General features: G+C 35.3%; 4 protein-coding genes across 4 annotated transcripts; all 4 read left to right on the top strand.

Moving 5' to 3' along the window:
• The first annotated feature begins 13,492 nt into the window (after positions 1-13,492).
• On the top strand, positions 13,493-54,702 carry LOC145667752 (venom carboxylesterase-6-like). The gene is made up of 7 exons (XM_081735195.1): positions 13,493-13,679; positions 25,683-25,820; positions 28,600-28,759; positions 42,557-42,742; positions 45,780-45,970; positions 52,433-52,607; positions 54,686-54,702. Exons 1-7 carry the CDS (start codon positions 13,494-13,496, stop codon positions 54,700-54,702), a joined length of 1,053 nt encoding a protein of 350 aa, XP_081591321.1. The 5' UTR covers position 13,493.
• Positions 54,703-71,467: 16,765 nt separating this feature from the next.
• On the top strand, positions 71,468-143,011 carry LOC145668501 (juvenile hormone esterase-like). Its single transcript, XM_081736460.1, has 10 exons — positions 71,468-71,734; positions 74,252-74,389; positions 89,034-89,193; positions 92,327-92,512; positions 119,960-120,147; positions 120,956-121,130; positions 123,415-123,593; positions 133,553-133,703; positions 136,527-136,659; positions 142,719-143,011. The coding sequence occupies exons 1-10, from the start codon at positions 71,534-71,536 to the stop codon at positions 142,909-142,911; spliced, it is 1,704 nt and encodes a 567-aa protein (XP_081592586.1). The 5' UTR covers positions 71,468-71,533; the 3' UTR covers positions 142,912-143,011.
• A 9,475-nt stretch (positions 143,012-152,486) lies between these two features.
• On the top strand, positions 152,487-206,392 carry LOC145667750 (carboxylic ester hydrolase-like). Its single transcript, XM_081735194.1, has 7 exons — positions 152,487-152,633; positions 170,682-170,819; positions 176,774-176,933; positions 187,863-188,048; positions 190,957-191,147; positions 196,067-196,241; positions 206,187-206,392. Exons 1-7 carry the CDS (start codon positions 152,487-152,489, stop codon positions 206,390-206,392), a joined length of 1,203 nt encoding a protein of 400 aa, XP_081591320.1.
• A 1,492-nt stretch (positions 206,393-207,884) lies between these two features.
• Positions 207,885-212,895, top strand: LOC145668500 (neuroligin-3-like). The gene is made up of 3 exons (XM_081736459.1): positions 207,885-208,024; positions 209,771-209,903; positions 212,325-212,895. The coding sequence occupies exons 1-3, from the start codon at positions 208,012-208,014 to the stop codon at positions 212,515-212,517; spliced, it is 339 nt and encodes a 112-aa protein (XP_081592585.1). The 5' UTR covers positions 207,885-208,011; the 3' UTR covers positions 212,518-212,895.
• The last annotated feature ends 31,389 nt before the right edge of the window (positions 212,896-244,284 follow it).

The raw sequence follows: 244,284 nt of genomic DNA, 5'->3' as shown, positions 1-244,284 counted from the left end.
TTTCGTACGATCAAGTTATGTACGAATTCTGATTCAGGATAACCGGATGCTAAATTGTTGGGGTCGGCGATTGATGAAAATGATATTGTATATACTGTACTGTACAGTAGGGTACTATCTGGTCGATTTATGACCGAGCAGTCGTAACCGAAGTCGGTCGTAAGTTGACTGACTGTACTCGAAATTGATGTAATAATATTTTCCCGCTCATTTAAGCGTCCAGTAAGAAAATTTTCTTACAAAATTTCCTGCACAGATATCCCACAATTCTCGAGTTAGATAGGCTATATAAAAAATCTAATATTACTGTGTATGGGATTTATGGAATTGCCTTCAAAAGATACTGTGAAGGAAGTTAATTTGGAACTGGCACTATAAAACGTTAATACTTCTCCTTCAACGAAGGGTGTCAAAACGATAGAAATAAGCGCCGTTGCCATAAGCAGATGTATGGTTACGTGGGCAGAGTTGGTACTTTAAACGTGAAAAAGAACAGTAGCTGTTGTGAGAAAAAGACAATTTAAAGAGCAGCACGGTCGAATTTTGATCAAATTATTCTGTTTGAAATTGGGCTAGATGATCGAGCCATTAACTTTGGCCTTTATTGCTAACAGCTGGAAAAAAATGCATGACTCTTGGCGTGAGAAATGTTGCACTGTGATTAATATACGAAGACCTCTTCTGCAACATGAGAACGTTCACTGTCATATCTCTAGAAAAAAAATATTTAAAAAGTTCTCTAAGGAATTTTTCTCATTTTCTATATAGTGTGGATTTTGTTCTTTTAATATTATATGTTCCACTGTCTACATGAAATTACTTCCTTGTTGGATGGCACTTTCTTTCTGATAGTGATTCGTAAATAATAAGCTACGAGTTATTTTTCATCAAAACCCTGAGAATGCTGTCAACAAAGAATCAAACATCTAACAAAAAGATGGAAGGAAACCAGGAAGAACATGAAAATGTGTCATATTTTGACTTTTGACTATTTTTATTTACACCCTTGTAATAATATGTGTTTGTAAAACGAAAAAAAAATGTTGACACAGCCAAATATATGGTACGAATAACATGCATTGGAATATCCCCTCCACGTGCCAACCACCAGCAACAACAAACATGTGACACTCTAATATCAACAACACTGTCATGTGCAGGCCCGTGCTGGCCCACCGGGACACCGGGACGTGTCCCGGTGCGCCCTCCGAAATGTCATACTATAAATAATGATACAAGTTTTTAGTAATAAACTCTTACAGTTTTATTGGTAAAGAACCCGTGAAAGGTGTAGTGCGCCCTTTTCATTAAGCGCCCTTCCAGACCACATCAAAGATGAACGATTTTATTTACTCTTCTGTATAGCACAGTTCTGTACAATAAATACACACAGTTACTGTTGGCGAAAAACCCGTGAAAGGTACAGTGCGCCCTTTACATAAAGCGCCCTACGAAACATCACATTATAGATAAGTGGTTTTAGTTATCCTGTATACTAGCTTTGTTTAATAAGTTCAAATACTGACTGGCAGTAAGAACCTGTGAAGAATACAAGGCGCCCTTTACGTAAGATGCCCTGCGAAATATCATATTATTATTTTTATTTTGTTCTTCTGCATTTCAGTTTTGTATTATAAATTCATACAGTTGCTATTGGCAGAGAACAGGTAAAGAGTATAATCACTTACAGAAATATTATAAAGTTATATAGCTATAAAACGAAACAATGTGATACATCAAGAATAGTTCGGATAATCAAACGTACGATGCATTTATGTAATACTACACTGACATTAGTCTCTAATTTACGATTTTTACGGCATCGAAGCTTTCACAGTCTTAATATGCATCCATATATCCGAGCATATTGATTGTTCCTGTGTGTTTTAAAGCAGTGTTCGGATAATCGGTACCTGTTGTATTTCTGAAATATAGCTGTATTAATTTCCGTAAAATGTGGTCTTCCTGTCACCACGGCACGGCACGTCCTCAGGTTGTGGATCGAGGAGAAGGCCTCTGGGATATAGAGGCTAGCTGCGAATATACTGAGTAGGCAGTCGCGAACAGACAAGGGGTGATAATCCAGCTTGAGAATTTAGTGTGAGGCTAAAAGCCTCATCCTGTAAAAAAAAAAAAAAAAAAAAAAAAAAAAAAAAAAGTCCAGATAAGTTCGCAGAATCCTCGGATCAGAACTGGTAACTTGGCACGAATTCCGCAAAGTAAAATCGACATAAGATTTGGAACATAAACGTAAGAAGTCTCCATAGGGCAGGCGCGTTAATTTTTTTTTTAAATGAGTTTAGAAATAGAGGTTGGACCTAGTGGGATATCAGGAAGTTAGATGAGATGGAAATGGAGGAGTCAAGTCGGGAAATTTTACGTTCTTTTACGGGAAACAAATTAAAAATTACCAACTAGAAACTAGAAATTACGTATTCGTTTCCGTTCACAAACGAATGCGTAATATCAGCAATTACATAGGTTGAACTTGTTAATGATATATTTTCTTTTATGTCTCTTAAGTGTTGGTGGTGTAATATTATTTTAAATGCACATGCCCCAACAAAAAATAAGGATGGCGATTTAAAAAATACAGTTTTTACGAAAGAATAGAACGGGTATTTTATCATCTCCTGCAATACCATATGAAAATTCTGTTTGGCGGTTTCAATGCGAAGGTAGGACCAGAGGGTATTTTCAAAGCGATTATAGGGAATAAATGTTTGGATAAGGAAGGTCGTAACAACGGCGTTAGACTCGTGAACTGGCAATATCCAGAAACCTTATCGTGAAGATTACAAAATTCCAACATCGCGACATTCATAAATATACTTGGACTTCATCAGATGGAAAAACACATATTCAAACTAATCATATTTTAGTAGACAGAAAATAACAGTGTAGCACAACTGATGTTCGGTCGTTCAAAGGAGTTGATTGTGATAGTAAGAGAGAGGCTATCGTTGAATAAAGGAAATCTTCAATATCTGAAAACGAAACAGTTTATTTTTTAAAAATAGAGGAGAGTCAGGTGAGAGGGGAGCCAGATTGAAGTGTCGAATAGTTTTTCGGTTTCAGAAGTTTCGGAGTGCACTAGTATTCATGATACTTGGTTGAAATTAGAGATAACATCAAACTTTCAGCAAAAGAAATATTGTAGCACGCAGAAATAAGGTAGGAACAAACTATGGTTCAACCAGGAATATACTAAAGTAGCAGAGAAGAGAAAACAGAAGAAACTGCGTTGGCTACAAAATCCGAACGAAATAACTACATAAAATGTCATTTTCATCTGGCAGTGACTTCTAAAACTTCTAAAACTTTAAGAACAAAGAAACGCGACTTTCGAAAGTTAAAATTAATTAACATGAAGATAATAGTGAAAACAAAAACATTCGGGACATGTATAAATGCATCAACGAACTTAAGAAAGGCTATCAACTTTGTGCTTATATATTAAAGAAACCTAAAGGAACAGTTCTCAGTGATACTGATAGCATCTTAAATAAATGGAAAGATTTCTTTGACGATTTGCTTAACACATAGCCAAAAACTAATGCGCGTGGAGAAAGTGAAATGCATGCAGCATAACCGTATATTCCAGAACCTAACCAGACAGAAATAGAAATCACTATTTAAAAAAAAAAAATAAACACACATCTACGTGTGTAGACGAAATTATGGTTGACTTAATTTTAGCTGGAGGGGAAAAATTGTAGAGCAAGATACACCAACTCATTCCCATTATTTGGAACAAGGAGGAATTACCAAAAGATTGAAGAGAATAAATCATTGTTAAAGTTCAGAAGAAAAGCAACAAAACATATTTAATAGTTATCGAGGCATTTCTCTTCTGTCAAAATCCAATAAATCCTCTTAAACATTCTATTAGCAAGATTGACTCCATACGCAGATGAAATTATTGGAGATTATCAGAACAGATTTAGGTAAAATCGATCAACTATCGACCAGATATTTACCATTCGACTAATACTTGAAAAGAAATGAGAGAATACAGCATCCTGGCACATCAATTATTGACTTTAGATCTGGTAGGACGGAAACATCGTACAACATGCTTACAGAATTTGCAATACCGAAAAAGGTAGATTAATTAAGATATGTTTAAATGAATCCCAAAGTAAGGTTCGAGTAGAGAAATTCTTGTTCACGAGCTTTCACGTTGAGAATGACCTGAAACAAGGAGATGCGTTGTCGTCATTATTAGTTAACTTTGTTCTGGAGAACACAATAAGGAAAATCAAAGACAGCAATCAGGTCTTAGAGCTGAATTATATTTGCCAGGTTATGCCGTATGCTGATGATGTAAATTTAATAAGTAATGATAGAATAATAGAAAGTAATGCAGAAATCTTAATTAACGCTTGCAGGGATATAGGCTTAAAAGTAAATGCAGAGAAAACTAAATAAATGGAAGTTTGTCGGGATCGCAATACTGCATTTTATTGATGCGTTAAAATACCAAATAATATTTTCTTTCGACAAAGTGGATACTTTTAAATATCTAGGATCATTATTAACAGACCAAAACCATAATCACTTAAAAAATTGATGTAAACTAAAAGCAGGGATTTCGTGCTATTATTCAGTTAAAAATCTTTCGTTGTCGCTAATTCTGTTGAGGAATTTGTAGCTCAAAATATAAAACGATAATCATGCCTGTTGTGCTGTATGTTTGCGAAACATGGTAACTGACTGAGGGAAAATCGCAGACTGAAAGTATTTGAAAACAAGATTCTTAAACCAATATTCGAACTCCAAAAGGAACGGGAATGTGGAAAGGCGGAAACTTCATAAGGAGGAACTGCATAATTTTATACCGTTTACCAAACATTGTTAGGTTATCAAGTCTAGGAGGCTCAAATGGTCATTTTATGTAACCAGAATGGAAGAAATTAGAAACGCTTTTGAAGTTGTAACTGGAAATAGGAAAATGACAGTTAGGAAGACCGAGGCGCAGATGGGAGTACAATATTAAAATGGTTCTCGCAGACATTGAAATATAAAATAGAAACTGGGTTCAGTTTTCTAAGGACAGAAATCAATGGAGAGCTTTTGTAAACGCGGCAATGAGCCTCCTGCGTCCACAGCCGTGCTATATTAAGTTGTTGATACATTTAGCTTCTTTTTATTTGACAGAAATGTTATTACAGAAACTAAAAAGTTTCTCTGTAGTAAAGGGGATTTCGATTCGAGGTTGGCTATTTACGTTCATACTAAAACACATTTGATGGTGATTTTGATATAAAATGGCAGCCATACTTTCTTTCAAAGTCTTTCTCTCTCTCCATATCTCTCTCTCTCTCTCTCTCTCTCTCTCTCTCTCTCTCTCTATATATATATATATATATATATATATATAATATTCCTGTTCGTATAGGCGCCCTTTTAGTAGACTTGTCCACCGCCCTCATTAGTATCCCAGCACGGCCCTGGTCATGTGGCCTGAAGATGGACAAAATCAGCGCCACCCACGAAGGAGGTCAAAGGCTCCCAAAATTTGAGGATAAAAGGAACTGCAGCACACACACCAGCTTCAGTCTATTGTGAGACTGGTCATCCTCACCTGCTCTTGGTTGCCTTGTATTGAGAGTAAACTCTCATCTTCTTTCGGATGCTGTGGGCTGAAAGACTATTCCTAACACCCACTTGGTTGCTGCGAACTGAGATATTACTACTAACCCCACTTTAGGCTGCTGTGGGCTGGAATATCCCATCAAGTCTAATCTATCTCGGCTGCTGTGCGCTGAGAAACTCAAGGGCGCATATAGATCTTTGGATCTTGATTGTAAAGCGAATTATATTATAGATTGTATAAACTTTGACACTTTTATAATGAAACAGTGAGGTAAAACAAAATCCCGTCTAAATCTATTTTTATCTAAAGAGCGTTACATGGCGGACACGATCGGATTATCAATCGGATTGATTGATAACACAGTTGATGATCCTTTTGTTTTGTTCCACACATTCTTCTTTTCAACTGGGAATTTCAAATTACATTTTGTCAGGTACGTCCCTTAAGCTTTTCCATGATATTTGTTTAGAAAGTAACAAAATTGAATTAAACTGACAGGTAGATTTATGCCAAAGACCAGGTAAAACAGATGGGAGGAAAACAGAATATATATCTGAATCAGGAAATACTCAGAGGAGCGCCTCTGAATTATCTTTTAATATGCCTCATTAAACCGAATATTCAGGAAGAATCACGGAATCAGTTCTTCATGTTTGATCACTTAGCGATCCTTTAGGCTTGGGGTCTGGAGAAAAAGAACTTTTGCCCATGTATTTACAAGATGTTGCTCTTGATTTATTTTTCAGCTACAAAATCAAAACCAATTAAACACACTTACGTACTAAACTAAAATAAAAGTTAATTTTTTAAAGTCCTCCAAAAATTCCAGCATACAAAGCTGAGCTAGAAATTCTCCAGATACAACAGGGGGAGAACGAGCTAATAGGCGCGTACTTTCTAAAATTAAGAGCGATACGATAGCTCAAGCTAGAGACCACAGAAGAATAGAACACTTCCTATCTTTGGGACTACAGGTAACTCTTCAGAATGTACTGGTATTTCAAAATCATTTACATTCACGAGAAGTAGCGCTGGATTTGATAAAGAAAACACATCATTTGGAATTCTTTCAGGTGATCTGTACAGCCAACCTTTACAAACGCTATTATGTTTAAACGGATTTAATAATCCAACTATCCTTAGCTCTACTATACCCATGAACACATAACAAGCAATTTCTAGTATGCAGAACCGTCGACTTTGACAATATTCTCAAATTATCTCGAATTATCAGCATCACCATACTTCAACACCATTTCTACAAAATGATGCTCAACTCCAGTTAACTTTCGGTCTATCAAAATAAACTCTACAACTTCCTATTAGTATAGCTCCCAAACAGAGCTAGAGCCTACCGACATCACCAAAATTGCAAACCACATGGTTGAATTATCGCTACTAGTCGCACAGAACGCTATGTGAAGTTCGCAATACGGACGCAGCAGAGGGAGAGGAAGTAACAATGAAAGAAGAAACGGATTTAATGCTAAAAGTGACAGTAATAAAGGGATAAACTATAAAAATAGTAATTGCAACAATAATTTTAAGAAAGGTGATAAAATATTAGTCTGTGCCACTTGCTTCAAGAAAGGTTACGTATATGACATCTATCGACAAAACGCTTGAGCTTGCCCCGGAATACCAAACTCTTGCGGGGTATCGACAAACAACAGGGCATACGACATTACGCTATAAACGAACAACAGGATAGAAAACAATATGCTAATGATTTATCATCCATCATCATCCAGGAGTCTCTTGAATTCTGTGCCTCAAGTTGTAGATAGGCAACAACGGTTGGAGAGGTTCATACCAGAATGGAGAAAGGCCTTGCTACTGTATAATTATACAATACCAGTTCCCATTAGTAGTGTGGAAGAAGAATCAGTAAATACACTCACAAAGCAAATTGATGGTAGATTCCTCTCCAGTTTTAGTAGATTCAACTCATTTTAATGATACAGTTAACCACCTTCAAGAAGTGTTCCAATTTATGTGGATTTCCGCACACCATTGTTATTGATAAAGGCCACATTTCAGAAGTGGGGCTTTCTCTAGATATTGTTCGCAGAGGAGTATTTGTCTGAGACATGCTCCTCCATATAATCCTGACAGCTACTGGACCGCCAAAAGACCACTGTGGTCTGTTAAAAAATTGTTCCGTAAGAAGGCATTACGAGCAGCATGTTGAGTGTCCAAGTTCATTATAAGGGGCTGGTTGAAGGTGTTAAATTACATCTTGTACCATATAACCTTACGAAAGAATGGTGAAACTCCAGTAAGTTATTACTTAAATAATCAACGATCATGGTTTTTACTAGGTTGGAAAGTAAAACACGGAGATAAATATAGCTCCGATGCACATAATGATAGAGTTTCGGTCAAGGATGACCCTAAGAAGATTGAAGTTGAACGTGAGTCATCTGGGTGGCCATAGTCTTTCATGGGTGTAGCGTCAGGAAGTTTAATTTAGTACATCTTACGTTAGCAAATTTCATAAGTATTCAATACTGTGTTACTAAAAACAACTGAAAAGAATATAATTTCTTTCTTATCTGTCTCACGTGCAATTCGCCTCACTTTTGTGTATTGAAATAAAATACTAACCTTCATGTCACAACCTATGAAGTACTCTGGCCGACTATATCACCCATTTCAACCGATGACTGTACATAATGCTTGATGTATGTCTGTGTAAACGCATTTATTCGTTACGGCAGTTATTTGTGGTCTCCATAATATACTTCTGGCTATGCCACTGATCAGTATTGCACTTATAATTGAATTTGGGAAGTTCGTAATTATTATAATGAGTTGACGCGGTTTAGAATTTTTCCCTTTATCTATAAATATACTATTATATAAAGAAGTAAAAGTGGCTCACTCGTCAGGGTAAAAAGCTATACCACTAGGCTAGAAACATAAAATTTCTACAGGAAATTCTTTGGCTATGAAAATAAATAATAGAAAAGGATTTTTTAAAAATACTTTCTTAAGGGATGTTAAAGACGGTCTAAATCTTTTCAATAAAGAAGTATCTCATATTGGAAAGACAAAAATTAGTATATGAACTTCCCATTAAAAATAACTGAACATATGTTTCATTATTTTTCGAATATTTTGCTCTTAAATAGAAGGGCACACTTTCTATGTTCAGATTTCGACTGCTTATTTGAAACTACCAAACGTGAGGATTCACTCAAGTTAAAAGTATGAAATTTGGTATTAATCTCTTAATTAACATAAGATAATACGTTTCTACAATTTCACTTCTAATGTAGAAAAGGAACACTTTTTATAGTATTTAAATTGCCGATTCTTTATACCGAGAAACTCTATGTGAGTATTTGTTTAAGTTGGAGGTATGAAAATTAATATATAAACTCATAATGAAATATTAGTAAACAAGTGTTTCAGCATTTTAGACAAATCGGCTTTTAAAAAGTAAAAGTAGTTTTTACAATATTTAAATTTCCAGTTTTATATTCATTAAAAGTTATTCTTCTCACTTGAAGATGGGCCTTACTGTTTGTTCTATTATAAGTATTCGCCATTCTGCTTTACTAAACGTTTAAATAATACCTAACAGTCGAATTCCATGTGCGGGCTCAGAAAGTTGTTTGGGGGACCGGGCCCTCATTTAGTCAACCGTGAGTACATCCCTGGTTCCTAGACACATTCATACTTAGATTATGGGGTTTATACTTTATACCTAGCATGTATGCTCTGCATAATATACAGTACTTGTCTTTTTAAAACTATGATATACTTGAATCTATTGAGAATTGGACCAAGGCAAACGCCACCATTCAAATCGTGCATGAGAAGCGTTTTAAAACGCTTATTTTGTACTCACTTAGGACGACAGGAAAAGGCAATTTAAAATACCTCAGCTCAATTCACACTCATCTACCACGACAGGAGAGGCAATTTAAATGGTTTAGTTAATTTTGCTTCACCTAGAATGTCCGAGCTATTTAAAAGTCTTTAGCTCAATTTTGCACTTACCTAGACGATCGGAGAGGCAATTTAAAGAGCTCTGCTCAGTTTGCACTTACCTAGACTGGCAATTTAAAAGCCTTCAGTTTATTGTGCACCTACCTAAGACTGCCTGTGTATATATCCCGTTGTTTTACTTAACTTCACAGAAAGAAAAACTTTACAGCAATTACTGAGAATCTCTTTCATTTCGCTAATATCTCAACATTCTACTGACAATCCCAGTTTTGCTAAAGTTGGTGTTTGGACCGTTGCTTGTCCAAAGACTTTAACTTTAATGGTTTATATTACGAATTTAAAGTAGAGCGTTATCTTTGATTAGAGAAATTGGAGATTTCGTGGGAATAATTTAAACTTTGTAACTTTCATTAATGATTCTCTGTGCAGTACAAAATACCGGTCACGCTTATGATACTCAGATGCAACGCTGGATAATATATTGGTATAAGTTAATATGAAATGATTACATTCTGAGAAATTTTGAATAATTTTCAGCACTCAGAAAGATTATTTTAATGCAAAGAATAAAAGTCCAGGTCAAGGCTCGGAAAACATCGGGCATCAGATGATTATGGTGACTGCATATATGAATCTAGCGCCTTATTTTTTATTTTTCGAATAACCCATTTTTATCAAGTAGTTTCTAGTTTTATGTATGAGAGTCACTTAACTCGAAGTGGCAACATAGTTGTGAAATGGAATATAGTAAATCACTCACCCCAAGAATTTTACAGGCCTTCGATGTAGTCTCCGCCAGCCTGTTGAACCCTTCGCCAGATGTCTGGTAACCGTTGAATACCTGTCAAAGCCTCACTTTGTGAGATTGTGTTGACAGTGCGCCCTAAGGCACGAGCAATGCTGGAAATGTCTCTGAAACGTTTGCCTCTGAGAGGTTCTTTCATTTTTGGGAAAACATCAAAATCGCAGAGGCTCATATCCGGGGAGTATGGCGGGTGCTCCAGTACCTCCCAACCCCATCGTAGTAACAGAGTCTGTACTGGATTTGCTGTATGGCACCTGGCATTATGTAGGAGAATTGGTCCAGACTTCAGAAGGTGTGGAGGTTTGCGCCGCAATGCTGGTCGCAAATGGTGACTGAGGTATGAAGCATAGTATGCAGCATTAACGACAACGTCCGGTGGAACTTGATGCGACAGGATAATGCCTTCGTGGTCGTATGACATAATCATCATCACCTTCACGTTTCCTGGCTCTATTCTAAGCTTTTTCGGTCGTGGAGATTCTGGGTGAAGCCATTCACTCAACTGACGTTTCAATTCAGGCCCGTAGGGTTCTTCCCCACGTTTCGTCACTTGCAACTATGCGGTGCAAGAAGTCATCACCTTCCTCATTGTAACGTTGAAGGTGTAGACGCGCACATTCCTACCTATGCCACTTTTGAACTCGGTCAGAGCATCGGGTACCCACCTGACTGCAATTTTCTGCATGCCAAGATTTTGTGTTAGCATGCGGAACACTGATCCTGAAGAAATGTTTTGCTACTGCACCAATTGACTACAAGTCCAGAACCGATCATCGTCAAGCTGTTTCCGTAATCTTGCAAGATGAATTTCGTCCGTAGCCGTTCACATATGCTCTCCAACGTGCATTTTGTTTGTCTGTCTCCTGCCTGAAATGCTGCAACCCATCTCGCCACTGACTGATACGGTAGATCAGCTTCACCACAGACCTCTACTAATCCTCTGTGAATCGTCCTAGCATTTCGTTCTCGTGCCACCTGGAATTTCATAAACACACGTGAACATTGCGTTAGGGCGGTATTTCCCACAACAATCACTTTAGCAATGTCTACTCGCCACACATACCGCAATATGGGACCGCAGCAGCGGTGAACTGACTCGCACACATCCACGGAACACACTACGTTGGTCATTTGTCTCCTGCCCATATGACACTCTGATTGTAGCAGTGTTGCCAGTTCGAGTTAAATGACCCTCGTATTTAGATGGATTAAAAGGAAATTATAAGAAATAATTATGAAGTTGAAAATTTGCAGTTTGTCTAGAAATTAAAATATATTTAATTCCAGTAATGTATTATAGTTAGCTTACACCAGTAATTATACAGCGTTTTTCAAAACAACACTGACCACGTTTGGGGGCGATTCCTGACATCAAGATAAGACTAAAAGTATAGGCCAACCTGGGTGCATAAATGCTTCCTTCCGGAGTTACAGGCTGCCGAAAACATGAAAAAATGAACTTTAAAAGTTCATAGTTCCAAAACTATGGAACCTACCGTGGTTGGGTCAAGACTTCACTTAGGAACTAATATGTGTCCTATCCAAATATCCATCTTTCAGAATTCTGTGGTACTTCCGCAACAAGTTTTATAGAGGTAGTTTGTGAGTACTTCAAATTTTAAGCCTGTAGACAATCTCTTTCTATAAAAATTGTTGCGTGAGTACCATAGGATTCTGAAACATGGATTTTACGATAGGGCACATACTAGTTCCTAAGTGAAGTTGGCCCGACTACGGTAGGTCCTATAGTTAGGAGCTATGGATCTTTAAAGTTCATTTTTTCATGTTTTCGACAGCCTATAACACCGAAAGGAAGCATTTGTGCATCCAGGCTGGTATATACTTTTCGTCTTATCTTGGTGTAAGGAATCACCTCCCAAACGTTGTCGGTGTTGTTTTGAAACACCATGTAATTTGAAATTAAAACATGTAGGCTATTTCTCAGATTGATTTTTTTATTATCCTTGCGCTCAGATTAGAGGGAAATCTTTCGAGCACTGGTCTTAGTTATGTTGAACATATTTGCTTCTCTCCCTCTGAGCATTTATAAATCACAATTCAACTGGTAATAAATACACATGTATTGGGCTCATTTTTTTTTTTAAAATTACTGCATATCTTTGGTTTTCGTATAGGATCATGGAAGATTTTCATCCTTTGATCTGAGTTAATAGATCTATGCAATTCATCAATAATAATTTTCTTTCCTTAAGAATCTGACCTTAAGAGTCATTTTTCAATTTTCTTCCATTTTTTTTTTTTATCCATCACCTTTCATCATCCATCATTTTGATCAGTTTAAACATTAACATATCATTGCGGAATCTTATTTATAACAAAATTCACTGATATAGTTAACTGGGAATAGATCTGCACCTAAAGATTTAAAATTTCAAATGAAGTTAAGAAATACATTTTTCTGTCTTGTATTTGAAAATGCGTTTCAGGTGTTATTTTTAGTTCGCTTTTAGTGTTTTAGGAAGGAAGTGGTTCGTAGTTTTGCACGAGATGATGTTCCCGTTCGTTCACACATGAACCATAAATAATTAGCGGACACATTCCGTAAGGATTTGGGTCAACGAAACGCATCACAAAATTTGCGGTTTAGTTTTTGATAATCGACATTACAATTATAATTACGTTTTCTGAGTGCGTTACAGGTACACAAAATATTGAGAAGAGTGGTATTTATTACTCTCAGGGTCTATACTTTTTCTGCTTTCATCACATATCACGTATTCTTCCTATCCTTTCTCTTCCCTCTTTCTCTCTTCTGCTCTTTATTATTATTATTATTTTGTTTTTACAAGTGTCCATTCCCAAACGTTTCCGTTGGCCAGCCATGAACTTTTCAAGAGGAAAAGAATAAAATGCGATTCATATTTTGATTTCGTGATGGTGACAATACGTAAACACTCATTATATAATTTATCTGGAGAACTCAGAAGCCAGAACAATACACGTGAATAAGCTTCACCTTGAAATTAAAATTAAAACTAATTATCTCTGTTTCTCGTGGTTCTGAATGCTTCAGATTTGAACTTATAATTCAAGTTGTCTTTGAACAACGCGGTCCTCACTGTTTCTTTTTCATTATAAGGTACACTTTCAATACAAACAATGACTAAGAATATGTCATTTCTTGTATTATTTTGCCTTATAATGAGTATTTCTGTTTCTTTGAGTAAAGCTCCAATTGTGAGTGTAGTACAGGGAAAGCTACAAGGTAAAATAATGAAATCTTTTTACGGAAGAGATTTTTATGCTTATCAGGGAATTCCCTACGCTAAGCCACCTGTAAAGGAACTTCGATTCAAGGTAAGAGTATTTGATTCATAAATTCCATAACTACTGATTTAATATTTTTAGAAATAATTCATTCAGGACTTTGTCCACTTTATGCTGACCTTCAGAGGTTTCTTTCTCAAAACTAATAGTCTTGTAACATTAGTGTAAATTTTTTAAAAATATTTTACAATTGTATATACGTACCATAAAAACATGACAAATTAGAGGTATTAACATTACTATTTAGAAAATGACTTCTACTATCATTCTGTTGTTTCTACTTCACGCTATTTTACGACTTGTAAAAGACAAATTACAAAACTAGTAATTTTGGGAAATAGATTTCAAATCAGTCTGTACATCTCTTTCCTTCTTTGGGTATTTCTAGATTTAATTTTCTCGTGACATGATATAGTCCAATCGTAGATATAAACACAGGCAGAAATTATATATTCAATTGTTACTAAAAAGCTAGACTGACACTGGCGTAGCTAGAATTGTATCCAGGAGACTCTAGTCACTCAAAAGTTTCCAAATCTAATTTCGTAAAGTAGTGTTTGTTTTCATAAACTGTTTGCTTGTAGCTGGTAGGGCCTACGTTCGAGCAATGTGAGAGACAGAGCTTGAGATTACGAGACTTGTCTGCCACGTATTTGAGTCCAGCTTAGGTCATGGGTATTGTATGTTGTGCTATGTCACTTTATTTCATTATTATTATTATTATTTTCTCATCGTCTTCCTCTTTATCACTAAGGACAAAATGAAATGAAATCTGAGTTTTACGCCCCACGCTTATGCCGGTTAGGCTAAAGGAGACGGTGATGATGAGTAATGAATGAAATGGTGGAATGGCGGTAACCAACATCATGTTCAAATGAGCTCCTCAGAAACATCGTAAAAGTAGACCCTCGGAAAGAGTGTTCATGTCATTGTAGTTGAGTTAAGCATACATCTTACCACTATCATTTTAGGGGGCTGTTCAATCTGTAAGAAAAAAAGTTGGACTCTTGTGTGTCAAATACTTTGATACCGAACAAGAAGAATCGGCATTTGGAGACTTACAGTTCTCTGAGCGTAAGGGATAATGAGAAAGCTTACTGCATCAGATTGTCACTTTTGATGTAAAATGGAATTGCTACGACATCATAAACGATTAGGACTGGTTGCATTTCGATTAAAGGCCAATACGGATAGAAAGACCGGTAACAACATTCTAACACTTATCTCCCCATTTTCATTATTTTCATTTTCTATCACTCTGCGCTATTATGGTCGAATAAGAGATAATTGAAAGACCGGTAACAACATTCTAACACTTATCTCCCCATTTTCATTATTTTCATTTTCTATCACACTGCGCTATTATGGTCGAATAAGAGATAATTTTGCTGTCAATTAGGAAATTTATATTCCGTTTGTAGCAATTTAAGTTTTCTCTAAAGAGTCACGAACACCACTGATAACTTCATTCACCTTGCTCTGTCGTCATAGACTGTGCCAGGAGCGCACCCTGAAATTTTTGTTGGGGGAGGGGGTTCAAGTTTTGGGAGAGAGGGTCCAATAATACGTGACACTACATCTATACAGTGTTGAACGGGTATTATTCTGTACCCGAAAAGACAATAAGTAATTGTAAAATATTTCCACTTATGTTTTCAGAAAGAAAATGATAGAGCTAGGTTGTTTTTTATATGAGAGTGTACAGATGCAGTGTAAGATCAAATTTTCATGCTACATCAATCATTTCCGTATTAAACAGTATAGTTTTATTGAGAAAATACACATGTGTGTTGAGTTAGGAAGTTTAAGGGCGGTTCGGAGTCGGTGGACCCCTGTGGTACGCCCGTGGACTCTACTAACCGTAATTTTTTATTGTTAAAAAAAAAGAAACTTTGTATTTTCAAAATTTTGAAAAAATAAAGGTAAAAAATCTTGAGCATGGCTAAAGACGTTTAAAACAAACATTTATACTTTGCAACTCTTTCCCGTTCCAAATTATTTAAATTAGTCATGGACATCGAGACAAGACGAGACCACGCACTTTTGCTTCAGTTGACAAATAGTGCTCTCGATCTCGAGTTAAAAATCAACGTCTCGGTCTCGTCTCGACCAACAGGTGCTTGTCTCGAGGACCAAATCTCGATCTCGTCTTTATAGTCTCGAAATAAATTGTGTGAAATTAAAAATTTATGAGTAGCATAATCTTGTTGTTTCCTTTTTCTCCCCTTACTTCTATCTTGACCGGAGAATTATTGTATTCCGCGTACCCATTCAGAGCTAAGTGGCTCACGCTCGTGCTTTCTATGCGTATATTTGCTGATTCAACCCTCAATGGCTGTATCAGATCTGGGATAAAACCCGAATAATAGTTTAGATCACTGTAACCAATATATTTTTTCTCATATATACTTAATTGATTCTACAATTAAACTCTTATCAATCAACTCCAGTACTATAGTTTGTTTCCTTTCTCCTAAATGAGCCATATTTGATCCCACATACCAAATAACTTACTAAATCCTAAACTTCACTGGTAATATTGAGATACAGTATCTCAAAGTACAGTGCGCGTAGAGATAAAGAAAGAGAAAGAAAATGCTTGAACAGTTTTATTGGTTAGTGAAACGATTTTAAAAAACAAACAAAGAAAGAAAAAACTTAGGATATAGCGAAAATCCCCACACTCGATTTTTCTGCAGGATTGTCCCAACATATGAGGAGAAATCAATGTCTATTTTACATTGATTTTTCCTAATGTTAGGACAACGCTGAAAAATAGTCGTGGTTGGCCTTTTCGGATATAAATAGTTGTTAATTCACTAATATGTTTCTATATACGCAAGTTAGCATCACGCGATGCTCTAGCTCTTAATACAACACTTTTATAAAAACAACTGTGCATAGTACCCGATTAATCAACTTTTACCATTTTTTCACAATGCTTTTACATATTAGGCTCTTTACTGGGTGTTTATTTGTTAGTGTTTCTTATAGCTTGTAAACACTACACGCACTTCAATACTAACTACATCTATGAAATTTTGTACAAATACGTAAACCTGATGATAATACAGTATTTTTACATATATTTTTCTCTACCTTGTTTTAGTGTAAAAATACTAAGATTACCACGGCCGACTCGATGTGTTCCTGTCCCTAAGGAAAGGAACATCGAGTCAGCCGTGAGATTACGTAGTTAATTAAGCATTGTTTCAATAGATGGCAGAGTGATTCAGTATTTGTTACACACCTCTATGTGGCGCCTCCAACGGAAAAGTTAGAAACTTTCGTCTCTCACCGTAAGACAAACCTCCTATCATGCTCCCGGACCAGGGGCGACCGCCCTTCTCGAGAAGTCCGTCCTGGATCCGCCCCTGTCCTGGACAGATTTGTTATTTATATCCTTTTCCAATTTTCTTAAAAGAATAAAATATGTAAGTTCACTCATTAAAATCATGTAGTATTTTCAAGTTGACTAAGTTAGGAAATGACTTTATTGCAGGATGTTAATTAAATACTAAAAAATAAATAGGGCCTAATCAGTGGCGGCGGAAGATGAAAACATTTACCCGGGCTGAATTTTACAAAAAAAAAGTTTTGTTCATCGGATAGGAAGCAAAGTCCATCGTACGTTGTAATCCCTTCCCCTATTTAATACACACTCTGTGAGGTTCAACTTGCAGACTCTAGTGAGTTACAGGGGCTGTGGTGGCTCAGTGGTACAGGGTTCACTTCTGGTGTCTGGGGTGCTTGGTTCGATCTCCGCTCGAGCCGTGTGAACTTTGTGGTGGACAAAGATCGTGTGCGTGGGTTTTCTCCCGGTTCTCCTGTTTCCTCCCAAAAGATTGGAAAATTTTCTAGAAAGAAAAAGACAACTACTTAAAGAAAAGAGGGATAAAGAAACACAAACATATGATACAAAAGAAAATGAAAAATTGAAAATAAAGAGTAAAGAAAACGAAATGGACAAAAAACGACAAGGTTAAAGGAGAACTGGAAACACTTCTAGAAAATAGAAAAAAATAGGAAAAAGAAATTTAACGAAGAGAATTATAAATGTACTTGTATGCAACAGACCCCGAACATTAATGAATCATTTGCCCACGGTGAAGAAAAATATCTTTTCCCAATTCAAGAAGAACAAACTGAAAAAAATTCAAGATTCGGAAGTTTCAAGTACAGAAAATAGTCCAGTAAAACCATTAAATGAAGAAATCTTAATAAATAATATACAATTATATGAAAACATAAACCATATGCATAGGCTAGCAAAATTGGAAGAAAAGCAAATCTTAATTACTATATTAAGACAGATAGTAAGAGATATTCATATAAATGGAAGAACTATAACTTTTCCAACCTTGGAAGAAGCCGACAGAATTGAACTGCAAATTTATGATCTTCCAGCAAACGGATGAGAGTTACTCGATCTAGTGGATGAGGTGTTTGAAAGACGAGGGATATATTGGACGCTAGAAAATGTTTACAAACAACTGGTGCGTGAGCATGGTAGAGTATACTTCATCCCAATGAAATCAGGAACGGATGCGTACATATATACGAGGTATGGATAAAAATCAGCAGTATTTGAAAATTATGCAGAATAACGCACAAAGAAGTAAAATAACCACAATGGAACTTAGAAGACTAACGGGAATTCAAAAGATCGATATCGTAGCAATACAAGAACCATATTTACTAGTAGGGAAATTAGCAACCTTTCCGGCAAGCTCAAAAATAATGTAATTCCCGGCGGGAGCTCATGTGGTTCGGATTCCACGTTAATCAGTAGGTCCACGTCTCATATAGCCTCGCTGCTGAAAAGGGACGTTAAACTCAAAAATCAACTCATCAATCAAAAATAATGTACGGAGGACAGGAATCTAAAACAGTTCTAGTTATTATGAATAGAGAAATTGAAGTACTTAAATTAACCCAATATAGTAACAATTGGATAACAACAGCTGAAGTTAAGTATGGAAACATGAAATTCTGGCTAATAAATGCGTATTTCCAATACAGCTTAGAAACAAATGACTTCATAGACAAAATTCAAGTGATAATATGGCAGAGGAATAATACGGAAATGTTGATCTTTGCCGATACAAATGGAAAATCAATCTTATGGGGTGCTCCGGAAACAGTTGATAGAGGAGAAATAGTTGAAGATTTTGTAATGCAAAACGGACTTGTAATCTGAAACATCGGGAATAGACCAACTTTTGTAGGAAATAGAGGCAGCTTTCATATTGATGTGACATGCGTAACATTTGCAATAACAAATAGGATTGAAAATGGGCAGATTGGAGATAAACTCACTCTCAGCGGCCACGAAATAATACTATTTGATATGAAAATTGAAAAAAAAAAATGGAAAAGAACAAAAAAATTAATATAGCTAAGACAAATTGGATTACTTTGAAGAACAAATTAAATCTACCCCAAATAAATGAAGATGACAACTTGACGGAAATAATCAACGAAATTGAACAAGCAACAAAAAAAGCTTTAAAAAAGGTTACTCCGGAAAGTCAAGAAAGAAGAGTATATGAAGACTTTTGGACACCTAAACTACAAAGAGTGAAGAAACTTGCAATGTCACCCCGGAAAAGTTATCAGGCAACTTATAATCCAATACTAAAGGAAAGAAGATTAGAAAAATTTAGAAACGTAAAGAATAAATATAAGGAAGAAATATTAGAGGCTAAGAAAAGAAGCTGGGATTCTTACCTCAAGAAAAATATTGAAATAGATCCATAGAGTGTACCATACAAACTCATAACACAAAAATAAACTCATTAGTATTAAATACAGTCAACAAATTAGATGGATCATACACCTCAAATAGAGAAGAAATTCTAAAATTCTTAGAGAACAATTTTTTTTTCCCAGAGATGAAAACAATAACGACACAGAAAGAAACATAGTACTAAGAAACAAAATGGGTGAAGAACATGCGGGAACTGTATCAGAATCGGACAAAGTCACTAACGAAGAAATAGAAAAGTTCTTTAGAAAATTTAAAAACAAGAAATCTCCGGGTATAGATGGCATCAAAAACGAAATATATAAGAAGACTGAAGATTTATGGGTCTCCTACCTAACGAAGGTTTTCAACCTACTAATAAACAAAAGAAGAAATTCTAGAGCCGCGGACAGCATCAAAATTAATTATTCTCTCGAAAGAACCAGAAAGGGATCCATCCGAAGTAAACTCATATACTTCGGATATACTTCGTAGACCTATATGCTTATTAAAAACTATATTTTAAAAAAATTGAGAGAGTTATATTAAAGAGAATTAAAAAATACAGCGAACTAACTGAAGACAAACTACAATTTGGATTCAGAGTAGATGATGTCAAACTAAAGATATACGAAAAGAAATATGTATTAGCGCTCTTCATTGACATAGAAGGAGCATTTGATAATTTATGGTTTCCATCCTTGATTAAAAATGTAAAAAAGCTGCAAATGCCAGAATACTTACTGAATCTGATAAGAAACTACCTAGAAAACAGAAAAATAATAATACTCAATGAAGAGGGCAACATAGTAAATACAACAGAGAAAGAATATCCGCAAGGATCAATATTAGGACCCCTACTATGAGACAGAATTACAACCATGCTTGGCAAAAATAAAAAAAAGGCAAGAAGTCGATAAAATAGTGACATTTGCCGATGACGTCGCTATAACAACAAGAAACAGCCGAAGGGAATTAGAAGAAAAGTTAAAAAAGATAATAGAAACACTTGAAGAATAGAATACGGAGAGTAAATTAAGAATATCATTAAAGAAAACCAAATATCTAATTTTCAGCACAAAACTACAAAGATATCCGACCATAAAATTAAATGGAGTAGGAGTAGAACGAGTGCAAAGCATAAAATACATTGGCATAATGCTAGACGATAGACTAAAATTTGATAAACATTTGAAATATATTGTAAAAAGAGGAAACAGTGTAGCGAATAAATTGTTCACTATTGCAAGAAACAGGTACAGGCTTCCATTAAAAATACTAAGACTATACCAACAAAATATTTTGTCAGCTACCATGGTGTACGCATCTAGCGTTTGGATTGATAGACTATTAAGAAATAAGACCTACAAAAACCAAATCAATAGACCACAAAGAAACCTATTAATCAGGATGTCTGGAGCTTTTAACACTACTTCGCATAGCGCACTCTGTATAATCCTTGGTATCCAACCAATGAACTATGTGTTATTGCAAAGGGCAACTAATTACTGGTTACGAAAAGAAGAGAAAAGGAAAATTAGAGAAACTTTTAACAGGGATCTAAAAGATGAGAAAGAAATTAATGACATTATACAACTATGGGATCAAGAATGGCAGGAATACAGTGGAGCGCAACGATTGCATAGAATCTTTCCTAGCATCGTCGACAGACTAAAAATAAATCACTTAAATCCAACATATGGATTGATTTATTATCTATGAGGTCATAGACAATACGAACAACACCTCCATAGAACCAGGTTAAAACCCAGCCCAATGTGTGAATGCGGAGAAGAAGGAACTCCTGAGCACCATGTCATGTGGTGTCCATTATTAGAAGAAATTTTAGAACTAAGAACTCAAATAGAAGAAAAACCGCTGAAAGAAATAATAGAAGTAGAAGAAGACTGGAAAATATTGGAAAATTTGACAAATGAATACTCCGAACTAAGACGAAAAACTTACAGAAGAAGAATAGAAGGATGAGTGCAAGTGGAAAAATGTGTGAAGAAGTCCTCGGATCGGAGAAAAGACACCTGGAACCCAAGCACTGGATTACCATTCCTTCGCCGAGGACCAGAATGCGTGCTGCATATCCAGCCTCTCGGTTTGGAAAGGAACTCCGGTGCAAGAGTGAATGTTGCGTGAGTGCATGAGTAGAGGTGAAGCGAGGATAGTGTCTCAGAAACAAAACATAGAGCAATTTTCGCCAATAGGACGGCCCATCCCGGCGTGCCGGCCGAAGGATAAAACGGACCAGGGCCTGCACTAAGTGCTCTGAGTAGGCCCTGGACCTCAAGCAAATACAAATGGGTGGAAACTGGCATTGATACGCAACTGAGAACACTAAAGCATCAAAGCAAAAGTAACAGGAAACGCTTATATAGAAGCATAAGAAAACTAAAACTTTGAAAATGTGAAAATTTAGATAAAAATGAGTGTAGTGTTTGTGTTTCTAGTGTAAGTATTAGTTGGTGAAGGTTAGTGATTTCATCAGAAGCAGTCAGTGTCAATGTTTGTAGTGGGTGTAGTGTAGTGTTTATGTAGGATAGTGAAAAGAGGTAAAATATACAGGTGAAAGGCCAGTGTAAATAGTGCAAATGTGAAATAGAACACAGGAGAGAAGTGTAGGCAGAAAGCAGAGAAACCAAATATACAGAGTGAAAACCTGAAGAAAAGAAAGATGATGACCAAAAGGTAAACACCAAAACACAAAACATATGACATACAATAACACACAATATCACTCAATAAAACACAAAACACACAAAATCTCACAAGACTGGAAATGAGAGTAGAGTTAAGCAAATGTTAAGTTTAAATAGTTATTTTTTGCCCCTTTCTTGTTCTTTCTTTCTTTCTTTCTTTCTTTTCTCTTTTCTTTTTTTTGTTGTTCAATCTCGTTAAATTTCATGACTTTTTCCCCTTCCCTTTTCTTCTTCAAAATTATGAAATAAATAAACCCAAAAGAGAAATCATTCGCAATGATGATACTTCGCCGGTTTTGAATGCTCAAGGCACCGGCTGACAGTAACGCGGCTGAGAAAAAGAAAAAAATGAGCGAATTTTCTCCCACTTTCTTCATTCCGCCCTTTTACTCATTTCTCATCATCACCGTCTCCTTTAGCCTAACTGGCATAACCAGAGACGTAAAACTCAAAGATTTCACTTCATTCATTTGTAGTGAGTTACACGAAAGAGAATCTTATTCTTAAAAAGTGGAATTATCAAATAAAAATTTATCATTATCAAAATATTTTCAAGATGAAAAATATTCATTCACCAGTCGTCGTACTTAGTTGTCTGCATTGAAATTCCCATAATACACTTTCTTTTTTACTAATATGAGCTCTTCGGGAATGGTACTGGGTTATTTCATAACTTCTTCGAGATCTTTGTGGGAATGAAGAATCATCAAGTAGTTATTCTACAATATGTTAAGTCATGGTACTCCGAAGATAAGTCATGGTAAGTTTCATTCTTCAAAGAGTCCAAAATAATCTTTCTGGTGTCACTGATGTCATAGGAACAGTAAGGTAAAGCATTGTTAGCTTATTAACTTCCGAAAACAAATCATGAATTATCTCTTTTGGTTCAGATTTTAATAAGACAACCAAATCTTGAATACCTTCAATGATGTTTAAAGAATTATTTTTACTTCGGTGAAGCGAGGAAAGCATCTTCAACCGTGCTTTTAAGATATCAAAATTTATGACCTTTGAATACATGTAGATTAAAACTGGGGATATGTGAACAGATTTTTCATTAGTGTTACCAATCAGCAACTGTTAAATATTCTATAGCACAGAGAAAATATAGTCCTAAATCTTCTGATCATAGTGTCGTATTTTGCCGTATCAAGCTTTTTAGGATTCTTCTTTGCTGCGGTAATGTAGGACTCAAAGTTAAATCTTCTTCGTTCTCCAAAACTTTATCTTAAACTTCAACGAAGTCGTTCGGTTTCGACTGAAAGGAATGCTTCGTTACTTTTGCTAGTCTATTCATCATTTCAGCTTCAGGATTTATATTACTTTTCTGTAATTGTTTGGAAGAATGTTCTTCCAAGGAAAATGTAAAAATATAGCTATACTACTGCACACGTACTTGTTATTGTCTTGTTTCATTCTCTTTTTCTCGTACTCTTTCGTTCGTGGGATATGCACCATGAGCGACGTTAGAAATAATAAGAAGGTATTTCACCAGCAAAGGGGATCTACAGTTTTTAGTGTTCTCCATTTTTTTTCAAAGCAGGAGGTTCTTTAATCAACCTAAACAAAGTGCAAGAGAGAAGAGCAGAAGCTTGTAGAGTAAGCAAGAACTTTTTCGACTATACTTGATTCTAGGGAGCCGAAAACTCAAGTTTCTTTTTTTCTCGTTCATTTATGTATCTGTTCGTAGTTACTCACTCGATGGACACTAAGTTCAACAGGGTTGGGTGAGGAGCAGAGAAGAGACAAGGTTAAAACGAAATAATACCGTCTATGTTCTTGTTATTTTACGCTAGTTTATTTGACAGAATATCTCTACAGCGTTTGCGTGGTAGTTGAAAGGGGAAGAAAGAAGGAAAAAAGAAAACTATTGGAAGTTAGGGGTGATGGATGAACAACAAAAGTAGTAAACACTGTCAATAATTGATTCTACGGAAAAACTGAGAGTGGTTATTTATTACTTTATATTATCATTTTTAATATGTCATGATTTTTTTTTATTGATACTTCCATAAATATTGACCGGGCTAAATAGCCTGCGCAGCCCAGGCAGTTCTGCCGCCTTTCGGCCTAATAATCCTTAGAATAACAACTTTTAAAATAAATGCTTTCGTAAAATGCACTGGAAAGGAGGAAACAATTTTTGGTGAGATAAAATCGAGAAATGGAATCTAAGACAAAAAAGCCTAGAGCGGGATTTAAGGTTCACATAAACTGTAATGTTAGTATTTCCTAATAAGATTTTTTTCCTCACTGTTATTGGAAATTGTACGTACTTCCTCGAGCACAGTGACGTAACTAGCGGGGGGTGGGGGGAGCAAACGGAGCTTGTGCCCGGATTGGAGGGCGCAAAACTGGACAAATATTTATTTTCAAGGCAAGGAACGGAGTTTTACAAACTAAAGATCATAAAAAAAAATACCTCAGAAACTTAACAGGACAACAAGGATTCATCAAGAGCATAAGTTAGCTTCAAAACTATCTTTAGAGGACATTGTAAAAACCTTAGCAGCTAAAAGAGCCCGCATAGTTAAATTTTAGTTCCAGCTTTCTGTGTTTTCATTTAACTTACATCGATTTAAGAGATTTGTAAAATGTCCGAGTATAATATTCGAGACAACAGCTTGACTGTTTGTCATAATTAAATATTCTATTCTAAAGGAATGAACTGTTGATTCATTCTTCACATATGCACATCCCTTTATAATTCCGAAAACATTGTGATTTCCAATTATTATGTTAAGACTATAAGAATAGAACATGCTACTCTTACATTATTTGGCAATCAAATACTAATTAGTTTGGTGTTTTATTTTGTACTAAAAATTAAATTATGTACTGCAATTTTGAAATCAAACTTTACTACATTACGAAAAAACGGAATAGGAGAATTACTGTGTGATGCCAATATCAGGTGTAGTCGGGGAGTGTTTTGGCTTGGTTAGTCGGAGGGGGGGGGGGAGTTCTTGACGAGTTCTTGCTCTTGGTGAAAACTATCTAGTTGCGTCGCTGCTCGAACATGGTGTAAAGCCATTCTCTTTGGAATGATTTCATAGGAGGCGTCACTTGTGTTCCACTTTTCTTTCACTGAGATGAACAATATACAGGTTAGTATGGTTCACACCTGCAGTATGTTGACGACGTATATAAGAGAAGAAAACATATTTTTTTAGATGTCTTGAATATGAACAGAAATCGCAATTATGTGAAATGTAGAAGTCCATATTTCTATTTCACGTAGTTGAAACTTTAAGGAGAAACAACAAGGAACATGAACAACAAGGATAAGAAAAAACATAAAAAAAGCACATCCAAGCAAACACATTCAGTATAAGGCTTTTTTTTCCTCTTTAAAAGAAGAAGAAAAAACACTGGTAAATTTGGGACGTTTTGCAATTCAGGTCTTCAATTATGCTGGGTACTTATAATAATTAATGACTTAATACCTAATACCTTCATCTAGGTCCTGAATTCTCTGGATATAAAAATGTTTGTTCATCTGACTAGTCACTAAATAAGAAAAAAAAAAGACCTCTCCATCTCATGTGATGGCAATGATAGCATTCTTTTGTGTTACAGTTTCCTGTACCTGCTGATCCTTGGACTGGTGTAAGAGATGCTACGAAAGAAGGAAATATATGCCCTCAAGAAATAATATACACTAAACCACACCCTACGGATGAGGATTGTTTGTATCTGAATGTATATACACCCAAAGTAAGTTAAGGTTAATTACTGTTATTGGCCATTAATTTACGTCAACTAAAATCTACATAAATCGATATAAATGTTCTGTCCCTATAAATTAATATAGTTACTCAGTACAATATACACTGGTAACGTAATTGATGCTATACAAATAATGGTTTAGGTAAAGAAAATAAATTTTATATAATTATATTTTTATTATCATCAATATACTAAATACCGACCCCTGTGGTTGTCTTTTCGTAGTACGATTTGTGTAACTCAAACGCTTCAACATATAGTCTTTCTTTCAGAAACTTTTGTGTAGGGGAGGGAGGAAATCAAAATGGGAAAAGTGTACTAAATCTCATATCCTGCACAAGAGTGATATGCATTTAGAGTATAATTTGTTTTAATTCAGGGCAGGGGGAACGAAGTGCCCCCCGAAATATTCTGAGAAAAATACTGTTAACTTGTGTTGTAACTTTGAAAGTTTAAAGTACTGAAATTTGTAATTTTGCTATCCTTTGAATATGTAACGTATAATCTGGTTAATGATCTTTCATCCTTAACTAAAATAAACGGATAGAATTACTAATGTTTTCTTGTTCTATTTAGAATGATCAAAAATTTTTACAAATCTTTTCTTTAGCTTTGTAAGTATTTGTGGGCATAAATAAATGTTGACAGGGAAACTTTCAGACAGTCAATACTTATAATACTTATAATAATAATAATAATAATAATAATAATAATAATAATAATAATAATAATAATAATAATAATAATAATAATAATAATAATAATAATAATAATAATAAAATGGCTAATTTTAAAACACCTGGAAACTGTAGCTTTAGAATCTCTATTTTATACTTAAATTTGTGGTTAATATATTCTTTCTTCGATACCTGGTGAGGGAACGCTTATTGCAGCAATTTTAGCAGAAGCTTTTCCTGTTTGGATATGATTTTTCTATATTCACGCTTTAAAAAAAAACTTACTCGTAGTTAGCACATGCAATCTTTGATACACTACAGCTTTCCTAATGTTTGGCGATTTTTTTTATCCTAGTTCTTATATCCAGCTTTAACTACCAACATTCACTATATACGCATTTTCTGTTTGTTCCATTTGTTGTAAGAAATCACTTCCCCGAAATTGACTTCGTTTTTGTTATATTTTTACGCAGGTGTGAGTCTTCTGCTTAAGGCAGATTCTGATCCATTCGCCTAGCAGGATTGCTAAACTCTTAGAGCGGTGATAGTGTTTCCAATTTTTTTTTTTTCATTATTTCACAGTATATTGAGATCCTAATGCTCGACTGACGAGATACGTAAAGAATTAGGATTAGTAATACTCACTACACAAGAACAGTAATAATTGCTACATTACCTAGACATTCACATGCATATGTCAATTGATATTCCTCCTACATAAGGCTTTCTTTCTTTAAGTTTCAAGTAATTAATTTTCATTCCAAGGCGTGTTTTAAAGATATCTGTCTAGGAATTGAACTCCAGATTCCTTAAAAAAAGAAAAGAAAAAGAAAAGAAAAGGAAAGAAATGCTTATTTGAAAGTAGTTGCGTAGAACTAAATTTTTAAGTGTTTCAGATTCGTAGTTAAAATCTAAACATGAGAAAATCTCAGAATGAATATTGTAGGCTATTTAATTTTTTCATAAGTCAAAATTGATATTAATTCTTTTTCGGATTTTCTTAACTAGTGCTCTGTTACTTGTTAGGTATTTTCTTCCTTTATTTAAACTTTTGATGATACTAATGTTTGTACACAATAAATCCAGTGAAATAACAATAATAATAATAAAAAAACATAAACTCATTTTACTTCATAAACATGAACATAATTACTTCAATTTGGTTTGAAACAACGACAGTTTGTTCATATTAAATCAAAACTATGTTCATTGTAGGAAAAAAATACATAACATTAAAAAGTTCGAGAATACTACAGCGCTTAAAGAGTTTTTAATGGAATCATTATTGAAATAAAAAATATTTAAGGTTTCTATAAAGATTATTATTTATATTTCTTTATATATATATATATATATATATATATATATATATATATATATATATATATATATATATATATATCTTCTTTATATCTCAACATTTATTGATAATTTTGCCAAGCATTAGGAAAGCTGCAGTGCATCAAGGATATACAACCAACAGTAGATTGCATGTGTTAACTATGATAATGAATAAGGTTTTTTTAAAATGTGGATATAGTAAAATCATATCCAAACAGAAAAGGGTTCAGCAAAAAAAAAAAAAAAAAGTTGCAACAAGCATGCTCTCACCATATTCTCTCGAAGGAAGACTATATTAATCACAAACTTAGGTATAAATTAGAAATTCTAAACCTTATTCATGGTTTCCAGGTGTTTCAAAATTAGCCATATTTCATTATTATTATTATTATTATTATTATTATTATTATTATTATTATTATTATTATTATTATTATTATTATTATTATTATTATTATTATTATTATTATTATTATACGTATTGAATGTCTCAAAGTTTCCTTCTCAACATTTTTTATGCCTACAGATACTAACAAAGCTAGGGAAAAGATTTGTAAAGATTTTGATTATTATTTATATAACTTTATGTATATTTTATTCTTTCTTCTTTATATATATATCTATATAGAAACTAATTATCTCTTTCAATAACGATTACATATTGAAAGAGGCTTGTCTTAAATATATAAGAATTTATATACAATATATCTTATAAATTTAAGGCAAACCTTTAACTAGTTTGTATTTAGATTCCAGGACGATATGATCCAACATCTTTGGATGTAATGGTATGGATCCATGGAGGTGGTTTCATGTTTGGGTCTGGCAACACTCATTATAATGGACCAGAATACTTCATGGACAAAAATGTTGTACTCGTAACCATTAACTATCGAATTGGAGCATTTGGTTAGTGAATATACGTATTTCAAGAAAGTATTATTTAAATGGAGATTCGACGACACAATGTTTATAATATACTGTATAGGAAACTAAAGTTCTGAACTGTTGGTGAAAATATTGAAAGTAACATCAGTAAGAAAGGAAGCATGTCACAAAATGATACTTTTTTAATTGTCAGAGTAGAGCAGTGTTGCTCAACCTTTGTGAGGTTGCGGCCCCCAAACTCTCCAATATATTTCCTTCGGTCCACTACAAAGAATTACAATGATTACATGTAATCGTTTAGAAATTTAATAGAGTGAACAACGAACATTGTGGCAAATTACAGAAAGTAATAATAATAAAGTTTTGGCTTACCAGGAAAAAGCTGGAGTAAAGGAGTCAAGATGCACGTTTTAGCACCACTCATCACATATAGAAATGTAATTTTAAAAAAACACTTTGATGCACAAGTCACTATTAGATACCACTTTTTAAAAAATCAGGTTGCTAAACACAAATATACTTACAACAAAAGGGCTAATCAAAACATTAAATAGTTTACGGATAGAATTGAAACTGAAGTTCATGAAGTGAATGGGTGTAGCAATGGATTTGAATTAATGAAATTTTAACATTGTAATGAGCTTGTAACATCTAAGAATCATGTAAATCATTTTCTACTGTAACACTGTTCAAAGTTACTACGCTTGTTATTTTCGTAAGTAATATTCTAACAAAGAGAGAACTGAAAATTTAATGCCTTATTTCGTTAAATATTTCCTCTGCTACAGAGCTACTTACAGGTAAGTCAGTTTGAATTCTATTGGAAGTTCTAGCAAATGTAGTTGCGCTCAACAAATAGTTTGCAACTTACTAATCATATCTTACAATCAAATTCAGCAGTTCAATGTAGTTGTCCTTGTTGCTACCCTCTCTATATATCTTCTTTAATCCGACCGTTGCTTTTGCTTTAAAATAAAAAAGCTTCGGCAATAATCAGACATTTTCTTTTTCTGTTTGCTTTAACATTTTTAATATTTACAAATCTCTCATACAGATGATGATAATCTATTTGATCGTCAATCCTTGTGAGTGTATTTATGCAGTACTTGGATGGAAATGGTTTTGGGACTCCTAACGACACCCCCTGTTTGCATAAAAAATGATCCAGATTTTGAGACATTCCAAACGCAATTTCAGGACCTAAATAAACATGACTAATATGGCAATTTATCACTTGATGAATACTCAGTTAACCGTTTCGTAGAATTATGGCGACTGCTTCGAAAATTTCTAGTGTAAGATTTCATTTTTGTTTTAAATTCTGTAAGGTAAGAGGTAGGCCTGCTATTTAAAATAACTGTACATTCTTAAAGGTTAGTGAACAAAAAGGACACAATTTCTTTCATATACTGGCTGGTTCATTTCTGAGCAAGACGAAATTTCTGAATTCGTAAACCTAGAACATCTACACTCACCTGCTCTGTTGCCGTCTTACTTGTACAAGTTTAACTAGCAGTATGGAACCCTAAATCTTCCAGGTTTTCTTTTTATCAAAAAAGTTATATAAATATAATATTGGGGAGACCGGCCCAAAATGGCATACATCGACTTTATGTTTAAATATCTCCTCAGAATAAGTTTAAAACTTCCTCGTTTTTTTTTTATGAATGCTTCTTAGGAATGCTGTTTGAATATTGACGTGAAGATCAGTAAGATTATTTATTGTTAAAGTTCTTGTTTTTAGATTTTTAAAAAACTTCCGAAAGTCCATTTTGCCCGGGTAGCAGGGCAAAATGGCACACTACCTTGCTTTTATGAAACATATAAACAGAAATATAGGAAAGTGAATACTGACCAATAGAAAAACATACAGAATGGCTGAAGGAACATTTTTGAACAAATAAATTTAAACATATCAATGTAGGCCTAAACTTTATTTGGAAAACATCGTAAAAATTACGAACATGTTAAAAGAAATGGAAGAATATTAAAGAAACTAAAAATATGTTTCAGGATTATACCAACAACACAAGATGAAAACTGAAAATGAAGCACTAAGCATAATTTAACTTTCACAGACTTCACAAACAAACATTTTGGCCCTTGGAGATAATCTTGCACGTGCAGCTTGACTCCAGAGGAAACAAAGCTGACAACGGGACCAACCTTCTCAGGCTTTGGACTTGCTGTAAAGTTCGTTACAGTAGATACATGGCGCATCATCCTCAACGGAAGTAGCGTTTTTATCTTTGTTCACACTTTGCATTCGAATCCACACTCGGTTCACTTTCGTCCACTGGCTCAGGGCAATCTGCAGTAGCTGCTGGCAGATACAAATGGTCTGGAAAAATATCTTGGTTGAAAGGACATATGCTAGTTGCTGTGAATCCATTAAGGGCACTGAGCGTTGTTGCAGATTTCGAATAAGTATTCGAAAATAATTTGGCGACTTTACTAAGACTCGCGGTTCTTCCCGAATGTGTTTTCAACCACCTTACCACCTCTTGATAGTAATTTGTGGCAAGTGTATTTTAAGAAAACTGCTTTAAACGCTTCAGAATTTCAGCAGATTAAACCAAGGCAAAATGGCATACCGTAGTACAGTGTTTACTGTGCCATCTTGAGCGGATGCGCAGAGTGAACAAAAACAGTAGCTGCACATTATGTGAAAGCTGAACCTTGAAGTTTTTACACTTAACCTACCTTTAATGGAATATACTTTACAACTTATATATTTAAATGTCTGTACTTCCTTTAAATGTTTGTGTTGTAAAATAATTCAACATCAAAAACAGAAGAAAATAAAAGTTTTATCTACCAAAATCACTTTTTCGCTGATAACACCTACTGCGTTTTACTTACACACATGCCATTTTTGCTCACAAGTGTTGCTAGATCAAACTCTCATTTGTAACATTTACTGCTTGTTTCTAATCAAACAGCTTTCGAAAACAACCACTATGCCATTTTGCCCAGGTATGCCATTTTGGGTCGGTCTCCCCTACAACGTTATAGAAAAGGATGAACAAATTCCCTCATTCCTCAGCAAATTAAAATTATATGAACAAACTGAACTGTATCAAGCGCTCAATTTCACTATTCCCAATATAGTAAAGGGAGTAGGTCAAGTGGACAGTTTCCACTGGCTTTTTCAGTTCCTCCCTATATTTGTGTCTGCTCGGGTTTATTCGGAAGAAAACGTTCTTCGAACTATCGATAACTGAATGTTGAACGGCATTTCAATCTTTAAATCTTACTTGGAGATGCACAAAAAGGAAAGGAATATATATATATATATATATATATATACAGGGTGTTTGAAAACAACACCAACAACGTTTGGGAGGTGATTTCTGACACCAAGATAAGACAAAAAGTATAGACCAACTTGGGTGCACAAATGCTTCCTTTCGGAGTTAATGGCTGCGAAAACATGCAAAAATGAACATTAAAGGTTCATAGCTGCCGAACTATGGGACCTGCCGTTGTCGGATCAAGTCTTCACTTAGAAATTAATACGTGCACTATCCAAAAGCACATGTTTCAGAATCTTAACGTACGTACGTATAATAATAACAACTTTTACAGAGGGAGTTTGGGTAAGGGCATATAATTTGAAATACTCACTAATCACCTCTAGAAAAATTGTTGCAGAAGTACCGCAGGATTCTAGAACATGGATGTTTGAGTAGGGCACATATTAGTTCCTAAGTGAAGTCTTGATCCGACTAAGGTAGGTCCCATATTTTAGGAGCTATGGACCTTTAAAGTTCATTTTTTCATGTTTTCGGTAGCCTATAACTTCGAAAGGAAGCATTTGTGCACCCATCTTGGTTTATACTTTTTGTCTTATCTTGCTGTCGGGAATCACCTCCCAAACGTTATCGGTGTTGTTTTGAAACAACACCTTGAAGAACTGTTTCCTGAAAATACAAATTTGTAGGTAGAGACTACTCTCACCCTAGAAGGAAAGTACTCACATTCTGCTGCAAAATGGTATCACACATTTTTATGCTACTTCCTTTCCATTAGCTACGTACTTATGCACAATGAAATGTTTTTTACATGTAGATTAAGTATCAGTCTTTAGAGTTTCCTAGTATTTTTTTTGTTAACATTTTTCAAGAGTGCGATTTTGTACCACCATCACATACTGGATAAAGTTCTGCAACTGCAGTATGGATTTGCCAAACAGCCTTGCAGCGACTCTAGCTACTGAAACTGCTACTAGAGGGAGCTGTAGCTTATACAAGGTTTGTGATGCTCCACCTTCTCTTCTTATGTACCAAGAAGTGGGTATTAATTAAATTATTTCTTAAATTACTTCTTCTGAAAAAACTCCCGGGTTGCCACCTTAATAAAAACTACAATTATATAACGAATATGATTTGCTTTCGAAGAGCAGGAGATAAAGGGAAGGGATGCCCATCGACGAGCCCTTAGCGTCTAAAACTACATATGTATATGCAATGGAATTCAGCTAAAGAGATCTTCAATTAGTTACTTGTGAAGCTAAATAGTGATGTTTAACAATCTCTCACCAGCAATAATATTTTAATAACCAGAAATATACAGTAGAGATGTGAATTAATAGCTGGATCTAACTGTTCATCTTGTATTAACAATATATGTCTATATGTAGTACAAAGCATATATAACATCAATAGCACGATAGTTTTCTAACTGTCCCCCTAAAATTAGTATAAGAGTCTGCATAACATCAGAACGTAAAGAATGAGGAGTATCACTATATTAGTCCATCAACTCGAAGAATACTTTCAATATCATACATTAATCTTCTAAATTCATAATTCGTTTTTCATATTATTCAATATTGAATAATAATAATAATAATAATAATAATAATAATAATAATAATAATAATAATAATAATAATAATAATAATAATAATAATAATAATACTTATTATTATTATTATTATTATTATTATTATTATTATTATTATTATTATTATTATTATTATTATATTTACTTTGTTTATTCATTAATATTGATTAAACCTCATATTGCATCATCACCATTGCAATTTGTTTCACAATATTTATTTCGCAATTCAATTCATAACATTGCAATAGCAGTTGTATTAGCGTATATAAATAGATTATGAAGGTAAGATATGTGCTATCGTTCATTTAGTGCAGTCGCTTGGCACAAAAATATTTCCATTCTGGATACCAGTATTAAACTTGGCACATTTATTAATTATAACATGTTGAATGAAAATCCGCCGGGACACAAAACCGATGATCACCCCGTCGGACAGAATTCAAGATGGCGTCCAAAATGGCGGCACAAACTGAAAATACTCCAATTTTGCCGTTCTTCGGGCCAGTTTATATGTTCAATAGCATGCTAAATTCAAATAACGCGCTTTTAAAATATTACGGTAATAGGTTTACAAATATAAAGAATTATGGCATATTTAAAGCCATTTTAATGCAAAATTAAACATGCTATTTACTGTAATAACAACGAAAAAATAGTTTTTAAAATTTTGAATGACGTGTTCAGACCTTATAAATAAATCCAAAGATATTATTACAGTTAAGTGTTAACTATGTGTTTTTAAGTAATCTTATGTTGTAAAACACTTATATTATAGGTAATAAATATTTGATACTTTGATGTTTTCCCAATGTTTTGCTATTTATATGGCTTGTTAGCAACTTCTTATTATTATTTTGTTCTTGCAGATTGAACTGAAATACCAAGATGCCTAAAAAGAGAAAACTGGAATCAATTGAGTTTGATTCAGCAATTCCGCCCAATCCGGAGGTGAAGTAAGAACAATGTATAATCTCTCAAAAAGAAAATGAATCCCCTCTCGTAAATGCAACGGAAAGTGGACTGAAATCACTTGGTGAAGACTTAATAGAATTCTCTAACCTTGGAGCTTTGCCTAAATCTGTTCCAATTGTTCAATTACAAGATAGTGGTGGTATTGTTCAAAATCTAGTGTTAAATTCAGCAAAATTTCATAAGTCATGTCGTACAAAATTTGACAAACAGAAACTTGAGCGTCTGAGGAAAAAGAGGCAGCAAACAATAGTTGAGTTACTTCCTGGACATCTCAGGAAGTTAAAACAAGATCAAGTACACCAACTGTGGGCATTAAAAATACGTGTTTATTTTGTGATGGAGCAGAAGAAGAAGACAAGTTAGTATTTGCGCAAACACTAGAAATTGGTTTAACAATCATGTTTTTAGCAAAGGAGGTTCAAGATGACAAAATACTAATGAAATTATCTTCAACTGATTTAGTGGCACAGGAAGCAAAATACCATAAGCTGTGTTACGTGCGATTTAGGAACAAAGTTAGAAGTAAACTACGAAAAAAGGGACCCAAAAGTGAAAATGATATAAACAGCTTTGTTTATGGTTCTGCGTTAGCTCAAATGGTAGAATATATTGAATACATTTATTTGCTCAGTGATACTTCACCTGTATTTAAGTTAGCAACACTTACGAGTCAGATGGAATGGAAAATGCGCAATCTAGGAATTCCAAATGCACAGTGAAATGCCCCTCTTAACTGTTATTACACCATAAGAAATAGAAGGTTCTAATTCCACATATATAATAACTTGGTTAGAATCAGTCAAAGGAAGCATCGAGAGCAATTTTACTTGTGACAATGACTCTTCAGATGTACGTATTTCTTGGTCAGCGTTTGTATCAGAACATACACAATCACCTACACTTCCAAAATCTAATAATGTTTACTTTCATTGTTAAGCAAAAAGGTGCAATTCCCAGCTGTGGTAGCACACTGTATGGAAGTACTTTTCAATATTTTTGATAAACTCTGTTTGAATGATGGAGTTCCGATCCTCACTGTGGAGACGAACCAATATATGTCCTGGCAAAACTTATTCAATGGAAATACCCTAGTAAATATGGTGAAGACAAATTTGTGGTAATGATGGGAAGTTTGCACATTGATATGGCTGTAATATGATAGGAAGTTGGCTTACAGCATCTGGGTGAACTGATATATTAGTTGATGCTAGAATAACATCAACTGGACGAGCTGAATCGTTTCTATCGTGCTCTCACGTCAAACTCGCTCGCTATGCTCACCAAGTAACAGTGGCTGCACTATATATTTTGAAAACAGAAGCGTATAAATATATCAATGTCTCTGAAGGAATGTCATATTTAGATTTTAACGAATGGTGTAATCTACGCAATGAAGAATCTCCACCATTTATTATCTGGTCAATAACTATGGAACTACAGATTCTATTGTTCTCTTTCTTACAAAGTGTGCTTGAAGGAAATTCTGTACAATTCAAAACTATTCTGGAAGATATATGTCCCTGGATGTTTGTTTTAGATCACACAAACTATGCCCGCTGGTTGCCAGTTTTCATCAAAACACTGAAAGAACTGGAGATGCGCCATCCTTTTATATACAAAGAATTCATGAAAGGCAAATTCGTAAGTCAGAAGAGCAATAGACCATTTTCAGCAATGGCGGATGATCATTTACATGAGCAAAATAACAGACAAGTTAAAGGAATTGGTGCAGCAATATGACTTTTTGACAAACCTGCTGCATTTTTGAAATGGATGGTTGCAGGGCCAGATGTAAAAATGATATCTGACTTTGAAGAACAGTTTTCAGTTTTCGATGGTGAAGAAGATGCAGGTGATGAATTGAGTTGAGTTCATTTTGAGTTTAACGTCCCGTTCAGCAGCGAGGCTATATGAGACGTGGACCTACTGATTAACGTGGAATCCGAACCACATGAGCTGCCGCCGGGAATCGAACCCGGGTCTCCCACGCTTAAGGCGCGTACGCTGCAGGTGATGAAAATGACGTAAAGCATAAGGAAAGCAGCAAAGCTTTTGAAAAGAGATATAAGGAACACATTTCAGATGTTGTAGCTTCCTTTAGAAACTATGGTAACCCATTTGAACAAGATATATTAACAACAGCAGTTAGCAAAATATGTGCAACTAAAGATGTAGAGAAGTCGGTTAGATAAGCCAGGAATCTTGGAAGATGTCCGTATGAAAATTTTGTACAAGAGAGGTTGATTGAAGGGAAAACATCAATTCATTCAGTAATTAAAAGGTGTAATTTAGTGTTATTTAATTACAGAATGACAAAGGGGAAATCTAAACTTCAAATGCAAACAACAGTCCTTAGAAAGGACGCAAATATATTATGCAAATTGTGTGTGGCGAGTCAGATTAGGCAACCTGACGTTATAACATTTTTTTTCTCACGAAACTCACCCATATCCTCCCTCCATTAGCGAGTTCGGCAAACTTCGCAAACCATCAAGAAAGTCTGACATTATTACCTGTTTATCTTCAGATGTTTGTGAGAATCATGACAGTGACTGTAGTATTTCATTTTGCTCGGCTATTGTTATAGATGGTGCTGCTCTTGTACATTCTCTTACTCCAGGTACATCTAAAACATTTGGAGAACTTGCAACCAAAATTTTTCGACCTGCCGTAGAATCTCACCTACAGAAACTTGATAGATTGATGTAGTATTTGACAGCCTTACGACTTCTTGCCAAGTACGTATCTGACACTCGTTTGAAACGAGGCTCTGGAGAAAAAATGTTATTCAAAAGAACAACACCATTCCTAAGGGTATTTAGGAAATTTTTGCAAGTTGATGAAAATAAAAAGCAACTTTTCCACTTACTTGCTTCTGAAATTGAGTCACTGGAAGTTGGTTGTAAGTTTGTTATTTGTACTGATGAAGACCTCATAATTTGCGTAGGATCCTACCATAACAACAACCTGTCTCCTTGTTCACATGAAGAAGCAGATACAAGAATTCTTCTACATGTGAAAGATGCAGTTTTATGTGACCACAAAAATGTTGTAATTTCAACAGTAGATTCAGATGTAATAATAATTGCTGCAACGGCCCTGAAGGAGTTGCGGGCTCTCGATTTCCAGAACTTGTACTTTATTTACAGTGTTGGGAAAAACAGAAAGCAATTTTCACTCTGTGAAATGTTACAAAATTTATGTCCTGAAACTTGTGAAGCATTGCCGTTTTTTCATGCTTACACGGGTTGTGACATAGTATCTTCTTTTCATGGGGTTAGTAAAACTAAAGCTTGGAATGTGTGGAAGACACTGTCAGAACTAATGGTCGTCTTTATTTGATTGTACACCTCAATCATTTTATCTGATGATGATTTTGATATGATACAGTATTTTACAGTGCTTCTGTATGACACAACCAGCGCAACAAAAACAGTCAATGAATGCAGAAGGATACTTTTCACACAGAAGAATAGATCCCTTAAAAATATACTCCCTACTGAAGATGCTTTAAGATACCACTTGAAAAGAACAATGTTTCAAGCCAGTGTTTGGAGACAGTGTCTACAACATCAGCCTGACATTCCTGATGTTACCGACTGCGGATGAAAAGTCTCAGATTCCCCACCATGGCTTACACCATTATGGACAGTTCTTCCAGAAGTATCAATGAAATGTTCGGAATTAATCTGCTGCCACTGCAAAACAATGTGTATGAACAAATGCAATCAAAGCTTGAACATGCAGTGTACCGCCTTATGCTCTTGTGATGGACAATGTATACAGTGAGGGAGTTATTGATAGATGAGACTTAGACATGCATTCCACCTCTAGTACAGAACGATTAAAATATAGTACTCTTTAAAATTGTTCGCAATTTCTTTTAAAAAAAGAAAGAAAGGAAGGAATATTCATTAAGGTTGCATTCTTATTTTAGCAATTTTCGAAATAAAAAAGAATAGATTTGAAACATACTTTTGTACATACAATTTTATTTTTAATATCCTACTTGATGATGATGATGATGGGTGTTCTGTCCGAGGGCAGGTAGTTGGCCCGAAAGTCCCTGGGCAAGGTGAACCTATGGTGGTCTTGCCATTGCCTTCCATGGGATGATGATGACGTTCTAAGGACGACTCCTATAGTTTAACGAAGGATCCGAACCACTTCTGTCCCCACCGGGAATCGCACTCGGAACCCCTTGATTAAAGATGACGAGTGGAGGGACACTGTATTCTATCTTAACACGCAATAATTCAACGCAATAATTTAGTAAATGCTCCCATATTATTTAATTTTACTCCCTTTACTTTCTATTTATCACCCTACTGCCAAAGAACTTAATTGCAATCATTATCCCCCTCCCCTCCTTTTATAGAAGCTCATATGACTTGTGTCCCGGTGGTTTTTTATTGTGTATTACCATGTAAATAACTATGCCAAATTTTATTCTGGTATCCAGAAAAGAAATATTCTTATTGAAATTTGTACCAAGCGACTGCACTAATTGTTTGACTAACTTCTACTCACAAGCTATTACCCGCTTTTACTGTGACATTTACCTGGATTAATTTAGGAACTGCTGCATGATATATTCCATAACATTTTTGACGATATAAGCCAATGGCAATAAGAAAGTAAAGAATGATTCGCAGGACAGAAATAATTCAAAGTTTCATAATGTAACAACAAGGACTCATTACAAAACCTTAGAGCCTTGTGGACTACGTCACTATATTTGTTTCAATTATAAATTGTTTGAAATAAGAATATGTACTAAAATGGCACGTGCCAAGATGGCCGAATTTGCCTGTTTTAAATATAATTGTTTAACACACTATTAATGTAATAAAGAAGAATAAGCGGAGCATGAACATATTGAAAATGAAAAACAGTATATGAAAATTGTAACAAATAATAAAATTGTCCGAAGTAATGAATTGTAAATAGTAAAAATGGAATAAAAAATGAGAGCAAAGGTCTCCAATACTTAATGTTTACAGCGCCATCTCTTATCCCCAACTAGGAATCACTGTATATTCAATATAACTTTCCCCTTCTATTCCCAATTTTCTTTCCTACGCCGGCTTATAGCTTATTGCTTTCATAGGATCTATCATACAGAAATATGATAATACCTTAATATAATAATTTTGCAAAACAGTAAAGAATATAAAAAATAGCTAGTAAATAAATTAATATTACGAACAAAAGAGAAAACAAATTAAGAGACAGTACTTTTTACCGTTACAGGTTAGAATGCCTATATTATCTCATTTCAAAACAGAAAATAACATGAGTTTAAGTATTTTCCCATTCATGTATCGATTATGTAGAGGACACATAACAGGCACGTAGCCAAGGGGGGGGGGTCCGGACCCCCCCCCCCTTCGAGACCAGAAATGAAAAAAATTAAGGTAGGATAAAACAAAAGGAAATGACGAAAAGAAGGATCAGCGTTAAATATTAAAAAGAAAATTACAGGAAGCTTTTGCTTACTCTTTCTTATGAGGAGATTTGTATTGCTTGCAATATGGTGGCGAGCTAAGCGAGATATTCTGGAAGAGTCAGGGATTTTGAAATTTCAAGAAAAGTTACGGAATTCTCAGAATTTCTGCTACTAGTCAGGGAGATTTCAAGCTTTCGAAAGCATAGTGCCGTTGTGTAACAGCGTGGACATTTTAAATCATAATTTTTCGTCATCGCATCCTTGCAGTATCAAACATGTTATTTCAAGAACAATTTTCTATTGCTCCTTTAACCTGTCATTTGGAACCGACAATAGTTGACGGAATAATAAAAACAAAAATTTATGATGAAAGAAAGTTCTGTTAGCATTTGATTCAACAGAGAAAGGAACGCATATATTGTAAAACTAGTTGAATATACACATGCTTCGCACAGGGGCTGTATTTGGAAGTCAACGCCTGTGGGAGTATCAGCATGGTTCACAGCGACGGCGAAAACTACGGATTTCTTACTAATATCGGTCATTTTGGGCTATTTTTTTACATGTCTCGGTATCCACCCCCCGCTGACTCCCAGCCCGCATACAATTGTAACTAAATTTGCAAGTCATCGCTAATGGAAGTGTCACCATTGATTTCAGCGACCGCGAAAACTATGGATTTGACACTAATATCGGTCATTTTGGATTACTTTTATATGTCTTGCTATCTCACCCCCCTCCGATGACCCCCGGCCCGGAGCCGAATAGCGTGAATTTGGAAGTTAATGCGATCCGAGTTTCATCATTGATTTCAGCGACCGCGAAAATATGAATTCGACACTAATAGCTCAAGTGGTAGAGCGTTGGCTTCGCATTCGGGAAGTCGTGGTTTCGAATCCCGCTGCCGACCATCCTGACTGAGGTTTTCCAGGGTTCCCTCAGTCCTACCAGACAAATGCCGGGATGGAACCTAATAAACATGCCCTGGCCGATACCTTCCCAAATCCTTTCCATTGTTAATGTTGTTGGATATCCAGTGTAAAATGGCCTCTGAACTGTATCTGATGATTGTTAAATAAATAAATACATATCGATCATTTTCTACTACTTTTACATGTCCCGGTAAACGCCCCCTTGAGACCCCCCTGTTTCGAAATTAAAGAAAAAAACACTTCGTCGTGATCTGGGGCCTGGGCCAAGGTACCCCTGCAGGGGCGTTATTTAGGGGGGCAGGAGGGAGCAATTCCCCCCAAGAGTTTGAGGAATACATATACTTTAATCGATTGTCTACTAATATACTAGTACAAAACGTGAAAGTCTTATGTCGGTGGGGCTCTTGCCCCCCTCAAGCGAAGTCTGAAATGACGCCCCTGTACCCCTGACCAAAATTTGGTAACTCTCGGTCCACTCGTCTGGTCCCTAGGCCGCACACAGACAGACAAACACACAAACAAACTCTTTATTTTATTTATATTAGAAGATAGTTTACAAGACAGTATTGAGTATGTACTTTCATAATAATTGAGGTCATAACGAAAGGAAAATTCTTATATTTGAATAAACAGGAGAAGGACGTAAATATTGTAAAGTCTTTTTCAATAGTTTTTTTTATCATTTTGCTCGAAATTTCTTCATAGTTTGTTATTAAAATACTTGCCAACATATCCTCATTTTATTGTCCTAACAAACCAATATATGTTAAGAGTAAAGTAGTTTAGATTGATCGAGCTCCTGGGCCTTCAGAATTTCATGTCACTCCTCCCCCCCCCCCTTCGTTACGAAATCCTGGCTAAACGAACCAATATATGTTCCAGTAAAATAGTTTAGAATGATCGATCCCCTTTTGTGATGACCACAGTATTTCATGTCACGGACCCCCCCCCCCTCACGAAATCCTGGCTACGTGCCTGCACATAAACATGTAGAGCAAAACCAGAGAAGAAATGACATTGCGCTTTCATCTATTTCTTTGTATTCTGTCTTCATTTTTTTCCAGAATTTGTAGATTTATAGAGGCACTCAAGGTACCTGTCCGATAAAAGTTCGGCCAACTGTATTCTTTCTTTATATGAAAGACCGTAATGCGTATGTTCACCGAAAGGTTTCACAATTTACATATTGTTCTCCCGAAGGTCCATATCCTCAGGACAATACTTTGCAAATGATATCTAAATTTTTATCATTAAAAAAGTTTTGTATGTCTTATGCTAAATTTTCTTTAATATTGGATAAACTACATTGCAAATCTTTGAAACTATATATTCTTTAGTTGAAATTTGCAATTAAAGTATTTTTTAAGCTGATTTTTGAAAGATATGGACATTGAGCTGAATACAAATGCCTATAATCATAATAAATTTTGTTTGACGTTTTAATGAATTAATCCAAGTTATTGTTTAATTTACCTTCCTCTATTTGTTATGTAATTTAATATCTTTTAGAAAAGTTGTAAAAAAGAGGTAGCAATGTTTTCATTTTTACCTGAACATTATGAAAATTGATAACATGATTAGATTGAAATTATTTTTTTTTTTATCTACATGCACTAGGTTTTCTGAGTACAGAAGATGAAATATTACCAGGAAACAATGGATTACGAGATCAAATACTAGCACTAAAATGGGTACAACACAATATTGCAGCCTTCGGAGGAAATCCCAGAAGTGTAACGATATTTGGAGAGAGTGCTGGAGGTTCTGCTGTGCATTTTCTAATGCTTTCTCCGTTATCCATAGGTAAAGTTATACAAGTTGATTCATATAAAATTTTATTATTTAATGAATTTATAACCTACATTCATATGAAAGAGTAAATCCAATCACTGATTCACCCATCAACAGATCTCCGAAACTCCTACGCCTAAAATCATGAATTTGTTTTATATAAAGGTAACCAAGAAAGTTCTATGGCTTTTTGTGGAGGTCTGTGTTCAATTGGCCTTCACACCTTGAGTTGAACGCAAATGGAGATAAAGCGAATGGTGTAGGTATATCCAACATACTACCGGGTTGTGGTATTTCAGTTAAACCTTGAACTTGCGTAAGGACAGAGTTAACATGGGACCTCCACAGAGAGTCATAAGGGCGTGTATACTGTACGAGTTCAAACTGGTGACAAACGCCGCTGCAGCGGGGCGCAAGACATGCCATTCCTTTGGTGAAGCTGTTGTGCTTACGCGGACAGTGCAGCGGTGGTTTAACAAGTTTAAGGACGGTAACGAAACATTCGAACACGCGCCGTGCCGCAAGACTAACACATGTACAAACTGAAGATCTTCAGGTAGCAATTGAGGCGAACAGTGGCCAGACATGTGAGGAACTGGGACTACAATTCAGTGTGAGTGGAGAAACCATTCGGCAGCGCCTCCATCAACTTGGGTCGATGGGTCTCTCATGATTTGATTCCGGGCCAGAAGGCAACGCAAGCAGACACCTGTGTTTCTTTGCAGACTCATCTGAGAAAAAAAAAAACATTTCTGGACAGGGTGTTTACATGTGTTGTGAAGCTCCACGGCGCCGTCATCATTTTTTAGCATCCCATGAACCGGTTTCAAAACAGCCGAAACCAGAACTGCATCAGAAGAAGATCCTCCTGTGTGTTTGGTGGACTGCTTGTGGAGTCGTGCATCGGGAACTACTACCAGCTGGTCAGAGAATCAATACAACTGTGTACTGTCAGCAGTTGAGCCGTGTTGAAGAAACACTCAAAACTCTGGAGCCAACACTTCTGAATAATAGGAGCAAAGGGATCCTCCTATTATAGGGCATCACTAAGCCCCACATGGCTAGGATTATCCGGGGCACCATTCTACGCCTTGGATGGGAGACACTATTACATCGGCAATACTCCCCGGACATTGGACCATCCGATTTTCACCTGTTTCATTCCTTGGACACTCACGCCAGTTCAAATTCCTAGTAGAGGTGATAAACGCACTTGGTACCTTCTTCGCATCAGGGCGCCCACCAAGTTCTACCGCGATGGAACCCATGGCCTTCCGGAACGTTGGCTGAAGGTCTCGATGCTGATGGGAACTATTTTTGGTCTTCTTGGTACGTCTTAGGTGGCATATCAATGTTCCAAGTTGGTAGGTGAAAAAGCAACAGAACTTTCTTTTTTACCTTTATTTATGTATTTGCAACTAGGTTGTAAATAAGATGAGGTTTGCCCGAACAAGCTGGGCAGGTGACTTGAATGCTTGTTCACCGTTGACCAGATTTCCGAAACTACCGGATGTAGAACCTCGAAATTTTTAAAGTAAAACATTTCCTTACATCATGATCTCTAGATTAGACGGGAGTTTAACCCTGTGTGAAGAATCGGGGTTTTCATCTTTTCGTTCACCAAGTCTCCAAGGTATTGAGTGCAGAACCATGAGAATTAGTGTGTGTTATTTACTTGTACAAAGACAAAGACAAATGAGACGCAGGAAGGGGAAGGATTAAAAGTATTATTAGCGTAAATGTGGGGCATATGCTAGTTTATATACAAATCAAAATGAACGGCGTAATTAGCTATACAGTAAATGTGAGAAAATAATTTTATCACACAATGTTTAAGATAGCTCAGATACACTGGAAGACAATATTTTCTTTAGTGAACAAAGTACTTACGTGATTTGAGTTTATGGAGTCGTTGGACGTATGACAGCGTATTGTTAAAGTAGTCCTGGGTCCGGATCCACAGGAATTATCCAGGAACACTACTCGGACTAGATGCACTCTTCGAAACCATCAACATTGAAGTTTATAATATAGCTTACATTTTCAACATTCGACATATATGTAATATGATGAGTGTGATTTAGTTGTGTTTACAGTAAAATGAAGGACCATCAATACTTGCTGTAACCTTGTGATTTTTCTACACTCACTATATAATTCATAACTACATACTTGGCAAGGGTTACATATGGATCACTCGATATATATATATATATATATATATATATATATATATATATATATATATATATATATATATATATATATTGCTGTTTAAGATATTTATGCTGTAGTTTTATTTACGTTATGTAGTTTACTATACTTAACATTTTTCTTTCTTAGTAAGTTTTTGCTTTATGTGATTGGAAAAGTCCGTTTGTGCCTTGTATATTTTCAGTTAAAAGTCAACTGAAAGCAGGGGAATCGTGTTATTATACAGTCTAAACGCTTTTATCTTCGTTAATTCTGTCGAAGAAGTTCAACCTTAAAACGTATACAACGATAAATATACATTGTTCTGTTGTATGGTTGGAAAACATTATCATTTATTCTGAGAGAAAAACGCTGGCTAAAAGTATTTGAAAATAAAATCTTGGACGAATATTCGACCTCAGAGGCCCGGGAAAGGGGAATGTGGAGACTTCATAACAAGGAACTGCATAATTTGTACAATTTACCTAACATTGTTAGGGTCATTAAATCTAACAGGCTCAGATGTGTAGATCATGTAGCCAGCATGAAAGAAAGTAGGAACACTTTGAAAATAATAACTGGAGACTGAATCGGAAAAGGATTATTAGGATGGGATGACAAGATTGAGATGGATCTCGCAGAAATAGAAATACAAAGTAGAAACTGGATCTGGTTAATTAAAGATAGAAGTCAATGGAGAGCTTTTGTGAATGTGGCATTGATCCCTCTGATTCCGTAAGCCATAGTTTATTAGTGATATTTCTAGTTATCTTGTGAAGGTAGTAGATTTTCATTTCTATTTTTTTTTAAACTGTCGCGCATCTGAAAATGGACGCTGATTTTCTTTTTTCCTTAGGTTTATTCCATCGTGCTATATCTCAGAGTGGAACTGCGTTAGCTCCTTGGGCTCTAGCAACTGAAGCTCGTTCTTTGGCGTTCAAACTGGGAGAAAATCTTAACTGTACATCCACAAACTCCATAGAACTTGTAAATTGTTTAAATAATGTTCCTGCTGATGACATAGTCAAAGCTTATCCATTATTAAAGGTAAGAAAATACCATTGACTTTAATTTAGCCTAACATAATATTCATCAATATGAGTGCTATTTGATGCTATAACTATGTAACTTAAACTGATTTACGTACCATAAGCTACTTCTGCAACATTATTGTAATGATCGAACACACACGAGTGTAATAACATATTAGCTATAATATTGAGAAAAATAGAGACCTCATAGGATACGGATTACTAGAAATGTTCTTTCGAAACACATCAATTCTATTGTCAGTGCTATTGGCTTTAAGTAAGAAAAAGTCACTATTTTCAAAGTTATTAACTATAGATTGGAGGTAAATAACCATAATAGAAATTCTCATCTTTTGACCGAGTTAAGTCAGAAGAATAGGCTCATATTTAGCTTTATAGTTCGAAAGGCAATGACATAAGTAATAACTACATACTATAGTTTAACGCATATGAAAATTTAAATTACTTTTACTTTTATTAATGGCAATTAACGATCTTGTACACATTTTATAAATCAATATCATTAACAACCCTATAATTTGAAACAAGTTGTTTCCGTAAGAAAGTCCACAAGAGTAGTTTTTTCTTGCAATGGGTATTTTACTTTCAAGCTACAATAATAGTGAAGAAGAATGTTCTGATCGCGAAAAATCATAAATATACTTGATGTCCCATGACTATCTGTTCCGTCTATCTGTTCCTTCTTACGAGGGTCGGCTGATAAGTTCTCGGCCTGACCCCCTTCTGAATGTATTACCCTGATGTAATTGATGTCATGTGAAATGTTTATCTTTTATATGTTTAAGTACCAAATTTCGCAATTCTACCATGAATGGTTTTTATTTTACAGGTATTTGAATGAACCATGGCGGAGCCAGATGTCAAATTCACCAAAGAGGAGTTGCGAGGTGTAATGAAGTTCTTCTTCCTGCAACAGAAGTCGCTCAAGGAAATCCATGGTTGCATGTTAGACACATTGGGTGGACAGTGCCCTTTATACTCCACTATGAAGAAATGGTGTGCGAACTTTAAGTGTGGTGAACTTTCAACAGAAGGTGGTGATAGGTGTGGCAGGACAGTGTCAGTGTCAACTCCGGAAAAAGTGGACCAGATTCATGACCTGATTTTAAGCAACAGACGGATTTCGCTTCAGGAGATAGCTGACGAAGTGCACATATCCAAAGAACGTGTTGGGTCAATAATCCATGATCAGTTGGACATGCGCAAGCTTTCTGTGAAATAGATTCCGAAATGTTTGAACGTGGATCAGAAACGCGAACGTGTGAGATCATCGCAGGTGATTTTACGGCATTTCGCGAACTCCAAGGACGATTTTTTGAATTGGGTTGTTACCCAGGATGAAACGTTGTTGCATTACTTTGGTCCGGAAACTAAACAGCAGTCATGCGAGTGGCGCCACTCAGGATCTCCAAGGCCCAAAAAATTCAAAGCACAAAAGTCCGCAGGGAAGGTGCTTGCCTCAATATTCTGGGATAAGGATGGTGTTTTGCTCTCAGACTATCTTCCAAAGGGCCAAACCATAACTGCAGAGTATTACTGCAGTCTGCTAACTAAGGTAAAGGACACTATTAAAGAAAAGCGCCGGGGAAAGTTGACACGAGGTGTCTTGTTTTTGCAGGACAATGGTCCCGTCCACAAGGCTGGCAGAACAATGGATTTTCTGAGGGACCTAGGGTTTCAGTGCATTGACCACCCACCTTACTCGCCAGATCTTGCCCCTTCTGATTATTATCTGTTTCCAAAACTCAAAACAGCACTGAAAGGACAGAAATTTCCCAGTGATGAAGAGGTGATAACAGCTGCGGAACAGTTTTTTGCAGACCTTGAGATTTTTTTTTTTCTTGGAGGTGTTGGAGAAGTTGCAGCATCGAAGTGCCAAGTATGTTGACCTTCGAGGGTACTATGTTGAATAGCCTCACACTTTTATGCCTGCAGCTCAAGTTCTTCTGGGTCGGGCCGAGAACTTATCAGCCCACCCTCGTATGTACAGCAGTTTTAAAGGCGTGATGAACTTCGTGATCTATGATCTAAAAATCTCAAACTCGTCAGACTCGAAACCCATTAGAGTCGGTGACCGAGTTTGACTCGGACAGATCTGGAGACCGATTTCGTCCTAACAAGTATGATTCTCTTCATTTTCTCTTTTATCACTATATCCAATACATTTTTGTTACGTCTTCAGTGAGTATAAGTGAAAAAAATTGGGTTCACTGTTTAATCTGCCTTTGTGAATTGTTGACATAGGATGCGATTATGGTCTCATCTTTGGCACAGGAAATTCGGATTCTGTAAAAGTGCATGTACACTAAGCCAAAGTCTGTATCTTAGTGGCACTGGTTCTGCACGATGCCACATGGAGAACAACTAGGTTAAATGTATTATGATTAATAAATAATGTTATATTAGAGATCGAGCAAGCAAAAACTTATTAATATGTTGTATATGTTCGATTATATGTTGTACGTAAATAGTATTTCATTACAACCTTAAAATATTATATAAATTTTTCTCACATCATTTCAGATATAACAAGATTTGAATATTTTATTCCAGTGATTTTCTTGTAAGTGACCTCAATAATTATCATGTCAAAAAAAAAAAAAAAAAAAAAAAACATTCCATCATAAACATTAGGAAATTGTACAGTTTGTTTCTTTCTTGGGAATCCGAGAAGGGCGTGCTACTAATACAGTGGTATTTCTTTGGACGAAGTTTTAAATTCACAGTTGTAAATTGATATTTCTTTTCCTTTTTCTTAGATAAGTAATTGTTTTCTTGTAAACTAACACATGTAATTTTTATTTCTTTATTTTTTTCATATGTTACAATGTAGCCATATTTTTGTCACTATTTCAATTTCTATCCACTAATGCACTAATGTCTAATGTTTAAATTTTCCACTAATGTCTAAATTTTCTGTGATTACATAGCATAATTTTTCTTTCTGAAATTGGTATTATATCTATTATATAGCATCTTAAAAAGAAGCATCTCAGAGTAAACAAATGAATTCCTTTAGTGTAATTAGTTATGGGGAAGGTATATGTAATTTTGCCTTAGTTCTTATTTTCTTCTCTTTGATTCGGATGTGCAGAAAAAGGAAGTAGCATTCAGGCATGTGAGCAATACATTATACAGATATACACATATATGTTGGTACATAGTAGTTGTTATGACGAGAAGTAAACGTAAACGATAAGATTTCTTTTTTTTTTTTTAATTTAAAATTTCAACATTATTGATTCCTCAGATGCTATTTTGTTCGTAAGGTCCGTCATAACTGAGTGTGATATGTTTTTTTTTTTTTTTTTTCAAAATTTATCAACTGTGGTGTTTATGTTACACAACCCATCTCTATTAGCCTATAAGGCATAGTCGTAGGACGTAGAACTAGAAATTTCATTCCAATTACGAGAAGATAGATTGGAAGAAATAGAGTGCTGCTAAAGTCTCATGCTTTGACAGTAATCTAGTTTCCGAAAAGTAAGTTGGGATCTTAGATTTCAAAGCCTATTGAGACGGTTTATTTCCAAATGCTATTAAAAGTCAGACTGCACTAAAGCTCTTTGTAATTAATTCTGGGATCAGTTTCCAGTAATATAGAATATAGTCCGTAGTGGATTGGTTTGTATTATTAAGAACCTAAAAGACACTCAAAGTGAGACGTCCGGCTTTCGAGAGAACATTCATCACTGAAGTTTAAGTACATGCGATATAGAAAGAAACCCGGACGCTATATTAAGAAGAAACGATGATATATAGTTTCTTGTAGCAAAAGTGGCAGCTTACTTTTGTTTTAAATTATGATAATACATGCATCTTATTTTACTATTAAATTTTTGTTTTCCATCGCACTTCTATGATTTGTATAGCAAACTGTTATACGTATATGACCGCTTTTATAAAAGCTATATATATATATATCAATGGAATTTTAAATTCATAACATACACTAACAAGGGAACTTTTTCTTGTGTTACACGAAATGTGGAATATGTTTAGGTGCAATTTTATGTACATTTTCATCGAACTCGGGCCATTTTTCGTCTCATTATCCACAACGTGTTGTGTTGGCAGTGCCCCTACTCTTCCCCCCATAAGTACGGAACGGTTGCGATCTAAGGTTTTCCCGCCTATGGATTTTCTTGTTGACTAACACAAATCGTTTGACCATAGTCTCGTTCCATATTTCGTGTGACATCAGAAAATTCCCTTGTAAGCATACATAATAAATAACCTAAGTAATCTTCAAAATGTCAACTAAAAAATGTAAAATTCCCTTCCTTTGTACCCATGGTAACTATAAAGGTAACCAAGAAAGGTCTGTTGCTTTTCCACCCACCAACTTCGAACATCAATATGTCACTTAAGACATACCTACAAGATCAAAAATAGTCCCCATCACCATCGACAACCTTCTGCCAACGTTCTGGAAGGCCATGGATTCCATCGCGGTAGAACTTAGTGGGTCGTGAAGCGAAGAAGGCATCAAGTGCATTTTCCACCTCTACTAGAGATTTGAACAGGCGTCCTCTAAGGTGATTGTCCAAGGAATGGAATAGGTGCTAATCGGACGGTACAATGTCCAGGGAGTATGGTGGATGCATTAGTGTTTCCCACATAGGGCGTAGAATGGTGTCCTCGGTCATCCTAGCCACGTGCGATTCAGAAGTGCCGCCACCAGAGTTTTGAGTTTTTCTTGAATATGGCTCAGTTGCTGACAGAACACAGTTGCATTGATGCTCTGACCAGCTGGTAGCAGTTCCTGATGCACGATGCCGCGGGCAGTCCACCAAACACACAGGAGGACTTTCTTCTGCTGCAGTGATGGTTTCGGTGCTATTTGGAACTGGTTCATGGGATGTTAACCCATGATTACGGCGCCGTGGAGCTTCGTACAGAGCCCACTTCTGATCACGTGTCAACACCCTGTCCAGAAATGGCTCCTTCCTCAGATGAGTATCACACAGGTATCTGCTCGCGTTGCCTTCTGGCCCTAAGTTAAAGCATGTGGGATCCATCGACCCAAGATGTAATGCTTTCCAAGTTGGAGGTGCTGCCGAATGGTTTCTCCACTCACACTGAATTGTAGTCCCACTCGCTCACATGTCTGTCTATTGTTCGCCTCAATTGCTACCTGAAGATCTTCAGTTTGTACATGTGTTAGTCTTCCGGTAAGTGGTGCGACTTCTAGTGTTTGGTCACCGTTCTTAAACTTGTTAAACCAACGCTGTACTGTCCGCGTAGTCATGACATCCTCACCAAAGGCCTGGCATATCTTCCGCCCCTGTATAGCGGCGTTTGACCCCAGTTTGAACTCGTGCAGCATACACGATCTTATGACGCTCTGCGGAGGTCGCATGTTCACTCTGTCCTTACACACGTTCACGGTGTAACTGAACTGCCGCATCCAAGTAGTATGTTGGATATCTCCACACCAACAACTGACCTTCGCCTTATCTCCATTCGCATGGTGTGAGGGCCAATTGAACACAGACCTCTACAAAAAGCGACAAAACTTTCTTGGTTACCTTTATAACATTTGAAAACCACAAGGAAGAAATGCGCAAAGTCAATTTTTCTCTATTCTGAGAAAGCTGAACTTTTAGCTTTGAAACCAGAACCTATTTACCATATAGCAGGAACAAATACTATTTCTTTCCTTTGTTTTTCATTTGGAAATCCAATTCTATAAACCAGCGTTTCCCAATCTTTTTCAACTTGCGGCACACTACGGGTGTAACTTGGATTCTCGCGGCACACTTATAGATATTATTTGTAAATATAAAAAATAGTGGTATTTTTTTCTCTGATTACTGATCATCTTCGCAGAGAAAAAAGCTCGATCACTGGGTTTTCCCCGTGGTAAATCACTATGCTTATTTTTCATTCTAATTTAAAAACGGAAAACAATTACAATGAAATATTGTACTCAGGTTTTTAAAAATACGCTTTCTTTTTCGAAAACTGTATCCAACCTTTTACTAAGAAGGAAGAGCACTAAATAACGAACGAACAAACCGATCTCTTTTACTTTTAAAACACAAATGTAGGTAATTTGTCGAAAGGATTGAATGATATTTTAAATTTTCAAGTTACGAAATAGTCTGCAACAATAAAGAAGCAATAATGGTCATAACAATAACAAATACTTTTTTCAACACTAGAAATGTACAGAAAAGTAACACGGTGAGAAACTTAAAATTGTAAATTTCTAGTAGAGGTTCATAGTAATGTGCAATACAAATATACATTTTGCAATTTCGTGCTATACAATTAATAATTTTGTTTCGATTTCTTCGCGGCACACCAGTGGCCCATTCACGGCACACCAGTGTGCCGCGGCACACCGGTTGGGAAACGCTGCTATAAACGCTTACATGAAATTTTCCTTGTGCTATCGGTGAAAAGAACCTTAGATGTGAAAAGGAAAAAGGTAACGTAAATTTCACTGCAGGAATGGCCACCAGAGTTAAGGTTTCCGTTTATACCAGTGGTTGAAAAAATAGGATATTACAATCCTTGTCCTGTTTTGCCAGAGCATCCAACTGATATAATTAGAAGTGGAAGATATAATAATGTACCTTGGTTAACTGGAGTTACCTCAGAAGAAGGAATTTCACTGGCTGCTGGTAAGTATTATAATAGGAATCATTTGATTTTTCACTTTGTTTGCAATCATCAGATGTCTTATTAAAAACTCGTCGAGGAGAATAATAATATTTAACTAAACCGTATTGACGTAAATATATAGAATTTTCCAAAAGAGGAATGTTGGATAGTATCGTTTAACAAATGACCTGTTCTAGTTTGTTTGATTTCTTGCCTCAGCAGGAATTGTTAATTATTAATTATTCAAGTTAAAACTGACTTTGCAGTTTGTGTGTGTGTATGTGTAAGTTTAAATTTATAAGTTCTGTTTACGGGTTTCTAATTATGTATCCAATAATTCCTTGTTAATGATGTAAGTGGCAATTAAAACTTGATCTTGTGTTCATACTGTTATATACAATGTGAATCAAAAGTAGGTGGATTAAAGATACAGGGTGTCCGGAATGAGACTGCCGGTTTTTAAAAGTGTATAGTTTTAATATGGTCAGAGATAAAGAAGAAAAAAATATGCATTTTAAAGGAGAACTCAAAAAGTTTATTTGGTCTTACTTACAAGTCATTCTAACTCAGTGTAACTCCACGTGAACTCTATTTGTAACTCTTACAATATCTACCATGCACTGAATCTCTCTCCACGTATTCTGTAACATCTGAGGTGTTACTGAAGCAATCACATTCATTATACGGTTCTTCAGTTCATCAAGGCTACGTCCTTTTCACCAGAATACACAAAGTCTTTCACATACCCCCACAGGAAGAAGTCCAGGGGGTAACATCAGGAGAGCGTGGAAGCCACCTAATTGGCCCACCACGGCCTATCCAAACGGCTAGAAAATTCAGTATCAAGGTACTCCCTCACTAGTAGGCTCCACTGTGGAGAGTGACCATCCAATTGGAGTATCACTTCAGGTTGCAAATGTTGTAACTGGGGAACAGCAAATTGTTGAAGCATATTATCTAAGGACACATTTCCTGTTATGGTTTGCTCTTTAAAAAAGAAGGAACCTATAACTGCATTATGTGTTAAAGCACACCTGACATTCAATTTGAGACTGTCTCTAAAATGTTCTATGTACAGATGCATATCCTAATATTGTGTCTGTTAACACAGCCAGACAAGTGAAAAGTTGCCTCATCAGAGAAAACAACGTTCAATAGGAATTATGGTCATAATCAATCCTGTCCAGAATTTCAGTAGTAAATGCTGCTCTCTGTGGCTTATCATTGGGCTTAATTGCTTGCAACAATTGCACCTTATACGCGCGCAAACATAATCGTTCGTGTACCACATTGTGTAATGTCGACTTTGGAATTGCCAATGGCCTGCTCGCTGCGCAAACTAACTTCCTCGGGCTACGTGAGAAACACTCTCTTATTGCTCCCACATTTTCTTCTGACTTAACGCGATTTACCACCGCTGTGTTTTTTCACTTTCTGTTGATAAATATTGATGCTTCCACGTCTGGATACTGTTGCATGATGGAGGATCCTTGTGGTAAACACGTCGAAAGTTTCTTTGACCTTGAACAACACTTTCTGTCTCTGCAAACCACCACACGCATTGCGCCTTTTCGACTGCCGACGCCATTTCTGTTTATCGGTGATATTAGCGCCGTCACCGGTAGTTGTTCAAGTATAAAAATTTGCTGTACAAAACTTTTTGAGTTTTCCTTCAATATGAATGTTTTTTTTTCTTTTGTATCTATGACAATATTAAAATTATACACTTTAAAAACCATCAGTTCCATTCCGGACACCCTGTATTATTTATATATGGCCGGTACTGTAACAGAGATTTGTAATGACAAGCGTTTAGTTTATTCAGATTTCATTTTTATTTAGGGGGCGCGGTGGCTCAGTGGTAGAGCGTTCACCTCCGGTGCTTGGGGTCCTGGTTCGATGCCAGCTCGCGCCGTGTGGACTTTGTGGTGGACAAACACCGTGCTTGTGGGTTTTCTCGGGGTTCTTCCACTTTCTTCATTCTACCATTTCACTTATCTCTCATCATCACCGTCTCCTTTAGCCTAACCGGCATAACCGTGGGACGTAAAACTAAAGATTTCATTTCATTTTTAATTTTTATTTAAATTATATGTAGAGTCAAAGTTAGAATGAGCATCATTGCCAAGTTAATCTCAAATTCCCTATTTTCGCTTGTTTCCAACGAGTTTGTACATTATTTCATTCTGGTTGTTCATATTAAATTATTTCTAGTGAAACTGATAAAAATAAAAATTTTACATAAATAAATTTATAATGTCCTAATGTTTTCATATTATTTTCTCATAATTCCATTCACTGATAATCTGAGTGTATATGTATGTTTGGGTATTTTACTACCACAAAAGAAATATTCTACATTATTTTAATTAAAAAACAACAAATATTTAGTTATGAACATACATGAGGTGTATAGTAATAAAGCAATTCACTTTCATGGTGTATAATGTACTTACTTTGAGTAAGGTAGTTATTTCTCATTATTAAAAACGTGTAAAAACAAAAGCAGTATCATACAATATTTACAAGAAAATAATTATTTTATAAAAATGAAATGAAATCTTTGAGTTTTACGTCCCACGATTATGCTGGTTAGGCTAAAGGGGACGGTGATGATGAGGAATGAAATGGTGGAATGAAGAAAGTGGGAGGAAACGGGAAAGAAGAAATTCACTTGTTGAGGAATGTACTTAATGTGTTGAGTTAGTATGTTCCAAAAGATTTGCGATGCAGTTTTCTTATAAAAGACAGTAATTGTAAAAGCAAATTATCCTGTATATATAGCTTTCATATTACCATTATAAAATTTATTATAAGAGATAAGAGTAGAGTAACTTGTTAAAACTGTTATATAAATAGAGGATATAACATCTATATATTAGCCCTGAATTCGTTATATTAGATTTTCTGGAACTAATTAAAACGTAATTTACTCACTAAATGTTCAATCATAACACTCAAGATAAAATATATTTAAACTGATGTATTTTCTGAAGATTTTCTCCATTTACCTTCTTCACAAAATTCCTTCTTTATAATTAACAACACATCCACTATTTATGGTCTCTTTATGTTTTATATCGTAGAACTGTATAGAAAAAAATGTTTATACATGTCTGGCTACAATACTTAACAAGACTTAACAAGTTAAATGTTAGGTCTGGCCATAGAAGAAATTGCTATCATACGTTACAGACTGTTGTCCATATCAACATATAGTCTATATCTTTATGAATGTTAACGTTATAAGGAACAAGCAATAAAATTCAATGTATGCTTTACAAAAATTAATTAATATTTATTACAATTAACATACTTAGAGCACAAAATATTTGGAGGTTCTCATCCTTGTGTTGCGTTTTTTTCTTTTCTTTCTTTCTTTCTTTCTTTTTTTTTTTTTTTTTTTTTTTTTTTTGTTAACGATTCTAGTAATACAATAGAGTTGGATTATATCAAGAAATAATAGATTGGAATTAAATATGTTGTGTTGAAATGAATTCGTCAGATGAAGCATTTCTGCGTTTACGGCTTTCGTAGTTTAGGAAGATAAAATTGTAAAGGGATTACAATTTCAATTATAACGATTAAACTGCTGCATCAAATAAATTGATAAAGTTCAGGAACACATGCGATCAAAATACAATAACTAATGATAACAAATAACTCCCAATATTTGCAGGATTGCTGCTAAATCAACAGGCCCTTAAACAACTTGATGAGAATTTTACAGTTTTGGCACCTAGTCATTTATACTTCGACAAGAATTCTCCAAAATCCTTTGTTATTACTCAACTGCTAAGAAATTTCTATTTTGGACGAAAGAAAATTGGTTTGGAAACTGCTAAGGAGTACATTCAAGTGAGTATTGTGTAAAACGTCATATCCAATGCATCTTATAAGAACATAATAGTGATCTAGTGTCATAATAAGTGATTGGCGTATTAAATGCGTTCGTATTTGTATATAATATTCTGTTATATTAAACAGAATTTAATTAAGAGGTTTAGGAAAATTGTGATAAATCGCTCAATAATTTGTCATTAAACACTAAAATATCACCATATTGCTCCGGAGAAATATACATATAGAAATAACTTTGAAGAACATAATTTTCACGTTAAAATTTTAAAAATACAAAAGTTTTCCTATGATGTACCGTATATATAATTTAAAGCATTTTGAAGGATATTTTTCTCTTGCAGATAAAAAATGAATATATTTCTAATTCAACATCTCAGTGCAAATTTTGTAATTAAGGTAGACTTTTCAAAGAAATTGTGAGCTTAAGGTTAAAGATTGCAGTAAATATTTTATTATAGATCCTTGTTTCTCAAAGAAAACAAATCTTCTTTATATTTACAGATGACATCAGACAACATGATGGGAGCTCCATTATTAGCTTCAGCAAGACTTCATCTTGACTTTGGTTTATCTCCTGTGTACCTGTACAAGCTTTCAGCAGAGACTAAATACGGATTTGGGCCAAAACTTCTAGGCAAAAATTCTCCAAGAGGTACATAATGATAAAATAAATATGGAAAAATATCAAAGATTTGCTCTCCTCTATTCTCTGATTTCATATCACTCACGTAATGATAATTATAAATGTAATGTTTCTTATTGAACGTTCAAGACCGTTTTTGTTTTATTGGAAACAAATCCTGAGTACGGAGACAAGTTCTTTCTAATATTGTTATGTATAATTCATATATATGTATGGAATCATTACAGAAAGCTAGATTACCCATTTTTCTTATAAATATCTCTGTCTGTACTAATATATCCAAAGCAGAATATTTCGTACACTTTTGGAATAAGCATTTCTAGTCATGGAAGAAAAGACTTCGCAACAAACCATAGAAGCCACCGGCCAATTTAACTGAACGGAACTCCAAGCTTCCATAGCATGCTGATGATGACATCGTTGTTATATTTTCCTAAGTTATAATAATTAATGTGTATCATATTGAATGGTTGGGGATAGCCTTTACTGTTGTGCTGTTCTTACTTAATTGATTCAGACTGTGTATCAGGTTTGTAACCTTCTCATATTTGGTGACTGCAATTTATCAGAAGGAAATTTCAATGACGACAATAATTATCTGGAAACTCCGTTCAAAGTACAATGCATTAATATTTCATGTTATTTAACAATTTACAGTCATTTAATAATGTGCATAATAAATTCGGTAAAACTCTTGATTTAGCTCTAAGTAATTTAAAACCCTTAAAAGTTAGCAAGCCTTATTTATAATTTTGACAAAGTATAATATAATAGATTTATTACAAAGGATGGAAGAATAAAATGAATTTAAATACAATCCGACAAGGTTAAATTAGATGCTTTAAACAAACTGGGATTTATTTGTAAGATATTTATTAGCAAGCTATTCGCTCAACGGAGAAGATAAAATATTTTCTCAATATTTTCAAGACTATTAGGGGAAATTAATTCAAATTATGTTCTTTCGAAGCTAAAGCGATTTGAGATTTTCTGTTCTTACAAATTATAATTAACTCTTGAAGATTTTAATGACAGCGGCAGTTAATTCCAACTAACATTATCAATCATAATTTTAGATAATTCAATTGATTAAAATATATATGATTACATATTTGCACTAAAATAAGCTTTCAAAATTTTATTTTTATAGGAGTCGCACACGCAGATGATCTTACTTTTCTGTTTCCTATTTCGGGTCAAGACTTGAGACTACAACTGAATGATTCTGAAGTAATTACAAAAGATAGATTGCTAATGATGTGGACAAACTTCGCTGCTATGAGGTAACGTAATATAAATATTTTTGGCTATTGTTTTCTGCCACTGGGAAGTACTATTATAAATCTTAGCCAGCAATCTCGAAGTTCTTAGATTATTATTTCATTATTTAAAAACAAAAGAAAAGAGAAAAATACTACATACACGTTTTCATGTACCAGAACAGATACACAAATTTAAACGGCGTGACAAACATCTTGGCATTTGAAGGCGGCGCTCCAAGTTCCCTTTAAATGCTGCTAGCAAATGAGAGGCCTGCGGTATTGCCACGTTTATTTTGTACACATTCACTTCAGTCTATTCCCTACCACCTGATTAGGCTGTAGTTTGTCTGCTTAGCCAAGCCATAACCACACCCCTTTACTACTTGGCAACGTCGAGTCAGAGCTTGCGTTTTATTCGTTTAGCTGAAATGCCAAGATGTTTGTCACAGGCAATAGTAAAGTGCAATTGCAGGACTCCTATCGGAAAAGAATTCCAGATATTTTAATTTATCGGTCAATTCAGAAGATTTTAACTATATTATTTGTATTACGGATATGCGCTGCTATGATAACTGTACTACATTTCAGAAAAAGTGCAGGATATGTTTTTATATACAGATGTTCAATGTAGAGATAACTTCAGTATGTACTCCATATATAAGTAGAAGAAAATTTAATACGAATCAAAACCACTTTGTCTCGGAACGAGGATAAGGAGGAAAATGTTGTAAGACTCCTATCCAAATTCAGACAAGTAATCCAATCATTCATAGTAATGACACGGTAGAGCGAAAAACTAAAATAGAATTTTCAGAAATGAGTAAAAGCAAATAGTCTTGTATTAGGCCCAAAACAACCGTGCAAAATTTTAATGTTTTTGAAAGTGGTCTTCAGGTTGGACATTAGGCTTAAAGCTTTACAATTTTGCTCAAACTCGTGACTTCTAAAGAAAACCTGAAAATTGCAAAATGGCAAAATGGTTTTGGATAGTGACTAAACGCTACAGAAAACCCTATCAAAGAACAATTTTTTTTTTGTATACTCGTAATTGAACATTTCTGAGGCTGTGCATACGGGTCAAAATTTTAATATTTTTCTCGATTTTTGCACTTTAACAAATTTTAATTGCTGTTTTCTCTTTGTAGCTACAACTCATATATAACTTTTCGCTAGTTTGTTGTACTACTCAGGGCCCAGCACAAGGAGGTGATTACATGCCGAGTCCCACCCGTGCCCTTTCCAATCTCCCAACCATGAGGACACAAGCTTATCAAGCTTTAAATTGACTTCTGTATGAAAAACAGGATGTCTTCTGCCGTCAAGCATTCTTGTTTTTATTAGATTTTCTCTTTTGATAGCGTCACAAACTATATTTGAAGATGTGGTTACTTTTTTCAAGGCACTTTTAACAATTTGGGTGCGAATTGGTAATCCAAGAAATACGGATTCAGAGGCAATATCAATAATTTAATTTCTTAATAACTTTTGTTAGTCATTATGGGTTAAGAGTTTGTCAGGGGCGGTTTAGTTACACCCAGATCATGCCGACAAATCAAATCTATATAGTCAGAAGCAGCAGAAGTTATGGCAGGAATATCAAATCTTCTTATCTCAGCATTTTTTCTCCCTTTCTCTGGCAGAAATGATTTGTCTTATTGCAAGTTTCTTAATATGTTAACATTGCTATAAGGAAATTTTCTGGGTAAGTAAATTATCCATCATCCTGAACACATTTATGTACAATTTCTTTACTATCCTCACGCAAGTAAGAAGAACAATGAATTGTTTTCCAGAAGTTTGGAACGCCATTTTTATACAAAAGTTGCACTTAATTATGAACCAATAATGGGCGTAAATTTTAACAATAAAAGTTTTTAACTATGAATGTTTTTGATGGCTTTTCGATAGCCACAGACAATCTCAACATTCTATTAACCGTTGTTACCCACCAAGCATGAGAGAGCTTTGCCAGGCTCTTGTTTTCTAAATCGCTAGGACACTTTCCACTTGAAACAGCCTTACAAATGCCATAAAGATATTATTGGTCTGCACTTAAATCATCCATATTTACAGAAAAAACTATTATTCATACTGAACTAAATAGGTTTAAATTTTACAGATTTAAAAGTATGACATGTCACTAAACATTTTGCAATAGGCCCAACAAGCCCTTTTATCTTCCTAATCGGTCCATCTAGTTTTTCAAATAAATGTCTAAACGGAACCTCATTTGTGTGCAACTGGCAATTAACCCTTACAAAGATCTCCCCAGTCTTTCTTCTTGTGTACGTATAAAGCCATCGTTTCCGGTATTTGTGGTGCATGTATCGCAACCAACGCATTTTAGTTCTGATATTGTAATATTTTTCAGAGTTGTATTTAATAATTGAATTGACAAAATCGACATTTTCGGATCTTGAAGACGCGAAACCGATAAATCGTGATTGACCTTCTTGTACAAGTAACATGCGCTCTTCCTTAATAATCTTATTGTTCATTTCACCATTTTTGTTTTTGTCCATGTGCAGTGTTTCATTAATCTACCGTCAAAATAAAGAAATTGCAGACTGAAATTATCAGGACTATTTTCCCCCTCCACTAATGATTGCCAAACTTAGGACCTCTGGCACCTTATTTTCCTTCTGTCAATGACCATTTTGCCACTATTCTGAAAAATGGCATGAAAAAGTGGACTTCACATCATGTAATAGAACGGAGGGTAAAACTGCTGCAGTAGATGTGGCACTCCATATCTGTCACATACTCTGGAAAAAATGGTATTGTACTCTAGTTTGGGATGTAGAAATATTTACAGAGGAAGAAGCTGTTCTGGGACTGGGTCCCCGCGAACAATTGCAATTTCCATTTTGCCCGAATAATGCTTTTCAAGAATTCCGTCTGACGAATCTTCTACAATAAAAAACTGGTTTTATTCCATCACAATGTTTCATACTAATAAGTAATCTTTCTTCCTTTTCCCCGTTTCTCACTTCCTAACCATAGATGTAGTTTTTATGTGAGCCGGATAAATTGCCATTTGCCGATTTTTTTTTTTTTTTTTTTTTTTAATCTCTCAAATGTTTCACTCAAGTATCGGGCTGCAATACTGCTGTAGTCATGGCACTTACAAGCAGCAATATCAAACTACTTACTGATTTCATTACCGTACATAGCTTCGTCTTATGACTGTCTTTATCTTTGTTTAACGTTATAAGATTTATTAAGATTTTACAGTAAATCAACAAAGATTTATTAAGAGTTTGCAGTAAATCAACGTCTTTTTGTTACTTATCTGTCATAGTTTTATGTGACAAATAGGAATAGAAGCTTTGTTCCAAATAAAAGCTACCTTATTTACAACTATTTGAGATATTACTGAGAAGCTAGGGGTTTTACTGTATTTAATATTTTCTATTTCATACACAAAATTATAGTGTCTTAACACATCACTACGCGTAGGAAGCGTCGACAAAAGGTACAGCCCGTTATCAGAGGTGAAAAAAAAACATTAAAGTTTATTTTCCAGTGTTAATTATAAGTTGTTCTATTTTATCCTTTGAAAGGGTTTTCTGTAGCGTTTAGTCACTATCCGAAAACATTTTGGCATTTTCAGATAGTAAGAACTTTCTTTTCAAAAAGTTACAATTTTCGAGTAAAAATGTCAAATTTAAGCCTATCGGGCAACCTGAAGACCACTTCCAAATACATTGAAATTTTGCAGTCTTATTTTTGGACCTAATACACAACTATTAACGGGTACCTACAAATGTTTTGATACTTTTAAATCATGGATTTTTTTAAAAAAAAAATCGTGATTTTGAGCAAAATTATCAAACTTTAAACCTAATACGCAACCTAAATACTACTTTCAAAATTATTAAAATTTTACAAGGTTGTTACGGGGCCTAATACACAATTATTAACGAATACCCGTTTTCAAAAATTTCACAGGACGATTCCTTAATTGTTTCGTCATTAATCACATATTAGGATGATTTCTTTAATCAATATTTTGACTGAAAAATAATCATATTTATAGATATAGATGGATTAAAAAATAAAATCCAATAATTCATCTTATGGTGTATATATCGAAATATCCTAAGTTTGGTAACACTTTCTTACCTGCGCACCAACAAAATACTTTCTTTAAAATTAGATTTTGAAACTGGATATATGATATGTTTGAAACATATATATATATGATAATTCATGAGGTTATGTATGATACTATATGAAGATACATTAGGAAAAAGGATCGATAATGAGAAAATCTTTTTCAAATATAAGAAAAACACTCGATTCTCTTAAAGGAACGAGTTTAATCTCATTTTCAAGAAAGTAATTTTTAAGGTTATTTAGTATTTATTGTAAAATATTATTTATTTATTTAATTTTCAACATTCATACTTTCGGAATTAGCCACGTCACATCATTTTATTCTCAATTCGTAACATATGTGATTTTTTTCTGTGTTGTCTTTAATAATATCAACTATAGTATCATTCGAATAGTATTTAAAAGTTTTAAAAATCATTACCTTTTTCTACCTGATGCATCCACTTTTCTATTTATAATTACAGTGATCCTACACCACAGATGTCAAAGCTAGTTCCTGCTCGATGGGAAAGAGCAGATGCATACAATCTCCAATATCTAGATATTGGGCAAAGGCTAACAATGAAAAGATTCCTGTTCACTCCAGGAGACATTTTGTTTGAATGCATTCGTAAATGTTTGACAACAAGGTGTGACGGGGATAGGCTTCCATTTTTACAGATTTTGTAGGATATATTAATTTAGTAGGGTTATATAACTTATGGTATTATATTTTTGAGCTTCTCATTGTATTGTTTCTCTCAGACTTGTATAGACTGTGTAATTTGCTTAATCTCGTAACTTATATAAACATTTTAATCAAAAAGAAATAATAATTGCTGTATGTTTTCTTCTCAGCAGTACTTTTGATTTAAAAATTAAAAAAAAAAAAGAATGAAGCATAAATCTGAATCATGTGGCACATTTGGTTGTAAAATGTAAATTCTCGTCTTGATTCTAGATGTATGTGGTAAATCTGAATTAAAAAAAAAAATAATAACCAATGTTTTTAAATAGAATATGGAAATGCATTTGTACATCAATTGAAACATTACTGCTATATAAAATAGCATAGGCTATATAGCAGCAAGAGAAACTGTGCAATACTATTAAGTTTTCTTTTTTTTCAGTTACTTCCGAACGGATTGATCAATTTGAATACCGTCAAATGGGGTGAATAGAAACATGGGGGTGAATAGAAACAAAACTCCCAGATTAGTTTTGGATTTATCTGGACGATAAATCAATCAACAAAAGTGAAATTTCTTAACATAGTCTTATATGGCTAAAGTGTTCACAGCAGAGATAAAATGTTTTAGTGAGTTGGAAACACTGCGATAGATGGCAGCAGCGTTAATATGTTACTGAAATTTTACACAGTATTTTAGCGCTCCTCAAACTTTCTTGGTAAGTATGGCATTTTCATATTTGTTGCATTTGAACATATGCCTATTTTGTAGTTTGTTGTTTCATTTACTGACGTTCATAGTAAAAGTTTTCCTTTTGTAAAATAATTTTTAATCAAAATTTAACTTTACTGGGTTATTGTTATGATTTTTAATTAGTGGGGTGAATAGAAACACTTCTTGAGGAGTGGAAAATTCTTGAGAAGCGGAAAAAAGGACCTGATAGGAATGAATCAACCATCTCTAACAACAAATTTTTAAGTCTTCTGAAAAAAAAAAAGTGTGACAAACTGAAGGAGGAAAATATCAGGGCTGGATTTGAAAAGTGTGGATTTTTCCCCTTTGTCGAGACCATGTACTGAGGATGTTGCCAAAAAGAGACAATGAACGAGAAGAAACAGAACAGCAAAAGGCATCTCAGACTGTAAACCGTTCCCTTATGGATCTTCTCAAAAGCATGAGAGAAGATGAAAAAATTAAACAAGGGAAGAAGAGTACGAATAGATGTTTCTGGTAAGAGTTTTGGTTTGTTTTCTGAAAATGATACATTTTCATCAAATCACAACGAAACTCAACCTACCGTTGTATTGTCGGAAGAGGAGAAAGACAACACTCCAGAAGACAACATTCCAGACGATCACGAACTAGATGATGGTTTTCTAAAGCTGGTGATTTTGCTGTGGTAAAGGTTTATGAGAAGCTAAAGCTCGATGATACTATTCACTTCCCAAGTGCGAAAATGTGAACATGATGGATAAGTAGGAGTGTTTTATAAGAGAGCACATAAACAATGAAATTTTCAGAAACTTCTGAAGAATCGTTCTTACTACATGAGGATATTGTTACGAAACTGTTGGGTTTTATTAGGAGTTCGTCAGCACGCTTTAAGTATATGATAAGTTTCGGGCTCATTCGTGGCTAAGCGGTTAGCGTACGCGCCTTTGGCGTGGGAGACCCGGGTTCGATTCGCGGCGGGAACTCATGTGGTTCTGTTTCCACGTTAATCAGTAGGTCCACGTCTCATGTAGCCTCGCTGCTGAACGGGACGTTAACCTCAAAATCAACTCAACTCATGATAAGTTTCCCTGGTGATTTCAGTGGTTTAAATCTTATTCAAATATCATCAAAACTGTATGGTTGTTTGTACCTATATTGTGCATTGTATTGTTTTGTAAGTTTGTAATTTATGTAATACTGGTCTTATTGAACTTATATCTTGCAGGTATCAAATAAATAGTTCGTTTGAACAAATACGCTGGTTCTTTTTACCTTTCCAACAGTATAAAATAAACAACAAAGAAAATAGAGTCATTGTTTCTATTCACCCCTATCCATGGGGTCAATAGAAACATTAAGAAAAATCAAGGTGAAGAAAAGTGGAGTTGATAAATTAAAATGACGTTTACTGAAGTTCATTAGCATATTAAGACCTATTTTTTGGAATAATCTGATACGCGAAATCTTTAACATCACCAGACTTATATACTCATATAGCCAAAAATGTGTTTCTATTCACCCCATTTGACGGTACTGTTTTAGGCAAAGTGTAGATAATTATATTTATAATAGTTCTTAAGTTATTGGATAAGTGAAATTATAGGCAAAGGACCCCATCAGGAAGTCGCGGTCGGAAAGAGGGATTGACGCCGTCGACGGTGTCGGGCGGCACGACGATCTACTTGTTCAAAGTTGCCGACCTTTTGCCGAGATTGCAAGCTGTCGAAAATCGTAAAATAAAATGCCCTTTGCCAACTCTTTGTCGACGGTCAGAGTCGGCAAAACAGTCGGAAAGGCCTCTTTCCTAGCCTCTGTCGACTCCTTATGTCTGCCTCTTTTCGACGGCGGCGCCGACGCATTTAATGCTCATTTCCGGCTGTTTGCCGACTGCTCGGCAAGGCAACTATTCGTCGCGGTCGAAAATCGCGCGGAGAGGCGCCGGTGTTTGGCGCCGGCAATCCGACCGCGACATCTGGTCGGTATGGATAAATTGTCCGACTATAGGCGGCAGGATCCTGATGAGGGAGTATCAGTTTTCGCCATTTGTCATTTGGAGATTATAGTGTGTAAACAATAGTGATTTCATGGTACACTGTAAATATTGACAAGAGCATATTTGATGTTTCCAGATTCTTCCCAGCATAGTATTTGTTTATTTTAAAAGAATTATACTTAGTTTTGCTTATCCACTATACCCAACAGAAAGTACCCAAACATGTTATTATGTTAAGGCTACTTTTGTTTTCATAATTTTGAGTTGAACGGATTATCATAATAAAGTAACGAGTTTTACTCGACAGGATGTTGTATTGGTTCATACTTTTAAGATGACCTGGAGGCAAGATTTAGTGATAGTGGTAGATGCTGTAACTTATCTACTCTCAATGGGTGAAACTTCAAGCTGGCTACTAAAAAAACTTATATGTATGCCCTTTAAAAAAATTATATCGAAATAAATTTTCTCACTTAATGGTTTGTTATAGCTGCTCTAACCTCAACCTAGACCTATACACAGTAGATAGAAAGTAGATTCGCTCACTGAAATGCTACAATTAAACCCAAATCAATGGTTCATATTAAATTTTTACTTCTTAATCAGCGCTTATTTTTTTGTTCGAAGATCTTAATCTACAATGAATATTATTTTCTTTCCAAAAACTGTACGATAGACAGTTGGTTGACAGTTATCCATATCATTTCTGTAAGATCTGTATACATTTTAAGATAAAACAACATTTTCTTTACTTGTAACGCCATTACAAAATGCATTCAATTTTAATTCAATGATTCACTCATAATTCCGTGATATACGTAGGTTGTTTTTTGTGATCTTTATATTTCAAATTTTCAAGAGTAGTATAATGCATTACAGTGTGTATTATTATGTAATTAATTTTCATTTTTGGTTTTAAAGGTATGTAGACAAACAAGTCGTTGTGGCTAGGATAAAAATGCATTGAGTACACACATATAAAGTTGTATTATTTCCTCAGGCTGGGAATGTATGTGACGTAACAATGGTAATGTAAACAAAGTAAATAATATTTATTTTCTAAATATTTATATACTGTTTAATGTATGTAACAATAAACAGTTACAATACTATCAAATCAGAAATAAATTGATTGGTTTTAACCAGAGTTAACAACTTAGACCCCTACATTATAAGCTGTTTATTATGCGTACCGAGAGAGTTATCATAAAATACAGCTTATTGAAAGCACACCATTGGGTTCAAAACTTCAAATAAATTAAGCTACTGTATCAACTGGAAAAGAAATCATTAGCCTCGGCAAGACAATGTACTACCACATACAAGCGAAACAAGAATATGATGTAGCTATTATGTGATATAACCAATAGCAAACCACCTATGCAAAACATAATTATATACTTTGATTATCCTTTATCAAAAAAAAAATAGTATTCATACATTAATCATGAAATCTACGCAGAACATTATTTCGTCTATTAACACAAATTAGTCTAATATGCCTTACAATTAGTTGTCTCCTGAAAAGTAAATATGGACACTTGTTTCATGTTCAGAAGAGCTGTATTACCAAATATCTGTTGTTCACCTGGTAAAAAGAGGAAAATATATCTTTCAATGAATTGACTTTCCATATATCAAATTTAAACAATGTGTAAAATAAAGAAATAGTCTGACTAACTTCTCTCCTAAAATATAGTTGTATTCTATTCATTCCTTTAGTAACAATCTAGAAACCCAGGAAGAGATAATTTAGTGATTCAGCATAATGCATGGGTCAAGTATAACGTATTTCCGTCAGTAATTCCGTCCTATTTGTTTCCGGTGAGTTCCAAACACATGAGCTTTATGTGGAACAAACATTGAATATTTTGCATTGCATAAATATTTTGCATATGAATATTTTGCATTGGCTTATAAATATTATAATGAAAGAGAGAATTATAATTTTCATTTAAACTTCACAAAGAATAAACTTTAAAGAGTAAATGGGCAAAAGATACAGTAGGTAAGGAAACATACATTTACATAAAAATAAGATGAAACACACATCGGCTTACTTTGTTTACTTAGTAGATGGCGGAAGTGGTGAAGTTACTTGATTCATCTATTACCACATTACAGCTTCGTAAATAATACATGTAAATTCTTCACAAATATTCAGAAGAGAAGGTATGCTACAAGTCTTAAATAAACCTAATAAGTTTCCGATGATTATTTAGGAAAATTATATATTTATATTAACCATAAATATTTGTGTATCATTTACGAGACCGCAAGGATACCCAGTCGTCTAAATCCAAAAAATGGTTGGAGGTCCCTCTCCAATTTTATATAAGCGAATTCGGAACCTTAATCTGCTGTTTCAAAAATACAAAATGTGCTAAATATTGAAACCTCATATTATACATCTTAGTGAAACAATTTTTTTATGATGTGCACTTCTTTTTACCAAACTCCGATCATCTCAAACGAAAAAAACCCATTTAATTAAAAAAAAAAAATCCTCCAACAATTTGTTAAGTCAGGCTGAGCTCCATCGTGGCTATGTGGATAGCGTATGTACGCGTCTTTAGCGCATACACCCAAGTTCGATTCTGAGCACGAGCTCATGTGGTTCGAATCCCACGTTAGGCTGTAGCTCTGCGTCTCATATAGCATCGCTGCTGAGGGACGCCAAACTCAAATCAAATCCAAGTTAAATCAGGTTATATAGTAGGCCTATATGCGATATTTAATCTAGAAACGACTAAAGCTTAAGTTCACAAGCATAAAAGAGTTACATTTTTAGCTTGGGCTACAGCTTTGATAGTGCGACATCTATAATTTCATGGTAAGAAAATATGGTCACAAATGGCGTATTTGTTTTGACGCGAATAGATCAACTTCAGAGCTTCAGGCGGAGTGGAGATCACTAGGTCATGAGTCATCATATCAATAAAAATGAACTTATCATTAATTGTCAAGTTTTGGCAGGAAGTGTTTCCTTTCTTACCAGGAAAGTGCATGCTGGTACGGAAGTGGTTTTTACTGTTTTAACATATTTCATTCTCAAAACTCACATGCGAAGAAAAGCAAATTGTTATTTCTATTTATTTTATTTATTTGTTTTCTCTCTCTCTCTCTTTTTTTTTTTTTTTTTTAAAGACAGAACAGGATAAACTCAATTACCGAAGAAACTGTTAGTTTGCAAACCATTTCAAACGAAATGACTGAACAATGACCAGGGCCGGATTTCCCAATAGGCCCGGTAGGCCCGGGCCTATGGACGCAAGCTCCCAGGGGGAGCACGGCAGAGAGAAAAAAAAAATAAAAAAATATCTAGGAATAAAAATAAATAGCCATAACTTAATGTATTTTTTGAATTGATTTAAAAAATCAGGCTAATAAAGCATTCTGATTTTGAAGTTCATTGGAACAAATAATTGTTGGTAAAGTTAAACTATTTTTCAACATTATGCATCAACTTCGTTACAACATTGATCTCAAACACGGGAGAACTGGCTGTAATTTTTTAATAAAGGTTTTTAGGAAAGTAACTTTAACCAGACTAAGGGGCGGAAAAATTATTGGGCCTAGGGGCGCCAAAATGCTAAATCCGACCCTGACAATGACTGTATATTTACTTTTTCTAACATTTTTCAGTTGGCTTTATCATTCAAATGAAATATTGTTTCATTAACTATCTGAACAAATGAGACATTTCACATCTACACCAAAATTAAAAGAAAACATCAAAATAAAATGAATAACAAGACTGATTACATAGTTTATTCAACAAAGTTATTATTATCAGTGTGATGTTGACAGGTGGGATACATACATACTAGGGATGGCCAAAATTTTCCGGAATCGGAAATTTCACTTTCCTTATTTCGGAAAAATTTCGGATCTTTTTTCGAAATCGGAATTTTTTAAGTTCCATTTTTTTTTCCGAATTCCATAATTTTCCCGATTTTACTTTCCGGATTCCGGAAAGTAAAAATTCTGGAATTGGCCATTTCTAATGTATACATAAGTTAAAGTGCGAGGCGCTAGGATCCAAAATGTGAAATCATTTTAAACAACATATAATTAGGAACGGTATGAGATGGTTGTACCGGCAGTAGTAAATTATATTTTTAAAAAAGCCAATTAAGGGAGACATCTTAAGAGCTAAAATTCATTCCACGCCTACACTAAATAAATGCGGTTACAATTTGAAATAATAGCTAGGGAATTGTAGTGCACTTCTGTTAGTCATTAGTTTTGGAAATTTTCTGGAGGTTTGTATATAATTGTGGCTTAATATAACAGAAATGGAATCAATATTTTAAAAATGAGCTAGTTAGTGATTCCCGAATATTTTTAATGCCTGATTTAGAATCACTTCCTTGCACAATATATCTTCGAAGAAAAACTCTGGAAGATAACGAGAAGTACTGGGTTCACGGTTGAGTGGACCAGGAGCGTCATTTCAGATTTTGCTTGGGGGGGGAAACCCCTTCATATAAGTAAAATTTCTCGTATTTCACTGATTTACTGTACTATTTTATTAATAAAAGCTATAGAAATCACAAACTCAGGGAGGGGCAATTGCCCTTCCCTGCCCCCCCTAAATGACGCCCCTGGAGTGGACGTCTGCAAAATTTCTTATCTGATTGCTTTCAACGGCATTTCTCAGTTGGACGACCATGAGGAAGACTTCTTGCTCTCTTATTAAAGATTGAAGGATATATTAAAGTGAAACCCACTGAATTAGCGTACACCGTAAGTATCAAATAAGAAATTGTGCAGATGTCCACTCAGCCATGTACCATATATAACGAACTTCAGCGAACGCGTCTCATCTGAATCAAACTTGGCATGGTAATAGACCAGGGGCGGATCCAAGACGGACTTCTGGGGGGGGGGGATTTTAATACTGCTACTTAGAGCTACTTTTAAGAGCTCCAAACTCTGGGATTGGTTCTATTTATATATAAAATAAGAAAGTTTCCTCTTTGTTTTTTTTTGGGGGGGGGGAAATTGCCCCGATCGCTTCTCCCTGGATCAGCCTCTGTAATAGACCTTGACAAGCTTAGTACGTAAGTATAATGGCGTACAGACTCTTGGTCCCGAGTATCAACCGAACATTAAATTTTGGGTTTTACATTATCACAAGAATGAATGAAAGGAAATGTCATCCGAATAGATCACACTTACCGTGATAGATCTTAACTAATATATAGCGTGTGAAAAAACATGGTGTGCAAACTTTTGATTCCTGAGTTATCTATCATTAAATTTGAAGTTTGGACTTAACGAAATTTTCTCTAAACAATTCTAATAAAAGTTTGCTTAAAATGCGTGAATGACGGCTTTATTTTTTGCAGTTGCGAAATTTATACTAGTTTCCTTCGTAACACAAGTCTATGAGGAAATTAAAAAAGAGAAATCCCCGCGACACATTATGTAGGACAGAAGGAAACGAACGATACGTGTTTAGACATAATGGTACCAATACGTTACATAATGTATCTGCAGAACTCAGAAGCCACAACAACATAAACTTGACCTTGAAATTCAACAAGGAAAGAAAATAGATTAATTCTACTTTTCAGATGGCTCTCAACTGTTTCAAAATAAGTTCATAATTCAATTCGCCTTTGGACGACGCGGTCCTTTGTTTTCTTCATATTATTAAGTACATGTTGAATCACAAAGAATGTCTGAAAAAATTTCATTTATTATTTTGTTTGGCCTTACAATGTGTGTCTATATTTCTTTGAGTAAAGAAGCTCCAATTTTGAGTATACAACAAGGGAAACTGCAAGGTAAAATACTGAAATCTTTCTATGGGAGAGACTTCTATGCTTATCAAGGAATTCCTTACGCTAAGCCACCTGTTAAGGAGCTTCGATTTAAGGTAAGAGAATTGATTCGCTCTTAAAGTGACTGCTGCTTTTCAGTTTATAGAAATAATTTGTTAATAGAGATGTTTATCAGTCTTATAATGACTGTTAGGAGTTTTGGAGTTGTTATGAGTTGATATATTAAAAACGCGGAGAACCTGAGTTAGAGTTGGACTGTGTTCGTTCCAGTCGGAACCTTGACTGTGATATGTGTATTTCACCACTACTCTACGTCTCAACTCTGATGCTCAATGGCCCGGTTCGAATTCCAGCTTCCACCAAATAAAATGGGCTTTGTGGTGGACAAACTTCATATACGTGGGTTTTTTCGGTGTTCTCTTGCTTCCTCCCACTTTCTTCATTCCACTATTTCACTCATTATCATTATGACCGTCTCCATTGAAGCCGGGACATAATCATGGGAGATTAAACCAAAGAAAAAAAATCTAATAAACTATTCACGCTTTACACTATACTAAGGTTACCATATTTTCTAATTTAAAATCGGAGGATTTTCGGTCAAATTATTTTTAAGATGTAGGTTTAATATATTTCCCTACTTCTAACTTTATTAAGGAAAACTTTCTTTAAAATTTTTTCAGTTTAACGTCCTACGATTAGGCCCTTTTAGGCTAAGGGAGACAAATGATTAAGGCAAGTGAATGATGATGGACGAATTGGTAGAATGAGAAAGTGGGAGGAAACGGAAGTACCCCGAGAAAACCTATCCACCACAAACTTACTTGGACGGGGATCGAACTAGGGAGTCCACACACCAGAGGCAAGTGCTCTACCACTGAGCCCCCGTGCCCCCGAAAGCTTTATAAGTACGATGTAATTATGGCCAATAGGTTGCTTCAAAAATAGCTAAGTGACACACAGCATCTGATTAAAAGTAACAAATCTCTTATAAAAGTATAGCTGAATTTATAACTAAGACAATTTAACAATAATGGAAGCAAAATATTTCATAGTTTTATAGTGCACCTAAAACATACTGTAGTATTCTTCCTCATATCCAGAAATAGATTATCGTGCGCTTAAATTGCACTTAAAAATATTTAGAGTGTGTACTGCTTGCGTTATTGATGATATATCACATTTCTCTTGAATTCCATTGTTCGTTCCCAGTCTCTGCGGTAATGTTAGCTACACACCGGTTGTACTATTGATCAAAGACAACACTGAAAGTATACCGACCTCACTCAAAATTCTTGCCCGCAAATAAATTATACGTTGAAATTAGGCATAGAAAACTGGAACTTGCTTAATCCCAATTTGCCTGAGACCCTGCTAGAAAGTGAAAGTATAAGTGAGATACGTAAGATAGAATATAGAGCGGCAATGTAAGTACTATTGCAGGATAGAGCGGCAATGTAAGTACTATTGCAGGCAGAGGGAGGGGTGCTATTACAAAGTAGCAAATCATTCTATATTTTGCTATGATTCATAATTTTAGATTTGTTTTGATTGGAAAGTATATTGAATTGCACCTAAAAGCGTATGGTTGGAAATTGACAATTTGGAATCCAGAATGGCCCCCAAATTATAGCTAATAGTTAAACTACATTTTTGCTAGCAAATCCCAATATGAAAATAGATTTATCTATAAAATGGCTACATGGCTTATCTCAGCTGTCCCTTGAACACATGAACTTCAACTCAAATCTGTAAGTCTCCTTAAACCAGGGGCAGATCCAGGACGGACTTCTGGGGAGGGGGGCGATGGGTTGTAATACTGCTACTTTTAAGAGCTCCAGACTCTGGGATGGGTTTTATTTATATGTAAAATAAGAAAGTTTCCTCTTCTGGGGGGGGGGCGATCGCCCCCCTGAATCCGCCCCTGCCTTAAACTTGCATTTAAAGTCATCCTCAAGCATGATTATAACCCGGATCCTCCTCGCCGAAAACATGTACGCTGTAACCATAGAGCCACAACAAAAATCTACAGTTAGAAAGAGAAAATCAATGGAAAGGGATGAGAAGTCAGTAAAATCCTTCTGAAGGATTATGTGTGTGCACTTTAATTCAGGGGTTCTCATAGCAGATGATTGGGGCAAAATATGGCATTGAAAGTTAGGAAGAGGGGAGGGTTGAAGTACAGAATGTAGTTGAAGATATTTTGATTTATCTAAAAAAAAATTACGTTTGGCTGGATTCAGGTATCTTAAAATTTCTATTGAGCCATAACCTTCAGCTAATAGTAGCTATTATTTTATAGCAAGTTGTATCTTCAACGATTGTACTGCACCAATTTACTACTTACTCTTTTACTAAATAAGTGAAAATGTTTGAAATATTTTGCATCCAAACCATTTTTACAAATTCTATTCCCACTATTGTATACTTGACAAACAACAAAATTAAAGATTACACATTACGAATATTTATAAAACAATCTTATTTATAAAATAAGGTTTGTGATATCTGATTAGTCTTATGAAGTACTAAATATTATTAAGAATTATTAAGAACGTGTCCTTGTAAATTTATTTAATCGTTTATTGTTTTCTTTTGTACGTGTGCTACAGAATCCTGAAGCTGCTGATGGTTGGACTGGAGTAAGAGATGCCACGAAGGAAGGAAATGCATGCTTTCAGGATTTATCCTTCTGTGAACCATTCCCTATTGACGAGGATTGTTTGTATCTGAATGTATATACTCCCAAAGTAAGTTAAGAGAAACTATTCCTCTTCGTGTGTGTGTTTGAAGTCCATGTTTCTGCTTAGAAATGTTTCAAAAACGGAATATACAGTCTTTTCGTCAAACTATTAACCACACAGTTCAGTCGCCCAATTCGAAAACGCGTCTTGTCCTATATTTTTTTTTTTTGAATGATATTTTTTTCTCAGTTTATGATTTGTTAATAATAAATTCCAGCTAATTTTTTCTATTTAATGTGTTCCGCTTCGGTTAGGAGAGAAACATTATACAACGTTCTTACAGAACTTGGAATACCGACAAAGCTAATTAGATTAATTAAGATATGTTTAAATGAATCCCAAATTAAGTCCGGGTAGGAAAATTTTTGTCCACGAGCTTTCACGTCGAAAATGGCCTGAAACAAGGAGATGCGTTGTCGCCAATATCATTTAACTTTATTCTGGAATACGCTATAAGGAAAATCAAAGATAGCAACCAGGGCCTAGAGTTGAACGGTATTCACCAGGTTATGGCATATGCTGATGATGTAAATTTAATAGAGGATGGTAGGAGAACAATAGAAAGAAATGCAGAGATCTTATTAAACGCTTGCAGGGATGAAAGAAAACGTAAAAAAAAAAAAATCTGTAAACGAAGAAAAATATGCAATAGTGCAATGTACTGGAGAGGAGTCGCTAAAATTAATTCTCTTTAACGAGGACGATTACGAAAGATCACCTACTGATTGAAATCCAGATTATTTTCCAATAGAGTAAATTCCAATAAACTTTCTTGTTATTGTTAACTATTCCATATCGGACTCCCGAAGAAAACTCATCTAAACAACTTATTGACCGTGCCAATAGCGACTACTCTCAATCATGACTCCGTTTTCTTTCATTTAGAAATAGAAAAGAAAGAGAAGAAAGTAGAAGGGTAACAGAAGGAGGTAGAAAAAGAAGAAAGAAAAGAAATAGGGTATTTTAATAAGAAACAGATTACTGGATAATTCCGGAAATATAGTAAAAGGTCGGGAGAGTCGTTGAAAGACGAATCATTCTAAATGTTATTAACGACTAATCAATTTTGGAATGCTTCGGAATAGACACATGTTCCCTCATACCACCCAGACCTAGCTCCAGGCACCACGATCGTGGGGTCGCCCAGACCTAGACCTGGAAACGAGAAAAGTGAAATCATTCTTTGTACTGTTATTCCAACCGGTGATTGATAACCATCCAGCATCTGAACTCTGTTCTTTAGGATCGACCACACATATGAATTAGCCAAGGAAAAAAAAAATCAAACTTATTAACTCAATATAAATCTATGTATCGTATCAATAAGAATTTCAACTTCCTGGAAGAAAGATGTCGGATTTAGGCTCATCCTGCTAATTTTGTTTCGCTCCTAGAGCCCATTTAAACCATTAGTAGCGGTCCTTCATGACCTAGGTTATTTACCTTAACACATCTATTAAAACATGACACATATATTACAGATGTTAATATGACAAATGATATCACTAAAATTACTTAAATTAAATCTATCATGCATTCACACGCTCACTCACTCAGGACAGTGTATATATGTTTAAAGGAAAATCAACTAGCTACAAGGGTACAAATAGTTTATTACATTCATAGTGAAAAAAAAAGACAAAACAAATAATTATGAAGAAAATATTAAAAGCACAAATCCTTGGTTATGTATTAATAGAGTACATAGTGTTATATATTTTAGTAAATTTTTATATATTCAATCATATTGACAAATGGAAAGAAAAAAATAATTACATGTATCATATCTTAGGCATGCTAAAGCAAAATTATGATTTGCGACATACGCAAAGAAGACACTTATTTCACTTTTAAAAAAAATTGGACAAAGAGGAAAGAAAAAAAAACTTTTTGGTGTATTAGAACTTATATGAGTCTCTACCTCACATTGAGCAATAAAATATTAATAATTTTGAGCGTTCAAATCACAAATCACGCAATAGTCGTAGTGTCCAGAACATTTCGCTCCATTTAGCTTAGTTTATGTTTATATATATCTATATATATATATATATAACTAGTGGTTTACAAAAACCATTCATCGACTATATTTGGTTCGTAATTCTTAACAGTTTATATCTGCAATCGCACACTGCTACGTCTATACCCATCTAGGGATTTCGAAAAAATCACTTTCGCCAGAGGATGTTTCTCCTCTTAGACGGTCCATTTCCAAACTTATTAATTGGATAGTTTTGAGTTATTTATTCAACACTGGGACACGTCATGAGACCTTTCCCTTAGATCACTTTCGTATAGATATATATATACATGGTTCGGATAAAAAAAACAATCTTCCACAGGTGTACGGAGTATGATGGTTCAAATTGAGGATAGAAAATAAAACTGGTCAAGTCACAGGATACATATGCAGGTGAGAAGGATACAAGGTGCACTTTCCACAATGGTTTCAGGTTAGTAGTTCAGGGATAATATTCGTTATGATGTGGGTTACGTTTAGACCTGCCGTTACTTTTCAATACATGCCATTACATAATTACAGTGGTTATTAATTACATTTATTCAAAAGAAAAGGAAAATTACTTGAGTGGACGGCGGTATTATTGACAGAATCTACATTCTTACATACGTCGGAAAACTTACTGGTAAACTATAGCAACCAATACACGTTTAGGGGGACAGACACGAGCGCTCTTACATACATTCATATAATACATTTAATATCATACTTTTACTTTAAAATAATATTCACATACTAAGTACATATACATTTCGACGTAGTCATTTCTCTCTCTATATATATATATATATATATATTTATAATAAATGCGCACACATTTCAATTAATCACCCCAATAATAATTTTTGAAAAGGTTGCAAACATTGTCCAAGAAAACAAATGACTTCCGACCTTACATATGAAAAAGAATTGAATTTTTTATCTGATACCGCGCGTCTATAAATTTTTAACTTTTATATAATCAATTCGTGCTTAAATAATGAAAAAAAAACTTTATGAGGCAGGCACGTGACACAGAGCATTTCTAAAGATATAACTAGATAAACCAAAATACAATTTCTGGGCCCAGGTCAACTACAAGGTAATCGAAAACCAAAACAGAAAGGAAAGTGACCAACGGATTAAAAAAAACTTAAGAGGGACGACGGTGAAAGAACGTAATGGAAGTGTCGTCAACTACGAAGTCGTTATTCATTTTGGCAATAGGTCAAAAATGTGATGGAGGACCCAATCACTATCTACTTTATCCATGAATCGTGTCCTGCAACGTCTCAGCTGGTAATTTCAGATCAGAGTTGTATGTTAAAAAGATCGTAAGCAACAAGTTCAAAATCTTGGGGGGGGGGAAGGTTGAAAATTTAAAAAAAATCTCGAAGTAAGAAGGAAGAGACAAGGGAAAGAAAGCGGCGCCAACGAAAGGAGAAAGATTAAAGTACTACTCACTACACAGAAGAGTGATCGAATTTAAATATATAACAACTCATAACCAAAAATATTCACATATGCCGAAAGAGGGTGGTTTACTTAAATACGTAAACTAGGAGGGAGGTCCTGCTGCCAAGGATGCAAGTTCTGTGTCCATCAGATCCCAATCCCACAAGAATTTGCTTGTAAGATTGAAATCCGATCCCCGTATCCGGCCCAGACCAGCAGGATAAAAGGAGAGGGGGAAGGGACCAGGTAACTGCGTCCCCAATTTTGAAATCTCTAAGTAAGAAAAAAAACATTCGACCCCTCAGAAGAACTAAGAAGGTTCAAGGACAGTAATGAAACTAGAGTAAAAGTAATAGCTAAGATAACCCTAATGATACTTTGCCAAAAATAAAAAAAATATTAAATAAACTGGATTTTGGATCGGTGATTTCAATTGCCAAACTTCACCGATAGCTCCCCTTCGCAGAATGCGCTAAATTCTGAGGCATCGATTAATTTCCATCACTATCTAGTTAAAAAACTAAGAAAAGAAAACGAAAATATTCAAGGAGGGAGGGGTCGATGCCCGGGTACGGTATAATAAATCTCAATAATTAATTGTTTTGATTCTATAATCCTATCAGAGCTGTCGCCTCCATGAACATTATAAGCTAGCCCGAGTAGGTGACGTGAAGAGAAAAAAAATCTCACGGAGCAGGATATTCTATTTTTAAAACCGACCAGAAAATATAATTCACTACAGCCCTGATGTATAACTACTACTGTCTTTTCATAATTTATTATTCAAAATGTCTAGTCAGCGATTATATGATGCTACCCATTCTATCAGATGGTATTACTATGGTTGATTATTACTATAACCCATTAAACTACAAAGTATTACCATAGTCCGACTATATATTGCCCTCCGGTCCGCGTGATATTATGGTGCAGGGGTCAGAACCCGAGATGTTTGTAGCTACACGTATCTATTCAATATATATATATATCAACACGCGGCGAAGTATTCACTGGGCTACTATATATATTTAACTATATGGGTGTCCTATCTTCTATATTCATTTACTACAATATTCATATACTTTCATATTCATATTCACATTAATATTCATATAATATTCATATCATCATTCTTTTCATTCACTACGACGCTGTATTTTACAAACACCCTGTTTCCTCTATCTACGCCCAGCCTATCTACACATTTCATCATAACACTTTAAAATCTATAATCACTACAAACATTTCCCATTCCGATCACCGCACGATAACCTCACTCGAACTCAAGACTCTTTCACCACACACACACAATACTATGTAATACCTGGTAGCTTTATTAAAAAAAATCCTACGTATGTTCACTGAGAATAGAATTATCTGCGATAATATTTAATGTTTATGAAATTCTGCAGCAACAATGAAATTCTGCAGCCACAAAGGAAAAATGAACATTTAATATAATTTCAAAGCGAAGAACTAGCATCATATCGCCCGACTTCTGTTAAAAAAATTACGTATTGTTTATTTACTTAAATATTTCGATTTCTAGACTTAGCAGAATGTTGAAATTTTCAGGATATATTGATTTTGGGTCACTTGACCTAACTGTACATCCATATGGGCTGTGAATTATACCTTCTAGGTTTTATTTCGAAAAGAAGGGTCAATTTCAAGGAAACTAAATCACTAAGCACCTCGACATACGAATGGCGGTTAGTACTGACTTTTGACACTAGGGGCTAGCGACGATATAATCAACCCTTGAACAACTGAATGTGACCTTGTACACGGAATTATTGTACTATATTACGTTCACTTTTAAATATTGTGTATGAGTTCACTTAATGACGGAATAATAAAAAATTTATCGCATAGTAAATACTACACTGTCCATATTTAATTATCTCACACACTCTTTCATCACTTAACTACCACTACCACTGATACTACATTACAAATATACACATACTACTTAAACTACAAGACACATCATGCCAATACACACCAATCATCCCTATCATTAATACATGTTATACTGATAAATATACACAGAAAACATTCATATTTTACCATTTTAAATCGGCTCGAAAGGAAAGGGGAAGAAAGAAACAGGGCCAACTGGCCCTTGTATTTACTAAATCACATTCTTGAGTGTTTAATCAATGCCCCCGAGGGGACATATCGAAGTGTTGACTAACAATAGGACCCCTGCCCTGAAGGGGCAGGAACCCGGAACAAACTACATATTCAACTCATCCCGCTGGAAGCCGTACTCCCAATTTGGGAGTCAGGTAGGAGCCCTTACTGATAATTTACACGTGCATTGTGATTACTATTCTAACTACCACAAAATTAAATACCGCCATGTATGTTTAAAAAAAAGGAAAAATCACTCGCTACCTACATAAACAAATCTATATATGGACAGGTCTTGTAACCCTCAATTAACAGGAAAATTGGAGGTGAAAATATAAGGGGAAACACTGATCTTCAGAACCGGTTTTAGGAAAAGGAAAACTGAAATCACACTACTTCGGAATCCTGTCCATAGCGATCGGTGGATGCAATCATGGCATCACTATATTGCACTTACTATTTCAGCTTTTTTAGTCCAGTTTTACTATGAAATTTAATAGTTCATGGCTCCTCAAGACTTCCAGTGATTATACATGTTAATAAAATCCCTAATATTACCTTGTTTGCAGCTTTTCTAGCTCCTTTTCGACTTTTTAAGCTAGACGATCAGAATCTAGTGTCTTCAGTAACACTTCCCGGCATGGAATGGAAATAATTGCGCCCTAATATCATAGCGTGGGTTTATCATCCAATCAAAACAAAGCATTTTGGCGGTGGGGCTTTGAAACGAATAAAATTTGGTAAAATCTGGATTAAACTAGATTTTAGAAGGACCTAAGTATCTAAAAGAGAGGTGAAGGGTGGTCCTGAAAATTCTGTCGAATTTTAGATTGGTTATTTGATCTGAAAAGTTCCGTCCAATAGTGGACCTATGTTTTCAGATAGCACTGACACCGTAAGAATTGTAATAATCCATTTACATATCCATATACAAGACTTATAACTAATTTAATATATAAATAAAGATATTGATTCCCAAAACTATAATCCGTAATGAATTTTTTACAGTTTTCCATGTTAATTTGAAATAGAATAACGAACAATATTATGAATTATATGAACAGCCAGAAATTTTTTGTTGAACGTCAAGTACAGTCGGTGCAAAAAATTTCGGGCACCCTCCTATTAAAAGCATAATCCCATTAGACTGTAATGGCATATTACAGGGACATGGGTTTAAAAGTAAATGCAGAGAAAACTAAATACATGGAAGTGCGCCGGGACCGGAATACAGCAAATTATGGATGCGTTAAAATATTAAATAATACTTTTGATAAAGTGGATAGTTTCAAATATCTAGGATCAATATTAACAGACGAAAATCATATTCACGAATAAATTAAATCTCGACTAAAAGCAGGGAATTCGTGTTATTATTCGGTTCAAAATCTCTTGTCGTCGCGAATTCTGTGGAGGAATTTGAAGCTGAAAATATACAAAACAATAATTATGCCTGTTGTTCTGTATGGTTGCGAAATATGGTCACTTACTCTGAGGGAAGAACAAGATCATGAGACGAATATTCGGACCCAAGAGGAACGGGAATGGGGAGTGGCGGAAACTTCATAACGAGGAACTACATAAGTTATATGGTTTACCCAACATTGTTAGGGTCGTCAAGTCTAGGAGGATAAGGTGGGCAGGTCATGTAGCTAGGATGGAAGAAAGTAGAAACGCTTTCAAAGTCTTGACCGGAAGACCAATCGGAAAACGACCATTAGGAAGACCTAGGCGCAGATGGGAGGACAATATTAAGATGGATCTCGCAGAGATTGGAATACTAAGTAGAAACTGGATGCAGTTAGCTAAGGATAGAAGTCAGTGGAGAGCTTTTGTGAACGCGGCATTGAACCTCTGGGTTCCATAGGCCATAGAGTTAGAGAGTTAGAGTTGGTTAATGTGTTCCGCTATTTATTTTACATTTTCGAAACTTAATTTCATTATTTTAAGTTGTAGAAATAAAGATAGTAAAAAAACTGTATTTCCCTTAAGTTTTGTAAAGTAAACTAGAGACGTTTTGGAATTTGGTAACTCATTTATAAAATTTAGAAACTTAACACAGTTCGTCAATCGAACTCAGAAACTTCCGGCAAGGAAAGCTATGGAGCACAGCCTCTGTTGCCGGGCTACGTGCCCACCAAATTTGGTTCAGATCCAGCCAGTAGTTACCGAAGAATATACATTCACATATACACACTATATACTGTATCTATAGTGCTTCCTATTTCTTAAAATTACTAGTCTTGTAATATGTTTTTAGAAATCGTGAATTATCGTGAAGCAGAAATACTAGAATAATAGTAGGAGACATTTCTAAATACTAGTGCTGACACCTCTAATTTGTTATTATTTTATAGTATATACAATTATAAAATATTTTATTTTCAAAAGTTTTTCACTATATTACACGATTAGTATTTTTGAATAAAGGCCCCTGAAATGAAACTATAAGCTCCCATATGCTTACGCGGGGAGCTAAAAAATGATAAGAAGTGTATTATTTGAAGAAATTCGTAATACTCTAAAATTAGTGTATGTGTGTGATATTGGTTTGGCAGGTACAAACCTGTCCCTGCTATATTGGCAAGACTAAATATTTGGACTCAAGCATTAGTTTTGTCACTGTGAGGACTATATATCGTTGCAAATTCATCCAGAATTTATCTGACGCTATCCAGTTTCCGGTGATATCATTGATGCTTCGAAGAGTAATTAAGTATAAGTAATTGCAATCAATTGAAATCAATTATAATTGCAAGTTATTCTGTAATCAATATATACAGGTACGTACGCAACAATTTGTTTCAGGAAGAGTCCTAATTCAATATGAGAATAAATTATTGTATAATTTGGAAGTCTTAGAAAAAAGAAGGACCAAGCAAAAAAAATTCCAATAGAAAGATATAATCACTCATTAAGCTATCATTTTAGCTCATGTAGTCCAAGAATGCAATCACCCCTAATTTATAAATTTGTAAAATCGCCCATAAAATCAGGGTAAATTTACAGAAAAGTTTAGATTTATTAGGATCGAATCCCCAGGACCCTCTCCTACTTATATTTCTGAATATAGATGTCCAGTTTCGATACCAAATTCAGATATCATCGTCAGAAGGAAGAATTTTGGGCTACCCAGTGGCAGAGAGGCACTGAATCCTTAGGACACTTCGAATTTCGACTCGTTTTGAATCGATCTACAGAGAAGAAATTGTCAATGACGTGGACTAGAACCGAATTGTCTGATAGTGGATTTTTTTTTTTTGCTGTCATGTCCATTCAACTGCTTGCATAACAAGTAGTATCAGTTCTTTTTATTATTAGAACACTGATCCAAATTGCTGGCATGTGATGCATGCTTTCACGTGCTGTTGAAATGACGTTTCTGGTAGCAGAAAATTTTACCATGTCGTTATAACTGCTAGGATATTCTCCTCTATTAGAGGGAATGCCTTAGCATGACATCCTTATATATACTGTCTAATTAAAGTAGTCCGTCCATAGCTGGTCTCCTTTGACAAATCCATGCAGCTGTAACTTACTGTATTGGAGTATCACAAACAGGGTTCTTTGTTACAGTAGTGCATTTCAAGACATGAAGTCTTCGTTACATGTATTCGCTTGAAGATAACTACTGTCTCATTTGGAAGAAAATTGTAATATATTGGGAATATAAATATTAGGAATATCTCCTTGAACTGAAGATATCTTTAGAAATTACTATAGTTGTTTCAGGATACTGGTGCAAATGATGTATAACCTGTTTTGTGGTGCAGATGTATTGTACTGTCATTTCAGATTCATATTGTAATGTACTGTATTCATATTATACTGTTATCTGAGATTGGATCCTTGTGGAATTAAGACTACATAAGCTAAAATGATAGCTTGATGAGTGAGCTTTCTATTCGAAAAATTTTTGCTTGGTCCATTTTTTAAAGCCCAAACTATGCTATGCATAAGTGTTGAGAGTATTATAGAACAGCTTTGTCCGTCCGTCCGTCTGTTGACAGGTATCAGAGCAAAAGTGGTAAGAGATACAGGATGCTGTGTTTTACAATCGGTTCAGGGTTTCAAGAATAGGTCCCATCTTCTCCATTAACTCTATTCAAACCAAAAGTAGTTCAAATTAGTCATTTCCAGTTTATCGTCAAAGAATAAAAACGGAAACAGCGAGAAGCGGTTGTTTTGCTAACGATTCAGCCTCTCAAGGCAGCGTATCACAACTATCCCAAGCATATCACAACTATCGATAGCGTATCACAACTATCGAAAGATGTTTAAATTTAATATTACTTCAGGTTTCAATACTGATTTTCATAGAACAATGATTCAGCTTTCCAAGAGTAGATTCTATCTTCTCTCTTAATCTTCTATTCAATCCGAAAGTGGTTGAAATTAACAATTTCCGTTTTCAGCCTTTTTCACCATACAATAAAAAGTAGTAAGACATAGCGAATTTTTAAATATATGAATTCAGCGTCCGAGGAACACGTTCACGTCCTATTTTTGATCTTATTACTATTACAACCAGAAGTTATAGATGTACTACTTTAAGTATGAGTATTGAATTTCCATGTTTGGAAGTGTTATGTAAAACTTTTTTTTTATTTTAAATACTTATATATGTGCAATGTCAGTGTATTTAGCGATGTAGTGAGGAAAACCAAAATGGATATGCACACATTTAACTTTGTACAGGAATTACGTTAACAAGTAACTGTTTTGTAGATTGTGAAATAACCTTGAAAGGAAATTGTTAGTATTTCAGACAAGTTATTGTATGGCTTGAAACGGATATCCGATTAAAAGAAATCAGTAGATAAATTACTTAAATGCCAGAAGTTGGATAATTGCACTCCTATTTACAAAGAGTCAGGAAACAAGATCTGTCAGGAAACAAACATTTTATGCAATTACATAAATACAATCCATAAATCAAATATACTTCCTCTTGTTCATGTAGATAAATTTCCTACACTAAGCCAACAACAATAAGACATTGATTGATCCAACTGATCTTGTTATTTCAATTGATCCTTTTTCCAAAAAATTAAACTCCAAGATAGCTAATAAATGAAATGCCATTTACGATTAGTTATTATTTCAAGTGACAAACTGAATCTTTTCTCCTAGTTTTTCTCCTAATCGAATAAACTGATTATTTCGATATTTTCATATTGTTCGTCTTGAACCAAACTCTCCATATTTAATATTTAATCTTGAACAATGAATGTTTTCGGATACCTACTAGATTGTTATGTTGTGTGAGATATCTAAAGATCGAAGACCATGTATGAACAATGTAATGCCTTCAAGTCCCTCGGTTCAATTCCCGATGTAGAAATGATACTTTCCAAATTGAATTGTTCTTATCTTCTCGCATTGTTCATTGCATGTTGCTAATTTTCTCTTTGTTCCTGTCTACATGGGAATTTAAAAATGTTTTTCCTCTTATTTTAAAATGTTTATCATTTATCATATCACTTGTAAACTGACTTCATGAATATCTATGTAAGCATTGGCCAATGCATCATTTATCGATCAATATATACACTGTATTTTTTCTATTTCGTTTGATGTAAGGAATTACTTTCCGAATATGATTCCGCATTTGTTTTACCGTATGTACTATATACCCATGTTTTACCCAAGACAACCCAGTTCTAGTTCATTCGCCTAGAAAATCTACTAGGCTTTAGAGCGAAACTAACACGTCTAGTTCCCTTCTATTGTGTCGGTTTTTTCTGCTTTGCTTTTTTGCTTGGGAAATTTTGGGCTTTTTTCAAGATTCTGCTTTAAATCGATAAAGCAGGCTTTGTTTCGTTTCTCTATAACACAGAAAGTCATTTAATTAGTGGTTGATGCCGATAATAATATAAAACCTCGAAAGTAAACCATGAATTTCGAAAAGATATTTTAAACAATTTTACTTCAACATTTTTACATTATGAATTCCAAAGGATTAACCAATGTATATAATAAACACATTTTAACCTCCTATATACAAAAGTAAGCAGAGTTGGCAAGAACCATGGTTGTTTCTGAAAATGCCAAAAACCCGTTTTGGGGGGGCAGTTCAAACCAGGCTTTTTTGGGGTTTAAACCAGGTTTTTTGATTTAGATATTTTGCTTTATGTATTTGTATTACATATTCACAGAAATAAGTTTGTTTCGCCTTGGTGTTATTATTCAACAATGGAAACGTCACGTGTAAATGTGTTTTTATATTAAATAAGTGCAGTCTTGTTCAGCAGTATGTTTATTTTTCTAAAACTGAGGTATTAAATTACAAATTTAGTATGTAGGTATCATTGAAAGTCCAATCCAAGCTAATGTTGGAAGCTAAGTAGGCAATCGATAAATTTTACCAATTTTAATCAATATATTTAAGCAACCTTCGCTTCTTTATAAAACAACAGGCATGCAGAAATATATAATTTGGTTTCGTTTTGTATGTTTAGGCTTAACATCCTTACGTAATACCGAGGTTATCAAGGAGAAGACTTTCGCTTAAAGTGACATCCAAAAGAGTACTTGGTTTACACATGAAAGAAGGGTTGTGGTTCGACCGAGAATTGAACATGGGACACCTTGATTAAAAGGTGAAAAGGAAATAAGACTAATGCAGATGGTTTGACATGTAAAACGTCACTATGAAGTTCACACGATTCGCATTTTTGTTCTTTTATTTTTTTTTAGTTTAAACCAGTTATTTTTTAAAAAAGAAGCAGCTGGTGTAAACGAGCCAACCCTAAGAGTAAAAACTTCTTTCAAAAAATACACAAATAACTAGCAAAATTGTATGTAGTATTTTTACTTCAAAATATTCCATACCCTCTTTTTGAAACAAAATAAAATTAAAATAAAACATAAGAGAAATACTTAGATTTGTATGATACAATTAAAGGCTGCACATGGTTCTGTATATTCTTGAAATTCTACAGTCAAGTTTTTTATAACCACCATCAAGGGCGCCCATCAGGGGGGTTAAGGGGGCGCTTGCCCCCCCCTAGAGGAAAATGTACTTCAGAATATTGAAAATCCAATAGGATTTTTACATTAGTTACAGCAAAATTTGAAACTATTTTTGAAACGTCGCTTATACTTCCCCTCCTTGGAAACCACAACATGGGCGCCCTTGACCACCATCACGGTTTACCCAGTCTTCAAGTTTTCTGAATTTTTAACAAGAGGGATTCAACATATCATTACGGAACAAAAAAAAAAGACTAGGGAATATATTTAAGTTAAGCTAAATACAACTGCACAACAAACGTGACTGAGTGGTTGGCTTTTGCGCTTCTATCGGGAAGTCCGGGATTCAACCCAGCATTCGACCATTCTGACAAAGCCTTCCTTCATTCCATCTGAGAATCTAGAAATAGTGCGTGTACTGGCCGACTAGGAGTGTAGGAGTTGGCCGACTTCCTTTCTTATTGTTTTTAAATCGTTATTATTACTAATTACCAGCAGTGACGGTTTTGCGAAGGTTAGAGGATCGGTCTTTCGGACTGAAGCCTGTTCTCCAAAGTTGTGGAATGTCTAAAACGAACGAAATATCTATTAGTTATGCCTTTTACTCATAAACTTTAAGCTCCCGTCAAATAAAAATTACGAATATTTAGAAAAACTAAACATTAGTAGTAAGAAAACACCTCCCAAAACACTTTTTTAAATTCGCCACTGATTCTCAGTATAAAATGATCTTCAAGGTTGTATCCGGAAGATTATTGCTAAACATATAAACGAAACGAAATATTAGTTATGCCTGTACTCATAAACTTCAAGCACCTCCCAAATAAAATTAGGACTTTTTAGAAAACGAAACAATCAGAGAAACCCCTCCCAAAGTACTTTTCTAAATCCGCTATTGATTATTTGTATAAATTGGTATTCAAGGTTGTATCTGGAAAATTATTGCTAAATCATTGCACAACTACAGTATAACAGAAATGTGAAAATACGGTTTGACGGATATATTGAAAAACGTATGCTTTGACGGATATATAGGAAAACGTAAGTTTAACTTTCGTGCTAGAAGCTGGAGTACTAAGCTCTTAGAAATGAAACACGGATGACAAACTAAAATGATCTAGAGAAGGAAAAAAATGTCGATAACTCAAAAGTTAAAATAAAGTTAAATAACCTGTAAAATTGCCCTCAAATACTACATTCTTCATGTTAGCTTTAATTCGTAAAATATGTGCTCCATCCATCTTGATGGTGAATTACAGAGCTAAATATGGCATTCAGGTCGTGGAAATCTTATCTAACTATAGAATATACTATAAGAAAGCTATTTGGATAGAAAAATCATGAAAATGAAAAAAGCCAAAATTTCCAAAATTCTCGGTTTTTTTTCAAAAAAACCGGCTTTTTATGTGAAAAAAACCATTGATTCAAAAAAGCCGGCTTTTTTGCATCTCTCTCTCTCTCTCTCTCTCTCTCTATATATATATATATATATATATATATATATATATATATATATATATATATATATATATATATATATATATAAGTTAATTTTTTCTAACTTTCTTAAAATGTTAGTTTTAAATAATTATTTTCATCGTATACCTCTAGAGATAAGGTCACTTGAAATTGAGTTCCATACTTTATATTAAAACCTACCAATTTGAATGTTGTACTATAATTAAACCTATCCCTTTTGAATTTTTCCACTACCATGAAAAGAAATAAATCTAAAGAATAGTTGGTTCAATACTATCAGTGCATTCACCCACGAAATTCATACCTATCATTCCTTCGGAGTTTCTTAATGTGTATTCTGTAAATTGCTAGATATTAATTTTTGAAATGGCCTATTATACTTTTCAAACCTCTAATGACATTAATGTTTATACACAATATATTAGATGAAATAAATGGAATGTTAACTTTCTTTTTTGGATGATGATTACTGAAATAGGATTAGGATTAGAAACATCCGTACATTGAATTATTAATAGACTTTTTTAAAACTTGTGAATATTATTAAATTAGTTAAGTCTCTGTAAATGACCGATTTAAGACAAGTATTAACTAACTTGCATTTAGATTCCAGAACGATCTGATCGAGTAGGTTTGGATGTAATAGTATGGATCCATGGAGGTGGTTTCATGGAAGGATCCGGCAACACTCATCATTATGGACCAGACTACTTTATGGATAAAGATATTGTATTCGTGAGCATCAACTATAGACTTGGAGCCTTTGGTAAGTAAATATATTTTAACAAAGAAGAATTTATTTTCTTGGAAATTCGACCAAGTGTTTGTGTGACCAGTTTTGAATACTGTATAAAGATGTATTATTTCGTGAACCCATAATTGAAAAAACATAACTTGAAATAATTTGACAAAAGTTCATTTATTAGTAGAGTATTATACAGATCGATACAGAGAAGAAGAGGTAATTAAATTCTTGGATAGAAAGTATTTGCAAAAGCAAGTTTATTTTTTAATCTTAGTATGAGGAAACTATTGTGACATTGTAAAAAAAAATCAAAAAGAGGACGGTAATGCTACCACTTAAATAGTGTCACATGATCTATATTTCCATTTCCATCTCCCCTTATGTTTATGTTTGAACATACGAGGGTTAGCATTCCTTGCTGGTCTAGTCTTTGATCCACGTGGCCCTGGGTTGGATTCTCGGTGAGACAATATTGAAATGTCCATGTCTCATATACAACCTTACAGAAAAGGGACGCTTAACTTTACGAACATAAAAAACAAATGTATGGTTGAGTTTATTTCTAAAGTCCATAAAATGTTCTTCAAACCGATAAATTGACATGTCTCAACACTAGGGATGCGCACGAGTCCAGTCGAGTCGAGATTTAAGCCTGTCTCGACTCGGCTCGAGAAATTGTTATCTTGACTCGAAAATATTTTCTGTCTCGACTCGACTCGAATTCGAGACGAGACGTCTTGAAATTCGAGTCGAGACAAAATATACGACTTAAAACATACACACACATCAGCCAGAACATTATGACTACCTACCTAATTATCAGTATGTCCACCTTTGGCACGGATAACAACGGCGACGCGTCTTGGCATAGACACAATGATCCTTGCTGCTGGAGAGAGTTGACACCACATGTGCACACACAGGTCACCTAATTCCTATAAATTCCGGTTGGGGGCGATACGCTCTAATGTCACGTTCAGTCACATCCCAGATGTGTTCGATTGGATTCAGATCCCGTGAGTTGGAAGGCCAGCACAATCACTTGGAACTCGTCCCTGTGTTCCTCGAACCACACCATCACAGTCTTGGGCTTGTGACATGGTGCATTATCTTGTCGAAAAATGCCACTGCCATTGGGAAACATGGTCGTCATGAAGGGGTGTACGTAGCCTGCAAGCAGTGTTCGATGGTGCCTTGCTCGAGCTCCACTAGACACATGGATGCTCACGTAAATATTCCCCAGAACATAATTAAGCCGCCGCCAACTTGTCTCCGTCCCACAGTACAGGTGTCAAGGAGCTGTCCCCTTGGAACACGACAGTTTCGCACTCTCCGATCGTCATGAAGAAGATATCGGGATTCATCAGACAATGCAACGCTCTGCCACTGCGCCAAGGTCCAGTGGCGATGATCATGTGTACATTTCAGTCGTAGTTGCCGATGCCGTGGTGTTAACATTCGCACATCGATGGGTCGTCGGCTGTGGAGGCCCATCGTTAGAAGTGTTCGGTGCTGTATGTTCAGACACATTTGTACTTTGCCCAAGTTCCGCCACAGTTAGCTGCCTGTCCTGTTTTACCAGTTTCCCCAAACTACGACATCTGTAATGAGGTGGGGGCGCCCAACCCCTCGATGTTTGGACTTCGTTTCCTCTTGGTTTCGCCACTTGTTGAAGACACTCACCACAGCACTCCTCGAATACCCAACAAGCTCTGCAGTTTCCGAAATTCTCGTGCCGTGTGTTTCTGAGTGAATACTTTCTTCAAAATAATATTAAAAAATATAGAAAGATTTTCGAGAGATTTGAGTCGAGTCGAGATTTATACGAGCAGTCTCGACTCGTCTCGAATTTTACAAAGTTTGTCTCGATTCGAATCTCGACCCTAATTCAAGTCGAGTCGAGTCGAGATTCGAGACATGTATCGACTCGTGCGCATCCCTGCTCACCACTTTTCAAAATACATGAAGTTGATTCAGAATTAATAGGGGTAAAAATTTTCGCCCTATATATCTGAACCGCGAATCTTTTAGGGTTCGCAAGTAAACAATTCCATCACACTAATCCATCATAATTTGAACATTGTAATTAAATACAAACAGTTGTGACAAAATAAAGGACTAAAAATGGCAGGCAAAATACCAAATAAATGCTTTAACTTACATTAACGATTGTAAATAATGCTAATAATTAAGTATGACTTTGAAAGTATCAATAATCAGAACATATCAAAACGAAGAAAGAGAGAGGATATCACAAATCATAGATAAAACCAGAGCAATATGGTTAGCGTACATGCCTTATACACGGGAGATCCGGGTTCGATTCCCAGTGGGAGCTCATGTGGTTCGGATTCTACATTAATCTGTAGTTAGCTCTAAAGGCATGTTAAACTCAAATCAAAGAAAAACTCTGGCATTTGATTATGCAGTCATGCCATAAACCAATAGTTATATTTTGATTGCATAATATCATAAGCATTTTCTTTAGGTTATCCACACACAAAATATGTTATCTATCCCTTCAGATGTGTTTGAGGCCTGAAAATGATCATTCAACATCTGCCAATATGACAGGCTCACATTCATAGCATGTCTCAACCTTGGGATTCATAGAAACACTAATATTGCTACCCGTGTATTTGGTTGGTCAACAATATTTCATCTTCTTCGGTGAGGAGATAGCATTCCTTACCTTACAGCTGAATTTTATTACACGACAAGCAATGTGATTTGTTTGCAGCAAAGGGTAAACAAAACTTCAGAAGCAGCCATGAAATATCAAATATAGCCAACAATCATAATAGATAGTATTTATTTAAGCTTTCTTGTAAAAATGACAAAATATGGCATTTTGCTACGATTGCCAGTCTTTAATTATAATTATTACGAATGTACCCAATTCTTTTTTTTTTTTTTTAATTTATTGTAGCTATAATTTAATACTACGTTTTGTGGACGAATAGAGAACAAAATAATATTTTGATTTTTATATCAAAAACTTTAAATCATGCTAGTATAAAATGTGTTTCCTAATTATATCTACATCTCTCTCTCTCTCTCTCTCTCTCTCTCTCTCTCTCTCTCTCTCTCTCTATATATATATATATATATATATATATATATATATATCGTATATATATGTTATATACTCTAGGTTTTCTGAGTACAGAGGATGAAGTGTTACCTGGAAACAATGGTTTGCGAGATCAGATACTAGCATTGGAATGGATACAAGACAATATTGCAGCATTCGGTGGAAATTGCCAAAGTGTAACGATACTTGGAGAAAGTGCTGGAGGTGCATCTGTACATGCTCTGATGCTTTCTCCCTTAGCCAGAGGTAATGTCATATTTTTTGCTATTCTCCATGCTGTACGTTTCTGTTGTTTTAATTCTACAGTTTGCTATACTTAACATGGTTCTTTCGTCCAGGGGCGTACCCAGGATTTTTTTTAGGGGGAGCAGCACTACACTCAGAATACTTAAAAAAAACATGCCTACACTTTACGCAATAAGCTAAATAGATGAAACTAAGCGTGTCATTGGGATATTAGTTTGTGTGTACCCATAAATACTATGCCGTTAGTGGCATTTGGGGATGGGGTTATGAACATGAGTAAATTAAACGAAAAATGTTCGGATCCCAAATCTAGGTTCAACTTTATACAACACAAACACAAGGCTGAAATAACATATAAAAACATGCAGAAATGTAATAAAATAAACGAAGGTCCTACTCATTTATAAAGTCAGCTGAAGACGCCGAGAATGTGACTGAGCAAAGAAGGTGATTAGTTCATCGTTTGTTACGTTTACGTGGCGGTGTATATACAGGAGCGCTAAACCAGTGAGTCTGCCCTCGCTTGTTGTATTTCTTAAATACGTTTTCAGGAGTCTCAATGTAGAAAAGCTCCTCTCCACTGTTGCTGTACTCACTGGTAAGACAGCTAGGATGTGAAGCATTGTAAAAATGTTTGGAAACTGTGGTGGAGAACAAGCTGCTAGTCCGGCAATGGCTGTTCCTGGGCGGTCTGCACTCTCTCTCCACTTCAATCTCCATAAATCCCACTCCGCCTTCATTAAATCTTCAAATGGATTATCAAGATCATCTTTGTAAACGTCAATACAGTCTCTGACTTTTTCAAATGGAACATCACATACCGAGGGATGAAAAACTGCAGTGACGAAATGGTTTCCCCATGATGTAGGAATCGCTCTTCCAGTGAAGAAATTAGATCGTCAACGAACGGAATAAAAATTGAAGCACGGCAGTAAGTCTCTGGGTTCGAAATGGAAATATTCTGCCGGTTGTTTTGAAATTTGTTCGCTCGTGGCATAAATATTTCAAGGTTTAGTTCGGATGCAAGGTCTGTAAGATTTTCAAATATATTTTGAAATTCTGATGTGGATTTTTCTCTTATAGCTTGCAAAGATTTTTTGATAAGATTGATCTCAGCGAAAGCATTCACTAGATCAATGTCATTCTTCTGCAGCCGTTTTGAGTGTGTGAATGTTACACTCAGTAACTTACACAACACAAGTAAAGACACTAAAATGCCGTGCTATAGATGCTGTGCAAAAGTAATGAAGCCTTCAATGATGCTTCGCCTACCCCCGGGCTACTTTTTATTTCTTCAAGAGCAGCAATAATAGGTTTTAACATTTCTTTAAATAGTAGCACAGCTTCATGCCTCTCGCACCATCAAGTTTCACAAACTTTTTGTAGCCTACTTTTGTCCACAGTTCGGTAGAAGCTCTTTAATTTTATCTTCCAGAATTCTTGTTCGTTTTGCACTTGCACGAATAAATGTGTAGCATTCAGATATAACCCCCATTGCATTACGAATATTATTCACCTTCGAAAAACCAGAAAGGCACAGATTAAGGCAATGGGACATACAATGTGTGTAGAAGGCCTTAGGATACCGTTTCTTGACTAGTGCCTGAACTCGTCTAAACTCCCCACTCATGGCTCCGGCGCCGTCGTAGCCTTGTCTTCTTAAATTGTTCATGTCCAAGCCGAGACTATTTACATTGTCTTCTATCACTGTTGATAAGCCCTTTCCGGTTACATCATATACAGGCATAAAACACAGGAAGTCTTCTTTAAGCACACACTCATCGAGATCCACATATCGCACACAGAGAGAGAATTGTTCTATTCGAGAAACATCCGTTGTTTCATCAGCGAGAATACTGAAATAATTGCTTTGTTTTACTTTGTCCACAATTTTAGACTATTAAATGTCTAAACGAATCTATTAAAGCGTTTTGCGCTTTAGCACTAGTGTACATGCCGTTTTTCGGACTATTTTTTAAATGTTCTTCAAACACTGTGTCTCCAGATTTGACACGGTATCGCAGTTGCCATCATTAGGTTTTGGAGTTGACAACTCAATTTGACCCCAGTCCTGTATTCCTTGCAGGGATAGGTTCTGTTGACCACACAAACGAATAGTTTCCACGATAGGTACGAGCTTTTCCCTATTTTCTTGTACTTCTATTTTTTCTGGCTGTCAATTTGTTGATCGATGCTGACTATTTTCCCCTCAATTAAATTACATACTGTCACCCTATTCGCTGCTGCATATCTATGGTATTTGTTACTTTCAAGCTATTTGAAGGATTCTATTGCTTTCTTTAAATTGTAAAAAGGTTTCGTCACGAATGCACTTAGACTCTGGTGACCTCCCTCCTTCTTTTTCGTAAACAGAACACAAATCGCACAGATCAGACCTCTTTCCTTGTGGGAGTAGGCCAACCAACTGAAGTCTCCCAGCCATCTTCTCTGGAAAAAAACACTTACGGCCTTGTGCTTCTTCACAGGGAAAATTATATAGTTTATCTGGCTTCCAAACATTTTTTAACAAGTTCACCTTTTCTAAATTATCCAATTTTATGCCAACGAAGTTCCAATATCATTTGAGTCACATGAAGGCGGAGAGGAAAAGTTTGTCGATGCACTGCTGGTTTCTTGAAAAGTTGTACTGACGCGATGAACGGAGGACTCTGCTACTTTATGTTGAGGAACCGTTGTATCTTCAGGGACTTCTTTACTCTTTTGACAAAAAAGATGCGTATATCCTCTTTCCACTTCATTTCACTAACCCGAAAACAAATTCAGAGTACACTTCACTAATTAAAAAAAATACCACTCTTCTTCCTGAAAAGGATGAACACACGCATTTGATCATTCTCACAAAAGAGATGAAGGAAAGACGGGTTACATGCGTAGGATCGAAACTGCGTAGCGTCGAAACTGCGTACGATCGAAACTGCGTACGATCGAAACTGCGTACGACCGAAACTGCGTACGATCGAAACTGCGTACGATCGAAACTGCGTACGATCGAAACTAAAACCGGCGTAGGATCGAAAACAGATAAGGTCATATGATCAAGCAATAAAAAAACAATTATTTTATAATCACAGAATATTAAGTAATAGTAATTTTTTGAAGTTATATAGGGAAAAACCGGAGTAGGATCAAAACTGTATACGACCGAAACTGCGTAGCGTCGAAACTGCGTAGGATCGAAACTGCGTACGGTCGAAACTGCGTAGCGTCGAAACTGCGTAGGATCGAAACTGCGTACGATCGAAACTGCGTAGCGTCGAAACTGCGTAGCGTCGAAACTGCGTAGGATCGAAACTGCGTACGATCGAAACTGCGTACGATCGAAACTGCATAGAAACGAAACTGACAAATAAAATAGTGACAAATATAATTAAATAATCATACAGGGGTGTAGCCAGGAAGTTTTTCTTGGGGGACTATGACTTATTCAGGAGGACTAAAAAAGCTAAGTCTTGTCTCAGCAGGGAGAAAGGAGAAGCCTCCCCCCAAAAGCCACTACTTCTGATCAAGTTGGCAAATTCCTTGTTCAGAAGATTGCCGTTAAGTTCAATTGACTTAGCTTAACATTTTCTTAGTTACCTAGTTGCTGTGAATTGTCACTTCTTTTATAGACTTTGCAGGTGGCACAATCGAAGGTTCATGTAATTAGTTCAAGTTTTTGCTAGTTTGGGCTTCGTCCCAAATTTACTAACTTCCAGGGTTGTTTTGTTTAAAACAAAATATTTAAAACAAATGATTAAAACTTTTTTTAAACAATTGATTTTGTTTAAAACAAATTTTGTTTATGTTTTAAACATTTTGTTTTAAACACGTGTATTTTGAAGACTTGTCTTAAACATATGTTTATTTGCATTTTATTTTATGTTCGTAAAAAAAAAAAATCTTCAAGAGCAAGAGAACTGTCCAAAAGTGCTCCCCAATCAGAACAATCAGAAGACTATTTTCTTCCCATGTGAATGGTTTGATTTCTCGTAGCTACAGCAGGTCAATGTGGTTATCTACAATTTATTTTGTCTCTTTTCCTCCTTATTTTTAACGTATATTGTATTGTTTAAATGCTTCTCAGTTAACTTGCGAGAAAGTGTAGTAGTCGAAGGTTGGACTACTTATAGAACTGATATTTAAAAATAAATAAAATAATTATCACGGAAACAAACTGTTGTGTTATATTCATTGCGACGTTGAGGTTCTGAAATTAAAATATCGCAAGCATTCGTTTGTATAGTACATGTTAGTTCTGTCTCCGTACAACATGGAATCGTTTAACATGGGTTATACGTGAAGAAAAGGACATGATTTGGTACAAATTTATTAGAGTAACTCAAACTCAATCAGGTAAGTAAACGATCAAACGAGTTTGTTGCAAAACGTGTAAGAAAGAAATGGGTGGTTTAGCTCCAAGAACGAAAATCATTATGAAAAATACAATGCTTGGTAAAAATGGAAACCCAAACAAATGGTAAAAATGTTGATCCGAAAATTGCTTCTGATGAATCTAACGTCAGTGGTGTGGCTGAGATGCAACTGGAAACTTCAGGTAACAATTAATTTTGTATCAACAATATCTTTTACATTATATTATGAAAATTTTATTTCGTACCTCTTCCCCACCACAGTTCTAAATTTTCTTTGAAACTTTACAACTTGGCATAGCTTGTATGAAGAGACCAGGTGAGAAACGCAAGGTATGGCAGTCGATCGTGTAACTAACCAAGTGTGATACTTATTATAACGTTAGTGCTGAACGTCAAGGTCTGGGACAATTTGATCTCAATTTGTTTGTTTGCATGTATGTACCACGCTACAGGGTGCAATATTCAGTCTTTTAACATTAATTTTTGAGGATAGAGACACGAGGCGTCGGAATTTGCTGTATAGATTTTGACTGCGATCCCACGTAAAATTTCAAAATTAGTGGGTCAGATCCCACTTTAAACAAAAAGCCCTGTCTCATATAGCCTTGCTACTGATGCAAGTTGTAATCAATCAAACTAAACAAACTAATTTTATATGTTTCGAACAAACTTGGGTTGCAGGATAAATTTGGCTTCAACTCAACATTTAGAGCACAAGGGATCCAAGTTCATTTTCAGAAAGGTTCACTTTTGCTCAGCAAACGTAATATCTTCGTAGCATAGGGTATGAAATAAATGAAACAAAAACCACGGGAAAGAGTATGGACTAGAGTTTCATAGGACAACCGCTAGACAAGGGCGTTGACGGAATGGGGAGGAGGGCTAATTTTCCCTTCCCCCTCCTTGCTCATACATTTAAGATATTAACATTATACTTGTATTGTGTATGTTGCAGCGTTGGAATGATTAACAAGTCAAGCTCCGAATGCCATAGTCAATGATGCATAATTACGTTACATAAATGCAGAATGTGTTCAAAAGAATACATCGACGTAAAATGTCATATTTTCACAACCACGAATCCGAGATGAAAGAAAGAAAAACTACCTGAAAAAAAGGAATCTAGAATTTTGTATGATTGCCGCTAGATAGGGGCGTTCGTTTAGAAGTCATCCGTCTTCTACCCTGAATTTCAGATTTTTGGGGCAGTAATGCAGATTTAGAAACATTTTGCTTAGCAAAGTCCAACATTTAAAAATTGAAGTCCTTGCACCGAATAAATACGGATTTTGATCATTGGCTGTAAGGAGCTATAGGCCTATATTGCTTTCTTGTATATTTTTTTTACCCAAGGATTTCAAAGGTGCCTCTACTTTCGAGTTTCGGGCCTGCTTAAAATTCAGGAAATTGGACCTAAGCAACTTCCCAGTTTTAATCATCTGTATGTTCTTCGTATTTATTCGGTGTAATGACCTCAGGCTTATTCTGTTGGACTTTGCTTATCAAAAGATTTCTAAAACTGTCTTACCGTCCCCAAAATCTGAAATGCAGGGTGCGGATGAGGGTGGTTGCCCTCCTGTTCCACTGACGCCCCTACTAGCGGCTGTCATATGAAACTATCCTACGCATGGTTTTAGTTACATTTGTTTTGGATTCTTGACTGCGAAGTATTATTTTTTGAAATAGAGTTCATTTGCTGAGGAAAACTGAAGTTTATTGAAAATGGATTTGGATATACTGTGCTCTGAACGCCCCAAATATTACCTTTCGTCAATAAATTTTTGACTCAAAAAACAACCAATTACATAGACTTGCAGAAAATATAAAGTTAGCACAATATGAAGTGTGCTTCAAACATTACTTTTCGAAAACGTAGCCCTATTATTATAAAATAATTTTATTAGCACCAGTGTTATGAAATAGTAATCAAATTTTGCAACAAAAATCTCACCCGTCTCCACGAAACGCTAGCTTAGCCCCTAAAGGCATAACTACAAAACTTTTAGAAGCGGTAACTCGAAATGATTTTCTTTATGGTTAAAATAACCGCACAACAGCATTTTTGGTAAAATTCTAGCCCTCATGTAACATGACACCATTTGCATTTGAAATTTCGAATACTAAGCACAGATGTTCGCCATGATGCTTGATAGCACCATCTGATGTGTCAGACCACTTCCAAGATTCATCATTCTCCCTCAACCCGTTGTCAACGCACAAGGATGGTGAGGACTTTTGTTTTGCCATGTATATTGATAGATTGTGTGAAACCTCTATAGTTGGTAAATTTTAAAATCTACCTTAAAAGCTTACTATATCCAAGAAAATACTTACTGTATGAGAGTCACTGGCAAGAGGGTGTAATAAAAGGGGTCGTTATATGAAATAAGTTGAAAATTACTAATCTATACGGAAATGTTCTGTACCCAACACTGTGTAGTCTTAAAGAGAATAAAATAAATGAAAAGATCGGTTGAAAGAGCAAAAAGTCTTAATAAATACGTGATTACACGATTTTGAAATATGTTTAAAATAATATTTTAAACTGTTCAAAATGTTTAAAACATGTACTTTTTGTGTGTTTTTTAAAACATCTTTAAAACATTTTAAACACTTTTTTCATGTTTTAAACACGCGTTTTGTTCTTTTTTTTTTAAAAAAAAAACTGTATTTTTTCCAACCCTGCTAACTTTTGACCAAGTTGGAAAATTAGAATGCGTTGCTGCCAATATTTACTTAAAAGACTTCCGTTTCTTTCAATTGACATTTGGATTAGCATTTTCTTACTTACCCAGTTGCTGTGATTTTCAATTTCTTTATGAACTTGGCAATTGGCAAAATTGAATGTTTATTCAGTTTAGTTTTAAGTAGGTGGGAATTTGTCGCCAGATACAAAATTTCTCATCCTACGGCCTCGCGCCTCATAAACCTACTAACATACCAAAATTCCTAGTTTTTATTCCGATTTCAATTACGGTACCTAAAATATGAGATTTTGTACATCCAAAAAGTCTATTTAAATTACACAGTTTTTTGTCTCTTTAAAGCTGCTAAAAATGGAAAATATTCACTCTTGGAAATTTTCTATATAGTCCCAGGAGGCTAAAAACTTTGCCAAATTTAATCCTTGTAGTTCTACTGGAAGTGCCTATACTGTAAAAAAATCGTTGTATTATTTCAACGACATGCCTATGTGTTAGCACGATTGTGTTAAAATATAACACAAACAAGTGGTTAGAACAACTCACTCTCCGTTTGGAGTTGTGTGTCAAATGCCGCTAGTTGAAATGACACACAGCCTGTGTGTTAACACAAGTGTCGAATCTTCGGTGTTGTTTTCTGCGTGATTGCCAAATATGTTGGGTATCTAATTATAAAGGCTTATGAACTGAAGCTACAGGCAAACACAGTAGAAAGAAATACTTAAACAAATCCAAGTATACGCAAAATTTCAAAATACAAACCGCGCGATGTGTTTTCAATTGTTTTACAAAATGTTTCTGAAGAAACCCTAACAGCACAAGATGTGCTAGGCATGTACCATTTTGGTGTTCTAAATTCATCTCCCACATTTGATGCATTTATTGCTTCTTTTTCAAAGCGGTTGTGTACTAGAAGCAACAAACGCATCAACTTTATTAGATGGCAACTGGCGCCGATCATTTGAAAGTGAATATGGAAGAACTATAAAATAAAGTAAATAGACAGTCGTCATTTTGTAATAAAATTAGGTCTACATGGCGAGCAGATTTTATCCCGAACGGTTATCGTCGAATATACGCGGGTTAAAGGAGCACTCTGATTAGCCAAATTCAAAAGACCTTAAGAATTTATCCCTCTACAAGCGACGGTTTACGTGTTATAGGCTGCCAAAAACATGAAAAAAGGAATTTTAAAGGTCCATAGCTCCAAAACTATGGGACCTACCGCAGTCGGGTCAAGACTTAACTTAGGAACTAGTATGTGCCCTATCCAAAAATGCGTGTGTCAGAATCCTGAGGTGCTTCCACAACAATTTTTATAGAGGGAGTTTAACTACGGGCCTATGATATAAAGTATTCTCCAACTACTTCCATAAAAATTGTTGCGTGAGTACCTTAGGAATCTAAAACATGTATTTTTGGATAGAGCACATACTAGTTCCTTAGTGAAGTCTTGACTCGACAACAGTAGATCCCATAGTTTTGGAGCTATGGACCTTTAGAATTCATTTTTTCATGTTTTCGGCAGCCTTTAACGCGTAAAGAAGGAACTGCCATTTCGCCCCGCTGCTACAACCGTCAGCGTCTTGTATCGTGTTTACTGTAGTTTTTCTTTCAGTGGTCGACGGGATTGCAATGATTGTTAGTGACTGAATAGGTAATTATTACTCCTTGTTGCACATTTCATGAGGACTTACGTAACACAAATGAACATACTAATACATACATAAAATAAACTATAAAATTGTATTAGTTTAGCGATGTCACGTTTTTCATACTCGATACATGTGGGGTGAAACCCGATTAGCATGTACACCTGGTCTTACCCCACCATTAGGGTACTTCCGGGTGATTTGCTTTTTTGTGAAAAACATATATGCAAAACAATAGACAGAACCTATCACATTTTTGTAGTATTCACGAATTATAAGTCAAGAGTAATTGTTCTGATCATCATTCCATTTTGTTGCCAATCTTGACTTTGACAACACATCAAACCTTAGTTACCCATTTCTATCCCACTTTCCCCTATATAAAAATTACTTTAATATCCTTTTTCATTCATACATTACAATATACGACTCAATTTCATTCATATAGTACTTTATAATATATATACAGGGTGTTTAATAAGTAATGGTCATAAATTAAACCGTAGATAGTACACGTTAAAACTAACACAAAAGTCTTAGTAAACATGTGTCCGCAAACGCTTCATAACGGAGATAGGGGCTGTCGAAAGTGTGGGAAAATGAAGTTTAGAGACGAATATCTCAAAAAGTATGAATCGGACAGAGGGCGGTCCAATGAATAACTATCGAAGTCAGATCTGCGCTATGCAGAAATGCATGGTTGATAACTCTGCAATGCGCGCGCAAGGGATTCCCCAAAGAAACGGAGGAATTCCCGGGAAATTACCCAAGGAAAAGGGGCTCGAGATGAACATCGAGGGCGAGTCTTTCCACCAGTAATTCATAAGTCGTGGTACCAGGACGAAAGCTCGAAAAGATACAAAATGGCAGACAATGTTTACGTGTCGTGTGTAGTTGCATAACCAGCAGGAAATGAGAGAGGCAATCGAAGTGTGGTGATGTACGTTGTAAATGGCTCCAGGAAGAATTGCGACAACTAATGCATACGTACAAATGTGGCAGCACTTAGGTAAATCAAACGGTATGCAAGGCACTGATGAAGCATTATGTGCTAAGCAGCTAATGTAGCTAATATCCGCAATGGGAAAAGCATGCCATCATTCGAGTATGTCGGAGGCGAATTTGAAACATTCCGCATGTATCGAAGATATACCTCTCGATAGGCGTCAGCGACTGTGGTATATGCATGATGGAGCACCAGCACATTTATTTAACCGTGTCAGAGAACATTTACATGCCCGATTCGGACGAAAGTGGATAGGACGTGGGGGTTCTATTGCTTGGCCACCGCGCTCCCCGGACTTAAATCCATTAGATTTCTTTCTCTGGGGCCATGTGAAATCGCGAGTTTATTCTGCCCCTGTTGCAACATTAGGAGACCTTCGAGAAAGGGTGGAACAATGTTGCGGACATATTCAACAGGATGCCGACATGTTATCACGAGTACATGGATCTTTGCGAAGACGGGTACGAGCATGCATTCTTATGAATGGACAACACTTCCAACATTTACTTTAATGATAGAGGTACGTTAATTTCTCAAGTATCTGTTCTGTAGTTACACATCAGGGTATTTGCTGTTTACCTTATGATTAATACTGTACACATTACCAACATGACGATTTCTGTTTGTTGATATGGACAAACACGACATGTCCATCATTTTTTGCTTGTTGTATCACACTTACGCGTTCAACATGCGGAATGTTTCAGATTCGCCTCCCACATACTCGAATGATGGCATGCTTTTCCCATTGCGGATATTAGTTACATTAACTGCTTAGCACATAATGCTTCATCAGTGCCTTGCATACCGTTTGATTTACCTAAGTGCTGCCACACTTGTACGTATGCATTAGTTGTCGGAATTCTTCCTGGAGCCATTTACAACGTACATCACCACACTTCGATTGCCTCTCTCATTTCCTGCTGGTTATACAACTACACACGGCACGTAAACATTGTCCGCCATTTTGTATCTTTTCGAGCTTTCGACCTGGTACCACGACTTATGAATTACTGGTGGATAGACTCGCTCTCCATGTTCATCTCGAGCCCCCTTTCCTTGGATAATTTTCCGGGAAACTCCGTTTCTTTGGGGAATCCCTTGCGCGCGCATTGCAGTTATCAACCATGCATTTCTGCATAGCGCAGATCTGACTTCGATAGTCATTCATTGGACCGCCCTCTGTCCGATTCATACTTTTTGAGATATTCGTCTCTAAACTTCATTTTCCCACACTTTCGACAGCCCTATCTCCGTTACGAAGCGTTTGCGGACACATGTTTACTAAGACTTTTTTGTTAGTTTTGGCGTGTACTATCTACGGTTTAATTTATGACCATTACTTATTAAACACCCTATATATATATATATATATATATATATATATATATATATATATATATATATATATATATATATATATATATATATATATATATATATATATATATATATATATATATATATATATAAGCCTGCCATATTTTTTCCATGATAATACGGGACACCTTCGATCTCTTCCCCCACTTAAAGAACTTTACAACGCAATACATTTTTTTGGAACATTTTCACTGCAATATTTGAAATGGATACAAAGAAATAGCGAACAATCTAAAGCGTTCTCAGGAAACTTTATGCTTCTGTAGAGTGTTTTTCATTTACATGAGATTTTTATTTGAAAATGCTACCCAAATAATGTTATTTAAGAATCTAGCAGACGAAAAAATCATCAATCTACAATGTCCTACATAGACATAATAGTACCCATTCTAGGATGACTCAAGAAAATTGTCTTTACCAAAAAAAAAAAAAAAAAAAAAAGTTGTTAATGGATTTTCACAAAGAATATTAGTACAAGAAATGTTATTCATTTATTATACGAAACATAATTTTCTTTTCTTAAACAATGAACGTTGCATCTTGCTCATATTGATATAGATAAGCTTATATTGAGAGCTGAAATGGGACGGAACTAAAATACGGGACACTTGCCTGTCCCGTCTAAATTGATGGGGACGCAGGACACTTGAGTCCAAAATCGGGACTCCCGTTTGTTACGGGACGTATGGCAGGCATTATATATATATATATATATATATATATATATATATATATACGATTCTCAACGTTACGCACGGGACATTTGTACACAAAAACTACTTTTTTAACAAAAATCTATTTTCAAATAAAATGAAAAGTATGTCAAAATTAGGGGGGAAATTATTACTGCATAGTTAAATAAAATAAAACATACTAAACAATTGCAAATTTGAGTTATAAGCCAAAATTAAGCGTTACGCACGGGACTCAGACAAAAAGCTCATTTGACAACCTCAATTTCATTGGACATTCTCTGCGATTTTTGGCAGCATCAGCATTTTATATGCCATCGCTTATGTTCTACATTCATTCTTCTTACTGTGCATTATATTTTTAAATTGGAAAATAGAATTTAATGACCTTTATATTAAGTTTTCTTTTCCGACTCACCGTTACGCACGGGACAGAAAAGTAACCATGCAATTGTTTGGTTGTTTTAAGACTGTTATTATGCAATATCCTTACTAAAGAGATTGATATTTTATGATTAACATTTGGGCATTAACAAGCATAAAAAAATTGTATCAATAATTTAATTTAAATGAATTAAATTACATTCCAAAATATCAAAGTCGAACTTTGCTAGGCAACTCGCTCAGTGTTATTACCATGTCTTTGGGGTATTTGTTTGAGCGCTGATTGATGGCGTTCAAACCACATAATCTTGTACAACTGTTGAGCTACTCGATCCTCTGTTGTATCTACCAAACGTTGAGTCGTTTGAATGCCATTTCGGGAAAGTGAATTGAAGGGAAAATAGTTGGTTTTTGGTTATTTGGTATGATTGATTGTTACTTCACAGTGAAGATTTGCTTTAGTGTGAGTTTTCTAAGTAAGTAATATGAATTCACAGGCAAGTAACTCTGTTTCAAGTAATATTGTCACTGATGAACTGAAACGATCAACAAAAGCAATGAGTGGCGCTGAAAGGGCTAGAAAATATCGACTTAAACATAGGAACAAGGTGAGACTAAAAATAAAGTAAGAATGCAGCGTTAAAAGATTAATTCTTTTCCTCTCACGTTCCCTTCGGGGTCAATCCACGCCAAATCATCACAGGAAAAAGAACTTTATGATAAAAGTTGTGATGAAAGTTGGTGAAAAGCTAGAGCTTGTGGAGTCAACATTTGTCAAGGTGTAAACTCCAGTGACAAGTAGTTGTCAGATAGCAGTGTTTCCAACCTGACAAAATGTGCAATTTTTCGCAAACATGCTAAATGAAAATTAATTATAACTTCGCTCCAAAGTTAGATAGAAACGTCATCATGAGCTTGTTGTAAAGCTGAAGGAATGCCCTTTCAAAAAAAAAAAAAAAAAAATGGTGCAGACCATTTTTGGTATTTCTTGGGGTCAAGGTCACACACTGTAATCTTTCTCCTCAAATATGTGAAAAAATGCATTCCTGATTTTCGTCAAAACAACACATCTTGTGTAGTGTCATGGAGTCCACCTGTTGTGCACATTTCATATTTGGATGGGTACGGAAACAGGAATCAGAAAGTAATGAACCTCGCAGACTTCAATAAAAATGCCACATTAAATGGGTGGATATGATGTGAGAATTTTTCAAGTGTGATATAAATCCCCTTGAAACAAGTAAACGTTGTGCACATTTCAAAATGGTACTCACCTACAAATGAAGAGAGTGTTGCTTTATCCTTTGCATTCTCTCTTGTGTGGTAATAACGTCCGTAGCTGTTAAATTATATGTGCTACCAGTAGCTGTGCACGGGTCCACTGAAGCAAAAACATGAGTGATTAGAACAGTCAGAACATCAGGAGGTTGGGGATGTAAGCTTTGTAGGTTGTTTGAAAATACAGAGGTCTGCTTATCAACGTACCACCACTGCCTGTCAATTATGATGTGCAACCCACCTCAAGTGTAGTGCTTCTTCCAGCAGTACACTGAATGCCCAGGAGCTGACAAGGTGAGGGACATTCTGGATAATGTTGCTTTGAGTTTGAGTTTAACGGTCCACTGAAGCAAAAACATGAGTGATTAGAACAGTCAGAACATCAGGAGGTTGGGGATGTAAGCTTTGTAGGTTGTTTGAAAATACAGAGGTCTGCTTATCAACGTACCATCACTGTCTGTCAATTATGATGTGCAACCCACCTCACATCTCTATCTGCAACGTGGATAGCTAAAAATGATTAGTGTCTACGACATAACAATTAACTTTAACCACCCGCCAGGGATTTTAACAAAACGGTAGACTCTCATGTTCGGGGCTCTGGTGACCCCCCTAATTATCACAGAGTCATGAGTTATACACCATTGGAAAGCTTATAGACCACAAGTTCCAACGAGGTAACATTCGTGAAATTCCCGCCGTATTCGTAGAAAAAGAAGACATAAAAAATCATTAAAAATATGAAAATATTGACTTTGCGGGGCCCTGGCAACCCTTGCAGTCTCCCTACGCTGACAAAATGATGGTAATGTGTAGGCTACATACTTGTGACAATAATATAAGAAATGGTAGCCATTGCTGCCATTGCGTAATGAATTCGTTTTATGTAGGAAATATTTAAAGAAAATATACGCAGAAAAACATTCATTGAATTAGACATTCTCTCCCCTCCCCCACTAAAGTACCACGTCCATATAAAAATCATTTTTGCTGCACACATCATGTATACGAACAAGAATTATGCTTCTAGACCACTTCAGTGAAATATATCTTGTGTTATATGGGACCGTCCCGAAAATAAATGTAAATTAACCAAATTTGACCCTCTATTCCTCTATAAACAACAAGTACACATACAGGTTAATATCATGTAGGGGACTACTTCATTGCTTCACATACCAATTTTTATGGATGTACCACAAAGGGGGAAGAAATACCCGCCAAAACCTGATGAAAAAAAAATTGATGAAAAATTTAAAAAAAAAAAAAAAAACTTCATCCTCCCTCACTCGGCCGTACATACGTACCCCCTATATACATAAAATGCAACTGACGGAAAGCTTCATCTCTCAAAAATACTTTGGTACCAAATCATCTTTCTAGCTTAATTAAGGACTGAGCTATTGATTGTTGTAAAAATAAATGTAATTTACGTCAAAAAACTCCACAAATTGGCTAACTTTGCCCCCTTCCTGCTACCCCATATAAGCAAGAAGTACAAATTCACGATATTACCGTGTAGTGGCCTACTTCATTGCTTCACGTAACGATTTTTATGAATCTATCTCCCAAGAGGGGGAATGGTCCCCAGAAAACTGTTGAAAAAACAAAAACAAGAAAAAAACACGATATTTACCTTCCTCCCACATACATAAAATGCACATCAGCAAAGCTGCAACTTTCAGGAATGAATTGGTACCAAAACCATCTTCCAGCCTTAATTTGAGGTTTAAAACTGAGGCATTGAGGTTTAAAGTCCTGATAGAACGTAACACAAAGAAACTAAACTACATATTCTGTGAACGAAGATCGGGAAATTCCCGATTTCTTCCTCCGGAATTGAACATTTGGGCGGATCGAGATTAGGGAAGTTCCCGAAATTTGATCTAGCGGTTGAATATAGATGGCAAGCAATATCTAAGAGTGTAAAAGCCTATTTAGATTATTGTTTTAAACAAAATAAACATTTTAAACGTTTTTTTTTGTTTAAAACAAAGTAATTTGTTTTAAACGTTCAAAACGTTTTAAACAAAAAAATGTTTTAAACATAAAAAACGATCTTTTTTTTAAAAAAAAAATCGTGTTTTTTTTTTCAACCCTGCTACTGTATAGTACTGAAGTTAATTTAATATAGTTTAATTGTATAGGCAGTTCTGACCTGAGGCTATATGAGAAAGTCTCTTGCTGAAAGTGAAATGTGGGTTACTATTAGAATTATATCCCAGATATGATATCCCCACTGATGATTGAACCTGGAACACACACATGGAAGGCATCAGCGCTAGCAAATTAGCTCTGAAGAAGTACACCATAATTCTAAGTCAAGAATAAGGCCAAAAATAAGAAGCAGAAACGACAGACTGTACGATAATAATACTTTTACAATTTTAATTTCACCTATTTATTTCGAGACTTTCGAGACGAGACCGAGATATGGCCCTCGAGACCGAGACCGAGTTCGGGACAAGCATTTGTTGACCGAGACGAGACCGAGACCGAGACAGCGATTTTTGACTCGAGACGAGATCGAGACCGAGACGGCGATTTTTCAACCGAGACGAGACCGAGACTGTACAAAGTATCGTCTCGTCTCGTCTCGTCTCGATACCATCCCTAATAACATTTCAAATGCGTATTTAAAGTGAAATTCATGTAGCACATTTCAAAGTAAACTTTATAATACAAGAGAAATAATATGTTAAGCTAATTTATTAGGAGGCCCTACTCCGACACCGTTAATATTGAGGGGGCTCTTCCCCCACATCATTAACATTGGGGCGCTCCGGCCTCCCTAAGCCCCATTGATTCGGCGCCTTTGATATATATATATATATATATGTGTGTGTGTGTGTGTGTGTGTGTATGGAGATCACTGTAAATATGGATAATTGTAGTAGTGTAATGTTGTTTTAATTTTTAATAGCATCAGTACATCTGTTTGAATTTAAATCTCTTCTACTTATTGTTTGGAACTTCCAGTTGTTTTGTCTTACATGCAGTTTTATAGAAATACATTACATTGGTGTTCTTCATGAACAACCTCCCCCCCCCCCCTTCCGACTGACTGATCCTCGTACAGGCCAAATCCCTTAAGGTAGGAACTTGAAATGTGCACAGTATGTATAATTTATGACGTAGGGTACCACTAAGGAAGGGTTTTTGGAAATTCGATGTGGAAGAGGGGGAGGAAGTGGGGTTCTAAGAATTTTAAAAAATTGAGCGTATCTCCAAATCACTTATCATCAGAAATCACTATGCCAACAGACGTATAGTCAGGCATAACCAGATTGTTCAAATTATTGAAAGACATTGCGCGTTAAGAGGCTATCAAACGGGTAAAGAGCTAGAGTTTGATATTGAGAATGTACAATTGAAACAAGACCTAATTGTTGAGAATAACTGTGTTAGTATGTAATTGACATTATCATTACGTTTGAAGGAAATGACATGGATGTAAGGGCAAAAGAAGAGAAAATAACAAAGTATGAAAGACTTAAACATTAGGTCCATGACAACAAGCGATTTGAGGTTCTCCCCTTGGTCATAGGATCCAGGGGAGCTAAAACACATGTTGCAAGAAACGTGTTTACAAAACTTGGGGTGCCTAAATTCACCCAAAAGAAAATTGCTTTTGCTGCTTTGAAGTCTACGATCGAAATGTTAAATTGCCATTTTCATTATGTTAGTGAATGTATATTTTATGTGGTTTTTTTAAAAAATTAAGGGACATTTCAATTTATTTTACTTTAATACGTATTTGAATTATGAGTAGGGATGCGCACGAGACAAGATTTGTGGCTGTCTCGTCTCGAAAATGTGCTGTAAAAGTGATGTCTCGACTCGAAAAATTTATATTTCTCTATTAGAAGAGCCGTGTCTCGACTCGAATATTGTAAGGAAAATCCTGTCTCGACTCGTCTCGTGCGCATCTCTAATTATGAGCAATGATGCCGAATGTAATTGGCTATGGTAAATATTGTAAATATGTTTTTTTACACTGCAAATATGGTTAATTATATTGTAAATTTTTTTTTTAATTGACTGGTTTCGTGAACAATATTTTATTAATGTGGTGAATGTAATGCTTTTTTAAATTGAGAAAAGAAAATATGAATTGCACAACTTTTATGTGGAATTTGTGTGTGAGAGGAATAGTTTGTACATTTTGAAAATTATTGACAGGCTTTTCAACATTACATTTTGATCGGGAAGAAAAATGTCATTTTCAAAATTTATCGCAACTAGGACTACGTTATTTTAGGAAATATTGGTAACTTTAACAATAATTATTATACCTCCAGAACGGTTTGAATTATCAAATTGCCGTAAACAGTATTATGATCCTCACAACCTTTAAAAAGAATCTACGTAATTAGACATGCTACGTATCTAAGCACTATTTTTTTTTTCGAAATAGTCCTTGGAAATGCAATTTTCAATTCCTTGCAACTGTTCCGCCCGTCTTACTTCAGTTATTAGCATTGTAGAGGCCTCCAAAATTTTCGCGTTCCTGAATATTGGTGATGCTGTAGCGTCCTTGGTTTGCAACAATGAACAACAAGTTTGGTTTGGTTTGTTTTTGCTTTGAATGTAGATTTGAAATTTATAATAACCTGACGTAGTGCCATTAAAAAAAAATAACTTTGTGATGGGTTGGCAACACTGTTAATTTGGTGTGAAGAGTATGCCAGAAAATGTCACCCTGCTGATATTTGTATGTGCAAAATCCCAGCATTATATATCTATTCGCTTAAAAGTTATAAAGGCGTATCAAGATGAATAGTTCACCCCATATCCGAACACAAAGATGCCGCCTGCCGACAAACACAGACTTTTACATGGGAATGGCTGACCCCACGGTTTTTGTGTCCAATAATTTATATAACCGACATGGTTTCATTTAGATTCTTCCGTCCGAGTCCAGATACATCCCTTGTTAGTAAAATTAATTTTCAAGCTTATAAGAGTAAATGGTACTTAAGATGCATCAAAGTGCTTTTTTCGTGATTTTCGGTGATGCAGCGATGTGGATAAATATTTTTTGTACGATGCCCCTGGTGTGCCATCTTTATATTTGTCATGTCGGTGCTACTATATTGGACTTATAAAATGTTTTTTTTTTTCAAATAAATTGAAGAGGGGATATTTTGAGATATTCAAGGTCAAAGGTTAAGGCGTTGATGAAACTTGATATATAAGTTCCTTTCTACTAACTTTATTAAATATATCGTAGTCTGGAAGAAAACGTAGACTATATAGAATTTTTGGTGCGCATCTTGCGGGGAGGGGAGAAAGAGGGGAAGGAAAAGGTTAAAAACGGAAAAGGGGGTAAGAAGTAATGAAAAATTATAATATCTTACGAGGTGGGGTGATGTATAGAATACTGTCTCTTTCAGCAGCGACTCTATGTAAGACGTGGATCTACCCCACCGGAGATCGAATTCGGGAGAATATCTGTCGAGACACTTATGTTAGGAAGATTAAACTTAATATATAAGTTCCTTCTAGGTAAATTCATCAAGGACATAATAGTCTGGAAAAGACTGTAGTAGGCCTATATTTAATTTTATTGGGTGCGGATCCTAGGGTGGGGTTCAATGGGGAGTGGTTTAAACTTTGTCAAAAATAAAATATTTCAGGAAGGAGAAATTAAGTTCAAGTATACCTTGAGACCTTCCTATAACTATATTTCCCTGTGCACACCGGGCATTTCAGCTAGTATTTCATAAATGAAAGTCAATGCTCACATGTGTTTAGTTTAAATATTACCATTCGATATTGGTGCTGACTTTCTGTTTTCTGGTTCAATGCCGTGTACAGGCCTGCCGAATAAAGTTTCGTTCCATTTTGTTATGTATCATGATGGAGACATATTTCTGAGCCTACATTTACTTACCTAATAATGACCTAACCACAATTTGTAAATAGAAAATGCACTAGAGAGAGTTTGCGAAAAGATCTTTTCTATTACTCAACACATCCCGTTTAAATATGTCATATATCTAGGCAGTGGTGTACCGAAGAGGGGGGATTGTAACCCCTCCCATTGAGTCCTTCGTATACTACAGGTCAGTTCACCTAAGGTGGTTTACAGTGCTGATAACGAGCACAGCGTAGAAGAAGGAACCAGAAGTCAGTAGCCCGTAAATCCAGTAGTGAGTAACGTACACCGCTGTGGAAGTTGTTGTGGTGAGCAGCTAGTATTTCTGTTAAAGTGACACCTTATTGCGAAGGTCACATATGTGCACTTCCCGATGCAAAATGCAATGAGTCAGTGATTGTGAAAATGTGTGCGGCAAGCAGCAACAATATCATCAAGCGTGCAGTAGGAAGGGTAATAGCGCTGTAAAAGCACCAGCCCTAAATGTCAAGATCAAGTCGTGAGAGTGAAGAAAGGAGTCCAGCCAGGAAACGACGCGTTGTGAGAAACATCAGGGCAGCAGTTGTGAAGAAGAACCCACCCACCCAAAGCAAACGTGCCATCTCATGCAGGAAGTCTCAGAGCACAATGTGTTGATTCACAAAGGACAATTTGCAAATAAAAAAAACGACATAAGGCGATGGGACATAAGTTATCACCAAGGTACATTCAAGAGAGATTCAAGAAAGTTGTATGAACAGTACCTCTTAGATGAAAAATGGTAGTGGGTTGTCACTCTGGATGAAGCCTGGATCTACCGTGATGACACAAATAAGCCCAGGGCCATTTTTTATTCACCACATGATGCGAAGAGCCGCGGCGAGTCCGTCCGTGAATGTCGCGAGAAGTTTTCGAATTGCTTCATGATGGTGGCAGGTTTCTGCGCCAGTGGGAAGTTGCCAATGCATCGTGTGAATTTCGAAGGCAAGGTAAATGCAGACTACTTTCAAACGAACATCATGGAACCCTTATACAGAACGCACATCCCACAGTTGTATGGCAGGGACACCCAGAAGGTGTGGATCCACATGGTCAAAGCATCCAGCCATAATGTTCGCAGTTCTGTCGCGTATTATTGGCGTATGGCCACGGAGACTGATGTGTCTGTTATACCCTTCTCGTTCAAACTTGTGGAGTCACCAGATGCGTAGCCAATGGATTTCTGCTCCTTTGGCCTTCTGAAACAAGGACTCACACAAAGGCGTCCCACTACCATAGAGGGCTTTGGAAAGCTTGTCAAGCGGTGTGGTCTACAATTCCCCTCACACACCTTCTACGCGCAATGCTTCAGTGGCAATTGCGTTGCAGGGCGATAGTCCAGGCTCGTGGCCGCCACATCGAGCACAACCGTTGGTGAAGGAAGGAATTGTCTGAGCAGGTGAGCGCACAAACTTTGGACATCTTAGGTGAATTGAATTCTGTATGGAAATGGAAAACATTTCAGTTTTATTTAAATCTTGGAAAATAAACATTCTCTGTGTGCAAGAGGTTAATCTATACACATGACGATACATCACTCCAAATGTTTTAAACATATTAACTGGCAGAGTATATAGTTATCCTGGGGGCAAGAAAACAAAGGGATTTTTACTGAAATTAAAAATCGTAGTATGGTGGTACGTACCATACGCATGAATTTACTTTGGAGGAGGGGTCCAAATTCAATGCGAAGATAAAGTATTTTCAGATTTGTCAATTTTCGAAGTTTATGTTTATAATTCCGTACCTATACGTCCGAGCGCAAGTGAACTACGTCAATCAAACATCGGTCCTTACTGAACAAACTTGGGCACAGATCGTTGCAATTGCGTAATTAGGAGGCGCACCATAAATTCGTATTTAGGTTCTAAACATCGTGTGTGTGGGTTTTATCGGGGTTCTCCCGTTTCCTTCCACTTTTTTCATTCCACCATTTCATTCATTTCTCATCATCAGCGTCTACTTTAGCCTAACCGGCATAACCGTAGGACGTGAAACTCAAAGATTTCATTTCATTTCATTTTCGTATTAAGGTTCTAATCCTTGATTTTTCTCACTTTTATATTTACCATAATCTATTAATTTTTAATTACTAGCTTCGTTTATTCAATATCGACATGATACTTTCAGGATATATTAGTGGTGGGCTAAGGTTTATTTGAAGATAGTTGCATCTGTCTCTTAGCAGTATTTCCAGCCATAGAACTATTTATTTCCAGACTTTTTTTGGTAAAAAATTCCCTTTTTTCCCTTCTAAAATTTGCCTCTTATTTCCTTCTCTTCTATTGGCTACATTGGAACGAACATACCAGATTCTGGAAGCCTCATCCTTGACTTACACAACGCACTATAAAAAGTTTCACTTGGATAATTGGGGACACTACAATTCCGGTCTTACAGTATACCATATTACATAATTTTAAGGATAATAGTGACTTTCTAGGAAAAATGATATACTTTTTAAAATTACATGCTTAATTTGAGAGATATCATCATGATACTAGCTGAATATATTATTGGTGGGCCAAAGATTACTTTAAAATTGTTTGCTTCTGAGTGGTAGCAATGTTGCCAGCTACAGAAAATGTTAATTGTAATTGTTTGTGAAATTTTTGGGAAGTTTATCCTTTCCCCCCTATTATTTCAGTGTCCTTGGCTATATTCAAACCAACGTACAACTGTCTGGAATCATTCTTGGCCTACAAAACGCACCATAGAGGAGCACGATTGGATAATTAGGGAAGACGGTGAACCACCATGTATGCTGATTTTTGCTTCTGACGCGTAAGAAGTGCCCAAAATTTCATGTGTATTATGAGAGAGTTTTTTTCTTTCTCTCTTTGTATGGCAGCCAGCGACTTCAGGTTTTTACTGTACCTTGTCAACATACCAGAAAATTCTTTTTAGGTGATTTGAACCCCTGTGGCTTCGGTGTTCCCAGCTAGAAAAAATCATGAAATTCGGCTAGGGATTTTTTTTTAAAAAAAATTCACTCCTACATTTTTTCAATAATCCCTCCCGTTAGCAACACTGCAATCTAACTTACACCAAAAAATATCCATGTCCCTCTTCTAAAATACAAGACGTAAACGATATCAATCGGGATAACAGTGTTTGGGCAATAAATCATTAACTGAAAGTCTACCAAAAACCCCAAAATCGATTTTGTCCCGAAAGGGTTAATGAGATATGCGCGCCAAAGATTTCCGGCTCTAATTTAACGTGAGCTCCCCCCCCCAAAGTTTCTGGGCTGGCCCAGAGAATGAATGGCCTACATAGTACTGTCTACGGGCTGGATAGGCTACCAAATTTCAGCTTTCGTTCTCCCATAGTTAATGTGATATAGGCGACGAAAATTTGGGGGCTAACTTCACCAGAGCCTCCCAACTTTCTGGGCTCGTCGAGATAAAGATCGATGGGCTAACAAATTTCATCTTTTGGGCCAATATAGTTAATAAGGTGTGAAAATCAAAGTTTTGGGGCGTTAACTTAACGTGAGCCCTTAACTTTTTGGGCAAGTTGAGATAATGAGTGTACCAGGTACTAAACTTCATGGGCCTTCCAACCCATTATTATTTAGCATTTGGGGCACTCAAGGAACACAGATACAGGGTCTCCAAATGTGAAAATGAAAATGCAATCTTTAAGTTTTATGTCCGACTGTCATCCTGGGTAGACTAAAGGAGACGCAGATGATGAGAATAAACGGAATGGTAAAATGAAAGAGTTGTGGGAAAGGGAAACTCCGAGAAAACCCTCACACACGGTGTTTGTTCACCACAAACCCCACTTTGCGCAAGTTGGTATAGAACCAGGGCCCCGCAGCATGTGTGAACCCTCTGCCACTAAGCCACTGCGGCCCGGAAGTCCTCGAGACGAGACACATAGGCGTATACCTAACGTGTAATTTGTTCGTAGCGGGAATTTCTGTTATGGTATAGTTAATTACATACAATGAAAAACCGAAAATGTGATGTGGACAATCGCGACCGAAAATGTAATGTGGACAATCTCGAACAAGCAATAAACAATCTGCGTGATTTGTTTTAGATTTCGGAAAATAGGTTCTGCCAGATTTACGCTTATCGACTGTAATCGTTCATTTATTTATTTATTTATTTGGGAGGGAAGCAAAGTATAATACATTTCAGTCATTACACATGCAAAGAGATGTTTTATGGTAATTGTTTTTTGCTGAAATATAACTTCGGTATCTTTTATACGTGTTTAGGAGCTGAGATTATTATCTAATAATTATACGGAAGATACAAGTTTTTTTTTTTTTTTTTTTTTTTTTTACGAAGATACAAGTTTTTCACCTTCGTACAACAATTCATGTTTAATAGGCGTATAGAAGGGGCTCATGCCCAAAACATTGGGACTCCATTTCTAGGGCCCCATGTTGAGGGCCCGGTTCCTGACCACCACTGTGCTGAGGGGAATCGGATCTTTCCAACATCACCATCTGTATGCAACAACTCCATGCTGAAACGAGAAATAGAGTGGACTCAAGCCCAACATTTCGGAACCACATTTTCTGGAGCTTCGAGGCCAGGGCCCAATTTCTGACATTACCGCTTTCGTTAATCGACCCCGACCTTTCAAACGCTAACACTATAGTACAACACCATGTTAAATAGGCAAATAAAAGAGACCTGAACCCAAACTTTTGGAATCTCATTTCTGGAGTCTCAGGTCCCGGAGCTTTCCAACACCACAATATGTATCCAATAACTCCATGCTTAAAAGAAAAATATAATGAAGCCAAGCTCAAAATTTCGGGACACCATTTTTGGACCTTTGAGACAAGGGCCCAATTTCTGACGTTAACACTGTGCTCAGACGACCCGAACATTTCCAACTTCACCACCCACATACAATTCCATGTTTAATAGGCGTATAGAAAGAACCCGCGTCCAAAACTTCGGGACCCCATTTTTCTGGAGCCTCATGGCTGGGGCCCGGTTTCTGATATCACCACTGTGCTCGGGAGACCCGGACTTTTTCAATGCCACCATCTGCATCCACTAACTCCATGTCTAACACGGCTTCCCCATTGTAGGAGGATTTTGACGAATTTTCTGCAGGTTCTTTACAACTATTTACAACGTTTCAAACTATTCATAAGAAATGAAATTTCAATACATTAGAAACTATGTTCTTTTAAAATGTTCAAAATGGATGACAGCATTGATTTCCAGTAATAGTTGTAAACTTTCGTAATTTTATTCTCTATTTGAATAGTAGTTTAATTTCGAATCTTTTTCGGTTAAAAATATTTTTGTGAAATATAACGGAATACATTGAAATGCTCCTACCCCCACGGGTACGTGTTCCAATTATAAATCGATTTGAGGTTCAGCGTACAAATGAGAAACTCCCAAAGCGAAGTACAATATTGTAACGTTGTTGACATACATATGAATAACTGGTGATTAGGTCGTTAAGCTGTACATAAAATCATATAAATTTTCATTCATATTACGCAGACAAGTACACACAGAACAGCATATGAATCTTTATCTGACTTTTGTTTCTCTAACTTTCTGATAGCCTTTAGAAATAATATCTTTACAATCGAAATATTCGTTAAACATTATTATTATTCTTATCCTTCAATATTCATTATACATCATATTCTTCATTACTTTAAATTCTTCATATTACATAACTATTTTACATTATATTCCGTCGAAGCTGTTTCAAAGTTAGTATTACACTTCTGACATAGTCATCATTACAAATCATAATTGATTCTCAATCCATACACCTGTAACTTGTCCATCCTACCTGCAGTGTGGATCCTACGCAGTTTCGATCCTACGCAGTTTCGACGCTACGCAGTTTCGACCGTACGCAGTTTCGATCGTACGCAGTTTCGACGCTACGCAGTTTCGACCGTACGCAGTTTCGATCCTACGCAGTTTCGATCGTACGCAGTTTCGACGCTACGCAGTTTCGACCGTACGCAGTTTTGATCCTACGCAGTTTAGGTCGTGTGGAGTCCATGAATATAACCCTAATTTATAGCTGCACAGGTTAAACAAATTAAAGAGAGAGAAAAAAAATATATATTTTTTGAGCGCATGATTAAAACTTAAATTATTTCAGGGCAACTGCGTAGCATCGAAACTGCGTACGATCGAAACTGCGTACGACCGAAACTGCGTAGCGTCGAAACTGCGTACGATCGAAACTGCGTAGGATCGAAACAGGTTTTGAGCTGAATTTTTCGATCGTACGCAGTTTCGATGCTACGCAGTTTCGATCCTACGCCGCATTCCCGGAAAGACACCCTCGGAGCGCGAAAAATGACAGGGTTACTGACCTTAAGACTGCACCATGTTTGTTCCTTAATTTATTGCTACCTCCCAAGCTAGCTTTGTCGCATATATTGAGCCACCGACGGACGTTCCGCTCTATTGTGCAGTTCAAAAGCCACTCCAATACCGAAGTACGAAGCTCAAAAACCCCACCACACTTCCCCTACCAGTTTGTTAAAAATAAATAAAAGTTATTAAATTCTTCGAGCGCGAAATCTAGGTATTTAAAGGTCAGATTCACAGAATTCCCTAATCTTCAAACGTTACTCCACAGAACATGGATTTATACATTAAAGTCCATTATTGATATTGAATTTTCAGAAATCAAGAAATGAATGACGTTTCCGGGGTCTTTCTAATTTCTTTTGTGTTTAACAGTAGATCTGCTACTTAAGTGTCGTGATTTTTAATGTTCAAAAATAATTATTATTATGATTTTTCTATAATCACAAATGTTTAAATTAGCAGACTAATGTATAATAACATGCAGTACATATATACAATCAGAATTGATTTTTTTAGCTAAGAAAGACTACAAAAAATGTGACAATTGTCCTAACCAACAGTCGGGACGCTTTTAAATTTCGATTGTAGTTTGTCAACCTGCTGTCATAAGCTCTCGCCTTTGGTGCGAGTGGTCCCAGGTACTATTCCCGAGGGATTCACTCGGTCGAAAAGGTGTAACAACTTTTTCTGGACAGAAATTCCAATTGAGATTTTTTCTGTTTTTTCCTCACTCACCCCAAACAAATGTCAGGGTTGGATCCCAAGCTGCTTCTTTCCTTCGCCATTACCTTCATCCTTCCCCTTCCCATAATAGTAGGCATGGCGAGGGACGTCATCCCTCATGCGTACAGGTCCGTAGCTACGGGGCTCCCACGGGGGCCGGGCACTCCAAGTGACAAATCAACATAAATTGTTTAACATGTTTTAATATATATAAGGTTTTAGTAAGCTCTCCCATTAAAAGGCTGTACCCTCCCAATGAAATAATCCTGACTACTGGCCTGCAGGCTGTAGATGCCGGTAATGCCCATAAATACCTATAAAATAAAATATAAAGGAATTAAAATTTCAAAAGAAAAGACTCCCGGGAAATTAGGAATGCCTTCTATTAGTCTGGGACAGGTAGAGAGAAAAATAGAATCTGTTAATTTCTTATGCTATTCATCGGTATAGCTCTGTAGCGAATGTATTGCAAGAAAAAGAGGGCAAACAACTAGTATTTGGTTTATAATTAGAACATTCAGCGTTAATACCATTTCTTTTTTGGTGTTTGCTTTCATATAAAATGCTTTCGTGATTTTTTTTTTTTTTAAAAAAGGGTAGCAAGAATATTGGAATACTGACCAGAATGTTTGGTTAAATCCAAATGTTAAAAGAAACTGTTAGCAACACAATGTTTTTTTTATCTAACTTGTGTAAAGCGAATTCGTCAAGAAAAATAAGAAAGAGAAAAAAGTAAACCGGACCCGTTCATTTCTGTTTTTATTGTAAACTTCTACCGAATAAAGTATCAATGAAGAACTAATTTCATTTTTCGTTTAATTTTTTACTCGTTTGAAATACATCATTAGATAATGAGGGGGCCATGCCCCCCCTTGGGTACGGCCCTGCTTTCGTCATAAGTTTGTAGCTTTATTTGACTTCATGACTTCATTTGTGCTCTGGTATCCTATAAGTATAACATAAAAAGATTTAATTGTTACCTTCCCCATACTATTGTTCTGACAGTATGTGTTTTTCTTCTTTCATTAGGTTTATTCCATCGTGCTATAGCTCAGAGTGGAACAGCATTATCTCCTTTTGTTATGAGTGAAGCTCGTTCTTTGGCGTTCAAATTAGGAGAAAATCTCAACTGTACGTCCACAAACTCCGAGGAGCTTGTAAATTGCTTAGAAAATGTTCCAGCTGATGAAATAGTTAAGGCTTATCCGCTATTAAAGGTAAGAGAGAAGTCTAAGTTTAACTGTTAAACTATTATTTCCTGGCTAAGTTCTAACACTTACTTTGATGACTAATAACTCAGGAACCAAAGGTCTCTACCCCATAATATTTCATATAACTATTAAGCTCAATAATGTCTACTAACATTTTAAATTTGATTAAGTTCAGAAAGCTTAATCTGAGCTTTAAATTTTCAGAAATAATGATAATCAGTAATTGATATTTAGAAGCGATCCTCTCTTGAACAAATTTGATGTGGTGGTTAAACTCATTGAGCTTAGTACATAGAAAATATTACGGTGTACCGATATTTGTTTCTGGAGTCATCAGCCATCAAAGTTAACATTTGGACTTGAGAAACTTGTTGAACGTTAAGTAGTGCGGTGAAATAAGGATTTGCTAGAAAATGAATGAAGGACAACTTTTTCTGCTATAAGGAAACTTACTATAGATAATTTAGTACGTGGCATTGTATCAAAGTTACTACAAAAAGAAGGATGATGCAAACATTGTTTTGGTTAAGCCCAGTTTCCTGTCTTTCATCCAATAACCAGAGTAATGTTTGTACAATCTATTCAATTCTATCGTTTTTCAATAGTTTTAGATCAAAGTATGAATTGTAGACTAGAAATCAATAATCAAAACATAACTTCAGAGCGATAACTGTAAGACATCCACAGTTGTGTCAGTGGTAAAGAGAACTTAACAAGGCAAATCAATTCCTGTAATTGTTTCTTATAGACATTCTATTATTCTTTGGTACAGTACATACCGTTAGTGAAAATAATAAAATGAATTCTTTTGTAGGAATGGTCACAAGATATAAAATTTCCGTTTGTACCAGTAGTTGAAAAAGTAGGAGATTTTAATCCTTTTCCAGTTATAGCGGAGCACCCAGCTGATATACTTAGAAGTGGAAGGTATAATAAAGTGCCTTGGTTAACTGGAATCAATTCACAAGAAGGAATTGGGTTTGCAGCATGTAAGTGTTGTAATACGAATTTGCAATCAGTATTATTTGCAATTTTTAAATACTTTTGTATTGATAATCTGCAGAGGCGGCGGAAAATATGGAGTACAGCTTGGTCACAAAAAGTACATGACTATGTAATATTATTTATTTATAATGTGCTATTTATTGGATTTTAACTCAATTATGCAGTCAGCAGTTTCATCTCAATAAGGTAAATGGCAGAAGTGACAGTTATAACTTGTTCATTGAATTATAGTTTAGTTGGTTTAGAGTATAGTATGTCCATTTTCAGCTCCAGAGCCATATGAGATGTCTGATTCAAATAACTTTATTTCAAGTTGCTTGTCGAACCCGTTTCTTCTGCACCGAAGGTGATAGCAATTATGATTTAGCCAGAAATAAAACATTTTGTCCATTTAGTCGAACATATGTTAGTCTTACAAATTATTCTTTAAACATCATTGATTTCTAGTTTCCTTTCTGACACGCTACATTTAAATATGATAACCATAAATATTTGTTCGATATTTAACACAATATCAGAAAAAAGTGAATTCATACATCAATTTTAGAAACAAGCAAGCTCTAACGTTAAACTTTTCATGTTTCTTAAATTTTAGTTTAACGTCAAACGGTTATACCCTTTAGGCTAAAGTGAAACAGACGGATGATTAGTTAAAGTGCATAATTGTGAAATTAAACATTTGTGTTCCCATACTGAAACTCGAACCCACAATAACACACGCTAACCACTAGATTAGGAAGGTCTTTTAGCACGTTCAAGAAATATGTTTAGAGTGAATTCAATTGGTTACTGACGGACTTGAAACATGATAGTGGTAGATTTTGCTCTGAAAATTTGTGAAGTTCCGTGTGTGGTTTGACAGCCGCAAAATTGAAGTGTGCAAAGTAAGTTTGATTCGAGAATTTTTGGCATACGACTTCGAATTGCGTCATAACAGCACGGAAGTAACCCAAAATACTTGTTGGACAAAAGTTGAAAAATTGTCACAGAAAAAAAAAATAAGAGTTGTAAGAGCAATACTGATTAGCCGAAGTAAGATAGGCCGACTCCTGTAAATTCCAAGAACATGCGCGAGACCATAGAGGAACATCCGACAACTAGCTCGGACGATATCAGGGAAGCTCGGTTTCTCATAGTTCGATGTGATTTATCATCTCGATATCGACAAAGCATTTGGAGCAGCTGAATTATTTCCAGTTAGAGTACAGAGGCGAATGGGTGCGTGCAAGAATCTCTTAGAAAACCCACGTGGTCTGAGTTTCAAGAAAAGGGCGATAAAAGTTCATACGTTTCCGAAATCGTAACATGAATAGGTAAAACACAGACCAGATGTCATAACCTGTCGCCAAACACAAACGCTCGAACATAAGATAATTCTCTACGTCTGGTAGAATTATAAAGGGATAATTTCCGATCAGAGCTGGACTGTCGAACATCAATTCTAACCTGTACTTCAAAAAGTTAGAGCAGATTATACTATTGTGTATATATCTTTTAAATTCGGTAACAACTTGCTAAGTCTTCAGAAATTTGTACAACATACGAGATTGTACGACGTTTTGCCTTACATTATTAAAAAAATACTATTAGATATAAGAACAGCATTACTAACTAAAACTTTTGTAAAGGTAAATGTACGTGAACCAAAATTTCTTCATAAAGTTTTTTTTTTATTTACATGTTGTTAGTATACGTACATATTATAATTAATACAATCAGAGCACAAAGTACACTATATCATATGGAAATGTAAAGCATTAATATTTAATGAATAATAATAATAAATAATAGTTGCAACTAAAGCATTAATATTTCATATAACTATTGTTGTTTACTTGTCATAATTAATACATTCAAAGCAGTAATTGCAAAATATTATACAAAAATTTTAAGTATTAATTAAATTTATAATAGCCTACATTTGTCATTTTCTCCTTAACATCCTCTTTGCCGTTCGATTTCTGTTATTCAACTCAAATAGATTATATCAAGAACTAATGAACTTAAATGTGTAGAAATTAAATGTGTTAATTAGATGAACTATTTCAGTGCATGTTCAAAACTAATAAAGAAGACAGAGGAAAGGATATAGGTTACAAGATAACATATCTCCACGAAAAGACTATAAGATGACATATTTCTTTAACACGGTACTCTTTCTTGTTTTAAGTGCATATTTTCATAATTTTAAGAATCAACTAAAATTATTATCTCCTGGATCATAATACAATAATAAAAAATTGAGCAAATAATTCTTAACATTTCCAGTAATGCTCCTGAACACACAAGCAATTAAAGAACTGGATGAGAACTTTACAGCTTTAGCACCAGGTCATCTATATTACGACTCGAATTCATCAAAATCCTTTTATGTAACTCAACTGCTAAGATATTACTATTTTGGACAGAAGAGAATTAGTATGGAAACTGCTAACGAATATGCTCAAGTGAGTTAGGGTAAGAGTAAGAGATTTTGTGGGTGCGCCAATGGCGGGGAATGTGTTGTAAGGATATGGTTGTTTAATTATCGTAATATGTAATTAGAATTTTAAACATGAGTTCGTATTTATATATAATATTCTACTGTACTGCACTGAGGTAAACTTACTATTAAAGGTTTGTAGCAATATCATAATAAAATCCCCAAATTTGAATTCCCACGAAACATCAAAATGTCAGTATATTATAATATAGTATCATTATAGTGTAAAATTAATTTTAAGAACATAATATACTGTATATAGGATGTTCGGAAACAACACCAAAAATGTTTGGGAAATGAATACAAACATGAAAAAAATGAGTTTCGTTTCACAGTTGCGAAACTATTGTAAATTCCCAAGCTATGGGAATTCAATATTGAAATATATTTATAATTTCCGGCTGCAATGGAGGGATAGTGTGAGATGAAACCTATTAAGTAGTAAATTTCTGCTACTTCCGGTCCTAGTAGAGACATACAAAATCTCTACTTTTAACAGACCAGAACCAGATTGAATCTTTTAATAATAATAAAAGAAACTGAATCGATTTCAAAATTCCTCTTGTAGTTTGTATTACCTTCTGTAAAAATAATAGAAAACCACCGATATTAGTGTTTAATCTATAGTTTTCGGTAATCCTGATATGCATAGTGATACTCCTGATTCCACTTAAATTCAATTTCATTCTCAATGCGATCATAAAGGTGGTAGAAATTAGAGTGGAGCATTGAGATTTGATTTTTCCTGGAAGTTCATTTCGTTCGAATCCTATGTTAAGATGTAGGTCCACGTCTCAATATAGCTTCACTGCTGAAAGAGACGGTATACTCAATATCAATAAATCAAAATGGTTTTCAAGTAGCCTAGTGCGCGATAGCGACAAGACATATTTAGCGTAGCTGAAAAATCTTTCAATTGCGGCACATTATATTACACAGAAGTTTCTCGAAAACAGAGTAATTTTTAAATTAAGATATTTTTTCCGCCTTGGATTCGGACATAATTGCAATCTTATAATTTTCCACAAACATAAATAACTTATAATTTCCGCTAACTAAATAATATCACCGGAACATAAGTACACTCTCATTCGCTGTGAACTATATCTAGTGCTAGCCTCCCTATCCGCAAATGACTGGCATTGTTAGTATTCCAAGTCTAATTTCAGAGATCGGACAACAGCAAATCTACAAATGACCATTACCTCTTGTGAAAATAACTATACCAACAATTGGGTGTGAAGTTGACTGTGATTTTACGCTCAACTCCCATATGTTTCGAGCTTAACTCAAATCACGCTAATTTTTTTTTTCAAAACGTGCTAGATAATGATAAAACTCACCAAAAACGAGAGTACTGAGATGAGCTAACTTATTTACAATCTTGCATAACACAGTTTGAAAGTCTAAAGCGTAGACTAACATGAAAACACAAATGCATAACGGAGCTGTAGTTCATCAAAAATTTGTTGGAGCAATTGGTTAGATTCCATTAATGTGGTAGCGGATATTGGACGTAAGACAGCTTTCAGTTTCAGATGTGTCATTTTTGTAGAAGGCTTCATGTAGGCCTATCTCTTTCTATACTTTGAGGCTAATGCTATCACTGCGCCTTGTTCCACATCCACTGGTATATTAATGAGTTGTTTCTAACCTTGTGTCGCGACTCACTGATGTGTCTCGCAGTCCCATAGGGTGTGTCGCTAAATTTTAGAATTTAAAAATCATTATCCCTTTAATAATAAGTTAATATCAATTTTGAGATAGAGTGTACCAGGGTTGTTTTGTTTAAAACAAATTTTATATACGTTTAAAACATTTTGTTTTAAACACATGTATTTTTAAAGGCTTTTGTTAAACATATGTTTATTTTTATTTTATTTTTGTACCTGCCGGGGAAAGAACACAGTCAAAACGTGCTCCCCATTCAGAAGCCTGCTTTCTTCCGAGTGAATATTTTGACTTCTCGTGGCTACAGCAGGTCAATGTGGTGATCTACAATTTATTTTCTCTTTTTCGCCTTATTTTCAGCATTTATTGTATTGTTTAAATGCTTATCAGTTAACTTGCGAGAAAGTGTCGTAATCGAAAGTTGGACTACTTGTAGAAATGATGTTAAAAAATAAATAAATGATCTTGGAAACAAGTTTTTGTGTTGTATTATAAAAGAAACAAAGGGTTATTTGCTAAATTCCGGTTCTGAAATAAAAATATCGCAGGCTTTCGTTGAGACAGTACATGTTGGTTCTCGGTTTCCATACAACTTGGAATCGTTTAACGTGAGTTTTATGGGAAGAAAAACGGACATCATTTGCAGCAAATTTCTTAAAGTAACTCAAATTCCATCAGATAAGAAAACGACAATACGAGCTTGTTGCAAAACGTGTAAGAAAGAAATGGTTGGTTTTGTTCGAAGAAGAATGAACAATCATTATGAAAAATGCAATGCTGTAAAAAAAATGGAAACCCAAACAGATGGTAGAAGTGCTGATCTAAAAATTGCTTCTGATGATTCTAACGTCAGTGACGTAGTTGAGATGCAACCGGGAACTTCATATAAGACTTAATTTTGTATCATCAATTTCTTTTTCATTATATTATAAAATTTTTACTTCTTCCCCCTCCCACATCTCCGTTCTAAATTTTCTTAAAAACTTTACACCCTGGCATAGCTTGTATTCGAGAGATCAAGCGAGAAAGCGCAAAGTATGACAGTCACCCACGTAACTATCCTTTAAAGCGTCACATCATCGCTGAATGTCAGTGAGGCTGCTGGAACGACTTGATCTATATTTGTTCACCTATTTGTATGTAAATACCACGCTACAAGGAGGGATTTTCGGTCTTTTAACATAAAATGTTGAGGGTAGAGGCACGAGAATTTCGAAATTTGTTGTATAGATTTTGACTGTGATCCGACGTAAAATTTCAAAATTAGTGGTTCGGATTCCACTTTAAACTATAAGCCCTGTCTTGTATAGCTTTGCTACTGATGCAAAACTGTAATCAATCAAACCAAACAAACTAATTTTATGCGTTTCGAACAAACTTAGGTTCCAAGATAGATTTGGCTCCAACTTTATTTATTTATTTATTTTTTTTTAAAAACACATTTTTAGATACGGGGTATTTAGAGTACAAGGAATCCAAGTCCATTGTCAAAAAGGTTCAATTTTGCTAAGCAAACGTAGTATCTTCGTAGTCAAGAGTCCGAAATAAATGAAACAAAAATCTCGTGAAAGGGTGTGGTGTGGGCTAGAGATTCATGGGACAGCGCTAGACAAGGGAGTTTCTGGAATGGTGGAACAGGAGGGCTAATTTCCTTCTCCCTGCTCATAAGTTTAAGATATTAACATTATTTTGTGTACGCTGCAGCCAGGGTTGGAAAAGATACAGTTTTTCTTTTAAAAAAGTACAAAACATGAAAAAGGTGTTCAAATTTTTTAAAACCTATTTTAAAACACACACACACACAAATCATCTTTTAAATATTTTGAACAGTTTAAAACATGATTTTAAACATATTTCAGAATCTTGTAATAACGTATTCATTAAGACTTTTTTGCTCTTCCAACCGATATTTCATTTATTTTATTCTCGTTGAGATTACACTGTGTTGGGTACAGAATATTTTAGTGTATATTAGTAATTCTCAACTTATTTCACATCACGACCCAATTTTATTACACCCTCTTGCCAGTGACTCTCGTAAGTACTTTTTTGATTGTAATAGGCTTTTTAGGTAGATTTTAAAATCTATCTACTATAGAGATTTAGCACAATCTATCAACATACATGGTGAATGAAAGTCCTCACCACTCTTGTGTGTTTAGAACGGGTTGCAGTTGATGGAGAATAATGAAACTTGTAAGTGGTCTGACACATCAGATGATGCTATCAAGCATCATGGCGGACATCTTTGATTGGTATTCGAAAGTTCAAATGCAAATGGAGTTATGTTACATGTTTTAAGGCTAGAATTTTACCAGAGATACGGTTGTGCGGTTATTTTAGTAATTTCAGATTTACCGCTTCTGAAAGTTGTCTAGTTATACCTTTAGGGGCTAAGCTCGTGTTTTGTGGAGGTGGGTGAGATTTTTGTTGCAAAATTTGATTACTATTTCAGAACACTGATGCTAACAAACTTATTTTAAAATAATAAATTTTCGAAAAGTAACGTTTGAAGCACACTTCATGTTGTGTTAACCTTAGAATATTTTCTGCAAGTCTATGTAATTGGTTGTTTTTTGAGTCAATAATTTATTGAAGAAAAGTAATATTTGGGGCATTCAGAGCACAATGGATTCAAATCCATTTTCAACAAGGTTCAGTTTTGCTTAGCAAATGAATTCTATTTCAAAACGTATCTTCGCAATCAAGAATCCAAAACAAATGTAATTAAAACCATGCGAAAGGGCTTGGGCTAGTTTCATATTACAGCCGCTAGGCAGGGGCGTCTGTGGCACAGAAGGGCAACCACCCCCATCCCCACTCTGGATTTCAGATTTTGTGGGGAGTAAGGCAGTTTTAGAAATCTTTTGATAAGCAAAGTCCAGCAGAACAAACTTGAGGTCCTTACACCAAATAAATACGGAAAACATAGAGATGATGAAAACTGGAAAGTTGCTTAGACCCAATTTCCAGAATTTTAAGCAGACCCGAGACGCGAAAGTAGAGTCACCTTTGGAATCCTTGGGTCAAAAAATATACAAGAGAGCAAGATAGGCCTATAGCTCCTTACGGCTAATGAAATGGATTATAACTGACCAAAATCCATATTTATTCGGTGTAAGGACTTCAAAATTTTAATCTTGGACTTTGTTCAGCAAAGGTTTCTAAATCTGCATTACTACCCCCAAAATCTGAAATTTCGGGTAGGGGACGGATGACCTCACTCTGGCGGCATTTATATAAAATTCTAGATTACATCTTGTCATGTAGTTTTTCCTTCTTTCATCTCGGATTTGTAGTTGCGAAAATATGACGTTTTCCGTCGGTGTATTCTTTCGGACACACCCCGCATTTATTTAACGTAATTATGCATCATTGACTATGGCATTCGGAGCTTGACTTGTTAATCATTTCCACGCTGCAGCGTACACAATATAAAGTTAATATATTAAATTTATGAGTAAGGAGGGGGAAATTAGCCCTCCGTTCCCATTCCATCAAGGTCCTTGTCTAGCGATTGTCCTATGAAACTCTAGTTCACACCCTTTCACGTGTTTTTTGTTTCATTTATTTCGTACCCTTGGCTACGAAGATACTACGTTTACTGAGCAAAAGTGAACCTTTTTGAAAATGGACTTGGATCCTTTGTGCTCTGAACGTCCCATATCTAAAAATATTTTATAAAAACTGAGTTGGAGCCAAATTTATCCTGCAATCCAAGTTTGTTCGAAACGCATAAAATTAGTTTGTTTAGTTTGATTGATTAGTCTTGCATCAGTAGCAAGGCTATATGAGACAGAGCATTTTGTTTAAAGTGGGGTCTGAATCACTAATTTTGAAATTTTACGTCGGATCGCAGCCAAAATCTATACAGCAAATTCCGACGTCTCATGCCTCTACCTTCAAAATTTAATTTTAAAAAGACCGAACATTGCGCCCTGTAGAGTAGTGTATACATACAGACAAACGAACAAACTGAGATCAAATTATTCCAGACACTGACGTTCGGCACTGATATTGCAATAAGTATCATGCTTTAATGATTAGTTAAGCAGGCGACTGCCATACCTTGCGCTTTTCGCCTGGTCGCTTCATACAAGCTATGCCAAGGTGTAAAGTTTTCAAGAAAATTTAGAACTGAAGTGGGGAAGAGGGACGAAATAAAATTTTCATAATATAATGAAAAAGATATTGTTAATACAAAATTAATTTTCACTTGAAGTTTCCCGTTGCATCTTATCCCTGACGTTGGAGTCACCAGGAGCAATTTTCGCATCAACACTTTTACCATTTGTTTGGGTTTCCAGTTTCTTCACAGCATTGCATTTTTCAAAATGATTCTTCATTCTTTGAACTAAACCAACCATTTCTTTCTTACACGTTTTGCAATGAACTCGTATAGTCGTTTTCTTATATGATGCAGTTTGAGTTACTTTAATAAATTTGCTCCAAATGACGTTCTTTTTTCTTCCTGTAAAGCTTATGTTAAACGATTCGAAGTTGTTTGGAGACTGAGAACCAAGATGTACTGTATCAACGAATGCCTGCGATATTTTAATTTCAGAACCGCAATTTAGCAAATAGCCTTTTGTTTGTTTTCTGAATTCAACACAAAAATTTGTTTCCATGATAATTATTTTATTTATTTTTTTTATATCAGTTCTACAAGTAGTCCAACCTTTGACTACGACACTTTCTCACAAGATAACTGATAATCATTTAAACAATACAATATACGTTAAAAATAAGGGGAAAAAGAGAGAAAATAAATTGTAGGTCACTATATTGACCTCTGTAGCCACGATAAATCAAAACATTCGCATGGAAAGAAAATAGTCTTTTGAATGGGGAGCACTTTTGACAATTTTCTTTCTCTGGCAGAAATTTTTGCAAAAATAAAATAAAATAAAAATATATTTAAAACAAGTCTTAAAAGATACACGTGTTTAAAACAAACTTTCTATAACGTATACAAAATTTGTTTTAAACAAAATCAATTGTTTAAAACAAGTTTTAATCTTTTGTTTTAAACATTTTGTTTTAAACAAAACAACCCTGGCTGCAGCGTGGGAAAGATTAACAAGTCAAGCTCCGAATGCCATGGTCAATGATGCATAATTACGTTAAATAAATGCAGGGTGTGTAAAAAAGAATGCACCGACGGAAAACGTAATATCTCAGCAACCACGAATCCGAAACGAAAGAAAAATTATGTGATAAGGTGCAATCTAGAGTTTTATATGGTTGCCGCTAAAGAAGGGTGTCCTTTTAGAGGCCATCCGCCTCCTACTCTGAATTTTAGAGTTTGGGGGCAATAATGCAGATTTAGAAACGTTTTGCTAAGCAAAGTCCAATGGAACAAATTTGAGTTCTTACATCGAATAAATACGGATTTTGATTAGTTATCATTGTTTCCAATCCATTTCCATTAGCAGTAAGGAGGTACAGGGCTATATTGTTCTTTTGTATTTTTTTCTATTTTGTAGAACAAGGATTCCAAAGGTGGCTCTGCTTTCGAGTTTCGGATCTGCTTAAAATTCTGGAAATTGGGCCTAAGCAACTTTCTAGTTTTCATCATCTCTATGTCATCCGTATTTATTTGGTGTAAGGACCTCAAGCTTGTTCTGTTGGACTTTGCTTATCAAAAGATTTCCAAAAGTTCCTTACTACCCTCAAAATCTGAAATGCAAGGTAGGGTGGGGACGGCTGCCATCCTGCACCCCATTGACACCCTGTCTAGCGGCTGTCATGAAACTAGTCCACGCTGTTTCAGGTGGTTTTAGTTTCATTTATTTTGAACTCTTGGCTGCGAAGATATTAAGTTCTGAAATAGAATTCATTTGCTGAGCAAAACTGAACCTTGTTAAAAATGGACTTGGATCCATTGTGCTCTGAATGCCCCAAATATTACTTTTCTTCAATACAATTATTGACTTAAAAAACAACCAATACATCGGTTTGCAGAAAATATTCTAAAGTTAGCACAACATGAAGTGTGCTTTAAATATTACTTTTCGAGAATGTATTACTTTAAAATAATTATATTAGCATTAATGTTCCAAAGTAGCAACCAAATTTTGCAACTAAAATTACACCCGCCTCCAGGTGATCAACTGAGTAAAAATTATGCACACGTATGTTTAATTCCGATAACAGTATAATTATTTGAGTCAAATGCCGCAAACAATGCCATGTTAAATCCAATGGTCATTCGAAAGTCATTTTGCAAACCACTGGTGCTACACAAATGAAATTAGGTAAATAAAAAAAGTGTTGTCAGTAATAGCTTACGGTAATAGAAAGTCAGCATTTTGAACCTGATATGGGCACTCAAAAGTAATTTCCAAAACTGCTGGTGCTACAAAAACGAAATATGGTATATTAAGGTGTATTATCACTAATGGACAACAAAAATATTAAATTATTATTTTTAGAAAATCATCTTGAATTATATGGGCAACAAAAATTCATTTTAAAAAAACTATATAAAAGCCATTTTTTAGTGAAACGATTTTATTTCTGTTATCACTGTTGCACTAAACGGTATATTCATAATGAATCTGTAATACCGGTTGCAAGTAAAGAGCAAAAAAATTTTAAGAAATGAGTTATTACATGATTTTTAAATATATGTTTCAAATCATGTTTTAAACTGTTCAAAATGTTTAAAACATGTTTTTTTTTGTGTGCTTATTAAAACATTTTGAACATCTTTTTTCATGTTTTAAACACATGTTTTGTTCTTTTTCTCTTTTTTTTTAAAAAAAAAAACTTTTTTCAACTCTGAAGTGTACCAGTCAACGCTTCCAAAGGCAGTAAGAATATTCAGTACTATATACATCCTCTATTTTATGGAAATGAATTGTCTTACACTATTATAATCTAAATTGTTATTAATTTAAAAACCTGCCAATGTGCTACGACTTCCTTGGCGTTCAATTAAGTGTGTCGTCAGCCAAAAAAGTTTGAGAATCACGGCATGAATGGAATCTAAACTCGAAATAATCCCTATCTTCATGTGCCCGACCTTGATTCGACACTTCGTTCTCGAGTTACGATCCTTCATTTTATCGTTCCGACCTACTTTCGGCTGCCTATAGCTCCACAATCACGCATTTGTGCATTCATGTTGATACATATTTTTTTCCCATGTTTTTATGTGAGAATTCATTTCCCAAAGATTTTTTTTTGTGTGTGTGTGTGTGTTGTTTCTGAACATCCGAATATTCTGTATACAGTTATACGTGTTGTGTGTATTATAGTTATGGAAGTTTCAATATTAAATAATTTTATTGGGCATTAATTTGTTTGGCTTTGCACAGATTTCAAAAACTTTTACTGGTAATACAGTGAAATAGTCTATCTCTTCCTAGAAACCTCTATAATATGGACATATTTTTTGTCCCGGATATTACAGGACAAAATCATCCCTTTTATGGACGTTCTCAAATACGGACATGTACAGCCTTCCCTTTCCCTCAGAATTATAGTAACCTCTTTGTAACGGACAGGAATTATTTTCATTTTGTCACACTTGACGTAAAATATCTTCTGCAATCTGACAACAAATGTTAATTGATTCAGAAGGTACAGGGACATTTCGAACAGAAACTAGTGTCCTCAGGATGTATACGGCTCCAAAAAATTCATTAACCGTCAAGGTAGGTGAGTTCTATCTAAATTTTCAATATTGAATAATAATGTTGCATATTTTTAATAAGTTGGCTTTACTATTAGTACAGTCATTTTGCAAATTAAGGGATTCTAACAGGGAGACGAAATGTGCTTGGAAAGATAATTACCACTTGTGCAGTATTTGCAATACGCGCTTATACATCCCCAAGTGATACTTTTGTTTCTTTACAGAGAGAGACCTCCCCATTAAGCTATATTTTCATTTGTAGATAATGTATTTCAAGTGTACTACATACAATTAGTATATGGCTATGAGTAGAGTGACTAATTTTTATAATCCATCTTAACCGACACCTTTCTACTTATTACATTACTTGGAGAATATTTATTTATTTGCCTGTACATAATAAGATATATTTCAAATTCACTTCGTTACACTAAAGAGTGCAGAAAAATGAAGGTACTTTTAGATAACATATCAATTCAAATTCTGAAATTTAGAATGATGGTTCATAAAAAAATATAATGTTTAATTTAGGTAAATATTATATACACATTATTTTACTATTTAAGTTTATTTCTCTGAAAGAAAAACAATCCTCTTCTTTGTATTTACAGATGATATCAGATGGTATGTTCGTAGCTTCATTATTTGCTTCAGCAATACTTCATCTTCAGTTCGGTTCATCTCCTCTATACCTGTACCAATTTTCTGTGGAGACTAAATATGGATATGGACCAAGACTTCTAGGCGAAAACTCTCCCAAAGGTATTTGCTGTAAATGATAATAAATACTAATGATTATTGAAATAATGGAAACATCTTCTTTTTGCAACACGTAAGACATGTGATGGTAACACTGATGATGCGAATGGAGCGCATCCCCATTGTTAGTAGATTGAGATGATTATTTTCAGTTCGCCAAGCGAGGCAGAACTCAGGTGTCTGTTGGGCGAGCAGACAATGTTGATGAAAAATGGAAGATATCTCTGAGTTTCAAAGAAATCAAATTGTGGATGCACAGTTAATTGACACATGTATCTAAGATGGCCAATGTGTTAGGTAGATCGTGAGCAGCAGCATTCAAATTGATGACGGTTTATGGCAGAACGATATCAGCAAGAAATAATTGTGGACGGAAGAGTAGTCACAGTGACAGGAATCGATGAACATTCAAGCGGATGTCACCAAGGACCGTAGAGAGAGCGAATGCGGCATATGTGACTCCATAGCTCAATCAATTCCTAGAATAACCTATTCTGACATTCACAGTCTGAATTGCTTAAACTGAACCCTCACGTCCGGGTTGCACTTTCAAAGCCGATTATCATTTCATCAACGCTTTAGCACTAAGAAAATGGTGCTGAGAAAATGGACTGGAAACCATAATATGGTCCAATGATTCCTTTTTTTTTTTTACCGTACTTCCATCAGCAGGCCGTGTTTATGTATAACGCACGTAAAAAGATGTTTTGGCTCCGAGATGTCTATTATATATCGTGAAGCACGGAAGCAATTCTGTGATCTGTGGGTCGCAATTTCTTGTTATTCCGTGGGTCACGTGATTAAGCTCAAAGGTCGCATTGCTGCCAATGATTGTGTGGATATTTTAGAAGATTACCAGCCAATGACAGAATTTTCCAGGATGACAAAGCACCAATTCACACTACTTGAACTGTTGAGGTGTGGTTTCGTGACTATCGAAATGAACTACACCAGCTTTGCTCCGTCCAATCCCAGACCTGATTATTATTTTGAACATTTTGATAGTTCTGAAGCTCAGAGTGCGGAGTAGATATCATCCGTCCTCAGACTGTGTATTGACAATTACATTGACATCTTTCTCAATGAAAGAAATGAGTTTCAAATTGTAAAAAAAGATACCGGATAGCCTTTAAGGTATTGCAGGCATGGACCACAGAGATACGCAGTTGATAAAATGCTTGATATACAACTACAATTATCGTAGCAGAATACACCTTAATGCACAGGCCAAATTTACATGATCTGAATTCACACTGACTGCAGAGCAATCTTCCACGCCACCTGTCACGAGTCGACAAAACGTTTAATACAGAAGATTTGATACTGTTTATCGCAGATTTATTTTGCAATTAAGCGTTCCGGCTTCCAATTAAAGAAGCTTGCTCGTGAAACTAATTTTTGCGGATTACAACGCTATCTATCACGAATCGAGAAAACTGTTTTGAATAAAATTTACTAATTTTTCCCGTAAAATCTAAATCTACAATAAAAAGTAGGAGCCCCAGTTAAAGTTTAGTTGGGCGATGGTAGGCTAATTTTATCACAGACAAATTTTCCCCCCTACAAAATGTTAACATTTTATTTCGAACATTTTTTCCATCCGATGATAGTTTCTCTAGATATTTGGCAGTCTCAAGTTAAAAATCACTCAGTATATAAACTGTATATTAAATATTTAAAATATTTACTCCAAAACCAAGAAAGAAAATTAAATTCTGTCCTGGCTAACTTAGTAAGGTAAAGTAATTTGACATTAAATTTCACTTTTCTTACATACTGTAGAACGGGTTTAAAATGTACAGTTCCGGTGCTCGATGGCAATGGCAAGTAATTTAAGCAAACCTTACCAACATTTCACATGTGATTCATGAATATATGAGGCCTCTCGGAAAACTATCTGACCTTTATTTTTGGAAAAACTACATTGCGTAGGTTGGTCAAATTTTGCGTCATGGAAGAGGGGTCCGTGATGTTTTAGCCTGCAGATGGTGTTACTTTCATTTGCATCTTTTATTAGAGAAGATTGATTATGTTGGGTCTCTTTTATGATCTCGGCTCGACTAAAATGGTAAAGACATAGATGTACAGATAGGACTCGAGAATGAAGTCACAATCGACTCCATTGATACATCCAACCTCATCAAGGCCTGATAAAGCTCGCGAAGACCAGAGAAGAATGATAAAATCAAACTAATGTTGATTGTCAATGTTCTTTGATTGCCGAGGCAATATGCAACATGAGTACGTATAGGCAAAGACGTAAAGGTACGAAGAAAGAACTTCTCTTCAGACATTTCCCGTCGTCTGTGTCACGCTCTTGTTCTCTAGACTCCAAAGCCCTTAATACTGCATCAGGATAATGATTCAATTCATGCAACTCAAGTGGTTGTTCTTTTCACCACAGCACTAAATTTCGATGTTTCGTCAAGCTAGGTATAACCTCGTGAGACTTTTGGCTCTTTCCAAAATCAAAGAAACTAGCTTTCGCACCCGGGAATAGATCTAGTGCAACGCGATGGCTGCTCTCGTAATACTTTCCGATGAGGAGTTCCAGACCTGTTTCCAGCAGTAGAAAGATTATGCATGGAAGCAAGAGGGAAGTAGTTTGAAATAGATTAGGGCGAAGAAAACGTCAGGTGGGTGTATTGGTTTTCCAGGACCATGGTCGGATACTTTTCCGACAGGCCTCGTAAATATCAATTTTTACCTAATTAGTGAGTTAAAATTATTTTTACTACTTCCATGATAATTTTGCACTTGCATAAATTAGTATAGACAATACTCTCATCAATAAAAATAAACCTCTAAAGGAATTTATTCTTACAGGTGTCTCGCATGCAGATGAGCTTTTTTTCCTGTTTCCTCATGCCAATCAAAACATCAGACTACAATTGAATGACTCCGAAGTATCTACGAAAGATAGGTTACTAACGATGTGGACGAACTTTGCTGCTACTGGGTAATACATTATAAACTTTGAATTACGCATCACTGGAAATTATTATAGATCGTAGCCCGAATCACAAGATTTTAAAAGATTCTTTGGTAGTATTTACTCAGAAACTTGAGTCACTGCGTATTTCGAGCACCCTATTTTTAGAACATAAATTTGAAATTTATTTTTGTTTCGTATATTTTACATAATTTTATTTTTTCAATTCAACTGCTGTCTATTGTATTTCGTCAATTCCACTTCAGGTATTCCATGGTGTTGTTCATTTACAACACCACTATCTATTTCTACAGAAATCATAAATGACATTACTTGAGCACTGGTGATGGCCTTCGTAAATACCTTATGAGAGGTCGTCGGTAATAGGATACTGTAGTATGAATATCAAAATTTGGTGTATACCGTAGCTTCATGGCAAATTTCAGTCATTTAAAATTCATGCGATTATTTGAGTTTCCAAAATTCTAGTAATCTTACTTTTACTGTTTTAATAAGTACTGTGTAATTGATACCGCAACATAAGATGCATGAAGGATGAATTGATCAACTATCTATTAGTCTTACAATGTTTCATTAATTAAGGACTACTAATGGAGATTGCTAGGTCTATATATTTCTACTTAGTATTCATTATGATTGTCATTGCAGGTATTGATAAGACATATTTGAGACATGTTACAAAACTCAAATACTAAAATAGAGATAAATTTTTAAATTACTAGAACAGGGAAGAATAAAACTATGCAGATACTAGAATATAAATAGATAAAGTTTCTTTTTTTAAAATGATCATACCTTATGCACCCAGATCTTTCTATGGTCAAAATTGATTTAAATTAGGTTATTAATAGTCTTCAGATTGTTGGATTTGATCCTATTGTATTTTTGTATAGTTAATGGAGAAAGTTTGTGTTTTCTTCATATTTTAAATAGCTATGAGCAAAAATATCATAATTTTATTGGATCTAATGTGTTTTAATTTGGGGGTTAGGACCTAAAATATCCTAAATTAGCTATTAGAATTTATAATGACCTAAATTGCCTTTAATAGTTATTTTGACTATTAAAATACTTTTAAAACATTTTTTAACGCACGAAATATCAACCGTAGTCTTTCATAGTCAACCAGTTTTAAGTAATGCAATAACAATGTTCCCTCTACGCGGCGTGTTCCCTTGTAATTTATGGTGGGTGAAGGTGAATAAGGTCACCTGATTTCGTGCAGATAGAACTAATGGGTCAAGTTTTTCTTAGAGACAATGTTTAGGAAAATTTTCTATGGAACCTCTAGGAAATAACAAGTATCAATACAACTCTTACCCCATGTGATCACATGATGTAGAACGCAGTTTTTCGGCATTTATAGGAATTTTTTCAGACGATGGAAAGAGGTTCAGAACAGAGGATCTTTAAAAAAGATGTTCAGTAGCATTCCAAAAAGTGGATTTCTCCTATTGACTAACGTGAAAATTACCGAAAACACAATAACTCAAAATATTTTCTTCCTCCGTGTAATTTTAGGAAAGTGAAGCGATGTTCGTGCTGTAGAAGACTTTGAATATAGGAAAATTTCTATGTTAGGTTCATTGTACTTTTAAACAGACTATGGTTGTGGTTAAGGGAAGTATCTATTAATATTTATATTTCGCAAGACTAGTTAGCTTAAAGTTTACTAAAATAGTGTTAAAAGGTATCGAAGTGTACAATAACTAATAAAATGCTAAAATATAATAAAAAATATTAAAATGTCATTTTCTGTGATGTAAAACATAAAATCCTAAATAATAGTTTTGAAAACATATGAAATCCTAAAGTGCATTTTTCTAAAATCCTAATTTAAACTTTTTGGAACATAAAAATCTGGAGCCTAGTTACCAGACACAGTATTAGTATTATGAATATTAGTATTTAGAAAAGGAAACTCCAAATTCATTTTCTGTACAGTCACTGACAAAAGAAAATACTATATATATGAACTTTACTACCAAAATGGTAAGTAAATATTGCATAGTGCACCTGAATTATTTAGAAAAGAACTCTGTACTTTAAGTTAATAGTTCTTTCATAAGATATTGTCTGACTAGATACAGTTTATCAACTGTGCTACATTTGAAATAAGATATAGATGGACCGCTTGGATGCAAGTGACGTAAGCAAAAATAATGCCTTCATTCACCTATATACATTAGTATCTTTTTAAAAATAATTTTCAAATAGGTTTTCTCGGGATTCGCCCGTTTCCTCCCACTTTCTTCATTCCAGCATTTCATTCGTTTTTTATCATTACCGTCACTTTTAGCCTTGCCGCCATAATCGTGGGACGTAAAACTTAAAGATTTCATTTTTAAATCATTTTCATCATTTTAAAATCATTTTCAGTGAATCGCTTTCAGTCTTTCATATAATCGTACATATTGTCCCCTTCCTCTTCAATGTGCTGAATTTTCAGAAACGTTGAAATACGTCTTACTCTGATTTTAAATTATATACGTACTTAATTCACGTCTTTAACTTAAGTAAATCCCCACATATACCACTTTCTGAATAAATAAATAAATAAATCTATATATATAAAAGAGAACGTACAAATCCTTTGTCCGCTCATCACGCTAATACGGCTGAACCAATTTCTTTTATTTTTGGGGGGTTATTAGGATTTGGACCCTAGATGGTTTTTATCATATCACTTTAACACTAGAACGCCCAAAGGGATCAATTTGATCCTTTTGTGAAATTCATTTTTTCATATCTACTATATTTTAAGGAATTGAAATGTGGCATTACCTGACTTTTCCTAAATTGTTGATGTGGCATAGAGAAAAAAATGATATTGTGGTTGTTCAATTTAATAATCTGTTATCGATCGATTTACCTTAAACGCCCAGGGGATCAAATTGATCCTGCAGTTGAAAATGTTAATATACTTTCCCGTATCGACTATTATTTTGCTTTTCCCTGAGTAGCTTTCAGTTAAAATGATTTAATTTATCAAACCAAACGTTACGAAATCTTCCTTTCCGGTACAAGGATATCTGTTGGGTACTATTGAGTTAGAATGTGCCGTCATACCGTCATTTGTCATTACGTGGTAGTGACATGGCAGCGTAACATTCTATGGGAAATTCCAGGGCCAACACTTCATACCAGAAGAAATGTAAGTAGTGAATCTGTGTCAAGTGCATGGCACTAATTCATAGAAAAACGCATACTTACCCACATAAAAAACTACCGAAACAGAAGCGCGTTATGTGCTGAAGAACAATACCTGGTTACTAAGTTTATCGGAACTCGAAGCTTTTAAAGTGATTCTGTATGCTAGTGGCGTTAGTGGCAGTAAAAACGTTGAGGTTCATGCAATGTGGTCGAAGTCTTGGGAATTACCATTTTGTCCCGAGACTATGAGCAGTAATCGATTTTGCGAAATAATGAAGTTCCTAAGATTTGATATTAACGCGGACAGATTGATTCGCCAGATAAGTACGGGCAAAAATTCTGGCTGGCTGTAGATATAGATGCGAAATATATTTTGAACGGCTTCCTTTGCGTTGGTAAGGAGGAAGAACGCCCTGCAAATCAAAGAGTTCCGGAGTACGTTGTCATGCGTCTTACGGAACCATTTTCTGGCAAAGGTCGAAACGTTACTACAGACAACCATTTTACGTCACTAAAGCTGAAAATCTGAAAGAAAAGTCATCTACCATTGTTGGGACAGTGAATAAAAGTAGAAGAGAAATACCGACAGAAATTAAATCAGAGAAAGCACCTTTGAACACCACAAAGGTTCTCAAAAGCAAAGACGTAACAATGACCGTTTATCAAGGTAAGAAAAGTAAGAATGTTTTGATATTGAGCTGTCTTCATGATACAACGGTCATAATCCTGAAACCATTGCTTATTATAATGGAACGAAATACGGGGTTGACATTGTAGACAAAATGGCCAAGCAATATACAGTGAAAGCGTCATCAAGAAGATGGCCAATTCATACCTTTTATAATATACTTGATCTTGCAGTAACTAATGCAGTTGTAACACAAAGCAGTCACTGGAATGAAGATATCACGGGAGGAATTTATTCAAGGCTAGCAGAAGAACTCCGGACAGAATACCTGCACCTTCGGTCTGAGGATTCAAGTGAAGCCACATGAACAGAAGACGACATAGATTTAAATTCAGAAATCCGCGTAAACGACGTAATTCCCAAAGACTGCCAGTAAACTGCAAGAGACACAAGACGTCTGCAAACTGTAGCACTTGGCAGTTTGTGAAAAATGTGTTTGTAAAGTAACTTATAGATGTAGAAAATGTGTGTAATCACGGTGATACCGGGGCAGTATTCAGTACCATATTCGTGAACAAAGATGAGGAAAGTTGTAAGCAGAACTATAAACAGAAGTAGTTACAGAGCTTCCGAAATAAATTTTGTATTAAGATGTAAGTAATGACTACTATGTACTTATGTGGTAAACACACCAAAAATTTGTATGTTCAGATTATACACACACACACACAACACAAACATATATATATATAACTTGCTAATAAAACTTTATTGGAACATGGTTTTGTTTTTCTACACAGTGAAGAAAAAGAAAAAACTCGAGTAGTGTTTGTTAGAAAGGTAAGTATGTACAAAAAGAAGCTAGGGATCAAATTGATCCCTACGGGCGATCTAGGTGAAACGAATGTCCGGGCGTTCTAGTGTTAATTTTCAATTACCATTGTCTTGAGATAATTGACCATTCAGGTGTCCATTACGTACAAATCCTTTGTTAGTTCATCATAGGTATAAAAATAAACGTATTTATATGCAACCCGCATGACCGTGTCACTCGGCGGGTTAACATAAATGACAGGCGTTATAATGGTTTTTATCATATCACTTGAAAGCGAAAAAGTAAAAATTATCTAAGTAACAAAGTTTATTGCGTTCGGGGGTGACCGCAGCGAAGCGGGGCGGGTTAACATAAATGACAGGCGATATAATGTTAACATTTACTGCAATCTTCTATGGTTTTTATCATATCACTTGAAAGCGAAAAAGTAAAAATTATCTAAGTAACAAAGTTTATTGCGTTCCGGGGTGACCGCAGCGAAGCGGGGTGAACGCTGCTAGTAAATAAATAAATGTCAATGTCAATATAAGTAGGGGCCTATAGAAGTATTTCCTCTTAACTGCTTAGGAGTGGAACTTTCAAAACCATATAAACACCTCTTCTCTTATTGTTAGATGAGAGTTTAGAAACCAAATTTCACACCTCCAAGTTAAGCGAGTCTTCACATTAGGTACTTTTTCAATAAAGAAAGGAAATTGGAATATTATAAAAATGACTATACTTCTCCACCTTGGAAGTGGAATTTTCGAAAATGATTATTACCTTAATTTTAATCAAAAGTTTATATGCCGAATTTTGAACCTTCAGCTTCAAACGAGAGTTTGTGAATAAATAAAAGAAAATTTCAACATGGTTGAAATTACTCCATTTCTTGCCTTTGGAGTGGAATCATCAGAAAAACTGAAATACTGCTTCCTTATTTTAAATTAAAAGTCTATATAGGTCCTATATTCTAATTTCAGATCTCCAACTTATTAAAATTTGACTATTTTTCCCCTTTAGAGTGGAATTTTCGAAAACGTTGAAGTACGCGTTTTCCTTATCTTTAAGGAAAAGTGCATATGCTGAGTTTCAACGCTCTAATCCGAGAGATTCGTGAAATACACTATTCTTGGGAGAAAATTTGAACCTCCTTAGAATGAATATTTCCAAAAATCCTTCTTTATCCCTTATCTTCGAGACAAATGGAATATTCAAAATTTCACGTTAATATTTATAATAGTATGACCTGAGCGATAACGAGTCACCTACTTGTACTACTCTTTTATAGAATAGTACAGAAGTATAGATTATAAACATGTACAGTATATCAAAATGTAAAATCTATAATATATTTTTCTAAATGTTGTAATCATGATTTACTTTCAATAGTAACATTAATAAGGTATTTGAAAAGTTCAAAGATCCGAACTTTATACACTCAATACATTAATTTCTCTATAATTGCAGTGATCCGACTCCTCAAACGTCAGACCAAATTCCGATTCGGTGGAAAAGAGCAGATGCATCCAACGTACAATACTTAAACATTGGAGAAAAATTAGAGATGAAAAAACACCTGTACACGCCAGGAGCCATTTTGTTCGAATTAGTTCGTCGATGCTTAATAGGAAGATGTGACGGAGATCGTCCCACAGTTTAACATATTGTGTAATAAAGGTTGAGTCGATTCAGTTCAAACTGTAAGATTATAGAACTTACTGTACTGTATTTATGAGATAAATATATTGAATTGTTTCTAATTAAGCATACATGATATAAATAGGTATGTATGTTGATAACATACATGTTAATAAATCTTTATAAAGCAATATTTTTAATAATTTCTCCCAAAACACTATTCCCTTCTTGTAAAATCAAAACTCTCTTTCCGCTGTGGCTTTGGTGCTCGTACTCCAGGATTCGAGTCCCGGTGGAAGAGCAAAATAATAATAATAATAATAATAATAATAATAATAATAATAATAATAATAATAATAATAATAATAGTAATAGTAATAATAATAATAATGATAATAATAATAATAATAATAATAATTTCACAATTATAATAATTTCACAATTATTCACTTTTATTAATCATCCGTCTCTTTTAGCCTAGGGCATAGTGTAAAACTTTAAATTAAGAGTTCATTTCATTTCAGAAATTACTCAAGCCCACATTTAAAACATAAATCATTTGTAAGACATCATCATAAAACATAAGATACATTTGTGTGTGTGTGTGTATGTCTACAATGTAAATTTCAGGTTTGACTCCAGTTACATGATTAAATGAACAAAAATAAAAGGTAACACAGTGAAGTAGTTATAACTAAAATTTGTAAATGTATTTATGTATCAAGTTTTTGAAGCACTTCTATTATACATAAAAAATAAGACAGGCTATATAATAACTTCAAAAACAGCAGAATATATATATATATACTATATTTTCTTGCTTCTAGGAATTGTTAATGGATTATGTTAAGTCTGTGTATAGAATGGAATCCAACTAAGGATCTCTCACCAGGAGTAGACAATAGCTACAAGAGCTATAACACAAAGCTACACTTAATCATAACAATGGGTAACCCAATTAGTACAGAAAATAACAATAAATTTAGATAATATCGTTATTTATATTTAAGTGATTAAATCGAATTAATCAATTGAAAAAATATCTTATGAGGGGGATTATGGTAGTTGTCTATCTTGAGTATCGAGATTCTAGTAATGTTGAACCCTGATCTAATGGGAAATTTCCATGATTTGTTAGCAACCTTGCCTGGTCGTTGCATTGTACAATGGATTATATGTCTTCAATGACATTAGTTTGCCACTTTTCTGACAAATGACGTCTTCAGAGCGTGCTTTGAGAGGAAGTTTTTTCCCTTTTTTAAGTTGCGGCTACTTAACCTTGAATATATTTTTTTCTACGAGCACATTTGTATTACAAAAGAAACTATACGAAGAAAGAAATACACGTGTTACGAAATAAATAAAATTATATCAACTGAAACCCGAAATTTATTACCTACTAAAACTCGAATAGATTAATTAATTACAACTAATACAATACTTATTTTGGTAATCATTACCCATCATGTTTTGATTTGTAGACTCTCGACAGTTTTGGCTTGTGAAAGGGACCGGGGATCGCTCACTTCCCCTTTCAACATGGGCAGTAGCGTAACTAGAATTTTCCTCAGGGGGGGCCAATGAAGGGCCCAAGAAAATTTTGAGGGGACCATCTCCAATGAATGAATTTTTTTCATATATATATATATATATGTAATGTATGTGTGTGTGTGTGTGTTTTCAAGGTGAATGTTTTCATCTTTGTTGTTCATGATTTTACTCTTTTACGGTAAAAATGTATGAATTTATTACTACTTCAAACAACTAGGATACATTAATACAATTGATTTCCAATATAAGTAATAATTTAATCGCTGCATTTAAAATATGTGTGGCTGGTAGATTTAACTGGAAGCAGAGAAATACATTTTTACAGGTCAAGAAAATAAGTCGAGGTTCATGCCTCTACTTAAAAGAGGATCTTTCTATTCTTGTGGGCAGCAGCAAACTTATCAACAACTTCTTCAAGATCTAACGATTTAGCAGTTTTCTTCAATATAAAGTAATCCTAACTTTTTCATCCTACCATCAGTCATTGAGTTGCCTATATATCTTTAATCTTTTCAAACATGAGAATGGCCTTTCACACGTAGCATTAGAAACTGATATAGTCGCAGAGATTATATCTAACTTGTTGGTTTCTAGGAATGCGTTTTTGTAGATGCAAGGATCAACGAAATTCACCAAAGAATCAACTTTGGTTTTTTCTCGTCTTCATACAACTTAATTGTGTTTGGGAGGATATTGAGTTTACATTTAAAGATTTCCAGATCACTCTCATAATACTGGGCCATATGCTCCACAATTTTGTAATTTAGAAAGTTTTCACCTTTTGGATGTAGAGTAGTGATTGATCTAATGATTTTGCTACATGATCCAAAGCGTTTTTCCGTCTCAGTGATTGCTTTATCAATAGTAGGCAGAAAAATATCTCTTAGTATATTATCTTTAGAAAATTCGTTTTCTGCCTCCAATGAAGGAAGATATTAATCCAAAATGAATTTGTGAAATTTTGATGATGAATGTCTAATTCGTTTCCACGAGGAACCCCTATAGCCTCTGTTTCCGGCTCTGGAATTTCAGGACCATTTTCTATGCATATCCACAAATACTCTTGATAAATTTGTTCGAATGTTGTTCGTTGAGAGTCATATTCTCCAGACCACATTTTCCACAGCGTTTGAACTAGTGAATCTACAAGAATCAAACCTTCCGACATGTCTGCATCTACTTAAAATAAGGCAAAGCTCAAAGTTACAGCATGGCAGCAGTAATATTAAATTTTATCCGAGAACATTCCATCTCGTATAGATGATATTTATTTCCCGAATGGAATGATGGAAGTAAATAAATATCACAAGTTCCATATTTGGTTTAATACCGCATAATAATATAAATAGTTTTTTGGTAGATAAACTGTATTATTAATTATAATAATAAAGTAAATTGTAATGTACGAGGACAAAAGTGCTTATGAGACAAACGTCGCACAGAAACAGGAACTGAACTCTAACAGGAAAGTGATTTGCCGCTCCACCCCACTTTAAATTATAAGCCTTGCTCTTGAAGCTTAAGTTTCACTCTAAAGTAAACTGCCAATAATTATCATGTATTCTTAATATTTCAGAAAAATGTCAAAATTTCACGCTCCAAAAAATGGTAGCCTAATCAGTGACGAAACTAGACATTTGGTGCCCAGGGCAAATTTTGCGATTAGTACCCCTTTCATCTACATCCACACCAATAAACACACATATTAGTTTGCTGGCGCCCGGGCAACTGCCCCGGTTCCAGGATCTTGTTTTGATCTGGCCGTAGTTCAATTACTTTTGGTTACTTTTACCCTTGAGCTCTAAAACTGAGTAATGAATGTGCCTTTAAGTTATTAAAATGATGAAGTGAGCACTCTTTGAAGCAAAAAGAGGAAATATGTTTTTCTTTCCCTAATATCAAACAGTGTTAGAACAGACATTTAAATCGGGACTCCTTACAGCAAAAGAAGTATACATGGTCCTTTTCTTCCTTTCGTTTAATTACCTTCACTACTTTTTAGAATTTGACGTGAATTCAAATACACAAACACTTCACACCCACAACGAATGGCCAAAGTTCAGCGGTAGAACATCAGCGTAAGATTCGGAAGATGGTGTGATTGATCCCTCGTGGATAAATATTTCAACTGAGGAGATTACCAAGATTCTTCCTCGGTGGCCCTATTGACTAATTTCTCTTATTTATATCCTCTGAGTCTCGGATGTTTCAAACCCTTAAAATAAATTCAAATGTAGTTGAAATAACGCTACTACCCTGTAGTCGATACTAAATTAATATTGTAAGTTTTGAGACTAGATTTGAAGGAGGGGCATTAATTAGTATATCCTGTTGAAAATCCATGTCACCACTGAGTTACTGTTCTGCATAATTCCTACAGTGTAATTTTCTCAGAAATACTTAATGCTTAATTTTCTCAGGAATGCATATTTTGACGTAGAATTAATATAAATCTGTCAGGCACGTAGCCAAGGGGTGGGTCCGGGGGGTCCGGACCCCCCCCCCCCTTCAAGACCAGAAATTTAAAAAAATTGATGAAGGATGAAACAAAAAAGAAACGAGAAATAGGAAGAATGAGAGTTAAAAATAAAAAGCGAAAAATAAAAATATTTTTTTCATTATCGCTTCTTTGTAGATCAAACATGTTATTTCAGAAACGGTTTTCAACTGCTCCTTTAACTTGTCATTTGGAACAGACAGTAGTTGACGGAATAATAGAAACAAAAAGTTATGTGGAAACCAAGTTCTGTTAACATTTGATTCAGCAGAGAAAGGAACGCAGATATTATAAAATATTTTACATTATTGGACACGTACTTTTTTTTTTTTAAATAGTTGAGGTCATAATGAAAGGAAAATTGTTATATTTGAATGAACCGAAGAAGAAATATAGATATTGAAAAATCTTTTAAAATGTTTTTAATATACTTTTATTCGAGATTTCTTCATAGTTTACTACTAAAATACTTACTAACATGTCCTCATTTTCTTGTCCTAACAAACCAATATGTGTTGCTGGTAAAATAGTTTAGATTGATCAAGCCCCTGGTGTGATAACTAGGGATGCGCACAAGACGAGTCGAGACAGGATTTTCCTGACAAACCTCGAGTCGAGACACGGCTCTTCCAATAGAAAAATATATATTTTTCGAGTCGAGTCTCATTTTTACAGTACATTTTCGAGTCGAGGCAGCCATAGGTCTTGTCTCGTGCGCATCCCTAGTAATAACCACAATATTTCATGTCACACTGCCCCCACACCCTCCCATTACGAAATCCAGACTAAACGAACCAATGTATTTACCAATAAAAGAGTTTATAATAATCGAACTCTGGTGTGACAACCAGAGTATTTCATGTCTCGGACCCCCCCTATTACGAAATCTTGGCTACGTGCCTGAATCTGTGATAAAAATTGGTATTCACTGACTGAACTTACTGAATAGAATACCTGTAGTCCAGTCCCACAAACATCAGATAACAGGATGATACAACCTGGTCATGGGAGTAACTACACTTTTACACAAAACAGCATTACTGCCCGACCAAGTTGTATCATCTCGGTATCTTACCTGATGGTTAGTAATCAGGAGATTGTTGCACTGGCTCTGTGATAAATTTCGGAATTTCTCTAGTAGTAGCAGTTTTGGGATTAAGCTACAGTTAAAATAGTTTAAAAGAAAATACTTCTGAAAGATTCATTTATAAAGAATCACTATTTTTGTTAGCCTCATTTCCCCAGGCTTTAGTTAGTAGAATAGGTCCACCAAGCGCTGACTCCGTTTTCCTTGGAGATCACTAATATTGCTTATTAACATCGCAGCAGAAGGTTTCTACTTAGTTGCCACGGCCAAGAGCGTTAGGAAATTAGACGTACTAGAGAAAAGACCAGAAGGTAGGCGAGAAGGAGAATCAGTACCAGTAGCAAATAGTAGGTGTTGGTAATATTCAGTATCTTAATTTTCCCGAACTATTGGGATACGAACAGCAGAGAGAATGACAGAAATAATAAAAACTTCTGCCCTCTTCTTTTACTGTATATTAAACAAGACGGCTCGATATTATTTGATAATAATGATAATAATAATAATAATAATAATAATAATAATAATAATAATAATAACACCAAACTATTTAATGAATGTTATGCATTTGTTCTATGTCGCCATAATCGATGGAAATTAATTACTTAGTGTACGAAGACTTCTTTCGTCCAAGACGAGTGTAAAGTTTTACTGCAGTGCATGCTATTTGTAAGTAAGCATCTCTTATTTTAGTATGATTTTTAACATTGAAGCAAATCAGAATGCAGACTGATTTTGCTTTTTTGTTCTTTGTTGAAAACAAAGAAGACAACCAGATAAGGGACAGAGGTTAAAAGGAAGTTCAGATGCTGAGGTCAATGCATGTACCTTACAGATTTAGATAAAATAGATCTTGCCGTACTACAAACAAAAAGGAGCCTCAAGATTTTTGCTCGGAACGCAGACTATTGCAACATACGATGTTCTGCAATTGGTAACTTTGTTGTCGAGATATTTTTCGGTAGAAGTTTAACTTGCGGCCACTGTTAACTCACCGTTTGTCGACCTATAGCAGCATCACTCTGTGTGGGGGGGCCGCTAGGGGGGCCGCTAGGGGGGCCAAGATTTTGAGCAAGGGGGCCTGGCCCCCCAGGCCCATCCTTGGCTCCGCCACTGAACATGGGGGAAAGGATAGTTGTTAGCTTTCTCACCTCGTAATGAGAAAATTCCCGGTTCAAGCCCTGTGTTGACCTTCTTGAATGATATTTTTCCAAGTTACTTCCTTCAATGCCTCCAACTGAAAGCCGGAATAGTATCTATACGTAAGACCTGTCGGTTTCCCTCAATTTCCTTTCTATTATTATTATTATTATTATTATTATTATTATTATTATTATTATTATTATTATTATTATTATTATTATTATTATTATTATTATTGCTAAAAATGTGCAAAGCATATACATTAATTGCGCCCGATAAATTTTGGCCTATTTTCATTTAGCTTACTCAACATTGTGATTTACATAGATCTACTACTTGAACTAAACAGATTTCTTGTAAATGATGTGCAAACAAAATGAGACTTATAGCACATTTTGTCCTGTCAGTAGTTTTGATTTTTATGCCGTGAATGGATTAAAAGCAATTTACAATGAATTCGTTATAAAGTTCAAAGTTTCCATTTTACCTGAACTTCCATCATTGGAGGATTTTGATCCAACCCGAACAGTGGACAATTGGTTTCGGTGCTCAAACTACAAGACGTACTGCTCCTTTATGAAACTTCACTTGTATTGCCTTCAAATGCTACTATTATCTTTAAGAAATAGATTGCATACTAATTTAAGCTTGTGCTTTTTATACCAGTAACAGGCACGTAGCCAAGGGGTGGGTCCGGGGGGTCCGGACCCCCCCCTTCAAGACCAGAAATTTAAAAAAATTAATGAAGGATGAAACAAAAAAGAAACGAGATATAGGAAGAATGAGAGTTAAAAATAAAAAGCGAAAAATAAAAATATTTTTTTCATTATCGCTTCTTTGTAGATCAAACATGTTATTTCAGAAACGGTTTTCAACTGCTCCTTTAACTTGTCATTTGGAACAGACAGTAGTTGACGGAATAATAGAAACAAAAAGTTATGTGGAAACCAAGTTCTGTTAACATTTGATTCAGCAGAGAAAGGAACGCAGATATTATAAAATATTTTACATTATTGGACACGTACTTTTTTTTTTTTAAATAGTTGAGGTCATAATGAAAGGAAAATTGTTATATTTGAATGAACCGAAGAAGAAATATAGATATTGAAAAATCTTTTAAAAGTTTTTAATATTCTTTTATTCGAGATTTCTTCATAGTTTACTACTAAAATACTTACTAACATGTCCTCATTTTCTTGTCCTAACAAACCAATATGTGTTGCTGGTAAAATAGTTTAGATTGATCAAGCCCCTGGTGTGATAACTAGGGATGCGCACAAGACGAGTCGAGACAGGATTTTCCTGACAAACCTCGAGTCGAGACACGGCTCTTCCAATAGAAAAATATATATTTTTCGAGTCGAGTCTCATTTTTACAGTACATTTTCGAGTCGAGGCAGCCATAGGTCTTGTCTCGTGCGCATCCCTAGTAATAACCACAATATTTCATGTCACACTGCCCCCACACCCTCCCATTACGAAATCCAGACTAAACGAACCAATGTATTTACCAATAAAAGAGTTTATAATAATCGAACTCTGGTGTGACAACCAGAGTATTTCATGTCTCGGACCCCCCCCCTATTACGAAATCTTGGCTACGTGCCTGCCAGTAACTATAATTGAGGACCAAGACACCTATGAATCAAACTGAATTTGTATTATTATGGCACCTGATTTTCAAAACTGGCTCCAAGGTGAGAAGATAATTTCACGAGCTCTGCATACATCATAAATTTAAGTTCATTTGTAATATTGACATGGTTTGCAAGATGCTGCATTTTCTTTTAGCAAAATGCTTGAGACTTCCGTGATTTGCTTAAAAAAATAAAAATCTCAAAATACTAATGCAATGACCATGCTCTAAATGATGAGCACCTTGATAAAATCGCTAATGAACATAAAACATGCAAACTTTTGCGAAATGAAAACTTTGTTATTTGCACAATGGTGTGAGGAGTTTCAACACTTCAACGATGTTACGTAAGTTTCTTTTTTCTTAAAATAAGCTCTTCCAGACGAAGATCTTAAAAAAATAAATCATTTGCTGAAAAAAGAAGAAAGCAAAACTAAGAAATGATGATAGCAATTTTGGCATCTAAAACTGAATATGTAGGCCTATAATTCTCCAATATATAACTCGAGACATAAAGAATTTCTAGGCTTGTGTCGTGAGAACACTTAAATACAACGTAAATGAAGCAGTTAAAGCATTAAAAAAATGAACGAAAGAAAAGTTACTGGCCACCTCACTAAACATTCTCGCTCACTTTCCTAAATTAAATCATCTCATGGTGCAATTGCTACTGTACTGTTTATATACGAAATATAATCAAAGTAAAATAAGTCGTTTTTGAGAAAAATCTTCCGTAAAAAGTATTCATTTTCAAGACTAAACTATGCCGTGTGGATTTTTTTAAACGAAAATTGACTGACGCCATACTTGAAATCCTTAATCAAATATTGGTTTATGAGGTCTAAATATTTTATTTTTTTTTCAGAATTTCGCATGTATGGGGCTGTATGTTTTTTCACTCTCCAGTATAGTACCCTTATTTTGGGGGCTAAGACAAAAACTTGAAATTTTTCGCCGGGGCCTCAGCCTCGATCGACAAATAGCGATTTCAGACTCGATCTCGTCTCGAATAAAAAAAATACCGTTTCAGTCTCATCTTAAAAGCCAAGTCTCCATCGCATCTTGATAATCTTGAAATAAATTACGTGAAATTAAAAAATATGGATTGTCATCTTAAAATCTGTTTCTATTTTTCACCTATTCTTGACTGAAATTGTTTTAGACCTCTTATCCCTTCGTAGATAAGTGGCTAACGCTCATATTTACTATGCTTGTATTCCCGGACTCAACTCCCAATCGGTTTATCAGGCCTTAAATCCCGAATAATAACTCGGACTCCAGTTTAAGCAATAGATAAGCAATCTCCATTTTGATTTTTTTTAATTGAGGGAAACATTACCCTCAACTATACTGTATATATACGGCAAAAGATGGCAGAAAATGGCTTCTTTTTGTTATTGAAGTACAGGAAACGACTCGTTATGCATCTTTGTCAGTTTAATAATCATTACAAATACTTGTCCTTCAGAATGCCCGAGAACAAATAAAAACCAACAGAATGTTTTGTTGTTGTTGAAAAATGAAGAAGTTGAAGTACTTTTTGTTACTCCTTCTTGTACTTAAGCACAATCCTTACGTGTATACCATTATATTGGCATTAGTTGCTATACAACACACACGTTTGCCAATATGAAATCAGAATATTTGATTTTTATATTTGTTTGCTTTGTATCAAAAATACTAATGGTGTTAACAGAAGATTCACCAATTATAAGTGTAAAGCAAGGAAAATTACGTGGTGTGGTAATGGAATCTTTTTATGGGAGAAAGTTCTTTGGTTTTAGAGGAATTCCTTACGCCAAACCATCTCTTGGATATCTCCGATTTAAGGCAAGTTTCATGTTTTGCTCATCTTATAAGTTCATATCAAAGTTTAACCAACAATTTACAGGATTAGAATATCTTTTAGTAGTACTTGCATGCTTTTACCTATAAATATATTTATGAGGAATTAAAATAAACTGGATTCAGGCTTTTATATTTAAAAAATCACTAAGCTGTACTCCGTGTTGAAGTATAGCATCTTCTGATGTAATACAGTATAAGATTCTTAACAAAAACTCTCTACTTTCATCCCTAGACATACTTTCCAATAAACTTTGGGGGCCGCGGTGGCTCAGTGGTAGAGCGTTCACCTCTGGTGCTTGGGGTCCCGGGTTCGATCCCATCCCCCGCCAAGTGAACTTTGTGGTGGACAAACACCGTGTGCGTGGGTTTTCTCGGGGTTCTCCCGTTTCCTCCCACTCTCTTCATTCCACCATTTCGTTCATTACTCATCATCACCGTCTCCTTTAGCCTAACCGGCATAACCGTGGGACGTAAAACTCAAAGATTTCATTTCATTTTTTCCAATAAACTTATAAGTTCCTGTTACAGCCTCAAAATGTATATACTTTACTTTTCTGTAGAAGAAATTAATGTTATTTCTTATTAACAATTGAACTGTGTGTAAACTTGCTAAAAACATTTATTGCGAAATAGAAAAAAATGTCGTTTGTTTGTATTTACAATTTTCATTAATTTCCAACACAAAACTTCAATTTTTATGCAAAATCTTCTTCAGGAATACTAAATAAGACATTAAGAAGGAACTATTCACTGGGCTATTGTCGAATTCCATATAGAGTAACTTCGGTAAAAATACCCTACTTTTCATTATTACCCATTTTCTACTCCTGCAATTGAGGTGAGGTTATTAAATTTATGATCAATTACAAGACTGATATCTTGTTGATAATATCTGGAAAGACAATTTTATTTCAATAAATTTAAGAACTTAGAATAAACCACTTACAAAAATCCTTCAAGTGAGAAATCTTCAGCACACATGTTGAGGAAAGATGCCCCATTTTCACAATTTTTCAAAATGTGTTCATAAACATCATAGATACAGGCAATTATGCTTTTGTATGACTAATATTACCAACTTTAATTTCTACTAACTCTCTATCCAATTATAAAGAAAAATTTCAACAAAAGGACAAGTATTCTCCATGTATATTTTCTAAATCAGTTTGTAAACAATGTATAAAAAGAAAAGAGAAAAAAGAATAGTGGACCTTACATATTGTTATCATTTGTTCATCTTTACAAACTTGGATTCTTGCGACCACAACTAATGCAGTGACATGCAGTGAACCTACAGTTTAAGTCCAAACCACCATAATCATTCAAATTTTCCAAGACGTTCACACCGGAAATCGAAACCGGGACTTCGTGCATCAAAGGAACAGGTACCCCCATGCTAAAAAAAAAAAAAAAAAAATGCGCGTATACTGTAACTCACGAATTTTCGTATTTATTCCATTTTCCTTACATTTATGGGTAAAATTCTGTTATTAGTAAGTGAAGATAATATAAAGCAATCCATCTAAGGCAGCCCTGGCCACGGCGAGCAGATAGTGGAAACTCTCCTCGTGAGCGCTCACGAGCATTCTACGTGCAAATATCGTTGTTCGTGCTTCGTGAATCTTCGGGTTTCGTCCTTAGAGGAGTGGAAGTGTTGTCAACCTTGGCGGTAATCACTAGCTTACCAAATTAAAAAAATAGTATATATGGTAACTGATTGCCATTTAGTGTATAGTGTTTTTTACAATGTGGTAACCGTTAACTATAGACAACACAAACTTGTAACAGCAATCAAATGATAAACTATGTACGTTCCTTTTCTTCTTTTTTCTTTTTTTTTGTTAAAGAAGGATGTGGTGGAACCAAACCATCGCTTACATTTATAAAAAATTGCTAGTTTGCCCAATGGAAAACCAGTTTTCAATATATATATATATATATATATATATATATTATCAAGTTCTTAATCCGAGTGTGGGTTTGTTATATTATATTGTTTCGCTTTTTAGGAAAAGAGATAATCTGTTGATACGAAAAAAAATACTGTAGCACTTGTTTGTAATTATCTAAGTATTACCTCCAGAAAATTAGCTTATGCATGTATGTGTGTGCGAATAGGCTTAGCAAGGGGTTGGTTATGGAGATTAGAAGCCACTATTACACTATCAATAGGAAGAATAGTATTTTTTACTCCACTTTTAAAGTTACTTTGATCGCAAATAATCAAACAAAATATTAAGAGAGCCAAAGAGATTTTCCATTTTTAAGAGTGGCCATTAGTGACTACTATTAGTGTTTTTTTTTTTTAAAAAAAAGGAGTGTCTTTTTAATAAGGAAAAATATATTGTCCCTGACTGGTTGCTTGCCGGTGGCTTGTTAAAAGTGAAAAAGAATGTTAAATCATATCAACGACTGAAGCTACACGCTTGTCTTTCTTCGATAGTTACTGACTGATTTTGAAAGTCACAATGTTGTAGGCCTACTGTAACAGCGTAAACTCGGAAAGAAACATTCCAACTGAATGATACGAACAATTATTCCCAATGTCTTGAACATGAAACGTGGGTTACACGGATAACGCTTAAAGTGGGCTGGACTGCACTGGAATTTCCTTCCGGCAAATTAGTGTTTGGTCGGAACTCAGTTCTTCTGTGTAATTCTCTCTTAACAATATTTGAACATTTCTTTTAGATAATAATAACTAACTAACTAACTAACTCTATGGCCTATGAAACCCGAAGGTTCAATGCCGCGTTTACAAAATATTTCCACTAACTTCTGTCCTTAGTCAACTGGATCCAGTTTCTACTCTGTACTCTTATTTCTGCAAGATCCATCGTAATATTGTCTTCCCATCTACGCCTAGGTCTTCCTAGTGGTCTTCTTCCAATTGGGTTTTCAGTTAAAATTAAGAAAGCCTTTCTAATTTCTTCCATTCTAGCTACATGGCCTGCCCACCTGAGCCTTCTACACTTAATGACCCTAACAATGTTAGGTGAGCGGTATAAACTATGCAATTCCTCGTTATGAATTTCCTCCAATCCCCATTTTCATCCCTCTTTGGTCCGAATAATACTAATACTAATAATACTACTAATAATAATGATAATAATAATACCATTATTATTATTATTATTATTATTATTATTATTATTATATTATTATTATTATTATATTATTATTATTATTATTATTATTATTATTATTATTATTATTATTATTATTATTATTATTATTATTATTTTCAACCTCTCGTCGTTCTGCTATCACTCTAGTAACAAAAGGCATTTACAACTTAGCAAACGTGAAGCGAATGACAAGTTACAGACCGAGTGCTAATGTAATACAACGTCACGAATTGTGTAAGCAAGCTAAAGAGGTCTGAAACAATTCGTTTTCGATTTTTGCAGTCGTTTTTACGTCTGTAAGCTGACATGTTTAATATTAGTTTCTTTCTATCTTGTTCATTTGTTAGTTACTTCAACGCTAACTGTAACCTCTATCATGCGTCTTCCTCGACCAAAAAACGTACCAATTTTATTTCCTGCAGTGTTTTCGCGTCACTGCTTTCGAAATGGTGAGGGGGAGAGCATACCCGCACATTTCACGCTTGCGTATGCTCAATGCTTCAACATCGTGCAATTTTCTGACCAGGCTTGGCCGTAGGTTTTTTGCCATCATGTGTGGTTGGCAACACTTATCGGATGCAGTGGAAGGGGCGAAGCTAGTGCTTACCTGTTCTTACCTCCGCTCGTGCTCGCTCACGCTTCGGCTCCGGGAGCCAATTCATGGACAGGCCTGATCTAAGGAGATATTTCCAAATAATATAATAAAATAATAAAAATATAAGCAAAACAAAATTATGCCCGGTTTTGCGTATACTAGCAATCATGTTTTTGAGGGATTTTTGCAGTAGCACTGCACGATTGCTCAGGGAATTTCAAATTGTCAGTCGCGGAGTTGAATGAAGGAACTGGGAAGTGAAGTAAAGTATAGCATTTATCGGTTTAAACCTACTGTCTAGATTGTCTGTCAAATATAAACTAGCTTCTGTACCCAAGATGTCATACGAAAATATAGAAACAAACAGGTAATCTCTTGTCTTGAGGTTGGAAGTGATATGCGCCATGGTTATTAGCGTTTATTTCTTAAGAAAAAGAAAGCAAAGGAAACATAGTCTCCTTGGTTAGGTGGGTAGCGTGGTGGACTAGTAGTTCTTATACTATTTTGACACCAGATCGAATCCCATCCCATCCTTTTTTTTACAAACATAATAGGAAGTGTATAATTTTCATGTTAATAAGAACCGAAACAATATAATAAGGAAATAACTTATTGATATTTTCCTTTAATAACGTATTTATCCATGATTAGAGTACTATTGTTAATAGCTATTTTTTTTTCAGTTTATGCTGTTGTATAACTTCTTCTCTCATCCTCTTTTGTCGGAAAAAGAACAATTTTGTCTTCAACAATGTGAAGGAAATATGCAGACAGAAACAGACATCTTACTATCAAACGCGATTAAGTTTGCTATTATTTAAAAAAAAGCACTTTAGGAAATTATTGAATTTGGTTTCTCTTTAGCTTTCAGCTAAAATATATTTTTTCTTTATAAGACTATATTTTATAAGGCAAGGTGAGCGAACCTACCCATCAATTTAGCTAGGGAGTGAAAGATAATTTTTATACAAATATTTTACAGGTTTAGTTGCGTGAAACACCAATACATCATAGTCTTGCTTAACCGACCTTCATTTATTCCACATATCGCATTATCTGACATATCATTGTAGATAAAAAATAACATCAATCGGTAAAAAGAACTGCAAAGTTGTGGTCTTAATCTATTGTTTGATGCTCTGGAATCAATCGTCTAGCTCGCCCGTCTACACCATGCCTTGTATGTCTATCATTCAGTGCAGACACGTATCAAGGTTTTCTTTTCGGAAGAGTCCCAATACGAATCCTCGTAAGCACGTAATTCTAATGTTTTAAAAATACTACTACTACTACTACTACTACTACTACTACTACTACTACTACTACTACTACTACTACTACTACTACTACTACTAATAATAATAATAATAATAATAATAATAATAATAATAATAATAATGCAACAGTTCTGTATTTCTTTTAAACTTATCATACTTTTCATTTATAAACCGGTTTACTTTGAACAACCTACATTGCAGCACAAACAAAATAAAACATATTTTCGTGAGACATACATATATCTACTATAACTAAGGAAAACTGTCTGCTACGTATATCACATAACAAAAATAACAAGAACTGAATGAGTGAATCGTTCTAATATATTAAAGCTATAAACAAAACGGAAACGAAATGTTAATCGTAGAAGTGTTCTTTAATTCCACTTGGAATCAATGGCATTACGATATGTTCTTAGAAGAAGACAACAACGCATTGCTCAAAATTTGAACACTGACTCAAAGTAAATTGATGTAAAAGAACCTCAAAAGGGTAAAAACAAATTTATTAAAAGTGCTTGAGTTTGGGAGGGGAACAGCCCCCAGGACCTCACGCTGGATACGTTCCTGATTCAGTGCAGTGCATTTACATGTTATAAAACATGATTATTAGATGCGTAATATGTAAAATTAGTCTATATCATAGTTTTAGCTTTAATAGATCTATTCTTAACCCATCCATATTATCCGGCGTTCTGATTGCCTGTTTGTCGGATATGCGAAACTCTACTGTATTTCCAAAGATAGCATATACATGAACTAGAATTGTATCATCCTAGAACAGACAATAGTGTGAAATGCTTATATTAAAAGGATGGAATAGAAAGGCATAAGTACTGTTTTGGTACCGTGAGAACAAATTAAAAGCAATTCAATATATTTCTTAGGTTTCAGATTATCATCTTGTGTGTCGATGTGTATTCTTTTTAAATCATAGTTTTTAACAGTCATACCATTCGCAATATTTCTAAGGAAATCGAAAGAAAAACTCCCATGTGCCTCTTGTAGCGAAGCGGCTTAAGTCTGAAATCCGATTCCCACGTTAAAGTACAGTTAACAAATCGGCGCATAAAAGGAGTGTTAAATATTCCAAACCAAATAAATCAGTCACTCAAACAAAGCATACAATATAAGGAAGATATCAAGGGTATATTATTTAAAAGAAGTTGGAGCGACAGAAGTGTCCATCTTAAATGAGCCACTTTTAAAGGTGAAAAAAATGAAAACTACAATACCAGGTTGTCAGCAGTCTCTGGCTAAAGTCACCCTGCCAAGAAGTTATTGAAATACCAGAAAAGGCAGTAATCGATGATAGAGATTAGGATAATATTGTAAGTAGGGAAGGGTTTTATACTTCAAATCATAGATACTATATATCGTTCTTTGAGGAGTTACATTGAAGTGCTTTCCGTTGGTGAGCCTTGAAAAAGCTCCATGTGCAGATTTTGCTCAAAGTACGATTTTTACAGTTGTAAGTGTAGTTTGGTATTGAGCATATACCTACAACCAGGGTTGAAAAAAAACATGATTTTTTAAAAAAAAATCAAAAAGAACGTTTTTTATGTTTAAAACATGTTTTTTTTGTTTAAAACGTTTTAAACGTTTAAAACAAAGTACTTTATTTAAAACAAAAAAAACATGTTTAAAATGTTTATTTTGTTTAAAACAATAATCTAAGTACGCATATATATTACATTTTTACACTCTTACGTATTGCTTGCCATCTATATTCAACCGCTAGATCAAATTTCGGGAACTTCCCTAATCTCGATCCGCCCAAATGTTCAATTCCGGATAAAGAAATTGGGATTTTCCCGATCTCCGTTCACGGAATGTGTAGTTTAGTTTCTTTGTGTTACGTTCTACTGGTCGTCTGCATTCTTAATCTTTAAACGCCCATTGACGCAACTGCTATGTCAGGGCTTTAAACCTCAATGGCTCAGTCTTCAACCTCAAATTAAGGCTGGAAGATGGTTCTGGTACCAATTTATTCCTGTAAGATGCAGCTTTGCTGTTGTGCATTTTATGTATATGGGAGGAGGGTAAATATCGTGTTCTTTTTTGGTGGTTTTTCTCAACAGTTTTTTGGGGGGGCCGTTCCCCCTCTTGGGGGATAGATTCATAAAAATTGTTACGTGAAGCAATCAAGTAGGCCACTACATGGTAATATCGTGTATTTGTACTTCTTGCTTATATGGAGGGAGAAGGGAGGGGGCAAAGTTAGTCAATTTTTGGAGTTTAAGTTTTTTTTTGACGTAAATTACATTTATTTTTAAAACAAACATCAATAGCTCAGCCTATAATTAAGCTAGAAAGATGATTTGGCACCAAAGTATTTTTGAGGGATGAAGCTTTCATTCAGTTGCATTTTATGTATATAGGGGGTACGTATGTACGGCCGTGAAAGGGAGGATGAAGTTCGTTTTTTAATTTTTCATCAAATTTTTTTTCATCAGGTTTTGGCGGGTATTCCTTCCCCCTTTGTGGTACATCCATAAAAATTGATATGTGAAGCAATGAGGTAGTCCCCTACATGATAGTAACCTGTATGTGTATTTGTTGTTTATAGAGGAAGAGGGAGTCAAATTTGGTTAATTTACATTTATTTTCGGGACGGTCCCATATAACACAAGATATATTTCACTGAAGTGGTTTAGAAGCATAATTCTTGTTCGTACACATGATGTGTGCAGCAAAAATGATTTGCATATGGACGTGGTACTAGTGGGGGAGGGGAGAGAATGTCTAATTCAATGAATGTTTTCTGCGCATATTTTTTTTTTTTTTTTTTGAAAATATTTCCTACATAAAACGAATTCACTAAGCAATGGCTACCATTTCTTACATTATTGTCACAAGTATGTGGCCTACGCATTCATCATTTTGTCAGCGTAGGGTGGCCTGCAAAGGTTGCCAGGGCCCCGCAAAGTCAATATTTTCATATTGTTAATGTTTTTTTTCCTGTTTTTTTTTTTATTACGAATACGGCGGGAATTTCACGAATGTTACCTCATTGGAATTTGTGGTCTATAAGCTTTCCAATGGTGTATAACTCATGACTTTGTGATAATTAGAGAGGTCACCAGAGCCCCGAACGTGAGAGTCTACCATTTTGTTAAAATCTCTGGCGGGGCGTCTAAAAATTAATTGTGTTGTTATGCCATAGGCACTAATCACTGTTACCTATCCATGTTGCAGATAGAGATGTATCTTGAAAACTGTTTAGTTAAAATATGTCATTTGCTCCTTGTAGGCTAGTCACTGCTCTTTTCTATGAGTTGTATTGTATTTGTCAGAGCATTTCTTCTAGCTTATGATCTGAGAACTCTTCATTATTATGGAAACGATAGTGATCAAAAAATACCACAAGTTTTGAATTTGTGAATTTGGATCTTAGAATAGTGTTTAGTGTGTTTAACCTCCGTTATTCTTGGAAATTAAGAAATGTTGAAATACTTCATTTGAATTTCTGTTGGTTTAGTTATACGCACATTGATGTGCAGAATTTCGTTCAGTAATTGCTGTTATAATAAGAATATAACTCTGCTTGTAATTTACTCCATGCACAAATCCTGCGGAGGATGGGTTGTTTGATAGAAAATTAAATTAGCTTACTCAATCTGATATTTTAGTTGTTTTAAACATGTTCAACCACCATCGAAAAAAGACACGTTTAAAACATTTTGTTTAAAACGTTTAAAACAAACTGAATAAAACAACAGCCCTCGTTTTAAACATGTTTTAAACACTTGTTTTAAACATTTTGTTTTAAACATATCAACCCTGCCTACAACCGTGCTGACCGCACACCATCCCAAAGTCGTGAGTGCCACAAGTTCTCTTCTACGCCTTGGCACAATAAGAGCTGTTGCGTTCAGAGAGAGAGAGAGAGAGAGAGAGAGAGAAATAACTTATGTCCATTGCACTTACATGCCTTAATAAATGTTAATTTATGTTTATAAATTATGTAAATGATCGTTTCGTTTTCTGTTTATTATTATTATTAATAATTCTTATTATTATACATTTCTTAACACGTTGACTGCCATGTGAATGGAATTCCTTACATACGGCTCTCCCGAGCAGCGCTGCGTGTGTAATTTTCCATATACAAACAATATCTTCCAAGTTTGTTGTGTTCATTCTATAGGTGTGTATGTAATTAGATACGTATGGCGTAGAAGTCAAAATTTAATGTCCATACCACGTATATGAAAAACCATACACAAAGAAATTTATGAACAAAGACATTTATGGGGCTTAAACAAAGGCGAAAACAAAGTATTACTGGCGAGTGTTGCCCGTGATGTACAGGTGATAACGGTCAAAAGTTTTAAATTTAAACAAATAGAGTTTTAATTCAGTACGAATTTAACTTATAGTGTACAGTGGGGAAGGCTCAGTAGTTCGCTACGAACGTTACAATATCGAATCCCGTGAACTGCAGTGCAAACCTGTCCGCAAGCCCTCAGCAATGTTCAACAGATATTGTGTTCTAATGTTCATTTCAATGCAAACCTACATACGAACTTCAATTCTCGCCCTCAAACGAAGGTGTAGACTATTCATGATTTGCAGTATTATTACTTTTTTAAATAAAATTCTCCCGAACCGTATTTAAATCGAAGAGTAGAGAGACTCTCTCTCACCCACTGTATTTTCCTAACATATCTCCCAGTGGTTACATTTTTTTGTACAGCAATCCTTCTTAGTAGGATAGCTTTCCCTAGAGACCACTGATTAATCTGGTATTGTATTTTTCCCTTTTTTCCCTTTGCAACTGACAATCATCGGTTGGACATTTCAGTCCCACCTACCTAATATTAGCAAAGTTTCTTCGATAATTTCATCACTGTATTATTTCTTTGTATTATTGATTAGCTTGGTTAGGTTTAATCTAAAACCTTTCTTTCCAGCGATGTGTCATCTGTATCTTAACGTTGGATGAAAATACACTAGCTCTCACCGAAAATCAAATCCAGAACCAATACACTTGAACCATAAAGCCACAACAAGGCACATTTAAAAAGAAGTTTCAATTTTTTAAAGGAAGATTGTGATTATGTGTAACATTTAAAAATATATTTAAGAAAGGGTACGGAACATACACACTGAACTTTCGCTCGAATTTCTTAAACTGACTCTTGTTAGGCTGCAGCTATTACTGAAACATTTATTTGGAAAATGCGAATAAAATAATGGATTTTGGAAAAATTTGTTCGAAAAAATTTTAGGCCCAAAAGTAAAGTACCCATTAGTCATATTTCCTTACAAATAACTTATGCCATATATTAGAATTATTAAGGAAATAATTGTATGTGAACTATGAGCAAAGCGTCTGAATAATTTCTGAGACAGTCGTCGAAAAAGTCACCCCCAAGAATAAACTATCCCTTGTGGATCTTTTCAGAACAAATGAGTTGTGCAATGTTGTAACTGTTTCATGAAACATTTATTTATGAAATATGAACAAAATCGCCTGAGTCGTTCTTGAGAAAATCGCAGGGTAAAACTTATTCCCAAAAGTGATATACCACTTCTAGATTTTCAGGATGATGGAATTATATCATTAGGTTATTTATGTAATATTTATTTATTAAATGTGAACAACAAACATGTCCTGAGTTGTTTTTGCGAAGGTCATCGAGAAAAACTTATCCCCAAAACTATTCTATCTGTAATTTTGAGGATAAACGATTTATGTATATTGTAAATTATTTATGAAATCTGTACCAAGTAGCTCGAATCTTTTTAAGCAAATCGTTGAGAAAAAATCAACGTCAAAGTAAACCTCTTTTGGATTTTTCTTTTCAGGACAAGCAAGTTATACCATATTGTAAGATTACTACTGAAATATTTATTACTGAAATTAGAACAAATTCGTCTCAGTTATTACTCAAGACCGGATGTTAGGCAAAATGCCTATTATTTAATCTTAAAGATATCAAAAATAACGTTTTAAAGTTTATATCAGTGGGTATAGTTTCAATTTAAGCTAATTTTATTTGGCCTATTTTGCCTATTTCGCCCCTTCCTTCCTAAATAATTGCTTTAGTGCCTAATATTGCCTATTCTATGTATTTTCTTGAAAATAAGACTTTATTGAGGGAAAAAAACATATAACAGTATTTCAAGAAAGAATTCTGCCTCTTTCGAGAAATATAAGTGTTTGTAGTGATAAGATGCTGTAAAACTTTGGACTGCTATGTGTACTGATAAAGTGCTATAAAATTTTGGACTGTTATGTATAGTGATAAAGTGCTGTATAAAATGTATTTACAAAATATATATGGCATACATGTCAACTCGTATTTAAATATACAGTAAAATAAGACATTAACAAACAGGTAGGCCTATGTTTCTATATTCTTGGAACATTATCTATGACGAATTTATTTCTTAATTGTATTCAGTATTTAATTTACCTTCATTACTTCGAGTTGCATTTTAGTGCCTACACTATAAATTAAAAGTGGCTATTTGCCTGCCTATGTTACAGGTTTTTAGTGCCTAAACATTCGATATCTAGTTATTACTAAGAAAATTGTCAAAAACAAATTACTCCTTGAGAAAACCACTCCTTCTGAATGTTTTCAGGAAAAACGAGTTATGCAGTATATTCGGTTATTACTGAAACATTTCTTTACGAAATATGAACAAAATTGCCTGAAGCGTTAATGGGAATATCGTCGGGGAAAAGCTCACTCTAAGAGTATACTACTCCTTCCGAATGTTTACATGAAGAACGATTTATGTCATATTGTTACTCTATTAATGATACGTTTATTTATGAATTGTGGTTTGGAAAATTGTTCAAAAAACGCATCCCATACAGAAAATTACACCTTATGTTTATTTTCAGAGCAATGATTCATACTACAGTGGAGGGTTGTTAATAAAATATATATTTGTAAAAATAAACAAAATTCCTATCCTTCAGTAAACTACCCTTATTTTTAGGTGTCAGAGGGTATTGAATTCGAAACGATAAAAACTTCATGTGTAGAATTCGGTCCAGATAAGTTGAACAGTATGGCCTCTATTTGAGTGGATGTGAAAGCGTTTCGAACCGACAGACGAACAGATGGACAGACATCGCAAAATCATTTTTTCGATATGTAGGGGCCATGAAACTTGAATTCATTCAAATCTCGAATTCGATTTTTAACACTATCACCACAATTTCTTCTTTCGTCGCTCGAATGTGAAAACGACTAGGCCTACACCGACAAATAAGGTGATGATTTGTAATCCCAAAAAGTTAATGAGTTACGTTTAATGTATTGAAATGCTAGAAAGAAAAATCTTACACCTGATATCATTTTAATATCAGTTTTTCACGCTACTGTATAATTTAGAAGAATGGTATAATTATCGTTCATATCCATACTATCTTTGGGGAAGCATTCGTGTTCGGCACACATAGATCTGTATAATTTAGTTTTGTTCAAAGAAAGCATTCTTTATTCCTTACACAAACTTATGATTCCATTTCTTGCACTTGTGGATATGAAAAAAAAAAGAAAATCAATACTCTAAAAAGAAACGCGCACACACAAACACTAGAACAATAATTTAACATCAGCTTTCTTCTGTTTTTTTTTTTCATGACAAGAGGCTATTCTAGTTCATTCGCTGGAACAGTAAGACTGCAGGTTGCGTGTTTTTTCTGTTCCTGACTCACACACACACACGAAGTGAGAAAGGAGGAATAATAATACACAAACTGAAAACAATCGCTCTTATCAATGGTACTTTAATAATGAATAAATACGTCGGTTAAAGGACACTATCAATAAGTTATTTCCTTATTATATTGTTTCGGTCCTTACTAACATGACAATTATATACTTCCTATAATATTTTGTAAATAATAATAATAAAAAAGGATGGCATGGGATGGGATTCGATCTGGTGTCAAAACAGTATCTATAACAACTACTAGTCCACCATACTACCCACCTAAACAAGGAGATTACGTTTCCTTTGCTTTCTTTTTCTTAACAAATAAACGCTAATAACCATGGCGCATATCACTTCCAACCTGTTTGTTTCTATAGTTCGTAGGATATCTTGGTTACAGAAGCTAATTTATATTTGGCAGACTATCTAAACTGTAGGTTTAAACCAATAAATGCAATATTTTACTCCATTTCCCAGTTCCCTCATTCAACTCCGTCACTGGCAATATGAAATTCCCTGCACAATCGTGCAGTGCTACTGCAAAAATCCCTCGAAAGTATGATTGCCAGTATAAGCAAAACCGAGCATAATTTTGTTTTTGTTTATATTTTTATTATTTTATTATATTATTTGGAAATATCTCCTTAGATGGATTGCTTTCTATGATCTCCACTTATTAATAACAGAATTTAATCCATAAATGTAGGGAAAATGGAATAAATGCGAAACTTCGTGAGTTACAGTATACGCGTTTTTTTTTTCTTTTAGCATAGGAGTACTAGCTACTAGAGCAGATAGGAGGATGACTTTCTTTTAAAATGTAAAAATCTGCTCCCTGAAAAAGTAATACCTCCGCTTATAACAACTTGCTAGCTACAACGCTGGTGACGTGCAGTTTCTCACGGTGCAATTTCAAATGGTGCTCATTATCGGGCAATATCACACGGTCCTGGTTATCGGATAAATCATTCTGAAGGTGTCGTTCATTTTCACACGGTGTATCTGGCAATCACGTGATTTATCCTGAAACTGCTTTCACTATAGGGGGAGGGAGAAAACAGCAAATATGAACTAAGTAAGAACAGAAAAAGAGAAAAACACAAGTTAAATAAAATATATAACAACAATTGCAACTAATACTAGAGAAGGACAATTGAGTTTAGTTTAGCGTGCCTTTCAGCAGCGAGGCTGTATGAGACGTGGACCTACTGATTAACGTGGAATCCGAACCGCATGAACTCCCGCCGAAATCGAACCCGGGTCTCCCATGCAAGAGGGGCGTAGGCTAACCATTTAGCTCCGAGGGCTCTCTAGAGGAGGGAATCTTAGAAAATGCTTCACTTTCAGAAAAAAAAGGGTAACAAAGAAAAGAGACGGAAATTAAAATAACTAAGAACATGAGTTAATGAAAGTTATAGTAAAGAAGAGAAAAATAACATAATCAATGAAAAATTGAAGTAAATAAGTGAAAAATAATAATACAAACTATAGCAAATTGAAATAAATAAAAAAACAAAAGAGAGGAGCAAATGAAAATAAATAAGAACAGAAAATAAGGATAATCAAAAAGAAAATAATTAGGAACAGAAGTTGAATAATCACAAATTAAAATAAATAAACAATAAAATAAGCGGTACATTAGAGAATTTAGTCAGGAAGTTAAAAAATATGGCCGCTCTAGAGCACAGAAAAACGTTGTAATATGTAAAAAACACAACATTAGCTCCATACTCCAAGGCGGGTCTAAGAAGAACCTTGTCATCTTGTTATTTTCCGAGCAAATAGCACGTCATTAAGGTGGAACCCTCGTACTTCTGTACATTGTCTATCCATTTGTACAATTCATATTTCATTATTCCATCTTTCGGAGATAACTCACGCTGCTCAAGCATTTTTCAAAGTCTTCGCCATTACCTAACTTCTTCAGAACAAATTGCAATCATCCGTGAAGATGGATGTAAGTCGATTTTCTAAACTTCTCCGGATTACAAATGAAATTAAATCTGTGAGTTTTGTGTGCCACGGTTATGCCGGGTAGGAAAATGGAGACGGTGATGATGAGAGATGAATGAAAATGGTGGAATGAAGAAAGTGGGAGGAAACGGAAGAACTCTGAGGAAACCCACGCACACGGTGCTTGTTCATCTCAAAGTTCACGTGGCGCAAACTGGGATCGAACCAGGGACCCGATGCACCAGAGGTGAACGCTCTACCACTGAGCCACCGCGGACCCCTCTTCAGCTTACAGTCTAAGCCCTGTCTCGTAAAGGGATGAAAACTAGACGTAGCATCTGCATTTAGTACACTCACAAACTTCAAGATATGCTGCAGTTTAGCTTATTGTACCAACCTTCCACTGGTTGTTCGTTGTGTGCCTTTTAACCATTGCAGTTCCATATTTCTTTCCGAATGTTTGGATTGTCTATCCACAGTTCAATGAAAGAACCGTTGAACTGTTCGTTTTCTGGCCAGATGGACAGTCCTCCATGACGATGAGCCAAATTCATCGATCCTGCTTGATGGTATTAATGCTAATGAACTACACATACTATCATGATTTCGTACGTCTTCACTGTGGAGATATTCTTAGACGAGACTTATACTCTGAACCTGAAATTGCAATATTCTACTGTCCAAAAATGAATACAATCCTATATGTTAGGTGCATATTGACTAATTTAGTTTTGTTTGTTTCCCCTCTAAAATTAGCTTTGATGGAGATGACTGATTTTCGTACTCATCGAGTCAATTGTAAAATCTACTATACAATTCATTACAATTAAGAAATGTAACGAAAGATTTAGCGTTGTAACCCTATAGTGAATAATATTTTAAGAAAGGGGACGTGTTTTTCCTTCTGGCTTTATCGTACTGACAACTAATTGTTAAACCCTTTTAAGTTCTGGTCCCGGGTTCGATCCCAGCCCCTGCCAAGTGAACTTTGTTGTGGACAAACACCGTGTGCGTGTGTTTTCTCGGGGTTCTCCCGTTTCCTCCCACTTTCTTCATTCTATCATTTCATTCATTTCTCATAGTCACCGTCTCCTTTAGCCTAACTGGCATAACCGTGGGACGCAAAACTCAAAGATTTCATTTCATCTCATTTCCTTTTAAGTTCTTGTGCCTATTTTTAGATACTAACGTAGTGACCTCATTATTCGATCAAAAAAGTACCAATAATGCTTTATACTTCCTTTTTTGCTTTCTTTCTTTCTTTTTTTCAAGCATGAAGCATTGTAGAACACGTTACGTATGGTTTCACGCCTTTCTGCATCGAGACATAGGTTGTGATGACGTTATAACTTAATTTTTTTTTTGTTATGCCTATTTCTATTTAATTTTTGGCGGGCTTACTTTTGCATCTAGAAGGTTGAAATTTTGTAAACACATTCAGTCTACCTCTTAGTATTATTCAGTTTTTTTTAGGTCTCTGCGTTAAAACAAAGGTCCAGAGGGGCAAAAAAGGTAAAAAAAAAAAAAAAAATTTTTTAAAACAAAAATCCCTTTTTTCGCTATTTTCCCGCCTCAGATACATGATGGAGATATGTGAATGGTACTGTTTGAAAGCCTGTTCTATTCTGAAAAGAATGATATACAAAACACAACCCTAGGATAAATAGAGATGTCTCAGGAAATTTTATATTATATCTGAGTCTTTTTGAATAATCTGGAGCATTGTTGGGCTGATTGATAACATTTTTCCCGACCTTACTAATCAGGATAAAAGCTTGAAATTTAGTACGATCCTTAGTATTTTTCAGTTGATTTTAAGATCTGTGCGTTAACACAGGTGGGTCCCGAGGGGCTTAAATTTTTTAAAAAATCAGAAAAATTCCGATTTATCTCAAAATTTCCCGCCTCATGGACATGATAGGGAAATGTGAATGGTACAGTTTGAAAGGCCGTTCTATTGTGAAAAAATGAGGTACGAACCGTGATCCTAGGATAAATAGGGATAATGCTGTTGCCGCTTGACTCAAAGTCTATAATTTACCCCCCAAAAGCCAGGACTTAAAAGGGTTTTAAGAGATATGGTTAGGGTTGCCAGACGTCCCGGTTTTCAACGAAATATATAACTTCCCCGTAAAAGGCTTTCGGGACACCTGATTGTCCCAGTTTTCGTTATTCTAAGTGAAAAAAATCAATCTACAGGAATTAGTATGTCTCACCTGAAAACGGAATGTTTTCGGAAGATTTGTGTAGCCAATTAATTTAGACAAACTAAACAAACAAGAAGAAGTTTGAAAATCACATTCATTCTTTAGTCCTATGGGTAGTTTCGGTTCCAGAGGATAAAAAGATAAAAATATTCACCAGGGGCGTATCTTATGACAATAATTTCTTGAATATCACTTTCAATAGAAAAGAACGTATTTTTCTCGGTGATGGACTTCAACTACTAGTTATTTTATATTTCATTTTTTTTCCTACATGCTAAATTTGTGTTTCCTTTAGGGCAGTGTTTCTGACTCGGGTGATGGCGCAATACCCTTTTATTTTGCTTTTTATTTTGCCTTTCCAGATTCTTTATACATTCCTTGTGGAGCTTCATTTGTGTTAACTGTGTATAGAATAAACTGGAAAAATTTGAGTAGTAACCTGGAAAAGACAATAATTAATTGATTCTAACCAAATAAGTATGAATCCTGACGTTATATATAGCCTGAGATTGGTGTCCCGGTTTTTCGTTTACAAAATGTGGCAACCCTAGATATGGCTCCTAGATATCTCTCTTCAATCATAAATGGGAGGGTGTGTTGTAATTGGCGCAATATTTAGGACCTGTTAAACACAACAAATCGGAGTTCGGATTAAGATACGCCAGCAATGCCGTGCCATGGACAATCAGCGCCCGGGACAAGAGTATACGACGGCGCCCCCATACATATATTCCACGTAATGTTTCCACTCTTTTTTCTTTTTTCTCTAGAATTTTGCGCCCCGTTATCTGGCACCCAAAGTCTGTCGCCCCACTCGCCCCCCTCACGGCACGGTACTGGATGCCAGGCAGCTCTTTTTATTTTGCCTTTCCAGATTCTTTATACATTCCTTGTGGAGCTTCATTTGTGTTAACTGTGTATAGAATAAACTGGAAAAATTTGAGTAGTAACCTGGAAAAGACAATAATTAATTGATTCTAACCAAATAAGTATGAATCCTGACGTTATATATAGCCTGAGATTGGTGTCCCGGTTTTTCGTTTACAAAATGTGGCAACCCTAGATATGGCTCCTTTGATTAAGACGATAAATTGTCAGGAATTATTGATTAAATACAAATTGATAACATTAATAACACCTGGAATGTTATGCAATGTGATAATGCTTTCTTTTTATTAATTCTGTAGCCTCCTCAGCCTCCTGAGCACTGGATTGGAGTGAAGGACGCAACAAAAGAACAACCAGCTTGCCCTCAGATTAATCATTATGGGAAGCCATTTCCAACTAGTGAAAACTGTTTATATTTGAATGTTTATACACCTCAAGTAAGTCAGCGTACTCTGTCACAGTGCAGTATTCATAATATAACAACATATTAAAATGTTAAATTTGGACACAAAAATGCATTCTTAAGCAACAATATTTATTATCTTTTTAAATAAATGATGATCTTATTGAAATTCTCGAAAAAAAATTTGTATGATACTAATTTCATACTCCGATGAAATGAAAACAAGTTGCTAGTACAGTAGGACTTCGATTATCCGACACAGTTTCCGGGCTATTTCTCAGGCCCTATTCAACCGATCTGTTTTAAATTTTGGAGAACATAATTAGATAGCTCTACAAGCTTATCCTCCAAATTTGCTGTAAATCTGTTGAATAGGGACGGAGAAATATTGCGAAAATTGTGTCGGATAATTGAGGTTGTACTGTATATGTACCTAGTGTGAGAAATTTCTGTACATTCATATTTTTGTCATCCTATAACAAATCCTGGATCTCACTGTGATTTAAATGAGAAAAATCTGTAAATTAACAGACTATTATTAACTGTTCTTCGGTACTTTGTTACTAGGATGAAACTCATAAATAATTCAACAACGAAGGCGTAATCGCTGGTAGAATTTTAAAATAAAGTTAGAATAATAAACCATTAGATCGTTAAACGCTATATATGCTAGAGATTATTTCTTTTAGAGCAACAGTTATAAGTATATACTTAGATATCAATGCATTGTTAGCTTGGCGTCTAAATTATAATTATTTTAGTACCTCATTCAGTCATTGTAGACAGGGTTGCCTCGAGACGAGGCGAGACATGATTTTTCGTGATAATATAGAAGAGACAGAGGTCTTTCAATAAGCTTGAGAGTCGAGACATCTCTTTCAAAACGCTTTTTTGAGACGAGACAGCCTCAATTTTTGTTACATGGGCAACTCTTTAATATTGTAGATCTGTTATATCTTTATTAGTTATTCTTTGTTATGAGAAAATAACATTTTAAAAAAGAGATCATTTTAATAATTTAACTCATCTTTTATGAATCAAATTACAAATTCACAAGAAGAGAAAATAGGGTCCAAATATGAGGAGTAATAAAAAATAAAAGCCTATCGCACGCAAATAAGTAGCAATGGAATGTTTTTTCATTCAAAAGTAATTACCAGACACGCTAATATATTTATCACTGGACGACGAGACAATCAATTCCAGTCTTCTAAAAGGAGTTAGGTCGCAGACGGATCCACAACTTCACTCATTCTTGCATTTCCTCGTCCGTCTGAAACCGACATCCACGAATGTCTTTCTTCAGATTGCCAAAAATGTGAAAATCACAAGGGAACAGATCTGGGTTGTACGAAGCATGTTGAAGTGTTTCCCTGCTAAAGATCTGAAGTGTATAACACACCAGATTTGCAGTATGGGGACGGGTATTATTATCCGAAAGGATAATTTCGTCCGACAACATTTCAGGACGCTTTGACTTTATGGTAAGTCTCAGTTTCTGCAAAGAGTCTTCATAGTGCTTTGCATTTATTGTGGCCCCATGCTCGAGGAAGTCAACAAGCACGGAACTTGTGTGCACAGCTTTCGATTTCTTGGCGGGGAATAATTGGGATGTTTCCATTATTGACTTTGTCGTTTGCTCTTTGGCTCAAAATGGTGGCACCACGTTTCGTCCCTTGTGACGATACGGGACAGGAACTCATACTCTTCCTCGTGATACCCCTGCAGATGCATTAGACATGAAGCCATTCTGTCAATCTGTTGTCCCTCCATCAGTTGATGCGGAACATACACGCAAATTTTTCGGAACTGCATGCGTTCTTTGATAATGGCATGCACAAAGCCATGGCTAATTCCTACCTGAACGGATGAGACTACCAATCCGCGCAACCACATCAGGGATAATGGCTCGATGAATGTGTCCTGGGTGCGAATCATCTTGCAGTAGTATGCGTCCTTCTTGGAATATCTTATGCTACTCATGCACACTTGTCAGTGACATGCAGTGTTCGTCATAGTTGCTGTTTAGTCGACATAGTGTTAGCCATAGGGATGAGTTTCATGTGTTTCAACTCAGCCACCAAAAACCGAACAATATCTTTTTGCTCCTCTGCTCCAAACACACTTTTCTCTACGCTCACCTGTAGAGGAATAAACGAACAACTGTGTGTACCTATGAGTTGTCAGTATGTATTTCTCATCCCGAGAAATGGCAGTATCGTTAAGCAGCTACAGAGTTGCCAACGTTGGCTAGGAATGCGTTTTATGGAGGGTGTTCGGTTTTCATTTGACTGCTCCTCATACATACACAGTAAAAGTTGTTTATCCGCACGTCAATTATCCAAAACGTCAGTTATCCGCACACTAAAAAAGAAACAAATACGTATATATGTGTACTACATTTGATTCAGGTATTTCTTCGATTGTAAACTGAATGTAGATGTATTCTAGATTTTTTGTAATGATCTGGCAACCCTGAGAAGAAAAGTTAAGTAACGAACTTCGCGAACTACCGATCAACTTTGAATTCGTCAACCTAGAAACTAGCAGTACAGCACTGACAAGTAAACCTTACGTTTGGGTGAATCGAGTTGCTGACTGAGACACATATGAGAAAGTAGTACTAAATGTGGTCAGTATTTCAGTGAAGTTGTAGGTGCGTAGCTCCAGGGGCTTAGGAGATACAGCTACCAGAACATCACATGGAAGTACAGAATAGTTTTCATACAGTTGGAGGTAAAAGCTCTGTAATACCTCTTGTAACGACAAAAGGTGAATAAGAAATATATGGGTACATATTAGGACTAGGGGGAAGTCATATAGTAAGGGTATACCTGACGGCGGCCATCTTGAAATCCGCCATTTTGAATTAAGGTTAAGTTTTTAAAATAGGAATAGGGTCATGTAATACATGATTTAAGGCGCAAATTTAATCAGAAAAACAATAGTGATGTTAATTTTGATTTACGCGCAGTTGATAAAAAGTTACAGGGAAATTAAATATTGTTGCAGCATATGTATTAGTCCTTTACCCCACCTTGTAAATTTTATGTTAATGATAATAATTAAATAAAAAGCAGGTGGATAAATATTAGGTCTATGGTAAGAGTTGCCTTGATGACGGCCATGTTCAAATCCGCCATTTTGAATCAGACAAAAGTTTTAAACAAAACGCAAAACATTGACACCTTATTAATAGCAATACCATAAATTCAACGGTATAACCATTTTTGCTTTATCATTAACCAGCATTTGTTATCGCATAAACAAGTTGCTAATTTAAGGAAAAATGACCAAAGTGGAATTGAGTCATAATTGAACTTGGGTCTTTCTTCCAGAAAAGTCCTCAATTAGTACAATCAATGTGTAGTTCAGAAAAGAGTGCACAAATGCTCTGCTTACAGTGAGCACACTTGACAAAGGCAATCGAGTTACACTTGATACATTTGTCGTTAACAATTCCGTCAAAGCAGTAGTCGTAAGGAGCGATACATTTAATTTTGTGCTGGTTAACGATAAAGCAAAAATGGTTATACCATTGGATTTATGGTAAAATTTGCTATTAATAAGGTGTCACTGTTATGCGTTTTGTTTAAAACTTTTGTCTGATTCAAAATGGCGGATTTGAACATGGCCGCCATTAAGGTAACTCGTACCATAGACCTAATATTTATCCACCTGCTTTTTATTTAGTTATTATCATTAACATAAGATTTACAAGGTGGGGTAAAGGACTAATACATATGCTGCAACAATATTTAATTTCCCTGTAACTTTTTACCAACTGTGCGTAAATCAAAATTAACATCACCATTGTTCTTCTGATTAAATTTGCGCCTTAAATCATGTATTACATGACCCTATTCCTATTTTAAAAACTTAACCTTAATTCAAAATGGCGGATTTCAAGATGGCCGCCGTCAGGTATACCCTTACTATATGACTTCCCCCTAGTCCTAATATGTACCCATATATTTCTTATTCACCTTTTGTCGTTATAAGAGGTCTTACAGAGCTTTTACCTTCAACTGTATGAAAACTATTCTGTACTTCCATGTGATGTTCTGGTAGCTGTATCTCCTAAACCCCTGGAGCTTCGCACCTACAACTTCACTGAAATACTGTAATAAAACCATAAACTAAAAATTTAAAAACTAATGACATACACTAAAGGTACTGTTTGGGAATTTTTCTTCCAGTTGGTGGGGTAATGTAATAAAATCATAAACTAAAAATTTAAAAAATCATTTTTTCATAAAAATTATAATGGCAATTTGGTAGGTGAAAATGGAACGAAGTTTTTTACAATATATTAATTTTTGAATAGTGCATAACATTATTTTCAAAAATCACAAGGACAGTATTTGTAATTAAGAAGTTGTTGGAAGCAGAAACAAAATAGTTAAGAATTACCTGTAGTTAAATAATATTGCTTGTCAGTGGTAATTAACAATTTAGATAAAATCACGAAAAAAATGAAAGTAAACCTGAGGGTAAATTAAAGTTTAAAAATACTTATTTGTACATCATTAAATAACAACAATATTTTTTTAAAAAATGTAATTAGGACTTTTCTAAGATTTTGTAAATTTTTATGTTGGTTTTTGGTAAAGTAAAAAGAAAAAATAATTAAAGCAAACAAGAACAATAGTCCATATAAAATGACCAAGTTTGCAAGTAAAAAATGATTCTGCATTTTCATTTTGGGTCCTGCATCCAGCATTGCAATGGAATGGTCTATACAAAATTACAAATACCGCAAGAAAGATCATTGTCCGGTTAAAACCAAGCGAAATATGCAATGAGGTAAAGTATAACTACAAAAAACTTTAACTGTCTATTTTGCATGTGACATGATATTAGGTCTCTGAAAGTGACAGGCAGATTTGAATGTTTAAATATTTAGCTTATTTTTGTTATAATTGGCCTAGCATTAAGTAATTCTAAAATTATCTATTATACAGTTAAGTTAACCTACTATGTCTAGTTTTGAACTTAAAACTCTTAATTGTTCACAGTCAAATAATTATATTGTTACAAAAGACTATACACACTATACTACCATTGTAAGCTAATTGAGTCATCAATAAAATATTGTCATTTGTAACAATAAGAGATTGTAACCACTAGTTTAATTTCACTCTTTAATTAAGGTACAAATTCGCTATTCCTTTTGTAATTTATATAACACAATTTACAATATAATACAGTTTATTTTGATTTTAATTTCTTTAATATTAAAATTTTTTAACTTACGGTATAATACTGACCACATTTAGTACTACTTTCTCATATGTGTCTCAGTCAGCAACTCGATTCACCCAAACGTAAGGTTTACTTGTGAGAATATTTTTATATATTTTTAATAATGCCTATTTGTGTTAATAACTAAAACCTTGTGTTCTTTATTCAAAGTTCAGTATATTGGAAGCAAAAATAAACCTGCGCTGTATGTTTTTTTTTTTTTTGTATGTGTGTGTGTTAAATAATTACTGCGAATAAACGACGTTCTCTTGTACACGCAAAAGATCTTTAATGCAAGAAAAACCTACTGTGCTACATGTCTAGCAACATGTTCATTTACATAAATTAATTCAACGTTTATTTCATCTAAAACCTTATACTTTTCCAACATAACCCATACCTTTAATTTGCAACTTCCTTTTTAAAGATAAAATTGAATATAAATGAGCGCGGCTCGAGCGAATATAATGGTATGTCACATTTCCTACCTTTCGAGTAAACTGGGAAAGAAGATTCAACATTTCCATGCAATTCAATACGATGACACATACCAAACAAGCTTCTCCTGTCATCTTCAGGTACACTTCTGAAATTAAACTACCTACATATTCTTTTGTGGTGCGATCACAACCCATTCCACCTAATAACTCAAATTTTATCTCCAGTGGCGCTTATCATTATGTTCGCCCGAGCAGCTCAAATAATTTGTGTAGTATTCTTGAACTAAGCTACATTTGTTTATAGATTCCAACAATGACCAATTCCTCATTACTGAACGTGATGGTCTACATTCATGGAGGTGGATTCACAACAGGATCGGGAAACAGTTATCATGAAGGACCTGAATATTTCATGGATAAGGATATTGTTCTTGTATTTATAAATTACCGGCTTGGAGCTCTAGGTAAGAACCGAAATACAACATATAAAATGTATTTGTGTCAAAACTCTTCAAACCGTTACAAAGCATAATTTTTTACCGTTATGACCCAAGAGAATGAGACCCAAGAAACATCCCAATCCGTACTCAACATGTGCTTCAGTATGATTAGGTTCCTTCTTCTCCCTTATCAGTATGACTAGCTCCCTCAGTAGTAGAAAACGGTAGCTAACCAACTGCCAACGTTGGGTCCACGTCGCCTTTGGCCGCTTTGACAACTATTCGCCAACTAACTCAGTTGGCAACGTAACTCCTATGAAAGATGTAAAATTCCCATTGGACGTCCGAGGTCGAAACTGTTTGATAAATGACGGCAAATTGTTAAATTGTTGGTTGGCCAAATGACACTTTAAACTACGTTGCTGCAAAATATTTTGCAATTCTACTTATACCGATCATGAGTTTATGCAGACTTTATCAAATACACTGCTTCTTCTTTTAAAGCCATGTTCCTTTTTAAGGTGTTTATCAAAATCCCTTTTGTAGAGTGTCCCAATAAAATGTGTACACTCCTTGAATGACTGTAATACACAAAAAAGTTTCAAAATTCAAATGTAATGTAGACAAACGTAGACACCAGACACTTATCGAAAGTATTCAAATTGTAGTCTGGACACAGCTGGTAACGCTGACAAATGGAACCCAAAACGTTCCTAATCTTACTAATTGGTATTTGGGCGCATTCGTTTTCAATGACTGCTTTCAACTGAATGGTTGTAGCTGGTCTTGTGCTATAAACATTGTGCTTGACATGTGTGTAAGCATTGTGCTCACAAAAAAAGGGGGTCAAATCCGGTGAGCTTGGAGGGTACTCAATACTGTCTCTTCGTTCATTAGTTCGGTATGTATTCGTCAAGGTACACTGAGAAAAACAATTGTAGGTGGCGTACTTAAAACGATAGGTTACATGCGTAATTCCTGTAGTTTTTAGACTTAACGTACAGCAGACGTATAACTGAAAACGCATGTTTTATCATACTTTTTGTATAAGTGTTCCATCTATACGTACTTTCCGTATGAAACAATGTAGGCGGTGAGGATCTCACATACAAATGGACGTACATAACATATAGCTGACGAAGGTAACATAAGTATATGCATTTGTTATACGGAAAACTGTTAGATGTCAGACATCCTGCAACGGCATGATGTAACATCTAAGGGCAGTGCCTATGTAGCATACGGATAACGTATGCTCCGCACTGATTTCTCTAGTAAGCAAGAGGATGCCGTATATTTGTACAATATACCGCTGTCCGGAGAACGGATTTTTCTCTGTGTAGGGTCTTACGTCGTGATGGTAGTGGATAGGTACTGGAAATCCTGCTGGAAATACCATTTTTAACAGTTATGAGTTGTTAAAAAGTGTAACATTTAAATGTAAAATGTAAAAAATGTTAAAAACAATGTATACATTTTATTTGGACAACCTGTATACTTATCCTGTTTGTCCGACCAGCCAGTCTAACTAAGATGCAGAGGTTTTACAGTAAGAAACCGAGTTCGTTGATAGAGGTGATACTCAAACTCGAAGTTGTAGAAATTAACCGCTTCCGGTTTTTACGTTTATCACTAGGAGCAAGAACCGAAAAAATAAAATGGCAAGAAATGATTTCCTATAAGTTAATTAGGAATCCCAAGAACCTCAATTAGATTTCACCTCCATTCTTAACTCTCTACTAAAACCAGAACTGATAGAAATTCAGTAAATAGAGCTTCCTGTTTAAATATAGATATTGTACGTAGTACAAACACGATAATAGATAACGGAATTTAATAAAAATCTAATAGCTTCCTAAATCGATCTCATTTTCTCTTAACATCGTAGGCAAACTGGTAGTGGTAGAAACTCACCACTTTTGTCTTTATCATTGATACTATAGAGTAAAAATTACAATTCATGAGCCCATATACTCTACACAGAGAGATCCATCTCTATAGTACGGCACTGAAACGAAAATGGACACAATGCCATACAATGGTGGAGCCCGAAGCATTTCGTCAGGATATGTCGAAGTTAAAAAAAAATTGTGTAAAATATTTCAATGTTATTTCGTTATGGAGAAAACGGAACCAAAGTTAAATCGTCTCCCGGGCGATTGCTCACGACTACAGCAGGCCAACTAGTAATGGAAAAGGTATCTTGATATATGACGAAAGTAAATAGCCCCACGAATTGTATCTTGTAACATCTCGTGCGAAACCAAACAAGTATATAGATAATGTCTCTAGGTTTAAATCAGTTATACTCAATGGAATAGACAAGATAAACGGGGAGCAGGTTTAAAAGAATCCTGGAGGAGAAAATAGAAAGACAGCTATAAAAGAGACAGAACCGCACAGAAGAACAAGCTCAGACAGAACGCTAGATACTACCAAGAAAATGGTCGAATCTAAAATTAAGCGACAAATCGTCGACTTCAAAGCCAAACGTGTCTAATATGCCGAAACAGATGGCGTACTAAATGCGTGGCCTGTTGAAAAAACACTTGTTGCCAAGAAGCTATAAAAACTTCACAAGTTATTTCTTGTGATATTTTTATCTAGTTACCGTCTCCGACTCAAACAAACTAGGAAAAAGGGGGAGGGGCAAGGCGACATTGCACTAAATTTTGAAGAAATCTGGGTAGAGTTTAAGTTAAAGCATGGAGAGAATAGTGTAGAAGTTAGTAAGTAAAGAAAAATCCTAAACCGAGGTAACTAAAATAAAAAAGTAAATGAAAATACTTTTGTACTGTCAAGTTAATATAAACCAAATTTTGCCAGTCGCTCCCAGTCCGCAAGACTCGCAAGGTCTTGAGTCGCCAATTAATTATACTATTCACTCTTATCCATCCTGTCACCTCAATGAACGGTGACGAACTCAACTTAGTCAAGTAATATTAAAGAGGAAAAAAATCTCAAACAGCAACCAGGTACTATCGCGAGTCGGCGGTTGAGGACGAGTATACTTGAACTGCACCATCATTCATGAATCAATTATACCATTCTGTAGTTGCTCTTGAACTGTACGAAAATATTTACTGCACAAACACCACTCACATCGTCAGACTAAATATATCGTTAACGCATGTAAACATTCACAAATCCAATTTACTTGAGCGATGATTATATATAGACAAGGAAGATTTGATAAGGATTACGAAATATTAACAGTTTCTTGTCTTACGATTTCTTTAAGACACTTCTTGGACTCAATTTAAACAATTACGATTGACCAACAGGTTACACAGTGTAAACATAGTCCGTCATTTGCACCCAACATTCCCTACCATACAAATTTTGATGTAGAGGCCACTGCTCGAATATTTATCATCATACATCAACAGTCATACAATAGTTTTAAGTCGCGATCTTAACCAGTGGCAGAAGAATAAACTGTGTTCACATATACATTAAGGTATCCAATAATTCAATCATATTGACTATATTATATGTATATTTTATTACTTACTAATATTTATTCCCATTTCAAATTTTAGATTCATTTTTTCGGAAACACCCAAAACTGCATACGCCACTACAAGTAAATATTTAAACTACTTGATATAAACTTAAATAAAATTTCTCAAGTACTGACTACTACATGAGAATTCGAATGAACCAAGTCTCACTTCCTCCAATACGAGGAACATCCCATATGTTTACACTCTGCAGCCTAATAAACGTATATGTGCTAGCAAATTCAGTATTATTTACTTTATCTACACTTCTAACACGCATTGGCTGTGTAAAACCATTCGTATTTCTATACGGTACTCATTTATAAATATACTTATATTCCGAGATTAACAATTGAAGTATTTGCAGAAAGAAAGGAAAAAATGAAAAGATAAAGCTGTGATCTAACGACAGAGTATCGTTTTGTATAATGGCTTGTAGTTAAACGCGAACGTAAAGTTTACTTTCGCTTACTATTTAATTATTTAACTACAGAACCGATAATAACTGAAAATAGGTAATCGGTAATTTACTTTATCGACTTAATTACTCATATAGATTGTGTCCATCAAAATAATTCCAAATATAAACGGAAAATAGGCGATTTCAGCTGAGCAAATCTTAACAATCTTGATAAACAAATGACTCGCGTTGCAAGGTTGTTTGGCGCTGAAGTTAGAAGGCGCTGTAAAGTAACAATAAACTTTGTACTGGAAAATGGTTTGTGCACTATTTACAACAAATTATCTATTCCATATCACGAGATAAGTGTGTAATATTATAACGGCTTTAATTTAGGGATGAGTTAACCATTAGGTTCGTCCGAAAGAGATGAATAACACTAGTTAACAAAGGTTTTGTTACATAAAAGGAAATACCTGTTCTTCAAGGAACTTTTTGCGCTGAATTCGAATATGCACTCGGTTTTTCTCCATCACGTACGATTTTCCCGTAACAGAGGGATTTTCGGGAAAATCCCTCAAAAATTTCCCTTTTCGTTTATTTTACACCCCAAGATCTTGTCCCCTTGCATATACTAACATAGAAATTATACCTAAGTATACTCTGATTCATATTTAACAAACCCTCCAAGTTTCGTAATAATCGCTTTATTCTTTCTAGAGAAATAAATATGTTTGTATGTATACTGTGTGTACTGTTTATTGCACCTTATAGTAATGCTTTCAGATCTCTTACGTTGAGGTAAAACGTTTTGCTTTATTACCACAAACACATATATAAAATATAATACAATATAATTTACAAGTGTGACCATTTACAATAAACAATAATACAAATGTACCAAAAGGTCATGAAAAGACAATCAAAACTATCACAATATATGAAACTTCCATTGGGTTACAAAAACGTACACTACTTCCTTCTTTTGTAAGAAATGTTGCATTCTCTAACAAGACCCCAACAATAGTCCCCCATCATTGAAGGATCCCATCGTCCCTGGTACCTTTTCTCCATTGCCATTATATCTTGGTGGAATCTTTCCCCCTGTTCGTCGCTGAGAGCACCTAGGTTAGCAGGAAAGAAGCTGAGGTGGGAGTGCAAAAAGTGGATTTTTAAAGACATCCTACAACCCAACTCTTTGTATTTCTGTATCATGTCCTGTACGATTTCTGTGTAACTCTCAGCTTTGTTATTGCCCAGAAAGTTGCGCACAACACACTTAAATGCTGTCCAGGCAGCTAGCTCAGCACTGTTTAACTTGCTGTCAAAGCTATCATCAAGCATTAATTTCCTAATTTGGGGACCAATAAACACTCCCGCTGAAATCTTAGCATCACTCAGGTTAGGAAACTTATCTCGCAAATACTTGAAACCTTCACCAGATGTGTCCATGGCTTTGACAAAGTTTTTCATAAGTCCTAACTTGATATGAAGTGGCGGTAGTAATATCTTATTAGGATCTACCAAAGGAGCGTATTTGACGTTGCATTCTCCAGGTACGTAATTCACTCTAGGTTCCCATTCCTTCACTTCATAATGTTTGTCATCAGCTCGGCTATCCCATAAACATAAAAAACATTGGTACTTCGTGTAACCGCACTGCAGTCCTAATAAAATACCAACTACCTTGAGATCACAACATATTTGCCAACAATGGTCCTTGTAATTTATAAGATTTAGCAAAGTTGACATGGTGTCATAGGATTCCTTAATCTTCACTGAGTGCGCAAGTGGTATAGAAGGTTTTTTTATTTCCATTATGTAAAAGGGCAGCTTTAAGGCTGACCTTTGACGCGTCGATAAATAACCTCCATTCTTCTGGAACATAAGGAATTCCTAGCTCCGCCATCAACCCATTTATATCCGTACATACGCACACATTATCTTGCATTGAGAAATAGCTTGAAAATTGAACATGCCTTTTTCTGTACACTGATATGTTCGTTTCTGCATCCAATAAGTTCCACTGCTGGAGCCTTGATCCCAGAAGTTCCGCCTCTTGTTTTGTCAGGTGCAAATCACGGACTAGGTCATTAAGTTCACATTACCGATGAAATGTGGCTCGCGAACACAGTCAGGGATGAACGTTGGATCCTTGGATGTACATGTTGATGTGGATGGTTCATCAAGGTCATGATCATCATCAGAGTCTTTTGGCCATATCTCTTCCCAGTTGGTAGGGGACTCGGGAAGTGGAAGTTCATCCCCGTGCGGAATAGGTCTAATTGCGGATTTAACGTTGGGATAACTTATTGTGTATTTGTTTTTTTAGAATGTCCCTTAACTACTGTGAGACAAAAATAGCAATCATCCAGATGGTTGGTGGGTTCTCTCCACACCATTGGTACAGCAAATTTCATAAACCTCCGTTTCCCTTTGGCCATGCAAGTAAAGTGACGAAGCACGACGCACAAATTATGTTGGGTGCCCAAGTTTTGTCCTGATCTCCCACACGACATCCGAAATATATATAATATGCTAGTTTCACCGATGGCGTAATGGATCTACACTGTCCTTTAACTACAAACTGGCCACACACATAACAAAAACTATTTGGTGAGTTAACACACGAACGCCGTCCTCTTGACGCCATTGTATTGATCACAAACTAAACTTCTGGTCTTAGTTGGGTATAATGCCGTTAAGATCAAACATGAAAGCACTCTTAGCAGCAAAGACAACTTTGAAAGTGAAGTAGTGTTAAACCACACGTCAATATAAAAATGTACAAAACTCCCTCACCAGGTGTCAAGAACACAACAAAGAAAGAAATGCGCGGGGGGAGGGGGGAAACGATACCGGGAAGGGGGAAAGTGTGTTGTTGACTATTGTAAATATTCATTTTTATGTCTGTGTTTGTAGTAATAAAGCAAATCGTTTTTACCCCAACTCAGGAGATCTGAAAGCATTACTATAAGGTGCAATAAACAGTGCAACACAGTATACATACAAATATATTTATTTCTCTAGAAAGAACAAAGCGATTTTTACGAAACTTTTAGGGTTTATTAAATATAAATCAAGGTATACTTAGGTATAATTTCTATGTTACTATATGTAAGGGGACAGGAGCTAGGGGAATAAAATATCTGAAAAAGGGAAATTTTTGAGGGAATTTCCCGAAAATCCCTCTGTTACGGGAAAACTGTACGTGATGGAGAAAAACCGAGTGCATATTCTAATTCAGCGCAAAAAGTTCCTTTAAGATCAGGTGATTTTTCTCATGTAACAAACAAAAAGTTTAAATTTGTTAACTAGTGTAATCAATAAACCAACAATATTTTGTCCTTAAATAAGTTAATAACACTCTCAAACATACATGCTACATCGATACACATACATGCTAAAACTACACAACACATATTACTACACATACATACAACACATACATATAACACATATTACTACACAAAATCATATACTACGTATCTACACTAAACAATTCTCTAAATATCACCACATTTTAATCGGCTCTGATGCTAAAAAGGAGGGGGATAGCTAGGACCAGGTGGCCTTTGTACCAGAACTAATCCGTTCTCTCAATTAGATTGATTGATGACCCCGAAGGGACATATCAAGGAAGATCCCCTTCCTGAGGGGAAAGGAACCTTCGCGAAATTATTCAGCCCATACTAGGTTCGGAAGCTTGGTCAAATTAGGAATAAGGTAGGAGTCCCAAATAGAGTTTACTCTGGCATTTTAAAATTAAGGTTAACTGATACAAAAATCTGGTGACCGCCATGTTATCCCCTAAATTACATGTATACTACACACACACACGAAAAGTATGTATGGACAGATTGTCGGATCTAATTTTGTGATAAACAGAAAGGGAAAATTCTGTAGTGATTTTTGAAGCTCCAGAACTTAGTCTGGAAAGATCACAGAATCGAGAAACCAATCCACTAACACTTCACTCCTGTCCTAGGATGTTTACTATTTCAAACATTGCGATTACAGGGAAAGATTTCATATTTCATCGATTTCTGTCTATTTTAGATAAAATTTCAATAATTCAGAACTCCTCAAGCTTCCAAATCATTCATAGAGCTATCTAAACTAATATTACCTGGATTTTCAGTAGTTCTTCGGTGAAACCGATCAAAATTATTACTGCGTCGATATACGGTGTTTACTCCTCGGAGTCGAGACGACAAAGAACGAGATAGAGACGCGCCAAATCACTGAGGTGGCATATAGTTCCCAATCACGGCGCAGAAAATGTCGCGGTGGAAAATACAAAACGAATGAAAAATAGTAAAACTGGGTCAAACCGGATTTTTGTAGGACATGGTATATCATCGGAACGAAGGGGTTCTAAAGTATCCTATTAAATATTGGATTGGTGGGAAACTTTAGAAAATTCTACTCAATTGCTAACCTATGAGTTACATCGAAATAATAATGTATTTTTATAATCATCAAAATGAGATGCCCAAACACAAAAATTTACGAAGAAAAATAATAAAAGGAACCATTTCCGAAGATCTATTTTCCTTAATTGTTTTGAAACTTCTGAATTAATTTTATTTGGACAAAAACAAAAAGGAATTAGTAAGTAAACCGAAAATTATATAGTAAAACCTGATAACACACAACATTGTTACACAGTACGAGTGAAAATTATTCTGACTCTCCAACTCCCTCCCCAAAAAATTGTACCATCTCAGCTGTAACCGAAGGTTACACACTGCTACTTGTTAATTAAAACTACTACAATAATTTGTGAATCAGTTATCAAAATTCTAGGGAGCAACAAATCCTTGAAAGTACATATCTGTACTAACATTATAAGTGCCAAAATGAAAATGTTGAGTTAAAAGCCCAGATTTTACTTCAGAACTGGTGGGATGTTGTCATATAGAGTAGGCTTAAGGTGGTGAATATTCAAGACAGGGAAAATTCGGTCCCCGCTAGATTTGTAGACTGAAAATGAAATCCGTGCTAAGTGCCAAAAAAGAAAAAGTTCGGTTTAATGTTAAAATGAGGCCTATGTGCCTAACACTGCTCAGGGAAATAACGGACTATGTAGTATTCACTTGTGGAAGTAGTTCAAATAATCGCCAGTAGAATGCGCGTCGATCTATGTGCCACGAGTTCTGCAGTAAAATCTGGCCTTTTTACTCAACATTTTTATTTTGGGACTCAGCATGGATTTTGTAGTCAGTCTACATTTCAGGAATTCAAATCTGAATTTCTTTCCAGGAAGTTGCAGTAATATACAGGACGATCATGAAGAAGGGTTGGAGAAAAGAAGAAAAGATATAAAGGGAAAATGATGCTCACAATGTAGCACAGTGCTTCTGGACTATAGTTCGGAATAAGAAGGACAATCATTACGAGAGGAAAAAATAAGAGATTCTGTTCAAATTTTACTTATTCTTTGTAAACATTCCTTTAAAATAACTGTTAATAACTGAATACATCTGTGAACACAAGTGCCATAACTAGGAAGTTTCCTTGCAGGAGAGCAAGAATTAATATTTTGACCTCCCTTAGAAAAATATATAGACTTCATTTTCCCTAGAAAAATATGAAATATTAAATTTGGATCTCCCTAAAATTTAAAATCTTAGTAAACACTCTTATTACTTGTAAGATCTCATTTGTTTCATTAAAACGTTGCCCAAATTACATTTATAATTTATCTTAAGTTATTATTAGATAATGGAGCAGCAGCATCATCATAAATTATTTTCAGTTCTATTGGAGGTTATATGGTGTACCCTTTCCATATTTCACAAGTTGGAGTGAAGAAACAATATTTGACACAGCTTGAAAGCTTATGAAATAGATATTATTTCTGGGGAGCTTAATAGTAGACATCATATTGAAATGGATCCCGATTTCACTTAGTAGATTATTTGCGTTGTTTTGTGGATGTGGTAAGCCAGTTTCATACTTCATTTATATATTCATGTTCGTATCGTATCATAAGGAGTAATAAAGTTTTATCTTGAAGTAAGACTCCGCTCAAAGGGTGCGAGTTTAAAAGGGGTCAGCTGCCAACCTGCCCCTCTCACAAGTTATGATGCTGGGGAACACATATGTATTCAGTTTAAGTAGCTGTTGTAAAGAAATACTTGCAAAGAGTAGATAAAATTTGAACAGAATGTCTTATTTTTCTCATTTCCTACTGAGCGTTCTTCTCCTTCCGAAATATAGCCCAGCAATACTCTGCTAACATTGTAGGCATCAATTTCCGTTCAAAGCGTTTCTCCATATATCTTTATATCCATAGATATATCTTTACGAAATCTTTCCCCGTGATAGTTCTATACATCCTATGTGAACAGTAATGTCAAGGCATAACGATGAGTCAGAAATGCAAAAGTGGAGTTAGCAACTCTTTCTACATATTCACTAACACTGCAAATAATGATGATGTATAATATCGACGTGGTTAAATTATAATTATAAATTACTAGAGTTATTGGAACTATTGAAAATTTCTGAAGAACTTTCTCTGACGGTGAAATTCTTATTGCAGATTTTAATGTACTACTGTAAATGCGACATTATCCATTTATATTATCCATATTTAAATTATAACGGCTGGGGTTACTGAAAATTCTTGGAAATTGCTGTAAAACTATACCTGTCAGTAAAATTCTTATTTTAGATTTGAATGTACTACTGTAAATTCCTTATTATCCACTTACATTATTCATATGTTCAAACTACAGTATAATTAATGTACTTACTGGAAATCGCTGTAAAACTATTCTTGGTGCAGACAAACTGAACTTATATTTGAATTCAACTCTCAAATCTATAAGAAGATTCTTTTGAATAACTTTGTTCTCTAGAAATATAAAAAAGCTTTTTGTTTGTAACAGAGTGTAAGCTGTGTTGGAATGGATTTGTGTTAAAAAATTAGAAATAGAATTATTTACACACTACTTATGAATAAATACTATCTGAAACAGAGATCAGAAATAATTTCAGAGTACAAAATTTTATTTACATGTTCTTTTATGACAAATGTAGGTTTTTTAACCACTGAAGATGAAGTGATTCCTGGAAATAATGGTCTTCGTGATCAACTAGAGGCATTGAAGTGGGTGAATGAAAATATTCAAGCTTTTGGAGGAAATCCAAACAGTGTCACCATTTTCGGAATAAGTGCTGGAGGTGCCAGTGTTCATTTTCTGATGCTTTCACCACTGTCTAAAGGTACTAGACTATAAATTCATATTCCAATAATGTTATCTTTAGTAAAATGTATCAAATGGTAATTAACAAAAGGCATTAATCGATTAAGTAGAGTTTAGTGTTTGGACAATATGTATCAAAGTGTGGTTAAGCTATGAGTGGTGATAACGACTTATTGGTGATATATACAGTGTGTTTCAAAAAACACTGACAACGTTTGGGAGATGATTCCTGACATCAAGATAAGACGAAAAGTATAGACCATCCTGCGTGCACAAATGCTTTCTTTCGGAGTTATAGACTGCGGAAAACATGAAAAAATAAACTTTAAAGGTCCATTGCTCCAAAACTATAGGACCTACCGTAGTCGGGTCAAGACTTCACTTAGGAACTAGTATGTGCCCTATCCAAATATCAATCTTTCAGAATCCTCCTGTACTTCCGCAATGATTTTTTAAAAAGTACTTGCTGAGTACTTCAAATTATATGCCCGGAGCCAAACTGTCTCTCTAAAAATTGTTGCGTGAGTACCTTATACCAGGTTGGTCTATATTTTTTGTTTTATCTTGATGTCAGGAAACACTTCCCAAACGTTGTCGGTGTTGTTTTGAAACACTCTGTATAACGACTTATTGGTCGGGGGAAATATAATGTACTTGTGCTATTAATAAAAGGGGAAGCGATGCGAATAACATCACATCCCTCAGATTAATAAAGAATTCACTCATTGACTTTTAAAATGTTTAATAAGAATTTACGTTTCAAAAGGCAACTTTAGCCTCACACAAGAGGAAGACTTTCCTAAAGTTAATAAAGCTAAATAATCATCAGACGTTTAGCAAGCAACGAATGTTAGGAGGTATAAAAAGTTTACGTTAGTATACCATGATTTATGAATCATTATTTTACATATTTACAGTCTGTCTGCCTGTCAGTATTCTGCCCGAAGATATCTAGCCGACTTACCCAAACGTAGCTTAGGTGGGATCACTAAGCAGTTGCCATGGATTGTATGGGTATCCCTTGTGATTCAAAAAGGGATATGACTAGTGGCGTATTTACGATTTTGTTTCGGTAGATGGGGAGGGGGCTTTGCTAACTTTATTCCTGGAGATGTGAAAATTCTGGAAGATATTTCATTTACTATATTTCATATAGTAAATAAAATTTTGGGGGGCTTAAGCCCGGAAGCCAACCTTAAATACGCCACTGGATATGAAAAACTGATAATTTCGAGCTGGGTAAGAGGCAAGTAGTGTAGAATTAGAATTAAACGTAATGTAATTATGGATTTATTACTGGTAGTCGATTATACGTGTAAATAATGATTCCTTGGATATAAAGAACTCTTGACAGTCTACACTGTTAAGGAGCCAGAATCATTACAGAGACACATATTTAAATGATCAGGAAAATATAAGGGTTTGATAACTCCATTCTCCTCTGACAAGGAAACCGATTCAAGTGTGACACTAAATTCTGGACGAGTTTATGCGCAAACGAAGTGTTTTTATGTACAATTAAATCCATTAGAGGGAAAACACCCTGATCTCAACCGTTCCGGAGATATAGAGGGGTAAGGAGAAAGAAGGTGCTCTGATATTTTGTGGATTTTCGACTATGTTGCGAGTGAATATGTTGGAAAATTGCACTGAAACGCTAAGAAAGATGCACCAGAGCGAATCAAAGTGGTGTTGAATGTTGCGGTGAGTGGAGTAGCTTTTACCCAGGGCCGGAAAAAGAAGGGGCTAAGAGCAATAACAAACGCCATCGACACGAAGAACAAAATTGTATGATATTACTTGCTAATATATCATGTTTGTAGTTCGTAGAAAATGAGAAAAGGTGATATGAAAATGTATTAATTATATTGCCAAAGGAACAAAGACGTTATTATGTGAACAAAAATACAAGGTCATATTCTGTTCAAAAGTGCTATAGAAAAGCAAATCAAATAATATGAAACATAAACACATATTATTGCAAACGAAAGTACGACAGTGTGTAGTTGTGTAACATATATTAAAACGCAAAATATGAATCAATAGACAAAAATAGTATCTTCTACTTAAAAAACGAAAATCTGTCCACCTTATATACTGTATATCACATACAGTTCCGATCGATTAATAATTGGAGAAATTATAAATGTTTGAAAAGTTCGGACGGCTACCATTTTTTTACATTTTTCATCCTATTTGACTGATGATGCTCTTATTCAATTCAGCGTACCAAGAAACCTATACATTAAGACCTTACACGCCTATTTCAGGCAACAATGGAACTTCAGTATTTTCGCCTTCCCAATCCAAAACATTCTTCCCCTAGAATTTTTATAGACTCTTCGGTTTTGTAAGCGGTATTTTCTCTTACTTGTACTATCGCTATATATTAAAAAAATTCTCAAAATATCTGAGCACCAGACTTCTATTTATTCCTCTATATCTTTCGAACGGTTGAGATCGAGGGGTTTTCCCTCTAATAGGCTTAATTGTACACAAAAATACTCGTTTGCGCATAAACTCGTCCACAATTTCGTGTCACACTTGAATCGGTTTCCATGTGACCCTGGCTAAGAGTTGACGAAAAAGTCAGAATCACAGGAATAGACAAAAATAACAGATTCAAATATCATACATCCGTTCATTACCTTTGCATTTTATTATTTTCACTAAACATGACAACTCTGAAAAAATGTTAATAACTTTTAAAATATCAGCTATAATATTATAAGATTTATTATAAAGAAATTGTGCATAGTACAGGGAACATTAGAATTTGCAATAAGACATTTCAATCATTTCTCTGCCATGAAGGCTTTTGATGTTTTGTTGTTGTTGTTGTTTGTTTGTTTTTTTTCTGCATTAAAAGACAATAGTAATTATACTTGTATTCCACTAAATTTCTCAATTATTGTTCGAATAAACAGGTTTGTTCCATCGTGCTATCTCTCAGAGTGGAACTGCCCTCAACTCTTGGGCTGTGAAGAGTAAAGGACGTTCATTAGCCTTTAGGTTTGGTAGAATTCTCAATTGCACTGCTGAAGACTCAGAGGAGCTTGCTGAATGTTTGCGTAATGCCACACCAGACGAATTAGTTGAAGCTGCTCAATATTTGAAGGTGAGTCATGCAATTTCGCAATAATATTTATCTTCTAAGTGAGTACTCTAATTAAACAAGTACGATTACGTATAATATACGTGGTGTGATTGAAAAGTTTTAAGGCTGACCTTGTAGTTTTAAAATAGCAATACGGACAGCGTTCATGATTGAGGAGTCTCCTTCTTACTGAACACAACAACTCTAACGGTGTTTCCAATTTTGGAGTTATTTCTGGAAACGTTTTCTCTTAAGGGTCTGTAGAATATTCTCTGTATTTGCTTCAATGTCCTCAATGGATTCAATTTCTCTTTCAGGAAAGATTTCAATGTAGAAAATAGGCAGAAGTCGGCAGAGACTATATCAGGGGAATAGAGGTGTTGTGGAAGCATAGGGACTTGGAATGTGTCCAAGAATTCCGTTATTGAAAACGTATAATGACGCGGTGCGTTGTCATGATGGAGGACCAATTCTTGCCTAGTCAGAGTGCAAGTCTTTTGTTCCATATAATGTCGCGCTAATGCTAACGAATACTTTATAGTCTTCCTGGTTGGCTGTCTGCCTCCTAGGGTCAAATTCCTTTTGCAAGATACGTATAAATAAAACAACACCAACTTCGACCGACTTCATATTCGATCGACTTTTTCGCGCTATTTCAGTTCTTGGCTGCAGTGACTGTGTCTTTCTCAACTCATACCCATAAACCCATGATTCGTCGCCTGTAATTAAACTATTTAACAAATCCAGATCAGTTCCGGTCCAATTAAGCAGTTTTCGCGACACTTGGTTGGTACTGGTCGAACAACAATTTTGGAATACTCGGAACATATTCAAATCTTCAGTTAGAATTGACCGAATGGCGTACAAACATAAATAAGGTTATTCAACCATCTCTCTAATTATAAGCCTTCGGTTAGAGCACACTAAACCACTAACTTTCATAATGTTTTTACTTGGTTACTAGAGTGGAAGGCTACCCGGACTGGAGGTCATCTTCGACTAATTCACGATCACCTTTGAATTTGTTCTGCCAGATTAAAACAATTAACAGGCTCAGGCTCAGACATTTATCCCTGAAAACTATTTTTAAGAATACATAAAACTCTGAAGCTGATTTTCCTTCTTTAACACAAAATTTCACAGAAATTCACACTTTGTCCCATATATTTATTCATTTTACGAAATCTACCTACCAAGCACCAAACAGTGATCTTCATTCACCGCACTCCCACTCTCTACTGGACAAAGATATAAGTGGTAATGTTTGCAGGACGTTTCAAGAAAGAACGAACTTTTCCTTCCACACTCACGGGCAAACCTAGCCCATTCTGTTGAATAATGGCATCTCCACTCTTAAAACTTTCCAACCACACCACGTATAAGCAAAGGTAACATGAGAATATTTCCTTGAATTGTTGTTGCTTTTTGTTTGTTTTTGTAGTGTGCCGTTAAATATATAATAAATCCGACAATAATTTTTGTAATCAAAATAAAAGAACATTTTTCTAATGAAAGATTAGAAAATTTAACAATAAATTACAAGACAGATCAATGTCTTTAAATGTCTTCCCGATAAACAGGAACTTTACGAAGACAATTATGTGTCTTGTGGGGAAACCCTTCCCGGCGCCGACATTTTCTCTGATCATAACCTTGTGCTGGCCGAAGTGGATATTCAATTGGAAAATGTACGCAGAAAAAACGTAGAAACTGAAAAATTGAAAAACGGGGAAATAAAAAAAACTTTTCGTTGAAAAATTCGAAGAAAAATACTCAAACCAGTAAAGGATAAGTACAGGTAGTTACAGGTGTTGGGAGTATACAAAACTTTGCATACAGCAGGATACAGAAGAAGTGGTAGGTTACCGCGAGCAAAACAACTGAGAAACCATGGGCTGCAGAACAGATGTTTCAGAAAATGAGGAAAAGTTAGACGTGGAAACCGAAACAGGTTGACACCAAAGAGAGCAGAAAGATGTACAGGAACTTAGACAACAAGCTGCGAAGGAAAACAGAGTAAGGGAATAGTTTTACAAAAGAAAATGCAAGGATGTAGAAGAATTAGAAAGAGTTGGAAAATATAAAGTAATATACAAAGAGGTGAAATATATGGAAATTCGGAGGAAAAAAGGGGATATTACGATGGCAGTAGAAAATATGAACGGAAAGATAATCACGGAGAAAATCTTTTCTAGCTAGAAATCTTTTCTAGGTGCAACTTGCCATTTCCAAGAGGAGATGTTTTGTCGAGCTCCTGACCTGGATAGTGAGAGAAAAAATTTCGCAGTTGATTTGCACGTATATAAACAGCTGATTTGTACGTATATAAAAATTGTATACGAGGATTCGTTAAAAAATATGAGAGCAGTTGCAGAAACAGAAACAGAGAAGCGTCCATCGTCAGAAAATAATTCTGTATTTCAAAAAAAAAAAATGTGAAGATAGAAACACTTATTAATTCTGGTTATACCCTGACCATATCTGAAATGAGACACCTTATAAAGCCTATCGACAAATACATAAAAGTCTATAACAATGAAATCAAAATATTCTTCGTACACATGTACTGCAAAAGAATATGCTTTTTGCAATCCAATAGAAAGAATGAATCACTTCCGGTGTTTTGGACAAGTTTGACACCAGTAGAAATTCGGAAACAGTTTGTGCTAACGATACATCAAATGTGCTGGGGACTGGATTATTCGGTTAAAGACGTGTTTTTACGTTTTCGTAAAATTACGTATTGGTATAATACCAAAGGTCTGGCAGAATTTTATTTTATTTTTTGTACTTTAAATATCTACATATAGAGCGTTTAGTTCACAAAGGAAGAAAGTTCGCTTGTGGTCAACGGAGTCGACTTCCCAAAATTTATGTGGGTGCTTATCAATGGAGGGTGGTGTTATATATATTTTCAGCGGAATATCGATATTTTTTGATTGATTTCCTTTTAGTTAAAATGTTTTCTGAACACTGTCATAAAGGACTGTCCTTGATTCTATTCACAATCTAGTTCCATTTTTTTTATTATGGGGACTGCTTTTGACTAGGCCAGAGACAGGCAAGAAAGGGGGAAGTGTGTTGCTTGGTTGCCTTTGCACAAACACATTTGGAGCAAACAAATATGTTTTAGAAGTTAGAAATATTAACGCCCATCTCAATGTTTTAATTGCTTTTTTATAATGGCAACTGAGAAATATTTACCATATTTTATTTTGTTTCTATTAAACTAAACATCTTGTGGATGCGGTGGATACAAAATAGTTTAGATTAATCGAGCCTTTTGTGGGTAACCACAATATTTCATGTCACGCCCCCTCATTACAAAATCCTGGCTACACGAACCAAAATATTTTACCAGTAAAATAGTTTAAAATAACCGACCCCTAGTGTGATAACCTCAATATTTCATCACGGATCCCCGCTATTACGAAATCCTGGCTACGTGCCTGTCTGCTGGCTTGCATTTTGGGGAATCCAAGAATTTTTGATATCCTCTGATCTTATTGGCCGATACAGATAGGGCATCAAGACTCATGACCTATATATAGCGGAAATGAAGGCCTACTGTTGTCAGTCTTCGTGGCCCAGCGTACTAGGGCAACACTCTAGTAATGAAAATAGTTTTCGCCGTGGGTTCGAACCCTACCCAAGTATTTTTTAAATTTTCATAACACTTTTTCATTAAAATCAGCTTGCAGTTTACTATACGGATCCATAATAATAATAATAATAATAATAATAATAATAATAATAATAATAATAATAATAATAATAATAATAATAATAATAATAGCAGTAGTAATAGTAGTAGTAGGAACGGGTTAGAAGCCCCGCAGGAGTTGGTTAGGTTCTCTTTTCTTGCTCAAATTTTTCTGTACATTTTACATGACCAACTTCAAACAGCTTGCTAGGGTAGCGCGCGAACACTGAAATTCTTGGAATCGGCGTAAATGCTGCCGGCTTTTCCCTTTTGGAAATTAGAAGTTTCCAAAAGGATCGGATTGGATGAGACAGACTAATAGTAATGTAAATCGCGAGCAGTTAAAAACGATAAGGTAGTCTCAACTTGAAGAATGTTTCGTGATATTTTGCTCATTGACAAAGGTCTATATAGCTTATTTTGGAGTTAAAGAAGGAAATCTCGAGTAAGTCATTGTGACACTCATAAGTAACGTCTTCTTATTATAGTATTTGTATAGTCTTATGTGCAACGATTTTAACTAGCTAAAAGTTTAGATAAAAGGTGAAGTGAGTGGTTAGAGTATTGAACTTCTGTTCGGCGGACCCAAGTTCGAATCCCGGCCAGGTTGAAACTTTTCAAATGTTTCAATTTCAATTTCAATACATACTCAGTATGACACGAAATATGTTCTCTTCTGCAGAAAGAAAATGATGTTGGAATGAGGAGAATTGGAGAAAGTCTGTCAATGGAGGCAATCATTTACAAACTTATTTCCAGCAGTTGTTCTAGATTTGATATTTTCAGCTACTTTCAAGCATTACCTGATAAATGCATAGTCAGTATTTATATTTCTGTAAGCATACAGTATATAAATAAATAATACATTACATATACACAATATTAAGATAAATATATGGTGTTCTTTGGAAAACACGATACGAACCATACAGTTCATCTTAGAAGAGAACTGTTTCGTTAGTCACCTACTTTACAATTTTACCTGAATATATACCTGGATCAGGTCTACCAACTGCTGTCAGTGCCGCGAAAAGTTACGTGTAAGTTGGGTTGCATCTGTCTAGGCGTTCTCACAACTGCAAATTACCTGGACCCCAAGTAATGGAATTAGAGCGCTTAGTGGGGGGAGATACTTTTGTGGCTGGGTGTTCATCCAAATGTAAGCTTACTGTATTTTAAACCTATGGTTATTCAGTAGATAGATAAAAAATACTTGGATTTTCTTCCTTTTTTTTAGGATTGGAATCCAGATGTATCAGTTCCCTTTTCCCCTGTCATCGAAAAATATTCTACAGATAATATTAAAGCAGTTGTACCAGAGCATCCGGCTGAAATAATCAGGAAAGGAGACTTCCAGCAAATGCCATGGCTTTCTGGAATTACATCTAAAGAGGGCATTCTATATACAGCAAGTGAGTATTGATGGGATTAAATTATTCTTTTTTTCTTTAAAAAAAAGGGAATTGGTATTAATGTAAGCTCTATTAACAGAAAGCAATGATTAAAAGTCGAAATGTTTAATTAACACTAATTAGTTTGGTACAAAAGGGTCAAATTGATTTTAATAAATTCAATGAATAAGAAATTAATGTGATTTGTTCTTCAAACAATTTTCTTTAAACATCATAAAGTATGGATAGTTAGATGATAGAATACTGGAATATTATAATGGTTAAATAGTAAACAGAAACCAACTAATAGAAAGTTGTGCAATTGAAAATTTAATACAAATTTACTTATGATTTCGACTTTTTAATGTAATGAAATAAGGATCCAATTTCAATAAAAATGAAAAGTACCCTATATTTCTAACTAAAACTAACTAACTCTATGGCCTATGGAACCCGGAGGTTCAGTGCCGCGTTCACAAAAGCTCTCCACTGACTTCTATCCTTAGCTAATTGGATCCAGTTTCTACTTTGTATTCCTATCTCTGCGAGATCCATCTTAATATTATCCTCCCATCTGCGCCTAGGTCTTCCTAATGGTCGTTTTCCTATGGGTCTACCAGTCAAGACTTTGAAAGCGTTTCTACTTTCTTCCATTCTAGCTACATGACCTGCCCACCTAAGCCTCCTAGACTTGACGACCCTAACAATGTTGGGTAAACCGTATAAACTATGTAGTTCCTCGTTATGAAGCTTCCGCCATTCCCCATTCTCGTTCCTCTTGGGTCCGAATATTCTTCTCAGGATCCTGTTCTCAAATACTTTCAGTCTATGTTCTTCCCTCAGAGTGAGCGACCATGTTTCGCAACCATACAGAACAACAGGCATGATTATCGTTTTATATATTTTAAGCTTCAAATTCCTCGACAGAATTCGCGACGACAAGAGATTTTGAACCGAATAGTAACACGAATTCCCTGCTTTTAGTCGACATTTAATTTCTTCGTGAATATGATTTTCGTCTGTTAATATTGATCCTAAATATTTGAAAGTATCCACTTTATCAAAAGTATTATTTAATATTTTAACGCCTCCACAATTTGCCGTATTACGGTCCCGACGCACTTCCATGTATTTAGTTTTCTCTGCATTTACTTCTAAACCCATGTCCCTGCAAGCGTTTAATAAGATCTCTGCATTTATTTCTACTGTTCTCCTATCATCCCCTATTAAATTTACATCATCAGCATATGCCATAACCTGGTGAATGCCGTTCAACTCTAGGCCCTGGTTGCTATCTTTGATTTTCCTTATGGCGTATTCCAGCACAAAGTTAAATAATAATGGCGACAACGCATCTCCTTGTTTCAGGCCATTTTCGACGTGGAAGCTCGTGGACAAAAATTTTCCTACCCGGACTTTACTTTGGGATTCACTTAAACATATCTTAATTAATCTAATTAGCTTTCTCGGTATTCCAAGCTCTGTAAGAACGTTGTATAATGTTTCTCTCCTAACCGAGTCGTAAGCCTTTCTGAAATCAATAAATAGTTGATGTACCGGGGTATTGTATTCCCACTTCTTTTCGAGTATTTGGCGAATGGTAAATATTTGGTCGATAGTTGATCGATTTCGTCTAAATCCGCACTGATAATCTCCAATAATTTCATCTGCGTATGGGGTCAATCTTGCTAACAGAATATTTGAAAGGATTTTATAGGATGTTGACAGAAGAGAAATGCCTCGATAATTATTACAGTCAGTTTTGTCGCCTTTCTTGTGAATTGGAACAATGATTGACTCTTTCCACTCTTGTGGCAATTCTTCCTTGTTCCAGATAAGGAGAATGAGTTTGTGTATCTTGTTCCACAATTTTTCGCCTCCAGCTAAAATTAACTCAGCCGGAATTTCATCAACACCCGGAGATTTGTGTTTCTTTAATTTCTTTATAGCGGCTTCCACTTCTATTCGATTGGGTTCTGGAATATACGGTTCTGCGGTGTGTATCTCCTTTTCTCCACGCACATTAGTTTTTGGCTGTGTGTTCAGCAAATCGTTATAGAAATCTTTCCATCTATTTAAGAGACTATCCGTATCAGTGAGAACTGTTCCGTCAGATTTCTTTAATATATAAGCACGAGGTTGATAGCCTTTCTTAAATTCGCTGATCCCCTTATACATGTCCCGAATATTTTTATTTTTACTATTATCTTCAAGTTTCTTAATTTTAGCTTTCAAAAAATCCCGTTTCTTTGTTCTAAAAGTTTTGGAAGTTTCCCGCCTGATATCTGCGAAATTTTGTGTAGTTATTTCATTCGGATTTTGTAGCCACCGTAATTTTGCCTGTTTTCTCTTCTCTGCTAGTTTAATGCATTCTTGGTCGAACCATGGTTTGTTCCTACGTATTTCCGCGTGTCCCAATTTTTCTATTGCTGAACTTTTAATGTTATCTCTAATTTCAATCCAAGTATCCTCAACACTAGTGCACTCCGAGTCTTCTAAAACCGAGAATCTATTCGAAACTTCAATCTGGTATTCCTCTCTTACCTGGCTCTCTTCTAATTTCTTTAAATTAAATCTCTCCGTTTTCGGACATTGAGTATTACCTTTATTCAACGATAATCTCTCCCGTATTATCGCTGCTACCAGGTAGTGATCAGTGTCACAATCAGCCCCTCTAAACGACCGGACGTCAATTATGCTAGATTGTCTTCTTCTATCTACTAAAACGTGATCAATCTGATTATGTGTTTTTCCATCTGGTGATGTCCAAGTGTATTTATGAACGTCGCGATGTGGGAATTTTGTACTCTTCACGATTAGGTTTTTGGATGTTGCAAAGTTCACGAGTCTAACACCGTTGTCATTACTTTCCTTATGCAAACTTTCGTTCCCTATAATCGGTTTGAAAATATCCTCTCGTCCTACCTTCGCATTGAAATCCCCTAATAGGATCTTCATATGGTATCGCGGGAGTTGGTCAAATATCCGTTCCACTTCTTCGTAAAAACTGTCTTTTATATCGTCATCCTTATCTTCAGTTGGAGCATGTACATTTAAAACAATAATATCACACCACCGTCCCTTAAGAGTAATAAAAGAAAGTCTGTCATTAACAAATTCAACCCGTTTAATTGCTGGTAATATTCGTTTGTGAACGAAAAACCCTGTTCCTAACTGGTGATTTTTATTTCCTTCCCCGTAAAAGAACGTAAAATTTCCGGAATTCTCAGATCCATTTCCTTCCCACCTAACTTCCTGAACTCCTACTAAGTCCATCCTGTATTTCTCTAACTCACTCGTTACAGATTTTAACGCGCCTGCCCTATAAAGACTTCTAATATTCCATGTTCCAAATCTCATGTCCATTTTCTTTTGCTGATGTCGTGCCAAGTTATCAGTCCTTGTCCGAGGCTTTTGTGAATGTTTCTGAACAAGTACCTTTTTTTACAGGATGAGGGTGTTAGCCTTACCCAAACCCCCAAGCTGGAGGACCACTCCTAGTCGTCTGTCCGCGACTGCTTATTCAGTATATTCGCAGCTAACCTCTATATCTAGAGGCCTTCTCCTCGATCCGCAACCTGAGGACGCGCCACGGACCTGAGGAGGACCCTATATTTCAGATAATTTAAAAGTAGGAGCACGGTGGTTCAGTGATACAGCATTTCCTCTGATGCGTGGGGTTCCTTATTCGAACCTAGCTCGCGCCAAGTGGACTTTGTTGTGAACAAACACCGTGTGCGTGGGTTTTCTATGGGTTCTCCGGTTTCATCCCTCTTAATTCATTCCACCATTGCATTCATTTCTCATCATCACCATGTTGTCCTCCCATCTCGCCTAATCCCATCTTGCCTAACGATTTATCAGCCATTGATATCTCCAAGATAAAAATGTCCGCCATTTTAGGCGAGATGGGAATTCCCATCTTGCCTAAAATGGCGGTAAGATGCAATGAGGGAATTTCTGTACTAAATAGGGACTTCCTGTACTAGTATTTTAACCACCATTACTGAGAAATTGTGAAATCATACGCACATTTCAGAAAAGAAATACTCTATGTGTTAATCTTTCGTACATAAGAAAATCAATAACCTAGTTTCAGTATATTTCAATAAATATTGGAAATCTCAGTTTTCTATTCTGTTAACTTTTTCCGCGTATACACAGCAAGTAAGTCACAGCCATGTTTAGAACAATCTCATAAATAGGATCTGCTACTTTCATATATCAGCAGCATAATTCATTAGAAGTATACAGGGTATTGCAAAACAATACCGACAATGTTTGGGAGCTAGTTCCTGACACTAAGATAAGACAAAAGTATAGATGAACCTGGGTGCAGAAATCCCTTCTTTTGGCGCTATGACCAGCCGAAAATCTGTCGGGAAAATGCGAAAACAGACATAACTCGAGAACAAAATGTCGGATTGAAGTCTAGTAACAGGAGAAGTTCATTAATTTTAGCCGTAGAGTCTACTAATGTACAATTCGATGTGGTGCAGGGGCGGCGCAAGGGTGATCAAAGAAACTGAAGAATTTCTGGGATATTTTATCATAAGTTGAGTGTGGAAAATTGGCTAAAATAAAGTATACATTACGTCAACGAACAAAAATTATCCAAGTTAGAAGTACGCTGTTAGAATTCATAAAAAAGAAGAGAAACACATGTTTGATTAATTTAGTTCGCCTCCAAACAGAATATATTTTCCAAGGGTATTGCCCTTCCGATAGACATATTCTCTGAGTGTATAACTTATCGTTTTTGGAAAATACTGAAATATATTGTATTGTATTGTATTTATTTCTTTTGTATGAACTTACAATTATGAGGAATGTCCTTAAGTAATTGTAACATGTGTCATATGTACAAAAATTTACGTGAGTAAAATAAAGTAAAATTACCTTGTCATGATATTTACGTACTCCTCAATCGTATAACAAGAATTTTCTAATAGAAATGATTTTAACTTTTGTCTAAACCTTTTCATATTTGCTTCATACTTTATATCAATAGGCAACATGTTGTACAACTTAACGCCACCATAACTTACACTTTTTTGATACATTGCTGAGCGGTGATTACACAAGTGAAAATCATTCTTATTTCTCGTATTATGATTATGTACATCCTTATTTGTTATGATTTGCCGATGAGTGTTCTTTCAAATACAAAAAGAGACGATACAAATATAAACTATCCAGTGGAAGTATATTAACATCCTTAAACAAATGTCTACAAGAAAAATTCGGCTTCATATCACAAAGTATTCTTATAGCTTTCTTCTGAATCTTGAAAACATTAAATCTCTGACTTGAATTTCCCCAGAACATGATACCATATTGCAAAATAGAGTTAAAACATGAATGGTACAGGGTTTTAGCTAATTTTAAGTTTACCTTCTTTCTAATAATCCATAGTGTATAACATATTTTATTTAATTTATTAATAACTGACTCTATATGAAATTACCATGTCAGGTTATGATCTATAGTAAGACCTAAAAACGAACAGTATGTTGCATTAAAGAGCACAGCTTTTGTAAATATAGACTAATTATTAAGAATGCGTTGTATTTTATAAAAAATCCATTACTTTAGTCTTTCTCTCATCTTTCTTTTTTGTTTTTCTTTCATTTTTTATAATTTTAGAATATATTCTTAGTGTATTTACGTTCCTGAGCTAATTCACTGTTGAACTTAGAATCTTACGAACTTTTAATTCTATTATATACTATATGCTACCTGACTGTTTTTTCCATCTTACTCTTGTAAGTTCTCCTAGTAGAAGTTTCATACACATGTTCCATTTGCACTACCCTTCCACTATTCATTCCCTAATTTGTTTGCGATACCCCGAATTATGTAAAAGTTAAAAATCTGTGACAACACCAAAAGGAAATAGGAGGACGAGCGTCTGTCCCAGATGACGACGCCTGCCCCCGCTGACAAATTGTATTATGATATAGGTGAAGTAATATAAAATTACCCTTTTCATGTAGAAAAATTTGCTGTCTCCCAATTTTTTCTGTTCTTCCGCTTACCCCCACCCAATTCATTAATACTGATGTCGTCACTGTTAAGAATCTTTCAGTGAGTTCCTGTGTCAATTTCATCCGAATTGAAAATACTTTTCACTGAACATTTTATAGGTTAAGAAAGAGTTACTGACTAAATAAAGCAACCAATGCAAATTAGTTCACCTGTTGACTACGTAGGTCTTGTAGAAATGACCTTGAAACGCTTATTTAATCGTAATATGAAATATCCTAATATATGAAGGATGCTGAATACATGTCCTCAAATATTAATGTCTAGACTTTATCAAAGATGAATTGAAGTAACCTGTACTATTTTTCTATGCACTATCCTGCCACAAATTTTTTTAACCTGGCTATGAGCCTTTTTACTGAGTCATTGTAGAATTATTTTCACTGTTCCTCCAAATGGAAAATTGTCTGAACTATTTCTTGTCCATAATACGATTAATGACACTAGAAGACTCACAAAGGGAATTTAGTTCTTACCTTTAGCATTTCTTACAATCAACCTACAACTGTAGTTCTAGCATTCCGAAAATTATGAGCCCCATAGACTCTTTCTCCCTTACAAATAATAGCAACAATAGTACAACGTATTAAAAACGATATCTTAACGGTAACCCACCGACAAACTGTAAGCAACCCCTGAAAAATGAAATATTTCAGTTTAACGATTCAAGATTATGCTTTTTAGGCTAAGGGAGACAATGATTAAGGAAAGTGAATGATGATGGAAGATATGGTGGAATGAGAATGTGGAAGGAAATTGGAGTATCCCAAGAAAATTCAGATACGATACGATGATGTCCACCAAAGTCACTTCGCTGGGAATCGAACCAGCGACCCCACATACCAGAGGCAAACTGTTTACCACTGAGTCACTGTGCCCTCCTCCCCCCTCTCTTCCACAAATTTCTCAGAGACGCAGGCAACCAGTTAAGCATAACTGACGTAGAAAAACGTACTTACCGTTTCCGAACGAAGGAAACTACTAGTTCCACATTCTGACTGTTTGTACTTGTTGTATATTGGTTTACACACACAATATTTACCAGACCGATACATCTGTCAGAATCATAGTTCTTCCTCCAAAGTAGAGACACCATGGCTTAGTGATACAGCTCTTACTTCTGCTGTGGGATGGACCTCGTTCGATATCAAACTATAAAAGTTTTTGGTGGATCCCATCGTACCCGTAAGTTTTCTTGGGATTATCCTGTATTCTCCTAAATTATCATTTCACGACTTATTTCCCAATAATTAGCCTCCACCTATTATCTGTCTCTATTATTGGAATGGATTTGAGTTTAGCATCCCTTCGGTAGCAAAGTTATATCAGACATGGAGCGGACATTTGAGATCCGAACCACTTCCGCTCCCGCCGGGAATCAGAGCCTGTCTCCCATGCCATACTCGCTTCCCACATAGCTATGAGTGATCTTTCTGTCTTCATTAGCCTAGAAGGCATAAAATTTAAACGTTATAGACTTCATATAATTTCAGTTCTTCCTGGATGGCCAATTCTGTACTGAAACAAAGTAGATCAATCGAATATGTGTATCTTTCCTTTTTTGAATTCTAACAATGTTCTTGTAACTTGGACCACGCTCTAAGACTTTCGTTAGTTGAAACATCGTATTTAATTGTAGTTAATTTGTCTCAGTCAACCTTTGATAAAATATCCCAAGAATTCTTCAATTTCTTTGAGGTGACTCTTGCGCCGCTCCTGTACCACACCGAATTGTGCATTAATGGAAGCTACGGCTAAAAATAAGACATTCCCTTTCCTCCGACTTTGATCCGACATTTTGTTCTCGAGTTATGGCTATTTTGCATTTTCCCGGTAGATTTTCGACTGGTCATAGCGCAGAAAAGAAGCATTTGTGCACCCAGATTGGTCTATACTTTTTGTCTTATCTTGGTGTCAGTAATCAGCTCCCAAACGTTGTCTGTGTTGGTTTGAAATACCCTGTATATATCTATCTTGTTTCTGATTAACTCCCGTTTGCCAACCACCTTTCAGTATTCCCACAACAAACCAAAAGTGAACTAAAGTCACTAAATGGCCTTCCGCCTTATGCCTTCTTCTTGTATAGTACTTATTATATATTTATGTTGTAGTTGACAGAGATTGCCAATATTGATTGAAATGCCTAGTTAAAATGCTAGTACAGGAATTCCCTCTTTAGTGCAGAAGTTTCCTCCTTGCATCTTACCATCATTTTAGGGGAGATGGGATTAGGCAAGATGGGAATTCTTATCTCGCCTAAAATGGCGGATATTCTTATCTTGGAGACATCAGTGACTGATAAATCGTTAGGCGAGGTGGGACTAGACGATAAGGGATTGAATCATCACCATCTCCTCTAGCCTCGCCGGCATAAGCGTGGCACGTAAAATTAAAAAAATTTAATCTTCTCATTTAAATTTAAAAGTACTGAGAAATTCGGCTATTATTTAAATTTATTGACTTACTTCACTTCAGAGATTTATGTCACTCTGATAATGTGGGACGTACAGTGATTGTAATCAATACACAACATCTTGTAATTTCACAATACAAACATATAGTACTCATCATGTTTGAAGAGTAATATACAACATATAATTTCGGAATTTTAGCCAGTGGGTGTGTGCCAGCTTTGAGATTCTGATTTATAATTTTTCGTTTGTAGAATCTCATTTGTAGAATCTGATTTATAATTTTTCGTCATGAATCTCATTCTATGCTTCGAAGCTAACAATGTTGCCGCCGCTGTTCCACATCCACTGGTAGGTATCTAAGCATGCTTAATGTGGCATTTCCTACTCGAATTATGACCTTTCATTTTACCGATACGAACAATATTTTGCAAACTAAATCTCTGAAATGATACATTTGTGTACTCATATTGGTCTATAATTTCTTTCATGTTTTCGATTGAAGTTTCATTTTCCAAAGTATACTTTGTATTATGGTGTTGTTACCAGACACCCAGGGAGTAAACCATTTATCTTGAAACGTTCTCGTGACTTTTGAACTAATAGATTATTTTTAAAAATGAAATTTTCAGCATGGTGATATCAGCAAAGGATGTTGTTTAACATATTTTCCAATACTACCAGGTTAACAGTGTTGCCAATCCAACAAACTGGTACTTTTTCTCAAATTGCACTGCGTCAGTTTATTACAAATTTCAAACTTATTAAACAGAAACATAAAATACCATACTTACTGTTCAGAGTTCCAAACTAATGATGTTATGGTATCACAAACGGAGGCCTCTAAAATAATAGTAATGCAAGTGAGATAGTTTTAGTGAGAGGTAAGGAGGGAATAAAAATGTATTCTTGGGACGTTTAATCGATTGCAGAAAAACACTTCTCGCTATCTATTGGTGCTTTTGCTCTATAACTACTAACACTCATCCGGAAACAGTAGATTTTCACTAGTTCCGGTGAATAAATTACCTTTATCACTGAACTTGATTCATAACATTTGATCCCTCTACATTCTAGTCAAAATGGATGGTGATCTACCCAGTAGTCTTTTTTTTTAAGATTTTTTGTCTCTTGGACGAAGAGACATAGAGGGTGAATATAAAAGTTTTGGTAAATCAAAGTCGCTGATAAATAAAGAAAAATCTTAAATTTATTCTGCTTCCGTCTCTTTCTCTATAAAGAAGAATTACGTCCATTGATTTGTTAGTCATCTTTTTGGTGATTGGCATTATCTGATTTGGAATCAGAAAACAATACCACTTTAGTTTCAACAACTTTATAATCTCTCCGTTATTGGATATTCTACCATATAATTCTACTTTGCAACAACTTATTTTAACTCATAACGAAACCAAAACCTTTACTTTATTGACGAATAATTGACATTATGCAGTATAATAGTAACGTCGTCAACAATATAATATTTTTAAAATATATAATTTGTTTTCAGTTCTATTCCTTAACCCTCAAGCAATCCATGATATTCAAGAAGATTTTGCGAACATTGCGCCTATTCACTTACAATTAGAAGGAAATAAAGAGAAATTAAGGAACATTTCAAAGGAAATTCGTCAGTTTTATTTTGGACAGAAGAATATTAGTACTGAAGTCTTTAATGAATTTGCACAGGTAAATGTATTGGTTGTTTGTGGATAAAAATAGTAAAAAAAAAAAAAAAAAAAAAAAAACAATGATTCGTTGAGTTGATTTTAGTTTAGCGTCCCTTTCAGCAGCGAGGCTATATGAGACGTGGACCTACTGATTAACGTGGAATCCGAACCACATGAGACAATGATTCGTGTAACTACGAATGTTATCCTACTGTTTATAAGTAGGCAAATTCATTTTTTGAATTCATATGAAGCTTGTCTTTACAAATTAGTTCTTTTTTGTTTTCATGAGCTTTTATACTTTTGTTTAGCTTAACAACTTCTATTCATTGTATATATATATACATATATATATATATATATATATATATATATATATATATATATATATATATATATATATATATATATATATATATATAGTGTTTGAACATTTTTTTTCGTTAAACACTGATAATATTGTAGACTTTCTATTGTCGTACGAAATAGAACGTCGGATGTAAATTAAAGAGTAGCTGTTAATAAAGAATATTAAGAAGGTAATTAATTCTGTCTGTACGTAAGCAATACGCACCAGAAATACATTGACATTGAATTTCATTCAGATAAATGTGCTTGTAACTATAGCAATAAGTTTCTTTTTTATGTACAGTTTCAATTTACAGATTATCAATTATTAAAAACACTATAAAAGTAGAGAATCAAATTTACTCTAAGGAACTTACAAACAATGGCGTAAGAGTCACAATCGAAAAATCTTGACAAAAACAATGTGTAATTTGGAATCGGAATTTGACAAGATTTCTCATCAACATTATTCATCACATGTTTAAGAGAAGGTAAGGAAGGGTATTCGTAATTAGTGAATACGGTAATTTGGTAGTAATAGATAGCTTAAGCATATTTGGTTTGATGTTGCACTTGTATGTACCGGAAATGAAAACTAAAATTAATGTTATAAAATTTGAGGAAAGCTTTGAAAAATTTATGGGATTTTATTGCTATGTTTCTGAATACAATCGACCAAATACCTCCAGAAATTTTAGCAGTACATTGCTGCTCGGTACTGAAAGAGGCGCTAAAAACTCGAAATCAACCTTAAAGTAAATGAGTAATTTATTCGACAATTCATTTCAGCATTAAGATGTAGACGTACTGTTATATCATGCCGAGTATGCATTTGTTACCGACATATCCAAGAGGAAGCTTCAAAATATGCATGAAGTTCCGTAAATCTAGTGGAGCCCAAATTCACTGAAACCCCGTGAGTGTCTCCCATCATAAAAATTTGCCCTATATCACTCAATAATTGACTAGGCTCTGCTTACTAATACTTTCTAATTACTTATTTGAATTACAAGTGCAACACTTATATATTTGTCTACAGTTTTGCATGCTTACTTTCACAGTAACGTTTCAAAAGTAAATAAATTTTAAATGTAGTTCAAAAATATTAATATTCTAATATGTTGAATAAATTACGTAATATGCTAAGAGATTATTATTTCTCTTTTTTCTTTGTACTAGATGCAATCAGATGCCTTCTTTGTATCACCTTTAATAGCTTCCGCATGGCTTCATCTTCAGAATGGCAATTCTCCTGTTTACCTCTATCACTTCACAAAAATTGGTAAATTCTCCTTCGCAAAATCACTGCTTGGTCCGATGATCCGGAAGGGTAATATCATTATAAAATATATACTAATTGTACATTGTGTAAATACAGCAAATAGATTGTAAGTTCTATTTGAATTAGATATTATTATCTTAATTTCGTAGAACGAATCTTCTAATAAATTATACCGTATCACAATGAGATGTTAATAATCAATAGAAAGTTAATTATGTATAGTTTATTTGAGAAATTGGCCCGTTCAGTGCACAAGGAAATCAAGGAAATCAGTGCACAAGGAAGTACTTTTGGTCATTTTTAGATTTTGATCATTTTTAGAGACTTGTGTGCACTGGCGCAAATTCCAGGAGGATGAGGGGGACGTCCCCTCCAATCTTGGAACTGAGGGGACGTCCCCTCAATAATACAATTTGGAATGTGCTTTTTGGGGAGAAATGTGATGATTTGTGCCGGTAATGCACAGTATCGATAAGCATTTCACGTACCAATTGAAACAATAACACGATAAAGCGTTAAAACGCACTAGTTAACATACCGTATTTCATACGAATATTACATTATGTGAATTGTATTGTTCAAATATTTCGATTGGTAATACTAATTATTCATACATCTGGAATAGACGTTTCGTGTAGAATCAGAAGCACTTATGTATATGTGGAATAATTTACGTAAAATTGTGCATTTCTTTGGCAAAAATGATAGAATTGCCTTTCGCCATTAATTGAAGGGTGTGAGGGAATACAAACGATTATTTGGACTAGGAGAAGAAATGAACGTGGCTAAATGCTTACCAACTTCTGTAGGCAACGTGATGTGTTGGTGATCAACTTGATATGGTTTAAGAGAAGAAAAACCAAACTGTACACGTACAAAAGTTAGTGAGGTAAGAAACGTTACCAACTCGATTACATTCTTGTCCCCCAACGTTTCAGGAATAGTGTAGACCCCTACGAGACGTGAAGACACTACAGGGAAAGGATTGATTCGGATCACTGGCGCAAATCCCAGAAGGATGAGGGAGACATGTCCCTTCCAATCTTGGAATTGCGGGACTGTCCCTCCAATAATCCGATTTGAAATGTGTTTTTTGGAGACAAATGTGATGATTTGTGTCCGATTGAAACAAAAGAAAGTGAGATGAAATTGATGTCCCCCAGAATAAGCTTCATATCTGCCCGCCTCCCAATGTTGAAGACAACTCCGCTTCCTGATCTTCCACAGCATTGTTTTTCAACTTTATAAATATTATGAACATCGCTTAAAAAAATTATGAGAACGGTCTTATCCGTTCCCCCCAATGTTAAAGACAGATTTGCGCGGCGCTGCTTGTATGAAAAAGTAGTTTAAATTTTAAAATAAAACAATCATCGTTATTGTGTAGCAGGTTAAATCTCTCATTTACGCTGGAAGTAATCTTCCACAAAAATTCGCACTGTTTGTTATTTTGAAATAATTATTAGATAAAAGAGAATATTACAATTGGAAGAACATAGGAAGTACTATAAAGTACAGTAGAAAGGATTTTGTAAATATTATTTTTCAATTGAAAAATTCGTGATAATAAGTTTGTGATATCATAAACCTATTGTATATTTCACAGCTACGTAAAACTGATATATCCAAAACTTTTTGCAATTCTTTCATAATGCTTACTATGCCGTACTCTTATTTCCAAATTTTGATATAACACTATACACTGCAGTTACGTATATCGATAAAAGGAAAGTGGTGTGAATTTTACGTTAGATACCAGCGAGTAAGACTTACTTCATGTTTTTCTTTTTACAGGTGCTTCTCATGCAGATGACCAATTTTACTTATTCCCTGTTGATCTAGCAGAAGCTAAATTTGAAAGAGGTGATTCAGATGTTTTAACAAAAGACAGGATTGTTACAATGTGGACAAATTTTGCCATCACCGGGTAAGGCTTTCATTCTTAGTAATGTAAATAGTGACCCAGGGATTTCACAAAGAGTCACCGGGTAAGGCTTTTATTCTTAGTAACGTAAATATTGACCCAGGGATGTCACAACATCGGCGGAAGAAATTGAGTCCCTTGCCCACCTAAGGATCTTGACTCACATTCGCTGGAATATTTCAATTGAGTACAGAGTGTGAGTTAGAGGATGTAGCACGTTCGAGTCTTTATTTTTTGCATATACTCACGGAAATCTGAAGCCACAAATTAATTATATTCCGTTTAAAGGAAATTAGCATGCTAATTTTCTGATTTTGGCTTCATCAAACTTAGTCCAGATATTCTGGCCAATACTTGGAATCTAAGATATTAACAAATGAACTTAAATCATTGTCATGGGTTTCAAGCAGAGGCTTTCTAACAGCTTCTTGCAGATCATTATCATTAAGGTTAAATAAAAACGGAAAGGATAGAGATATTGCAATTTTCTAAACTTTCAGAAGACATGCCGATGCGTACTATTGCGCACTGTCAGAAAAAAGCCACTGATCATGTTAAATCTCCTTATACACACAAATTACTTGCCAGACAGGCGTAATCTTCCAGAGCCTTCCCATTTGACGATATGAAATCTCTCTGAAAAAATACATAATCCAAAAGTTGGAAACCGACCTTCAATAAAATGATGATCTAACTGTCGACCATCTCAGTAAAACACAAGAACATAGATATTATTTAATAACTTTTCCATCACCAAATATTAGTTTTTATATAGTTTTGATTAATGTAAACCATTTTTCAATAACAAATAGGAAATATAATTCTGATGTCTCATAATTCTTTTAGTAACTATCCGGAATATATGCTATATAAACAATACTATATTCGTATTTTTTGTAGCTATATTCGCAGTGCACATAATTGTGCTTTTTCTAATGTTCTGGTCGATCAATACGAAATGATTGCCACACTAGACAGTGGAGGCATCATTTTAATAATAAAATACATTGATGTCACTAATTTTGTTCAGTACAAGATAACACATAGATAATGTTAACAATTATCTGATTCAACTTCAAAATGAACAGAATTCTGGTAAAATCAGAACTATTTTAGTTAAACTCAGATTGTGGTAAGCAGAACTTGCTTGTATTTGGAAATTCTTCCTTTGTGCCAGTGGTTTTCAAGACGTGAAGAATACAACCAAATATGAAGAATATCGAGAAGTAGGAAATAATAATTTATATTATTTTAAAGTTTTCTTTTTATTTAAGATTGATTAATTTGAAGTCACTCTTCACTCACTAAGGCAAAGTAACGTTTCTGAAGCCTCATATAACTCTTTCAGTAACAACTACGTAAAATACGTCCCACGCTTATGCCAGCTATGCTAAAGGAGACGGTGGTGATGAGAAATGAATGAAATGGTGGAATAAAGAAAGTGGGAAGAAACGGGAGAACCCCAAGGAAACTCACGCACACGGTATTTGCCCACTACAAAGTTCACTTGGCGCGAGCTGGGATCGAACCAGAGACCTCATACACCAGAGGTGAACGCTTTACCACTGAGCCACCGCGGCCCCGACAACTATGGAAAATATACACCAGGAAACTAATGTATGAATTTCTATTTCCAATAGTTGCACTGCTAGCGTAATCTCACATCGATTAGGCAACATTAGACAATTTGACAATTTCGTGCAATAAAAATACAAACTCTACTGTGTAAACGAAGAAGAAAGCATACACATAAGAATGGTAAAGTTTCAAAAGTAATTAAAATTGTTTATACGGACATAATATACACTTTCATACATAATATACAGCGTAAATTATTCAATTTTCTCACGCGTTAATTACAGTTCCTCAACATGTGTAATCCTGGGTCCACTGCACACTTCTACACAGTAATTCATCAAGAATTCTGTGTATTATGTTCGCTGCAGTGGTCTACAGTGCAAGCATTATCCAATCACAAATACCTGAATGGATATGGGATAACACTCGTACCTTCTGAAATGCATTTTTGAATTTGAACTCTTGGATTGAGTTGAGTTTATTTAATTTAACTTCAATTCAAATACATATCATAAGGAGAAGGGTGCTCAAATATATCTTTCGACTTTTCCTCCTATGCAAAGAACGAGTTGAGTTGAGTTGATTTGAGTTTAGCGTCCTTTTCAGCAGCGAGAGGCGCTAAACTACTGATTGACGTGGAATCCGAACCAGATGAGCTCCCGCCGACATTCGAACTCGAGCCTCCGACACAAAGAGCAAAGAACGAGCACTTCAGCTAGTAACAGGCAAGGACGTTTCATTAGATGAACATTGCAAATAAATTATTTTCCATTCATTAGTCAATAAATACATGTATTTACATTTTAATAACTTTCTCTCGTTAAAGTCGAATGATTTAAATTTCAGAAACCCGATTCCGAAGAAAACAAAGTTATTACCTGTCTGCTGGCAACAAGCAACGAGGAACAACCTGAAATATCTGGAAATTGGAGACGATCTGCAGATGAAGGATGACCTAAGCACTCCAGGGGCGTACTTGTTTGAATCTATTCGCAGATGTTTAACAAGGAAGTGCGCCGGAGATGAACTTCGTCGTTGAATGTTTGTCTATATCTGTCATGTTTGCTATGAATTACGAAACTTTTGAAGAAAGAAAACTTATTCCAGCCCTACTCAAGTGTTAGGTTGAACTATTCAACGAATATGTAATTTTGGTATGGGGATTCTAGTAATTTTTTTTATAACTTTCAAATTGTCACAACCATGTTATTGTGAAACGTATTCTTCCATAGTCGAAAATTGAATAAAGCATGTTAAAATCATTTGTCCATCTTGAGTTAGCAGATGCTTTTCATAATCTTCAATAAAAATTCAAAATAGAGTTTGATTTAAAATATTTGAGATATGAAATAGACCGCTGTATCGCACCTCCAGTATAAGACCATAGTAACTCAAAATAGGTTTTAAATTGTTATAAATTCTTAATGCATATAATTGTAATTAGTATGTATTTAAGAAAGGTTTCCTCTACAATAGTTAATACTCTATATATTGAAATTATTGCTATAATTCCCATAAACAGAAATATAATGAAGTTTCTTTAGATACTTTTTTTTTTTTTTTTTTTTTTACTTACATCACATTTTTGAGTTGCAATAGTCTTATTCAGGGAGTGCTGAATATATTCATTAACCTCTTTGCTACTCGGTCGAAACAAAATTTCTCACTGGAAACATTGCTCATTCCAGCTTTAAAACTATGTAAATTTATATTAAAATATAATCTGACTAAGGCAAACATCAATATTTTAATACGTTGAATGCCACAGGTAAAACGAACGTCGGGTCATTTTTTATTGGAGGAAAATATATATATATATCAAAATGATCAAACAATTTGTGGGGAAAATCTTTCAAAAGCCGGAAATCAAGGATACCGAACATCTTTCTGAGGCCTTTTAAATATATTACACCATTTAAACTATATGTTTGTGCATCATCGGTGATTTACATTGCTTCAAACAGAACAGATCCTGGGCCTGTGAATCACGTATGGTGCACAGGGCTCCACAAAGTAAGTGCGTTTGCACACGACAACGATGATATCGGTGGTCCCACCGATAATGTCGGCGGTGAAATCGACTTCAATGTATTCAAATCGTAGCTTGCACACGCCACCGATATTATCGGCCGTTCCTCCGACACGCAGATGCTGTCGGCCAAGCCCCCGATACTGTCGGCGGTACCGCCGACACCGATTTTGTCGGGGGCAATGTTTTCTTATGATTGGATGCACACGCCACCGATAATGTCGGCCGGCCAGCGGGTTAGATGAAGAGAGTGACAAGGCGCTGTGTATTTTTGTTTTTTTCTTTTCTTTGGAATTTTGTTGTTTCCATTTTTTCTATTACAGTTGTATAATATTATTATTATCTTGTCCTATAAACAACTTTGGAACAGCTTATTATTTTTTTACAGTCTCTGTTTTGGAGTAGCTAATTCCCTTTATTAAATAAATATAAAATGTGGGAAGTCTGAAGAGTACTGATTTCCCTCTAAATAGTTATCAAATAGAATATAGGAAATTTACATAACCAATTTCCGTTGATTATTTTCTACTCCCTTTTTTTTCTCTCTCTCTCTCTCTCTCTTTGATTGTATCTTTTTAAATCTACTAATGCTTTTAAGTTTTATTATATTCTGGAAATTAATTCAAGCGTAATTTTCAAAGTTTGATACTCTGTGAACATAAGCATATGGAAAAATCCTGATTATTATTACTTTCTTTTATTTACATCAGAATTGTGTGCACACAATTTTCCCGGTCTCACTCGATAAGCAATGATTGAATAGAATATTTATTGACAAGTAGAATTATTATTATTATTTTGAAACGAACCTAGGATAATCAAACGTTCTTTTCAAAGCTCCCGAGAACAAGTGACTCATTTGGCATTCTCTTGATTGTGATCTCAAAAACAGGGATGTGACTCCACGCTTCACTTGTCGCGCATCTTTTCTCTAACTTCCAACGCTACCCCCATTTTTTAAAAGAATTTGTGGAATGGCAAATGGAAACAAAGACCAGAGCTATGTATGCAAGTTTTCCCTCTCCCCTTTGTACCGGGATCGACCACCTGATAGAGTTCTCCAGTTTAGCTATAGTGAGTGGGTGAAAAGGTTGTGTATTCTTGTGTTCTTACCTTTCTAGTTTTGCTTACAATTTTAGAGATGGCAAAAATTTTTCCGTATGATATTTTAACCCTTATCGAACTTGTGGAATGCAGACCTTGCATATGGGATAAGACAACAGACTCTTTTAAGGACAAAATTGAAAAGCAAAAAGCATGGCGAGAAGTTGGTCCCAGGTCAGTGGAGGGTCGGAGTGGGACCCAGGTCAGTGGAGGCATGGTGGGTGGAGAGTCGCGTGGGTTACAGTGGGTCATGGGTCAAATTTTCATTGATCTACACCATCTCTGACTTCCACCTATATTTTAAAAAAAAGTAGAACCAGATGGTTTTTATTAAAAAAGGAATACAGATGAAGTGTAGGATCAAATTTTCCCTAGATCAATCACTTCCCTGTTAAACAAGTATAGTTTTATTGAGAAAGTATACAAATATATGTTGAGTTAGAAAGTTTAGGGTGGTCCGGATCCGATGTACCCCCGTAAGTACGTCCCTTCTTAAGACCTAACCTACTATGCTAGACCCTTTCGAAATATCTCTTTCTTTTTTGGGGTTGGGTTATTTATTAATTAAACTCGGTTAATCAAGGGAAAATTATTGTAGAGAGATGATTTCAAGAGCAGTTTGTTGCAAGATGAGGGAAATACGAGTATGCTCAATGTGGATTTTAAACGGGTGGTAAGTTTTATCACAATGTTAGACTTTCGAAAAACGCTATAAATTAATACTAACATAATATTATTATTGTCGTTAATGACCAGCAGGGACTTCTCCCCCAAACTTCTGGCAAGAAAAAGAGGGAGCTAAAACGTCAGGAATGTTTCGTGACTTAATGAGTAGAATGTGATCGAATACTTAAAAAAAAAAAAATCAAAATCCATTCACGCGGATCCCTGGATCACTTTTAATTAAAGTTTTTTTTTTTTTTTTTTTTTTTTGCTTGGTGGGTAACATAAGAGCTGCCTGGCGTCCCTTATTCCGATCTCCAATTTGTTCTGTATAACAGGTCCTAAATATTGCGCGAATTACGACACTCTTCCATTTATGATTGAGGAGGTACTTTTCTTTCACCTGAGTCAGAAACACTATTCTAAAATAAATACAAATTTAGCAAAAAGAAAAACATATACAATAAATTCAGAACTATAAACAAAAAGCAAATCTCTTTTACAATGTGAGGCCCGACTCGAGTACGAAATATGTCTTAGCATTTAGGCCCAAGCTCGTGTGAAAATCAAATGAGCCCGAAATAAGCCCGAATTACAGAAACTTAATAATTATTGCAAAGTTATGTTTTTATTTACAGCAATTAGAGGTTTAATTTTGCAGTTGTGCTTTAGAAGTTCTCCAGAACATTTGACTTCACTTTACAACTGCAAAGATTTCACTCTACACCCACTGGACTCAGGGGCGGATCCGGGGGGGGCGATCGGTGCGATCGCCCCCCCCCAATAAGGGGAAACTTTCTTATTTTATATATAAACAAAAAAACTAATCCCAGAGTTTGGAACTCTTAAAAGTAGGTCTAAATAGCAGCATTACAACCCACTGCCCCCCCCATAAGTCCGTCCTGGATCCGCCCCTGACTGGACTGGATACAGGATTTCAAAATCAGGAGAGTGTTCAAAAATTTAAAGGGGTGTTGGTGCTTGACTTTTAGAAAACTTATAGACCTTTCTCGTATTATCCTAAAATTCTGCAATAGCACAAAAAATGACACCTTTCCACTGCAATCCTAATTTCAACAAAGTAGAAAATGTTGCATTGACCTTCATTTCGTGTTTTGTATCAAAAGATCCAATATATTTCAGCCAAAAAAAAAAAAAAAAAAAATTGTAGGCCTTATATCTGGAGAACTACATATAGTGTAACCAAACCCAACTATCACTTAACTCACTATGATGTACTTACTCCGTAAAAAAATACAAAAACTCGATATAGGGGCAGTTCAAAAATTTTGTGGCCCTTGATCAAAAATATCCAATATATTTCATTCAATCAAACATTTTCATGTACGCCCCATATTTGGAGAATTACGTATATTGTAGTGAAACCAAAAGTATCACTTAACTCAATATGATGTGCTTATTACGTAAAAAATACGTAAACTCGATTTAGGGACCGTTTAAAAATTTTGTGGCATCTGATCCAAAAGCTAATTAGTGGCCAAGGTCGCAATCTTTTGATGCGTTTCTTTTTTTTTTCTTTCTTTCTTTCTTTTTTATCATTCCTAAAATTCTTGGCCAAGATCGCAATCTTTTGATCTATTTTTTGGATCATTCCTAAAATCCTTGTTATTTATTTGTTTTTATTTTGTGTGAATACCCATTACAATCAAGGTAAGTTATAGTATTAACGAATTAATTCACTTGACTGATGTGATGTTGAACAAAAATCCGCCGTAGTTTTCTCGATTAATGTATGCATGGACAAATACACGTCGGATGTTCTAAATTTATCATTTCTCTTCTTGTTCTTTTTCTGTTTGTTCTGCCTAAAATGGAAACGTTTTCGCGACTGAGATCCGTCAGTGGTTAGGTTAGGTTAGATGAACTCGATCTGATATCTGAAGTGCTAAAACTACAACATGATATACTAGAACGTTTATTGCTAATTGCAGATATTGTACACTCATGTCCAAAATGATTGCCGTATATCTATAACTGTCTTCTTGTACGAATATAATTTGGTAATGAGTATGCAGGGTACTTTTAATACCGATACTATGTGTATAATCGGGAAATGTATATTTGTGGTAAATTTCGTAGGAAAAGAATTATAAATACGAAAATTAGAATGAGTAAATCAAAATGTTGCTAAATGGACAAGAAAGTTTTATTTTCGTTTTATTGTTCTTATTACTGGTCTTTTGACATGAAATTTTCCACCTACATGTCTTTGCAAATTATACACATACTAACATTATAATAAATACCTGTAGAAATCGTTATCAAATTATATTCCTACATCAACATATTTATAGACATACGACAATAATTTTGGACATGAGTGTACCTTTATCACAACATTGTAGGTAACTAAATTCGTTTAAATTTATAGCCAATGTAATTTTGTAACTTATTTTGTAATTTTTTACCAATATGACTCATATATTCACTAATGTATTAATAGTCTTGATGACTACCGTATGCATATTTTCACAAACTCTCCTCTGAACCGTCATTATTACGCTTCTTCACATTTTCACACATTGTAACACCACTTTATAACTTATACATGCCTTATGCGGGTTTGTTTACTAAGCAAGTTAAATGCTCTTTGTGTTCCTAAGTAATGAAAAAAAAAAGTATTGGAAGTATATTTACAAGCATATTTGTGGACCGCGGCGCAGTCTTACAAAGATTGAAAATCACTGTTCCAAGTTCTTTAATGTTCTTTGAAACGCAAGTTCATTTATTTTGATTCACTCATGGTCCAACTTAACCGATGTCACTCGTATAGGACTTCTGAACCATTTCCCGTATGCACAACCAGGCCTCAAAATGTAGGGGGGAAGAGACAGAAGTTAGGGATGGCCCGATCCAACCATATTATAGTTCATCACCATATTATAGGTCATTTGCAACCCTACCGTGAAAATTTTAGGAGGGGGCAGCAAAAATTTAGGGGGGCCGCCCCCCTAGACCCCCTTGGATACGGGCGGATGGGCCTGTGCACAACCTATAAAATTTTCAAAATCAACCTCAATACTTTTATTTTCACTTCAAACATCAGTAAACAAGGTTCTTCCCAGGACACCTTCAAATTATTAACGTGTTCTGGAGTGAGACGGCACCGTTCTGAAGTTAAAATTCTATTCATTGTTGAAGATGATCTCTGCACTGAAACGGTACCGATTAGAAGAAGCACAGGTTTTGTTGCTAGAGCTGACAAATCTATATATATAAAAGAGAACGCACAAAATCCTTTGTCCGCTCATCACGCTAATACGGCTGAACCGATTTCTTTCATTTTTGGGGGGTTGTTAGGATTTGGACCCTAGATGGTTTTTATCATATCACTTTAATTTTCAATTACCAGTGTCTTGAGATAATTGACCAATCAGGTGTCAATACGTACAAAAAATCCTTTGTCCGCTCATCACGCTAATACGGCTGAACCGATTTCTTTCATTTTTGGGGGGTTGTTAGGATGTGGACCCTAGATGTTTTTTATCATATCACTTTAATTTTCAACTACCAGTGTCTTGAGATAATTGACCATTCAGGTGTCCATACGTACAAATCCTTTGTTATTAGTTCATCATACGTATAAAAATAAACGTATTTATATGCAACCCGCATGACCCTGTGACTCGGCGGGTTAACATAACTGACAGGCGCTATAAATCACTTGAAAGCGAAAAAGTAAAAATTATCTAAGTAACAAAGTTTATTGCGTTCCGGGATGACCGCAGCGAAGCGGGGCGGGTTGGGGTGACCGCAGCGAAGCGGGGCGGGTTGGGGTGACCGCAGCGAAGCGGGGCGGGTTAACATAAATGACAGGCGATATAATGTTAACATTAGTGCAATCTTCTATGGTTTTTATCATATCACTTGAAAGCGAAAAAGTAAAAATTATCTAAGTAACAAAGTTTATTGCGTTCCGGGGTGACCGCAGCGAAGCGGGGTGAACGCTGCTAGTGATTAAATATAATGCGTTTACATTCTTCACAGAAAAGCTTCATTAGAAATCCCTTGAAGAAAGTTATTCTTTCAATCGTTTGAGAGTTCTATATTCAAATAGCACTTCTTCGCACAAAACATGAAATAATTGTGAAAAATCGCCTATTCAGGCTCGGATCAAGGCAGAAGTTTGGAGGGTGTTACTCGAAGTTTAGGGGTGACACCCCCTATCGGGGGGGGGGGGGAATAAAACGCTTGTTTGTATAATTGTTCGTCAGAGTTAAAGCCCGTCGACGGGAAAAAACGTTCTTTTCCATTGAAAGTGATATTCTAGAAATTATTGCCATAACGTATACCCACTCTCGAATATTTTAAAATCTTTTTAATAATAATAATAATAATAATAATAATAATAATAATAATAATAATAATAATAATAGACTTATTGCAACTGCCAACATTTCTATGGGTGGAATACAGGGTCTCATTTCTGTATGCTGGCGCTGAATATGGTTTCCAATTCTTTCTATTAAAAAATCAAATGTTTGTGTGGACATGCGATAGTAATTAAAAAATTTTGCATCGTCTTCGCGTAATTTCTGATATAGTGTATAAAGAGCACCTTCTACATAACGCACAGTCAATAATGGATGAACCCAAAGCTTTCGCGATCTACCTTTCCTGTTTCTACGTCGTAAGTACAACAAGGCAAGAATATATCTCTTGTTGATAGCTGGACTCATCTTCTCTCTTCCACGTCCTGTCCAATACTAGTCTCAGCGCCGACATTATCGGCCACGTGTGCAAACTATCGCCGACACCGATATTGTCGGGGCTTCCACCGATATTGTCGGCGACGTGTGCAAAGTACGCCGACACCGACACCGATATTATCGGGGCTTCCACCGATATTATCGTTGCCGTGTGCAAACGCACTAAGGCTGATGTGAGTAATCGGTGATGCAGATGGCAGTCAATGTGTTAAAAGGAGAGTCTCGCCAATATATCGTTGTCTTCAGGAGACACATTATAGTAATGTATCTAATCAAGTGTCCTATAGCACAATATTAGTTAAGATATTTTATTTTTAAAGAAATCAGCAGATATATTATTATATATTTAATGTAGTAAGGTAATTATGGTATCTGTAGTAAGATAATTTGAGATAATATAAGATTATCACATACATTAATATAATGCATCTGATCAAGGCAATAATATATATTGTCAAAATTGTAACACAGGTTATTATCATCTTGATGTTTAGTCAGATTTTTATTTAAAATTTTCAGTTTTTATGTTTCATCTATTACTGCCAAAATAATTGAGACACGTTACGGTGAGCCTATTAACTGATGGTCTTTTTATCATCAGCTCTATACTGTTCCTAAAATATTTTCTCTTAACACAAAGCACGAAGAGGGAAGTCTACATGTGGTCCTGAGAAGCAAGTACATTAAGACCTAACCACGTAAAACACTTTTAAAACTTTGATACAAGAATACGGATCCTTCAATGTTGAATTGTTAAATTCTTTTTCAAGGTTTTCAAAGTACAACTATGTTTCAAAATGGAGTGTACACATAATTGTATCAATTGAATAAGTAATACGTTATTATTTATTTACTTCATATTCCAAGACAAGTCAAAGATATCAAGAATCTTTAGTAGTTTCTCTTAAGAAAAGTAACACCAGTAACAAAACAAAGTTTTTCGCTAAGAAAGCTTACCTCATTTACTAATTCTTGTGTGCAGCTTTATAAAGCTGAATCAACCTTCTTTATTTTTTCTTATTTAGATGACTTCCCTCGAGGGCCTACTTCAGAACCATCTGATGCTCTTAAAAGTTCCAAGAACCCTGATATCTCTGAGCTCAATAACTGATCATATATTTTCATGTGTGATAGATATATTTAATTTTAGTTTCAAGGACAATAAATACTTCTGCAATACTTGTTCTGGACCAAATATAAATCTGTAGACAAAGACAGAAGTGCCACAATAGTTCTTTCAAGACACAAGTGTATGATTGAAATGTTGTTAGAGAAAAAAAAATACTTGAACATTTAATGCAATTATCAACTAATAATAATTCGCACATAAGGAAAAAACGTTTCGACCACGATCACACCTCGAGCAGAGTAAGCGGAGCATTGGAGGTTATAATCATTAAGCAGGCTTAAATGTGGCATCACTTACTTGGAGGAGAATAACACGAGTAGGAGAATTGTGGAAGTGCGTAATGGATTATGAAAGAGATTAGCACGGTTTTGTAACTATAATGAATAAGTAGATTATTAACCGAAAATTACTACCAGAAGGTTTGAGAATAAATTGAGGATAATTGTCCAGAAAACTAGAAATACAGTAAAAAGGAATGGTTTTAAACATAGAAACATAACTGTTCTACAAGAGAAAGAAAGCAGTAAGGATTGTCTCCTTTTCACAGAATCACTACCTTGAAACAAAAATCAGGTTTAAAAGAAGTGGACAATATCCAGGTTGTACTGTTACGATCTTTGTTGCCTTTTCCACGTGTATTGCGTATTATTCTCCTATATATGTTAAAGGAACACGAGAAGATCAGGGTTCGATTTGTTAATTTACCAGTGGGGGGATTGGTGGATCACAATGTGTAGTCCATTTACATATACACAGGGCCATGCCAGTGGAGGGGACGAGCGGGGTGACGGCCCCGGGCGCCGAAGTAAGATCGGGAGAAAAAGTGGCAAAAGAAAGGAAAAATTACTTGGAATATATGTATGGGGGCGCCGTCGTATACTCTCGCCCGGGCGCTGATTTTCCACGGCACGGCACTGCATATATATTAGGGGCAGTGAGACTTCAAAGTTGTGAGACGGTCAAAAATATTTCCTGGAGCCTCCTCTAATCAGAGTAATATTTTATGTTCAAATTCAAAATCTAGCTAAACAAAACATACAGTTATCAAAAGTAACAAAACAATAACAGAAAATGTAGTAAAGATAGAGTAATACAAAAAAGTACGTACGTACAACAAACTAAAGTTGTCTTTTTTAAAAGAAAAACATTACTTACGTTTTAGTTGAAAAAGCGAGATGCCTGTGAACATTCTTCGACATTTCTTGCTTTCCCGTTATGATTGTCTGTAGCACTGTGACGTTTCAATTTTATCCACATTGTTGCATATTTTTCGGCATTAAAGAAACGCAAAGGTGGACTATTTATACATACAAAAAGGAGCTTACTAAGTGTTACAATCTGCATACAGGCCCAGACTGGCCCAGGTGGCTAGGCGGCGATCAGTTCCAGACAGAGGCCAAATCAAAAGGGGGCCAAAAGAAAATTTTAATGAAGATGGAAGGTCAGTTGGAAGAGAGAAAATGTGAAAACGTGTTTGATAACTAATATTCTAATGTTATTGTCATGGCTGCAATCTGCACACATGCTTGGAGTGACATGGCTGCTCTTTGAGTGTTTCATTAAAATTTTGTTGCGACTCACGTGTCTTAAATTAAGAATGGGCCATGCCATGCCATGCCTTCTGAGTAATGTCGGTGCAAGCAAAAACAATAGTGAAATTCAACACGCTTCCTATCGCGGAATATAAAAGGGAGCCGAAAATGTAGTGGCCTGACGATACAATTCTTGAAAGTTTAATTTCTTGGCCTAGAAAAAAGTAACAATTTGAAACCCAATAGAAAGAGATCTGAGATCACTTTCATTATGACATCACGGTAACGCGTCATTGTCTCTGTAACACGATCTCGTGGTTTTGGCATCTTTGAGTCACTCTTGAGTGTTTGCTTTCATCTTTCAGTAGTTGCATATTTTATCAGCCAAAAAGTCGAGCCGCGGTCAGTTATTCAAAGTCACACTGTGAGATAGTGTATGTCCTTATCGTGTCACTCCGAAAATTACCGTGGGACTGAAGGTTAGTGGCATTGTAATGAGTGGATTATAAATTCGGACTTCTTGAATCTACAGTATTGATAAGCAAGGGCGCCGATTTCTCTGTAAATTTGGGGGGCCCATTCAGATGCAGATTTCATGTATGAGGATTTTAAGACAAATTGCATTCAAATTATGCCAAATATTGTATATTCATAAATACAATGAGGGGGGCCCACATGAATCAGGATAGGCGCCCTTGTTGATAAGTGAAAAATTAGTAAATTCTTTGTAGGCCTACGTAGGTGTTTCCTTTAAATGAAACTGTGGGTACTGTTGAATCCGGCTTTACGGTTGTTGTGTATTCATATACTAGACCTACAATTGCTATTACAGTAAGAACTGGATATACACATAAATTTGGAATAAAATTACGTAAATCGAAATGAAAATTCAATTTTCACTACTTTTTGGTGGCAATATTAAGATTTACTATTGATAATTTCTTTCCTGATCTTTTATCACGTCGCAACCATAGTAGGTAATTCCATTACAACCACCCTGAGGCCTACATGTGCACACGATTTGCATAAATACACCCAATCTGGGTAGGCCTACTTGATATAATTCGTATTCTTGTCCTTACGAGAAGATTTTGTCGTGCTTGTTCCGGAGGGTATGTCCCACCTGAAAAATATATCCGGCTACCTGCAGGGGCGCTGTTTTGCAGCTTATCGCATACCTTGTGCACGAATAATGAAACCGCCAGTGCTGACTTTAAATTAATTTGTCCGTTAGTTCGTTATCAACAAATTACAAGTCTCATACATTCAGTGGCGTAACAATGGTCTTTTTAGCGCCCCTAGACAAAATCTCTAGTGTCACCCCTTCACACATTAAATGGATCCCCCATACATGACCATGCGTCCGCACAAAAATGGCCATAAACCGAAAATTATCAGTGGGAGGGTATTGACCGTTTTTCTTTTTATATCGTTGTGGCATGTCATTTAATTAGTAAACTGGACAGTGCCATGTTCATTAAAAATAAGTAAAATTCGGACTTTCTTGCAGTGGTAGTGTAAGTAAACAGTAATGTATCAGCTATTATTACCAAAAGGATTTCAAATAAATATATATAGTATGATACGATTTTACATAATAACCGCTTATAAGCATGTTTCTATTTTCATTTTTTATAAATCGACAAATTGTATTCAAAATCAGAAATGCTTATTTCTCACTTTTGCTTCTGCAAGTTTTTTTTTTTTTTTTTATCAAATCAGATATGTTCAATTCGTGAGCTCTTTTTCGCTCATTACTCAGCATGGCTACACTAATGGGCGCCCGAAGGGGAGGGGAGGGTGGATCTCGGACCCCGAATAGCTCACAGAAATGTGTACGTAACATAGCAAACCACGTATATTAAATACCAGACGTAATATAGCAACCATGGAGATGGCCTCTCCCTAGAAAATTTTCTCCGGGCCCCCTGGTTACATCCCAAACGAATTCTTAGGTCATACTGTTTCTGAGATATATCTTGATTAATTTTAACGTAGAGAATGATCGTTCAGCAGTTGCAATTGTAACAGGAAGAGTTACATATAAACAAAGCGCAGTCACCTGATTTGGAAACGCTGAGCTGAGGTTAGATTCGGTAATACTGTAAAATGAACAATCTGTTCGTGGGTTAAAAGATTTGAAAATCTATCTTTGAAAAGTGTCTCTGAAAGTCAACACTTCTCATGGAAAGTAACTGGATAAATCGTTTGCATACAGAAGCGTAATCAAAAGACTGCTTGTTGACCTCTTTTCAGTTGTTCGTAACATTGACGGACATAAGAACGAAAATCTTTCACGAAGTTCCCTCATTCCTTTGAAGCGTACTCTTATGTTTACTATTGCAGAATCAAGGATAGGCAATAGCACATTGACTTCGAATTCTTCGACAGGGTCAGTAAATCGCGTATCTTGTGCCAATTCATCAAATAATATTTTCGGCACTGGCTTCCTTCTTTCTTCTAACTTACCAGAAACATCCAATTTGCGCAAACAAGCACTGGCTTTCTCGAATACTTGAGACACATTATTTCTAAGATCTTGCACCATTGTATAATATTTTTTCAGTTCTCGTTGACACTCTGACAAGCACATACTAGGGTTCTGCAGCTTTTGTTGACACAACATTAATGCTTCTTAGAAAATTTTCTCACAACACAAGCATTACCACGAAATCGAGCTTTTCCATTTTTCGTTTATAACGAGCTGCTTCTGTCCGTTCTTTTTTCTTTCCAGTGAAGCACATGACATTAAGACATTTCATAACGTCCGCATATCTCTTTCTTAGTGCGAGCACGGCATTATGACTTGAATTCCAGAAAGAAATTAACAGCTTCTGTGTTAACTTTTGCAGCATCCGATAATACGAGGTTCAGATTATGTGGTGCGCAGTAAACACATATGGCATTCTTGCATGTTTTTGAAGCCAGAAATACGACCACTCATTACCGCTTCTCCATCGTAGCTTTGTCCTCTGCACTTCTTAATCTCAATCTCATATTCTAATAGAACGATTTTAGATAGTATTAAATATTCATAATTTCCTGCATAGTGTTCGTCCATATCATAAAATCCAAGGAAGGTTTCTAGAATTTCGAACTGTAGGAAATGATCACTAGGTTTAGAAGATAACATAACGAATGTTGATGCTTAGTTGATAGATTTTTGAATCCAGCTTATGCTGAAATCATTGCAGAAGTTTTTCTTAAATTTGTTTGCAGTGAGATTGATGATTTCATTTTGAATTTGTGGGCTTAGATATTTGATTTTCTTTCCGTCGTCTTCTAAAAGTCTGTCCAAAACTTCATCAATTCTTCCGTATGACTCATAGTTCGAAGAAAATTATCTTAGTTGCAGCATTCTTTCACAGATTCTCGACCACGAAGTGCCACATCACCTGAACACAGGAAAATGATAACACAAAACACTCAATTTAATACTTCCTGCCAATAATTAATGCTTATTTGTGTTTCCAAATCGAGCTTGCTTACCATTCTTCGCCTTGTGACCCATGCAGATTTCGGCTTACTGAATGAATATGGCTTTCTGAGCTTAGTATGCCTTACTATTTTACTTAACAAGTTCTTCCATGTATTTATGCCATTAATCCATTCTTCTCGGAAATTTCGTCCCCGCCTATCTACAAACAGCCAGCAAGGCTCACAGGAGATCACATCCAACTTGGGAGAATAACATAACCATAGTCTTTCTTAGAAAACACCAGCCTTCTTTCGAAAAGTGTAGTACTCATTGGAAAATCTGTTATTTCCATCATTTTAACTTGTAGAATACACAGTAGTTGTGGTCTGCATGAGTCATAGTTCAAAATCTGCTTTTCTAGAACAATATCTGTCACTTCAGATGGGTATTGCCCCTATCTGTCATGTCTACAAAAATACTGTAAGTTATATTGCAATCGATCTTTTTTTTTTTAAAAAAATCAGCTAATTATTACTCTCCAATAATGTTGAGTTTAGAGCCAAAATAGTTCAGTATTCTCCTCATCCATTTAACGTTACGTCATCTTAGTCAGTATCAGAAGCGGAAGAAGGCAAAATTTTCACCCGACCAAGATGTTTTTTGCCTCCCTACCACCTAGTCCTGGCCTATATTTTATTACAGTGATACTAGAAAATACGTTCGAAAAGTTATTTTGGGGTAATCAGTTGAGCGAGCAGTTGTCCGGTTTGACCGACTCTTGGTTCTTGAATTGGTTCTGTGTAGCCGCGGTACGTGGCAATTGTTACTATGCTTCACAATCATGGCAACACTTTTTAACTCGTTTTAATCCACATCTTATAGGTCATAGAATTTGTCATTATTATTGAAAGTCAGTAGAGCAGAGGAATTTTATTTGAAGTTAGTAAGCTTACTACATGTAATATAGGACTGATATCGTATTAATACAGGAGGATTAATTTCTTAATCATACAGTGCTATAACCTAGATGAGTTTACAGTAATGCCTATAATTTGATACGCCAACGTAAGAAACTGCGAACGAAGTGAGAAGGAATTTTTATTCTTGCCATGTTTGGAAATGAAGACAGCAAAAACTTGGGGCTGCATTTAAACAATTTGCTTCTTTTTATTAAAAACCTAAGGCGCCCCCTACTATACCGAAATGGCCTGCGCCCGTAGGAAGTGTCTACTCTGCCTACCCTATTGCTACGCCACTGCATACATCCTAAGGCCGTGTCCAAAAGATACAAGTGTGCATTCGAAGTACGCTGATTTCCGGAACTGACGTTACCTAGAGTGCGTCAAAAGGTCCAAGTTCACAAGTCTGCGAGTGCATAGGGTAAAGCATACAGTCATTGGCCGTCAAATAATGATTGGCCACATTGCGATTAAAAGTACAATAATAAGGACGTGCTTCGAAATTTCTCGTAATTATGTTGCTGAAGCGGACGGCGATTGTCTTTTCTTTGTTTGTAAGTCGTCATTCTTCCGCAAGATTGCGCCTTTGTAATGCTAGAGTTTCGGAAGTGAAGACATGTGCGGATCAGTCTGAAATTCTAGGTAAGTCTTATGAAATTCTTAAGGATTCTTCTAACAATAAATCAATCACTTTCAGGATTTAAAGTTGTTTTGCTTGTGGTAATTGATGATAATGGATTTCTTAAGCTTTGAAGCACTATATAACAGAATTTCTGTTATCTATTTTTTATTTTCTTCATTTTTGGGGGGTGACTAATAACTATAACCTGATTACTCTTCATTTACAGTCATTGGCCACGTATGCCAATTACTATGTATTTCCGCAGTTAATAAATGTGGCAATTTAAAAATATTCTTAGTCTTTATTATGCACTTTATGAAACATATCTGTTTCTCACGTTAATCTGAATGTATTTACCAGTTGTTGGCATGGTGGCCAATAACTAAATATATCGGGTGGCCAATCACTATGTACAGTTCTGATTTCTCGATTTTCTGTTTCAGGCTTTGCAGTCGTAATCGCAAGAATGCCAAAAGTTGCTAAAATACCTTACGATAAGGATATTATAGAGAAGGCTCTCAGTGAGTTACATGAAACAAAAGCATCTCATAGATCCATAGCAAAGAAATATGGAATTCCAAGAGCTACGTTACAATATAAGATAACGAACCCCGATTGCAAGAACACGTTTGGTCCTTCCCCTATTTTATCTAAAGAGGAAGAAGAGACTATTGTTCGGTAAGCCCAATTGATATCTGCATTAATACTTATGTTTCTACTTAGGTCTACTAATCTAAGTATTCATTTACAAAAACTTTCAAACTGCATGGAATCAAACATTGGTCGACCACTAAGAGATGGCAATAATAGTGTTGGTGACATTCATAGCGTTATTAAACGTGATTTCTTATGTTGTTGTTGTCAGTGTAGAAATTTATATCGGAAACCTAAAATTTAAAGATAGGGCCTATATTTCTAAACTTTATTTCTAGTTTATTAGAGCGACTAATTTATTTTCTTTTTACAATATTGCACGCTTTTCTAAAGAGACATCCGGAACTGACTCAGCGCACTGCAGAAGATGTAACGTACGCCAGTGCTTGTATAAGTGAGAAAGATATTCGCAGTTGGTTTCAGGAAATATACAGTTATTTACAGGAATCAGGACTGCAAGACATCCTAACACAGCCATGGAGAGTGTTCAACGGAGATGAAACTAATTTTCATGTCTGCCCTTCGAGCGGTAAAGTTCTTGCATTCAAAGGTGATAAAAACGTTTACGACGTAAAAACGTCCTCTTCCAAAGAAAATCTGACAGTGATGTTCTGCTTCGCTGCCAATGGTAAGTTGTGTCCGCCGATGATTGTTTATCTATATAAAAGAATTCCAAGTGTAATAATAAACTCTGCCCCTGAATGTTGGGGAATTGGTAGAAGTAAAAACGGTTGGATGAAATCTGAAGTGTTTTATGAATATATAGCAAATATATTTTATCCTTATATTGTAAAAGAAGGGGTTCAGCTCCCTGTCATCCTCTTCGTTGATGGCCACAAAACTCACTTGACGTATCAGTTAAGCCAGCTTTACAGAGAACTAGGAATATAACTTATTGCGCTTTACCCAAATTCGACACGTATTTGGCAACCAGCTGATGTAGCTGCTTTTAAACCAATAAAATCTGGTTGGAAGAAAGCTGTTAGCGATTGGTACAGGAAAAATTCTAATTGTGTACTCACAAAGGTAAACTTTGCCGAAGTGTTACAGAATGTAATACAAACTTATTTAAGACCTGCAGTAATCATTAACGGTTTTAGAGCATGTGGGTTGATATCTTGCGATCCTAATGCCGTTGATTATTCTAAATGTCTAACAACTTGAGGAACAAAAGTGAGCACAAAGTTAACAGAAAACACTCCCGTTCTTTCATTTGAGAAATTTTGCAGTATTGTAGGTAACAATAAAATTCAAAAATTTGAAGAAAACGATAGAAATGGCCTTCAACAGAAAGAAGAGAACAATGTAAATGAAGAGAACAATTTTGTCATCTTGTACAATATATGGAAATTTTTCAATCAAAACCATTTGAGTGTAACTAATAGTGCTGATGTGGAAAGGAACCGAATGGAACAAACAAATACAGACGAATATTGAGAACGATGGTTATGTGCAAGATGAAAGTGTTCACGAACAGAGTGAAAACATTGGAATAATCGATCCTTTACCAAGCACTAGCAGTGCAGTTTCACCTAAAGAAACAGAAAGCCCTCTTTTGGAAACCCAGCATTCCCAAATAATTGTATACTTGGCCTGGCCCGAAACCCCTAAAAGAAAAGGAAAGAGGAACATAGAAAGAATGCCTTATGCAATAACGTCAGAAAAATGCAGGATGTTATGTGAAAAGAAGCTAACAGAAAAGGCTCAATTAAATGAAGAAAAAGATCGCAAAAAGAGAGAACAAGAGGAAACTAGAAATTCCAAAGCAACGATGAAGTCACTAGCGCCAAAAAAGAGAGCAAAAAGAAAATTAGATCTCAGTAACACTTTCGAAAGTGGTAAGAAATGTTTTGTTTGTAAAGGTAACGTCTCTAAGCATCTGTTAATTTGTAGCGAATGTGATAATGCGACTCATGAATCATGTGTCCTCAGAAATCATCAAACCAAACATTCCACTCTCACCAGATGATGATATTTATATATTGCACAAGTGTTTCCACATTGATGATGAAAGTGATGTACCTAGCAACTTCGAGATTGGTGACAGTGATACAGAGTCATTGGCTGAAATATTGGAACTAATTGCAAAAGCTAATTGAAAGACTAATAGCATTGAAAGGGTGATGTTAAGCTCAACTTTGTTACAAAAAGTATGATATGAAAGAAGGACAAACTGTAAGAACTGTTTATAATTTTTATATTATATAGGCCTAATTTATATAATATTCAAATATTTTTCAAGTGAAGTTACTTTTGTATTTCTCATAATTTCTACATTGTAAACTTTTAAAACTGTAAAAGAAACATAATACATAGAAATTAATATTTTGTTAACTAGAAATTAATAGATTTTTTAAAAATAACCACAAAATGCATTGTTTCATTTTCACAATCCTAAACTACTTTTGTCAATATAATAGTTACCTTGGTGTTTAATTTCTAGCCTGTAGAACAAAATTGTACTCATATTAAGCTCAAAAATTTTGATTGCGTTTAGTGGCCAATCACTAGCACAAACCCCGGCCAATCACTAAAAAATGTGGCCAATTACTGTACATTTTCGCATATTTTTACAAAAAGAGATTCTGTAAAAATGCTGTATAACTTAGAGCAAAAAGAATAACCGAAATCGAAAGCTAATATCCCTATAAGTCCACTTAAAAAAGATTAGTTTTAAATTGCAAGAAATAAGAGCACCACTGAACACCAAAGTCAAAATTTTCCTTAAGTGGCCAATAACTGTGCATTTCACCCTAATACGTAATGGAAGAGGATGTACACTACGTTACTATACTTGTGTGCTTAACATGGCCGTTCCTTGTAGTAGGGACAACAATATTATCAAAACGATCTAATAAAATTTTAAAAGGCATATTTTAAATATTTTTGTTGAAGTGAATATCTTTGTGAGCTGATCTTATAATAATAATTTACTTGATAAAAATACAAATTAGTGATTTTTTAAGGTGCCTGAACTTGGCCTCCCATCCTTTGTCCTTCAGTAGTTCCTGACTTATAAGTCAAAAACTGAAAACAGAGTTGGAAACTCGATACAAATTTTAGAAACTTCTTTCAAAAAAATGCTTGCATTTCTCCCGCATGTAAAGCACAAATGATGAGACTAGTGTCACTGGTTAGTGCACGAAACCCCATCGTTTGTGCTTTATTAGTTCCGAAGATATAAGCGAAAACCTGGTAGGGAACTAAGTGCACGGTGGCCCCCTTCCGACTTCAAGCACAAACGATGAAAATAGTTTCATTCCTTAATGCATCGTTTGTGCTCGATTTTGCACGAAACCCCATCGTTTGTGCAGTATTAGTTCCAGAGATATAACAGAAAAACTGGTAGGGGAAAAGTTCACGCTAGCCCGCCGACTTCAATCACAAATTATGAATGTATTGTCAATCGTTAGTGCATCGTTTGTGCTCGTTTCTGCACGAAACCCCATCGTTTATGCTTCAATAGTTCCTGACCTATAAGCCAAAACCTAAAAACAGAGTTGGAAACTGGATACAAATTTTCGAAATTTCTTTCGAAATAATAAGCTTGCATTTCTCCCACATTTGAATCACAAACGGTGGAAATAGTGCCGCTGGTTAGTGCATCTCTCGTGCTTGTTTGTGCATGAAACCCCATCGTTTGTGCGTTATTAAATCCGGAGATTTCAGCGAAAGACTCGTAGGAAGCCAGCGTAAACTTGGCCCCTGGACATCAAGTAAACACGACGGAACTACTGTCATTCATTAGTGCATCGTTTGTGCATCAAACTCCATCGTTTGTGCTTCAGTAGCCAAAAACTGAAAACAGAGTTGGAAATTGGATACAAATTTTCGAAATTTCTTTCGAAATAAAATGTTTGCATTTCTACCACATGTGAAGCACAAACGAAGGAGCTAGTGACATTGGTTAGTGAACGTTAGTTCTTGTTTGTGCACGGAACCCCATAAGTTGTGCATGTTTAGTTTTGGAGTTTTGAGCGGAAAATTGGTACGAAGCCAACGTGAACTTGGCCCCCCGACCTCAAGCAAACACGACGAAACTAGTGTCATTCATTAGTGAATCGTTTGTGCTTCAATAATTCTTGACTTATAAGCCAAAAACTGAAAACAGACTTGGGACCTGGATACAATTTTTCGCATTTTCTTTTGAAATGAAATGTTTTTTTCTTTCCTCCCACAGGTAAAGCACAAACGATTGAGATTAGTGCCATTGGTTAGTGCATCATTTTTGCTTGTTTGTGCATCAAACTCCATCTCTTGTACTTCAATTGTTCTTGACTTATAAGCCAAAAACTGAAAACAGAATTGGAAACTGGATACAAATTTTCGAACTTTCGAAAAAAAAATACTTGTATTTCTCCCGCATGTGAAGCACAAACAATGAAACTAGTACCATCGGTTAGTGGATCGTTTGTGCTCGTTTGTGACCGAAACCGCATCGTTTGTGCGTAATTAGTTTCGGAGATCTGAACGAAAAACTGGTAGGAAGCAAGCGTGAACTTTGCCCCGAAACTGGATATTAGTTTTCGAATTTTTATCGAAATAATAAACTTGCATTTCTTCCCCATGTGAAGCACAAACGATAGGACTAGTGCAATTGGTTAGTGCATCGCTCGTGCTTGTTTTTGCACAAAACTCCATCGTTTGTGCGTTATTAATTCGGGAGATTTCAGTGAAAAGAATGGTAGCGAGCCAGCGATAACTTGTGCTTGTTTGTGCTTGTGCTTGTTTGTGCACGAAAACCCGTCATTTGTGTTTTAATAGTTCCTGACTTATAAGCAAAAACTGAAAACAGACTTGGAAACTGGATACAAATTTTTGCTATTTCTTTTGCATCGTTCGTACGCTATTAGTTAGAAAGATATGTGCGAAAAACTGGGAAAGGGTCAGCTTGTACTTGCTCCCACTCCCCCACCCCGACTTCAAGTATATACAATGAAAGTAGAGCCTTTCGTTATTGCATCGTTTGTGCTCTTTTGTGCAGAAAACCCCTTTGTTTATGCTTCATTAACTCCTGAGTGCAAAAAGCTGAAAACAGAGTTGGAAACTGAATACAAATTCTTGCTATTTGTTTTGAAATAAAATGCTTGCATTTCTCCCACATGTGAAGCACATACGATGAAAGTAATACTGTTGATTAGTGCATCGTTTGTGCAAGAAAACCCTATCGTTTTTGCGTTATTAGTTTGAGGATATGAACCCAAAACTGATAGTTGACCAAGTTCATGCTGGCCCTCCGATTTCAAGCACAAACGTTGAAATTAGCCCCGTTCCTTAGTGCATCGTGTGTGGTCGTTTGTGCACGAAATCCCATTATTTGTGTTTCAAAAGTTCGTTAAATATAAACCAACATCTGAAAACAGAGTTGGAAACAATACAAATTATTATTATTTCTTTTTTAATAAAAGGCTGATATGCTTATATTGATCAACGGAATTATGTACACAATTATTCAATGATAAAATTTTTACTACAAGAAATCTTCCGAAAGATGCTTCAGGATGTGAAACAGGCCGTAAGTAGTACCCCCTTCAGTTATGGCTTCATGGCTCTGATTGGGTAAGGAATGTATGGTGACTTGATCATCTAGTATGGTGTTATAGGAGTCGATTCCGTTCAAATTTTGGCAGGGATACCATGCCTACCCCTAATTTTGCATAGGTACATGGGACCGACCAGCCCTAAAATCTGCCTAGTTTAAAAATTTGGCTTGGCATTTTAGGATCGGTCTATATACCTCAGTATGTTTGGGGGGTCCATCTCGTTTCTTTTTATAGTTTAAGAATGCCAAGAATTCAAATTTCGGAGGATTTTGACCTATTTTATCCCATGACCTATTTTGTGATATGTCTTAATTCCCTTATATGGTTGTATATGTGAATATAGGGTCCATTCTCTTTCATAAGGCTTGATTACATTGATGCTTTATTTTAAATTTTGGAGGAATCTATAGGACCACCACTTAAATTTATGAATTGGCAAAAACTGAAATTTTGAAAAATGTTATCTAGGACCCAAATATATATTACTGTAAATTTGGATGGTTCGTGTTGTTCACCTTTTATCATGTTTAGTGGAATTTTTCCTAGGACAAATTCCCTAGGTTTTTTGGGGGGGGAACCATATTAAAAACCCACCAAAAAACCGAGAAAACGTGCCTCCAAAAATATAATTCAAAACTTGGATTGAAATAACGTTAATGTGACTACAATTACTTTCTTTAATCGTGGTACTTAGCATATGCCTAGTTTCAGAATTGGCTTAAAATACTACGTGTTTATCATCAGAACCGAATACATTGAAAAATAGAAGATTTGGGAATCATGCATAGCGAATTGTGTTTGCACTCGATCAAATTCGTTGTAACAGTGTTCAACTGTAGTCTATTATATAAAAGTGAAAATGATCTTGTTTGTGGTTGCTATTAACCGATTTAACCGTTTGGAATGAATTTTGGATGTAGTAATTACGTAATTCGAACTTTTTTTTTTATCATGTTACTTTGATTAAAATGCATATTCTATTAGCGGAATGGGGAGCGGAGGGTCAAAACATATGCGAAAAACTTAGTATCTCACAATCCTGTCAAGTAAGGAAGATGAAAATAAATTCCCATATAAATTTCCCATTAAAAATAAGTGGGCCCGTGTCCAGTGTTTTTCAGAATTTCCATTTTAAGTGAGAAACTGAAGCGTTTTCTATACTTTGATATGGAACCTACAGCCGGGTACCCGGATGTGGGACAATAAATCACATACCCGGATCCGTTATTATACGAGACCCAAATATTTTAGGAACCGGCTTTACCCATCCCTACAATGTACCCATCTATATAAGAATATAATATATAATACCACATGAAAGATGATATAATAGGTCAAAATTCTCCAAATTTTAAATTCTTGACAATTTTATACCTACAAAGGGGAACAAGATGGACCACTCAAATTTACAGTAGTATTTTCTATATGTTTGGGCTTTAGAAAACATTTACATTTTTTACAATGCCCAAATTTAAATAGTGGTCCTATGTACCCCTCCAAAATTTAAGAGGGGAGTCTCAACATACCCATGTCTTATAAAAGAGAATGAACCACTATACTCACATATATAACTATATAAGGTAATAAAGACTCACCAAAGGGTTCAAAATATGTCAAAATTTTTCAATTTCAATTTATGGAATTTTTACCCATAAAAGAGAACGAGACAGACCTCTCAAACTTACAGAAGCACATTCCACGGTCCTATATTACCAAACCAAACTTTACATTTCACAATTTTCAAAACTTAGAAGGGGGTCATACGTACCTTATCAAAATTTAGGACATGAGCCACGGCGTCCCTGCCAAAGATTAGAGACGGTGTCATACAACGTGATCAGGTCAGGTTACGTCTCTGAACCAATCGGAGGTGATTAACCCATAACTGAGGGCATACTACGTAAAGCCTGTTTCACATGCAAGCATCTTCCCCAAATATTTCTTGTAGCAAAAATTTATCATTAAATTTTTGCATAGATATTTCCGATGACCAAAAAATAAATAATTTCTATCCAGTTTCCAGCTCTGTTTTCAGTTGCCTTATATCTCAGAAATTATAAAAGTACCAAGGATCTTATAAAATAGAGGATCTGCCCTTACAACAAAATCTTGAAGCCATACGTCACAGTTTCGCCACCCCTACTCTGCCCACTCCGCCCAATAGGATCGCAATGTTTTGAGCCAACAATCATGGCGGAAACGAAAGTAGCAAATCAGACAATGGCCGAAACGAGAATAGCCAATCAAACGTGTTGATGTTCGGTTGCTTTTGGCTTCATCGATTTAATAGGTTAAAGATACATATGGGCAGATCCTCTATTTATAACATCCTTGAAAAGTACAAACAATGGGGTTTCGTACACAAACAATGCACTAACGAAAAACAATATTATCATCGTTTATACTTAAAGACGTAGGGACAAGTTCACGCTGGTCCCTTCCTAGTTTCTCGGTCATATCTCCAAAATTAATAAAGCACAAGAGATGATTTAGTGCACAAACGAGCACAACCAATGCACTAATGAATGACACTAGTCTCGTCGTTTTTACTTGAGGTTAGGAGGCCAAGTTCATGCTGGCTCCCTACCAGTTTTCCGCTCAAATCTTCGAAACTAATTACGGGCAAACGATGGGGTTTCGTGCACAAACGATGCACTAACCAATGGCACTAGTTTCATCGTTTATGCTTCACATGCGGGAGAAATGAAAGCATTTTATTTCGAAAGAAATTTCAAAAAATTGTATCCAGTTTGCAACTTTGTTTTCAATTTTTGGCTTATGAGTCAGGAACTATTGAAGCACAAACGATGGAGTTTGATGCTCAACCGTTGCACTAACCAATGACACTAATCGCATCGTTTGTGCTTCACATGTGGGAGGAAAGCTAACATTTTATTTCAAAAGAAAATGCGAAAAATTGTATTCAGGCTCCAAGTCTGTTTTCAGTTTTTTGGCTTATAAGTCAGGAACTATTGAAGCAGAAACGAGCACAAACGATGCACTAATGACTGACACTAGTTTCGTCGTGTTTAATTGAGGTCGGGGGGCCAAGTTCACGCTGGCTTCCTACCAGTTTATCACTGAAATCTCCGGAACTAATAACGCACAAACGATGGGGTCTCGTGCACAAACAAGCACGAACGATGCACTAACCAATGTCACTAGTCATCGTTTGTGCTTCACATGCGGGAGAAATGCAACCATTTTATTTCGAAAGAAATTTCGAAAATTTGTATCCAGTTTCCAACTATGTTTTCAGTTTTTGGCTTATAAGTCAGGAACTATTGAACCACAAACGATGGGATTTGATGCACAAACGAGCACAAACGATGCACTAATGAATGTCACTATTTTCGTTGTTTTTACTTGAGGTCGGGGGGCCAAGTTCACGCTGGCTCCCTACCAGTTTTCCACTCCAATCTCCGGAACTAATAACGGACAAACGATGGAGTTTCGTACACAAATAAGCATGAACAATGCACTAACCAGTGGCACTAGTCCGATCGTTTGTGTTCCACATGCGGGAGAAATGCAAGTTTATTATTCCGAAAGAAATTTCGAAAGTTTGTGTCCAGTTTCCAATTCTGTTTCCAGTTTTTGGCATACAAATCTGGAACAATTGAAGCACAAACGATGGGGTTTCGTGCACAAACGATGCACTAACGAATAACACTACATTCATAATTTGTGCTTGAAGTCGGGAGGGGGCAGCGTGAACTTGGCCCTCCTACCAGTTTTTCGCTTATATCTTCGGAACTAATAAAGCACAAACGGTGAGGTTTCGTGCATAAACGAGCACAAACGAAGCACTAACCAATAACACTAGTCTCATTAGTTTGTGCTCCAGGTCAGGGGGCCAAGTTTACGCACCTGATTTTATAAGTGGAATATAAAAATTTACAAAAATAACAAACGTTAAATGTTAAATTTTAGCATAGAATAATGAATACCTAGATTATATATAACCGTATGGCTACAGCTACAGCTACAAATGTTACTTAATAGGTAGATAGGCCTAATTTTCCAATTTTGATTCTAAACAGATTCCTTTCAGAGTTACCATATTTCCTTGCACTTGGTTTGTGTAAGGGACTGTAATATACCAATTACGGTATATTTTGTATTTTTGACATTTAACTAAAAGTGAAGTACAGGTAAAAAAATTATTTCTACATATTTATCAAAGATTTCACACATTCCTCTTAATTCATAAAATCCCATTACTGTACCCACTATGAAACGATTATGAACAAGCAATCTCTTCCGTGAACAATGTGAACCATTACATAACATACATACTGTATTTTTTCCAAAACCGTCTCTTAATTTTCATAAAATTCTTATTATATTTGAAGCTTTTTCATGATTATATTCGGAAGAGGGGATTTGTTTCGTAACTGCATATTAAGAATATGGAGACAGTATTTAGAAGATTTATAGGTAAAATCTTTAGATTCACAAAGAAAGAGTAACATCTAAGGAACTTAATTATTAGCTCCAAATGATAGAAATAGTCCAATCAGTAGGCCTATGCCTGTAACTGAAGCAATACGGTAGAACTACCGTAACTACATGGTCATTGTTGTGTAATTTACCGTACAATATGAGCTCTTTCCCAAAGTACTGTAATTTTGCGCCACATTATTGCAAATAGCGCCCCCCCCCCCAGTACCTTCGGTGTTCTAACGTTCCTTTAAGTTGCCTGCTTTCACTTGCAATGAAACTCTTGAGTTACTTCGCAACAGTGTCATCAGCGCCCTAACTACCAATGCTAGTCTCCTCTGGATTAATAAAAGAAACTCTTAAGTCATTTTATGGTTGCCCCATACTGTCAATCTGTACGATATATTTATATTTAATATAACTGGAAAGACATTCATCTAAAAAAAAAAAAAAAAGCATTAGTTCAGTTTTTTCTAGCACGCGAAATTCTCCCTTCTTTTGTTATCAATGCTCCATGTTTCACCACAATGAGGCGTTGAAACGAAGTGCGGATCAAAAGTTAATTTGACGAAGTGTACACTATCTAGTGCGCACTCTATTTGTAGATTTCGAGTGTGCATCCTCGAAGTGTGTACTTTGCACTTTTGGGCACGGCCTTAGGCTAGATGGAAAAATGCTAATGATTACTGTCTGTTTTGTTCCCATAAATATTGTTACATAACATGTACTCTGATTTTATATTATGATCTTTATGGTATAATGTACGGTGTGGCTACTAAAGAAATGTGTGCTTTATTTAAGACAGTAGTGTGTTTTTGTTGTGGGGAAATAGTGGACAACTGGTGTAATGGTGGTTGGGGGGATTGAGAATTCGGGGCCAACACAATGTCAGCCGCTGGAGCCAACTAGCAGCCAGTCCGGCTCTGCCTGCATACGATTCCTGAGACCATTCAATGTTTGATTCATAGCACTATACCCACGTTTACATTCTGCAGTTGATATCGGTACTACTTCTACAGTTTTCTTAGTTCCTGAACAGCTGGAGGGATTTAACGATTGTTCTTTTGCAAACGAAATTCTTTCACTACGAAGGAAACACCATTCATTGATTGTTTCAACAATTTGGATAATCGAGGGATGGCATCGTCTCCGAAGAACGCTAGTCCATTTTGATCAACAGACCAAGAAGCAGGGTTTAACACTGAAGCATCAACGAAAAAGTCTTTATTTGGAAAACGGAAGTTTATGTTGTCTAAAAAAAAAAGATTGAAGAAATTTCAATCGGAAAGTATCAAATTTTGTTTTATCGCTAGCAGTAGGCTTAGTGATGGACACTCCTTTGAATGTGTTTCTTTGCTCTAATTCATTAAGAGCATTTCTTGATCTCGGGAGATCAACAGTCTTTAACTCGCAAATTGATTGATATACCAAATCGATTTCTCTTTTGGCTTCAACTGCAGATGCACTTCTGCTCTGTAAATAGAGCGAAAGACCTTTCAAAATTTCAAGAACATCATAGATTAATATAAATTCCCTGATGAATAACCAGCTGGTTAGCTTCTTTACTAAACCGTCGAGTTTCGACCTGTCATGCACCGGATGTATCTTTACTACATTTAGTCAAAAGACTGCACAATGCAATGCAATTTTCCCACAGTGACCGCACAGAATTGAATGAAGATGTAATCCAACGTACTCCAAACACCTAATTTCAGAATATTCGTTGACATTTCGTCTGACAATTGTTTAAGTATTCTGGTTTCTTGGGCTATGTGAAAACACTGAAGATAAAGCATCCATCAATGCTTGCATATGAGACACATCAGAGACAGATTTAATCACATCTTGAACTGTAAGCTCAAGTTTATGATTCATACAGTGAACCACAATTAAGTCGTTGTTCAACAGTTCAGGTAATCTTGTTGCAACACCATTGTAACAACCCTGCATCACTGCCCCATCATCTGTTGCTAAGCTAACAAGGCGATTCTTCAGAACGTTTTCCGTTATGCCACGGTTAGATAAAGTCTCTAACAAGCTTCCTAATATAGCTTCTGCTGTAGTGTTGTCAAGTTAGACAATTTCAAAAAAATAGTTACACGCAATACCTTCAAAAACTACACGAAAATAAATTATCATACAAGATTTATTAGATATTGTCGTGCTCTCAATTAAAATACTAAAATTTTCTCCTGACTCCACAATAAACTTAGCAAGACTTTTTTTCATCTCCCCGGCAATAAATATTATCATGTTTTTGCACGCATGATTGGAGTATAGCATATTTCTCACGGAAATCCCATTTAATCTCTGAACTTCAACCAAAGAAGAATGTGTCAAGAAAGACAGATTTTCTTCAGCAACCATATATGCAGTACGCATGAGTATTGCTGTTGTTCTAATTTTTTCTTCGTTTTGGAGTTACCTTAGACTCATGCTTTATTGTATGGATTTCTCAATGTCCTGTTTCTTCCGATTATTCATTATTTCCATGCACTTGAGGTGGGACTTGCATCTTCCATGATCACCAATTTTGTCATTAAGTTTCTTGGGATTAGTTGTAGAAATACCATCTATAAACGCATTGTCGATACATACGCGTTCCATACTACGTTAAGAGATCGAATTTCACTGCACAAATAACTAACTAATTTCATTTTGTTTATTGCCAACCACGGTCTGCTCTTCTTCCAGTTATTAAAACGAGATAATTCAACACAACCACCGACATTTGCACTACTCTCGTTTCCCGACTCTGTGAAAACGATGCTATTAGCATCACATTTAGCATGTTTTTTCTGCTGGTGGGACTTCTATATCGATATTCACTTCATTAGAAAGTTTTACCTTACCCGATGAAGTGCCTTCATTTGCTGTTGTATTTGGCGGTCTCTGTTAATGTTGTTTCGTACTGGGAACATAAAATAACAATACAGTTCGTTGTTTCTCCATTGTACTGCAGACACGCACTTTAATGTTTAAGATTAGTTACACGAATACAAATGTTCAAAAATAATATACATGCATAGGTTTATGATTTCATATATAATAAACTACCAGAATATTGATCGATATAAGTAAGTATTCGGTTTACACCGGTGGAAAATGCACTCCATGCAAGAACGAACGCACAGCTACCATCAACTCAACACGAGAGAACACTAGAGGGCTCACCCACATCTAACTTGCTGCGAATAACTCTAAAGTCCTGGCCCTACCTATTTCTTTTATTTTTCTTTAAAGCAAAATGGAACCTATATAACTCTTCGATTGTTTGAAAATCCAAATTAACCGAAGTGGTGTATTGTTGTCAATTTAACGCGGGACCCTATGTGGCTACGACCGATAGAGGAAAGCGTTTATATTTTCCTACCCACAACGAGCAATAAAACTTGATGTCCCAAATGAATCTGTCACGGCGACAGCCGCAGACGAAAAACAAATATGGCATTGACCCCGCAGGCGCGAATGTACAGTAACTTGAATTTCTTCTATATTTGTAATTTTCCCCATTGCGTTTATTCCTTCTCAACAACCATTCTATTCTAGTGATAGTGTAGGTTTCCAGTGTTCTCCTGAGATAAAATTTTCCAGTTCTATTCCTTTATTTGCTATTAAAAACAGACTACTGTAGATGACAACACAGACTTGTATTAATTTTTGTCTTTGATTGGGGAGGCTGTAGGATCCAAACTTTCAAACATATGTTGACCGCAAGAGCAAGAAACATTTCTTCCTTCTGTAATGTGATGCACTGGGAAAGAGGAAAAACTCTGGTCCACATGTGCTTTTGCTAGTACCTCAATTATTTATTTTCTTGTCGGCGGAAGAAAAAATGCATTATTGGTATATTAATGTCCGGTGCTCCGAGTTTCAATGGTAAGCTTAAACATCATATTTTCCCCTTCATCTTTGCTGACATAGAGGAAGGGGACCTTACAAATATACTACAGACCTTACACCTTGAATTTACGTACCTTGAAACAACACGCGTCTTTGGTTTTGTTTTCTTGCAAGATTCGTTTAAAACTCCACAAAACGGTATTTTTATGCGAATATCTAGCACAAACAAATACAGCCTCATGTACGGGAAAGAAGAAAGGGGAAGTGAGACAAAAAGCGTCATCCAAACTTAGAAAACAGAATACTCTGTCTTAGGCTATTTGAGAAAGCGTTACCCCCTGTAGCGAACGTGGCCAAAGTGGCTATTCAGTTATTTTACTTTCACCAGATGTGTAAATCATACTGTGAGCCAGTCAGGGTTTCCAGATCTTTTTGCCAGGTCCAGGTGTGTAATAGCAGAGTTCCAATACTCTGCACAAACCATCTTCCAAGCAGCTGTTTCTTGCTACAATCCCTTTGCCTGGCAACATGTCTTTCCTTTTTTCCCTTCCTTTTGAAATCTTTTAAACAGCAGGCGGTCTATTGTTCCGACCCGCACCAAATACGCTCGAGCTGACGTTTTCTCAGCGATTTTATTGCTTTCGCGTTTATGATTAGCCATCTACATTTAAATACATGGTCAGCATATTCCAAGAGTACGCACACTGAGAAAAAAAAATGTAGGTGGCATACTTAAAAACGTAGGTTACATTCGTAATTCCTGTAGTTTCTGGACTTAACGTACAACCGTATATAACATCCTGCAGCAAACGTATAGCTGAAAAAGTATGTATTATACGTACTGTCTGCACAAGTGCAATGACGTCATTCGTGTGACGTTATCTGCAGTAACAAGTATATACGGAGGTAATATCTAGCTTTGTGACGTCAGGGTCGTATGTAGCATGTGGGTTAATAATGACGACATACACTGACTATCAGGACGGAGCATGATTTCAAGAAGTATGCAATATACGTTCTGTACGTATGTTTCTTGCGTTCAACCCCGAGACAGCATCTATATTGTACTTGTGCCCCATACGTACGACTAGATACAGTATACGTATTGTACGTATGTATTATACAGATTTTCCTTATGTCGCACACAGCTTGTCCAGATACAGCATACAGAATATCCGTATGCACCATACAGAGTGCATATATGTAGCTTACAGACTGTCTGCATGCAGCATATAGATTATACGTATGTCGCGTACAGGTTGGCCATATGTAACGTATAGATTGGATGTATATAGCTAATAGGTTGTCCATATGAAATATACAGATTTTACCTGTATCGAATACGTATTGCCTTCTTGTAATGTATGGATCGGACATATGCAGGATCTAGAGTGTACGTATAGTGCACCATTATTAAAGTGCTGCAACATACTGCAAAGTGCATGATACATTCTTACTGTAATGTTGTCAAATATTGTTTTACTCTGTATGAAAACAAAAATAGCTTAAAATATGGTTGATCTCCTTTGTGCCAATAATAATAAAATTAACAATACTACACTTTTCAAATCTTAGTTTGGAGCAGTGAAACTGTCCAAAGAAATGTATTTACCTGCAGGGTGTCCTATAAGTTTGGGCTTCCTGCTAATTCGTTGGAAAGCTACTGCAAAGTCAAGTGTTGAAAAGTGACACAAGCGTTAATTTTAAAATTATGGGCACAAAGCAGGGGCGGATCCAGGACGGACTTCTGGGGGGGGCGGTCGGCGGTAATACTGCTACTTTTAAGAGCTCCAAACTTGTTATGGATGGGTTTATTTATATATAAAATAAGAAAGTTTCCTCTTGTGGGGGGGGGCGATCGCCCCGATCGCCCCCCTCTGGATCCGCCCCTGGCACAAAGGAGGTTAACCATATATTAAACTATTTTCGTTTCCATACAGAGTAAATCAATATGTGATATATTACTGTAAGAATTTATCATATGGTTTGCAGTTAGTTAGTTGCAGCACCTCAATAATAATGCAAAATGCACAGCCTTATACAATCCTATATTCAAACTCAAACAAGATTTACGTACAATCATTTATTAAGCTGTTATCATCCATTGCTTGTACGATATAAAGATTATTTTACCTCA

Source organism: Thermobia domestica, chromosome 13, assembly GCF_964235325.1.
Source record: "Thermobia domestica chromosome 13, izTheDome1.hap1.1, whole genome shotgun sequence".
NCBI classification, from domain to species: Eukaryota; Metazoa; Arthropoda; class Insecta; order Zygentoma; family Lepismatidae; genus Thermobia; species Thermobia domestica.
This window is presented reverse-complemented; position numbering and strand designations above follow the sequence as displayed.

Coding starts and splice junctions, on each gene's coding strand:
- LOC145668501 (XM_081736460.1), top strand. CDS start 71,534: ATGTCTGAAAAAATTTCATTTATTATTTTGTTTGGCCTTACAATGTGT. Junction 92,513..119,959: donor GCTTTCTCCCTTAGCCAGAG/GTAATGTCATAT, acceptor TTCTTTCATTAG/GTTTATTCCATCGTGCTATA. Junction 121,131..123,414: donor AGGAATTGGGTTTGCAGCAT/GTAAGTGTTGTA, acceptor TAACATTTCCAG/TAATGCTCCTGAACACACAA.
- LOC145668500 (XM_081736459.1), top strand. Junction 209,904..212,324: donor ACAAATTTTGCCATCACCGG/GTAAGGCTTTCA, acceptor TTTAAATTTCAG/AAACCCGATTCCGAAGAAAA.
- LOC145667750 (XM_081735194.1), top strand. CDS start 152,487: ATGGTGTTAACAGAAGATTCACCAATTATAAGTGTAAAGCAAGGAAAA. Junction 176,934..187,862: donor TTACCGGCTTGGAGCTCTAG/GTAAGAACCGAA, acceptor TGACAAATGTAG/GTTTTTTAACCACTGAAGAT. Junction 188,049..190,956: donor GCTTTCACCACTGTCTAAAG/GTACTAGACTAT, acceptor TCGAATAAACAG/GTTTGTTCCATCGTGCTATC.
- LOC145667752 (XM_081735195.1), top strand. CDS start 13,494: ATGTCATTTCTTGTATTATTTTGCCTTATAATGAGTATTTCTGTTTCT. Junction 42,743..45,779: donor GCTTTCTCCGTTATCCATAG/GTAAAGTTATAC, acceptor TTTTTTCCTTAG/GTTTATTCCATCGTGCTATA. Junction 45,971..52,432: donor AAGCTTATCCATTATTAAAG/GTAAGAAAATAC, acceptor ATTTCACTGCAG/GAATGGCCACCAGAGTTAAG.